The sequence below is a fragment of the Somniosus microcephalus genome, chromosome 15, assembly GCF_052327205.1.
Source record: "Somniosus microcephalus isolate GS21.2 chromosome 15, FLI_Smic_1.0, whole genome shotgun sequence".
NCBI classification, from domain to species: Eukaryota; Metazoa; Chordata; class Chondrichthyes; order Squaliformes; family Somniosidae; genus Somniosus; species Somniosus microcephalus.
In genome coordinates this window covers 35399897-35688254 of record NC_141001.1, presented here as the reverse complement: position 1 = coordinate 35688254, position 288358 = coordinate 35399897, and the positions used below count along the sequence as shown (strand labels likewise).

Here is a 288358-nt window from a genome sequence, read left to right as displayed (position 1 = left end):
AGTCTGCACATGTGTTGGCTCCCCTGTGGCTGGAATGGATGGTGCGGCTTCCTCCTGATCCTCGCCTCCGGAGGCACTGGCACTGGCAGCTTCAGGGGCCGGATCCCGAGCTGGTGATGCAGCATCTGAAAGCAGGGAGGTGGAAGAGTGGCTTTAGCAAAAGGACAGGTTGGCAGCAAGGCATGCCAGATTGCGGCAAGGCTATGACATGGCTCCACAGTGAGAAAGCATGCTGGCGGGGGGACCAAGTGGAAGGAGACAGCTGAGAAAGGTGAGATCCTTACCATCGCTTTCGACAATGGGGTCGGCAGCTGCAGTGGTAACAGGACCACTCAGACGTCCTCCAAGAATCTGGTGCACTCTCTCCTCGAGATCCGTCAGAGTGACCACTTGTGGAGGTCCTCCACTGGTTCGAAGCTGCTCCTTGCGAATCGTCGCCAGCTTGGGCTGCAGGGGAAAGAAGGGGAAGTTCTGTTACATGATGCCCTGAGTGATCATCTCATGCCCACCATGGTGCAAGAGCCCTTACATGATGCCCTGAGTGATCATCTCATGCCCCCCATGGTGCAAGAGCCCTTACATGATGCACTGAGTGATCATCTCATGCCCCCCATGGTGCAAGAGCCCTTACATGACGCCCTGAGTGATCATCTCATGCCCCCCATGGTGCAAGAGCCCTTACATGATGCCCTGAGTGATCATCTCATGCCCCCCATGGTGCAAGAGCCCTTACATGACGCCTTGAGTCAAATGTGCATGTGTGTGCCCAGAAAGGGCCATGGGTGCTTGCTGACACATGGCCATTGGGGCATCGCGCACCCTGTAGCCATGAAGTGAGGTGCAGATGGAGGGAATCAGAAGTTTGCATAAACACCACTCACCCTAACGACCCGAGTGAGGTTGTTGAACTTCTTCCTGCACTGAACAGGGCTCCTGGTCGCCATGCTGCTGGAGTTGACCCTCTGACAAACATCCCTCCAAGCTTGGCAGTAGTCCTTTTGATTCGGCCTCCTGCCATTGTCAGAATAGAGAACTGTAGTGTATGTACCCGTCTACCTTTAAGAGAACTATTGTATCTGGGTCATGCTAAAAATAGCTGGAGTCCAAGTGAAAATGGAGTTGGACACTGGATCAGCTCTATCAGTCATAAATCGAAGGGATTACCACCAGCTATTCTCACATATACCCTTAAGAGATACCAAGTTCGTATTGCAGACATACACGGGGCATAAAGTATACCCCATGGGAAAGATAAGAGTCAAGGTGAGAGATAGGGGTAAAGAACACCCAAGAATGAACTTATACGTACTACCTGAGGGAGGACCACTACTTCTAGGACGGGAGTGGATCAAGAAAATAGACATGGAATGGCACTATCTAAAAGCCATAATGAGTGAGGACTCGGTGCAGACAATCAGCTCAGATTCTGAATCGGATGACGATAAGACCAACCCAAATGTGAAAGACAAGGCTAAAATGGACTTGCCGACTAAGGTTGGAAAAACGAAGGCATGCAGAAAGGCTTATGCTCCAGAGAAGAACAAAGTTTCAGAACAGATCTCCACCGAACAACGACAACATAGTTTGACAGAGAATTCTGAGTCTGTTCAGTTTAAGGACATATCCATGACGGAAGAACACCGAGCTCGGACTCAACTTTATTTCAAATTACGACAACAATTAGAACAATTGAGTTACCGTCTCGTACAAGAGATGAAAACAATGAAAAAGTTCTATGACACCGAATGGGAGAATCTGGAAAGACAACAGAAGCAGCTAGCTCAAGCAGAGAGCGACCATAGAGCCATCGTGACCAATCACCGATCACATCTCCCTTATGATGTTCAGGAGTTAGAATATTTGCAGAAAGAAGCAAATGAAGAGGAATCTTCAGGAAGCCAGGATTTTATTCCAGTTCTTCTCTACGACTCCTTACAAGCAGAGTTTGAGAAGTTGAAGGAACAGTATGAACAGGCCCAGGCTACAATCCTGGAGGGGGTTAACTCGGCAACCTCCGAAAAGCTAGTTTCAGTGGAAGCGTATGAGCAACTAAAGGTTGAACATGAGCAAGAAGTCCAAAGGCTGCAGGAAATTCTTGATGAGCTCAAGGCCAAGACAGACTCATCGGTAGAAGTTCCATCCATAGATGAGAAATTAGAGGTGAAAGATATGGCAGAACATGAAAGTCAAGATGTCCAAGAACTCATAAAAATATTGAAGGAAACCCAAGACAAATATGAGGCGGCAATGACCGAGGTTCAACAACTTGAAGAACAGATTCAACTGGGAATTCTTTCAGTGAAAGAAAAGGCAACTGTAAGAAACACAGAGACTGTAAGAATGGCCCCTGAACATGAGCTAGAGAGCATCAAGGCGCAACTTCTCTGAGCGCTTAAAGCCAAAGTACAAGAGGAAAAAAAGGTGAAAGCATTGGAGGAAAAGGTGGATGAAATGGAGAAGACTCTGATCCACAGGGTCCCCGTGGAAGAGTTAACGATCAGCCAACTCCTTCATATGCTGAGAGACAAGACTCTGCAATGGGAACCATTTGAACACGAGCTTCAATCTTCAAAGGGAAGGGGTTCGGAGCTCTCAAAAGTTTGGGGAATAGTTGAGGTTGCAACACAGATTTTACGGGGCTGCCGAAAGTACGCTGAATCACGTCAATGTGAACTACAGAATGTTGAAACAGCTGCTCCAGTAGAAGGATTGAATAGCCCGATCAATCAATCCCCGATGGAAGGGGAAGTATTGGAATCACAAATGAGGTCATTAGTGAAGGATTGGCAGGAAACCCAGGAAGAGCGGGATGAATATGAACGCATGAAGAAGTCTCTTCAGGAAAGATGTCTAGGGAGGGAACAACAGTCGGCTAACGTCCAGTTGGGTAAGGAAGAAGTAGCAGGCCCTCTCGCTAGACTAGCTCAGGACGACACCGAATATTACCATGACCTGTTGAGTGACACGGAATATTACGATGACTTGGTCTGCCCAGCTTGTGATGAAAACTCCCAAAGTGCAGAAATCAGGATGAAGCACTTAAAGTCTAAGGAACATAGGGAGATGGTGGCGCTACAGCTGGCAGCGGATAAGGGAGCCCCGAGAGTCTCCAAGAAGCAGAAAAGAAAAAGACGAAGCAGAAGACGATAACCATCTAAATCATTATCACTTCTATCAGATCATGCACGTGGGCCCTACGAAGGGGGCCAAATCAGTTGGAAAGTAGGAAAAATTACCAAGGCAGTCCAGCTGTTTGTAAAAGTCAGCACTGCTGGTTCAGCAGGACGGAAGTTCAAGCTGTTAAGCCAAGGGAAAGACTATTGGATGAGTCACGCTAGAAATGTGAACCGGCTACACCACAGAGATGTTGTTCGGACCGAGTCAAGACCAGAGACTGAATCTGTGAACTGTTCCCGCAGAGACTGAATCTGTGAACTGTTTCCCGCAGAGACTATATCTGTGAATTGTTTTACATGAAGTTGATTATATGTTATGTTTAATGGGGAATAAGTATGTTGTAAGCTAAAAAGGGAGGATTGTAGTGTATGTACCCGTCTACCTTTAAGAGAACTATTGTATGTAACCGTTCACCTTTAAGAGAACTATTTTAGGTGTGGCACTACTTTGTTTGGCTTCTGTATACTGTAATACCGACGGTGACCACACCAGTATATAAGTGTTGTGTCAGGATTTATTGGGCAGATTCGCCCTGACCTTCGAATAGTAAAGTCCTGTTTTAAGTTACTCTGGTAGTCTGTGTATTAATTAACTAAACAACCCACAGACTTTACAAGAACATCTTGACGGCGCTCCACTGCGGCCACCAAGCGCTCCAGAGCCTCAGTGCTGAAGCGCTCTGCTCTCTGTCTCACCTTCTCCATCTTGACCAAGTTTTTTGTGCCAGAGAAGAGCGTGCGCCGATTGTGAGGCCTACAGGGCGATGAGTGTGGAAGCTGAGGCTGACTGACCCACCCCTTTAAGAGCCGGCCGGTGCCTGGAAGTCTCGTGGTTATCGGTAATTGAGATTGTTAAGTCTGTGTGTTATATTGCGAATTACTACACAGACCACAAGAGTAAACTTTAACAGGTCTTTACTAGTTGAAGGTCAGGGCGGAACTGCCCAATAAATCATTACACAGCACTTATATACCGGTGTGGTCACCACCGGTATTACAGTATACAGCAGCCAAGATAAAGTAGTGCAACTCTTAAAGGTGGAACGGTTCTCTTAAAGGTGGAACAGTTACATACACTACAATCCTCCCTTTTTAGCTTAACAGTATATATTTCCCATTAAACATAACATCATAACATATATACACAACTTCATGTAAAAACAGTTCACAGATTCAGTCTCTGAGGCGGCGCCTCCTACGCCTCCTGCCTCGGTCCGGATAGCGCCTCGGTGGTGTAGTAGGTTTTCGTTGCTGGGGTGACTTATTTAATAGTCCTTCACTGGACTTAACAGCTTGAATTTTCGTAACTTCAGAACCAGCATTGTTGACTTCTAAAGGCTCGAGTACCTTGGGAAGTTTTTCTGCTTCCAGACTGATTTGGCTCAGTTCGGAGGGACCATGTGCGTGACCTGGTAGGGGTGATAATGGTTCAGATGAATCATCATCTTCATCATCATGGAACAACTCACATGAATATACTAGATTGCTGTCCTCCTCAGTATCTACGTCCTCCAAATGTTTTATTATTTCTATTTTTGGAGCTTCAACTGTGAGTGTGGCTGTGGTCTGTGCATTACTTAATTTGCAGCTATATTCACCAGAGTCTTTGGGTGTGAGATTTGTAATGGTAAGTTCTATCACATTCTTATTTTGTTTAAATTTGTATTGGTCAGAAGATTCGATTAAGCTCTGGTCTTTGTACCATCTGACCATCTTGGAAGTAGGTGTAAACTCACAGCTCAAGTTAGCAGAATGCTTCTCTTCCACTGTAATGTTCTGTAGGTCTTTGACTACCTTTGACGGAGGCTCTTTAATAGTCAGCCTCGCCTCAGATTTTGAATTCCCTGCGATAAACTGCAGCAAGCCGGTTATCTTACAAGTTTTTTTCAGAGTGAGACTATGAATAGTGCCACGATGCTCAATGTCCACCTCTTCAGAAGCATGAAGAATTTCACCATTTAGTATCCATTTTGGAGGCTTCACGTCATCAACTGAAAGCTCACACTCAAGAATGGCGTCACTTGGCTCTGTCACTTCCACATCACATATGGGTTTAATGATAGCAATTGATTGCTCTTCTACATATAACTTTGCTGTGCTTTGGTCATCTATGGCATCGCACATGTAGTTGCCTTCATCTTCAACAGCGACATTATTAATAACGAGCTTCCTGTACACATCTTCACTCACAATCTCATATTTATTACTGGGATGAATCTCTTTGTCTTTGTAATACCACTTGACAGCAGCATTTGGCCTGGAAACCTTGCATTCGAAAATGACACGATGCTTCTCCATGCCAATCTTCTCTCTTAAGGGTTTCACAATTTTAACTGGCAATTCTTTAATTCGAAGCAAAGCTCTGGAAGTAGCGCTTTCAGCAACAAACTTGATCTCTGCAGCATCTTCAGTTTTTGCCTCTGTCACCAATTCCCTGAGTGGCTTATTACTGCTGACACTGCTCACAAAAGGGTGCTCTTTCTTCGTAGCTTTCAACTGATCGATGAATTTGACATATTCCCTTTCTTGCTCAGCTTTGATTCGCTTGGCCTCATCGCGCAGACGGTTTGTGTGTTCCTGTTCCATTTTCTCAATCAGCTGCTTCTGCTGTCTTTCCAGATTCTCCCACTCTGTGTCAAAGAACTTTTTCTTTGCATTCATCTCTTGCTCAAAACAGCGAATCATTTGTTCTAATTGCTGTTGTAGTTTGAAATTGAGTTGAGTTCGAGCCCGGTGTTCCTCAGAAATGTGCATGTCTGTAGACTGGACAGACTCAGAATTCTCTGTCAAACTATGTTGTTGTTGTTCAGTGGAATTCTATTCTGATACTTTGTTCTCTCCTGAAGCATTTATGCACTCCTTCGTTTTTCCATCATTAGTCTGCAAGTCCATTTTAGACTTGTCTTTTGCACATGGGCTGGTCTTACCATCATCAGTTCCAGGGTCTGAGCTGATTGTCTTCACCGAGTTCTCACTCTCTGCTTTGTCACTGTCACTGCTGCATATGCCCTCATACAATATTCTGGACAATCGTGCAGGTTTGACATCTTTTCTTTTTCCGGAATCTCCCGTTATTGCTTTTAGGGGGTGCAAGTCCATATTTATTTTCCTGATCCACTCCCATCCCAGAAGTGGTGGACCTCCCTCAGGTAGTACATATATGTCCATTCCTCGGTGTTCTTTGCCCTTGTGTACCACCTTGAGTTTTATCCTTCCGATGGGGTATACTCTTTGCCCCGTGTATGTCTTTAATACTATCTCCGTATCCCGTAGGGGAATATGTGTGAATAACCTTTTGTAATCTTGCTTATTCATGACCATCAACGCCGATCCAGTGTCCAATTCCATCTTCACTTGGACTCCTGCTATCTGCAGGGTGACCCAGATAGTTTGTTGGTCAGCTTCCTTACTCACATTGTGAATTCTCAGACTACCCAGTTCCTTGCTGTTGGAGTCTGAATCCGAATTCTGTTCATCCGAACTCTTCTCAGCCACCTTGTGTACCTTGCTGCACTTTTCCTGCGGTGACTTTTTGTTGCTGGTCTTCTTTCCTGACCGGCATACTTTAGCTATGTGACCAAGCTTGCCACATTTTCTACATTCCTGGTTTTTAAACCAGCATTGGTTCTGATCGTGTGTTGTCTTCCCACAACGATAACATTTCGTTGTACCCAAAGCCATTTGATCTACGCTGAGTACCGCTGCCTTCAGCTGCATTTCCGCCGTGCCTCTCGCTGCGGCTTCGTGTGATGCTGCAATAGAGACAGCCTTATCAAGTGTAAGATCATTCTCTTCAAGTAGCCGCTTTTGTGTTCCTTCTTTCGACAATCCGCACACGAATTTGTCTCTCAGTGCCTCTGTCAGTCCTTCCCCAAACTGACAGTATTTCGCTAGCTTACGCAGTTCAATTAAGTACTCCGCGTTGCTTTCCTCTTTCAGTTGCGTTCTCGCATAAAATTTAAATCGTTCCGCTAACATCAGCGGTGGCATAGTGGTTAGCACTGTTGCCTCACAGCGCCAGGGACCCGGGTTCGAATCCGGCCTCGGGTGACTGTCTGTGTGGAGTTTGCACATTCTCCCCGTGTTTGCGTGGGTTTTCTCCGGGTGCTCCGGTTTCCTCTCACAGTCCAAAGATGTGCGGGTTAGGTTGATTGGCTATGATAAATTGACCCTTAGTGTTAGGGGGATTAAATACGTGGGGTTACGGGGATAGGGTGGGATATGTGTTGGTGTAGGGGTTACAGGGATCGGGTGGGATATGTGTCGGTGCAGGCTCGATGGGCCGAAATGGCCTCTATCTGCACTGTGGGGTTTCTGTGATTCTGTGATTCTGTGAAATGATCCTTCAGGACAGCAACAATATTAGCGAAAGTCTGATCCGCCGGTTTAGCTGGTGATAGAAGATGCTTCAATAGCCCGTATGTCTTCGCACCCAATGGGCTAGATTTTCAGTTGCTTGCGCCAGCAGTTAGCGCCTTAAGAGAAGTGATTTTCGGGCGCTATGCGTGTAGCGCCTGGGCGCAGCGCAGTTTGCGCCCCGCCCCAAATTAAGTTGCCCGTTAGCGCCGGCGCAAAGTTTAGCGGCCGCCCGGATGCGCGCGCAGAAAATGACATCACATCCTCGTGCAACGCCCTTTGGCCGCCCCGAATCCAAACTTCAGTCGGACCGCCCCATTGTGCGGCTGGCGTCCAGAGCGTTTGTAAAATGGAACGCAACACCACCACCACCACCTCCTCCTCCTCCTCCTCCTCCTCCTCCTCCTCCTCCTCCTCCTCCTCCTCCTCCTCCTCCTCCTCCTCCTCCTCCTCCTCCTCCTCCTCCTCCTCCTCCTCCTCCTCCTCCTCCTCCTCCTCCTCCTCCTCCTCCTCCTCCTCCTCCTCCTCCTCCTCCTCCTCCTCCTCCTCCTCCTCCTCTCCCAGACTCTGCCTTTGAAAAAAAACACATGCACCCTTCCCCTTTAAGAGCTCACTGGCACCAGAGTGTCTGCCGTGCGCTGCGCCCGAGCTCGGGTGTTGCGCTCTGCACCGCCGGCTTAGCGCCTAAAGATAGTAGTGGAACGCCTCTTTTAGCGCTCCACCAACCTCTTAGGGCGAAGCCACTGAATTTCCGGCAACGGGGCGCTACTTTGGGGCGGGCGCTAAGGTTAGCGCCCCAAAACTGTCTATACTGAAAATCTAGGCCATTGAGTTTAGTAAGGTTAATGCTTTATCTTCATTTGATATTTTATTTGCCTTACAATATATCTCTATGCGTTCTACATACGTGGCCCAATCTTCAACATCGGGATCGAAATCGTTGATGTTACCACGCTTAGGCATCCTCGCGATCTTCTTGAGAAACAAAAGAATTATTTTTTTTTTTTACAAAATGGCGGTTTCCCGCGCTTGTGTTCTTCCCCCGCCTCTGAAAATGGCAGCTTCCCGCGTTTGCCTTTCTCCCCCGCTGGCTGTAATGGCGATTGCCGAATTGCTGCGTTCGCCCTCCCCAGCGGTTTTTCAAATCGTGCCTCCCAGCCCCTCTTGCAGTCCGGTCCTTTCCCCCCCCCGGCTGCAGCTGAGTTCTCCGCTGTTTTTTTAAAAAAAATTCTCCCGCGCCTTACGATCATGCCTCCCAGCCCCTCTTGCAGTCCGGTCCTTTCCCCCCCCCCCCCCCCCGGCTGCGGCTGAGTTCTCCGCGGTTTTTTTATTTTCTCCCGCGCCTTACGCTGTCCCGGTCGCTGCGCCTCGTGGCCTCGGTAGCTGCCCAGCCTTTTTCACCGGTCGCGGTCGAGCTCTCTCTCGACGCTGTTGCGTCTCCCAGCCCGCTTGTAGCCCGGTCTCTCACACCGGCTGCATTTGCCCGCTTGTAGCCCGGTCTCTCACACCGGCTGCGTTTGCATTCACCGCGGCTTCTGTGCCTTACGCTGCCCCAGTCTCAGCGCCTCTGGCCCCGACTTCTGTCCGGCTCTTTTCCCCCGGCCGTGGTCGAGTTCTCCGCCCTTATATCCTCCGTTTTTTTAAAATTTTCTCCCCTACTCACAGTCAACGTGGCCGACTTGCTGCTCGTCGCTGATCGGCTTACCCACCACCGAGATAGAAGGGATGATCACTGCCTGTTGCTGATGGAAGGCTTCGTGTCAGAATTCTTCCTTCTTCCTTTGCTCTGCAGACCCGAGTCTTCTCTCAGCAGAATGATGAGGGCGGATGCCCCTTCTCGACGCCCGTTAGACTGCCTTGGATGTATCTCTGCCGCAGGGTAAGATCGTACTCGTCACCACTGTTAAGTCTGTGTGTTATATTGCGAATTACTACACAGACCACAAGAGTAAACTTTAACAGGTCTTTACTAGTTGAAGGTCAGGGCGGAACTGCCCAATAAATCATTACACAGCACTTATATACCGGTGTGGTCACCACCGGTATTACAGTATACAGCAGCCAAGATAAAGTAGTGCAACTCTTAAAGGTGGAACGGTTCTCTTAAAGGTGGAACGGTTACATACACTACAGAGATCACCTGCGCTGCGCCCGTCCGCGCCCATATTGGGTAGCGCCGGAAGTTTTGCGCCTTAGGAGGCCCGTGCAACGTCTGAATTCGCGCCTCAATCACCTTTGGGGGCGATGCAACCCAATATCGCGCCAGGCGGCAATAAGTTTCGTCTGGCTATAAACTTTGCGCAGCACCAGTTCTAACGCCTCAAGCGGGGCTATACCCAATTTCTAGGCCAACATGTCTTACTGCAATTATATAGGGCGCTGGTGAGACCACACCTGGAGTATTGTGTACAGTTTTGGTCTCCTTACCTAAGGAAGGATATACTTGCCACAGAGGGAGTGCAACGAAGGTTCACCAGACTGGTTCCTGGGATGGGGGATTGACCTATGAGGAGAGAGTGAGTAGACTAGGCCTATATTCTCTAGAGTTTAGAAGAATGAGAGGTGATCTCATTGAAACATACAAAATTTTTACAGGACTTGACAGGGTAGATGCAGGATGTTTCCCCTGGCTGGGGAGTCTAAAACCAGGGATCACAGTCTCAGGATTAGGGGACGGCCATTTAGAACTGAGATGAGGAGAAATTTCTTCACTCAGAAGGTGGTGAATCTTTGAAATTCTCTACCCCAGAGGGCTGTGGAGGCTCAGTCATTGAGAATATTCAAGACAGAGATTAATAGATTTTTGAATATTAAGGGAATCAAGGAATATGGGGATAGTGCAGGAAAGTGGAGACAAGGTAGAAGATCAGCCATGATCTTGAATGGCAGAGCAGGCTCAAAGGGCCAAATGGCCTACTCCTGCTCCTATTTCTTATGTTCTTATGTTAAATGTCCAAATAATCTATTTTTTAGCGATGTTGGTTGAGGGATAAATATTGGCCAGGACACCAGGAAGAACTCCCCCTGCTTTTATTATAAATAGTGCCATAGGATCTTTTACGTCCAACCAAGAGGGCAGACGGGGCCTCGGTTTAACATTTCATCCGAAAGATGGCACCTCTGATAGTGCAGCACTCCCTCAGTACTGCAGTGGAGTGTCAGCCTGGATTATGTGCTTATGGCTCTGGAGCCAGACTTGAACCCACTATCTACTGACTCAAGAATGCTACCACTGAGCCACAGCTGACACCATGGAATCTGCAGTGGAACCCTTAGTAGTGCAATTCGTATCATTGTGCATCTGTGTGCATTTCCTGTCAATTTTTCCATTATAAATCTCTATGTCTACATTTATAAAGTAAACTTGCCAAAGTAAACTTGTTGAACTGTAACTACACTCTCCCCTAATGGAGGCAATGCAGGGCCACCACTGGTGGGATGGTGTAATTACAGCGTGTCATGTTTACATATATTACACAATATTGATCAGAAACTGATGGCTTTGGTTATGTACAGAAGTTTGACTGTTAGTGACATGGAGTGAGGGATGCAGGTCCAAGCCCTCACTCAGCTAAGTGCTGAATCTGAGTTGCACTTCATGGTGAGGCACAAGACAGGCACTTCCCCCAAGGGATGAGGGAAAGTTCGAAGGAGCAGCTCTACTGTTGTGCCTCTCCTGACAGCTGACTAAAAACACCACTGGAGATGGTAGCTGGCTACCAAAAAGCACTGGTGCTCCCCATGGCAACAGGCTGCCTTCCTCACTCTCGCTGCCACAGAATAGCATGCTAATTATTCACCATCTAAATTTACGTGAAGAGTGGCTGCTTGGGTGAGGTCATAGCGACCATTCATCATGTGTGTTCAGACAGTGAGCGTCAGCAGATTGTTCAGCCACTCAATCTCTCACAGCCAAGCCTGATCCGGTACTCATTTCGTCGGCACACATGTGCACTTTTCCATCAGCAGTCACTGGATGCTGTTCGAGGGCGGGAATCAGTGGTTGAGTTTTCCCCTCCTTGCCCAGGGGACCGATTGTTGATCAGCTGACTCAGAACAGGCCAAGAATCAAGCCTGGGATGTTTTATTCTCCGTATGACTCAATGGGGGTCATTTTAACTTAACCCACCAGACAGGCCAGTTGCAAACAGATGCCCATTTCAACGGCGAGTAAATTGGGCGGGGTGCAAAACAGGCGGCCGATCCCAACCCGGCTGGGCAGTTACCCCCAAAATCTCAACTCTCAAGCAGTATGTTGTCACCGGCTCAAGCAGAGCTGTGCCAACAATCCCACTGAAGCAGTGTATTCTCCCACAAGTTCTGTGTGATAAAACCGTACAGCAACTTCGCGAAACATATGTAAACTTGCTGATCAAAACTAAAGAAAAGGAATTTAAGCCGAGATAATCCCATCTTTTACCAACACATCACATCTGACCTTCGGAAATGTTATTTTATTGAATCACATTCCTTGAAGCAACAGGGTAGCCAGACATTAAATTCTGACCAATAGCGGCTCATTTATTATTTACAGAGTAAATACATAGTCCACATACAGCACATCTGTTAGCAAACCTTACTGTTCACTTAGAAGCTGATACAACACTTAAAATAACAAGCAGTGTCCAGAGTATGTGGGTATAGGAGAGATGGGTACATTAATAGCAGCCTGGGTCACACTGTGCACAGCTACTCTACCTATTATCAACTTCCAACTAGTAATTTGTTTTTTTTAAACTTAGCTTTTTTATTGCATGTATACGCTTGTTTTAAGTCAAAGTAAATGTGACATAATTTGTTGAATTAAATACTCTCGTGGGCCCAAGAACAAATCACACAGAGAATCTACTAGCAAGTTCTAGAAGGAATGGGAGTTCGGAGTGGAACTCAGTTTTATTGCTTTCGCCATATTGCATTCTTTTTGCCTTCAGCTTTTTTTTTCATAACCTTGGTGCTTCTGATCATTGCCGTGGTCCAATTAAAGGTGTTTTTTTTTGGTGTGGTTGCTGTCACTGATGATGGTAGCAAAGTCGAAGTGAAAAGGGGATGTGTGGATGGGAGATGGGCCCAGGGGGAAAATTGGTTTACATGCTGCTGAAATACATCTCATTTTAATCGCTACAAGGGAATGGATTACTTTTACAAGGCTTCCTACTAGAATATATAAGATATACACTAAATGCTTATAGGGGGAATCTATGGTGTTTGAAAAGTTTTACTGGGAAGCTAGCGTGGGAACAAGTGTGGCCCGTTTTACATTGCTATAAGCTCTGTACAAGGTGGGGATGGAGGGGCGGGGAAGTCCACTTTTACACTATACAAGTTCATTTAAAAGTTTCGCAATGCGTATGGACACTGTGAGTTAAATACCATCACTTTAAACCAAGACTTATAGTGGTGAGCACAGTTGTACAATTACTGATGTAGGGGCTGGAAGCTATTTCCTCCAATGTACACACATGCAAAAAATAACCAGCGTTGATATACAATTTTATACATTTTACTTCTTGTGGAGTATGAACACCACGCCTACGAGGACCGCAAGGGCTGTGATGGCAGCTCCTCCGAGTATATATGGCTTCATGTTTTCAAACAAATTACCGGGCTGCCCTTCAGAAGTATCTTCCTTGTCATCCTGGGCTTCCTCCTGGGCGTCTGCTGCCTTCTTGCTTTCCGAGGCGCTGGCGGGCGGTGTTACTGACTTGTCCACTGCGGGTTTCGGTTCACTGGCTGCAGCAGCCTCAGCGGCCGGCTTCTTAGGCGCGTTGATGAGCTCGGGCTGTTTGTTGGAAAATTCTTTCTTATCTCCAGCCATGGTGCTTGCCTTCGATGTGGCAGACTTGGGGGACTCCTTAGCTTCTGCCTTGGATCTGTTTCTGGTTTCCATGGCTACCTTCAAGCTTCCGTCCAATCTCTTCCCTCTCCGGGCGGATCTCAGCACGACTGCGATAGTGCTTGTCAGTATTTTCCCGATCTACAAAGGCAAAATTATCAGATGGTCTTTTTAAAATGTATTCATCGTAAATGAACAGGTCTCCTTTTCAGTTATCTCTCCAATTCTCATATTCCACAGTCTTGATGGAACAACCTTAAGAGAAGAGCAGATAGAGCAATCAATCAGTACACCAGTCCTTAGAGCAGAGAAGGTTAAGGGAAGATTTAGTAGAGGTGTTCAAAATTACGAGGGGGTTTGAAGGGAGAAACTGTTTCCAGTGACAAGAGGGCCGGTAACCAAAGGACACAATTTAAGATAATTGGCAAAAGAACCAGAGGGGCGGTGAGGAGCAATTTCTTTATGCAGCAAGTTATTATGATCTGGAATACACTATCCAAAAGGGTGGTGGAAGCAGACTCAATAATAGTTTTCAAAAGGAAATTGGATAAATATTTGAAAATGAAAAATGTGCAGGGCTATTGAGAAAGAGCAGAGGAGTAGGACTAATTGGATAGCTCTTTCAAAGAGCTGCCACAGGCACGATTCCCTCCTTCGGTGCTGTGGGATTCTATGATTAACTGAGTGTGAAAATTAGTTCTGCCTATTTATGAATAAATAAAATTACTTTTGACAATCAAATATATTTTTTAAAACTTCAATGATTTCATTACTCTGATTGTAATAACTTTTAAATCCTCTCCATTGCTTTCTGAAGTCTGCCAGCGCTAGAGTACAGTTCTGTGGGCACCAGTAATCCTCCAGTATCTTACTCAACGGGCCATTCTTCGTAAGTGAGCCTAGGCATTAAACAACAGCAGACAATTTGACTAATAGTGGTCAACTGATCCAAGCACGACCCTGTCCTCATTTGAAGTCACACGTGTACACTTTCCAATTGGGATTATCAGATAGGAATCAGCAGCAGGAACTGTAAATGATTTTACTTACAGGATTGCTGGAGGCAATTGTAGCGATGGCTATTCAGCACAGACCAGGAATCAAACTTGGAGCTCTTCTGATCTGTGTATAATACCACGTGCTGCATTTATCTGCTAAGCCACAGGGCGAGTCAACAAAAGGCCTTTCAAATAGTGAATCATTTCAGCCCACATTATGTAAAAACAGTTTCTCTACAACAGTTACATTTTATTATTTTGTTTTCAAATCAAAGCTGTTAAAAATGTATATGGGATCCTAATGTTTTTATAAATAGTGACGTGGAGTACAAAAGCAGAGAGATAATATTAAATTAATACAAACCATTAATTAGGCCACAGTTAGAATACTGTGTCCAGTTTTGGCACCCTACTTTAGGAAGGATGTCAGGGGCATGAGGAGGTCCTGCAGAGATTCGCTAAATTGATACCAGGAATGAGAGACTTTAATTATGAAAAGAGACAACAGAAACTGGGAGTGTTTTCATTAAAACATAGAAGGTTAGGAGAACTAATAGAGATGTTTAAAATTATGAAGGGTGAAGGTAAATTGGGAAAATCTATATCCACTCGTCTGTGAGTCAGTAACTAGAGGGCATAACTTTAAGATCATCATCAAAAGAACAAAGGGAGCAGTTAGAAGAAATTGTTTTACAAAAAGGGTTGTTAGGTCATGGAATGTCTTACCAGAAACAGTGATGGAAGCAGAATCCATAACAGCTTGTTAAAGGGAAGTGAACGAACATTTGTAATAGAACATTTTTAATGAGGATGGGGCAAAAGAGGAGAATTGGACTAAATGGATAGCCCTTTTAGAGCTGGCACGGGCATGATGTGCCAAATGGCCTCCTTCTGTGCTGTAAAATTCTTTGATTCATAATATACAGTAGTTGGAATGTGTGCCAAAAACTATAGATGAAACTTATAAATGCATTTTTCTAACCAGCCAATATTGCAAATATCAGTATAGCTCATAGTATCTGTTTGTGTTTATTAATCGGTCCACTAGGTAATTCATAAGCTATTTTATTTTTCTACATATTTAATAACAACATAAACAATGCAAATATGTTTTGCACATAAAATTTACATTATGTGGCAGAGCAGTTTAACGCCAAATGGGACCTGGGCATTTCCTACAGGGAGGATGGGAGTGAAAACTCGAGGGGGAGTCACCCCTCCCCTTGAATGATGGAGTGGCTTTACTAGTGGCCTTTCATCTCTGGAGCCTGGCTTTGATTTCAGCCCAGACTGATGCAGTAAAAGTCGGGTCTTCCTGCTATCTGTAAGAGTTCTATCATTGTGAAATGAGTTTATCCAATCTCAACCCAGTTACTTTGGGCCTTAACTGGGAGAAAATTGTACCAATTTAGCAGTGGGATGGCCTGCGCCCAATCTGCGCAGATGTTGGTCCCTCTGCTAAATTCATGGGGCCACTTTTTAGACCTCCTGGGTGCACGCCGAAAACTGCCGTTAGGCCCCTTAAATATGTTAATTGGGGGTCTAATGCCTATTGAGGACCCCTTCGAGAAATTAGTTCCTGATGAGAAGGGCAGGCGTCAGGCCTTCCCCGCTTAGGGTTCTTCAGCGGCCCCCGTGGCCACCAACTAAAAGTAAGTATGGAAATGTTTTTTTTTAAAACCTTTCCTGTGGAACCAGGAGGAGCAGGAGAGCTTCCCTCCAATTCCATAGGCGTCAAGATTCCCCACCCCTGTAGCTTACTCCAAACCCCCTCCCAGAACTTACCTGAGTGTCACTGCCGGTGAAGTAAGAAGCCCTAAATTGGATTCTCCCATTGGGCAAGCTGCTTGCGTGGGTGAGACCAGCGCTGGCAGCTCACCGAAGTACGCAGATGAGGCCCAAGGACCAATTCCTATCAATCCTCGGGCCTCTTGCTTCAGGCGCCCACTAATCACACAGTGCCGAGTCTGGGCAAGAATATTTACCTCAGTAAATCTAGCCACATTTTTACACACCCACTCATCTTTTACTAAAAGGAGTTTTGAAAGCCTATGTTTTGTTTTCTTTCTTCAATGGGTGAGCTCCCCAGTATAAATATTGAGGGTGTAAAATCCTTATTGGCTGTAGAGCACTGTTTATGCTGATATCAGATGTGCTGTTCATTTTGTATTCAATCAGTATAAATTTCAATTACTCCCCAAGGTGCTTCCCTGATATTTATTTCTCAATTGTGCGTATTAATCCTTTCCCCTCACATTGTCAAGCTCGGTTGCTCCTCCCAAACAATTTCTGCCTTTGATTTCATCAGCATTAACTGTTTAAATAAAAGCATTGAATACCATCAATAAAAAGAGATGGGAAGAAAAGCTGAGCTTGCATGAGAGCAGTCTGAGCTTGCATGCCAGAAGTCGGAGTTTGCACTGCAGCACCCAGACGTTGGGCGGATGCTGCTTGTGCTGCAATGGAAGCTGAGATATCGGCCATCAGACGTTGCATCATGGTTGGGTCCATAAGTGCGCTAATGGAGTTGGCCACCACTTCCATGCTGGAAAGGATGGGCTCCAAGCTCTGCGCCAAACCCTGTGCAAGGTTGGTGCCGGACTCCTCCATGCTCCTTGACATTGCACTCAGGCTTTCTGGCAGGCCTGCCAATGCACCAAGCATTTCATTGCGCATACCCATCAGCCTTCTTCTGTAGCCTGCCCCATCGAAGTGTGCATCTGAGTCCACTGCAGCAAAACTCGTGTGCGACATCGCCCTCCGGCGAGCTGGCACCTGCGCTATCCTTGCCCCCTGCCCTGGTTGCAGGCCACTTGTCCTCAGTGTCTCAACACGCGCAGATCCCGCATCTAAGCTATCCTTTAAATTACGCGTAGTATCAGTATCTGAGCTGGTGGCTGCGAGTGTGAAATTGAATGATGGTGTTTCTTCATCATCACTGTCTTCTTGCTTTTCCACCTGTTGCTCTGCCACCACTGCCTGGCCAGGTTGCAGTTCTTGGGTATCTGAAAGGAGAAAGGCACAAGGGTAGGGTTGCAGTGAGGGGAGGGGGGGTGGAAGCAAGAGGTGCATGCTTACACCATTTGCAGCTTGTAAATCAGAAAAGAATGTGGGATGAGGGGGAAGTGGGATGTGAGAAGGAAGATTAGGTATGAGGATACCATCATCTTCTATCATTTCAGCCCCGCCGCTGGCCGCAGCCTCAGCAACAGCCACTCTAATGATGGCGAGCACCGTTTCCTCCATGGAGGTAAGGACATGCAGCCGCGCCTGTCCCCCACCCGTTAGGGACTTCTGCCTCCGGTTGTGCGCCACCTTGTCCTGCAAGAGAGAGAGAGAGAAGAGTGTCAATGAGTGTGGTGCAATCTGTTTGGGTGATGTGGCTGCCATGGTTGAATAACTGGCAGTGTATGAAAGCTGTGAAATGTGGGTGTGAAGCTTGCAGCAGTGCTAAGTGTGTGAGGGTGAGGTAAAGCATATGAATGTTAGGTATGAGTCCTGATTGCTAGAGATTGTTGGTAGGTTAGTGATAGGGGTGTGGTGAATTGAGCAGTTTCTGAGGCTAGTGGTACAGTTGGTGGGATATGGTATTTGAAGAGACATTCACTGACCTTGACCATTCATGTGAGGTCATTGAACTTTTGGTGGCACTGCATCCAGGTTCTCAGGGCTTGACTCCTGGCATTGACCTCCACGGCTATCTGGTCCCACTGCCTTCTGAGAGTTTGTCTGGAGGGCCTCCTGGCCCCCTGTGGATAGAGCACATCTCTCCTCTTCTCCACCTCCTCCACCAAGGCCTCCAGTGCAGCGTTGGAAAATCTTGGAGCCTGCTCTCTGCCACATTGTGCCATTCTTTTTCTACTTCATAATGAGTTGCACAACGACTTCACCACCTGCTCCAGCCACAATGCACCCCCCCTTTAAGAGGTGCAGGTTGGCTTTAAGAGGTGCAGGCTAGCTTTACGTGGTGCTAGCCTCTCACAATTTGGAGGCCCCTGCTGAGCGCTGGCTGCACACAGCAATCATGTAAATTAGCAAGCAGCACAAAGGGCTGCCTGCATCGGAAGTAACGGGCGCGGGTTAATCGCGCATTGCGATCCCTGCACCCACTTTCGGGGGTTATCGAATTTAGCCCCCATAGTCTATTAAAAAAAATAGCTGTTTCATGACATAAAAGTATATTTTATGCAAAGTAATCAGGGGAAAAAAATCTCTTTCCACGAGGAAATGTTTAACATGTGACTTTCAACTGGTCCTTTTTGCTGAATATCCATTATTATCAGGCATGGGATTTGTCACTCGGCCTTGAAAATGTGCCTCCCACTGACTGCAGCAGCAGCTCCCTACCCATTAAAGTGAAATGAGAGCCTGTTCGCTTTGCTTGTGGGTGTAATTTGAATTGTCCACTCTGGCTCCTGCTTCCTGACAAGGCTTCTGATGAAAGTGACTAATACCGAACAATTCCCAGCCACACATTGTATTCCGTCCCACAATGCACCCTGAGGGTCATACTTAGCACAGTCTGCTTGTCTTAAATGCTCAGTCCTGATCTCACTCTGGGTAAAATGGAGCTTTTACAACACATCCCAAGATGGAGGTGAACCAGGCTTGCTGTCGACCATCAACAGCAGTCAGAAAGACTGCGGACCTGCTTGGCTCAGCTACCCGGTCTGCCACGATGGATCAACTCAGCTCCAGTCTCCCATTGCCAGGCATTTCATCTTAGAGCCAAGTTGACCCCAAAGAGCCCTCACTTACCTCCCCCACAAGGAATACAGTCACTTGCTGACAAGTGTGGGTTTGAGCCCTTGCTGATAAGATAACAGGTACCAGGATTTTAATGCTTACAACAGCAATTCCATTTGCATTACACCTACTACTGTACTACTTCTGCAACCAGCAGCATTTATGTGTGATCTAGGGAGTTCCTACCATACAGGACTACTGCTTGGGTAATGGGGATACCCTCAGTGCACTGATCTGAGCCACACTTTGGGTGCTGATCTAAACTTAGAGAGGTGCCTCGGGTAATTGACATCGGGTCCATATTCCCCAAGCATCCTTTGGATGGTTCTGCTGAGACATCCTTCTCCAACTATGGCCTTCATCTCAACTCAGAGGGGTACCTCTGGTAATTGAGTTCTCGGAATTGGGACCCTAATATTCCTTTGGATTGATGTGCTACCCATGCGCCACCTCCACCTATGCTCCACCTCCAACCATTCAGCACTACTTCCTTCTGTGTCCGCGCCTGGAAAAAACTCACCTCCAATTCACTTACAACCGCACTTTCAAAATCCCAATGGTCTAGCCTTTGGCCTTCTATTCACCATGACATTTCTGCAGCTACTGATCTGCTCAATCATACCCTCACCTCCACTTTTGATGCCCTTGTCACCATTAAAACCAATACTCTCTCTCACCCTGGCTGTTCCCCCTGGTACGGCCCTCATCTCCGCTCCCTTAAGTCCAACTTAAACGGATATGGTGAACAACTGGTTTAACCATTAACCACTAGATCTGGCTGGACCATATCAGGTCCTGCACTCGGCTGCCAAAAATGTTCAGTTTTCTCTACTGTAAACTGCCTTCTTAAACCCCTCTCTCCTATCTCCTCCACTCTCACCTCTGACAACAAGTGTGTCACTAAGATTGCGACCATCCGATCAGCTGCCTCTGCCGTTTCCCCCCCTTCCCCTAGCCCACCGGGCCAAACTTCCTCTAAGGTTCCCCCACCCTAGCCCTGAACTAGCATTTTTGTTTTGTGTCATATGTGACCCCAAGTTGAGTTTCTGACCTCATATCCGCACCATCACCAAGACCGCCTATTTCCACCTCCGTAACATCGCCCAACTCAGCCTTGCCTCAGCTCATCTGCTGCTGAAACTCTCATCCATGCCTTTGTTACTGCTAGACTTGACTATTCCAACGCACTCGTGGCCGGCCTCCCACCTTCTACTATCCATACTCTTGAGGTCATCCAAAACTCGGCTGCCCGTGTCCTAACTTGCACCATGTCCCGTTCACCCATCACCCCTGTGCTTGCTGACATACATTGGCTCCTGGTTAAGCAATTTTAAAATTCTCATCCTTGTTCTCAAATCCTTCCATGGCCTCACCCCTTCCTATCTCTGTAATCTCCTCCAGCCCCACAGCCCCCCAAGATATCTGCGCTCCTCTAATTCTGGCCTCTTGCGCATCCCCAATTTTAATCGCTCCACCATTGGTGGCCATGCTTTCAGCTGCCAAGGCCCTAAGCTCTGGAATTCCCTCCCTAAACTTCTCCGCCTCTCTACCTCTCTTTCCTCTGTCAGGACACTCCTTAAAACCTACCTTTTTGACCAAGCTCTTGGTCACCTGCCCTAATATCTCCTCATGTGGCTCGGTGTCAAGTTTTGTTTGATAATGCTCCTGTGAAGCGCCTTGGGATGTTTTACTGCGTTAAAGGTGCTATATAAATACAAGTTGTTGTTGATGACATTGAAGGGAGAACGAAATGTGCAGAAACTAATGAAATTGTGCTGATTAAAGTAATATTTGGGTCAAGGACGCAAATATGCTTCTACTATAGAATCAAGTATGTAATGAGTCAATGCTCATAGCACAGGGGATTGTGGACTAAAAACGGCCTAGTCCCTAATAACCAGCCCTACTTTGGGAGTTTACTGGTTGAAGGTGGCCCCGCCTAACAAAGGCATACCCTGCTCTAGGAAAAGAATGGGCAAGCTGACAAGGCTAGCGTCAGCCTGTCAGTGAATGCACCAACTCGCAAGTCACAAAATTGTAGTCCCGAAATCCCTGCTTCTGCAGAGTGGACGGGGCCACACAAAGGCATGGTCCTAAAATCTCATGTTCAGTCAATAATCTGTTAATATATTATCTGTTAATATATTTGCCTAGCTGTCCAAGGGAAATTGAATTTGACAAACTACAAATGTAGGATTCCCAGTGTGGTCCATTAAGCAATTCTCCCCATGAGTCACAACCTTCAAAGCTTCAATCTGTGAGCAACATAGAGTCAGCATTCTTCCCGTGCTCATTGACATTCATTATTCACTGAGTAAAGGATCTCTTGCATTGTCTGTTTTTCCTTTCCCTCACTTCCAGCACTTCCTAAATCTCCATCAAGAGCAAACAGATCTGGAGCAGTGTTATTGATCTGGAATCGTCTTTAATAACCCGGCCCAAACATTCAAGGTCAAGTCATGCAACAGTGAGGACCTACATTTGCAGCTGTTTTAACGGTCTTTTCAACAGATAGACAATTCATTTTAGAAAGATACTGTCTGGGTATTGTTTTCCTCTCTGCATGTAACAAGAGAGAAGAAAACATCTCCTTTTATGTCAAATGCAATGAGCTTAGCATCCTACCGCAAATGATCATTTGTGTTTTTAAAAAAATCAAATGTGGTTTAAAATCTGCACAGTGGGGAAAAAACAAGGTACACACAAGCACGTTTTGAAATGAGTCAATCATTTGGAGTGTGATTTGCATTTACTGTGTTTAAATATATATCTTTGTAATGATCGTGTCTGGAGGATGTTGCAGCTGGCTGTCTTTTTACAGAGTTATTTTCCCTCTTATTTAAAGCTCAATTCATTCCCCCACAGTCAGACTGTTTCTCTGGAAATCCAGCAGTCTGACCTCTGTTAGCTAAATTACATCCATTCAAATCTGAAGACAATGTAATGCAGTTTTCCATTATTACCAGGTAGCAGCAGATCAAAGTCTTTTGTTGATTATTTCTATTTAAGCCATCCTACCTGCTAGTTTCTGCTTTGCTTTTCCTTCAGGCTCTCTGAAATCACAACCATTAGTCTTGTCCTTTGCTGCAACCCTCTGACGTCCACAGTCCTTCCGCCTCACTGCAAAAAGCTGGGCCTAATGTCTGAAGATGCTGGATCAATATAGCCAAGCTAGGAAGGAGGCAGTATATTGGAGAGCCAGCTATGAGCTGGAGAATTGGAATCTACCATTCTCATTATCCTGCGGGTGATTACAACACCAACCAATTTTATTAGAACATATAATTCTGTCATTGTGAATATTAAGGATATATTGATAAAATATTATCATGAATATTATTCAATTTGACAGCTACTTTTGAATATTGTATAGATCCTTATTTTGATCCTCCGTTTGCAATTTTTCAAGGTCACTGTGTACAGTTGCAAGACTACAGAAGTGCAGTGATATCCCAGTTGATTTCTGGGAATGTGGATGAGTCATCCTCCAAGCAGTGAGCTGCAGACAGCAGTGCAGTATCTTAAACAGTATCTTACACAGTCATATAGTTTATCATATTCAACAGCATGGTTAAGGGTAATAAAACCATCATACATTGTGCATTGTCAGTGAGGCTGTTTTAAAACATTTTTTAATGAGACCGAAAGGTTTTATTCCGATGAAGCAAGCTTAAAATACCTGGGTTGCGTTTGTCCATAGGTTTCTATCAATAAGGATTTGAGACTTCCCATTGTCTGCATGTTCCTCCACCATGGAGATGCCATACCATCAATGGCAAACAGGCTCTTGCTACAAATTTGGGTCTTGCCTTAGATATTCTCAGGTACAGCGGTGCTAGTTACTCTCAGAGGCGGTTTGGGGATATGCTTTACTGACCAATATCTAACTACAGGAAACTCTCATTTAAACGGCACCTAAATATCCGGAATTCCCTATTAACTGGCAAAATTCATACTCCGAAAACAACACCTCAATAACCGGAAATGTTGCTGAGTCCAAGTCCGAGTCTCCCATGGTGGCTGAGTTAGTCAGTGGAGGTAGTTCTCCAAACTGCCAGTACTCGGCTTCTTGGCGCTGTCGGAAGTCCGAACACCTCAATAACAGGAGTACAGTACTGTTTACAGTTGGTTACTGTATAAGTTTTGTTTTACTGTTAAGGAATTAAAGAGTTATGGATTACCCCCTGTACTTAATCAACCATCTTCCACCATCCATTTAACACAACATTCTGTAGGTGACTACCCAATTATTGTACACTACACATTTCTTGATTTTTTAATTTTTCTTTGTTAAAAATAGCCTCGGTAGATAACCTTCTCCATCATCTGGAATTTTTAATCAACCGGCAACACGCCGGTCCCGTCGGCACCGGATACCAAAGAGTTTCCTGTACATGATGGTTTTGTATAAAATACAAAATAATAAACACGCTATGTTTCCCCATGTAAATGGGTCGTCTTGCTTGAAACATAGAAACATAGACATAGAAACATAGAAGATAGGAGCAGGAGTAGGCCATTCGGCCCCTCGAGCCTGCTCCGCCTTTCAATGAGATCATGGCTGATCATCCAAATTCAGTACCCTGTCCCTGCGTTCTCCCCATATCCCTTGATCCCTTTAGCCTCAAGAAATATATCCAACTCTTTCTTGAATATATTTAATGAACTGGCCTCCACCGCCCTCTGTGGCAGAGAATTCCACAGGTTCACCACTCTCTGGGTGAAGAAATTCCTCCTCATTTCAGTCCTAAATGGCTTACCCCTTATCCTTAGACTATGACCCCTGGTTCTGGACTCCCCGGGCATCCGAAACATCCTTCCTGCATCTAGTCTATCCAGACCTGACAGAATTTTATAGGTTTCGATGAGATCCCCTCTCAATCTTCTAAACTCCAGTGAGTATAAGCCCAATCGACACAATCTCTCCTCATACGTCATTCCTGCCATCCCAGGTATCAGCCTGGCGAATCTTCGCTGCACTCCCTCCATGGCAAGAACGTCCTTTCTCAGGTAAGGTGACCAAAATGGCACACAATACTCAAGGTGCGGTCTCACCAAGGCCCTGTACAACTGAAGCAAGACATCCTTGTTCCTGTACTCGAACCCTCTTGCTACGAAGGCCAATATACCATTTGCCTTCTTAACCGCCTGCTGCACCAACATGCTTACCTTCAGCGACTGGTGCACAATAACACCCAGGTCTCTTTGCACTTCCCCTTCTCCCAATCTATTGCCATTCAAATAATAATCTGCCTTCCTGTTTTTGCCACCAAAGTGGATAACCTCACATTTATCCACATTATAGTGCATTTGCCATGTTTCTGCCCAATCACCCAACCTGTCCAAATCGTACTGGAGTTTCACGACATCCTCCTCACAGCTTACCCTCCCACCCAGCTTTGTGTCGTCTGCAAATTTGGAGATATTACATCCAATTCCCTCGTCCAGATCATTAATATATATTGTGAACAGCTGGGGTCCTAGGACCGATCCTTGCGGTACCCCACGAGTCGCTGCCTGCCACTCGGAAAACGACCCGTTTATTCCAACTCTTTGCTTTCTGTCCACCAACCAGTTCTCTATCCAAGTCAATACCTTGCCCCCAATCCCATGTGCCTTAATTTTGCACGCTAATCTCTTATGTGGGACCTTATCGAAAGCCTTCTGAAAGTCCAAATACACCACACCCACTGGTTCTCCCTTATCTATTTTACCAGTTACATCATCAAAAAATTCCAGTAGATTAGTCAAGCATGATTTACCTTTTGTAAATTCATGTTGACTTTGTCCGATCCTGTTACTGCTTTCCAAGTGCTCTGCTATTACATCTTTTATAATGGACTCTAGCATTTTCCCCACTACCGATGTCAGGCTTACAGGTCTATAATTCCCCGCTTTTTCTCTACCACCTTTTTTGAATAGTGGGGTAACATTAGCAACCCTCCAATCCATGGGTACCGTTCCAGAGTCTATCGAGTTCTGGAAGATGACCAGCAATGCATCTACTATCTCTAGGGCCACTTCCTTAAGTACCCTGGGATGTAGACCATCAGGCCCTGGGGATTTATCGGCCATCAGTCCCATCAATTTTCCTAACACCATTTCCCTACAAATACTGATTTCTTTCAGTTCCTCCCTTTCATCAGACCCTATGTTCCCCGGCATCTCTGGGAGGTTATTTGTGTCCTCCTTTTTGAAGACAGAACCAAAATATGTATTTAGTTGGTCTGCCATTTCCTTGTTTCCCATTATAAATTCCCCTGATTCTGACTGTAAGGGACCGACGCTTGACTTCACCAATCTTTTTCTCTTCACATATCTATAAAAGCTTTTACAGTCAGTTTTTATGTTCCATGCAAGCTTACTCTCATATTCTATTTTCCCTTTCTTAATTAATCCCTTTGTCCTCCTTTGTTGACTCCTAAACTGCTCCCAATCCTCAGGATTATTGCTTTTTCTAGCCAATTTATATGTCCTCTCCTTGGATCTTATGCTATCCCTAATTTCCCTTGTTAGCCATGGTTGAGTCACCTTTTTTGTTTTATTTTTATGCCAAACTGAGATGAACAATTTCTGTAGCTCATCCATTCGGTCTTTGAATATTTGCCATTGCCTATCCACCGTCAACCCTTTGAGTGCCATTCCCCAATCAATCCTACCCAACTCGCTCCTCAGACCATCGTAGTTTCCTTTATTTAAATTGATGACCCTTGTCTCTGAGTCAACTACTTCATTCTCCATCTTAATGAAGAATTCGATCATATTATGATCGCTCCGACCCAAGGGGCCTCGTACAACAAGATTGCTAATTAATCCTTTCTCGTTACATAATACCCAGTCTAAGATGGCCTGATCTCTGGTTGGTTCCTCGACATATTGGTCCAGGAAACCATCCCGTAAACACTCCAGGAATTCCTCCTCCACAGTATTGTTACTAATTTGGTTGGCCCAATCTATATGTAGATTAAAGTCACCCATGATGACTGCTGTGCCCTTATTGCATGCTTCTTTAATTTCCCTTTTAATGCCATCCCCAACCTCCGCCTTACTGTTTGGAGGTCTATATACCACTCCCACTAATACTTTTTTCCCCTTAGTATTTCTCCCATACAGATTCCACATCATCAGAGCTAATATCCTTCATTACAATTGTATTAATCCCTTCTTTAACCAGTAATGCTACCCCACCTCCCTTTCCTTTTTGCCTATCTTTCCTGAATATCGAATACCCCTAGATGTTGAGTTCCCAGTCTTGGTCATCCTTGAGCCACGTTTCCGTAATCCCAACCAAATCATATTCGTTTACCTCTATTTGCACAGCCAATTCATCCACCTTATTACAAATGCTCCTCGCATTAAGACACAAAGCCTTCAGGCTTGTTTTTTTAACGCTCTTAGACCTATTAGAATTATTATTTACTGTGGCCACGTTTGATTTAAACCGTTGATTTTTCTGACTGCCACTTTTGTTTTTCTCCTTCCTATCTTTTGCTTTTATCCCTGTTTTCCTTTCCTCTGTCTCCCTGCTCAGGTTCCCAACCCCCTGCCATTTTAGTTTAAACCCCCCCGAACAGTGCTAGGAAACCTCCCCGCAAGGATATTTGTCCCGCTCTGGTTCAGGTGCAACCCGTCCGACTTGTACAAGTCCCACCTTCCCCAGAAACAGGCCCAGTGATCCAGGAAACTAAAGCCCTCCCTCCTGCACCAACTCTTTAGCCACGCATTCATCTGCTCTATCCTCCTATTCCTATACTCACTAGCATGTGGCACAGGGAGTAATCCAGAGATTACAACCTTTGAGGTCCTACTCTTTAATCTGCTACCTAGCTCCCTAAATTCTTGCTGCAGGACCTCATCCCTCTTCCTACCTATGTCGTTGGTCCCAATGTGAACCACAACCTCTGCCTGTTCACCCTCCCCCTTCAGAATGCCCTGCAGCCGTTCAGTGACATCCTTGACCCTGGCACCAGGAAGGCAACAAACCATCCTGGAATCACGTCTACGGCCACAGAAACGCCTATCTGTTCCCCTTACGATAGAATCCCCTACCACTATTGCTCTCCCACTCTTTTTCCTCCCTTCCTGAGCAGCAGAAGCACCCCTGGTGCCAGGAAGTTGGCTGCTGCTGCCTTCCCCTGGTGAGTCATCCCCCTCAACAGTATCCAAATTGGTATACCTGTTTGAAAGGGGGATGGCCACAGGGGTCCCCTGCACTACCTGCCTGCCTCTACTGCTCTGCCTGATGGTCACCCATTTCCCTTCTGCCTGTGCAGCCCTACCCTGCGGCGTGACCAACTCATCAAACATGTAATCCACGACCCTCTCAGCATCGTGAATGCTCCACAACCCATCCATCCGCAGCTCCAGCGCCTCAATACGGCCCGTTAGCAGCTGCAGCTGGATTCATTTCTGGCACATGTGGTGGTCAGGGACACTGGCAGTGTCCCTGAATTCCCACATAGAGCAAGAGGAGCATAACACGGGGCTGGGCTCTCCTGGCATGACTTACCCCTTTAATTAATTTAAATTAATTCAATACCACCAGTTAAAGATATACTCTAGGGCGCTTATTTACCAACTGTCCCCGCTACACCACAGAGACCCAAGAAAATATAAACCGCAGAATTTAAGCTTGTAATGAAAAGGAGAAAGAAATACTCACCAACCAATCACTTACCTGCTTCCTGGCGACGTCACACTTGGATTACTTTTTACCTCTCTCCCCTGCTGTTGAATTGGTCGGGCCTCAACTCGCTGAATCAGCCGCCGCTTTTAAACTGCCGCCGGTCACTGCTCCCTCACAGGTCCGATGCTCTGGTTGGGCCTCACCTCGCTGAATCAGCCGCCGCTTTTAAACTGCCGCCGGTCACTGCTCCCTCACAGGTCCGATGCTCTGGTCGGGCCTCACCTCGCTGAATCAGCCGCCGCTTTTAAACTGCCGCCGGTCACTGCTCCCTCACAGGTCCGATGCTCTGGTCGGGCCTCGCCTCGCTGAATCAGCCGCCGCTTTTAAACTGCCGCCGGTCACTGCTCCCTCATAGGTCCGATGCTCTGGTCGGGCCTCGCCGAATCAGCCGCCGCTTTTAAACTGCCGCCGGTCACTGCTCCCTCACAGGTCCGATGCATAGGTATGACAACACCGAAGGGCCAAATGGCCTACTCCTGCATCCTATTTCTTATGTTCTTATATTTACAGTCTTGCATTCTAACCTCCTGAGCTGATGAAAGCTTCCCCTCATAGTTTTCTCTTTAAAAACCTGATTGCGTGCAACTCGTTTTATCTCTTTATGTTAAAAACTCTGTGCCAGACACCTTCTGTTCAGCACCCAGGACCAAGGACACATAATAGGTGTGAGGTGTTTATCGATTATTGAGACTGTTAGGGTTTTTCGTATTCAACTTCAATGCCTAGATAAATAGCACTTTAACCATTGTTTATCTAAGTATTTTTAAAAAACCTACGTGAATATACTTTGCTTTAAAATCCAACATTAAATGTAACTCTTTTTTTGTAATTCCTTTCTGTGGAGAATTGGTCAAAAATCCCAAAATGTGACAACCGTACAAAAAAAAATATATAATTTTATGTGTGTGTCTGTGACTAGCAACAGCCACATCTTTACTGGGGCGGGATTTCCAAGCCAGGGGGAGTTTTGACTCTACAGCGAGCGTGCTTTTTTTCCCCACAGGATCCCTGCCCGGAGGCCAGCTTGTTTAATAGGCTTGGCTTCCTGTCGGGTGGGGAACGCTGCAGCAGAGGCTGCAGCTCAGGAGCAGGTAGGTTTCCTGCTGCTGGGGTAGAGATCACGAGGTGGGGCGGGGGGGGGTGGCGGCGTGGGTGCAGCATGGTTTGGAGGGTCGGGGGGGAGCGATCGTGGGGGTCGGAGACAGATCAGGAGCAGAGATGGTTCGGAGGGGGGTCGGTGATTGTGATGAGGGTAGGTCTGTTATCGCGGGGGGGTTGGTGAGATCGTGGGGGGGGGTCCGATCGCGGGGGAGTGTTCTGATCTCTGGGGGAGTGGGGGTGGAGGCAGATTAGGTTGGGGGCTGGGAGGAAGTGCTCCTGCTCCTCCTGGCCCACGAGCAGTTCCGTACCGCAGTCCTCGCCTCCCTTTAGCTGCGGGGTTTCCCGAGGCCCGGGAACTCCAGCTGGCCAGCGTTAATTTTAAAATGGAACTATAATGTGAGGCAGAGAGCCTCATTAAAATATTTAAATGAGAAACCCACCTCCTGGAAGTGGGTTGGTCACCCACGCCCCGTCCCGCCTCTGTTAAAATCGGAAGTGAGTGGGTTGGTTTTGGGTTTGAGATTTTTTCAATTTTTACATCCCACCTGACCCAAACCCACCAGTATTTTGCGGTTAAAATTCCCCTTCAATAACTCCCATATATGGAGCACATTTGGTAATTCAATAAATAAAGGCAAGTAGAGGTGGTTAATGTTGTGTATGCACCTTTAAGAGAATAACTGGTCTCAGACTGCAATACTGGCAGTGACCACCCCTGCATAAAAGGCGCTAGTGAGCCTCTGTGTTTTTAGTTTCACGATTGACTTCCACCAGTAAAGACTTATTTTGTTCCACTCCTGCTGTCCGTGTCTCAATCATTCACGGACGTAATAGTTAATGCAGTCGCTTAGACAGTGGCCTTTCACCTTTGCAACCTGGTGTCAAATACAGCCCAGAATGAAAAGATTTAAGTCTCCTCTTTTTCTGCTGGCCAGGAAAGTGAGTTTGTTCTGTTCTAACCCAGTGCCTACTGGGCTCACAGCACAAACTGTATCTGAACTGGCTGTCACACTCCAGGAGGCCAGCAGGGATGTCTGGTGTGGGAAATGGAAAATTTTACAATGATGCGTTGAGGGACGCTCTGCTGACATTGACATCAATGTGCATCAATATGGTAATGAAGAGGCAGCTTTAGTCTAAATTTAACTGTTTGTGCTGAGGCTAGTGCTGTAGTGGGAAACTGTTCCATTCCCAGCATCACTCTTCCTCACAATAGAAAAAGTGATATCAAATATTCAAGTGTATTTGTCCTGTTAACCTCACCTGTTCATCAATGGTATGAAGAGAAGGTTGAGGGATGATCTGATCAAGGTGTTTAAAATGTTAAAAGGATTTCATGGGGTAGCTAGGGAGAAACTATTTTATCTGATAGGAGAATCAAGAATGAGGGGGGCATAATAATCTTAATATTCGAGTTAGGCCATTCAGGAGTGAAATCAGGAAGCACTTTTTCACACAAGGGTAATAGAAAGCTGGAACTCTCTCCCCCAAAAGTCTGCGGCTGATAGGACAATTAGAGCTTTCAAGACTGAGATAGATTTTTGTGATAGACACATCTGTTTACTAATGTTTATCTTGTAAATATTAATTCTTTTACATAGGTCATGGCTGCCTTGAAAATTGCTTTGTAAAAATTTTGCCCGTAAATTCCAATATTAAATGTTCACACTTATCTGTTACATTTCCTTGTAATGCCAGCAGGTGGTGCTCTAATAGAAGCTGCAATGTTAATCTTAAAATCTAACTGTTATGGCTAAAGAAAGGCAACAGAGACAGATAAGTGACACACAGTGGGGGGCTAAATTGGGCTGTGTAGTGCCCATTTTTTAGACACTATGCGGCTACTTAACGCTCGAAAATGGGGTCCACGAAGCACACTCACACTTCCGACGGGAAGTGCCCCGGACACCATCTTGATAAAGGGGTTTTTGCATGCTCACCTAACGAATACCGGCAGCATGCAGGACAGCCAAATCATGACGTGAATCAGTGTACAACGCTGATTTTATGCCAGTGATGCCACTTTCGAACTGCACACTCCAGCCAATGCCCTATCTTAACCTCGCATAGCTGAACACAACATTAAACGGTATGAAGGACTCCCCACCAGCGCTATTTAAAGGGATCATGAACTACTTGCAGGTTAGTTGCTGGATTATTCTAGTAAAATTGTACGTGTTTTTGGAGCTTTCCTATACTTGGCTAATGTTAAATCCGTGAATTTTGATGTATGGTGTCCTTCAATAAATCGACAGAGACTGCAGAGGAACAATCAACAGGTGTTTACTAGATGAGGGTTACTCTAAAACTAAAAGTACAGATCCCTACTCAGGGTTTATATACAGGTGTGGTCACTGCCGGTACTACAGTATACAGGAGCTGTAAAACAGTAGTTCTCCCCTTAAAGGTACATACACTACAATTCCTCCCCTTTTAGATTAACAGTACCATAACATTCATTTAACAGTTAACACTTTTAACATGCAACATTAACTGAAAATAGTCCATTTATAAATTCAGTCTTTGGGGCAGCTTCCTGATCCTTTCTGGATAGCGCCTTTCCTGAGTGTCTTGCTCTTGGTGCGGAGGCGATTCTGCCCCCCTGTCGTCGGTTGGTTCATCAGCTTCCGATGCTACTGTTTCTGGGGTAGATACTACCTGTATGTCGGGTTCATCACCAGGTACGCGAGACATGGGGTTGACTCGTTCCTGTGACGCTAGGATCTGGTCGACATGGCGTCTCAGAATGTTCTCCCCAACATCCACTGTGTACATTAGTGGCCCCTGCCGTGTGCATATCGTTCCTGGTTGCCATTTCTCTGTTCGGTAGTCGCGGGCCAAGACTGGTTGCCCTACATTGAAGCTCCTTCTCGGCTTCTCATTGATGTGCTGGATATGCTTATTCTCAACATTTCTTCGTACATTTGGTCTGAGCAAATCCAGACGAGATCTCAACCTTCGGTTAAAGAACATCATGGCCGGGGTCTGGTTGGTAACTGCATGTGTCGCATTTCTGTAGGCTAACAGGAAATTGTCCACCTTATGCTGTAGTGGAATGTCGTCATCGCACATGGCCCTTACTGCCTTTTTAAAGGTTTGTACGAACCTCTCAGCCAATCCATTTGTGGCTGGATGATACGGGGAGGATGTGTAATGCCTTACCCCATTCCTTCTCATAAATTTCCGAAACTCTTCGGACACAAACTGTGGTCCGTTATCAGAGCAAATCTGCTCTGGCAAGCCGTTCCTGGCAAATATGGTCAGTAGGACTGCAATCGTTTTCTCCGTGCTGGTGGAGGATATTTTGATCACCTCAGGCCATTTCGAGTGCGCATCCACGGCTATTAAGAACATTGAGTCCATGAATGGACCAGCAAAATCAATATGTACCCTTTGCCATGGAGAGGAGGGCCACTCCCATGGGTGTAGAGGGGCATGTGGTGGTGCATTTTGGACCTTCTGGCATCCTGAGCAGCTCTTTGTCAGGTCCTCGATTTGCTGATCGGTCCCCGGCCACCACACATAAGCCCTAGCAAGGCTTTTCATTTTCACCCCTCCCAGATGGCCTTTGTGAAGCTCATTGAGCACTCTCTCCCTTAACTTGGGTGGAATTACCACTCGGGATCCACACATCAAGGTCCCCTGGCATACTGACAGCTGTTCTCTTCTGGATGAGAATGCTGGCAACAGTGAGTCGCCATGTGTTGGCCATCCCTTCACCATCAAATCATATACCTGAGACAGTGTCGGGTCATTTTGGGGCTCCTTCTCTATATCCGCGTTAGTTACTGGCAAGCGTTCAATTATAGTTGAATAAAATATTTCGACAGGGTCCACTGCTGGAGCTTCCTCCGCAGTAGGCAGTGGCAGGCGTGCTAGCCCATCAGCGTTTCCATGCTGTTTCGTGCCCTTATACTCTATTTCATATTGGTTCGCCCCTAGAAAAAGGGACCATCTTTGTAGCCGTTGCGCAGTCATCACCGGAACGCCCTTCTTTGGATTAAAGAAGGAGACAAGTGGTTGGTGGTCAGTCAGCAAGGTGAACTTCTGCCCGTGCAGATAGTGGTTGAACTTTTTTACTCCCCACACTAGGCTGAGGGCCTCCCTGTCAATCTGGGCGTAGTTACGCTCGGCTGAGGTTAGTGACCGAGACGCAAAGGCTACTGGCCTCTCCAAGCCGTCCGGGAATTTGTGTGACAGCACCGCACCAATACCACAGGGTGATGCATCACACGCCAACCGAATTGGTAGTGCTGGGTTGAAATGAGCCAACACCTCCTTTGATGTGATCAATTCTTTGCACTTCTGGAAAGCTCATTTACATTCATCATTCCACTTCCATGGTACCCCCGTTTGCAGTAGGGTGTTCAGTGGGTGTAGTACTGTAGACAAATTCGGCAAGAACTTATGGTAGTAGTTCACCAGCCCGAGGAACGACCTCAGTTGTGACATATTTTCCGGTGCTGGAGCCTTGACTACTGCCTCAATCTTTTCAGGAGACTTATGTAACCCCTCTTCATCAATAACGTGGCCACAATACGAGATCTGCTTCTGGAAAAACTCGCATTTGTGGTGATTAGCTCGGAGCCCATATTCCTTCAATCTAGTGAGCACCTGCTCCAGGTTGGCGAGGTGATCACTGTCATTTTCGCCCGTGACCAGGATGTCGTCCAAATAACACTGGGTCCCTGGAATCCCTTGCAGGACTTGATCCATTGCCCTTTGCCAAATAGCCGGAGCTGATGCTACCCCGAACACCAGCCGGTTGTATTGGTAGAGACCTTTGTGAGTGTTGATCGTGAGGTACTGTTTCAAGGCTTCTTCTACCTCCATTTGCAGGTACGCCTGGGCCAGATCAATCTTAGTGAAGCGCTTTCCTCCAGATAGCGAGGCGAAAATATCTTCAATCTGCGGAAGCGGATATTGTACCATGTGACTGTCACCTTAAAGTCCCCACAGATGCAAACCTTCTTTAGTTCCCCAGGCGTATTACTCAATGACCTCTTCATTACAGGAACGATGGGTGTAGCCCACTCGCTCCAGTCCACTTTGGACAGTACTCCAGAAAGTTCCAACCCTTCCAGCTCTGCTTTGACGGCTGGGCGGATCGCATAAGGCACCGGTCTGGCCTTAAAAAACTTTGGGCTTGCATTTTCCTCTATTTGATCGTCGCTGTTATGCCTTTTAGTGTTCCGAGTCCCTCCTGGAACACTTCTTGTGCGTCAGTTAGCATTTTTGACAGTCATCCAGGTGTGACGTCGTCATCCTTTTTGGCATCTACCGTCAGTGCTTGTATGGAATGCCAATCTAACTGTATCTTCCGGATCCATTCACATCCTAGTAGTGGTGGTCCTCCATCCGGCAATACATATAGGTCCATTTTTGGTGTTTCCTTGCCGTTGTATATCACGTTCACCCTTATTTTTCCTTTGGGGTAGACTTTTTGCCCCGTGTATGTCTTCAAGACAATCTCTGTATCTCTCAAGGGTATATGTGAGAATAGCCGCTTGTAGTCCCTTCGGTTTATGACTGTTAGGGCTGATCCTGTGTCCAATTCTGTAGTGTATGTACCCGTCTACCTTTAAGAGAACTATTGTATGTAACCGTTCACCTTTAAGAGAACTATTTTAGGTGTGGCACTACTTTGTTTGGCTTCTGTATACTATAATACCGACGGTGACCACATCAGTATATAAGTGTTGTGTCAGGATTTATTGGGCAGATTCGCCCTGACCTTCGAATAGTAAAGTCCTGTTTTAAGTTACTCTGGTAGTCTGTGTATTAATTAACTAAATAACCCACAGACTTTACACTGGCGACGAGTCCGATCGTACCCTGCGGCAACAATACTTCCGAAGCAGTTAACGAGCGTCGAGAAGAGGCAACCGCCCTCGTCATTCTGCTGGGAGAAAACTCGAGGCTGCAGAACTAGAAAGGAGGAAGAATTTAGAGACAAAGACTTCCATCAGCAACAGGCACTGACTGTCCCTTCTGCCACGGTGAGGAGTGAGCCGATCAGCACGAGAAGCAAGGCGGCCACGGTGACTGTGAGTAAGGGAAAGTAAAAAGAATAACCGGAGAATAAGGGCGGTGCACTCGACCACGGTCGATGGGGAAAGGAGCCGGACAGAAGTCGGGCCCAGAGGCGCTGAGACTGGGGCAGCGTGGAGCAAGGAAGCCGCGGTACAGACAGGCTGGGGACGCAACGGCGTCGTGAGACAGCTAGACCGCGACCGGCGAAAAAGGCCGGGCAGCGACCGAAGCCACGAAGTGCTGCGACCGGGAGCGTAGGCGCGGGAAGATATAGAAACTCAGCCGCAGCCGGGGAGGGAAGCACCGGACTGCGAGAGGGCTGGGAGGCGCGATTGGGAGCCGAGTGAGCGGGAGAGGCAGAGCCGACCAAGGGAGACTGAGCGAGAGCCAGTCCAGCGGCTGAAACTGTTCTCCGTCAACGGGGTGTACCCAGCGTCGGTAGAGCCGAGCGAGCGGGAGAGAGACAGAGCCCGAGCAAGGGAGACTGAGCGAGAGCCAGTCCAGCAGCTGAAACTGTTCTCCGTCAACGGGGTGTACCCAGCGCCGGTAGAGCCGAGCGAGCAGGAGAGAGACAGAGCCCGAGCAAGGGGAACTGAGCGGGAGCCAGCCCAGCGGCTGAAATTGTTCGCCGTCAACGGGGTGTACCCAGCGCCAGTTGCCCTGCCGAGAAATGGGAAAGCACTGAAGCCGACGCGCAGGCTGTGAACCTGAAAGCCAGCGGCCGTCGCCCGTGGGGAAAGTGTACCCCTCCCGCCAGGGAAGAAACGCGGGAAGCCGCCATTAGGCGGGGAAGAAGACAGAAGCGGGAAACCGCCATTGAAGTGGGCGGGGAGAGAAGATAAGCGTGGGAAACCGCCATTTTCGCGGGAACCGCCATCTTGAAAAAAAAAGAAAAATTTTAAAGAAATAATTCGTGGTGTTTATCAGGAAGAGAGGAAGATGCCTAAGCGTGGTAACATCAACGATTTTAATTCCGAGGTAGAAGACTGGGCCACGTATGTGGAACGCATTGAGATCTATTGTGAGGCCAATAAAATAGAAGAAGATGACAAAGCTATAACCTTGCTAAACTCGATGGGCGCGAAGACATACGGGCTCTTGAAGCATCTACTATCACCAGCTAAACCGGCGGATCAGACTTTCGATGATATTGTCGCTGTTCTGAAGGATCACTTGAACCCCACACCGTTGATGTTGGCGGAACGATTCAAATTCTATGCGAGAACGCAACGGAAAGACGAAAGCAACGCAGAATACTTGGTCGAACTGCGTAGACTAGCGAAATACTGCCAGATTGGAGGGAATCTGACAGAGGCATTGCGAGACAAGTTCGTGTGCGGATTGGCAAAGGAAGGAACGCAAAAGCGACTACTCGAAGAGAACGACCTTACACTTGACAGGGCTGTCCTTATTGCAGCATCGCACGAAGCCGCAGCGAAGGGAACTGCGGAAATGCAGCTAAAGACAGCAGCACTCAGTGTGGATCAAATTACCTCGACAACAACAAAATGCTATCGTTGTGGGAAGACAACACACGACCAGAACCAATGCTGGTTTAAGAACCAGGAATGTAGGAAATGTGGCAAACTGGGTCACATAGCTAAGGTATGCCGGTCAGGGAAGAAGACCAACAACCAAAAGAAGCCATCACAGGAAAAGTACAACAAGGTACACAAGGTGGCTGAGAAGAGTTCAGACGAACAGAATTCGGACTCAGACCCAAACGGCCAGGAGCTGGGTAGTCTGAGAATTCACAATGTGAGTAAGGAAGCTGACCTACAAACTATCTGGGTCATGCTAAAAATAGCTGGAGTCCAAGTGAAAATGGAGTTGGACACTGGATCAGCTCTATCAGTCATAAATCGAAGGGATTACCACCAGCTATTCTCACATATACCCTTAAGGGATACCAAGTTCGTATTGCAGACATACACGGGGCATAAAGTATACCCCATGGGAAAGATAAGAGTCAAGGTGAGAGATAGGGGTAAAGAACACCCAAGAATGAACTTATACGTACTACCTGAGGGAGGACCACCACTTCTAGGACGGGAGTGGATCAAGAAAATAGACATGGAATGGCACTATCTCAAAGCCATAACGAGTGAGGACTCGGTGCAGACAATCAGCTCAGATTCTGAATCGGATGACGATAAGACCAACCCAAATGTGAAAGACAAGGCTAAAATGGACTTGCCGACTAAGGTTGGAAAAACGAAGGCATGCAGAAAGGCTTATGCTCCAGAGAAGAACAAAGTTTCAGAACAGATCTCCACCGAACAACGACAACATAGTTTGACAGAGAATTCTGAGTCTGTTCAGTTTAAGGACATATCCATGACGGAAGAACACCGAGCTCAGACTCAACTTTATTTCAAATCACGACAACAATTAGAACAATTGAGTTACCGTCTCGTACAAGAGATGAAAACAATGAAAAAGTTCTATGACACCGAATGGGAGAATCTGGAAAGACAACAGAAGCAGCTAGCTCAAGCAGAGAGCGACCATAGAGCCATCGTGACCAATCACCGATCACATCTCCCTTATGATGTTCAGGAGTTAGAATATTTGCAGAAAGAAGCAAATGAAGAGGAATCTTCAGGAAGCCAGGATTTTATTCCAGTTCTTCTCTACGGCTCCTTACAAGCAGAGTTTGAGAAGTTGAAGGAACAGTATGAACAGGCCCAGGCTACAATCCTGGAGGGGGTTAACTCGGCAACCTCCAAAAAGCTAGTTTCAGTGGAAGCATATGAGCAACTAAAGGTTGAACATGAACAAGAAGTCCAAAGGCTGCAGGAAATTCTTGATGAGCTCAAGGCCAAGACAGACTCATCGGTAGAAGTTCCATCCATAGATGAGAAATTAGAGGTGAAAGACATGGCAGAACATGAAAGTCAAGATGTCCAAGAACTCATAAAAATATTGAAGGAAACCCAAGACAAATATGAGGCGGCAATGACCGAGGTTCAACAACTTGAAGAACAGATTCAACTGGGAATTCTTTCAGTGAAAGAAAAGGCAACTGTAAGAATGGCCCCTGAACATGAGCTAGAGAGCATCAAGGCGCAACTTCTCCGAGCGCTTAAAGCCAAAGTACAAGAGGAAAAAAAGGTGAAAGCATTGGAGGAAAAGGTGGATGAAATGGAGAAGACTCTGATCCACAGGGTCCCCGTGGAAGAGTTAACGGTCAGCCAACTCCTTCATATGCTGAGAGACAAGACTCTGCAATGGGAACCATTTGAACACGAGCTTCAATCTTCAAAGGGAAGGGGTTCGGAGCTCTCAAAAGTTTGGGGAATAGTTGAGGTTGCAACACAGATTTTACGGGGCTGCCGAAAGTACGCTGAATCACGTCAATGTGAACTACAGAATGTTGAAACAGCTGCTCCAGTAGAAGGATTGAATAGCCCGATCAATCAATCCCCGATGGAAGGGGAAGTATTGGAATCACAAATGAGGTCATTAGTGAAGGATTGGCAGGAAACCCAGGAAGAGCGGGATGAATATGAACGCATGAAGAAGTCTCTTCAGGAAAGATGTCTAGGGAGGGAACAACCGTCGGCTAACGTCCAGTTGGGTAAGGAAGAAGTAGCAGGCCCTCTCGCTAGACTAGCTCAGGACGACACCGAATATTACCATGACCTGTTGAGTGACACGGAATATTACGATGACTTGGTCTGCCCAGCTTGTGATGAAAACTCCCAAAGTGCAGAAATCAGGATGAAGCACTTAAAGTCTAAGGAACATAGGGAGATGGTGGCGCTACAGCTGGCAGCGGATAAGGGAGCCCCGAGAGTCTCCAAGAAGCAGAAAAGAAAAAGACGAAGCAGAAGACGATAACCATCTAAATCATTATCACTTCTATCAGATCATGCACGTGGGCCCTACGAAGGGGGCCAAATCAGTTGGAAAGTAGGAAAAATTACCAAGGCAGTCCAGCTGTTTGTAAAAGTCAGCACTGCTGGTTCAGCAGGACGGAAGTTCAAGCTGTTAAGCCAAGGGAAAGACTATTGGATGAGTCACACTAGAAATGTGAACCGGCTACACCACAGAGATGTTGTTCGGACCGAGTCAAGACCAGAGACTGAATCTGTGAACTGTTCCCGCAGAGACTGAATCTGTGAACTGTTTCCCGCAGAGACTATATCTGTGAATTGTTTTACATGAAGTTGATTATATGTTATGTTTAATGGGGAATAAGTATGTTGTAAGCTAAAAAGGGAGGATTGTAGTGTATGTACCCGTCTACCTTTAAGAGAACTATTGTATGTAACCGTTCACCTTTAAGAGAACTATTTTAGGTGTGGCACTACTTTGTTTGGCTTCTGTATACTGTAATACCGACGGTGACCACACCAGTATATAAGTGTTGTGTCAGGATTTATTGGGCAGATTCGCCCTGACCTTCGAATAGTAAAGTCCTGTTTTAAGTTACTCTTGGAGTCTGTGTATTAATTAACTAAACAACCCACAGACTTTACAAATTCCATTTTCACTTGGACTCCATCTATCTTGAGCGTGACCCAGATAGTTTGGTGATCCTCCATTTTGATTACATTATGTAGTTTCAGACAACCCAGCTCCTTGCTTCCGGAGTCTGTATCACTTTTCTGTTCGTCTGAACTACTCTCCGTCACCTTATGTACCTTTTTGTACTTCTCCTGTGGAGATTTCTTGCTGCTGGTTTTCTTTCCCGACCTGCAGACACTTGCTATGTGTCCTACTTTTCCACACTGTCTGCACACTTGGTCCTTGAACCAACAATCCTTATGGTCGTGTGTTGTTCTGCCGCAGCGATAACACTTCACTGCTCCATATGACATTTCATTTGTGCCATATTCTTGCGGTCTCCATTGTATCTCTGCAGCGCCCCGTGCGGCTGCTTCGTGTGATACTGCCATGCTGAAAGCCTTGTCCAGCGTAAGATCCTTTTCTGATAGAAGCCTTTTCTGGGTTCGTTCACTTTGAAGCCCACACACAAACTTGTCCCTTAAAGAATCTGCTAGTCCCGTTCCAAACGGGCAGTGTTTCGATAGCTTGCGCAGTTCCGTTAAATACTCAGCATTACTTTCGTCTTTATGCTGGTTCCTTTTGTGAAACTTAAATCTTTCTGCTATCAGCAGCGGTGTGGGGTTTAAGTGGTCCTGTAGAATTGCCACTATGCTTTCAAAATCCTTTTCCACTGGCTTCTCTGGGGTTACTAGGTTTCGCAGTAAGCCGTACATTTTTGCACCCATGGAATTCAACAATACCAGTGCTTTCCTGGCATCTGTCAGTTCATTCGCCTTGCAGTACACTTCTATGCGTTCTATATATGTCGCCCAATCTTCGACTTCATTGTCGAACGCTGTGACACTGCCACTCTTCGCCATCCCTGGGTGTGGTTAGACTGGCTAAAAATGGCGTCTCCCGCGCTCTCCCTTCTTCTCCGCTGGCTCAAAATGGCATCTCCCGCGCTTTCCTTTCTTCCCCCGCGGACGCTGCTCAGCCCTTGAACACCGGCCGCGCTCTGCGCATTTTCCTGCGCGCCTCTCTCGTTGACGCCACTCGGTCTTCAACCCCGGCTGCGCCCTATGCGCTTTACCCTCTCTCTTACCCCGTCGACGCTGCTCAGCTTTTTTCTGTGCCGTCGGTCGGCTCCAGCCGCCGCCGTCCGGGAAGGGTCTGCGCTGTACCTGCTGCCAGCCCGCTGCGCTGGATCATCGCGACTGGAGAACCAAGCCCAACTCTCCACAGCCTCCTCTGCGATGCTCAAGTCCTCTCTGGATGGTCGACGCCCGCACTGGTGGAATCGGCCTTCTTCTGCAGAGTTGCAGGTAGGTTCGAATCGACTCGTCGCCAATGTTAAATCAGTGAATTTTGTGTCCTTCAATAAATCGACAGAGACTGCAGAGGAACAATCAACAGGTGTTTTCTGGATGAGAGTTACTCTAAAACTAAAAGTACAGATCCCTACTCAGGGTTTATATACAGGTGTGGTCACTGCCGGTACTACAGTATACAGGAGCTGTAAAAAAGTAGTTCTCCCCTTAAAGGTACATACACTACAGCTAAAGTTTAAATAGTCTACAGGGAGTGGTCTGGATGGTGCTGAAGTACTTTTTGTTCATTTTAAAAGCTTGTGCTGAAACAAGTTGCTTCCAGACATGAGTGGCCTGGTAGGCCTTCCTCTGGGAATTGAGCATGACTGGGAGAATGAAGGGGGACCACTCAGAGCAGGACAAGCTGCTAGAAGAGGGAGGATGAGGAGAGGGAGAATGGCTCTCAGCAGGAGGCCATATCCAGCAAGGGTGTTCAGGGAGCAATTCTCTTAGCCGAACTTCAGTGACAACCAATGTTTGAGATGTCTGCACTTCACTAAGGAGGTCGTGACTGAAATCTGCCAACCGCTGCAGCCACAACTGCAACCTCAAAGCAGGGCAAGAAACATATGAACATAAGAACTAGGAGCAGGAGTCGGCCATTCAGTCCCTCGAGCCTACTCCGCCATTCAATAAGATCATGGCTGATCTGATCTTGGCCTCAATTCCACTTACTTGCCTGTTCCCCATAACCCTTGACTTCCCTGTAGCTCAAATATCTGTCTATCTCAGCCTTGAATATATTCAATGACTCGGCCTCCACAGCTCTCTGGGGTAGAGAATTCCAAAGATTCACGATCCTCTGAGAGAAGAAATTCCTCCACATCTCCATCTTAAATGGGCGACCCCTTATCCTGAAACTATGCCGCCTAGTTCTAGATTCCCCCACAAGGGGAAACATCCTCTCAGCATCTACCCTGTCGATCCCCCTCAGAATCTTATATGTTTCAATAAGATCACCTCTCATTCTTCTAAATTCCAATGAGCCCAACCTGCTCAACCTTTCGTCATAAGACAACCCTTTCATCTCAGGAATCAACCTAGTGAACCATCGCTGAACACCCTCCAATGCAAGTATATCCCTCCATAAAGTGACCAAAACTGTACGCAGTACTCTAGGTGTGGTCTCACCAATGCCCTGTACAGTTGTAGCAAGACTTCCCTACCTTTATACTCCATCCCCCTTGCAATAAAGGCCAACATTCCATTTGCCTTCCTAATTACTTGTTGTACCTGCATGCTAACTTTTTGGGGGAGAAATTCGGTATCGCCCCGTTTGGGGCACAATTATCGGCCGGGCGCAAAGTTTAGCGCTTGGCGCTAATTATCACCTCTGACTGCAAATTTGGCTTCTATCGCCCCTGGAGGTGATGCGAGCACTAAATTAGGTGCTACACACCTGTCTTAAGGCGCAAAGGCCGAGGAGCAAGGCGCTAACTCAAAGCGCTGGCAAAGCTCAGGTGATGTCAGTTAGCAATGGAACACAGACACACTGGCGCCGGCCAGTTCTTAAAGGGGAGGGTCAATCTTGCTCTCCAGCCACACCCTGCTCATTGCAGCCTTGAATCTCGGCCTGGAAGGACCTGTGCATCAATTCTGCTGCAAAGGACTATGGAGAGGGCCAGGGAACGAGCTCAGCACTTCAGCAACCAAGCCTTGGTGGCTCTGGTTGGCACAGTGAAGCACCAAAGAGCAATACTGTACCCAGAGAGTGGCAGGAGGCCATTGCCGCGCGACTACAGAAGAGTGTGGAGGGAGGTGGCTCATCATGTCTCCTGCAGGAGCATGGTGCCCAGGGCCCACACACAATGTTGGAAAAAGTTCAACGACCTCACTTGGGTCGTCAGGGTGAGTGGCTGCTTTTCAATACCTCTCCAACCCTCCATCTCAACCTCACTCTATGGCCAGAGGGTGTAAAAACCCCAATGCCCAACACTCACCCAAGACCTATGGCCATTTCATAACACACACAAGCACATTCCACACCTTGCATACATTAAGGGCTGTTCATCTATGGGAGGCACATCAGGTAAGCACATGGCTGCACACTGTCAGTTCTATCTCCCGCACTTCTGCCCTCACCCCTGCCCCTCCCTCCCGGAACCACGATAGGGTTCCCCTTGTCCTCACCTTTCACCCCACCAGCCTCCACATTCAACAGATCATCCTCCGGCATTTCCGCTACCTCCAAAGTGATCCCACCACCAAACGTATCTTCCCCTCCCCTCCCCTTTCAGCATTCCGTAGGGACCACTCCCTCCGAGACACCCTAGTCCACTCCTCTATCACCCCAAACACCCCTTCCCCTTCGCCTGGCACCTTCCCGTGCAAGCGGAGGAGATGTAACACCTGCCCCTATACCTCCCCCCTTCCCACTGTCCAGGGCCCCAAACACCCCTTCCAGGTGAAACAGCGATTTACTTGTACTTCTCGCAATCTAGTATACTGTATTCGCTGCTCACGATGCAGTCTCCTCTACATTGGGGAGACCAAACGCAGATTGGGTGACCGCTTTGCGGAACACCTCCGTTCAGTCCGTAAGGGTGACCCCGAGCTTCCGGTCGCCTGTCATTTTAATTCACCGCTCCATTCCCACTCGGACCTCACCATCCTTGGCCTCTTGTATTGTTCCACGGAAGCTCAATGTAAACTTGAGGAACAGCACCTCATCTTCCGATTAGGCACTCTGCAGCCTTCCGGACTCAATATCGAGTTCAACAATTTCAGATCATAACCTCGGCCCCTATTACTTTTTTACTTGTAATTTTTCCACTCCTTTCCCCCCCCCCCCCCTTTCCTTTTGTTTCTCTCTCCCACCTGGCAGCTATCTCTTGCCCTGCCAGTACACTTCACACCTAATCTCAGCCTATTACCATCTCGTCTGGCTTCGAATACCTTTTATTGTCTCTTTTACTTCTTTTGTCTCTTTCACTTCTTTTGTTCGATCGCAGCCCTGCCTTCGATCTATTTTATTTTCTTTCCAGTTTTGAAGAAGGGTTCGACCCGAAACGTCAACTCAAATTTCTCTCCACGGATGTTGCCTGACCTGCTGAGTTTTTCCAGCATTTTCTGTTGTTATTGCATACATTAAGGGCTATTCAACTATGGCTGGTGACGTAAGAAAACTACTGGGCACTTGGTCTGAGTATTAAACAAGGCTTTAATCAACTGTTTTTCAACATGGAGATCTAGTTGTGTCCTTCACTAGTTCCTGTTAAAGAATGTCCTGAGCAAGCTGGGCCCATGCCCGAGTATTTATACTCTCCCTGGACAGCGCCACCAGCAGGCCGCCCAGTATTACTTCATAAGTCATTTCCACATGAATGACAAGAGTCATGTCAGCTGGCACATCAGGCAAGCACATAGCTGCATACATTAAGGGCTATTCAACTATGGGAGGCACATCAGGCAAGCACATGGCTGCATATTTATTCAGATGCCGTCCTTTTTCTTGCAGGTCAAGCTATCTCACAACAGGCGACAGCTGCAACGGATGGGTGGAGGGCCACCTCAGCAGCAAACCCTCAGTGATCTGGAGGCCTGCGTCCACAGGATCGTCGCAAGCCAGGTGATCGGTCCCGTCGCCGCTGGAGAGGTCGACCCCGTTTGGGACAGCAATGGTAAGGTCATCAGCTTTCTCTCCTCTCTCATTCCACTTGTCCCTCACAACACCAGCCTTTTATACTTTTAATCCAACTTAGTAGATCGCTCCAATCCTTGCTCCCTTACTCCCCCCCCCCACCCCGCCACCCTCCGTCCTAACACTAAAGCCACTCTTGTACCTCCCTGCTTTCAGATGGTGAACCACTAGCTGGGGAGACGGGCCCTCAAGCAGCCAGTGGGAGCAAAGCTGCAGGCGAGGAGAAGAGGAAGCCGGAGCCTGAGCGCCAGCACCTCCCGAGGGAGCCCATGCCCGCACTGGGACCACGTCTTCCCTGGAGGGGAGCAGGGGGGAAGGGTCTGATGAAGGTGAAGCTCCGGGACCCAGCGGGCTGCAGCAACACGATGGGGGTAGGGAAGCTCGGGGTCCATCTCCCCGGAGGGAGAGCAGGCCAGCGAGTCCTGCTGCACTGGACGCAGAGGAGGAACGGCTCATCGTGGAAATGAACACCCAGGCGGTGAACATGCACACTCAGCTCATGGGTGCAATGGGAAGGATGCCCGAAAGTAGTGATGGACTGGCAAGCAGTGTGGAGCGCTTCGCTGCAGCACAGGCCGACGCAACGCTTAGTGCTGCAATTCAGTCACTGGCTGCTGTGATCCAATCTCAGACTCCTGTCATGCAGTCTCAGATTGAGGCAACGCATGCACTAACTGCTGCCATTGTCGCTGGTTCGGACACATTGCCCCGGGGCTCTCACCATGCCGCAGCAGGCCAGCAATCTGTGCCCCAGCAGATTGCTCCGGATGCTGAGGTGCTGCCCTGTGGAAGTACCAGTGTGTCGGTCGAGCAGGGAGGTGCTGTCCTCCCTCAGCATTCCTGCTCCCACCCCTGGCACTTCCCCATTGCACTTGCCACCGCCTGTAGCCCAGACTGCTGCCACCCATGCAGAGTTGGTGCAGTCTGCAGCCGGGGCCTCCAGGCCCAGAGCTGGTCGAGGGCGTCCTTCAAGGGCATCTGTAGTCTCAGAATCTGACATTCAGCAGCCTTCCACCAGCCTTGCTGCAGCCACTGGGGCCCCATTACGGAGAAGCAGTAGGGTGGGAAGGGGGGAAGTGCGCAAGGGAAGGAGATCACCCTCGAAGGGCAAAAAGTAGGAGGTCTCAAGAAATGTTGGGAATGTTTTTATTAAAGGCCGAGGTTGGTCTGATAACTTTTGTTTAGTGTTTTGGCCATTATCTCCAGGTTGTGAGAACCAGTTATGTTAATTAATTATTTGTTGTGTTTGTTTCTATTAGGTTGTCATGAATAAATGACACACACAGAGTTTGTAAAATAAAAAAGTTGTTGTATTCAAAATGTACATGTTTGGCCTTTGGAACCATTACTGCCTTGGCCGGCTTTAGGGGTTGCGGGTTGCTTTCCATCATGTTGTTCTCCATGCCGGAAGCCATTTCCTCAGCAGGGGCCTAGAAGCAGCTTGTTATCAGCCATTGACAGATGGCCCTTGCAATTTCAACATTGTGGGCCTCCCTTCCGCCTTGGTGCTGCTGCTGATCGTCCTCCACCTCTTCCTCCTCCTCCTCCTCCAGTGGTGCTCCAAGGCCTGGTGGCATTGGCTGGGTCCTGAAGATTGCCAGGTTATGAAGAATGCAGCAAACAACTATGAAGAGGGAGACTCGCTCAGGAGAGTACTGCAGGGCTCCTCCTGAGTGGTCCAGACAGCGGAACCGTTGTTTGAGCACGCCGATCGTCTGCTCAATTATGTTCCTGGTGGCGATATGGCTCTCATTATACTGCAGCTCGGCAGGGGTGTTGGGGTTACGGAGCAGTTTCATCAGCCAGGTGCAGAGTCGATAACCCTTGTCCCCAAGGAGCCAACCACTTGGCTGATGCGGGGCCTGTAAAAGGTCTGGCACACCAGTCTGGCGCAGGATGAAAGCATCGTGGCTGCTGCCAGGACAGTGGGCATTAACAGTGAGTATCAGCTGTCTGTGATCACAGACCAACTGCACATTTAAGGAGTGGAACCCCTTGCGGTTTCGGAAAACCTCTGCATTCTCATGCGGTGCCCGCAATGCCACATGCGTGCAGTCAATGGCGCCTTGCACCATGGGGAAGCCTGCTATCCTCGTAAAGCCCAATGCACGTTCATGCTGTTTGGCCCGGGTCATCGGGAAAGAGATGTACTGGCATCTCCTTTTATAGAGGTCATTTGTCACCTCCCGGATACAGCAATGGACCACGAACTGGGAGATATTGGCGATGTCCCCAGTAGCTGCTTGAAAGCAGCCGGTGGCATAAAAATTCAGAGCCACTGTGACCTTCACTGCCACTGACAGAGACATCCTGGTCCTCAGTTGAGGCTGCAGATCTGGCTGCAGCAGGTGGCAGAGCTCAGTGACCACCTCCTTGCTGAAGCGCAGCCTGCGCAAACACTACTCCTCAGACAAATTAATGTAGGATAATTGTTCCCGGAATACGCTGGGAGGGTAAGGTCTCCAGTGCAGAGGCCTGTTGGCCCTCCTCCCTCTGGCCATGATTGCCACTGTCTCTCTGCGTCTCTGATGCCTCCAATTCTGCAGGTGCAGGACGACGCCCTGAATCAGTGCAGCCCCCATAGTCTCTTGACAATCGAAGCAATGAAGGTCAAATCCAAAAGAACCTGCAAAGTGATGCTCAGTAGCGAAAACTACTTCACACAGCGTTGACTTTCTGCAGCAGTCTCTCTCTCTCTCTCTCTCTCTCTCTCTCAGGATCTCCCTCTCTCTCAGAATGAGTGGTGCAAAAATTTCTCCAACAAAAAAAAAGGCAGGAAGAGGGTATCTTTAAATAGCACTCCTCCAGCCCCTTCCCGACTGCAAAACATTCCACTCTCCCTGTCGTTGCTTGCGGCAGGCAGAAAGGAAGGGGGCGCCACTCAATATCCGGTCCGGGGCACCACCGGGGCATTGCACGCTTAATTGACGTCATGATCTGCGGGTGCAGGAGATTGTGGCGGTAGAGTTTAGCGCCGCCGCAAAAACTCTGGTCAATTTCGTGAGCAGCGCAAACAAGCATTGAGGTGCTGTCAAACACTGACAATCACTGTCCAAAGGTGAGCCCTTGCACCAAGGCTCACCAATGACTCTATCCTTAGGAGAAAACAGATGGCAGCTGCATGTGAGATTGCAGAAGCCATCTGTCAATTTTGCCGATCAGATGAGGCTTCACAGAAACATCATATCTTGTCACCTGAAGATACATATAAACAGAATAAAAATATTTCTCACTACATTCTCTTATCTGTCATACTTATGTGTGCACCATTGCACCCATCACACTACCTCTGCAGCTGTCATTTGCGCACTTACACTGCAGCAGACCCACAGCTCGCCTCGCTGACCATGGCGGGGTTTCCTGCCGTCGGGAAGGCCACATCAGCAGGCTGAAAATGGGGCAAAGCCTCTTAACTACCTGTTAACTACCTGTTAACAGGCAGTTAATTTGCTCTAATCCCCATCCCACCGCTAGGAGACGGGTCCCTGCGCGAGTCGGGACCCGCCTCCCGGGAAGATGGTTTGGAGGCGGGTTGGGAGCAGGGTTGGGACCCGCTCCCAATTTTTCCCATTTTCCCAGCAGTCCCACTTCCAAACCCGTCTCCTCAGGGCTGGATTTAGCCCCTAGTGTCCTCCTCACAACTTACCTATCTTTGTATCGTCAGCAAATTTGGCTACAGTATACTGGTCCCTTCATCCAAGTCATTAATATAGATTGTAAATAGTTGAGGCCCCAGCAATGATCCCTGTGGCACCCCACTAGTTACAGTTTGCCAATCTGAAAATGGCCCATTTATACCGACTCTCTGTTTTCTGTTAGTTAGCCAATCCTCTATCCAAGCTAATATATTACCTGCAACACTGTGTGCTCTTATCTTGTGCAGTAACCTTTTATGTGGTACCTTATCGAATGCCTTTTCGACATCCAAATATACTACATCTACTGGTTCCCCTTGATCCACCCTGCACGTTACATCCTCAAAGAACTCTAATAAATTTGTCAAACACGATTTCCCTTTCATAAAACCATGTTGACTCTGCTTGATTGTATTATGATTTTCTAAATGTCCTGCTATTACTCCCTTAATAATGGAATCCAGCATTTTCCCAATGACAGGTGTTAGGCTAACCAGCCTATAGTTTGCTGCTTTCTGTCTCCCTCCTTTCTTGAAAAGGGGCATTACATTTGCGGTTTTCCAATGTGCTGGGCCCTTTCCAGAATCTAGGGAATTTTGGAAGATCACAACCAATGCATCCACTATCTCAGCATTGCCGGTGGTTGTCAAGGTAACCGTGGCTCTTAACTTTTATGCGTCTGCCTCCTTCCAGGCTGCTGCTGGAGATGTAAGCAACATGTCACAGTTTGCAGTGCACTGCTGCATAAGGGAGGTCACTGACGCTCTCTATACACAGACAGATAGCTTCATCTCATTTTCTCTTGCCAGAGAAAAGCAGGCGGAGCGAGCACGAGGGTTCGCATGGATTGCAGGCTTCCCCATGGTGCAGGGTGTCATTGATTGCATGCACATTGCTTTGTGTGCGCCTCATCTGAACTTGGCCATTTTGGTGAATCAAAAGGGATTTCCCTCCCTCAATGTGCAGCTGGTGTGCGACCACAAGCAATGCATCATTCAGGTCAATGCCAATTATACTGGCAGTGGTCACGATTCCTTCATTCGGCGGCAGTCCTCTGTGCCACCTTCATTTGACCGCCCACGGCAAGTCAAAGGCTGGTTACTGGGCGACAAGAGTTATCCACTCCTGACATGGCTCACGACTCCGGTTCGGAACCCACGCACACATGCACAACACACCTACAGTGAGAGCCATGCTGCCATGAGGAATATTAGAGAGCACACCATCGGCATCCTCAAGCAACGTCTCCACTGCCTGCACTGCTCTTGAGGAGCCCTGCAGCACTCGGCTGAGTGGGTATCAAGTTTTGAGATAATATGCTGCATGCTGCACAACCTCGCCATGAAGAGGGAACAGCCCTTGCAACCACCTATCAGGCAAGAAGCTGAGGAGCAGTTGCATGAGGAAGAGTAGGTGGAGGAGGAGGAGGAGGAGGAAGAAGTGGAGGAGGAGGAAGTGCAAAAGGGAGTGGAGAAACAGGAAGTGGAGAAACAGGAAGAGGACAGGCAACAGCAAGGACACTGGTGGAGTGGCGGGGTGGGAGCAGGAATGCTGTCATCCTGAGAGAGAACAGCAGGTTTGTGTTCCACGCAGCCACTGCCACTCCCGCGGGGCAGCGTCTCAGCAGTCCTACTGATCTGTTGAAGAACAGATTGATGGACTGCTGTAACGTCCTGGAAGCCCCTTTGAACAGTGGTAGCCAGAGCCATGTTGGCAGCAGTCTGTGTTTGTAAGGCAACAGTCTGAGTTTCCACTACAGCAGTCAGAGCTTTGATGGAAGCTGCTTGTGCTGCAATAGAAGCTGTGACATTGGCCAGCAGATGCTGCATCATGGTGGGTTCCACACATATGCTCATGGAGGTGACCACCCATTTCATGTTGCAAAGTATGGGCTCCAAGCTCTGCGCAAAGCCCAGTTCCAAGTTGGTGCTGGACTCCTCAATGCTCCTTGACATTGAGACAGGCTTTCTGGCAGGCTTTCCAATGCACCAAGCATTTGGTTGTGTACACCCGTCAGCCTTCTTCTGTAGCCTGGCCCGTCAAAGTCCACATCTGAGTCCTCTGCAGCAGAGCTAGTGTACGACCTCGCCCTCTGGCGAGCTGGCACCTGCGCTATCCTTTCTCCCTGCCCTGGCTCCTGTGCACTTGTGCCCGGTGTCTCACCACATGCAGATCCCTCCTCTATCCTAGCCTCTAAAATACGCACAGTGTCAGTTTCTGAGCTGGTGGCTGTGAGTGTAACATCAAGTGACGGTGTCTCTTCATCTTTATTGTTGTCTTCTTCCTCTTCTTCTTCTGACTGGGCAGGCTCCAGTTCCAGGGACAAAGGTTGGGTTGTAGTGAGGGGAGAGGAGAAGGTAAGAGTGCGTGCCTACACCATCTGCAGCTTGTGAGTAAGAAGAGATTGTGGGATGAGGGAGAAGTGGGGAGAGAGAAGAAGGATTAGGTATGCAGATACCCTCATCATCAATCCCTGCAGTGCTGCCAGTAGCCACGGCCCTGCCCATGATGTTTAAACATGTAGGCGCACTTGCCCTCCACCAATTCTTTCCTGCTGCCTCCTGTTATGCGCCACCTTCTCCTGCAAGAAGGAAGTTTGTCAGTGAGTGTCCTGCAATATGTTTGGGTGATGTGGCTGTCATGGTTTAATGGCTGCCAGTGTGTGTGAGCTGTGAGTTGTGGGTGCGCAGCTTACAACAGTGCTAAGTGTTTGAGGGTGAAGTAAAGCATATGAATTGAAGGATTGCATACTGATTGATAGAGATTGTTGTAATGATCAGTAACATGTCATTCTAGAATGGTACACTAGGTGGAGCTGTGTGTTTAGGAGGGGGCTACCCAGAAGGCAGTAGTCAAGATGGATGCCTGTACACTAGTCCACATGGCTGAATAAATGACTAGCTCAAGCTAGCTGTTCATAATGAAAACGTCTATTTATTCATGAACATAACATGGTACCAGGATTGGTAATATTTGCTCAATATTGTGAAACGCAACATGGAGAATTTGAAGCCACCGGAGGGTTTGAAACTCACGGGGAATGTCGACTGCAATTGGCGGACTTTCAAACAACAATTTGAACTCTACATTGCTGCCATCGGGTTCGGTACGATGCCAGACGCAAGGAAAATAGCGTTACTGCTCACGGTTGCAGGCCCGCAGGCGATAGAGGCATTTAATACATTTGTATTTGACCAAGAGGAGGACAGAGAAAAAATGGACGATGTGCTAAAGAAGTTTGATACACATTGTTCTCCCAAAAAGAACGAGACCTATGAGAAGTACGTGTTCCGTTCACGGACACAGCAGCAAAATGAGACTTTTGATAGCTTTGTGACCGATCTGAAACTGAAAGCACAGACATGTAATTTCTCTGAACTGAAATCATCCATGATTCGTGACCAGATTGTGTTTGGTATTCATGATAAAAAGGTCAGGGAACGTTTGTTGAGAGAAACCAAACTAACATTGGAGGATGCTGTGAAAATATGCCATGCCAGTGAGCTAGCTCAACAGCACGCAAAGACTTTCAGTGAAATTAATAATAATGTGACTGTAATGAGTGACTTTGCTGCTGTCGGTGCTGTGTCCTACAAAGGGAAGAAACGTGGGCAGAACAGAAATGCAAAGCAATCGGAGGATGGAATTTTTAATTGTAAATGCTGTGGTTACCAGCACCAGTCAAGACAATGCCCAGCGTTTGGAAAAATGTGCACAAAATGTAATGGAAAGAATCACTTTGCCAAACAATGCTTTTCAAAAGTAAAAACAAAGAAAGGGCAACAAGTCAATGTGATTGAGGACACTGATTTAAGTGAGACATTTTTTGTTGGAATGGTGTCATCTGACAATATAGGAAAGGATACAGAAAATGTGCAGCCCTCGGGAATGGACAGTGCTGAACATAAAGTTAATGCAGTAAAAGAGGACAAATGGATGATGCCACTGCAGGTAAATGGAGCATTAGTTACATTGAAACTAGACACTGGGGCAAAAGCAAACTTAATCAGTGTGAGTGACATTAAAAATATGAAAGAAAAGCCCAAAATACAGAAAAAGTCAGTACTACTGAAGAACTATAATGGACAGAAAATAGATAGCTTAGGTGTATGCAAACTTAAAGTGACAGTCAAAGACAAAGTGCATCATCTCATGTTTTCTGTTGTAGCTGAAGGACTTGATTCACTACTAGGTGACAAAGCTTGTGAGGACTTAGAACTGGTCAAGAGAGTCTACCGTATAAACTGTGCCATAAGCAGACCAGATGACTCAGTGGATTCTGTAGTGAGTAATTTCCAGGATGTGTTCAAAGGATTTGGAGTTCTACCATTCACTTACAAGATCCAGCTAAAGGAGGATGCTCAGCCAGTGGTACATGCTCCACTGAGAGTTCCAGCACCCCTGCGTGACCGGCTCAAGAAAGAACTGGACAGAATGACCACACTAGGAGTCATCAAGAAAGTCGAAGAGCCAACAGACTGGGTTAACTCCATGGTATGTGTAAAGAAAAAGAACAATGATCTAAGAGTATGCATGGATCCAAAGGACTTAAATGCAAACATAAAACGTGAACACTACCAGATTCCCAAGCGAGAAGAAATCACCAGTGAAATGTCAGGTGCCAGATGCTTCACAAAGCTCGATGCCTCACAAGGATTTTGGCAACTAAAGCTGGATGAAGAGAGCACCAAATACTGTACCTTCAACACACTATTTGGCAGGTATTGTTTCCTCAGAATGCCTTTCGGGATAATATCTGCATCTGAAATCTTTCATAGAGCGATGAAACACATAATTGAAGGTCTGGAAGGAGTTCGGGTCTATGTTGATGACATCATCATCTGGGGCTCCACACTGAAAGAACACAATGAGAGACTGACTAAAGTGCTACAGAGCATATGCCGGAATGGACTGAAGCTCAACAAAGCCAAGTGTCAGTTTGGCATCCAGGAAGTCACTTTCCTAGGAGATAATCTATCTGGTAAAGGAATAGAGCCAGATATGGAAAAAGTAAACGCCATACTCAAAATGCCCCAACCCACTGACAAAAAAGGAGTGCTACGTATCATGGGGATGATAAACTTCATTGGAAAGTTCATTCCTAACTTGTCAGCCAAGACAGCCTGTCTGCGAGACCTGCTACATAAAACAAATGAGTTTGCATAGACAGAAAGACATGAACAAGAGTGGATGAACCTTAAAACAGTGCTGACAACCACACCTGTACTCACCTTCTTTGACCCAACAAAGAGAATCAAAGTGTCAACGGATGCATCAAAAGATGGCCTAGGCGTGGTCTTGCTACAAGCAGAGGGTGAAGATTGGAAGCCTGTTGCCTATGCCTCCAGGTTTATGACTGATTCTGAGTGTCGATACGCCCAGATTGAAAAGGAATGTCTAGACTTGGTAGTTGGACTAGAAAGGTTCCATGGCTACATATATGGACTTCCCACCTTCACAGTTGAGACAGACCACTGCCCACTGGTTGCCATCATAAAAAAAATCTGAATGAGATGTCTCCAAGGATTCAACGACGCATTATGAAGCTGTAAAGATATGACTTTGAACTGATCTACACACCAGGCAAACACATAGTGTTAGCAGATGCACTATCCCGAGCACCCACAATGAGTCATGTGAGCTCTACTGAGGAAGACGTGGATGTTCATGTGAGTATGGTCACTGCTGCGCTGCCCGTGTCAGACACAAAATCAAAGCAAATAACAGAAGAAACAGTAAAAGATACAGTGTTACAAACAGTAATAGAGAACATTCATCATGGTTGGCCAAAAGGTTCCTGTCCAAAGTACTATCACATCAGGTCAGAGTTAAGTGTCGCAAGTGGCCTATTACTAAAACAGAACAGAATAGTCATTCCACAGGCTCTACGTCAAGACATGCTCAAAAGGATTCATGAGGGACACCTCGGAATTGAAAAATGCAAAAGGAGAGCAAGAGACACTGTTTATTGGCCTGGCATAAATAAGGACATTGAGAACATGAAAGGCATATGTGAGACATGTCAGAAACACCAAAACAAACAAGCAAAGGAACCAATGATAGTAGCTGACTTACCAACAGCACCATGGCAAAAGGTTGGTATGCACCTCTTTCATTTGAATGGTAAAGACTATCTAATAGTGATTGACTACTATTCTAACTATCCTGAGATGGCGCTGCTCTCAAGCACATCAGCAAGCAGTGTCATAATGCATGTTAAATCCATTTTCGCCAGACATGGAATTCCCAGGATTGCCGTTAGCGACAATGGTCCGTGCTTCAACTGTAAGGAGTGGCAACAGTTTGCAGCACATTATGACTTTCAGCACATCACATCCAGTCCTCTGTATGCTCAGTCGAATGATAAGGCAGAGAAAGGTGTTCAAGTTCTCAAACAGCTACTGAAGAAAGCAACAGAAAGCAAGTCTGATCCTTATCTCGCACTGCTGAGCTACCGAGCCTCCCCTTTAGACTGTCGTTCTTCACCTGCTGAACTCCAAATGGGTCGCAAGTTGTGCACCACGCTACCCTGCTGTGCAAAAGAAAAGCAGAGTAAGGAGCTGAGACAGAGACTTCAACTGTTAAAGCTGAAACAGAAATCATACTATGACAAGTCATCCAAAACTCTGAAGCCATTGACAAGGGATGATGTTGTCAGGATTGAGGATCCAGATGCATGGAACAGGAAAGCTACAGTTCTTGAGGAAGTAGGACCAAGGTCATACACCGTTAGAACTGAGGAAGGACAGATTCTCAGGAGGAACCGCCGTTCCCTCCTGAAAACACAAGAAACTATCCAAGAGCAAATCGATGACAATGCCGCAACTGAATCTTGTCACTCACCACCAGAACAATCTAACACAAACACACATACAGGCTCTCATGAAAACACATCAGACTTACCTGTGCTGAGAAGATCCACACTTGAAGTAAAAAAGCCTGATAGACTTAATCTTTGAGTACAAAGAAAACTATAATAAAAGAATGAAAAGCTTAGAGTTCATAAAGTAAAGCTTTGAAAATGTGTTGACTGTTGTGAAGATGTTTATGTCGTTATGATTGATTGATATTGATTTTGTTTAACCTCTAAGGAAGGGGGATGTAATGATCAGTAATGTGTCATTCTAGAATGGTACACTAGGTGTAGCTGTATGTTTAGGAGGGGGCTACCCAGAAGGCAGTAGTCAAGATGGATGCCTGTACACTAGTCCACATGGCTGAATAAATGACTAGCTCAAGCTAGCTGTTCATAATGAAAACGTCTATTTATTCATGAACATAACAATTGTTGGTAGGTGGGTGATGGTGGTGTAGTGAATTGAGCAGTGTTTGAGGCTAGTGATGCCATTGGTAGGAATATGCCATTTGAAGATTGAACTCACTCACCTTGACAACTCATGTCAGATCATTAAACTTTTTCCTACACTGCATCCATGTTCTTGGAGCTACACTCCTGGCATTGACCTACTTCTTCTCACTGCCTCCTGAGCAATGTTCCCTCTAATTTTTTTTTCCTGTGTGCAGTCCCTTTGACTGGCCGTGCAGCCCATTCAAATTTTCGTGCTTGCACGGTTTCTTCCATGTAAAAGCCAGTGAGTGGCCTACGCGGGATCTCCAGACTGCTGCACGGCCACATGGGCACACAGCTTAGCAGGAACAGTGCTCCAGAGTATATGTATGGAGAGCCTCCTGCACTCTGCAGATACAGGATATCTCTCCTTCTCTCCACGTCTTGCACCAAGACCTCCAGTGCAGTGTCAGAAAATCTTGGTGCTTGCTCTCTCACATGTTCAGCCATTCCTCAAAGTATCATAGCCCAGATTCACTTTTCAAAAAAACTCCCACAATGTACCTCCACTTTAAGAGGTGCAGGCTGTCTTTAAGGGTAGCGCTGGCTGCACACAGTGATCATTTAAAAGAGCAGACTGTTGTGTATGTACCTTTAAGGGAATAACTGGTCTTAGACTGCAGTACCGGCAGTGACCACCCCTGTATAAAAGGCCCTAGCAGGCTTCTGTATTTCAGTCTGACGTTGCCTCCTGTTCAAGTAAAGTACCTGTTAAACTGTTCTCCCGAAGTCCGTGTATTATTGAGGCGCGGACTTTACACAGACAACCCCAGTTTAACGTGCTGCCTGCATGACAATGAACGGGCATGGGCTAATCGCGTACCACGATCCCAAACCCATTTTTGGGGGTTATTCAATTTAATCCCCAATTGATGGCAATTTTAACCTAATCTGCCCTTCAGGAAACTGATGGGATCGGGTGCAATGCTGGTATTACACCCTGCCTGAGGAGTCCGTGTTCCACGTATACACGGAATGTGAGAGGTTGCAGCCCCTCTTTCATTATTTGAAGGGGCTGCTCCTTGATTTTTGGCTGCACTTCAGTCCCACGCTCCTGATTTTTGGTCACCCAGTGCGGAGGGGAGCGGGCAGATTGGAGGACCTCCTCGTGGGACTGCTCCTGAGCCTGGCCAAAATAGTCATTAACTGGTCCAGGCAGCGGGCGGTTGAGGGGGTCATTCGGCCCGATTGCCTGTATCTCTTCCGCAGCCGTGTTCGCACCCAGGTGGCCCTGGAGATGGAGCACGCAGTGTCCCCCGGCACGCTTGAGGCCTTCTGCGACTGGTGGGCGCTGCGGGGACTGGAGTGCATCATCACCCCAGCCAATGAAATTTTAATTTAATTTGTTACGGTTCTTTTAAAGTTTTATTAAGTTACAGACTATTTGGTTAATCACCCAACTAAAAGAGTACACCCTGCCTGATTTTACTCTCTATTGAGGTTAACAGAGAGTAATATTGGGCGGAATGTAAAACTGGTGTTCCACGCGATCCTGTGGGTTCCCCGCCCAGCGAGTTAGGGTAAAATTACCCCCAATATTCTCCAACTTACCATGTGCACGACCATTGTGTTTCACACTATAACATATTGGGAACCATAAGGCAATGGTCACCGACAAGCCTGGATCCAAAGACAGCAAACTGGAACTTGGTTCTGTCTGATGATCTGAGATGAGTAACATGGACTGAACAGAAACAGCCCTACCCACCTCACCCAGAGAGGTTTAAAGACTGGGCCCAATTCCTCTGCTGCCAGAGCTTCTCCTCAGGATCCCATTCCTGGGATGTGGAAACTGATAGAAATCGCTGAGAAATAGGGATTATATGTGGGAGCGTAGAGAGAAAGGAGAGGAGGGGGGGGATTTTTCTTGGTTATCTTGGGTACAAAAGTAAATCTCGGGGGGGAATTTTCCAGGGGGTCAGCGGGCGTGATCAGTGGCGGGTCAGGTGGGAAAGTGGTTTCTTTTGACAGTGGGTCGGGTCCCCGCTGTCAACCCGCTGCCACGCGCCTTTACCAAATGTCGGTCTGTGCAGCGGCGGGGGAGGCAATTCAGGTCATTATGACCCTGTTAACAGAGAATTTTGAGCTCACCTTTAGAATTTACCAGCTCGCCAATGGGGTCCATGCTGCTTGGGGATCACGTCTGTTAAGCTGGGCGGGAGATGAATGGCTATGGAATCATCGCTTTACTTGACAGATTGAAATGTGCTATAAAAGCTCCCATCTCACAGCTGTTTAATTTCCAAGCTCAGAAGCTGTTGCTTACTGCATTTGGAAGACAGATTGAGCTTTACGCAGGTTGCAAGTGTTTGGAGCAAATTCTCTATCCAGTGTCACCTCATTGGAACAACCTCTCTCAGCATTGACAGATCGCTTCTGTCATCTCAAGTTCACCTGCCAACTATTCCATCAGAATGGGTACGGTTTATACTCTCTCACCTTGGTCCTCAGAATCTGACCACAATCAGCTGCAACACCAGCATCACCAGGAACACCAGCAGCACCAACAACCACATCACCCTTCCCCGCAATCACCTGATGCTGCGCAGGACACAGGGCATCAGCACCCGGGATGCCATGGATGGCCTCACCATGGCCACATTTACTTCACTTGACGCTGCACACCCTGGCTGCCACATGATGCGCCAGGTTGTCACCACCCCACACCAACACCATAAAGCATCCCTACAATGCCCAAGCCATTCCATTCACACTCAACAGCATTGCGGTGGGGGAGGGGATGTTATGTCTCACCGTTCACTGCAACTCACTAAGCCACTTCCAAAGGTGCACACAAATCTGTCCAAGAACACGAAATGTTGAAAATAAAGATTTCAATGTTTGACACCACATTAACAGGAACTTCACATGAACATTGGCTAAAACACACAAGTGCCTACCCTTGTGTATTGTTAGTTAGCGTGATTACACTAGGATGAGGGTGAGTGTGAGGGGTGGCTAGTGAGATGGGGATGTGACAATATGGAGGTGCAAGGTAAGTTGGTGTGAGTCATGGGAAAGCCTGGGTGCAGCCATGCACCTCTGTGCAGTGATTGTCAGTGTTTGCAGCACCTCAGTGCTGCAGAACACTGACAGCACAAATGTCAAAGTAAATTTGCGCATGGTCCCTTTAAGGAAACCAGCTGATAACGCATCATCAAATGACGTCATCAGACCCGCTTCCTTCAATTGGACCGGGAAACGCGCTGGGCGGGCTTAACAAGCCCAATCATCAGAAATTCATTATACACAGCAGGCTGGAGCCAGCAGCGGGGTCGGAACCCGCCACCGACGTCGCCCGCCCGGACCCACCGAGATAGGGAAATCATGGCACTGGTGTTTATATTATGGTTTTGATTTTCTCAGAGCCCGGCACAATTTCCGGTTTACTGACCTCTGACCGATCCTCTGACCTCTGACTGATCCCGTCTAAGAGCAGGATCCGAGTTCAGTTAGACTACAAGGCTAGGACTGTCATTTCACCAGGTCACAGGCTCACTGACACATTTACACACATTTCAAACCATATTCACTGAATCCGTGTTTCCAGCATTTTATTATCTAGCCTCCTTAGTTACAGGGTTGGTGCCAGAGGACTGGAGGATTGCAAATGGTACACCCTTGTTCAAAAAGGGGGAGAAGGATAAACTTGGCAATTACAGGCCAGTCAGTTTAACGTCAGTGGTGGAGAAGCTTTTAGAAACAATAATCTGGAAGAAAATTAACAGCCACTTGGATTAGCATGGACTAATAAAGGAGACACAGCACGGAATTGTTAAGGGCAAATCATGTTTGACTAACTTGATTGATTTAGTCATTGCCAGGAAGTTATGCTAAACCTATATAAATCTCTAGATCGACTGCAGCTGGAGCATTGTGTCCAATTCTGGGCACCGCACTTTAGGAAGGATGTGAAGACTTTAGAGAGGGTACAGGAGAGATCTACCAGAATGGTTCCAGGGACGAGGGATTACAGTTACGTGGATAGGCTGGAGAAGCTGGGGTTGTTCTTGTTGTGTATGTACCTTTAAGAGAATGTGATGCGTCTCCCTATGGCATTGGAGCGGTGCTGTCACACAAATTCCTTGACGGTTCAGAGAGGCCAATAGCCTTTGCGTCGCGCTCGTTAACCTCAGCCGAGCGTAACTACGCCCAGATTGACAGGGAGGCCCTCAGTCTGGTGTGGGGGGTGAAGAAGTTCAATCACTATGTGCACGGACAGAAATTCACCCTACTGACTGATCATCAGCCCCTGGTCTCCATTTTTAACCCAAAGAAGGGCGTTCCGGTGATGACGGTGCAACGGCTGCAAAGATGGTTACTTTTTCTAGGGGCACATCAGTACGACACAGAGTACAAGGGTACGAAACAGCATGGAAACGCTGATGGGCTGTCGCGCCTACCGTTGCCTACAGTAGAGGAAGCACCTGCAGTGGACCCTGTTGAGATATTCCATGCGACCATAGTCGAATGTCTGCCTGTTACGAATTCAAGTATTTAGAAGGAAACCCGAAATGACCTGACACTCTCTCGGGTCTATGATTTGACGGTGAAGGGATGGCCAGCACATGGCGACTCACTGTTGCCAGCATTCTCTCCAAGGAGAGAACAGCTGTCAGTGTGCCGGGGGACCTTGATGTGTGGATCCCGAGTGGTAATTCCACCCAAGTTGACAGACAGAGTGCTCAATGAGCTTCATGAGGGTCATCTGGGAGGGGTAAAAATGAAAAGCCTAGCCAGGGCTTATGTGTGGTGGCCGGGAATCGATAAACAAATCGAGGACCTGACCAAGAGCTGCTCAGGATGCCAGAAAGTCCAAAATGCACCACCACAGGCCCCTCTACACCATGGGAGTGGCCCTCATCTCCATGGCAACGGGTACACATTGATTTTGCTGGTCCATTTATGGACTCAATGTTTCTAATTGCCGTGGATGCCCATTCGAAATGGCCAGAGGTCATCAAAATGTCCTCCACCACCACAGAGAAAACTATTGCAGTCCTATGGACCATCTTCGCCAGGAATGGCTTGCCAGAACAGATTTGCTCCGACAATGGGCCACAGTTTGTGTCCGAGGATTTCCGGAGGTTTCTGAGGAATAATGGGGTGAAACATTACACATCTGCCCCATATCATCCAGCCACAAATGGATTGGCTGAGAGGTTTGTTCAGACCTTTAAAAAGGCAATAAAGGCGATGTATAACGACGACATACCACTACAACACAAGGTAGATAATTTCTTGTTTGCTTACCGGAATGCGACACATGCAGTCACCAACCAAGCTCCAGCCATAATGTTCTTCAACCGAAGGCTAAGATGTCGCCTGGCTTTGCTCAAACCAAACATAAGACGAGATGTTGAGGATAAGCAATTCCAGCACATCAATGAGAAGCCAACCAGGAGCTTCAAGATAGGGCAACCAGTCTTGGCCCGCGACTACCGAACAGAAAAATGGCAGCCAGGAACGATATGCACACAGCAGGGACCACTAATGTACACAGTGGACGTTGGAGAGAGCATCGTGAGACGCCATGCTGACCAGATTCTAGAGTCACAGGAACAAGCCAAACCTATACCACGAGCATGTGCACCTGGTGATGAGCCCGAAGTACAGATTGCGTCTACCTCAGGAGCAGTGGTATTGGAAGCTGACGAACCAACCAATGACAATGAGCCAGAATCGACTCCGCCGCAAGAACAGGATACTCGAGAAAGGCGCTATCCAGTCAGGATCAGGAAGCCTCCTCAAAGACTGAACTTATAAATAATTATTTCAGTTGATGTATATAGTACAGAGAAAATTGTAATTGTAATTAGTTATTATTTAGTTGTTAAATGAATGTTATGTACTGTTTATCTAAAAGGGGAGGAGTTGTTGTGTATGTACCTTTAAGAGAAGAACTGATTTTATACTGCAGTACCGGCAGTGACCACACCTGTATAAAAAGCCCTAGCAGGCTTCTGTACTTCAGTCTGACGTTTACCCTCTGTTCAGTAAATACCTGTCTTATTGTTCTCCTGCAGTCCGTGTATTATTGATACTCGGACACTACAGTTCTCCTTAGAGCAGAGAAGGCTAAGAGGAGATTTGATAGAGGTGTTTAAAATCATGAAAGGTTTAGATAGAGTAAGTAAAAATAAACTGTTTCCAATGGGTCGATAACCAGAGGGCACAGATTTAAGGTGATCAGCAAAACAACCAGAGGCAACATGAGGAAAAACTTTACGCAACGAGTGGTTAGGATCTGGAATGCATTGCATGATAGTGTGGTGGATACAGATTCGATAGTAACCTTCACAAAGGGAATTGGATAAGTATTTGAAGGAGAATAAATTGTAAGGATATGAGGAAAGAACTGGATTGCTCTTTGAAAGAGCTGGTGCGGACTCGATGGGCCGAATGGCCTCCTTCTGTGCTGTACTATTCCATGAACACTGCTGGTGTTATGAAACAGTTTATCCTCACATCACCATGAACAACACCACAGTAAATCACATATTATTAAAGATCTTGCATGTGTGCACACTTCCTGTCCATAATCTTATTTCCTCGTATCACTTTTTTGGTCACACTTTTATGTCAACGTATAACATTGAAACTGCCTATGTAAACATTTCTAATGGGAAGTTCAATGTAAACAGTTGCCTCTCAAACAGTCCAATCACTCAAAATGCTTTTTCAAAAAAAATGTCCATTTGTTTTCCTCAGTAACTGAACTTTACAATGTCCAGAAAAAGGTTTTAACACATTAAAAAATACATGTTTCACAATAACATGCTGAGTTTTACCCACGGCATTGCCTTTTGTGTCATTTAATGCCTCCATCAATGGTTTAATTTCAAGTCCTTAGCCTTGAAGTCTCAAAGGCTTGGGCTTTGACTTGAAATCTTTACTTTGGAAAAACTCCACAGAGCTTCCAACCACATTTGTGCATTCTGAGCATGTGCAGAATTTCCCAGCATGTAGTATGTGCCTCACTAGGCATGAAGGGATAGGAGGGTGTGAAGAGCTGAGTTTCTTTGCTTTTTCCAAGACTTTCAAAAAGATTGGAGATTGAATTCTCAAAGATTTATTTCAAGCAGGAATATTATGAAGTGCTCAGTCAGACAAGACCTCTGATCTCCTTTCTGTCAACAAAGATTGTTTATTGAGAATGAACTTCATTTTCCTTAAGAGTAAGACTAAAAATTCAGTAAAAAAAATATCTTTCTCTTCTGAAGTTTTTTGGGGATTAAATGATTTGTTTAAATTAAAAACTGGGGTACTGCATTAAAATGAATTTTTGAGTGTTCCTTGAGGTAATTTTTGGTTATGGACATTTATGTTAATTGAAGACTTAGTCGGTAAACTCACCATTCATGCCCTAATTGCATTAAAGTAGAATATAAAGACTGGCTGATGATAGTGGAATCAGTGAGGAGACGGGGGGTGCCTCAAGGTGCAAAAGGGGCTACAGAGAGGAGGAGGAAGAGACCTGCAGATGGGATTGTGGTGGGCTCCACACTCCTGCTCCTCCGGGGCTCACCAAAATAATTTGAGACTTCCCTTTGGCGAGCCGCTTCGGCTCCATCACCCATGGATCTGACCGGAGCCTGCACGGTGCGGGCTCTGACCAGCTCCAACCAAAAATGACAACTCCGTCATATTTACGTTACGCGATCCCAATTTCCATATTATAAAGGGGCTATCGCTTGAAACGATACTTTGGACACTAAAAATCCGGGGGCTACTCGCCTGTGCACCGGAAGTCCCGCCCCGGAAGGAGCCAGGAGCACCAGTGGGATATTCAGTTTCAGCGCCCCAAACGGAAGCGGGGCGCTGCTCGAGGCGCCCCGCGTCCCTCTTGGAGCGCTGAAACTGAATATCGCAGCGCAACGTGCCGCAGCGCCACGCGGCACGGCACGCTGCGGTACTGCAGGCCTTCCTCCCCTTCTTAAAGGGGAGGGGCCTACACCAGCGCGATCTCCGATCGCGAGTGTCGGCAAATGAGCCCGGCACCGAGGAGACGTGCCGGGCTCTTGGGACACAGCTGGCACTGCCCAGGGGGATCAGGAGGCTGGGGACAACGGCGCGAGGTGCTGGCAGGCGGCCAGCGAAAAAAATGGCCGCCCCGCACCTCCCCTTTAATTAGCGCCACTACCGCCACAGGTAGGCCCCCCTGAACCAGTCGCGAATTGCGACCAGCGCTACGGGGGGCACGACCCAATATCACGTTTGGGGCCGTAGCCGGGCACTGTGCACACCGATGACGTCATTGTGGCGGCACAGCGCTACAGGCTAACGCCGCCATTAGCGCCCCGCTAAATTTCACGGGAGGCGTGGCCAGTGGCGCTAAAACCACTAGGTGCCCTCTTTAGGCGCTAACTGGTGGCACAGCCCACCGAATTTCTAGGGATGTTCAGTCCCTTTCATAAAGGAGCTGGCCACAATGCCGGTATTAACAGGCAATAAGGATACCGAGCCCATTTTGAGGCTGTTGCTGCTCCTTACGCGGCAGGCGAAGGCAGTGAAAATTGACTCCTTACTCAACTTAAATTGCCCCATCTAAAGGAGATCAGTAACCAAAGGTAACATTTCCAACGTGAGAGAGCTTTGTGAAGCCTCTCCCTGGCTCAGACCAAACAGTTTAAATTAAAGAACACCACAAAATGTTGTGATTGCAACATTTAAAAAGAATGTTGGTTTTAAATTGTGAAAACAATCCAACAACCACATAAGAAATAGCGCCAGGCAATAAAACCATTAAAAAAAAACATATGTAGGCTCAGGGCTATTGTGGTCCAAAGCATGTTGTTCAAATTTAAAACAATATAAAACATGCACTTCAATATATGCCTAAAACAGAGTCAAAACAACTTGGAAACTCATATTTTAAAATTTCCAAAAAGCTCATTGATGCTGTTCGGTCTAAGGATACTGTGCATTACCTTTAACTGGTGAGGGTGTCTGGAGCTCCCTGTCTCTGAATCAATGCCTGTGGTTCTGCCCAATGTGCTTTTTTTTCTGAAGTTACCTGTGGAGCAGAACTTATATTACATTTCGCTGATTATCTGTGGCCCAAATGGGGGACCCAGATGAACGCTGATCCTTTTAGAAAGAAAGAACTTGCATTTATATCGTGCCTTTCAAATCCTCAAGATGCCCAAAAGTGCATTACAGTCATTGAACTACTTTTAAATTGTAGTCACTGTTATTTTTGTCGGAAAACGCAGCAGCCAATTTCTGCACATCAAAGTCCCACAGATAGCAATGGGATGAATGGCCAGTAAATTTGTTTTTAGTAGTGTTTGTTGTAAGATTCGCAAAATTTCCACATTTCCCCCAAGGTTATTAATAATAAAAGAGACCCTGCATGGACATTTTAAAAAGGGTACCCAAAGATGGCGTCCGCATCTCATGACCAAAAGCCTGTAAAAATTTTAAAGCTTGGACTCTGTGGCAGCACAGGCAGCTTTTGGGGAAATTGAAACCTAAAATGCAGTTTCTGTGAAAAAGGACTTTGTATTTTGGAAAGCAGACACAGAACATTGAATATGCATTAAGCTAGATCGTAGACAGATCAAAACTAGTTAGGCCTATACTTGAGGCCATCAAGCTGTCTGCATAAATAATCAGAAACAGCTTAAGGAAGCCATCAAGGCTGGACAGGCCGATTAGAATGCATTCATAACAATACAGCTCAGACATCAGGCCATTAGGTGCGATAAACGGCCATCTAAAAACAGTTAGTTTAGATTGCTACAATCATTTAAACTAGCCCGCCAAAATTGGAACAATTAACTAACCTGATTTGGTGCGCAGATAAGGGGCTATCGCAAGGAGTATAACTGCAGGCCCCGGGTAGCAATCTCTCTCTTGCTCTCTTCCTCTTGCCCTTGTCCCTGCTCTCGTGGCTCCAGCCTCTTGGGTTGCCACTCGCACTCGTGCTCTGGCCTCGTGGCGGGTTCTCTCCTCGCTCCCCGTAGCAGAATTTCAGTAACTAAGGACACCATACCAATAGCAGGGGAGGGGAATGAGACCCAAGTCCATAGCCATCCAGGGTGCCCAGGCCGCAAAAAGGGGCAAGACGAAAGTGAGTAGGCAGTTCAGGACTTGTATAGTAACTGAACGAGACGAGACGAAAGGAGACGAAGAAGACGGTAACAACTCGGTAAGAGCAGAGCAGGGCAGCGAAAAACGTATTGATGAGGCCAAGCGTCTAGTTATAAGCTGGCGCTTGGTGAGACGAACATTCCTTGTTGAACACTGCGAAAACGCAGGTGGCCACGCCACGACGAATATACTGGCGTTCTTAAGCTTGGGTAGGAAAATCTAGGCAGTTAAGACTGCCAACTACCCTATAGGCACAACGTTGCCGCCGCCGACCGCCCGAGGGAGAAGAAGAGGAGAACCCATCGAGACGAGACGACGACAGTAGCTGAAGAGAAGAAGGTGTGTTGCAGCAGCGGATCCAGCACCGCGCCCCTGAAGACCACGTGGCGACGAGGCACCTAGAAGGACCAAAGACCAAACCTCAAAACCTGCATTCGTCAAACAGTTGGCTTTATTTTGGATTGGTGAGCATGAATTCTGGCCCCTCATAGCTTAATCTAGTTAGGTATAGGGGGTGGGATAAGGATAAGGGGATTGTTAATATAGTTTGTTTCCCCTCGATATGCCGTGTGTTCCCCATTCCCTGTATAAGTATAATAACTTTGTATTTGCCTGTATTTTATACTAGTGACTTCTCATAAGACTGTTTTATTTTCTGTTTTAATAAAATCTTGGTTTTCTTATATCCAAACCAATTGTCTACTCGAGTTTTCTGTATCGCTGCCTGTACCTAAGTCCGGTGTCTAGAACCCAGGGGCGTGGGAGCGATTCGAACCGCTCACCAACAGTCAGGGGCATAACTGACTGGGCGCACGCGCCACCACCACCACCCCCTACATTGTTAAGCTGTTGTTCCACTAAGTCTCAGCAGGGAGTGCACCTGTCCAGCCCTGTGTTCCTCCATGGGCAAAGAACTCTCAATATTGCCAAAGATTTTTTTAACCTTTTGGCCCCCAAAGCATGGAGAAGCCTAAAGTTGGTCAACAAGAGAAGGCTGTGGACTGGCAAGTGGTGGAGAACATGTCAGGGATGGGTTCTTATTTCAACAGTGACATGGGATCTTTAAAGTCCACCTGAGAAGGCAAATGGGGCCTTGGTTTAAGGTATCATCTGAAAGACAGCACCAGCGAGAGTACAGCACTCCCTTAGTACTGCACTGGAGCCTCAGTCAAGATGATGTGATCAAGTCTCTGGGGTGGAACTTAAACCCACTGACTCAGAGACAAGAGTGCTGCCACTGAGCTAAGGCTGACATCTTGCAGAAGAGATTCCAAAGACTACTGGGTGGAAAGATGCCCAGAGTTGTCTGGGGTGGGGGCGTGGGGAAGATAGCTGCAGAGAATGAGTCAGGAAGGATGGGATTTGGGAGCTAGTGGAAACTAGCTCAGAGGCAGGGGCTGGGAACAAAAGCAGGAAGGAAGTCACCAGAAATCCAGGCATCACAGGGCTTGGAGTGCCGTGTTGGGGCGATGGGCTTGTAGAGGGAGCAGAGCTGAGTGACGAGAATGTGAAGGCACCACAGCAATACCAATGGTGGGAGTCCTGCAAATTTATGCTGAAGACTTAATGATCTCTGGTGTTATAGGGTCAGTCATCATTGGAAATCCTATTAGAGTGCCAACTATTGCAGTATGAAGAAGTATCACAGAGAAAGTGTCACCACTACAGTAAACATTTTAATGTAAGAATCTCCATAGGGATGTTTACATAGGATTTTCCATAGGAATGTGTCACTAGTAACTCTTGTAAGTGACATCATGTCCCCTACATTCTGGAGTGCACCTTTACTCGTCCAATTTCTAGGTAAGCAATAACAAGACCCAGGGACCATAACAAAGAACATCTGTACAGCAACTGCTGGAATATATCATGTGCCACCACATGAATTCCCGTCTCTCTCTCTCTCTCTGAACGGTAGATTGGGTAAACACCCTTACCTCTGTCATTGACAGAAATATGAAGATAACAGAGACAAGTTAGAGGCAGACCATATTCTCTGTGAGCCAAATGGTTTTACCTACATAAGAGAGATGAACGAACAGTACACAATGAGATATATGTTTTCCCACACTTTTCAATATATAAAACAACATAGATGGTGTGGTGTATGTGCCTTTAAGAGCCCCAGGTGTGCTGTAATGCCGGTAATTGCCACTCGGGCTATATAAGCCTGTATATTGTGTACATCCGTTAGAACCCCCCCCAGACTTTGCTTAGTAAATACCTATGAACCAACTCCTGTCTTCAGTGTCTTTATCAACACACGGACACTACAGTGGCGACGAAGTGGAAACGGACTTACCTGCAATTCGGCAGCACCTCAAGGACATCGATTCCTCGGGCGTCCAGAAGACTCAAGGAAGTGAGAGAAGCTGTGGTTTCACCAGCTGGCCAAGCTGGTGGCAGGTACTGCGCTCATCCTTCCTGGGCGTCAGGCTGGGGCTCCAGCGGCTGGCTCTACAGCTGAGACAGGCAGCGAAATCGGAGGCAAGCAATAACGGACTGGGAGGGAGCACTCGGGAGACGGCCGGCGCGGCAAGCAGGTCAGCGTTCAGACCTCCGGCGGGAACGAGTCTCCAACAGTAAATTTAAAAAAAAGAGAACGGAAACCGCAGCAAACAGCGTTGTTATCGGCAGCAGCGGCGGGAAAGCGCGGGAAGCGCCATATCTTTGCTACAGAAAAGAAAAAAAAGCGCGGGAAGCGCCATATCTTTTCTGAAATGCCTAAATCTGGTAATATTGATGCTTTTGATAGCGAAATAGAGGATTGGACCACATACGTGGAAAGAGTAGAGGTATATTGCACTGCAAATGGAATAGAAGATGAAAAAAAGGCTTCAGTACTTCTGAACTTAATGGGCGCAAAGACATACGGGCTGTTACGAAATTTAATCACTCCAGCCAAACCAAAGGACAAGAATTTTAAAGAAATTGTTGATACCCTGCAGGAGCACTTAAACCCAACACCGCTGCTGATAGCGGAACGATTCAAGTTCTTCAAGAGAAATCAACACAAGAATGAAAGTAACGCTGATTACCTAGCCGAATTAAGAAAGCTATCAAAGTACTGCCAATTCGGGGCAGGACTATCAGATTATCTTCGAGACAAATTCGTTTGCGGTCTCTTAAGTGAAGGAACACAAAAAAGACTGCTTTCTGAAAAAGATTTAACATTGGACAAAGCTTTCAGTATGGCTGTATCATAAGAAGCAGCAGCAAAAGGAGCTGCAGAGATACAACAAAAGACACAGGACTTCGGCACCCATGAAATGACACAGGGTTTCGAAAGATGTTATCGCTGCAGCAGATCCACCCATAACCAGAGGGACTGCTGGTTCAAGGACAAAGCATGCAGGCAATGCGGGAAGATTGGACACATTGCACGGGTATGCCGATCTGGACAAAATAAATCCACTGACAGGAAAAAAAAAATCAATGAAGAAAAGTACAGGAAGGTACAAATGATGACGGACAGTAGCTCCAAAGACCAGAAGAGCGATAGCGACTTCGAAAACAAGAGACTAAGCTGTCTCAAATTACATAATGTACTTGCCAAAGATGATTACCAAACCATTTGGGTTACCCTCACAATAGCAGGATCCCCAGTTAAAATGGAGCTAGATACAGGATCAGCTCTAACCGTAATAAATCGACGGGATTACGAGAGGTTATTTTCGCATATACCTCTAAAAGACACATCCATTATCTTAAAAACATATACGGGGCAGAAAGTATACCCCAAAGGAAAAATAAGGGTGCCTGTTGTATACAACGGCAAAGAAATACAAAAGTTGTATTTATACATTCTACAAGATGGTGGTCCACCGTTTTTGGGACGTGAATGGATCAGGAAGATACATTTAGACTGGCACTCCATTCAGGCACTGACGGTGACCAGTAAGGAAAAAGACAATGATGACATCATACCTGAACGATTAAAAGACATCTTGGCCAACGCCAAAGAAGTGTTTCAAGAGAAACTAGGAACCTTGAAAGGCATCACCGCCTCAATAAAAGTGGAAGATGCAGCAATTCCCAAATTTTTTAAGGCAAGACCAGTGCCATACGCAATACGTCCAGCAGTCGAGGCAGAGCTGGAGAATTTGGAAAAAGCAGGCGTATTATCCAAAATAGATTGGAGCGAATGGGCAACACCCATCGTTCCAGTCATGAAAAAATCATTGAATAAAGATAAATCTGAAGAACAGAGAAAAATTTGCATCTGTGGTGACTTCAAGGTGACTGTAAACGCGGTCCTTCACACAGTACAGTATCCTCTTCCGAGGATAGAAGATATTTTCGCCTCACTATCCGGAGGGAAACGTTTCACCAAAATTGACTTGGCACAGGCATATCTACAGATGGAGGTTAAGGAGGCCTCTAAAAAGTATCTCACGATAAACACACACAAAGGTCTGTACCAGTACAATCGACTGGTTTTTGGAGTAGCATCAGCTCCAGCTATCTGGCAAAGAGCTATGGAGCAAGTCCTGCAAGGGATTCCGGGGACTCAATGCTACCTAGACAACATCCTTATAACAGGAGAAAACGACAACGAGCACCTTGCCAATTTGGAGCAGGTGCTCACTAGGCTGAAAGAACGGGGCCTACGAGTGAATCGCCCCAAGTGCGAATTTTTCCAAAATCAGATATCATATTGTGGCCACATAATTAATAATGAAGGGTTGCATAAGTCACCTGAAAAAATTGAAGCGGTTATAAAAGCCCCAGCACCTGAAAATGTTTCACAATTAAGGTCGTTCCTGGGATTAATAAATTACTATCATAAATTTTTACCGAACTTATCAACTCTTCTACACCCTCTTAATGAACTTCTACAAACAGGAGTGATTTGGAAATGGAACGAAGACTGTAAACGTGCCTTCCATAAATGCAAAGACTTAATCACATCCGAAGAAGTTTTAGCTTATTACAACCCATCACTGCCAATCAGACTGGCGTGCGATGCATCCCCTTACGGCATAGGAGCAGTATTATCCCATAAATTCCCTGATGGCTCAGAACGGCCGATAGCTTTTGCGTCACGCTCATTAAACTCAGCTGAGCGTAACTATGCCCAAATCGACAGGGAAGCACTCAGCCTGGTATGGGGAGTGAAGAAATTCAACCATTACCTACACGGACAAAAATTTACCTTGTTGACTGACCATCAACCCCTCATCTCCATATTCAACCCTAAAAAGGGTGTTCCCATTATAGGAACATAGAAGATAGGAGCAGGAGTAGGCCATTCGGCCCCTCGAGCCTGCTCCGTCATTCAACGAGATCATGGCTGATCATCCAAACCCTAGCACCCGGTCCCTACACCGACAGCCATCCCACCCAAGCCCTATCCCCGTAACCCCGTAACCCCACGTATTTAATCCCCCCTAACACTAAGGGCCAATTTTTTTTTATCATGGCCAATCAACCTAACCCGCACATCTTTGGACTGTGGGAGGAAACCGGAGCACCCGGAGGAAACCCACGCAAACACGGGGAGAATGTGCAAACTCCACACAGACAGTCACCCGAGGCCGGATTTGAACCCGGGTCCCTGGCGCTGTGAGGCAACAGTGCTAACCACTATGCCACCGTGCTGCGCCATGACAGCGCAAAGGCTACAGAGGTGGTCCCTTTTTCTAGGGGCACACCAATACAACATAGAATACAAAGGGTCAAAACAGCATGGGAATGCTGACGGTTTATCGCGCCTACCGTTGCCAACGGTAGAAGAGGCACCTACAGTAGACCCAGTAGAGATGTTCCACTCTACCATAGTGGAATGTCTACCAGTGACAAATTCTGCCATTGAAAGGGAGACGAGAAATGACCCGACTCTCTCACGGGTCTATGATTTAACAGTGAAGGGATAGCCAGCACATGGCGAACCACTGTTGCCAGCATTCTCGCAAAGAAGAGAACAGCTGTCAGTGTGCCGAGGAACCTTGATATGTGGATCCAGAGTGGTGATTCCACCCAAACTCCAGGATAAAGTGCTAAAGGAGCTTCACGAGGGGCATCTGGGTGGAGTGAAAATGAAGAACCTAGCTAGGGCGTTTGTACGGTGGCCAGGTATCGATGGAGACATCGAAGAAATGACCAAGAGCTGCCTAGGATGCCAGAAGGTCCAAAACGCTCCACCACAAGCCCCTCTACATCCATGGGAGTGGCCCTCATCTCCCTGGCAAAGGGTGCACATCGACTTTGCTGGTCCATTTATGGACTCAATGTTCTTAATCGCGGTTGATGCAGACTCCAAGTGGCCGGAGGTAATAAAGATGTCCTCCACCACCACGGAAAAAACCATCACAGTATTAAGGACCATATTTGCCAGGAATGGGCTGCCGGAACAGATATGTTCTGATAATGGACCGCAATTTGTGTCCGAAGAATTCAGAAAGTTCTTAAAAAACAATGGGGTTAAGCACTACACGTCCGCCCCATACCATCCCGCCACCAATGGATTGGCTGAAAGGTTTGTCCAGACCTTCAAGAAGGCCATAAAGGCCATGGGTAATGAAGACATAAAACTTCAGCACAAGGTGGATAACTTCTTATTCGCATACAGGAATGCAACACATATGGTTACCAACCAAACTCCCGCCATGATGTTCTTCAATAGAAACCTAAGATGCCGGCTGGATTTGGTCAAGCCCAACATCAGAAGGGACGTGGCGAACCGGCAGTTTCAAGACATGAATGAAAGGCCAACTAGGGCCTTCCAGATAGGTCAACAGGTTTTGGCCCGGGACTACCGTACCGAGAAATGGCAGCCTGGAACTATCTGCACACGACTAGGACCACTGATGTATACTGTGGACATCGGAGAAAGCATAATAAGGCGCCATGCTGACCAAATCATAAAGTCATCCGAAAAGGGACAACCTACACCACAACTCTATACATCTAACGATGAAGTAGAGATACCCATATCTACCTCCGATCCGGTGATACTGGAACCCAATGAACCCGACACTGGCATTCAAGCCGAATCAGCCTTGCCAGAAGAACCTACTACACCACCAGAAACTACTACACCCCCGAGGCGTTATCCGGACTGAGTCAGGAAGCCTCCTGAGAGACTAACTTATAATTAATTAACTACAGCAATGTATATTATTTTGCTTATAACATGTAATTAATAATTACTTAAAAATATGATGTACTGGTTAGCTAAAAGGGGAGGAATTGTGGTGTATGTGCCTTTAAGAGCCCCAGGTGTGCTGTAATGCCGGTAATTGCCACTCGGGCTATGTAAGCCTGTATATTGTGTATATCCGTTAGAACCCCCCCAGACTTTGCTTAGTAAATACCTATGAACCAACTCCTGTCTTCAGTGTCTTTATCAACACACGGACACTACAGATGGCAACTCACTTTCTCTCTAAGCATGGATGTTTAAATAAAAGTTCACTTACTGTAAACCCACACTGCTTCCCTGGCCAGAACATTAACTTTGAAACTACGTAGCCTTGCAGGTGTTGGCTGTGAGCTGCTCACATACTGACTGCTCTTTTTGACTCCCAGACTGTCCATATAAATCTGTGAGATGAAGTTTCTGCTTATCGAGCTGTCAATCATGGAGGGCTCCAGCCAATCAGGGTCCTACCCTCTTTCCCTTGATCTCAGAATAGCTGTCAATCAAGTAAATAGCCCCGGTTGGGACTTACAAACTAAACTGTAACCATAGGTCTTGTGAGCACCCACCCATCACAGATCCTGAAACAATCCACCTCCCATAATTTATTAAACCAAATAGCCATCAATATTTAATGAAAGTAATCTTTGTTACTGGCCAAAATACTTATCATTGAATACAACATCTCCAGTCAATTACCACTTGAACTTTTGAATCTTCTGAGTTCACCGATTTGGACTGGCATTAAACATTAGCTTAATGCTGGGTCTCAGATCCTCAATTCACTTTGGTTTGACATTCACTCAGCTTTATAATGAACTGAAAACTGCAGATCACCCCTGCTGAGATGGCCTAGCTCCAATTACATAGAATTACATAGAATATATAGCATAGAATCAGGCCATTCAACCCAACCAGTCCATGCCAGCGTTTATGCTCCACTCCATGCATCCTTCCTTATCTAACTCTATCAGCATAACCCTCTATTCCCTTCTCCCTCATATACTTATCTAGCTTCCCCTTAAATGCACCTATACTATTCGCCGCAACTACTCCCTGTGGTAGCGAGTTCCACATTCTCACCACTCTCTGGGTAAAGAAGATTATGAAAAACATCGCAGCCAGTTTGAAGGGAACTGAACTGATGTCATTCCCTTCGAGAAGTACCCTGTTTTAATCAACTTATTTACTGATTGTAGCAATAAAAAAACAAGTTAGAGAATACAACGCAGACAAAAATCCATTTTGCAGCAATGCTTCTTTCAGTGGCATTCAAATATTTTTTCCCTACTCTCACTTATGTTCCTTTCTTTCTGCTTCCATGTTATTCTCTTTTTTCCCAGTTGTAGAAATTTTGGCTTTCTCTTTGGTTCTCTGATTCTTTTTTTTTTATTCGCTTATGGGATCTGGGTGTCACTGGCAAGGCCAGCATTTATTGCCCATCCCTAATTGCCCTTGAGAAGGTGGTGGTGAGCTGCCTTCTTGAACTGCTACAGTCCGTGTGGTGAAGGTACTCTCACAGTACTGTTAGGGAGGGAATTCCAGGATTTTGACCCAGCAACGATGAAGGATCGGCAATATACTTCTAAGTCAGGATGGTGTGTGACTTGGAGGGGAACTTGGAGGTGGTGGTGTTCCCATGCGCCTGCTGCCCATATCCTTCTAGGTGGAAGAGGTCGCAGGTTTGGGAGGTGCTGCCGAAGAAGCCTTGGCAAGTTGCTGCAGTGCATCTTGTAGATGGTACACACTGCAGCCATGGTACGCCGGTGATGGAGGGAGTGAATGCTTAACGTGGTGGATGGGGTGCCAATCAAGCGTCCTGAATGGTGTCGAGCTTCTTGAGTGCTGTTGGAGCTGCACTCATCCAGGCAAGTGGAGAGTATTCCATCACACTCCTTACTTGTGCCTTGTAGATGGTGGAAAGGCTTTGGGGAGTCAGGAGGTAAGGCACTCGCTGCTTGTTGCCACAGTATTTATGTGGCTGGTCCAGTTAAGTTTCTGGTCAATGGTGACCCCCAGGATGTTGATGGTGTGGGATTCGGTGATGGTAATGCCGTTGAATGTCAAGGGGAGGTGGTTAGATTCTCGCTTGTTGGAGATAGTCATTGCCTGGCACTTGTGTGGCGCGACAGTAAGAGGAAGTAAGGGAATACTATGGAGGCGGAGCTATCTCAGCAACCATAGTGAAAGACTTCCACTAAAACTGACACCAAATGCTGGATTATTGGCAGGGATGCTATAATTGGGGCACTTTCGCCAACAGGCATTTATAATGCACTCAAATACTTCAAGACACATTAACAAGTTATATGAGGAATACACTGGGATATCATTAGCTCAGTATCAGAGAACAGCTTAAGTATTACACCATCAAATTAACATTAGGGATTGGACTGGTATTAAGCATTAGCTTAGTGCTGGGTGTCAGATCCTCAATTCACTTTGGTTTGGCATTCACCCAGCTTTATAATGAACTGAAAACTGCGGATCATTCCTGCTGAGATGGCCTAGCTCCAACTTTAAGATTGTGTCTCCTTGATCTGGATTCCCGCACCAGAGGAAATAGCTTCTCTGTATCTACCCTATCGAATCATTTTGTCATTTTAAACACCTAAATTACAACAAAAACAACAACAACTTGTATTTATATAGCACTTTTAACATAGTAAAACGCCCAAGGTGCTTCACAGGAGCGTTATCAAACAAAACTTGACACCGAGCCACATAAAGAGATATTAGGGCAGATGACCAAAGCAGTAGGTTTTAAGGAGTGTCTTAAAGGAGGAAAGAGATGTAGAGAGGCTGAGTGGTTTAGGAAGGGAATTCCAGAGTTTAGGGCCTTAGCAGCTGAAGCCACGGCTGCCAACGGTGGAGCAATTAAAATTGGGGATGCTTAAGATGCCAGAATTGGAGGAGGGCAGATATCTCGGAGGGTTGTAGGGCTGGAGAAGATTACAGAGATGTCGAGGGGCGAGACCATGCAGAGATTTGAAAACAAGGATGAGAATTTTAAAATCGAGGTGTTGCTTAACCGGGAGCCAATGTAGGTCAGCGAGCACAGGGGTGCTGGGTGAACAGAACTTGCTGCGAGTTAGGACATGGGCTGCAGAGTTTTAGATGACCTCAAATTTACGGAGGGTAGAAAATGGGAGGCCGGCCAGGAATGCATTGGAATAGTCAAGTCTAGAGGTATCAAAGGCATGGATGAGGGTTTCAGCAGCAGATGAGCTGAGGCAGGGCGGCAATGTTACGGAGGTGGAAATAGGTGGTCTTAATGATGGCGTGGATATGTGGTCGGAGCTCACCTCAAGGTCAAATATGACACCAAAGGATCCTTGGGGGACACTAGAGGTAATGGTGCAGGAGCGGGATGAGAAGCCATTGCAGGTGATTCTCTGGCTACGACCGGATAGATAAGAATGGAAGCAGGCGAGGGCAGTCCCACCCAACTGGACGACAGTGGAGAGGCGTTGGAGGAGGATGGTATAGTCAACCATGTCAAAGGCTGCAGACAGGTTGAGAAGGATGAGGAGAGATAGTTTATCATTGTCATAGTCACATAGGATGTTATTTGTGACTTTGATAAGAACCGTTTCGGTACTATGGCAGGGGTGGAAACCTGATTGGAGGGATTTAAACATGGAGTTCCGGGAAAGATGGGCATGGATTTGGGAGGCGACAGCAGGTTCAAGGATTTTGGAGAGGAAAGGGAGGTTGGAGATGGAGCGATAGTTTGCAAGGGTGGAGGGGTCAAGGGTTGTTTTTTTGAGGAGAGGGGTAATGATGGCAGATTTGAAGGAGAGGAGGACAGTACCTGAGGAGAGACAACGGTTAACAATATCAGCTAACATGGGAGCCAGGAAGGGAAGTTGGGTGGTTGGCAGTTTAGTGGGAATAGGGTCGAGAGAGCAGGAGGTGGGACTCATGGACAAGATGAGCTCAAAGAGGGCATGGGGGTGATAGGAGAGAAACTAGAGAATGATGCAAATTCAGGGCTAGGGCAGGAGGGAACCTTAGAGGAAGTTTGGCCTGGTGGGCTAGGGGTTGGGAGGGTAGTGGCAGAGGCAGCTGAACGGATGGTCTCAATCTTAGTGACAAAGAAGTCCATGAGCTCCTCATGCTTATTGTTGGAGGTGAGGATGGAGGAGACAGGGGTGAGGGATTTAAGAAGACAATTTGCAGTAGAGAAAAGAAGCCAAGGGTTATCTTTGCATTCCAAGATGATCCTGGAATAGTGAATAGTTTAGGCAGAAGAGAGCAGGACCCGACAGTGCTTTATGTGCTCCAGCCACATCCGGCGTTGAATAGCTAAAACAGTTGTCCACCATATCCATTCAAGTCTTCGTCCCTTGGACTTAAGGGAGCGGAGATGAGGGCCGTACCGGGGGAACGGCCAGGGTGAGAGTATTGGTTTTAATGGTGACTAGGGCATCAAAGGTGGAGGTGAGGGTGTGGTTGAGCAGATCGGTAGCTGCAGAAATGTCATGGTTAATGGAGGGCCAAAGTTGGAATTTTGAAAGTGCAGTTTTAAGTGAATTTTGAGAGAGTTTTTTCCAGAGGTGGACACAGAAGGAAATAGGGTTGGGCGGGGCAAGGGGGATATGGGTGGAGAGCGATACAAGGAAGTGATCAAAGATGACCTTATCTGTGATTGATACGATGGAAGTAGCGAAGCCACGTGAGATGGCAAGGTCAAGGAGTGGCCATGAATATTGGTGGGGGAGTTTATATGGAGGGAGAGATTAAGGGAGGATAGGAGGGCAGTGAACTCAGAGGAGAGAGAGCACGATGAATTGAGATGGAGATTTAAATCACCGAGGATGAGATCGCCCCTCAACCTTCTAAGCTCAAGGGAATTCAAGCCAAGTTTATGCAACCTGTCTTCATAATATAACCCTTTAAGCCTCGGTATCATTCTGTGAATCTGCATTGCAGCCCCTCCAAGGCCAATATATCCTTCCTAAGGTGTGGTGCCCAGCCCTGAATGCAACAGTCCAGATGGGGTCTGACCAAAGGCCTGTACAAATAAAGCATAGCTTCCTCCCCTTTGTATTCCAGACTCCTTGAAGCCAACATTGCATTAGCCTTTTTAATTACTTTTTGCACCATAGCCATCCTGCGACAGCTTCTTACAGCATTGTTAAACCTTGGGATACTCACTCACCGCATTTGTTTAATATTCAGTTGTTCCCTCCACACCAATTCTTGTAGCTGTTTCTCTCCTGATATCCTCCTAAATTCACATAAGGCTATTTCTTTCAATATTATTCATACACTGCCATGTGCAACAACACCTTTCCCAATATGACCACATCAAGATCGAAAGATTAGGGCCTAAAAATTTGTGGCCGCCACGAGAGCAGTCGATGTCACCGCAGCCTCGGGTTAATGGCCGCTGAAAATGTTCATGGCGGTAGAAGAGAAAAATTTGCGCTGGAGAATAAATATTTTTAGCCAAGCGCTAACTCACCATGTAATGCCCACCTGGTGGTGTTAGTGCAGGCATTGGTAGCAAAGTTGGTGTCCAGGAGTGGCGTTCCATCTTCCAACAGCCTCTGGAAGCAAGTTAATGAGTTCACTAGGCATTGTGGGACATTAAATGCCTTCTGAACTAATAAAAATTAAAATGAAGTAAAAAAAAAATGCAGTTTTCAGCCCTCACTGCCTTTAAAAAAAAGTAACATTAAAAAGAAGTCTTCAGCTCTTAAAACTGAATTGCCTTCCGCACCTCAAAAAATGGGAAGAGTGCATCAGCACTAACACACATGACTCAGCAAGCCAGGGAAGGGGCACCCAGTGTCTCGCACGCAGCACTCCAGCTTTGTGCAGGGGGTCAACACTGCAAGAGAGATCCTCTACCCACAGGGGCCAGGAGGCCATCCAGAAAGAACGATATGGGACCACATCACTGCCAGCAGTGTCGCCTCCCCACCCCCACCACCCGGCTCCAGTGCCCAAAGAAGCTTCATGACCTCAAACCACTGGTCAAGGTCAGTGAATGCATCTTCAAAAGACGTCACCTACCAACTGAACCACTTGCCTCACACACTGCTCAAAGCATGACTCCACCCCCCCCCCCAATCACTCACCTACCAGCGATCTGTACCAAACACGAGGAACATCTCCCATTCCTAGCCTCACCTCACCTCCTTGGAGGAGACGGTGCTGGCCATTCTTGGCAGGGGCATGGCTGAGGCCTTGGCCAGCAGCAGGGCGGAAAGGATATGAGATGCTGGTATCATCATGCGTTATCCTCCTTCTCGCATGCACCTCTTGCTTTCCCGTCCTTCCCTCACCACAATTGCACCCATGCGGCTTCCTCATTTCACACACCCAAGAAATGCAGCCTGCCCAGCCTGTGGTTAGCCAAGAAGAGGGAGAGGAGAGTGAAGAAGAAACACCATCATTCGATTTCACACTCTCAGACACCAGCTCCTCAAGGTTGACCAGCAAGGCCATTTGCAGTGTCCCCCACTGAAAGTCGGCAGCCTTCCACCGGCCATGCTGTAGCCACTAGGGTAGCACTGCACGACATCACTAGGATAGGGAAAGGCACACACAAGACAGTCACTAAGGGAATGCATAAGGGTTATGAGTTGATTTCTTTATGTCATATTGGATAGATAAGTGTATAAAGTTGGATTGGAAAGTTTGTTTTGTGGTGGCTTTTATTTCAGCATTGTGGCCAAGAGGACGCTGTGATGGTCAGTAACAGAGGGAAAGTAAGGTGTGGGACAAATGTTGAAAGAGGAATTGGGATTGTGTTCACTGGTACCGCAGGCAGATGATTCCATCCTGGATATCCCGGCCAAAAGGGGCTGTCTGGGTTGCATCCTTCCTTCTGCTTCCTCCTCTTCTGTTTCTTCCTCTTTAGCTTCTTCCTCTTCTATGCCTTCCTCTTCCCTCTGCGAATAGATGCTGTAAATCTGAAATGACAGCATAAAACGCTGGAAATATTCAGCCAGTCAGCCAGCTTCTCGACCTGAGACATGAACTCTGTTTCTCTCTCCACAGATGTTGCCTGACCTGCTGAGTATTTGCAGCATGTTTTGTCGTCTCAGAGGCCTTCCTTTACCATCCGAGGACTTGCAAGCATCCAGCAGCACTCTCTACACATTTGAAAAACTTTTAACATCTATTGCAGCAAGCCACTACTCCAATAAAATTTTTAAAAAGTCCAAAAGCTTAAATGCAAACTTACCTGAAAGATGTGTGTGTCCCTTTAAGAAGTGCTGACAGCGTCTTTGTCAGTCTGCTGAGTGCTATGTTTTCATGGCGAGCTTAGGACCCAGCGCTGAACTCAGTGCTAAGGTCGAAGTTCGGCAAGGTGTCGTTAAGTCAGCGTTGCACACCGACAGACGTCACCTCTCCCTCATTTAAATCGGCAGGGCCATCAATCTTACCGGCAGCGCTGCCGGACCTCGGAAAAGGCCGAATGCCGCGGGACTCACCCCCAGCTGGCAAAAGAGCAGCCACTTTTCGCTGGTAAAGCCCCCGAATCTTTAGCCCGAGGACTCAGTGTTAACTCTTGTGAGCACATGTTCTTCAGACAATTATTCAACAAAGTCAAACTCCTAAATCAAAAACAGAAAATGCTGGAAATACATAGCAAGTCTGTCGGCATCCGTGGAGGCAAGATACAAGTTATCGTTTTCGTTTGCAGATCCTTCTTCAGAAATTCTTTTAACTTGTCTGCCCTCTCCATCGAGGATCGACCTGCTGTGTGTTTTCAGCCTCTGCAGTATTTTGCTTCTTACTTAAAATCTTGAATATCTGCCTTACCTGGTCAAAATTACAAATGAATTCTAGTATTTTTCTAATGAATCCATCCCAAATTCCCTTATGGCCATTTCTTGGACTGTAGTGTAAATAAACCTTGGTGATGCAGTGACAGGAGGGAGCATTTATCTCTGGCTAAAACAATCGTGATTGGGTTCAATATTATTCTTATCTCCAAGCCCCTATATACCTCTGATCCTTTGCCTCCTAATACTTTTGCTTCTGACCCTACCCTCTCAGCAAGGTACTGATATCCTCCCAATATATTTGATGATGCCTTGTCTTTGATATCCCTTGCCTCTCCCCTCTGACATTGCCTATGTCTCTGATGTTCTAATCTTGCCCCCAAGTACCGTTGATGCAACCTTAAGGGGTTGGATTTTACCAGCCCTGAGGAGGCGGGTTTGGAGGCGGGACTGCTGGGAAAATGGGAAAAATTGGAAGCGAGTCCCAAACCCGCTCCCAACCCGCCTCCGAACCATCTTCCTGGGAGGCGGGTCCTCGACTCGCGTAGGGACCCGTCTCCTCGAGGCGGGAAGGGGATTAGAGTCAATTAACAGGCAGTTAAGAGGCTTTTCACCATTATACGCCTGCTGATGCGGGCTTCCCGATGTTGGGAAACCCCGCCAGGGTCAGCAAGGCGAGCAGTGGGTCTGCGGGGGTGAGAGGGCTCGAAATGTCAGCTGTAGAGGTGAGTGATGGGTGCAAGTGTGGACAGGTAAGTATGAGAGGTGAGTGTAAAGTGTTGGAAAAAGTTTCCTTACCTTTGCTTCTTTCTGCAGGCTTCAACTTTTGAGGATCCGGAGATGCCTCATCTCAACGGCAGAGATGACAGAATGGCTGCTGGATTCTCAGATGCAGCAGCCATCTGCTTTCTGCTCAGGAGAGAGGTCTTGGTGAGCCTGTGTGCAGGGGCTCACCTTAGAACAGAGATTATCAGTGTTTGACAGCTTCTCAAAGCTGTCAAATGCTGACAATTCATCTGTCAAAATTTTTCGACAGATGAAGCGTCATACACTGACATCATCTGTCACCGGCTTTCCCTTCATTGGCCAGTAAGCCCGCAGGGCGGGCTAAACAAGGCCAATCAAGGGAAAATAGCGTGTGCTAGTCAGACGTCGCTGGGGGCGGGACTGAAACCCGGAAACCAGAAGTCCCACCTCCAGCACGTCTCCATTGAGAAAATCCAGCCCTTGATGTCTCTTCATAGCCTATCATTTCTCATTTCTTCCCTCAGGAAGGTGACAAAGCACTGGCCTTCCCAAGTGCAGCACAAAGTATCAGATTCTATTTGTCGGGCCCCCAAGATGACTGAAGCACAAAAGTATAGACTATTGAGTTAATGGGGGTCCAGGGAGGGAGAAGTCTCTTCTCTGCCACCTCTGGGAGTGCCCCTGAAATTTCCGCCCTATTCAGTGACTCCACTGGTGTTCGTGTCGTGCCCTTGTATTTATTTTGTTCTGCTAGTTTTACTGACTGGTGTAGACAATCCTCCCAGTCCTAGAAAGACATCTCCTGATCCCAGTACTTGAGTCCATTCAATAAGATGACAAAAGCTGGTATGTTTAATTAAAATAATTTGAGACAGACAGATGTGGCATTCACCAGAATGGAAGATCTGCAGCATATCCTTAAACAAGGGATGTTGGTCCCCTGAATGTGCTTTATTTAAAAAAACAAGAAACCTAGGTGAATGTTCAAAGCCATAGTGTATGATACCACCAAGTTTGAAAAGAGAAGCAATGAAGAGTAGCCAACTCAAGAGTTATTGGTTAGGTGACTTCACCGAACGTGTCACGAGTGCCAAAAAAGCACTTATCACTGTTTGGACGTGTGGCCAGGCTCGGCTGGTCCCTGACACCTCCAGGGCCCTCAGACCCTGTCCTCCAAAGACTTGGAAATGACCCCTCCCACCCCCTCCGAGAAAGCCCAAGAAGCACCTGGTTCTTGACCATTACAGCTGACCTCAGGTTCCAGAGTATAGCAATCTTCTCCATCATGAGGAAAGCCAAGAACCGTGAGAGATGGAGATGTACCATCCACCACGCAATGCTCTGAAGGAGATTAGTACAATGATGATGACACCAAGCTTGGGTTTTTAAAGCGTATAGACAGCATGAGGAAGGAAGGAGTTTTGAGGTCATAAAAACGCAAAGAATAGGAGCAGGAGTAGGCCATACGACCCCTCGAGCCTGCTCCGTCATTAAATAAGATCATGGCTGAACTTTTACCTAGGATGTTATACCAAAGAAGGTAATGAGGTCAAGGATGTAGAATATAGAATGGCAGGTCAGATCATCCATGATCTACCTGAATGGTGGAACAAGCTTGAGGAGCTGAATGGTCTACGCTTATTCCTATGTTCCTAGATTCTGACTTTAGCTTGATTCACCTTTGAGGGGCAGGAAGAAACTTTGTAGAGCCTTTCCTTATTTGTATAGTGCGCTGTGTTGAAATGTCTCAAAGTGTAGCAACTGTTGAATTTAAGCACAAAAGGCTGGATTGCACCAGTCAGTGGAAGGAATGGGTTCCTCTTGTTCTAGGTGTTCCTGGTGTTTGCCAGATGCACTGTATGGACTAGAGAAACATGGGGAAGATGGGGGGGGAGGAATACAAAGCTTTTACCCTCGATATATAAATAAAATCAGTACTTTGAGGTGGCACAGTGGGACATCAGCACAGGGGGCCACAGAGTATGTTAGTGTACCACCAGAGCTATAACTATAAAACAGATAAAAGACCACCTTTTACACTCTTTTCTGTACTATATTTCTCAGAGCCAGCAGCTTGAGATCGAATCTCCAGACCTTGAACAACTCACCATCAAAACCCAATGTTAAAAGTAGTGCATCAGCTGGCCTGCCTGTTGATACCAATGTTAATTGATAACCTGGCACCCTGGAGAGCAAGGTGACATTCCATGAGGAACTGTGGCCTCTGATGTGTTATACATTTTTCATGGTTCCCTGCAGGAGAATGCAAAAACACTCCCTGGAAAGGAAGCCCCCAATATAACTGTTTTCATAGGGCTCCTGAAGGGAATTTAAATTTGGAGAATGGGAGATACTGAAGTGAAACAGATTGCGACTTGTTCAGTAGAGGGAGCTAAAGTACAGTTAAAAATACATTGTAGTTGTCCCTAGGCACTTTTGTTACATCTTGGATTCACTGCAGAGAACACTCAGTTGTGATATTTAGTGACTTAAATGAAATCTGCATGGTGACACTTACAGTTCGCATTGCTGGTTTGGTTAAACATGGACCAGGGCCTTCCCCAATAGCTCACCGGGTAGATGTACTACTCAGTCCAGTACTGAGCCAAACAGAGCTGAAAAGAGCTAGGTTCTAATTTTGGTCTGCATCAAGCTGGTCAAAGCCGTAGTGGGGTTGCAACAACTGACTGTAGCACCCCTGGGGTAGGGTTGGGGTGGCCGGGGGTGGGGGGGGGGGCGGGGGTATGAAAATCAGCCAGGATTCCTGCTCCTGATGGAAAATACATGTGTGTGCAGCAGTTGATAACAGGCTTTGGTTCAGATGTGACGCCCAGCACAAAACAACCGCTGCGGAGCAAGTTTAAAATAGATCATCTTTTTTAAAGAAAGACAAGGCTGATGTTGTTGGGTTGAAAACCAAATTATAATAAAAATGTCGTCTGGAAAATTTGATGAAAACATTCATAGCCACATGCTTGATGTGTCATATAATTTTACTGCTGCCTAGCAACCCTGGACATCCATTTGACAGAACATAAAAGCAAAATACCGCAGAAGCTGAAAATCTGAAATAAAAACAGCAAATGCTGGAAACACTCAGCAGGTCAGGCAGCATCTGTGGAGAGAGAAACAGAGTTAACGTTTCAGGTCAATGACCTTTCACTGGAACTGGAAAATGTTTTGCTTCTATACTTGCCTCATTATCTCCTTTTTCCTTACACCATCACTTTTGTCATTTAATCGCTCCTGCCCTCCACCCTATCATAGACCCTTTTGTTCTTTCCCTGCCCCCCTTTTCCCTGGCTTTGTATTCGCTTAAAAGCTGTTCATCTCGAACACCTTCCAGTTCTGATGAAAGGTCATCAGCCTGAAATGTTAACTCAGTTTTTCTATCCTGTTGAGTGTTTCCAGCATTTTCTGTATCCATTTAACATGAGCACGATTTACTTCCAGCATTCTGCATTTCCAATTGGTGGAAAACAACACGCAGAACATTTAAATTAAATTCACACTTAGGAAGGAGTGGGGGACTTCCGGAAAACGAGGTTGATCCTGAAGCGGAGGAGATCTGGCGTAACAGATCTCTGCCTCATTACCAGCTGTTGCCCGCTGGAGTTCTGTCCGCAAATCGGGCGACTGCCAGTGGAAAAATTTAGGCTAATCAACGTAAACATATTTTAGAAATGATTGGAACATTTTCTTTCTAAAGCACAATGATTTTGTTTCCAATGTTTCAGAAGATTTGACAGTAAACATTCTTTCAGTCGGCTCAGTTGGATCGAGACATTGAGAGATGATGAATGCCTGCATTAACCTGGGCTGGAATACAAAAGGGAGGAAGTGATGCTTCAGTTGTACAGAGCCTTGGTCACACTCCATCTGGAGCACTGCATTCATTTTTAGGGCACCGCACCTCAGGTAGAATACGCTGGCCTTGGAGAGGGTGCAGCGCCACTTCACCAAGAAGATACCAAGGCTTAGAGGGTTTAATTATGAGGACAGGTTGCATAAGCTTGGCTTGTATTCCCTTGGGTTTAGAAGGTTCAGGGTGATCTAATTAAGGTGTTTAAAATGATAAAGGGATTCGATAGGATAACCTATTTCATCTGGTGGAGAAATCCAGAACAAAGCAGCACATTCTTAAAATTAGAGTCAGGAGTGAAATCAGGAAGCACTTCTTCACAAAAAAGGCTAGTGGAAATCTTGAGCACTTACCCTCCAAAAGGCTATGGATGCTTGGTCAATTGAAGCTTTCAAGATGGAGATCAATTGATTTTTGTTAGGTAAGGGCATCAAGGGATATTGGAGCAAAGGCTGGTAAATGGGGTTGAGGTACAGATCGACCATGATCTAACTGAATGGCCGAACAGACTTGAGGGGCTGAATGGCCTACTCCCATTCCTATGTTTCTATAGCTGCAGTTATCTGAGAAGGACAGAGGAGCTTCAATTCCCTGGAAGATAGAGGAGTTGTTGCACTGCTTTTTAAAAAAAATCTTTATCCACTATGTATTTTCCATAGAATCACATTGTGCCCACATAATCCCTCTTATTCTGGGAATAGACTGGAAATCTAAGCAACAAAAAGGAATATTAAGCAAACACTGCTACAGAATGAATGATGGATTCATTTTATTTTTTATGGCATTACAATCTTTACACTGGTAGCATTTAAAAACAATTTTACATCCCAACCATCATCTGAATACCCCAACAATTCCACTGAGAACAAAGAACTCTAAACCCCATGCCTGGCCTTCAGAGACCTTCAAACTCTTACGATTGTTCCACTCAGTCAGCCTCTTCATCCTCGTGTGTTTTTAACGGTTCTATATAGAAATATTATTCATTTAAAGCGCGTGCCAACCTGGACTGTTTCAACGCTGTGAACTACAGACAAGTGGACCTGATGACCTGCATCCTAGGGTCTTAAAAGAGGTGGCTGCAGAGATAGTGAATGCATTGGTTGTGATCTTGGAAAGTTCCCTAGATTCTGGAAAGGTCCTAGCCGATTGGAAAACTGCAAATGTAACGCCCCTATTCAAGAAAGGAGGTAGACAGAACGCAGGAAACTATAGGCCGGTTAGCCTAACATCTGTCATTGGGAAAATGCTGGAATCCATTATTAAGGAAGTAGTAGCAGGACATTTAGAAAATCATAATACAATCAAGCAGAGTCAACATGGTTTTATGAAAGGGAAATCGTGCTTGACAATATTATTAGAGTTTTTTGAGGATGTGACGAGCAGTGTGGATCAAGGGGAACCAGTAGATGTAATGTATTTGGATTTCCAAAAGGCATTCGATAAGGAGCCACATAAAAGGTTACTGCACAAGGTAAGTGCGCACGGGGTTAGGGGCAGTATATTGGCATGGATAGAGGATTGGCTAACTAACAGAAAACAGAGAGTCGGGATAAATGGGTCATTTTCAGGTTGGCAAACTGTAACCAGCGGGGTGCCACAGGGATCAGTGCTGGGGTCTCAAATATTTACAATCTATAAATGACTTGGATGAAGTGAGCGAGTGTACTGTAGCCAAATTTGCTGACGATACAAAGATAGGTGGGAAAGCAAATTGTGAGGACACAGAGGGCTGGATTTTACCAGCCCTGAGGAGGCAGGTTTGGAGGTGGAACTGCCGGGGAAATGGCAGAAACTGGGAGCGGGTACCAACCCCGCTCCCAACCCGCCTCAGAACCATCTTCCTGGGAGGCAGATCCCCAAGTTGCGCAGGGACCCGTCTGCTCAAGTCGGGAAGGGGATTACAGCCAATTAACTGCCGGTTAACAGGTAATTAACAGGCAGTTTTGAAGCTTTTCCCCATTTTATGCCTACAATTGCGGGCTTCCCGACAGCTGTGAACCATGCCAGGGTCAGCAAGGCAAACAGTGGGTCTGCGGGGATGAGAGGGGTCGAAATGTCTGCTGTAGAGGTGAGTGATGGGTGCAAGTGTGGACAGGTAAGTATGAGAGGTGAGTGTAAAGTGTTGGAGAAAGTTTCCTTACCTTTGCTTCTTTCTGCAGGCTTCAACCCTTTGGGATCCGGAGGTGCCTCATCTCAATGGCAGAGATGACAGAATGGCTGCTGCACTTTCAGATGCAGCAGCCATCTGCTGAGGACAGAGGTTTTGGTGAGCCTTCTGTGCAAGGGCTCACCTTAGAACAGATTGTCAGTGTTTGACGGCTTCTCAAAGCTGTCAAACGCTGAAAACTCATCTGTCAAAAAAATTTCGGCAGATGAAGCATCATACGCGGACGTCATCTGTCACCGGCTTTCCCTTGATTGGCCGGTAAGCCCGCAGGGCGGGCTTAACAAGGTCAATCAAGGGAAAATAGCGTGGGTTGGTCAGAAGTTGCTGGGGACAGGACTAAAACCCGAAAACCAGTAGTCCCGCCCCCAATGCGCCTTGACAAAATCCAGCCCAAAGAGTCTGCAAAGGGATAGAGACAGGTTAAGTGAGTGGGCAAAAATTTGGCAGATGGAGTATAATGTGGGAAAATGTGACGTTATCCACTTTGGTAGGAAGAATAGAAAAGCAGAATATTATTTAAATGGAGAGACTACAGAATGCTGTGGTAGAGAGAGATCTGGGTATCCTTGTACATGAAACACAAAAAGTTAGCATGCAGGTACAGCAAATAATTAGGAAGGCAAATGAAATGTTGGCCTTTATTGCAAGGGGATGGAGTACAAAAGTGGGGAAGTCTTGCTACAACTGTACAGGGCATTGGTGAGACCAGACCTGGAGTACTACGTGCAGTTTTGGTCATCTTATTTAAGGAGGGATATACTTGCATTGGAGGGTGCTCAGCGAAGGTTCACTAGGTTGATTCCCGAGAAGAAAGGGTAGCCTTATGCGGAAAGGTTGAGCAGGTTTTGTAGTTTAGAAAAATGAGAGGTGATCTCATTGAAACATATAGGCCTAGAAATTCGGTGGCGCCCCATTTGGGGCGCAAGTCTCGCCAAGGCGCCAGAAATACCGCCCCGGAAGGAGTCGAGAGCGCCAGCCAGATATTCAGTTTGAGCGCCCCAAACGGAAGCGCGGTGCTACTCGAGGTGCCCCGCATCCGTCTTGGGGCGCTGCAACTGAAGTTCGCAGCGCAACGTGCTGCAGCACCACACGCTGCGGTACTGCAGGCCTTCCTCCCCTTCTTAAAGGGGAGGGGCCTGCTGCAGCGCAATCTAAGATCGCGAGTGCCGGCAAAAGAGCCCGGCACCGAGGAGAAGTGCCGGGCTCTTGGGAGACAGTCGGCACAACGCGGGGGGGGGGGGGGGGGGGGGCGGGTGCTCAGGAGGCCGGGGACGGCTGCGCGAAGAGGTGCTGGCAGACGGCCAGCAAAAAAAATGGCCGCCCCGCACCTCAGCGCCTCTACCGCCACGGGTAGGTCCCCCTGAACCGGTCGCAAATTGCGACCGGCGTTACAGCAGGGGGCGCTACCAAATTTCGCGATCGGGGCGGTAGCGGGGCGCTGTGCACACCGATGACATCATCGGTGGCGGCGCAGCGCTAACGACTAATGCCATTAGTGCCCCGCTAAATTTCATGGGAGGCGTGGCCAGTGGCGCTAAACCCACTAAGTGCCCTCTTTGGGCGCTAACTGGTGGCGCAGCCCACCGAATTTCTAGGCCATAAGATTCTAAGGGGGCTTGACAGGGTAGATACTGAGAGGATGTTTCCCCTCATGGGGGAATCTAGAACTAGGGTCATAGTTTCAGGATAAGGGGTCGCCCATTGAAGACGGAGATGAGGAGGAATTTCTTCTCTCAGAGAGTCGTGAATCTTTGGAATTCTCTACCCCAGAGAACTGTGGAGGCCGAGTCAGTGAATATATTCAAAGCTGAGATACACAGATATTTGAGCTACAGGGGAATCAAGGGTTATGGGGATGGGCAGGTAAGTGGAGTTGAGGCCAAGATCAGATCAGCCATGATCTTATTGAATGGCAGAGCAGGCTCGAGTTGCCAAATGGCCTACTCCTGCTCCTATTTCTTATGTTCTTATGTAAGTGTTAGCCGACTGAACCCTAGAAACAATTCCAGTACTGGCCAAATCTGCATTGCAAATACCGACACTAATTATATGGGATACTGAGAAAAATTATCAGTCACACTGGCAGGATAGCGACATAGCCCTTGGCGATGGTTCGATGTCTAGTTGATTTACATGCACTAACGACTTATGGTACCTTTTCAACTGCATAAATGTGAGATTGACCACTCTGGCAAAGTTGTCACAGTTTTAATAATGCACGGACATGTCGCATTAGTGCAAACTAACAGCTTTAAGTATTGAGAAAGGTTTTTATATTGTTCTGATGCTCCTGCTGCTCATCATCTTCCTCTGTTAACAGAATTCGATCTCCTGTCATTAAAAAATCTCTCTCTCACCACTGTGGTCCCAAGGTCCCTTACTAAATGCACCTGCGGTCCCTATAACTCACTAAATTCACCTACTGTCCCTATAACTCTCACTAAATTCACCTGCTGTCCCTATAACTCTCACTAAATTCACCTGCTGTCCCTATAACTCTCACTAAATTCACCTGCTGTCCCTATAACTCTCACTAAATTTACTTGCTGTCCCCATAACTCACTAAATTCACCTGCTGTCCCTATAACTCTCACTAAATTCACTTGCTGTCCCTGTAACGCTCACTAAATTCACCTGCTGTCCCTATAACTCACTAAATTCACCTGCTGTCTCTATAACTCTCACTAAATTCACCTGCTGTCCCGATAACTCTCACTAAATTCACCTGCTGTCCCTGTAGCTCTCACTAGATTCACCTGCCGTCCGTATAACTCTCACTAAAATCACCTGCTGTCCCTATAACTCTCACTAAATTCACTTGTTGTCCCTATAACTCACTCAATTCACCTGCTGTCCCTGTAACTCTCACTATATTCACCTGCTGTCCCAAAAACTCACTAAATTCACCTGCTGTCCCTATAACTCTCACTAAATTCACCTGCTGTCTCTATAACTCTCACTAAATTCACCTGCTGTCCCTATAACTCTCACTAAATTCACCTGCTGTCCCTATAACTCTCACTAAATTCACCTGCTGTCCCTATAACTCTCACTAGATTCACCTGCTGTCCCTGTAGCTCTCACTAGATTCACCTGCCGTCCGTATAACTCTCACTAAAATCACCTGCTGTCCCTATAACTCTCACTAAATTCACTTGTTGTCCCTATAACTCACTAAATTCACCTGCTGTCCCTGTAACTCTCACTATATTCACCTGCTGTCCCAAAAACTCACTAAATTCACCTGCTGTCCCTATAACTCACTAAATTCACCTGCTGTCCCTGTAACTCTCACTATATTCACCTGCTGTCCCAAAAACTCACTAAATTCGCCTGCTGTCCCTATAACTCTCACTAAATTCACCTGCTGTCCCTGTAAATCTCACTAAATTCGCCTGCTGTCCCGATAACTCTCACTAAATTCACCTGCTGTCCCTATAACTCTCACTAAATTCACCTGCTGTCCCGATAACTCTAAATTCACCTGCTGTCCCTATAACTCTCACTAAATTCACCTGCTGTCCCTATAACTCTCACTAAATTCACCTGCTGTCCCTATAACTCTCACTAGATTCACCTGTTGTCCGTATAACTCTCACTAAATTCACCTGCTGTCCCAATAACTCACGAAATTCACTTGCTGTCATTATAACTCTCACTAAATTCACCTGCTGTCCTGATAACTATCACTAAATTCACCTGCTGTCCCTATAACTCTCACTAAATTCACCTGCTGTCCCTATAACTCTCACTAGATTCACCTGCTGTCCCTATAACTCACTAAATTCACTTGCTGTCCCTATAACTCTCACTAAATTCACCTGCTGTCCCTATAACTCTCACTAAATTCACCTGCTGTCCCTATAACTCTCACTAAATTCACCTGCTGTCCCTATAACTCTCACTAAATTCACCTGCTGTCCCGATAACTCTCACTAAATTCACCTGCTGTCCCAATAACTCTCACTAAATTCACCTGCTGTCCCTATAACACTCACAAAATTCACCTGCTGTCCCTATAACTCTCACTAAATTCACCTGCTGTTCCTATAACTCTCACTAAATTCACCTGCTGTCCCTGTAACTCACACTAAATTCACCTGCTGTCCCTATAACTCTCACTAAATTCACTTGCTGTCCCTATAACTCACTAAATTCACCTGCTGTCCCTATACCTCACTAAATTCACCTGCTGTCCCGATAACTCTCACTAAATTCACCTGCTGTCCCTATAACTCTCACTAAATTCACCTGCAGTCCCTATAACTCTCACTAAATTCACTTGCTGTCCCGAAAACTCTCACTAAATTCACCTGCTGTCCCTGTAACTCTCACTAGATTCACCTGTTGTCCATTTAACTCTCACTAAATTCACCTGCTGTCCCTATAACTCACTAAATTCACTTGCTGTCCCTATAACTCACACTAAATTCACCTACTGTCCCTATAACTCTCACTAAATTCACCTGCTGTCCCTATAACTCTCACTAAATTCACCTGCTGTCCCTATAACTCTCACTAAATTCACCTGCTGTCCCTATAACTCTCACTAGATTCACCGGTTGTCCAGAAACTCTCACTAAATTCACCTGCTGTCCGTATAACTCTCACTAAATTCATCTGCTGTCCCTATAACTCTCACTAAATTCACCTGCTGTCCCTATAACTCACACTAAATTCACCAGCTGTCCCTATAACTCTCACTAGATTCACCTGTTGTCCGTATAACTCTCACTAAATTCACCTGCTGTCCCTATAACTCTCACTAAATTCACCTGCTGTCCCTATAACTCTCACTAATTTCACCTGCTGTCCCTATAACTCTCACTAAATTCACCTGCTGTCCCTGTAACTCTCACTATATTCACTTGCTGTCCCTGTAACTCTCACTATATTCACTTGCTGTCCCTGTAACTCTCACTAAATTCACTTGCTGTCCCTGTAACTCTCACTAAATTCACCTGCTGTCCCTATAACTCTCACTAAATTCACTTGCTGTCCCTGTAACTCTCACTAAATTCACCTGCTGTCCCTGCAACTCTCACTAAATTCACCTGCTGTCCCTATAACTCTCACTAAATTCACCTGCTGTCCCTATAACTCTCACTAAATTCACCTGCTGTCCCTATAACTCTCACTAGATTCACCTGTTGTCCGTATAACTCTCACTAAATTCACCTGCTGTCCCTATAACTCTCACTAAATTCACTTGCTGTCCCTATAACTCACTAAATTCACTTGCTGTCCCTATAACTCTCACGAAATTCACCTGCTGTCCCTATAACTCACTAAATTCACCTGCTGTCCCTGTAACTCTCACTAAATTCACCTGCTGTCCCTATAACTCTCACTAAATTCACTTGCTGTCCCTATAACTCTCACTAAATTCACTTGCTGTCCCTATAACTCTCACTAAATTCACTTGCTGTCCCTATAACTCTCACTAAATTCACCTGCTGTCCGTATAACTCTCACTAAATTCACCTGCTGTCCCTATAACTCTCACTAGATTCACCTGTTGTCCGTATAACTCTCACTGAATTCACCTGCTGTCCCTATAACTCTCACTAAATTCACTTGCTGTCCCTGTAACTCTCACTAAATTCACCTGCTGTCCCTGTAACACTCACTAAATTCACCTGCTGTCCCTATAACTCTCACTAAATTCACCTGCTGTCCCTGTAACACTCACTAAATTCACCTGCTGTCCCTATAACTCTCACTAAATTCACCTGCTGTCCCTATAACTCACTATATTCACCTGTTGTCCCTATAACTCTCACTAAATTCACCTGCTGTCCCTATAACTCTCACTAAATTCACTTGCTGTCCCTATAACTCTCACTAAATTCACCTGCTGTCCCTATAACTCACTAAATTCACCTGCTGTCCCTATAACTCTCACTAAATTCACCTGCTGTCCCTATAACTCTCACTAAATTCACCTGCTGTCCGTATAACTCTCACTAAATTCACCTGCTGTCCCTAGAACTCACTAAATTCACCTGCTGTCCCTATAACTCTCACTAGATTCACCTGCTCTCCCTAAATTCACCTGCTGTCCCTATAACTCTCACTAGATTCACCTGCTGTCCCTATAACTCACTATATTCACCTGCTGTCCCTGTAAATCTCACGAAATTCACCTGCTGTCCCGATAACTCTCACTAAATTCACCTGCTGTCCCTATAACTCTCACTAAATTCACCTGCTGTCCCGATAACTCTCACTAAATTCACCTGCTGTCCCTATAACTCTCACTAAATTCACCTGCTGTCCCTGTAACTCTCACTAAATTCACCTGCTGTCCCTATAACTCTCACTAGATTCACCTGTTGTCCGTATAACTCTCACTAAATTCACCTGCTGTCCCTATAACTCACGAAATTCACTTGCTGTCATTATAACTCTCACTAAATTCACCTGCTGTCGTGATAACTATCACTAAATTCACCTGCTGTCCCTATAACTCTCACTAAATTCACCTGCTGTCCCTATAACTCTCACTAGATTCACCTGCTGTCCCTATAACTCACTAAATTCACTTGCTGTCCCTATAACTCTCACTAAATTCACCTGCTGTCCCGAAAACTCTCACTAAATTCACCTGCCGTCCCTATAACTCTCACTAAATTCACCTGCTGTCCCTGTAACTCTCTAAATTCACTTGCTGTCCCTATAACTCTCACTAAATTCACCTGCTGTCCCTATAACTCTCACTAAATTCACCTGCTGTCCCTATAACTCTCACTAAATTCACCTGCTGTCCCTATAACACTCACTAAATTCACCTGCTGTCCCGATAACTCTCACTAAATTCACCTGCTGTCCCTATAACTCTCGCTAGATTCACCTGCTGTCCCTGTAACTCTCACTAAACTCACTTGTTGTCCCTATAACTCTCACTAAATTCACCTGCTGTCCCTATAACTCTCACTAAATTCACCTGCTGTCCCTATAACACTCACAAAATTCACCTGCTGTCCCTATAACTCTCACTAAATTCACCTGCTGTTCCTATAACTCTCACTAAATTCACCTGCTGTCCCTGTAACTCACACTAAATTCACCTGCTGTCCCTATAACTCTCACTAGATTCACCTGCTGTCCCTATACCTCACTAAATTCACCTGCTGTCCCGATAACTCTCACTAAATTCACCTGCTGTCCCTATAACTCTCACTAAATTCACCTGCAGTCCCTATAACTCTCACTAAATTCACTTGCTGTCCCGAAAACTCTCACTAAATTCACCTGCTGTTCCTGTAACTCTCACTAGATTCACCTGCTGTCCATTTAACTCTCACTAAATTCACCTGCTGTCCCTTTCACTCACTAAATTCACTTGCTGTCCCTATAACTCACACTAAATTCACCTACTGTCCCTATAACTCTCAGTAAATTCACCTGCTGTCCCTATAACTCTCACTAAATTCACCTGCTGTCCCTATAACTCACTAAATTCACCTGCTGTCCCTATAACTCTCACTAGATTCACCGGTTGTCCAGAAACTCTCACTAAATTCACCTGCTGTCTCTATAACTCTCACTAGATTCACCTGCTGTCCGTATAACTCTCACTAAATTCATCTGCTGTCCCTATAACTCAGTAAATTCACCTGCTGTCCCTATAACTCACACTAAATTCACCAGCTGTCCCTGCAACTCTCACTAGATTCACCTGTTGTCCGTATAACTCTCACTAAATTCACCTGCTGTCCCTATAACTCTCACTAAATTCACCTGCTGTCCCTATAACTCTCACTAATTTCACCTGCTGTCCCTATAACTCTCACTAAATTCACCTGCTGTCCCTGTAACTCACTAAATTCACCTGCTGTCTCTATAACTCTCACTAAATTCACCTGCTGTCCCGATAACTCTCACTAAATTCACCTGCTGTCCCTGTAGCTCTCACTAGATTCACCTGCCGTCCGTTTAACTCTCACTAAAATCACCTGCTGTCCCTATAACTCTCACTAAATTCACTTGTTGTCCCTATAACTCACTCAATTCACCTGCTGTCCCTGTAACTCTCACTATATTCACCTGCTGTCCCAAAAACTCACTAAATTCACCTGCTGTCCCTATAACTCTCACTAAATTCACCTGCTGTCTCTATAACTCTCACTAAATTCACCTGCTGTCCCTATAACTCTCACTAAATTCACCTGCTGTCCCTATAACTCTCACTAAATTCACCTGCTGTCCCTATAACTCTCACTAGATTCACCTGCTGTCCCTGTAGCTCTCACTAGATTCACCTGCCGTCCGTATAACTCTCACTAAAATCACCTGCTGTCCCTATAACTCTCACTAAATTCACTTGTTGTCCCTATAACTCACTAAATTCACCTGCTGTCCCTGTAACTCTCACTATATTCACCTGCTGTCCCAAAAACTCACTAAATTCACCTGCTGTCCCTATAACTCACTAAATTCACCTGCTGTCCCTGTAACTCTCACTATATTCACCTGCTGTCCCAAAAACTCACTAAATTCACCTGCTGTCCCTATAACTCTCACTAAATTCACCTGCTGTCCCTGTAAATCTCACTAAATTCACCTGCTGTCCCGATAACTCTCACTAAATTCACCTGCTGTCCCTATAACTCTCACTAAATTCACCTGCTGTCCCGATAACTCTAAATTCACCTGCTGTCCCTATAACTCTCACTAAATTCACCTGCTGTCCCTATAACTCTCACTAAATTCACCTGCTGTCCCTGTAACTCTCTAAATTCACTTGCTGTCATTATAACTCTCACTAAATTCACCTGCTGTCGTGATAACTATCACTAAATTCACCTGCTGTCCCTATAGCTCTCACTAAATTCACCTGCTGTCCCTATAACTCTCACTAGATTCACCTGCTGTCCCTATAACTCACTAAATTCACTTGCTGTCCCTATAACTCTCACTCAATTCACCTGCTGTCCCTATAACTCTCACTAAATTCACCTGCTGTCCCTATAACTCTCACTAAATTCACCTGCTGTCCCTGTAACTCTCTAAATTCACTTGCTGTCCCTATAACTCTCACTAAATTCACCTGCTGTCCCTATAACTCTCACTAAATTCACCTGCTGTCCCTATAACTCTCACTAAATTCACCTGCTGTCCCTATAACACTCACTAAATTCACCTGCTGTCCCGATAACTCTCACTAAATTCACCTGCTGTCCCTATAACTCTCGCTAGATTCACCTGCTGTCCCTGTAACTCTCACTAAACTCACTTGTTGTCCCTATAACTCTCACTAAATTCACCTGCTGTCCCGATAACGCTCACTAAATTCACCTGCTGTCCCTTTCACTCACTAAATTCACCTGCTGTCCCTATAACACTCACAAAATTCACCTGCTGTCCCTATAACTCTCACTAAATTCACCTGCTGTTCCTATAACTCTCACTAAATTCACTTGCTGTCCCTATAACTCACTAAATTCACCTGCTGTCCCTATACCTCACTAAATTCACCTGCTGTCCCGATAACTCTCACTAAATTCACCTGCTGTCCCTATAACTCTCACTAAATTCACCTGCAGTCCCTATAACTCTCACTAAATTCACTTGCTGTCCCGAAAACTCTCACTAAATTCACCTGCTGTCCCTGTAACTCTCACTAGATTCACCTGTTGTCCATTTAACTCTCACTAAATTCACCTGCTGTCCCTATAACTCACTAAATTCACTTGCTGTCCCTATAACTCACACTAAATTCACCTACTGTCCCTATAACTCTCACTAAATTCACCTGCTGTCCCTATAACTCTCACTAAATTCACCTGCTGTCCCTATAACTCTCACTAAATTCACCTACTGTCCCTATAACTCTCACTAAATTCACCTGCTGTCCCTATAACTCTCACTAAATTCACCTGCTGTCCCTATAACTCTCACTAGATTCACCGGTTGTCCAGAAACTCTCACTAAATTCACCTGCTGTCTCTATAACTCTCACTAGATTCACCTGCTGTCCGTATAACTCTCACTAAATTCATCTGCTGTCCCTATAACTCTCACTAAATTCACCTGCTGTCCCTATAACTCACACTAAATTCACCAGCTGTCCCTATAACTCTCACTAGATTCACCTGTTGTCCGTATAACTCTCACTAAATTCACCTGCTGTCCCTATAACTCTCACTAAATTCACCTGCTGTCCCTGTAACTCTCACTATATTCACTTGCTGTCCCTGTAACTCTCACTATATTCACTTGCTGTCCCTGTAACTCTCACTAAATTCACTTGCTGTCCCTGTAACTCTCACTAAATTCACCTGCTGTCCCTATAACTCTCACTAAATTCACTTGCTGTCCCTGTAACTCTCACTAAATTCACCTGCTGTCCCTGCAACTCTCACTAAATTCACCTGCTGTCCCTATAACTCTCACTAAATTCACCTGCTGTCCCTATAACTCTCACTAAATTCACCTGCTGTCCCTATAACTCTCACTAAATTCACCTGCTGTCCCTGTAACTCTCACTAAATTCACCTGCTGTCCCTATAACTCTCACTAAATTCACTTGCTGTCCCTATAACTCTCACTAAATTCACTTGCTGTCCCTATAACTCTCACTAAATTCACTTGCTGTCCCTTTAACTCTCACTAAATTCACCTGCTGTCCGTATAACTCTCACTAAATTCACCTGCTGTCCCTATAACTCTCACTAGATTCACCTGTTGTCCGTATAACTCTCACTGAATTCACCTGCTGTCCCTATAACTCTCACTAAATTCACTTGCTGTCCCTGTAACTCTCACTAAATTCACCTGCTGTCCCTGTAACACTCACTAAATTCACCTGCTGTCCCTATAACTCTCACTAAATTCACCTGCTGTCCCTGTAACTCTCACTAAATTCACCTGTTGTCCCTATAACTCACTAAATTCACCTGCTGTCCCTATAACTCTCACTAAATTCACCTGCTGTCCCTATAACTCACTATATTCACCTGTTGTCCCTATAACTCTCACTAAATTCACCTGCTGTCCCTATAACTCACTAAATTCACTTGCTGTCCCTATAACTCTCACTAAATTCACCTGCTGTCCCTATAACTCACTAAATTCACCTGCTGTCCCTATAACTCTCACTAAATTCACCTGCTGTCCCTATAACTCTCACTAAATTCACCTGCTGTCCGTATAACTCTCACTAAATTCACCTGCTGTCCCTATAACTCACTAAATTCACCTGCTGTCCCTATAACTCTCACTAAATTCACCTGCTGTCCCTATAACTCACTATATTCACCTGTTGTCCCTGTAACTCTCACTAAATTCACCTGCTGTCCCTATAACTCTCACTAAATTCACCTGCTGTCCCTATAACTCACTAAATTCACCTGCTGTCCCTATAACTCACTAAATTCACCTGCTGTCCCTTTAACTCCCACTATATTCACCTGCTCTCCCTATAACTCACTAAATTCACCTGCTGTCCCTATAACTCTCACTAGATTCACCTGTTGTCCATATAACTCACACTAAATTCACCTGCTGTCCCTGTAAATCTCACGAAATTCACCTGCTGTCCCGATAACTCTCACTAAATTCACCTGCTGTCCCTATAACTCTCACTAAATTCACCTGCTGTCCCGATAACTCTAAATTCACCTGCTGTCCCTATAACTCTCACTAAATTCACCTGCTGTCCCTATAACTCTCACTAAATTCACCTGCTGTCCCTATAACTCTCACTAGATTCACCTGTTGTCCGTATAACTCTCACTAAATTCACCTGCTGTCCCTATAACTCACGAAATTCACTTGCTGTCATTATAACTCTCACTAAATTCACCTGCTGTCCCTATAACTCTCACTAAATTCACCTGCTGTCCCTATAACTCTCACTAGATTCACCTGCTGCCCTTTTAACTCACTAAATTCACTTGCTGTCCCTATAACTCTCACTAAATTCACCTGCTGTCCCGAAAACTCTCACTAAATTCACCTGCTGTCCCTATAACTCTCACTAAATTCACCTGCTGTCCCTGTAACTCTCTAAATTCACCTGCTGTCCCTATAACTCTCACTAAATTCGCCTGCTGTCCCTATAACTCTCACTAAATTCACCTGCTGTCCCTATAACTCTCACTAAATTCACCTGCTGTCCCTATAACACTCACTAAATTCACCTGCTGTCCCGATAACTCTCACTAAATTCACCTGCTGTCCCTATAACTCTCGCTAGATTCACCTGCTGTCCCTGTAACTCTCACTAAACTCACTTGTTGTCCCTATAACTCTCACTAAATTCACCTGCTGTCCCTATAACTCTCACTAAATTCACCTGCTGTCCCTATAACACTCACAAAATTAACCTGCTGTCCCTATAACTCTCACTAAATTCACCTGCTGTTCCTATAACTCTCACTAAATTCACCTGCTGTCCCTGTAACTCACACTAAATTCACCTGCTGTCCCTATAACTCTCACTAAATTCACTTGCTGTCCCTATAACTCACTAAATTCACCTGCTGTCCCTATAACTCACTAAATTCACCTGCTGTCCCTATAACTCTCACTAGATTCACCTGCTGTCCCTGTAACTCACACTAAATTCACCTGCTGTCCCTATAACTCTCACTAAATTCACTTGCTGTCCCTATAACTCACTAGATTCAGCTGCTGTCCCTATACCTCACTAAATTCACCTGCTGTCCCGATAACTCTCACTAAATTCACCTGCTGTCCCTATAACTCTCACTAAATTCACCTGCAGTCCCTATAACTCTCACTAAATTCACTTGCTGTCCCGAAAACTCTCACTAAATTCACCTGCTGTCCCTGTAACTCTCACTAGATTCACCTGCTGTCCATTTAACTCTCACTAAATTCACCTGCTGTCCCTTTCACTCACTAAATTCACTTGCTGTCCCTATAACTCACACTAAATTCACCTACTGTCCCTATAACTCTCACTAAATTCACCTGCTGTCCCTATAACTCTCACTAAATTCACCTGCTGTCCCTATAACTCTCACTAAATTCACCTACTGTCCCTATAACTCACTAAATTCACCTGCTGTCCCTATAACTCTCACTAGATTCACCGGTTGTCCAGAAACTCTCACTAAATTCACCTGCTGTCCGTATAACTCTCACTAAATTCATCTGCTGTCCCTATAACTCTCACGAAATTCACCTGCTGTCCCTATAACTCAGTAAATTCACCTGCTGTCCCTATAACTCACACTAAATTCACCTGCTGTCCCTATAACTCTCACTAAATTCACCTGCTGTCCCTATAACTCTCACTAATTTCACCTGCTGTCCCGATAACTCTCACTAAATTCACTTGCTGTCCCTATAACTCTCACTAAATTCACTTGCTGTCCCTATAACTCTCACTAAATTCACTTGCTGTCCCTATAACTCTCACTAAATTCACCTGCTGTCCCTATAACTCTCACTAGATTCACCTGTTGTCCGTATAACTCTCACTGAATTCACCTGCTGTCCCTATAACTCTCACTAAATTCACTTGTTGTCCCTATAACTCTCACTAAATTCACCTGCTGTCCCTATAACTCACTAAATTCACCTGCTGTCCCTGTAACTCTCACTATATTCACTTGCTGTCCCTGTAACTCTCACTAAATTCACCTGCTGTCCCTATAACTCACTAAATTCACTTGCTGTCCCTGTAACTCTCACTAAATTCACCTGCTGTCCCTGTAACTCTCACTATATTCACTTGCTCTCCCTGTAACTCTCACTAAATTCACCTGCTGTCCCTATAACTCACTAAATTCACCTGCTGTCCCTATAACTCTCACTAAATTCACTTGCTGTCCCTGTAACTCTCACTAAATTCACCTGCTGTCCCTGTAACTCTCACTAAATTCACCTGTTGTCCATATAACTCACTAAATTCACCTGCTGTCCCTATAACTCTCACTAAATTCACCTGCTGTCCCTATAACTCACTATATTCACCTGTTGTCCCTATAACTCTCACTAAATTCACCTGCTGTCCCTATAACTCTCACTAAATTCACTTGCTGTCCCTATAACTCTCACTAAATTCACCTGCTGTCCCTATAACTCACTAAATTCACCTGCTGTCCCTATAACTCTCACTAAATTCACCTGCTGTCCCTATAACACTCACTAAATTCACCTGCTGTCCCGATAACTCTCACTAAATTCACCTGCTGTCCCTATAACTCTCGCTAGATTCACCTGCTGTCCCTGTAACTCTCACTAAACTCACTTGTTGTCCCTATAACTCTCACTAAATTCACCTGCTGTCCCTATAACTCTCACTAAATTCACCTGCTGTCCCTATAACACTCACAAAATTAACCTGCTGTCCCTATAACTCTCACTAAATTCACCTGCTGTTCCTATAACTCTCACTAAATTCACCTGCTGTCCCTGTAACTCACACTAAATTCACCTGCTGTCCCTATAACTCTCACTAAATTCACTTGCTGTCCCTATAACTCACTAAATTCACCTGCTGTCCCTATAACTCACTAAATTCACCTGCTGTCCCTATAACTCTCACTAGATTCACCTGCTGTCCCTGTAACTCACACTAAATTCACCTGCTGTCCCTATAACTCTCACTAAATTCACTTGCTGTCCCTATAACTCACTAGATTCAGCTGCTGTCCCTATACCTCACTAAATTCACCTGCTGTCCCGATAACTCTCACTAAATTCACCTGCTGTCCCTATAACTCTCACTAAATTCACCTGCAGTCCCTATAACTCTCACTAAATTCACTTGCTGTCCCGAAAACTCTCACTAAATTCACCTGCTGTCCCTGTAACTCTCACTAGATTCACCTGCTGTCCATTTAACTCTCACTAAATTCACCTGCTGTCCCTTTCACTCACTAAATTCACTTGCTGTCCCTATAACTCACACTAAATTCACCTACTGTCCCTATAACTCTCACTAAATTCACCTGCTGTCCCTATAACTCTCACTAAATTCACCTGCTGTCCCTATAACTCTCACTAAATTCACCTACTGTCCCTATAACTCACTAAATTCACCTGCTGTCCCTATAACTCTCACTAGATTCACCGGTTGTCCAGAAACTCTCACTAAATTCACCTGCTGTCCGTATAACTCTCACTAAATTCATCTGCTGTCCCTATAACTCTCACGAAATTCACCTGCTGTCCCTATAACTCAGTAAATTCACCTGCTGTCCCTATAACTCACACTAAATTCACCTGCTGTCCCTATAACTCTCACTAAATTCACCTGCTGTCCCTATAACTCTCACTAATTTCACCTGCTGTCCCGATAACTCTCACTAAATTCACTTGCTGTCCCTATAACTCTCACTAAATTCACTTGCTGTCCCTATAACTCTCACTAAATTCACTTGCTGTCCCTATAACTCTCACTAAATTCACCTGCTGTCCCTATAACTCTCACTAGATTCACCTGTTGTCCGTATAACTCTCACTGAATTCACCTGCTGTCCCTATAACTCTCACTAAATTCACTTGTTGTCCCTATAACTCTCACTAAATTCACCTGCTGTCCCTATAACTCACTAAATTCACCTGCTGTCCCTGTAACTCTCACTATATTCACTTGCTGTCCCTGTAACTCTCACTAAATTCACCTGCTGTCCCTATAACTCACTAAATTCACTTGCTGTCCCTGTAACTCTCACTAAATTCACCTGCTGTCCCTGTAACTCTCACTATATTCACTTGCTCTCCCTGTAACTCTCACTAAATTCACCTGCTGTCCCTATAACTCACTAAATTCACCTGCTGTCCCTATAACTCTCACTAAATTCACTTGCTGTCCCTGTAACTCTCACTAAATTCACCTGCTGTCCCTGTAACTCTCACTAAATTCACCTGTTGTCCATATAACTCACTAAATTCACCTGCTGTCCCTATAACTCTCACTAAATTCACCTGCTGTCCCTATAACTCACTATATTCACCTGTTGTCCCTATAACTCTCACTAAATTCACCTGCTGTCCCTATAACTCTCACTAAATTCACTTGCTGTCCCTATAACTCTCACTAAATTCACCTGCTGTCCCTATAACTCACTAAATTCACCTGCTGTCCCTATAACTCTCACTAAATTCACCTGCTGTCCCTATAACTCTCACTAAATTCACCTGCTGTCCCGATAACTCTCACTAAATTCACTTGCTGTCCCTATAACTCTCACTAAATTCACTTGCTGTCCCTGTAACTCACTAAATTCACCTGCTGTCCCTATAACTCTCACTAGATTCACTTGTCCATATAACTCGCACTAAATTTACCTGCTGTCCCTATAACTCTCACTAGATTCACCTGTTGTCCGTATAACTCTCACTAAATTCACCTGCTGTCCCTATAACTCTCACTAGATTCACCTGCTGTCCATATAACTCTCACTAAATTCACCTGCTGTCCCTATAACTCTCACTACATTCACCTGTTGTCCCTATAACTCTCACTAAATTCGCCTGCTGTCCCTGGAACTCACTAAATTCACCTGCTGTCCCTATAACTCTCACTAAATTCACCTGCTGTCCCTGTAACTCTCACTAGATTCACCTGCTGTCCGTATAACTCTCACTAGATTCACCTGTTGTCCGTATAACTCTCACTAAATTCACCTGCTGTCCCTATAACTCACACTAAATTCACCTGCTGTCCCTGTAACTCACTAAATTCACTTGCTGTCCTGTAACTCTCACTAAATTCACCTGCTGTCCCTATAACTCACTAAATTCACCTGCTGTCCCTATAACTCACTAAATTCACCTGCTGTCCCTATAACTCTCACTAAATTCACCTGCTGTCCCGATAACTCTCACTAAATTCACTTGCTGTCCCTATAACTCTCACTAAATTCACTTGCTGTCCCTATAACTCACTAAATTCACCTGCTGTCCCTATAACTCTCACTAAATTCACCTGCTGTCCCTGTAACTCTCACTAAATTCACCTGTTGTCCCTATAACTCACTAAATTCACCTGCTGTCCCTATAACTCACTAAATTCACCTGCTGTCCCTATAACTCACTAAATTCACCTGCTGTCCCTATAACACTCACTAAATTCACCTGCTGTCCCTGTAACTCTCACTAAATTCACCTGTTGTCCCTATAACTCACACTAAATTCACCTGCTGTCCGTATAACTCTCACTAAATTCACCTGCTGTCCCTATAACTCTCACTAAATTCACCTGCTGTCCCTGTAACTCTCACTAAATTCACCTGCTGTCCCTATAACTCTCACTAGATTCACCTGTTGTCCATATAACTCGCACTAAATTCACCTGCTGTCCCTATAACTCTCACTAGATTCACCTGTTGTCCGTATAACTCACTAAATTCACCTGCTGTCCCTATAACTCTCACTAAATTCACCTGCTGTCCCTATAGGGAGTGGGGGATGAGTTTAATGTTGCACTTGAAGCATGGCACCTCCTCTTTCAATCGTGGCATGACATCTTTAAAGTCCCTTTCACCAGAGGAACAAACAGACAAAGGTTTATCTGAGAAAGCAGGACTTCCTTCGTACTGCACTGGAGCATCAGCCTAATTTCACATGCTGAAGACCTGGAGTGGGACTTGAACCCATGGCCTTTGACTCGAGAGGCCAGTGAGCTGCTGACTGAGCCAAGCTAACATAATATCCACCATCAGGAATAGTAGTGGAAAAATAGATGAGGCATAAACTGATTCCACTCAGTGCTTTGGTCTCAACAACCTTTATTATTTTGCCACATGACATAAATTACACAGAATTCAATGATTCTTTTTATGCAATCCATTTATAGATTTAAACAGCGCAGCAGCAGCTACTGAACGCAGTGTACAGGGCTTCACTTCAAACAACAGTAATTCACAATATTACACACATCACAGCGGGTTAACTTTGGATCTTAATTGCAACTGCATTTAAACAACCCACTGCTGAGGAAAACATTTCACATTTTCAGAGAGTTCGGAAAATACTATTTTTCTTTTAAAACATCTATTTAAAAAAAAAGTTTTTCTAAGAGGGGGGAAGCGCGTGCTGTTCAGAACAATAAGCACAAAAATAAGTCAGCTCCAATTTCTTTTGAAACTTTAATTAATGTAGTAACGAGAGCTGTTCCCAGTACAGCGGAAACTAAAACACGGCAGATTTAATGATTTGCAGGTCAATTATCACCTCCATTATTCTGCAATAATGGGCAAATACACAAAAATATAATCTTAACTATATTCTTGCACAAATTGTCCAGCACATATTTCCATAATTTTTTTAAATAAACAGACATTTATAAATTGCACTCTATTGTATATCATTAAAGAGCTAGGGGGAAAAATTTGGTATCACCCATTTTGGGGCGCTATCATCGACCGGGCGCAAAGTTTAGCACCTGGCACTAATTATCGCCTCTGACTGCAAAATTCGCCTCTATCGTCCCAGGAGGTGATTGGAGCGCTAAATTAGGCGCTACACACCTCTCTTAAGGAGCAAACGTCAGGGAGCGAGGCGCTACCTCAGAGTACTACCGAAGCTTAGGCGATCAATTACCATGGAAACCATACAGACTGGCGCCATCCAGTTCTTAAAGGGGAGGGGCCATCTTGCTGGCCAGCCACTCTTTGCTCATTGCAGCCTTGAATCTTGGCCTGGAGAGACCTCAAAAGCAATTGTGTTGGAAGCGCTAATGAATAGACCCAGGGAAAGAGCTCGGCGCTTAGGAACCTCAAAAGTGGTGCTGAGGGCCAAAACTCCTTAGGACAGCGTTAAAACCAAAAATTTTGCCGACAAGAAAAGGCAGGAAGCACCCGCCTTTAAATAGCGCTCCCCCAGCCCCTTCCCTACTTAAAAACGTTTCCCTCTACCTGTTGTTCCTAGCGGCAGGCGCCAAGGCAGGGGGCGCAACTCAATATCCGGTCTGGGGCGCTACCGGGGCGTTGCATGCTTGACTGGCGTCACGATCTCTGGGCGCAGGAGATCGTGGCGGTAGTGTTTAGCGCCGCTGCAAAATGACTTGTCAATTTCGCGAGCGACGCTAAAATCGCCGTGCCCCGTTAGCACCCCCCCGGAGGCGCTAACCAACCAAATTTCCCCCCCTCCTAGTGTTTAGTAATGCAGAGCTGTTAAATATCTCCAATTAACTTTTGTTCAAATGTTGTCTTGTTACTTATTCAACTCTGAAGTAAATCTTCAACCTAAACCGTCAATGTCAAAATTTTTCTAACTGACTACATGCTTAAGTTACAATGGTCAAAGGATTCAGATCCTGAATTATACCCTCAAGATTGTCAAATGCAGTCCACTCCCAACCAACCAAACGGACTGTTCCTCTGATTACATCATTTGCTGCATTACCCCTATTCTCCTTGCAGTATCTAATTAAACTGTGACATCATCTGGCAGAACAGTTCATGCAGTTTGCTGCAAATTTTAAAGAGGTGTCGGTTCAGGATTTTGGACTTTTTAACACTGGGCTTTAACAATTAGTTGTCAATATTTTAAAAGAATGTCATTAGACTCTGGATTAACTTTTAAGCTGTGATCAGCAATAAGTATCTGAATTTTCATTTCTCCCTATTAGTTTAAAAACAGCAAATCACTGCTAAAATGTTGTGGAAATTTTTTCATTAGCTCATTTAACCTGCAGTGAATCTGCTTTTGAAATCACAGGGTGCCTTATGGGTAATTTCCTGACTCCCAAACTGCCCAGTTCATAAGCCTGCAGAGAAGTATAATAGGTAATTGCACACACCAACCAAACTTCTGCACTGAACTATTCGCAAGTCATTTTTTGAAAGTGCACCCACTGGCAGAATAATGTTACAATATGAAATCAATCAATTCCCTTCTTGCTCATTTTTTTCTTAAAAAGCAAGGCCCATTTCTACACTCCTCAAAATTCAGATTAAATATTCTGGTCAGCGCTAATTTTAAGGGTTTTGCTCACTAGCACAAATCCCAGTCCTGCCCATTGCCAGCAGCATGATGGAGAACAAGGAACCAAACATTCTTCTTCTCCCTTTGCATTCATGGTATACTGATATGAACAATCAGCTAATTCATTTCCTTTTGGTGGTATTGGTTGAGGGAGGAATGTTGGCCAGGACAACAGAAGAAGTCCACAATCATCTTCAAATAGTGTCATGGGAACTTTAACAGTCACCTGAAGTGCTTGGACAAGCAGGCTATTGGTGCGGCCTCAGTTTAATGTTGCATTTGAAGTACGACACCTCTGAATGTAGCACTCCCTCAGTTAACACTGGATTATGTGTACTCAAACCCAAGGTTGTATCAGTTGCACCATGCTGACAAAGGTCACATGAAGAAAAAAGTCACACATCTGAAAACAACAACCAAGGAGAACTTTAACAAGCTCAATGCTAATGACCACTGCATGTAAAACAGGCAGAAGTGTTAATATAAGTAGTGAGGTCACCATCGATGTGAGATACTTTCCCTGCCCTCAACCCCACCCCCCCGGCCCCGCCCCAAAAAACAAAACATTTATGCCAAAATAAATATCACTAAACTCACTCTTCAAACTGCTGCTAGTTCGGTTCAGGGATATTGCACAAATTACATCGTGTTGCAATAAATGGAATTGGCTTACAAAACAAGATCTGCATGGATTGTTAAACTGTAAACTGGAAGAATTACAACACTAATTATTCATGACACTGAAATGCACTAGCATAGAAAGCACAGATTATTTTGCATATGAATTAACTGAATGATAACTGATTGAACAATGCACAGCACAGTTTCTTTTCGAACAGTTGCAATGGAAAAAATCTTACCAACATCACAAGCACCACCAATCAACAGCTTCACATTAGTAAAGTACATTCATTTCTCAGACAATACACCTAAAATTTCCCTCCACTGATCCTTTTCACTACTTGCCCTGTATGACCAGCGTTACATCATCAGTCGTGGTAATCGTGCTATTGCCTGCATGATTCCCAGTGTTCCATTCGTCATTCCACAGACAACACAGGTATTAAGACTCATGATTCCTAAAATTCTGTACTGAAAGTGTGGTCAATGTTTCCATCTGTTCACTTCACCCATCCTGAGTTGTGCTCTTTGTATAACTTATTGTTCAGAATGCTTTATTTTCTGTTTTTGCTCAACAAAAAATCATGCAGCAATTTTTCCCACCTCCAACTGTGCCAATTCCAAGAAGGCACCAAATTGGTCCAGTTTGGATCATGCTCCGTGTCGCTCCTCCACACAAGTGCAGTGACTGACAATGCAACGTAGAACAGATTGTAGTTGGGATTAGAAGTGAAAACTGTAATTCTGAATCCAGACCCAATGCTCAGATTGCCTGGGTGTTTGTGAGCCAACTGAGAATATAGGAGACGAACAAATAATTGATTTACTGAAAGGGTAGCCAATTTTAAAGCACAAATATAATTTAACTGGCTTTCGTTCCTCTGCATGCAACAAGATGCGGCAGGACTTGGACATAAATTGGGCAGGGTTAAATGCATTATGCTCTATTTGAAGAATTCACTGGTGGGTCTCAAATATTTCAGGGGTCACTCATGACCCACCTGTCTGTCATCAGTAGCTCTCGGCAGACCTGTCGGTCCATGTATCTCTACGGATCAGTTCATAGCCCAATAGCTCGGGATGTTGCAGGAGCCAGGATGTGGAGGAGAAAGGCAGACATAGGTGGCAACTTGCATGCAACACTTGGGGGTGCAGGACCAATAAGGTGTCAGGCCTGATCCCACTGACGGTGGACTAATCATTGTTCCAATTTTCTTTAGCAGAAGCAAATTACTGTTGTTTTCCTTTGCCATGCAGAATTAAACAAAATCTATTATCAGCTTAAGTCGAGGGCCACCGCCGAGCATTTCCTCATGGAGACTTCCTCAATCATGGATGTGTCCAAATCCTTGGCGCTATCAAATGTAGTGATTTGTATAAGGTTCTTGGGGCCCTCATTGCTGCACTTTAAAGTTCTATTGTAAATTAGGCATAGCAGAAGATTAATCATTCTGCCATACACTATCACAGATAATTACTCGAGCAGAATAGGACAAGTAGAGGGCTGAGGCCCATGTCTCGGCTGGACTGCAAGATGTGCTGGATATCTGGCAATGGGACTGATGCAAGCGTCAGGCTTTAAGTCTGCAACTTGATGGGGGTACACTGCATGTTCAAGATTGCCATTGGGGGAGCATTATTGCACAAGTCTCCTTAAATAGTTTGCTTATGGAAAGATATAAATAATTTACTTTATTTTTTACTAAATTAAGTGCATAAAATTGCTTAATGGCAGGTCTGTCAGAGGAGAGAGAGGCAGCGATTAAGATTAATGGACAGAGAGAGAGAGAGCACTAGCACTAGAGTGGGCTAATGATTAATCACAAAGTGTCAGGTTGCAGATGTGCCCGACAGGGACACATTGAGGGGAATTTTATCCCACCCCGTCTAGCGGGAACAGAGTGGGAGGGCCTTTAAAATGGAGTGTCCAGCCTTACCATTGGAATCCTGCAAGATCCTCCCAAAACCCCGTTCCCATGACTTACCTGCTCGCCGGCGAGCCTGCCAATTGGTGCGGGCCTCCGGCTGCATGAACTTCCATTCCCGTCTGCCAGCCAGCTGCTGCCCCACCCACCCCCAATTCAGGTAGGCAGCTGACCAGTAGCATGCAGATGAGGCCCAGGTGTTCAAGTATCCTGGGCCTCAAACTCAGACCTGCAAGCGTGTTTTGCACTTGCCCCGTCCCCATAATCCGCTGGAAGTTGAAATCAACCCCATTGTGCTTGTGTAAATTGTGAGGTAGTGTAGGCAAATTCAGGGTATCACTGTAAATGGTAATGAGTGGAAGGGTCTATCCATGGTCAGGGTAAAGTAGAGGTCTTTCAAATAGATAACCTAAACACAAGGATTATTCCCAATAAACTAAGACACGGAAAAAAACAAAATATAGGTTGAAAGCAGTATTCCTGTTAATACCAGCAAAATTGTTTCCGCTTGTGGGCGAGTCCAGAACAAGGGGGCATAAATACAAGATTGCCACTAACAGATCAAATAGGAGGAATTTCTTTACTCAGAGTAGTGAATGGGCAACTCACTGCCACATGGAGTGTTTGAAACAGATAGCATTGATGAATTTAAGGGGAAGCTTGATGCACCCATGAGGAGAAGGGAATAGAGGGATACGGGCAGGGTGGAACTGAGAAGAGGTAATTAGAGTGGGAGGAGGCTCGTGTGAAGTATAAACATTGACAAAGACCCGTTGGGCCAAATGGCCTGTTTCTGTGCTGGGATTCAATGTTTGATCCCCACAATATGGAATAGCTGCTCAATATTATAGCCAATTATAGGGGAAAATGGATAAGAACAAACCAGATCACTGAGACATTGCTAGGCAAACTCCCAATCCTATTTCGGATTCAGAACTCCATTTTCCATACCTCAAATTTAGCTCTGACAGCTCCCGATAGTGGAGCTTCTGATACCCAAAGCAGTCGCTATCTGTGAGTTGAAGGGCCCTACACTTACCCTGACGCACTAAACCCAAACCACCCTCGACAGAGCCGATGCAGCAAAATGTCACTAAACTGCTTCAAAGCAGAACCATTCCAATTAATCACTGAATTAATTCCCACCAAATGAGCTGCTTTTGCATTTTAAGTGAAGCAGGAGAAACAAAGAAAAGTCACTCCATCAACAGAATTACGTAAAATAACACTTTGTTAAGCAAATACTGTACTTCCAGAATAATTCTAGGGGGAATTATTAAGCAGCATTGAATACATTAGATATATAATTTTTATATAAAAATTAGCAATACTTGACCCTTGATATTCCAATATGCATTATTAATAGGATAACTGTTAAAAGAGAGATAACTAAAATGGCAATAGTAAACAGTTTAAAAAAGGGCTGATCTGGGAAAAAAAATCCCATTGTGAAAATAGGATTATGGATTGCTCCCGCCTCATGCTGCTTTACAAAACAGGGACACAGTTAGCATGACAAACGCAGTAACTAATAGTTTATTATATAAACTCGCCTGTTAGACACACAGTGGTGCAAGGACCACAACGTAACCCTGCGACACATGGCAGTTAGGACGTTCCTAAGTGAGAGAGTCAGTAAGGTGGGTGGCCCTACAGAAGTGAATAGGTGCATCATAATACTGTCGCTTTTATATTGATTGAGGAGTCTCAAGGCCGCAGCGAGGCACTTGAACAAAGGAGCTGCAATCTCCATCCACGGCTCTACTCTGTCCCAAGGAAAACCTATTGGGAGCTGGAGATCCACCATTCCCATTGCTGCAAAATAAGAAATCCTACTCTGTACTTTTAAATGAAGACCTGATGGCAGCTCACAAGACCCACCACTGCTGTCAGAACAATGAAGGTCAGGTCGTTTATACTTACAAAAGTGTAGCTGCTGGCTGGAGAACAGTGTGGTTACTATCAGCTGCACTTTTTAGTATAGCACTGCTGTAATATAAATGAGGTAGGCCTAATGCCTCTGTAGACACCAAGACCCACCTCATAAGTTGACTTTATAAATGGTCTCTGGGGGAAAAGAGTGACAAATGTCAAGAAGGTACAATTGGCAGTGCTGGTTAGCAATGGCTGCTATGTTTATGGTGCAGTTTCTATATTGCTTGCATATACAACATTGGGGAAAGTCCGTGGTCAAAGGTCAGAAGCTCAACTTGCATTTATCTAGCAACTTCAATGTAGTAAATGTCACAAGATGCTTCACAGAGCAGAAAACTGACAGCAAGCAGTAATAGAAAAAAACGAATCACTGCAAGAATAATTTTGATTAGGCTTTTACCTGTGGGGAGAGTGCCAAGGCAAAGGGGTTTAGGGAAGAAGGTCCAAAGAGTAGGGCCAAGACAGCTGAAGGTTTTGCCATCTGTGGTGAAGGGAAGGATTGATGCATAGGATGCCAGAGTCAAAGGACTCAAGGGCATGGTTTGGAATGCAAGGCTGCAGCAATCGGGCAAAGTAAGACCATGGAAAAATTTATAAAGAAGGATGAAGATTCTGAGCTCAGTCAGTTGTGAAACGGGGAGTCAATAGAGAACATGAGGGCAGGGCTGATGGACGATGGGACATGGTGGAGGACAGTATGCCAGTGGCAGATTTTGGAGTTTGTGCAGGATGGAGCTCAGAAGGTCGGCAAAGAGGCCACTGGACAAGCTGAGACTAAAAGTAACAAACTGTTTCAGCACTGGTGGGGTGAAGTAATGAGAGATGAAAGTCATAGTCAGAGTCATAACGGCACAGAAGGAGGCCATTTGGCCCATTGAGTCCATGCCAGCTCACTGCAGAGCAATTCAGTCAATCCCATTCCCCTGCTCTATCTCCGTAGCCCTGCAGGTTTATTTCCCTCATGGTGGCATAGTGGTTAGCACTGTTGCCTCACAGCACCAGGGACCCGGGTTCGAATCCGGCCTCGGGCAACTGTCTGTGTGGAGTTTGCACATTCTCCCCGTGTTTGCGTGGGTTTACTCCGGGTGCTCCGGTTTCCTCCCACAGTCCAAAGATGTGCAGGTTAGGTTGATTGGCTATGATAAATTGACCCTTAGTGTTAGGGGGATTAAATACGTGGGGTTACGGGGATAGGGTGGGATATGTGTTGGTGTAGGGGTTACGGGGATCGGGTGGGATATGTGTCGGTGCAGGCTCGATGGGCCGAAATGGCCTCTATCTGCACTGTGGGGTTTCTGTGATTCTGTGAAGTGCCTATCCAGTCTCCCATTGAAAACATTGAGCGTCTCCGCTTCCACCACTTCGGTCAGCAGCGAGTTCCAGGTCATCACCACTCCCTGCGTAAAAAAGTTTTTCCTCACATTCCACCCCTCCTGTATCTCTTGCCCAAAACCTTAAATCTGTGTCCCCTAGCCCTTGTACCATCAACTAGTGGGAACAGCTTTTCTCTGTCTAGCCTATCCAAACCCATCATAATCTTGTACACCTCTATCAAATCACCCTTCAACCTCCTTTGCTCTAATGGAAACAAATCCAACTTCTCCAACCTGTCCTTGTAGCTAAGATCTCCCATCCCTGGAACCATTCTGGTAAATCTCCTGTGCACCCTCTCAAGGGCCTTCACATCCTTCCTAAAGTGTGGTGACCAGCTTTGGTGATGGATAGGATATAGGGTTCAAGGCTCAGCTCGGGGTCAAAGAGGACCAGGATGTGCACCATCTGGACCAGCCTGAGCAATACCGTGGAAGGTGTTGGGAGTTGACATTGTTGGCAGGAGCCGAATAACACTACTTTGGCTTGCCAATGCATAGTTAGAGAAAGCTCTGGTTCACCCACAACTTGAAGTTGGAGAAGCAACTGGACAACATCTTTGCTGTTGTGGAGACAAGGGTGGTGATGGGTCTGTAGACTCTAACCCCATGCCTATGGATCATGTTATTGAAGGGCAATAACATCCCTAATGAGGAACAGGAAGGGGTCTAGGATGAAACTTGAAGGCACTCCCAATGTGAACCTGGGTTGGGAGTACAGACCAGGTAAGGGTGACTCTGCCATGCTGGACCACGGAGGAGTAGCAATAGAAGAGGATGGACTGATTTAACAGAAGGGATTCGAACAGGGAATTGTGAGAGAGCTGATAATGGAGCTGGGTGGCGATGATACATTTTAGGATTTAGAGGAGAAAGGAAGGTTGGACACGGGGTGGTGGTGGAGAGAATGGACTAGTTCGGACTGGGCTTTTTAAGAAAGGGAGTGGTACGATTTCAGCAGTTTTTAAGGTGGGGAGGCAGGGGAAATAATGCCTGTGCAAAAGGAACCAGTAAGCACTGGTGCAGCAAAGGTAGTTGCTTTGTTAGGAGTTGGGTCACGGGTGGACTGAGGGAGCAAGTGGTAAGCGTCATGGAGGAGATGAGGCTATTGAGGGCTGGGAGGGAAGATGATGATACGAATCAATAAAGGATGAGGCTGGGGTGAAGGAAAGGCAGCAAGGTTTTACACGTGCATAGTTGATTCAATCTTGCTGCTGGTTCTCTGAATCTTCCTTGCAGGCAGGTCAGGAAACGTACAGTTTACTCATCTGCCTTACAAGCAAAAGGAGGTTAAGGGAGAGGCAGAGCTCAGAATAGCAAATATGTAAAATATATCTAAAAATTATTTTAAAACATTCTTAGCCAGGGATTGCAATTTCATACAACAGGGTGCATGACACATGAATCAGCTTTACATATGCATATTTAGTTTTAATTCAGGGTGCATAGTTCCATTGTACCACCAATCATTCTTTCACTTCCATTAGTTCCTTGGGGAATTCTGGCAGCAAACCCTAAAGAACACTTTTACCTCCAGCAATTACAAGTTACTCAACTGATTTTCAGGGCACCCATGTTGTCCACAATATCCCAATGCTCCAAAACAGGAATTAAGGCAAAAAAAAAGTTCAGGGTTGTAATTATGTGACTCGCCCAGGGAGGAACTATGCATTTGAGCACAAGCTAGGATAATGCACTGGGCGAAATTTGTCCAACAATCCATTGCACACTCTCAAGTCACAGTCTGAAAACTCTACAGGGCCTATTGAAGTGCTTCATTGTAATGTAGTGTACATAAACAGCAAATGCTGGAAATTTTGGCAGGTCAATCAACAACTGATGGATTTAACTTATCTCCCTCCATGTTCTGTTTTTAATTCAGATTTCAAGCATTCAGTATTTCTTGTGCTCATTAAGGTGAAGGATGTTGGCAGGACATGAAGTGTCAGCATCAAGCACTCTCAGTACTCTGCTCTAACAACGTGGCTCTGCCACAACCCCTGAAGAGTACTCTCTACGGCACCAGTATAATATTGTCCCACTTCCCACACCAGTCATCCTATAACGTATCTTGGTGAGATTGGCAATTTAGTGCCAATTACCAGCAGTTTTGAGAGACTGCCCAAACTCATTTCACAGAGGACCGCTACAACCAGATGGAAGAAGCTTTCATCTCATTAGTGTAGATCGGATTTGAACTCATGTCCGAGGTATAAGGCAACAGTCTAACCCACTGCATCACCCAGTCCTCCCACGGATTTTAGTTTTATCTATATTGCACGGTTATGGGAAGAACCTTTTAAGGTCTCAAGCTCCAAATGCAATTTTTGCCAGAGATGAGTCATTTAACGGGTGGTCCTTACCTCAAGTGTGCTCAATACTTCCCGACAACCAACACTGACCTCAAATCCCTGTACAGCCTATAAGCATACAATTTCATTGGTAATTAAAACACAAACAAATATTCAGCACCTCCAAAAAGGAATGGGACTATAATCCTCTCGAGTCATGTGAATCAGAGGTCAAGTAATACTTTGGGATCAGCACGGACACACTAGGTACGTGAAGTACTGTACTGTAAAAAAGCAGAACGTTACATTCCAGAATTCCCAAGGGATCGCATCAGGGATTTTAGAATCATGGCCGTAAAAGGAATTGGTGCTTAGGGGTGTGAAGAAATGGTCTCTTTTACAAAAATATTACTCTTGTCTTTTAAGAAAAAAAATTCTCCCAAGCTAAACCTATGTGTATTGTACCCGTGTTTTTTCTTTCCATTAAATACTAGCAGCATGTATAACGACATGTATATCCAAAAGCTTCTCTCTAGATCCATTCTACAGCAGCATTATTTTAAGCATACCAGCCCTCAGAAAATTACATAAATGTACAGAAGGTTTGACAGAAAGATACCAGATGTCTGGGCAGTGGATTACCAGGCAGTAATCGAATCGTAGAGTTCAGAAAATGTCACAAACCTTCAGAACAAAGCTTCACCAGTTTGTTAGTTATTTAACACCTAGAATTACTGCTTCAGCGTCACCAGGATTTTAATAAAGTATAATGGTGGACCTCTGGAATTTTTGCACTATGTCCACTTGAACTGTGAAAAGGAAATTTTATCTTTCTAAATAAAGGTTTTACTGGAGAAAATATTTTGAACTACATCACACAAGAGTGATCTACTGGTGGCTGCTGGTCAGGCGCTGCTGATGGTAGGCAGTGGTAGCAATTTGAGCACTTGAATTAAGAGCATTACTCAAGATTAAAGTGCATCGGCTTTTGTGAAAGTTTTAAAAATATTTTTGTACCAATGTGCTAATTAAGACCAGTGGCAATATAGCTTAAGTGAATGGGCAAAACTGTGGCAAATGGATTTCCATGTAAGCAAATGTGAGGACATCCACTTTGGACCTAAAAAGGATAGAACAGGGTACTGTACTTTCTAAATGGTAAAAAGCTAAAAACAGCAGAGGTCCAAAGACACTTGGGGGTTCAGGTACACAGATCATTAAAATGTCATGAACAGGTGCAGAAAATAATCAAAAAGGCGAATGGAATGCTGGCCTTTATATCTAGAGGACTAGAGTACAAGGGGGCAGAAGTCATGCTGCAGTTATACAAAACCCTGGTTAGACCACACCTGGAGTACTGTGAGCAGTTCTGGGCAACACACCTTAGGAAGGATATATTGGCCTTGGAGGGAGCGCAGCGTAGGTTTACCAGAATGATACCTGGACTTCAAGGGTTAAGTTATGAAGAGAGATTACACAAATTAGGGTTGTATTCCCTAGAATTTTGAAGGTTATGGGGTGATCTGATCGAAGTTTTCAGGATATTAAGAGGAACAGATAGGGTAGCTAGAGAGAAACTATTTCTGCTGGTTGGGGATTCATAACTAGGGGGCAGTGTCTAAAAATTAGAGCCCGACCTTTCAGGAGTGAAATTTGGAAACACTATTACACACAAAGGGTGGTAGAAGTTTGGAACTCTGTTCTGCAAACGGCAATTGATACTAGATAATTTTAAATCAGAGATTGATAGCTTTTTGTTAACCAAGGGTATTAAGGGATTGGGGCCAAAGGCAAGTATATGGAGTTAGGTCGCAGATCAGCCATGATCTCACTGAATGACGGAACAGGCTCGAGGGGCTGAATGGCCTACTCCTGTTCCTATGTTCCTAGGAACCACTTAGAATTAAAATGACATGCTTTCAATACTTCATTCAAGCTTAAAAACGATCGGGATCATTTCAAATGAATCACCATCGCCCATCCTGCCTGTATCAAGGTTTCTCCGACACTGTTCCAGGTGGCTCTATCTCCTGTCCCAGCTTTGATGCCCGAAAAGTTCGTACAAACAGATACCAGTCCCTAACCACCAGCAGCTACTGACTCCTGATCTCTCCACGTTTTGTTCTGCGCACACATAAATTTTGCAATGCCCAATTTCACTTTAAATTTGCTTTGTCTCAAGTTACATTTTCAGAACTAAAGATACCCAGACACTTGGTTGGGAGAGCGGGAGTTGAAATTTGAGTTGGGCGGGGGACACAAGACAGGCGGTATCACATCTGCCAGTCGTTAAATGCCCTGTCCCATATTCAATTCCACTGAAGTCAATAGAAAATATCGGGCAGGGCATTGAACAGGCGACCAATGCAATACCGCCCATTTTATGTACCTGCCCATGTCAAATTTCAGCCCCTAGATGTTAGAAGACCAAATTAACTGTTATTCAACAACCAACACCATTATATTCAAGGCAGTACTGTAAGGATGAACTCTACATAGCATTTTCTTTAAAAAAAACAAAGTCCCCCAGCACCTAGGCACAGAACCCCAAAACAAAAATAACTAGTATTAACAAGCCATTTAACGTGTGCTCTGCTATTGGAACTCCATTCGGGCCCCCACATTGTTCCTTCTGCATCCTACATGGGAATGACTGGATGAGGGGAGCTTTTGCTTTTCATGGGGTGATCCCTTTAAAAGATTTCTGTTGTATCAGTACTGATCAATTTAAGAGTTACAGAACTACAATAATTCTTACAATATCTAGTGCCGGTTAACCCCGGGCACATTTTCATCCTAGTGTTAACAACTTAAACAAAACAAACAAAAAAATACTGATGGTCTTTAGGAATGATTGGGAGAAGCAGAATAAAGTTCTGTTTGTGATGAAGGTGGAGGTGGTGGTGGGGGGTGTGGGGGAATGAGGCAGCGTGCCAGTGATTTGAGTTTTAGTTTCCAAAAACTGTGCTGTTCATCTGACATACTTAATCCTGTGAAACCAGGCCGGATGTCTAGCAGAGGTGCTCCACTTGGGTTAATATCGTCTGCTCGGAAGCATCTCTAATATGGTCTCTGCTATTCCCAGGAAGTAAACAACTTGTGCAATGCCAAAGAGGGGGGCGATAACCAGGGCTCTGCAGTACGCCCCCTTCAGGAAAGCTCTCGCTCCTTCATTTCTCCAGATTTTCCTACAATGGGCAAATACGACAGAAAATCAGTACAGTTCCAAGATTTCAAACACCGACATGAATGTGCCCAAGCACTGTTACTTGTGTGTCAAGGTGACCATTACGCAAAATTAGCACGGTGGCCAAGTGCTGGAGTGCCAGCGCATTCCACAAAGGGGGTCCTCGGCCTGACCGAATTCCCAATCTCCGCCACGTCTCCTTCGGGAGTCAATAACCTGAGGCCTGGTACTTCCCTACGATGGAGAGCAATTTTGGAAGGAGAGTCACTCGCAGCACAACGTATGCACCACCTAGAGTCTGCTTTCACAGAAACAATGGTGGTGCATTGGAAGGTTAGCTGTGTGCACTCTTGTTCACTAATATCACACAGCAATTTTTATACTCCCAATTTTTCCCTTCTTCTTTGCTGAAGGCACTGTCTTCTCATTGGGGAACAGTCCCATGGGGACAGAGTACTTTCCAGTATTTTATCCAAGTCGTCATTATTCATGTGTAAGATTAGACCATATCGGTAATCTATTCTACCATGGAGGGCATCAGAGCGGAGCCTGATCCAGTCCTCTCCAGATATCCACACACAAGCACTTTCCAGCAGCAGCTGTTGGATAGCAATCAGAAGTAGAAACCCTTGCAAATATTTGCTCTGCCTAATTCAGGGCGTTAAAGCCAGTTATTCTGAAAAAAGACCCATTAGTGATATTTATAACCTCTCTCATCAAACCATTTAGACTAGGGTAGAATCTAAATTTTTAAAAAAAACACTTCATTAAACTTTTTTTTAATATATCAGAAGTTATTTGTGCAGGAGAGTTAATGAGAGATGTGCTGGTCTGACTGCAAATTAAACAACTTGCATTTCTATACACCTTTCAGTGTCTCAGGACATCCTAAACTGTTTCACAGTCAATGAATTACTTTTGACGTTCAGTCTCTGTAGTTACGTTGCTAACACAGCAACTAGTGTGCGCACACAGGCAGCGAATGGGATGAATGACCAGCTAACCTGTTTTGGTAGTGTTGGATCAAGGATACATTTTGGCCTGACACTGAGAGAACTCCCCTGGCTCTTCTTCAAATTGTCCCATGGAATCTTTTACACCCATCTGTACAGGTAAGCGGGACCTCAGTTTAATGCCTGATCTGAAAGGCAGCAGCTCCAATAATGCAACACTTCCTCAGTACTGCATTGAAGTGTCAACCTCCATAGTGAAGCCTGAACCCTCCATCGTTCGACTCAGAGGCAAAAGTGCTACCAACTAAGTAAAGCCGACCAATGGGGGACTATTTAACATGTTACACCCGCACCAGGAATTCCACACAGTGGGAGTTCCCAGAATATGATTTATTAAATTGAAAGTCCAATTTTTGGTTCAGAAATCTGTTTCATCTGGAACATTACATTTCAAGTCTGATTTGGTGGAGGTACAAAGACCGGTAAACAGGTTACCCGACATGAATAATGTTGGTATCTCCATGGCAATTGTGTAAGGGCTGATATACAGCCAGACCATGGCAAGTTTCAAACACACACCAACAGGGCAAAGTCACTCAAACCCAGGTGTTATACCTTGCAGTGGAATCAGTGCCCCTCCCCACAAACACCCATACCGTTTCCCATGCAAGTCAAATCAACAATGCGGTCATTTATAGTGCTATTAAACAGGTTGTATTCAAAACTACATCACAAGGTTTTCATTCACTTTCATCAACTTTTAAATTAGGATCATTATCTTGTACGTGGTAAGAATTGATCTAAGAGGAGGCATATCGGGTTATAATCAACAATAGAGTTACTAAATAACAAAATATATTGGAATATATACATTAATAATGGCTTGATGATTTTAATAAAACATTATCTTATGCTCATGGACCCAGTGAAACTTGATAGGTTGAAGAGCTAGTAAATCCGGATTAGTATTAGTGAGTGTCAACAGGCATTGGTCGAGGAATATGCATCCACAGTGCTATTCTACATTAACAGCTGCGTCGAGGTCGTCACGACCCATAAAAATATCAGGACATACCCCAACCAGAAACCCAGGATGAACGGAGAGGTCCGCTCGCTGTTGAAAGCACGCGACGCAGCATTTAAATCTGGCGACGCAGCGGCTTACAGTGCAGCTAGGACCAACCTAAAAAAGGGTATCAGGACTGCCAAAAGGAAACAGACACTGCGGATAGAGGATCATTTCCACAACAACTCGGACCCCCGGCGCATGTGGCAAGGCATCCAGTCCATCACTGACTACAAGGGCAAAAACACCAGCCCCCCGGTTAGCGATGCCTCCCTTCCGGAGGAGCTTAACAACTTCTACGTTCGCTTCGACAGGGACAACAGGGAGCCGGCTACCAAAGCCTTGCTACCCCCGGAAGACCAGGTGCTCACTCTGTCGACCTCCAACGTAAGGGGTGTTCTACGCGGAGTGAACACACGAAAGGCTGCTGGACCGGATAGCATCCCTGGACGGGTACTCAAGGAATGTGCTGATCAGCTGGCTGATGTCTTCACCGCCATCTTCAATCTGTCATTGGCCCAGGCAGTAGTCCCTACATGTTTCAAGACCGCTACCATTATTCCTGTGCCAAAACAAACGGCTGTGACGTGCCTGAACGACTATCGACCTGTCGCACTCACACCCATCATAATGAAGTGTTGAGAGAGACTGGTCCTGGCTCACATCAAAGCCAGTGTTCCCGCCTCTCTTGACCAACACCAGTTTGCCTATCGTGCAAACAGATCAACAGAGGATGCAATCACAACTGCTCTACACTCGGCACTGAATCACTTAGATGGTAAAGAGACCTACATCAGAATGCTGTTCATAGACTACAGCTCAGCATTCAACACTATCGTCCCCAACAAGCTGGCCACCAAACTCCAAACTCTTGGCCTGAACACTTCCCTCTGCAACTGGACCCTGGACTTCCTAACAAACAGACCCCAGTCTGTCAAATTAGGTAACCACACCTCCCCCCGCCCTGACCCTGAACACGGGGGCCCCACAAGGATGTGTGCTGAGCCCCCTCCTCTACTCCCTCTTCACCCACGACTGTGTGGCTGTTCATGGTTCCAACACCATCATCAAGTTTGCGGATGATACCACGGTAGTAGGCCAGATCACCAACAACGATGAGTCAGCCTACAGGGAGAAGGTCCAGCATCTCGTGAAGTGGTGCGCCGATAACAACCTGGCCCTTAACATCAAGAAAACCAAAGAAATCATTGTGGACTTCAGGAAGTCTAAAGGCGGAAGTCACACCCCCATCCACATCAATGGGGCTGTGGTGGAAAGGGTGGACAGCTTTAAGTTCCTCGGAGTCCACATCACGGAAGACCTCTCCTAGTCCCTCAATACCTCCTCTCTGGTGAAGAAGGCCCAGCAGCGCCTATATTTCCTAAGGAGGCTGAAGGGATGTAACCTGTCACCCCTGATCCTCTCTAACTTTTACCGCTGCACAATAGAGAGCATCCTGACGAACTGTATCACAGTATGGTATGGCAGCTGTAGCTACTATGACCGGAAAGCCCTGCAGCGGGTAGTCAAAACTGCCCAACGCATTACCAGCACCCGGCTACCGACCATAGAGCACATATACCAGAAACGCTGTTTACGGAGGTCACGGTCCATCATCAAAGACCCTACCCACCCCAGCCACAGTCTGTTCGCCCTCCTGCCATCTGGGAGACGCTACAGATGCATTCGCACCCGTACGACCAGATTTAGGAACAGCTTCTTTCCCAGGGCTGTCATCCTACTGAACTCCACAAATAAACTCTAAAGCCTGCACATCTGCCAATGCACTTTATTATGGTTATGTTTATGTTAATGTATTACAAGCCAAATGTATGTTGAATGTTTAAATGTCTTAATCTAAATGTACACTCTCAGGAGCCGCAAGTCTACATTTCGTTGTACTGCACTTGTGCACTAACAATGACAATAGAAGTTGATTTGATTTGATTTGATTTGGTCTCCTGCTGATGTTAATCTTAAAGTAAATTAGCCCAAGTATAAGTTTCAGGCCAAGAGGTAAACTTGGGATGCAAAAGTAACCTTGCATAGACAGTAATATCTTCAACTTTTAGTAACTCAAATATCCTTCTGTTACCTTCAGATTATAGTTTACTGCCACACAAAGCAAACTGATTTGGACACTGCAGCATCAAATCATTCGAAATATTAATCACAACTTACATGGTTAACATCATTTGCCCCTGCCCCTACTTCAGGTCATTTGAGAATGTGTCATTTTCAGACTGGATTACTCCAATGATCTCCTGGCCGGCCTCCAATCCTCCAAATCCTCCTCCAATTTCATCCAAATCTCTGCAGCACCACATTCTATCCCACACCAAGTCCTGTTCATTCAGCATCCCTCTCATAGCTCACTTACTTCCCAGTTTCACAATGCCTTAAATTTAAAATTCTGTTAAAATCCCTCCATGGCCTCACCCACTCCTTATCTCTGACCTGTTACAGCTCTACAAGCCCCTGCCCCCATCTTTATGATTCCGGCATCTTATGCACCCCTCTGCCCCTTCAACCCATCTTTGGCAGCTGTGCCTTCAACCACCTAGGTCCCAATCTGTGGAATTCCCTCTCTGCACCCCTCTCCACCTTTAAGATTTTCCTTAAAACGCATCACTGACCAAGCTCTTCGTCAGCCATCCTAATCTCTCCTTTGCCTTGGCATCAGTTTTATCCTCATGCCCCTGTGACATGCCGTGAGGTATTTTTCTATGTTAAATGCATGATATAAATGCAAGGTGTTGTTAATTAGAAAGATTAACTATTACCTGGTGCAGTCTATTATTCCTGAGTATGAGTCTTCATTAATTCCTCTTTGAAGAGATTGAAGTCTTGTCTTTATTACTGATGAGGAAGAAAAGAAGAAAAAGTTTTTACTGCAGGTAACAAGAGTAGGAATTCCATATACCAAATTAGCTTCGACCCCGTCTCTCATGTTGGTGTACAGTTCCGGGAATGCAGACTGCGCATTTGGCCACTCTCGATGTGTGAATCCGGACACTGAGTGCTGGAAGGTTGATTATCACAGCTGAGTCTCATCGTGTCCTTTCAATATTGACATACACTGACTTTCCAGAGGAATCACATAGTAGCAATTAGGACACGGAATCCTGGGTGATTTTCCCTTTTTTAGCACCGAGGCCAACTGTGATGTCCCTACTGCTGCCCTGCTGAGAGCATCTCACTTTTTTTTTTTATTCGTTTATGGGATGTGGGCATCGCTGGCAAGGCCAGCATTTATTGCCCATCCCTAATAGCCCTCGAGAAGGTGGTGGTGAGCCGCCTTCTTGAACCGCTGCAGTCCGTGTGGTGAAGGCACTCCCACAGTGCCGTTATGTAGGGTGTTCCAGGATTTTGACCCAGCGACGATGAAGGAGCGGCGATATACTTCTAAGTCAGGATGGTGTGTGACTTGGAGGTGGTGGTGTTCCCATGCGCCTGCTGCCCTTGTCCTTCTAGGTGGAAGAGGTCGCGGGTTTGGGAGGTGCTGCCGAAGAAGCCTTGGAGAGTTGCTGCAGTGCATCTTGTAGATGGCGTACACTGCAGCCACGGTACGCCAGTGGTGGAGGGAGTGAATGTTTAAGGTGGTGGATGGGGTGCCAATCAAGCGGGCTGCTTTGTCCTGGATGATGTCGAGCTTTTTGAGTGTTGTTGGAGCTGCACTCATGTAGGCAAGTAGAGAGTATTCCATCACACTCCTGACTTGTGCCTTGTAGATGGTAAAAGGCTTTGGGGAGTCAGGAGGTGAGACACTCGCCGCAGAATACCTAGCCTCTGACCTGCTCTTGTTGCCACAGTATTTATGTGGCTGGTCCAGTTAAGTTTCTGGTCAATGGTGATCCCCAGGATGTTGATGATGGGGGATTCAGCGATGGTAATGCCATTGAATGTCAAGGGGCAGTGGTTAGACTCTCGCTTGTTGGAGATGGTCATTGCCTGGCACATTTGTGGCGCAAATGTTACTTGCTACTTATCAGCCCAAGCCTGAACGTCTTGTTGCATGCGGGCATGGACTGCTTCATTTTCTGAGGAGTTGTGAATGACACTGAAGACTGTACAGTCATCAGCGAACATCCCTATTTCTGACCTTATGTTGGAGGGAAGGTCATTGATGAAGTAGCTGAAGATGGTTGGGCATAGGACACTGCCCTGAGGAACTCCTGCAGCAATGTCCTGGGGCTGTGATGATTGATCTTCAATCACCACAACCATCTTCCTTTGTGCTAGGTATGACTCCAGCCAGTAGAGAGTTTTCCCCGATTCCCATTGACTTCAGTTTTACTAGGGATCCTTCATGCCACACTAGGTAAAATGCTGCCTTAATGTCGAGGGCAGTCACTCTTACCTCACCTCTGGAATTCAGCTCTTTTGTCCATGTTTGGACCAAGGCTGTAATGAGGTTGGGAGCCAAGTGGTCTTGGCGGAACCCAAACTGGACATCAGTGAGCAGGTTATTGGTAAGTGCCGCTTGATAGCACTGTCGATGACACCTTCCATCACTTTGTTAATGATCGAGAGTAGACTGATGGGCGGTACTTGGCTGGATTTTATTTGTCCTGCTTTTTGTGGACAGTTTTCCACATTGTCAGATAGATGCCAGTATTGTAGCTGTACTGGAACAACTTGGCTAGAGGTGCGGCTAGTTCTGGAGCTCAAGTCTTCAGGACGATAGCCGGGATTTTGTCAGGGCCCATAGCCTTTGCTGTATCCAGTGTGCTGAGCCATTTCTTGATATCACGTGGAGTGAATCAAATTGGCTGAAGACTGGCTTCTGTGATGTGGGGACCTCAGGAAGAGGCCGATATGGATCATCCACTCGGCAGTTCTGGCTGAAGATGGTTGCAAACGCTTCAGCCTTGTCTTTTGCACTCACGTGCTGGGCTCCACAATCATTGAGGATGGGGATATTCGTGGAGCCTCCTCCTCCCGTTAATTGTTTAATGGTCCACCATCATTCACGACTGGATGTAGCAGGACTTGAGCACAGTTGTGGATTGAAGTACAGGTAGACTACCCTTTATCCGAACTTCCGAAAACCGAAACCCTCTAAAAACCGAAGGTTTTTTCGTTCAGCATAAGTCGTGCGCACGACCCCGACCCCCGCCGCCGACCCCCCGCCGACCCCCCACCCTTTCGGATAAGGGATAGTGTATCCTTTATCCGCACTTCCGAAAACCGAAATCCTCTGAAAACCGAAAGGTTTCGTTCAGCGTAAGTCGTGCGCACGACCCCGACCCCCGCCCCCGACCCCCCGCCGACCCCGACCCCCGCCGACCCCCACCCCCGACAAATTTCCCAGTCTTATAAAATACCTTCTGAAATCCGAAATTTTCCGAAAACCGAAACACGGCTGGTCCCGAGGTTTTCGGATAAAGGATAGTCTACCTGTACTGCAATCTCATTAGACATACTGCTTTCTACTGGGCACTTTGTCACTCTCTGGCCTTAATGCTGACTTCAACAACTTCAGACCTTAACCGCAGCGCCCACTTTCTCTCTGACAGCACATACTGGCCTAGTAGAATGGCCACACCAGTGCTTCTGGGGATAGTGGAGGGAGCAGGTGGGTGCTTGGAGTGGGAATCCCTCTTCCATTGGTACACCGCCGACGGGGTGGTCTGCACCCCTGGTGTTGACCTGCCTTTTTCTTCCCCCAGACTCCTGGGCCACTTGAGCCTACTCCGCTTTGCCAGGTTTTCATGCATCCCTCTCCACTTTAGATAACCTGCTTTTATTCACACATTCTCTGGGTCTTGTACATGTCTTTTATTTCTTCATTTTCTCTTATCGTGCCTCCTTTTGTCTTACACTATCATGTCTGCAAGTTAACCATCTCCAGTTCTGTAATAACCCCTTTATAGCTCATTCTTTCTCTTTTCTTGTGCATGTGTTTTTTCTCCTGTTCCCTCGATCTGTTTCTTCTGATAAGCTGCTTATCTGTAATACCTTCAGATTCTGATCAAGGGCTATGTCTGAAACAAAAACTCCCATTGGCCAAGAAAATAGGGAATGTAAAAGTTTAGCCTGTGTATAAACCGTAATTTACACGGGCTGGTGTTCAAACGGTCCACAGTTTTCCAAACTTCTTAGCATGAGTCGTCAAAAGCCTGAACCCATTCAGTGGTCCGGGCTCACTGCCATGTCCTAATACTAGACACACAATACATCAGGCTGTGATTTACTCTGGTTACAATGCAAGTTAATCCAATGGAGCTGGGTTGCCGGCTTTGCCCAGATCCCAAACTGAATGCGCTCAGGACAGAAGCAAGGAGGTGGCTTCAGCTCTGATGCTTTCTTTGCTGATGATAAAAAAAAATTGAATTAAAATCTCATTTACTACCACCACCACATCATAAGACACTGAACCAAGTGAACTTCTATTTTTCAAATGAGGCTTTCGTGAGGAAAATGTCCAGAAGTGAATAAAAATCATTTGCTTGGAAAAGAGGAAAACAATGAGGGAGGGAAAAGCTGACGAGCAGCTTCAAAAAGCTCGCAGTCTGATAAAAGCTGAAAACTCAAGAACAATAGTGTCCCATTTCCTCACGGTAGAACGGAATTTAATATGGTAGGTTTGCAGCTTCTATACTTAAGTAAGAAAAATTCTATACAGGAGCCATAAACGTTAATGGGATCTGCAGTAACTGTGTCTCTAAGGTAGAACAGCAGCTTTCAGTGCCAAGTGATTTTTTTTTTTTTTTTAAATAGTGAAACCTTATGTACAATTTTTGGACAGCAGAGGTTAATGCTGCCTAGTCAGAGGTTTTTTTTAAATTGGCAATTATAATCATGGAGGCATTTAAAAAAACGAATTAAATATGATCCAGACTTGCATCTTGCTCAGCCACAATTTCTACTTAACGAATAAACTTCTATTGCTCTCCGAGCACAGGCATTCCAATGAATGGAACGTTCTGTTCTTAAAAAGGTCTAAAGTGCATTCATTCTCTGCACGGTCCATCGGGCAGTCCTGATTATCTGCTCAGTGCTAATAATTAACCACAACAATATCAAGTACATCTCCGAGATTATTCACACACCAGAGCTGAAGCAAATCAGGATCAAATGAACACAAATCACAGTCTCTTAATCTAGTACATTCTTTTCCACCATCTTAAAATGGTGGAACTTCTTACTTCCAGCAGTTTTCCTTTTTCCCTAAGATCTACAAGGTTGGCTCATAAGAACATAAGAAATAGGAGCAGGAGTAGGCCATTCGGCCCCTCGAGCCTGCTCCGCCATTCAATAGTTTCATGGCTGATCTGATCTTGGCCTCAAATCCACTTTTCTGCTTGTTCCCCGTAACCCTTGACTCCCCTGCAGTTCAAAAATCTGTCTCTCTCAGCCTGGAATATATTCAATGACTCAGCCTCCATAGCTCTCTGGGGTAGAGAATTCCAAAGATTCACGGCCCTCAGAGGAGAAATTCCTCCTCATCTCCGTCTTAAATGGGTGACCCCTTATCCTGAAACTATGCCCCCTAGTTCTAGATTCCCCAACGAGGATAAACATCCTCTCAGCATCTACCCTGTCAAGCCTCCTCAGAATCTTATATGTTTCAATAAGATCACCTCTCATTCTTCTAAACTCCAATGAGTATAGGCCCAGCCTGCTCAACCTTTCCTCATAAGACTACCCTTTCGTCTCAGGAATCAACCTAGTGAACCTTTGCTGAACACCCTCCAATGCAAGTATATCCCTCCTTAAATAAGGTGACTAAAGCTGTATGCAATACTCCTGGTGTGATCTCACCAACGCCCTGTACAGTTGTAGCAAGACTTCCCTACTTTTATACTCTATTCCCCTTGCAATAAAGGCCAACATTCCATTTGCTTTCCTAATTACTTGCTGTACCTGCATGCTAACTTTTTGTGTTTCATGTATGAGGACATCCAGATCCCTCTGTACCGCAGCATTCTGTAGTCTCTCCATTTAAATAATATTCTGCTTTTCTATTCTTCCTACCAAAGTGGATAACGTCACATTTTCCCACATTATATTCCATCTGCCAAATTTTTGCCCACTCACTTAACCTATCTATAACCCTTTGCAGACTCTGTGTCCTCCTCACAACTTGCTTTCCCACCTATCTTTGTATCGTCAGCAAATTTGGCAACAGTACACTCGGTCCCTTCATCCAAGTCATTACTGTAATATAGATTGTAGACCTTAACCCCAACATCACATAATCACTATTTCTTGATTTGTCTTGTCTGCTCTTCTACTCTTTTCAACCTTGGTGGAATCTGGCACTATCGCCTAAATCTCTCGATAATAATAAATCTTTGCTCTGAGGTACAGTCATACTTCAGACAAGATTTTTTTCCTGTTCGGAGGGTACAGAACAGCAGAGCTGGGCAGACGGTGGGGTAGTACAGTGTGTTAGCACACTGTTCTAGATCTCTGCAACACAGGTTCAAATGCAATCCAGACCGATGAGACAGAAATTATTATTTAAGTAGTTTCAAAACCTTTTATAATGTTGAGAGGAAATATGGGCACAGCAGCCAACAAAAATGCTCAGTTTTCATTTCACAGGGCTGACAAATAAGGAAATTGGGACAGATACTGAGACAAACAGATAGACATCCACAGACATATTGGAGCCTTCAAGGCTGATTGCTAGATTTTTGTTAGGTAAGGGTCTCAAAGGATACGGTGCTAAATTGGGTAAATGGATTTAAGGTACAGATCAACCATGATCTAATTGAATGGCGGAGTAGGCTCGAGGAGCTGAATGGCCTACTCCTGTTCCTACATTCCACAGAGAGAGGAAAAAAGTGTTCATGGACAGAGACAGATGGCCAGATCCATGACAAGGCAGACAGCGGTGAAAAGAAGCTGGATTTCCCTGCAACTTTTCACTGGACAAGAGAGGAGAATGGTGCCTTACCATCACAAGGATTTACTACTACAGCAGCTGTGCTGCCTGCGATACAGCCACTGATGAAGGAAACATAAAATGGAGCTCTCTCATCTGGATTCTTCTGTCCCAGCTTGTTAAGGTTAGCAAACAGTGGGAAATAGATGCTGGAGAAAGGAACATCCCTTTAAATAAACAGAATAACGTTAACCAGAGAATACTAACACAACAGACCTTACACCTTTTCTTTTATCTCAATGTATATGATAATTTATGGTTTGTTCAAGTAACTTAAGTATCAAGTACTTAATCAAATTAAAATTGGACACTGGAGAGTTTATGGAAGTATTTTGTCCCCAAATTAAAATTTTGCTTTGATGAAACTATCAACTCAGCTGTGAAGATGGAAGACATGATAGCATAGTTAATATTTAAAAGGTCTGGAAAGATAGAGTAGCTATTCAAACGTGACTGGCTGGAGCTGTAAATACTGAAGTAAATCAAAATCAACACAAGAGGTCACTGAACCGTCTCAAGGAATGGCTCAAATAGCATTTTACAGGAGGTAAATAGCTCTCAATATATTTTTTTCTGCTCCCAGTTCTGTCCTCACAAGATGCTTTCCACTGCATTCAAAGAGGGCGAGCTGATTAGTGTCATGGATTACTCCACAATTTGGCGTCAATATCATTCTAGAATTAGATGGGAAGTGTGTAATTATCTCCCTATAACATGCCCTCCTCCCCACACAGCCCTACACTGAGTAGCTCAACTATGGAACTCCGGCACGGACTCGATGGGCCGAATGGCCTCCTTCTGTGCCATTATGACTCATTCATGTGAGGCCTAAGTATGTAACCAATAGACTCCTTCCCCACCACTGAATTCAACCTGAAACTAAGTAGATGTTGGGTCACCAAATTATAAGGAAAGGCCATTCTTGGTCAATGTGCTGCACTAAAGACACTTTATTTTACTACCCCTTCATCCAAGAACTTGCTTCCAGCCCTCATCCAACATCATTCTGTAACCAGGCAACAAAAGTAGTTTGGTGCCATTTGCCCACTGATTATAAGCCTCTCTTGGGAAAAGCACCTTGGTTTCCATTTATTGCCTCCCCCCATCAGGGTGACCGAGATTGGGAGCTCAGTGTGTGAAAAATTGACCCCCAACTACTCTTACGACCCCTTGTACACAGAGGATGGCAATGGATGAGGACCAAGTAGGTTGCCTGTGTGCTTGCCTTGTTGGCTGGTGACTGGTACATAGCAAAATAACCCCCTTCCCTCAGATTAATAGCTCAATGAAGCATGCACGCGATATTAACTGCAACAGTAAACTGAACATGACAATACAAAAAGACTGTAACCAATACCTAAGGTACACTGCACCATCAAAATAATATGCACACAGTAATTTGTATTGTTAAATCAGGCATGGTGTTATGCCCATGGAAGGAGCATTCATGTTAATCAGTCTGAGAATCCTTCCACTATTTCACGCTGCTCTCTAAGGAAACAACAAGAGTTATGACCAGGATCCGCTTTGATGCTTCATACAGTCGAATAGCCTCACAGACCCTGTCAAGGCTCGTGTATCAAGAATAACCACTTGGTTGACAGAGTGGCTGGCATCCGTGGAACCATGGTAAGGAGTCAGGGTCACTAGGAAAATCAAGGAGAAAATTGGGAACAAAAAGACAGAACCCCATCATCATTAGCCCTTTTAAAAGTGAATCTACTTCAAACCCCCCCATTTACTTGTATTTCTGCTGATATTTTGGGGAATATTTTTTAGCTTATAGTGTGAGTATTGTTTGACATTGCTGGATGAGAGATTGCCTTTTGAGAGGCAAATTATTCGTCAAATGTGAGGGGGTTGCACCAACAGTCTCATGGTTGAAAAACGGAGTTAACAGCAGTATCTCTACTGGTGTAAATACACCTTCCTCTCACCATCCCAGCCAGTTTACTTAATTGGGTCATCAGCATTGACAGTTCATAGAAAAATATTTTTAATAAACTGATTACAATCAATTCAAGTTCATTTTATCTGTTTGGGTTTCAATGCTGATGGAGAGACCTCTTTAAAATCTAAATGCTAGTGTGTATAACTCTGCCTTTTCATCGACTCTTCATTGAAACGGTTTACTCATGGCGCTGGGATCTGATGGCTGAGAAGTATTTGAACTGTTAGTTGGTCTTCAGTATGACTGGCTTTTATGAATCACTTGGTGAAGTATTTTGATAACAGTCTTTGAACTGTGCTCATTTGGTGTGTTCTTTCCTGGCTAAGGCTGACAGTTTTTCACTGGCACAGCCAGGCTTTTGAAATTGCTGCCAGTTGACTCACTGACCTATATTGGTTCCCAGTTGCCTCAAATTTAAAATTCTTATCCTTGTGTTTAAATCCCTACATGTCCTCGCCCACCCCGCCCTATTTCTGTAACCTCCGCCAGACCTACATCCCTCCCGAATTCTCCGTTCCTCTGACTCTGGCCTCTTGTGCATCCTCCACTCCACCATTGGAGGCCGTGCCTTCAGCCGCCTAGGACCCAGGCTCTGGAATTTCCTCCCTAAACTCCTCCACCTCCTCTCCTGCTTTAAGACCCTCCTTAAAGCCCACCCTCCCAATAGCCCCCTCCTTTCACTCAGCCTCTATTTCTTTGATTACACCTCTGTGTATGCCTTGGAGCGCTTTTCTATGTTAAAGGTGCTACATAAATGCATTGTTGTTGTATGACTCAGTACAAACTCAGTTGCCTTTATCAGCCTCTGGTTGAGCTAAAATCATGCAGTACAAACGTGTCATGAGCTTTAAACTGATACTGGGTATAATTTGATTGCATGTTGCTGTGATTAGTCTACACTATGTACATATCATATCACATGTTGTTACCTTAGCAATGTTGCCCCCAAGCCTTTGTAAAGGCCGGCAATTCCTTTGCTCCTCAGCAGCTCTTTGGTGATCTGTGTAGCAGTCTGGTGGGATTTGATAGTGGAGGTAGCGTGGCTTGTGCTGGAGATGGGGCTCCCCGAGGGGGAACTCGACACTGCCTGGGCTGCCATCAGCTTCTGTTGGGCTGCTGCATTTAATCAGACAGAGAAAGTAGGTCAGTTACAGCAAGCAGATTAAATAAGCCATATCACGTAGCACAATAGAATACTTCAGTGTCAATGAATGAGCACCATGGTTTTCATCCCTTCACCCCCATCCCCTCCTGAAGGTGCTAACTCATGGTGGGGTACAGTTCCACAGATACTCCATCTAAGTGGCCATTCTTCATGTGTGGGCCCATGGTGTCAGTAGGCTATTCAGCGATTGCTGTCCTCACAAGTAATGCTGATACTGTCCTCGCCCAAGACACTTTCCTGTTGGAGTCACTGGATAAAGATCAGGAGTGGGAACCCCAGCTTTTTGTTTCAACTCCCCAGCCCAAAGTGTAAAAAGCTTTCTAGCAATGAATTATATGCCAGAAAAAGTAACATTAAGATGTCTGAAAAACAACTACCCAGTGGGGAAGCATTAAATATAAATGCCTCAATGTGTGTTATTTGTTTTGGTAGATTTCATTTTGGAAATGAAAAAAAAGGCAATTCTGCACATTTAATATTAGTTTGCAATATTCCACATTCAAAAGTCACAATATCAGTTCTGGTCAGTAGTGATTAAATGCACAGCAGGGAAGTTACTGGGGAAATTCAGGGCTCAAGGAGTTAGTTACAGTTCTGATTAGCTTGGCAGTTTGCCATATTAAAATAAAATACATTAGTCATACACTCTTTGACTGTCCACAACAAAAACTAGAAAGCAGCCCTCCTCCCAAGCACCCCTGGTGGCTCAGGTGGTACAACAGTATGTAATTCAGACATAAAGGGGTCAATTTTCCTGGAGCCGTCAGGCGGGGTTTCAGGCGTGTGGGGGGGGGAAATCCCGAATTTGGGGGTCCCCGACACCATCCCGCCCAAAACCCCACCCTATGCAAGTTTTGGGACGGCAGGTACCCACCCCGCACTGGGACCCGCCGAAACCAGGCGGGGATTAGTGCCAATTAACTGCCTGATAACAGGTAGTTAACAGGCAGTTTTTAGCATAATCCCTATTTTGAGGGGTTTCGTGTGGGATTCCCGACGGCTCCAAACCACGCCAGGTTAGAGCAGGCGGGCCGTCGGGTTGAAGGAGTTGGAGGGGTTGCGATGTCGGTGCTCAGGTGAGTGATGGGTGCATGAGTGCAAAGGTAAGTGTGTTTGGTGTGTCTAAAGTGTGTAAAGAACTTTTACTTACCTGTACTTACCTTAACAGCCTTTCTTCCTGTAGCTGTCGGGAGCCCATCACTCAGCCAGCACTTAAAGCTGAACGGCTGCAATCTGTGAAAAGTGACAGCCTTCACCTTGGAGTGCTGCGGAGAGTTCTAACTGAGTCTGTGCAGAAGGACTCATGTTAGAACTCAGACTGTCAGTGTTTCACAGCTTCAAGCAGCTGTGAAACACTGATATTTCATCTGTCATGAACTCTTGACAGATGAAATTGCAGCCTGTGACATCAACTGTTGCCGGGTGGCCCTTAATTGGCCTGCTGAGCCCGCTGGGCAGGCTCAACAAGGTCGATCAAGGGAAAATCGCGCGGATTGGCTGGACGTCAAAGTAGGCGGGTCTAAAACCCGAAAGTTGTAGTCCCGCCTTCTTCCCGACAGCTTCAGGAAAATTGACCCCAAAGACTACAAAATCCCAGCTTTCATTGCCAGTCTGTATTGAGTTTACTGATCTAAGTCAGGGCAGCGGTGGGGGTGGGGCTATGATTGGCTAACACCCCTCCTAAACCAGCTTACCACTTCTAATCCAGTGACCCCTGTTGGAAGTGCACATATGTGGACGTCAGGTTGGGACAGGATTGGGGTTGGCAATGATGGCCCTTGCAGTTGAATAGCCTGCTAATACTCAATGTCTAGATTCACATGTAAAGAATGGCCACTTGGGTGCTGCTGTTGCTGATAACACCTATAGAACCAATACCCCAAGTGAGAGCCCGCGGCTTCAGCAGAGAACGTTGAGAAGGCAGCGAGTTAACAAGAAATTGTTGGTTCGGTTACAAAACGGGCCTAACAAAAATAGTTTTGAGGCATCCTCCAAAAGATCAGTATCGCTATGTGACTGTTAAAGTAGCCAGCTCTGGTTAGAAGCATTCCTGAAGGTTTCATCACTTGACCGCTCGCCTTCAACTGCCCTACTCCGTCAAACAGTCTTTATTTCCATCTCCAATATTTTTCTAACTAATAAACGGAAGTGTTCAAAGAAATTTTTTTAAAACACACTGGCCTAGAAATTCACTTTGGGGCGGCCAGCTCGCTCGCGCCCAAAAGTTAGCGCTGGGCGGGGAGCCATTAGCGATCGTCAGATATTCAGTGTTTGCGCCCCAATTCGGAACCGGGCGCTATACCAGGGTGTGCCCGCCTCCGCTTGGGGCGCTGACACTGAATTTCAGCGCTCTTGGCGCCGCTGCGGAGCGGCAGGCTGCGGTGCTGCAGGCCTCCTCCTTCTCTTAAGGGGGAGCTGCCTGCAACGGGGAGATCACCGCTGGAGAGTGCCGGCAAATGAGCCCGGCACCACGGAGAAGTGCCGGGTTCGCGGAAAGCAGCCGGCAATGCCGCGGGGGGGGGGGGGGGGGTGGGTGGAGGAGGCCAGGGAAGGAGGTGCGGGCAGGCGGCCGCCGAAAAAGCGGCCGGCCGCACCTTCCCCTTTAAAGCGTCCCACTAAGGCTACAGCACGGCCCCGTTTTCTGGTCGCTGTTTGCGGCCGCTTCAGAGGAGGCGGCCGCTACTAAATATGGGGATCGGGCCGGTTTCGGGGCGGAACCGGGGCACTGCGCACACCGATGACATCATCGGTGCCGGCGCAGCACTAACGGCTACCGCCGCCAATACCGCTGCGCTGAATATCAGCGCAAACTCATTTTTGGCGCAGAAGCCCTCTTTAGGCGGTAACTGGCCGCAAAGCTGGCAGCGCCTTAATGAATTTCTAGGCCACTATTTCTTTTTATAGCCCCTATGATTTTTCTCCCCGGTTACTTACAGGCGTACCCAAGAGACTAATCTTTAATAAAAACAGAAAATGCTGGAAATACTCAGCAGGTCAGGCAGCATCTGTGGAGAGAGAAACAAGAGTTAACGTTTCAGGTCGATGACCCTTCGTCAGAACTAGAAAAAGTTGGAGATGGAGCAGGTTACCATTTTTGCTTTTGCCTTACACCATCATTCCTTTTGTCTCTTAATCTCTCCTGCCTTCTATCCCATCACAGACCTTTCCTTTTGTTCTTTCCTCCTCTCCCCCTTTCCCTGCCTTTATTCTTATTTATAATCTGTTATATCTCTAACTTTTCCAGTTCTGACGAAGGGTCATTGACCTGAAACATTAACTCTGTTTCTCTCTCCACAGATGCTGCCTGACCTGCTGAGTATTTCCAGCATTTTCTGTTTTTATTTCTGATTTCCAGCATCCGTGGTATTTTGCTTTTGGACTAATCTTTAATTCCTGGAGACTCTAGGCCAATCCTGGAGGGTTGGCGAACCTAGTTACTGTACACATTCCCTTTTTTACTGCCACGTACCGAGACGTCCTGCATCCTGCAGCTGGATCTTCAGCATTTCCATAGGGGTGGTTACAATAACCTGACAGGTCCCAGCACCACAACCTGCCAGCATCTCCTTGATCAAGGTCAGCTTCTTCCTACAAAAGGAAGCAAAAAAAAAAAGGTAACAGCGAATCTGGTGATAAGCACTGAAAATTGAGCCTCTTGCATGACAGCAATTGCTTGATGGGTGCAATCAAAATCTAGCTCTCTTAGTGCTCCGCTAAAGGTTTATTTTGAGAAATGGAAGCGGATCATTTCTGGCATTTCTATTTTTGCACTCAAGGGCGGGAATATCAGTTTCTATTTTGGTCAGCCAGTGTAAGCTTCAAGCGCAGGCACAGTGGGGGTTAAATGCCATGTAAAGCTTTCCGTGTACCATCTCCTTAAGCACTTTCAATTTATTGCCAACCAATGCTGCAGTATGCGCTGGGGACTCGTGACGCTTCCGCATAAGATGCTTGGTGCTGTTATAGCGGGGCGCATTACATCCCATCAGTCGGAGCTGGAATTCACGCCAGGATTCAGAACTGACAGGGCAGTATGCTAATCCACTCAACCAGCCAGTTTTGGGAGTTTTAAAGGAACCAGCATCACACCCACAAAAGTAACTCCTTTTACAGTTTTGTATTTTGAAACACTATTTTGTATACGCAAAATACATCCTTATCACAGCAGTATGAGGTACGTAACTATAATAAGCGGCTGTAGATTGGTTGAAGGCAGCAAGTGATTTACAGGTGATGGAAAACATAAACCCAACTGATCAGAAAAAACCCTCCAAATATTCAAACAATCCACAGAAAGGGACAGAAACAAATCAGGTATCCACAATGGAATACCCCAGTGGCTTGATTGAAAAAAAATGGGCAAACTGTACAGGGGCAAGAAAGTTCCTATATTTTCCTTTAAGTGTTGTCCTTGAGTTTAAAGTCAGTAGTCTGATCCTATTGTTAGATGTGGATAAAATAAAAGGTAAAAGGTGCACAAGAGAAAGAAATGTTTATTATCAAAACCAACGTGAAGAATTGAAAACATCCCTCACATGGAGGGCTACTGTCCTTCTGCTACTGGCTGCTTTACTTCGGAAACGTAAAATCTTGTGTTATGTCCTGTAAGATGATCTATAGCAGGTTATGGATCATCAACGGGCTGATGTGTCAAGGGAGCTCAGTATACTTTAATATAAAGCTCTCTGACATGCTGGTTACAGCATTTCCTCCTCAGCGATTTCTAATACAGCACACAAAGGTCCCCAGATTCTGGGTTGATTATATCTTGTACTCCAGTGATACAATTATTTTATAAATCAACAAGCTCGCTCCCCTCCCTCCCTCCCAATCTAGTACTCGTGCAGGACTTTGTTCGGTGATCTTCAAACATTACTGGGCTTAACATCTGCCATTCCTATTTACACCTCTTCTAGACTCACCTTTTGTTTCTTTACTTGTCCCATTACCATCTCCTTCTGCTTTGTACTATCATACCTTTTGTCTTTTAATCTCTCCTGCCTTCCACCCTATCACAAACCTTTCCTGTTGTTCTTTCCTCCCCGCCCCCACTTTCCCTGCCCCTGCACTTGCTTAAAATCTGTTACATCTCTAACTTTTTCCAGTTCTGACTAAAGGTAATCGACCTGAAATGTTAACTTTGTTTCTGTCCCTGACCTGCTGAGTATTTCCAGCATTTTCTGTTTTTATTATCACTGGTTTATATATTCTTTTCCTCCCCAGTTCTCTTGTATGCTAAAGGTGCTGACTCTTGTTGGAGCACAGTTCAACTGGCACTGGCAACACTCTGGTACTTCATACAAGCGTCCGTGCTTCTTGTAGGAGCCTAGGTATGATGACCAGCCTATTTGACTATGGAAGGTCATAACCGTCAAACCCAATCCTGCCTTCACTGATACCCGCACACATGCATTTTCCAGAGGAGTCATTGGAGAGTGATCAGGAGCAGGAATGTTGTATTATGTTCCCATTCCTAGCTCAGACAAGCGGAGGCAAATTTTAGCATCCCATCTGAGATCAGTTAGCTCAGCAAAGACAGAGTATTGAAGATGGGACCTTCTAGGGTTGTGTCAGTATCTCACTAGATGTGAATTTATCTCACATTTTTTAATAGAAAGTTCTGGTTATTGGGTTGTATCCAATTCATATCTTTTGAATAGCCACTGAGGATAAAGAAGATCTTCACCTCTACTAAATGATACTCGGTGGGAAGGGGTGGTATCAGTGGAATGGCTGAGATATCAGAAATGCAGCTTACGGTCAGAAGAGGGATTTTGGAAGTTGCTATGATATAAATTACGAGTTTCTTTACTTAGGTAACTACGACCACTCAGGGACTTAAACCACTTCTGTCAGCTGAACACGAGAGAGAGTCCGAAAGGCCTTTTACCAGGGAAACATTTCCTCAAAGGCAACATCAGCAGCCTGCGCATATCTGAATGAGAAATGGATGCAGCATCCAACCGGGAGTCACGAGGAAGCACTGAAGCAGAACCAAGGAGCCGGGGCCACAACTCTTTTAGCTCCACCTTGAGAATCCCGCTTGCATACTACACTGGTACTCCATTTGAGTCAAGATTATTGACAATGGTACAATCATGTCACCTCAAGGCAAGTCATAGGAACAGCTGACAAGATGCATTTGAAATCGCCATGAACCATCCGCAAGACTATGAACGAATAAATACAACAACTTTAATTTATATAGTGCCTTTAACGTAGTAAAACATCCCAACATGCATCATTGGTAGCAGTCATCGTGGAGGCGAAGTCCTGTCTTCACACTGAGGACACCCTACATCGTGTTGTGCGGCACTACCACCATGCTAAATGGGATAGATTCAGAACAGATCTAGCAGCTCAAAACCGAACATCCATGAGGTGCTGTGGGCCATCAGCAGCAGAATTGTATTCCACCACAATCTGTAACCACATGTCTCGGCATATCCCTCATTCGACCATTACCATCAAGCCAGGGGACCAACCATGGTTTAATAAGGAGTGTAGGAAAAACATGCCAGGAGCAGCACCAGGCGTACCTAAAAATGCAGTGCCATTCTAGGGAAGCTGCAACACAGGACTACATGCTAAAAAGCGGAAGCAGCATGCTATAGATAGGGCTAAGTGCACAATCAATGGATCAGATCAAAGCTCTGCAGTCCTGCCACATCCAGTCGTGAATGGTGGTGGACCATTAAACAACTAACGGGAGGAGGAAGCTCCACGAATATCCCCATCCTCAATGATGGTGGAACCCAGCACCAGAGTGCAAAAGACAAGGCTGAAGCGTTTGCAACCATCTTCAGCCAGAAGTGCCGAGCAGATGATCCCTATCGGCCTATTTCCAAGGTCCCCACCATCACAGAAGTGAAAGAAATGGCTGAACGCACTGGATACAGCAAAGGCTACGGGCCCCGACAACATCCTGGCTATCGTGCTAAATACTTGTACTCCAGAATTAGCCGCACCTCTAGCCAAACTATTCAAGTACAGCTATAACACTGGCATCTATCCGACAATGTGGAAAAATGCCCAGGTATATCCTGTCCACAAAAAGCAGGCCAAATCCAATCCGGCCAATAAACAACCCATCAATCTACTCTCAATCATCAGCAAAGTGATGGAATGTGCCATCGATAGTGCTATCAAGCAGCACTTACTCATCCAGGTAAGTGGAGAGTATTCCCTCACACTCCTGACTTGTGCCTTGTAGATGGTGGAAAGGCTTTGGGGAGTCAGGATGCAAGGCACTTACTCACCAATAACCTGATGCCCAGTTTGGGTTCCGCCAGGACCACTCAGCTTCAGACCTCATTACAGTCTTGGTCCAAATGTGGACAAAAGAGCTGAATTCCAGAGGTGAGGTGAAATTGACTGCCCTCGACATCAAGGCAGCATTTGACCGAGTGTGGCATCAAGGAGCCCGAGTAAAACTGAAGTCTATGGGAATCGGGGGGAAATCTCTCCACTTGCTGGAGTCATACCTAGCACAAAGGAGGATAGTTGTGGTGGTTGGAGGTCAATCATCACAGCCCCAGGACATCGCTGCAGGAGTTCCTCAGGGCAGTGTCCTAGGCCCAACCATCTTCAGCTGCTTCATCAATGACCCTCCCTCCATCATAAGGTCAGGAGTGGGGATGTTCGCTGATGACTGTATAGTGTTCAGTGCCATTCGCAACTCCTCAGATAATTAAGCAGTCCATGCCCGCATGCAGCAACACCTGGATGACATTCAGGCTTGAGATGAAAAGTGGCAGGTAACATTCGTGGCACATAAGTACCAGGCAAAGACTATCTCCAAAAAGCGAGCGTCTAACCACCGCCCCTTGACATTCAACGGCATTACCATCACCGAATCCCCCACCATCAATATCCTGGGGGTCACCAATGACCAGAAACTTAACTGGACCAGCCACATAAATATTGTGGCAACAAGAGCAGGTCAGAGGCTAGGTATTCTGTAGGGAGTGTCTCAACTCCTTACTCCCCAAAGCCTTTCCACCATCTACAAGGCACAAGTCAGGAGTGTGATGGAATACTCTCCACTTGCCTGGATGAGTTCAGCTCCAACAACACTCAAGAAGCTCGACACCATCCAAGACAAAGCTGCCTGCTTGATTGGCACCCCATCCACCACCGGCGTGCCGTGGCTGCAGTGTGTACCATCTACAAGATGCACTGCAACAACTCGCCAAGGCTTCTTCGACAGCATCTCCCAAACACATGACCTCTACCACCTAGAAGGACAAGGGCAGCAGGCACATGGGAACACCACCACCTCCAAGTTCCCCTCCAAGTCACACACCAACCTGACTTGGAAGTATATTGCCGTTCCTTCATCGTCGCTGGGTCAAAATCCTTGAACTCCCTAACAGCACTGTGGGAGCACCTTCATCACACAGACTGCAGCAGTTCAAGGAGGCGGCTCACCACCACTTCTCGAGGGCAACTAGGGATGGGCAATAAATGCTGGCCTTGCCAGCGACGCCCACATCCCATGAACGAATAAATAAATAAAATGCCCAAGAGTGTTCCATTCCTAGCACTGACATCTCTCAGCATGACAAGCACAAATAATTGACTATTAAATATGAATTGCATTTTCCTCAACAGCTTGGGTCATGCATTTGAAGCTTCTGACAATTCAACAGGATTGACTACAGATGGTCTTTGCAGATTAATTAGAGATGATTAATATATTCCTTGAAGGGATCTGAAATTTGTTATGACAAACAAGTGGTCTTAAAGGCAGGTGATCTTATAAATTATATTGCAATTGGGCATGAGATAAAAGCTTCAAAAAACACAACCCAGCACTAAGGCGTCAGTCTTGGCTCAGTTGGTAGCATTAAGGTCGTGGTTTCAAGGCCCACTCCAGAGACTTGAGCACATAATCTAGGCTGGCACTTCAGTACTGAGAGGGTGATGTTAAGTATCTCTCAAGAACGTCAAAACACTTGGAACACCTTGATAGAGACAACAGATCTTACAAAAAACAGCAAGAAGGCATGGTCTCTCATACGCAAACTTGGAGGTGATCCCAAGAAAGCTGCCCAACATCCAAATGTGTCTGCTAACCAAGTTGCACGCCAGTTGCTCCTAAATGGAAAAATCAACAAGAAACAACCAAGAGCACAACTAGATAGGAAGAAGTACAGCGATGATCCTGGCTTCACTAGACCATTCACCATGGAAGAGCTGGAAACTGATATATCTAGTCTAAAACACGGGAAAGCAATTGGTCTTGACAACATAGCAATGGAGCAGATAAAGCATTTTGGACAGAAAGCAAAGAAATGGCTCCTACAATTGTTCAACCACTGTCTGGCAACACACAAGCTACCTAATATCTGGCAGAAGGCACATGTAATAGCACTATTAAAGCCTGGAAAAGATCCCTCAGATTCTAAGAGTTTTCGGCCAATTTCACTGCTTTGCCACACCTATAAGCTGTTTGAACGCCTGATACTCAATAGGATAGCACCAACTGTAGATGAGAAGATTATTCCAGAGCAAGCAGGTTTCCGCCCCGGCAAATCAACAACAAGCCAACTGCTCAACCTCACACAACACATCGAAGATGGTTTTGAGCAAGGGATGGTAACAGGTGCTGTTTTTGTAGACCTGTCAGCAGCATACGATAGTGAACCATAGACATCTCCTCTGCAAGATTCTAGAGATGACAAAAGAGATTCACTTAACAGAGCTGTTAGAAAGCATGCTTCAGAATCGCCGGTTCTATGTTGAACTAGGTGGGAAGCGCAGCAGGTGGCGTATTCAGAAGGATGGTCTTCCTCAGGGAAGCGTGCTTGCACCGCTGCTGTACAACATCTACACGAATGACCAACCTATAGACGGTGATACAAGCCGTTTTATATATGCTGATGGCTTGTGTCACTGCCCAAAGCACTGATTTTAACACCGTGGAGAAAACGCTTTCTGAGGCCTTGGAGGGACTAAAATCCTACTATGAAGAAAACCACCTTCGCGCAAACCCATCAAAGACGCAAGTTTGTGCATTCCACCTCAGAAACCGTGAAGCCAAACGCCAGCTGAAAGTAACCCGGTGTGGAGCAACACTGACACATTGCGAGCACCCTATCTACTTAGGAGTCACCCTTGACCGATGCCTCACCTTCAAGAACCACATCGAGAAAACAAAGGCAAAAGTGAGCGTACGAAACAACATCCTGAATAAGCTCACTAACACAAGATGGGGAACAAGCCCGAAAACATTGCGAACCAGTGCACTTGCTCTTTGCTATTCCACTGCCGAATACGTCTGCCCTGCATGGGAAAGGTCTACTCATGCCAAGAAAATGGATGCCGTTCTGAATGCAAGCTGCCAATTTATCACAGGTTGCTTAAAACCAACAAACACCAACAGCCTATATATCCTGGCGGGTATCGCTCCCCCTGATATAAGAAGAACGGTAGCCAGCAAGAAAGAACGACTCCGTCAAACATCAGATGAGAGACACCCTCTGCATTGTCATACACCTACACCCAGCCGCCTAAAGTCAAGAAAGAGCTTCATGAACAGCATTGTCCATTACAATCAACCTCATCTGAAGCCCGCATCGCCTTGTGGAAAGACCAGCTCGCCAGTCTTGAACAACCCCCAGCGATGGAAATTTTACTTGATGAAAGCCTTCCCCCAGGAGCTAATTGCAACTGGGCAACCTGGAAGTGCCTTAACAGACTTAGGACCGGTGTAGGTTGCTCAAAGGTGTCACTAAGCAAATGGGGATATTCAACCAGCCCGACAACTTGTGAATGTGGAACTGAGGCACAGACTATGCAACATCTCCTGCAATGTCCATCGTTAGAGGAACCCTGCACTGTTGCAGATCTTGCCGAATTCAACAACAAGGCGCAAAAATGTGTCCAGTTCTGGCTGGGCTATGTATAGACTGTTCGTGGACACGATAAGAAGTAGTACTGAGGGAGTGCTGGACTGTCGGAAGTGCCGTCTTTCGGATGAGACGTTAAACCAAGGCCCCGTCTACCTCCGCAGGTGGATGTAAATGATCCCATGACACTATTCAAAGAGAAGGAGAGTTCTCCCGTGTCCAAGTCAATATTTCTCCCTCAATAAACAGCATTATCTCATTGCTGTTTGTGGGGCCTGCCTCCAAATTGGTTGTCACGTTTCCTCCATTACAACAGTGACTACACGTCAAAAAGTACTTCACTGGTTGTGAAGTGCTTTGGGGCATCCTGAGGTCGTGAAAGGCTATATAAATGCAAGTCTTTCTTTCTTACTTAAGCTGAAAAGTGGCAGTTCTGAACCTATTAAACCAACTGGCTAGAGTTTCTATTGGCTCACCAGAAAGAAAGCTCTTCCAGCATCCCTTTCTACACAATGGCTTGTATTTATATAGCGCCTTTAACATAGTAAAACGTCCCAAGGCGCTTCACAGGAGTACAAGACAAAAAATGTGACACCGAGCCACATAAGGAGAAATTAGGGCAGGTGACGGTCAAAGAGGTAGGTTTTAAGAAGCGTCTTAAAGGAGGAAAGAGAGGTAGAGATACAAAGAGGTTTAGGCAGGGGATTCCAGAGCTTAGGGCCTAGGCAACAGAAGGCATGGCCACCAATGGTTGAGCGATTATAATCAGGGATGCTCAAGAGGGCAGAATTAGAGGAGCGCAGATATCTCGGGGGGTTGTGGAGCTGGAGGAGATTACAAAGATAGGGAGGGGCGAGGCCATGGAGGGATTTGAAAACAAGGATGAGAACTTTGAAATCGAGGCGTTGCTTAACGAGGAGACAATGTAGGTCAGCGAGCACAGGGGTGATGGGTAAACAGGACTTGGTTCGAGTTAGGACACAGGCAGTCGAGTTTTGGATGATCTCAAGTTTACATAGGGTAGAATGTGGGAGGCCAGCTAGGAGTGCGTTGGAATAGTCAAGTCTAGAGGTAACAAAGGCATGGATGAGGGTTTCAGCAGTGGATGAGCTGAGGCAAGGGCAGAGACGGGCGATGTTACGAAGGTGGAAGTAGACGGTCTTAGTAATGCCGCAGCTGTGTGGTTGGAAGTTCATTTCAGGGTCAAATATGACACCCAAGTTGCGAACAGTGTGGGTCAGCCTCAGACAGATGTTCGGGAGAGGGATGGAGTCAGTGGCTAGGGAATACAGTTCGTGGCGGGTAACCGAAAACAATGGCTTCGGTCTTCCCAATATATAATTGGAGAAAATTTCTGCTCATCCAGAACTGGATGCCGGACAAGCAGTCTGACAATTTAGAGACCGTTGAGGGGTTGAGAGAAGTGGTGAGGTAGAGCCGAGTGTCGTCAGCGTACATGTGGAACCTGACGCTGTGTTTTCGGATGATGTCGCCAACGGGCAGCATATAGATGAGAAATAGGAGGGGGCCAAGGATAGATCCTTGGGGGACACCAGAGGTAACAATGCGGGAGTGGGAAGAGAAGCCGTTGCAGGTGATTCTCTGGCTATGATTAGATAGATAAGAATGGAACCAGGCGAGTGCAGTCCCACCCAGCTGGACGACGGTGGAGAGGTGTTGGAGAAGGATGGAGTGGTCAACTGTGACAAAGGCTGCAGACAAGTCAAAAAGGATGATGAAGGATAGTTTACCTTTGTCAGTCACAAAGGATGTCATTTGTGACTTTGACGAGAGCCGTTTCGGTACTGTGGCAAGGGCGGAAACCTGATTGGAGGAACTGAAACATGGAGTTGCGAGAAAGATTGGAATGGATTTGGGAGACAACACGTTCAAGGACTTTGGAGAGGAAAGGGAGGTTGGAGATGGAGCAGCAGTTTGCATGAACGGAGGGGTCAAGGGTTGTTTTTTTGAGGAGAGGGGTGATGACGCCAGATTTGAGGGAGAGGGGAAACAGTACCTGAGGAGAGAGAGCCATTAACAATGTCAGCTAACATGGGAGCCAGAAAAGGAAGTTGGGTGGTCAGCAGTTTGGTGGGAATAGGGTCAAGGGAGCAGAAAGTGTGTCTCATAGACAAGATGAGCATGGAGAGGTCATGAGGGGAAATCGGAGAGAAACTGGAGAAAGATGCGAGTTCAGGGCTAGGGAAGGGGGTACCATAGAGGAAGTCTGGCCCGGTGGGCTAGGGGAAGGAAGGGAAGTGGCAGAGGCAGCTGAACGGATGGTCTCAATCTTAGAGACAAAGAAGTTCATGAGCTCCTCACACTTGTTGTCAGAGGCGACGGTGGAGGAGACAGAGGAGAGAAGTTTAAGAAGACAGTTAGCAATGGAGAATAGAAGCGGGGTTTACCTTTGCATTCCAGAATGACTCTGGAATAGTGAGCAACTTTGGCAGACGAGAGCAGGACCCGATAGTGCTTTATGTGGTCCAGCCAGATCTGGCGGTGAATGGCTAAACCAGTTGTCCGCTATATCCATTCAAGTCTGCGTCCCTTGGATTTAAGGGAGCAAAGATGAGGGCGGTACCAGGGGGAATGGCCAGGGTGAGAGAGAGTAATTGTTTTAATAGGGACAAGGGCATCAAAGGCGGTGGTGAGGGTGTGGTTAAGCTGATCGGTTGCTGCAGAAATGTCGTGGTGAATGGAGGGCCAAAGGCTGGACAGTTGGGATTTCATAAGTGCAGTTGTAATAAAGTTGGGAGAGAGTTTTTTCCAGGGGCAGACACAGAAGGAAGTAGGGTTGGCGGGGTGGGGGGGCGTGGAGGGGAGGGTGTGGAAGGGGGATGTGGGTGGAGAGCGCTACGAGGAAGTGGTCAGAGAAGGCCTTATCTGCGATTGACACGATGGGAGTAGCGAGGCCATGAGAGATGGCAAGTTCGAGGGGGTGGCCGTGAGTAAGGGTTGGGGAGTTTACATGGAGGGAGAGATTAAAGGAGGATAGGAGGCCAGTGAACTCAGAGGAGAGAGAGAGCATGATGAATTGAGATGGAGGTTGAAATCACCGAGGATGAGAAGTTGCTCGGTGCAGGGGCTAAGGGAGGAAAGCAGTGAAGATATCGCGGTAATAAAATTTTTATGGTACTTGGGTGGGCGGTAGAGAATGAGAATTTTAAATGAGAGGTGAGAGCGGTGGAATAAGGCGAGATGCTCCAAGGAGGAGACAGACCAAGGTGTGATTTGGTGATGAGAGCCACACCGCCACCATGGCGGTCTGAGCGGGGCAGGTGGTAGAAGGTAGAGCCAGGCGGGGAGGCTTCATTTAAGGGTAAGGTGCCATCACTCCTCAACCAAGTTTCCATCAGGGCCATGATGTCGATGCAATCATCCACGATAAGCTCACGGATGGCAAGGACCTTGTTCGCAAGTGAACACTTCACTAAAACTGTAGTACAATATAGGACAATACTGCCCAGTGAGAATACAGTTCTTACATGCATTGGGCAACTTGAACAATGGGTAGGAAACCTTAAAATTTTCCCATAAGCAAGGCGTCCCTTTTTTACATCCATTACCTATCCGAGCCTGAGAATTGTGTGCATCTATATAGAGGGGGTGGGTCTTCCGCTCTCTTTACATGTGGGGGCTACTCAGAGTGATGTTGGTGAATGGTAGTTTCAATTCTCTGAAGGCTTATCTGTATCCGGTTCGACCTCACGACAAGAGGGAGCTAAGAAAAAGGAAACTACAGGAAACTCTTTTTTATCCGGCACCGACAGGACCAGCGTGGTGCCAGTTTATCAAAAAGTCCGGATTACTGAGAGGTATAGTTAAAAGGTACGAGAGCTCCGTACACAGCAACAAATCCAGGCTTCCCTGCTGCTTAGCAACAGGTGCAGGAACTCCGGCCACAGACCAAGCATCCCTGTTGCTTAGCAACAGGTGCAGGAACCCCGGTTACACAGCCACAGATCCAGGAACGGCCACTAATATGAAGTAAAACTTACCTGATCCTACTCCTGAATTTTGCCGGTTAACAGAGATTTCCGGTTATTTAGGTGCCGGTAAATCGAGAGTTTCCTGTACACAAGTTATTTTTGTTTACATTGTCGAAAGGCAGGGAGGTTTGGGATTTTATTGAATACTGCCGTCTAAGTTTTTGATTAGGATTCTTTTGAAAACCATGTAGATCTGATGACACTTCCCATTAGTCGCTAATGTGCAGAGAAACTAAAGAACACATGGGCCATAAGATGCTGCCTCAGAGTTTTTCCTCCTGCATGCTAATTTAGATATAATTGCAGAACAGGATTTACACATCACTGCAGTGCCGAGTGAGAAGCCCAAGTGTATGCCTCGACAATCAGCAGGAGGGCATTCAGCCAGTGTTAATTAATGCTCAGCTTGTTCTCTACAAAAGTCTGGGATATGACACGGCATGGCTATATCATCGGAGAAATCCCTTAAGAAATTAATCAGTCAACTTTAACGGTGGATTTTCTACAGCTGCTATCGTCCACTTATTAGCTAGCGAGTGTAGGTGAGCTATTCAGTCATGTGGGGCACATATCTCACACACACACACACTTTAGCATGATTACTGGGTAATGATCAGAAGTCAGGCAAGCACCCTGGCTGATATCTTTCTACTCTGTAGCCCAAGGATACTGATGCCAATTGTAACACCCATACTGCTGGCCAGGCTGAGAACAGCTAACTCAGCACAGACCCTCCCTTATCCAGCCAACCTAACCAAATAGATTGGTTGAACTTATCTCTGAGCCTTTCAACACTAAAGCCAGTCAAAATAAGCCAAAATAATCCTTATTGCTATGATTTTGTGATCTAGTCACTTGCTATGTCAGTATTGGCCCAGAAATTCAGGTCTCCACGGGTGAGTACGCACGAGGTACTCACGCGTGGGCCCGATGGGAGTGCCGGTTTCTTGCCTGCACTGCGCATGCGCGGGAAACCGGCACTTCCGTTCCTCTGAACGAAGGGGTTCAGAGGTCGAACGCGTGCGCGGGGGAGTCTGCACGTGCGCTTTGAACTTACGTTTTTTGGTTGTTTTTTTTTATTACAGGTTTTTCCCGTGACGGTAAGTCTTTAGATTTTAGAAATGTAAAAACCAGGCGTAAGGCCTGCATTTTAAAAGGTAAGTGGTCAATTAATTAAAATTAAAACATTTTTTCCCCACAGGTTTATTATTTTTAAATACTTTAAAGCAAAGTAAGTTTATTTTTAGCCCCGTTTGAATATAAAATTATCTTTTTCAAAAATTTAAATTATTGTTTAAAATAGTTATTTAATGTAATTTATAGTTTATTTAAAAAGTGTGATTTTTAAAAATTTATTTGAAGGTTTACCACTATTTTGGGGCCGTATTATTTATAAGTTTTGACAGGTCTTCCTGTCACTACTTATGAATGGGCTTTTCCCTGCGCCGATTGGTTGCCCATGGCCCACGTGATCCCAGGGGACGCATCGCACTAACTACGCCCCTGGGACACGCAAGCACAGCGCGCCGGCAGCTGGGCCAGGCCCCGGAGCGGAATTCCACGGGGCCCTGCAGCTCAATTGCCAGCGCGCAAGGTAAGTGCGGGTCGGGGGCTTGCACCCGCGGGAAGCCCCCGACCCGAATTTCTGGGCCATTATATTTCAAAGAAAACCTCCCAAGAGGTGTTCTGTGCCCCGCTGGCATTCAATATGATTAGCCATATTTCTGAATTTAGAAGAATTATTACCAAGTTAGTCATTGCATGGAATCCGCCCACTACACACAAAGGGTAGATCTTGACTTTGTACGATAGTGATGGTGATGGTGAGTCGGCAGCCCGTTTTACATCTTTCCTGATTTTTATTTCCATTGATGTCAATCCCACAGTCCTTCCTCTATCAGCCATTTGTATAACTAATTGCATTTTTCTCAATATAGATTTTCATTTTGGGACCCTCTCCCCTCCACCAACACACGGAAACTCAGACTTATAACACTTAATTATATAATTTCAAATCCCTTTGATTCCAAAGATAAATTATTAAATGCTCTACATTACCAGTCAAGTTACAGTAGTAATCCATTATTAAATACTGTCAGATTGACTTTGCTGCCTCCAAATATTGTATGGTTTTGATTCATGATAAAAATACAGCATATTATGTTCCGTGCCTGAAGCAGCACATCTGTTGCCAGACACTTCATGACATTCCGCAACCTAAACCTTTAGGTAGGAGATGCAAAAAAACAATGTGTGTTTAGGATCAGCTGTAAGCAGCAAGGATCCAGAAAATTCCACGGCCAAATGCACATGCCAACAATGCTAATACTGCAATGCTTTTCTGGGTAATTGCATTTACCCCAGTTTGGTTCGGAGTCACAGGTACTCTGAAGTCTGACCGAGTTCCCTGATCTCACTTGGAACAGCAGTAAGGGCGCTACAAATGCTGTCAGTGGGGGCCGGGGGTAAAACTTTCCACTGGCTGGAGTCATACCTAGCACAAAGGAAGATGATTGTGGTGGTTGAAGGTCAATCATCACAGGGAATGGTAGCATAGTGGTAATGTCACTGGGCTAGTAATCCAGAGGCCTGGACTAATGATCCAGAGATGTGAGTTGAAATCCCACCATAGCAGCTGGGGAATTTAAATTCAGTTAATTAAATAAATCTGGAATTTAAAAAAAGCTAGCATCAGTAATGGTAACCATGAAACTATCAGATTGCTGTAAAAACCCATCTGCTTCACTAATGTCCTTTAGGGAAGGAAATCTGCCGTCATTACCTGGTCTGGCCTATATGACCCACAGCAATGCGGTTGACTCTTAACTGCCCTCTGAGATGGCCTAGCAAACCACTACGAAACAAAATGGATGGACCACCCGGCATCGACGTCGGCCACGGCACACCCAGCCCAGTCGACCCTGCAAAGTCCTCCTCACTAACATCTGGGGACTTGCGCCAAAATTGGGAGAGCTGTCACACAGACTAGTCAAGTAACAGCCTGACGTAGTCATACTCTCAGAATCATACATTTCATGTCCCAAACTCCTCCATCACCATCCCTGGGTGTGGTGATAGTTACCCTCCGCCCCGGTAGGGGGCGACGGAGAGTAAACAGAGAAAGGAAATGAATAAAGAAGCCTCGTGTTGATGGCTGAAGGAATACATCCCGTGTCAGTGCGTTGAGCACATTACACTGGGTATGTCCTGTCCCACCGGCAGGACAGACCCACCAGGGGTGGGCACAGTGGTATGCAGTTGGGAGGGAGTGGTCCTGGGAGTCGTCAACATTGACTCTGGACCCCATGAAGTCTCATGGCTTCAGGTCAAGCATGGGCAAGGAAACCTCCTGCTGAGTACCACCTACCGCCCTCCCTCAGCTGATGAATCAATACTCCTCCATGTTGAACACCACTGAGAGTAGCAAGGGCACAGAATGTACTCTAGGTGGGGGACTTCAATGTCCATCACCAAGAGTGGCTCGGTAGCACCGCTACTGACTTGAAGGACATAGTTGCCAGTCTGGGTGATGTGCCTCAATAATCCCGAGACTCGATGTTAACGAAACAAAACAAGGCTTTTATTAACTTAGAAGATAACACGCAGTGGAGAGAGGTATCTTCCATCTGGAGCTCTGCAGTACTGGATATGAGGCCAGACTGAGCTGGCTTACATAGAGGCCAGGTATGGGCGGAGCCCTACACACAACACATTCCATACATTCCAATATACAATACAATGGTGAGGAGAAACCTGAAACCAACCACAGTCACAGGCAATACAATGGTGAGGGGAAACCTGAAACCAACCAGTCACAGGCAGTGATGAATGGAATATTTCATCACATTCACCCCTTCTATAGATTTAGTCTGTTCGGGGGTTTGGTAGTCCTCTGCGACCGACGTGGCTGTTGTGGTGTCGCGGGTGTCGGCTGGGTGTCCCCGGTGGCCTCCTGGGTCTCTGCCGGGGGTGCCGCCAGGGTTGTTGAAGGGGTAGTTGGTGGGGGTGCCGTTGGTCGATGTTCTTCCGGGGGTGATGAAAGAGTAGTGGGTGGGTAAGAGTTGCTGTGGTCGTTGTTGCTGCTATTGCCGTGGTTGTTGTCGTTACCGGCTGGGGCGACGTCTTTTATTGACACGGTGTCCTCCCTTCCGTCGGCGTGCCGGACATACGCGTATTGGGGGTTGGCGTGGCGTAGGTGCACTGGCTCCACGAGAGGGTCCGTCTTATGGCCCCTCACATGCCTTCGCACGAATACCGGACCTGGGGTGGAGAGCCATGACGGCATGGATACGCCCGAGGTGGATTTCCGGGGAAAGCTAAACATTCGTTCATGAGGCGTGGCATTAGTGGCAGTACACAATAGCGACCGTATCGAATGGAGCACATCTGAGAGGACTTCCTGCCAGCGGGAGATAGGGAGGCCCTTGGTCCTTAGAGCTAGGGTGACTGCTTTCCATACTGTCCCGTTCTCTCGCTCCACTTGACCGTTACCCCGGGGGTTGTAGCTGGTGGTACGGCTCGTGGCGATACCCCTGGACAGCATGTACTGGCGTAGCTCTTCACTCATGAAGGACGCCCCCCTATCCGTGTGGATGTAGCTCGGCATACCGAACAGGCAGAACAGGCTGTTGAGGCATTTAATGACCGTGGCGCTGGTCATGTCTGGGCAGGGGAAGGCGAATGGGAACCGGGAGTATTCGTCCACAATGTTCAGGAAGTAAACATTGCGGTCGACGGACGGGAGGGGGCCCTTGAAATCTAAGCTGAGCCGCTCAAAGGGCCGTGTAGCTTTGATTAAGTGGGCTCTATCAGGGTGGTAGAACCGAGGCTTGCACTCGGCGCAAGTGCGGCAGTTCCTGGTCAGAGACCGAACTTCCTCAATCGAGTAGGGTAAGTTGCAGAACTTTATGAAGTGGAACAGCCGCGTGGCCGCTGGGTGGCAGAGGTCGTTGTGGAGGGTCTGTAGCCGGTCCCCGGTGGCGCTGGCACACATCCCTCGTGAGAGGGCATCTGGGGATTCGTTAAGGGCCCCTGGCCGGTAAATGATGTCATACTCGAAGGTGGAGAGCTCGATCCGCCACCTAAGAATCTTATCATTTTTGATCTTCCCCCTCTGTTTATTACTGACCATACGCTACCGACCGCTGGTCGGTAAGTAGGGTGAAGCGTTTGCCGGCTAGGTAGTGGCGCCAGTGGCGCACTGCCTCCACGATGGCTTGGGCCTCCTTTTCCACGGAGGAGTGTCTGATCTCGGGCCCTTGGAGGGTCCTCGAGAAGAAAGCTACGGGCCGCCCCGCCTGGTTGAGGGTGGCCGCCAAGGCAAAGTCAGATGCATCACTTTCCACTTGAAATGGAGTGTTCTCGTCCACTGCCTGTAGCGTGGCCCGCTCAATATCCTGCTTAATGCTTTTGAAGGCGGCGTGGGCCTCAGCAGAGAGCGGAAAAGAGGATGCTTTCAAGAGGGGGCGGGCTTTGTCGGAGTAGTTGGGGACCCATTGGGAATAATAAGAAAATAACCCCAGGCACCTTTTCAGGGCTTTGGGAGTGTTGGGCAGGGGCAGCTCCCGTAGGGGGCGCAATCGGTCGGGGTCTGGTCCGATTTCCCCATTCTCCACCACGCTGCCTAGTATGCAGAGGCGCGTGGTGTTGAAAACGCACTTGTCCTCGTTGTAGGTGAGGTTGAGTTTTTGTGCGGTTTTCAGGAACCTCTCGAGGTTCGAGTCGTGATCCTGCTGGTTGTGACCGCAGATGGTGACGTTGTCGAGGTAGGGGAAGGTTGCCTGCAAGCGGTGGTCATCGAACATGCGGTCCATCTCCCTCTGGAAGACCGAGACCCCATTCGTCACCCCAAAGGGGACTCTGAGGAATTGGTAGAGGCGTCCGTTCGCCTCGAAGGCGGTGTACGGGCGGTCCTCTGGTCTGATAGGGAGCTGGTGGTACGCTGACTTGAGGTCGATGGTGGAGAACACCCGGTATTGGGCGATTTGGTTCACCATTTCTGATATGCGGGGTAGCGGGTAGGCGTCTAGTTGGGTGTACCTGTTGATCGTTTGGCTATAGTCGATCACTATCCGTTTCTTCTCGCTACCCCTTACCACCACCACTTGGGCGCGCCACGGGCTATTGCTGCATTCAATAATGCGCTCTTTCAGGAGCCTGTCTACCTCGGTCGCGATAAACCGCCTGTCCTCCCAGCTGTACCTCCTGCTTTTGGTCGCTATTGGCCGGCAGTTAGGGGTAAGGTTCGCGAATAGCGAAGGCGGCTTTACCTTCAGGGTAGCCAGGCCGCACACTGTGAGGGGCGGCTGGGACCCACCGTACTTGAGCGTGATGCTTTGGTGGTTGCACTGGAAATCCAGGCCCAAGATCACGCTCGCGCATAGATTCTTCATGATTAATACTTTAAAATTATCGTATACCGTCCCGTTAACGGACAATTGTACCGTGCAGTAACCCAGAATGGTCGATGTCTGGGTTTTATCAGCCATAGAGATGGTACCCCGAGTAGGGACCACCTTTAGGGAGAGTTGTTGTGCCAGTTCAGGGTGGATAAAACTCTCCGTGCTTCCACTGTCAATTAAACATTTAACCCGGCACCCGTTTACCTCGATGTCCACCATTTATTTGGATAGCGGGTGGGGCCTGGTCTGGTCCACTGTGACCGATGCCACTGTAGGGCCCTGATCGAGACAAGATGGCGTCCACGCTGTCTGCTCACAAGATGGCGGACCCCACGAGGTCGGGCAAGATGGCGTCCAAGATGGCCGCTCCCACGGCGCACACGCGGCGGTGGCGGGTTTTGGTTTTCCGGCGGGGTTCCTTCTGCACACCTTCCCGAAGTGCCCCTTCTTACCACACTTAAAGCAGGTGGTGCCTTTCGCCGGGCACAGGTTTCTGGTGTGCTTTGGCTGCCCGCAGAAGTAGCAGTTGGGTCCCCGACGCATCGCGGCTGTCGTAGGGCTTCTGGGGGGGAGAGAGCGGGGCCCCGACGGTGTCGGGCTGCCGGGCGGGGAAGATGCCTTCCAAGATGGCGGCGCCCTTGGTGCACACGTGGCGGCGTGGACGGCGCGGGCTGAAGAGTAGGCGTCCGAGTTTCTCTGGGCCACATCCAGGGATCGCGCGGTGTCCGCAGCCTGTTTCAGGTCCAATCCCGTTTTTTCCAGCAGTCTTTGCCAGATGTAAGTGGAGCTGAGGCCTGTGATAAAGGCATCGCGAACAAGCTCGTCGGTGTACACTGCGGCTTTTACATCTCGGCACTTGCAGTCTTTGCCAAGCATTTTCAGGGTGCCTAGGAACTCCTCCACCGATTCCCCAGGTCGCTGTGCGCAAGTGGCGAGCAGATGCCTAGCATACACCTCATTCGTAGGCTGCTGGTAATGCGCCTTTAAGATGTCGCAGGCGGCCAGGTACGTGTCGGCGTCTTGGATGAGGGGGTAAACCCGGTGGCTTACCCAATTCCGCAGAATTCCGAGTTTCATACTCGCAGCGTCCGTAGCGTCTTTGACGGCTGCGGAATTGTCCAGGAAGAATTCCATACACATAAACCAGTGTCCGAAGCGTGCTGATGCGTCCGGAGCATGCTGATCCAAATCCAAACGTTCGGGTTTCAGGAGTTGATCCATTGTGTTGAAAAATAAGTTAATAAAATTGATGTGCCTCAATAATCCCGAGACTCGATGTTAGCGAAACAAAACAAGGCTTTTATTAACTTAGAAGATAACACGCAGTGGAGAGAGGTATCTTCCATCTGGAGCTCTGCAGTACTGGATATGAGGCCAGACTGAGCTGGCTTACATAGAGGCCAGGTATGGGGCGGAGCCCTACACACAACACATTCCATACATTCCAATATACAATACAATGGTGAGGAGAAACCTGAAACCAACCACAGTCACAGGCAATACAATGGTGAGGGGAAACCTGAAACCAACCACAGTCACAGGCAGTGATGAATGGAATATTTCATCACACTGGGCCTTCAGCCAGAGGTGCCGAGTGGATGATCAATACCAGTCACCACCATCACAGAAGCCAGTCTTCAGCCAATTGGATTCACTCCACGTGAAATGAAGAAACGGCTGAGCGTACTGGATACAGTGAAGGCTATGGGCCCCGACAACATCCCGGCTGTTGTGCTCCAGAACTAGCCGTGCCTCTAGCCAAGCTGTTGCAATACAGCTACAACACTGGCATCTATCAGACAATGTGGAAAACTGCCCAGGTATGTCCTGTCCACAAAAAGCAGGACAAATCCAAACCGGCCAATTACCGCCCATCAGTCTACTCTCAATCATCAGTAAAGTGATGGAAGGTGTCATCGACAGTGCTATCAAGTGGCACTGATGCCCAGTTTGGGTTCCGCCAAGATCACTTGGCTGCCGACCTCATTACAGCCTTGGTCTAATCATGGACAAAGGAGCTGAATTCCAGAGTAGGAGTGAGAGTGACTGCCTTTGACATCAAGGCAGCATTTGACTGAGTCTGGCATCAAGGAGCCCTGGCAAAACTGAATTCAATCGGAATCGGAGGGGAAACGCTCCACTGGCTGGGGTCATACCTAGCACAGTTGAACGTCAATCATCACAGCCCCAGGACATCGCTGCAGGCGTTCCTCAGGGCAGTGTCCTAGGCCCAGCCATCTTCGGCTGCTTCATCAATGAACTGCCCTCCAACATAAGATCAGAAATGGGGATGTACGCTGATGACTGCACAGTGTTCAGTGCCATTCACAACTCCTCGGATAATGAAGCAGTCCATGCCCGCATGCAACAAGACCTGTACGACGTTCAAGCTTGGGCTGATAGGTGGCAGGGAACATTCGCGCCACACAAGTGCCAGGCAATGGCTATCTCCAACAAGCGAGAGTCTAACCACTGCCCCTCGACATTCAATGGCATTACCGTCGCCAAATCCCCCACCATCAACATCCTGGGGGTCACCATTGACCAGAAACTTAACTGGACCAGCCACATAAATACTGTGGCAATAAGAGCAGGTCAGAGGCTAGGAATTCTGTAGTGAGTGTCTCACCTCCTGACTCCCCAAAGCTATGGGGGAGGCATCAGGAGGTGCTTGCAATAATCCTCAATAAAACCAATTAAAAATAAGTACATTTATTTAAATAAAATTATCCCCATATCTATTTATGAACCGAATACGCAGTAGGAAAAGTAAAATACTTGAAGTTATGCTGCATAAATATTAATGTACAAATGCTTAATGCATTTGTATGAAATTCCATTGTCTTGAGGCATTAGTCTGCTTTTAATAATTGAACATTAAATGTGTGCACAGCATAACTGAAGACCTTAGTATTTTATCCACACAAGAATGACATTATGACCGACTGGCAGTTACTAGTTTAAGAGGTCTTAAACTGCCTATTATGCATCCCCTATCTCTTTTAAACAATTATATTTAATGGGGAAAGCAAGTTTAGGGAAACATAAAATATTCCATGTAAACACTTCCTTATTGATAGACCCGCGCCTAAAAAAATTATACAAGTAATTTGAAAAACAATCTGAGCAGGTCCTTGCTGTCACCATTTAATTTGGTGGCATCATGCTGGGTAAAGTCATTACCCCAGTTTGGTTCCATCATGCAGGAGCGCAAATGACTCTTTCTGGCAATGTGCTAAATTTGTGACGTCGACCAGCGTCCTCTGGTACTTTTTCATTGCTCTTCAAAAGCTGACTGTCAGCTGATTTTAGCCCCAATAAACGACAGCACCAGAGATCCACTCCCAAGATTACATTTTTTTGATATAAAATAATTTAAAATTTTTTTTTTTAAAAGCTACAACAGCAAAGGTCAATTTATGTAGAGAAGCGACTATTTCCTTCCCCGTTAAGTATTGGGCACATTTCCTGGGAATTTTATTCAAAGGTCTGCTACACAAATTCATCCCAAGAAATTAATTAATTCAGATTTGCTTTCTGTACAACGCCACAAGGCTGCTGCATCTTCAATGGAAAGGATAACGTGACATTCAGCTTTGATCTAGTCATGCAATAGAAAGCAAGTACCGAAGGTTAAACTATAGGCCTCTACAGGTAAACCACAAGACATGGACCATTCCACTAAGTCACATTGGAAAATTAAACAGCATGATTTTTTTTTTTTTTAAAACGTGGTCAGATTTGAGAGAGAGAGACTGCTTTATCGTGCTAGTCTGTATCTCCCATCCCCCAGTCACCTGCTTCTCATATATCGGAAACAGTCATCATCCATACACAGTGATTACGTGTAAGAGCATCTGCTGGCTTCTCCATAGGGATCTGAGTCAGCCAGAGTTGCAAATGACTTTGATTGTCTGCAAGGTTAAAACAAGAATAACCACCAAATGAAGCTAGATCTAGCAAAAGAATGGGGTTTTATTTCAAAGCTATAAAAACATTTAGCTTTTCATTATCCTTCAAACAGAACCCACATTATTTGGATCAGTAAAATCGTTTAGTTCATTACAAAACAACACATCAAGGTTTTTAAGAACCTATGAAAGACAAAGTATCCGACACCACTTATTAAGCCTTGCTGCAGTGGGCGTTACTGTCATTTTGAGAGTTTTATCTGAGCCAGGAGATGCTACTGCTAGAAATGAAAATATTTGCTCTGAGTTACAACCATCTGGGGTCCCCAAGAGAAAGTCGGGTCTTTTGACCTAATTTGGGAGTTCGCACATTTTTTTTTTGGGGGTGGGGGGGGGGGTTAGCTGGGTGGCTGATGCATGTGGAAATTAGCATATTTAAAAAGACTCCAAAACATACAAAATCTACACCCATCTATAGGGTTTCTCTATATGGAGTGTGTAATCTCTCCCTGTAGGGGCACATCTCACTTACTTAAGGCTAGTGAGTTCGGTGCAAGCTGGCAGAGTCAGAGTTTCGGGATTCCCCAAGTGTACTGCTGGGCTCTAACCAGCTAAAACCACACATCATGCGCGAGTGTTGTCATTGGTAGGCTTCCCAATGGTTCTTCAGCTGGGACCACCCCATTAGGGCTTTGGTCTGTTGGGTTATCTGGAACTGAGTGGTCAGAATCCCAGCCTCCAGTGACAGGTCTATCTTTCCAGGTTCCATTAGTGAGGCTCATTGATCACCAACAGTGCCCTGGAATGCTGCAGGCCTGCCCGGCTCAGATATTGGATTACTGAGTCTGTCACAGAGACTTGACTTGGTTGCAAAATTTCATGCATGCCATCTTGGAGCCACTTTTGACGCCAAAGAAATCCATCTAACCTCCAGCCGCAAGGAGATAGTCATAAGCCAATCACTGGACCACTAACGAGTGCAGGTTTTGAGTCCTTGTGAGGTGGACAGCAGGTACCAGGAGCTCCTCACAAGTGGTATGGTGAATTGCATAGCTCATCATAAAATGTGTGAGTGCATTGCCATTATCATCCTGATTACAGCATGGGCACATCCTATACCTCACTGAATGATGACTCCACCAACTGGAAGTGCTTCAGCAGCAGTTATTTGCCTCTCCAACCCAAACTTGATAAGCACTAAGCCCCAGATACAAAACATGTAGCCTCCAGGTAACACCTTCCAATAGATGCGGTCATAAATCTTAGTTTCCTCATCAGCTACGTGATGGACATCTACCTTCAGGGTGGTGGAAAGACCTAGTCAGTCAGGGCAGCCTCTGACATGCCAGCTACCTTGATGTTCCTGATATCCAAGTCCAACGTCTACCAGGCTTACGCACCATCAACTGCTTAATCCAGATCCTCAAGGACTTTGGCAAAGAGACATAGTGTAAAGCCGACGCCACCTCTAGGGTGCTGAGTGACAGGTCAGTGCAAGTCCCTTCTTGCAATCACTTATTGTCAGAAGTCCATCTCACAGCTTAGATCCTGCACATTTTGCACATGGACCAGAGGAAGTCCTTCCGTTGCATGCCATGAAATTCGGGCAACTGTTTGGTCATGCTTTTTAAGCCACATGAATTGCGACTTTGCTAACATTTAGGACAACCCAAAGCACCCTTCAACCCCAGTGTCAGAGGACTGCGCCCAGGCTGAACCTGGCATCCATAAGCGACATGTATATTAATCAAATAGGGCCTCATGGAAAGTCCAAGTGGGATGGTTTAAAGTGGTGAAAAGTACATAAAGGCAGGAAACCTTTACACACCAGTGAAGTAATGTGGTCCGAGTGCATTGGCATGGTATTCAGGTGCAATTTCATAACTTGGAGCATTTGTATGTGGATGTTTTATTTCTATATTTAACATTAAAACAAATAATATTTACAAAACGTGTTCATTGCTGAAATCTGAGCCAGCTGAGATAATTCTACAATCCCCAATATTTTTAGTGGTATGCTTGGAATTACACTCAATGAAGAGGTTGATGTATGGTTTCCAAAGCAGTCAGTTAGTCAGCAGCATCAAATTTTGGCTGCTATGTTTAACTACACATTTCCTCCCCGCCCGCAGTACCTTCATCTTTGTCTTAATTTGTCAAAAGAACCTTCCACTCACCCATCTTTGGAGAGCATTTGACGGAAGAAGTCATTTGCAGCGAGTTTGATGGCCTTTTCAGGCGTAACTAGGGTAAGATTGACAGCAGCTCCTGGAATGATGTAGACGGGAGGAAAGAAAAAAAAAGCAAAGCATTTCCAGTTAAGAAAAGTATTTTTTTTCTCTCCAAATCTTCAACTTACAACAGTTCAAACCTAGAACGCAAATACGACAGAAACACGTAGACTATTATAAAGCAAAAACACAAACTAACACAGGTATTTATGCTTCTGTGACTTCACAGTGACAGCTCTCAAATGTTACATGGAAGCACTAATTGAAGACAGCAGAGGTTAGAAATAGCACAAGGACAATGTATGGTTAGTAATGGAAAGCTTTGAAAGAGGCTGCAGTTCTTATGTGAGGTGTTCAGCGTTAAAACATTTCATGGAGGGGCATGCAGCCAACTATGCACTATGGCTCATTACTTCTACAGGTCACTGTGTACTCTCAGTTTCCTTCTGTTCAAAGAATGATTGCATGCTAGCACGACATTAGCCAGCAAACACACATACACTGGAGCACCCAATCAGATGGGATTTCACTGTTATATGAACACATAATTAGAGCAGTTTTAGAATGAAGTGCAAATTTGTTAATAGTTTTAAAGTGTTTTATATATTTAAAAAAATATATAATGAAGGATAAAAGATAGCTCAGCCTCAAACCAGATAGAAACAGCATTTGAGTGTCAGAAACGCCATCACTCAAACTTGCGTGCTTGCCTCAGTTGGGCGCATTGTCAACTCTCAGTTAGGCACACACATGGAAACAAAAGTGATGGAGGGAGGGAGGGAGGGAGGACAATATTGCCCTTCAAGCTCCCTCCCTTCAAGGGTTGTCAGATTTTGCCAAGTCCGAAAATGAACACAGGGGGAAGCTGTGGGGATGTGGCTTTGGGATTCTCATATACAAAGCAAATTATTTCAGCTATTGTGTGATCTCAATATTTAACTGGTACAGAAAGTGCATTTATTTCAGTAGAGTCTGCCCACCACCACACCCACCCCCCACACCTTTCCTCCTCTGATAGCATGCCTCCCTGCTTATTTGCCAGCTTTTTGTTTAAACATTATAGAGTTAGATGCAGCACTTAATTCCTGGATCTGGCTGCCCCTCTCTTTGTTGGTGTTGCTGAACTTCACTATGAGGCTCTGTAGCCACAGGAATAGTTTGAACTGATCAGATACTGATATTTGACTATAAACTCCAATACCCGGAAAAGAAAAATCTACCAAAAAACCAACCACAAAACTGGAGAAAACTGGACATTTGTTGCTTGTTTACTTCATTAAAAAAAAACCAGCATGGCTGAAATAGGCCACTGAGCACGTGGGAGGAGAAGCGGAGGGTGAACCCACATCAGAGCACTGTTGCTTCAAGATACTATAGACAGGTTGCTTTAAAAAGAGATACTGGCTTAGGAAAAGGGACGAGTGTCAGCCCTACACCCTCCATTTATTCTTGAATTGTGTCCCCTGGTACCAAACGATGGAGTGGCTCCAACAAGGAGTCGTGGTGAAGTTGGCAGCCTACTGCTTGGAGGGGGCACAGTGAGCAGACTGTAAGGAGAGAAGAATCAGAGCAAATGGGAAACAAAATAAGCCACAATTATACAGTGAAAAAATTGTGAACATTTGTCGCTATGAAGATCATAGCCCTTTGATTACCGACAGATTTGATCAGCTTTCTAAATACCTAAGCCTTTCTTTTGCAGATCATGTTTTTTTTTCCCTAAGTGATGGTGTGTTTCAGGCCTACACCATTTTGGTCTCCTCATTGGTTGCATCATCCACAGCCGGGGGGGTTTAGACAGGTAACCTGCTCAGAGGTTATCATTCTCAAACTAGCTGCTAGGGGATGTAGGAGATACACAATAATGGCCTAGGAGCGAGTCTCCCTCTGCTTCACTCCTTCAATGCAATAATAGCCCGACTCCCACTTGCTGCCTCCCTAAGGTAGGATAGGGTTGATGGCGTATGAAGGTTAGGTCATGTCAGGACGGGAAAGGCTGGATGCATCAGTTGGTCTTTTCCTGTCCCTTTTCTTGGGAAAAACAGCATGGCTGAGATTGGGGACTCAGCGAGTGAGAGAAGAAGTGTATAGTAAACCAACATCCCCTGCTCCATGGTACAAAATACTGCTGCTTTGTGATATTACATCTACAGGAGTTGAAGAATAAAAGAACTGTTCAGAACACACAATGCTTACTAACCGCATAGTTGCCAGATTGGAGAGTTCCTGGAAGAAGCCACTCTGGAAACTCATTTTAAAAATATCATCAAGAATGGACAGAGAAAGCAATCTCTGATGCACAGCGAGCCGCTGCAATGCGGTTTGTCGCTTTAGGTAAGCACAGAGTCTGTGGATTAAAAATCTGGCGATCAGCAAAGACTGCACTGACTACTTTTAAACTGAGCGTATTAGAATTAGGAGCCTTCTAAAATCACTCATGCTTGCACAGCCAAAAATGTACTGTACATAAATTCACAACTTTCAATTTTACATTTAGCAATTTTTTTATTCCAATCCTCCAAAGGGTCCAGTAAGGGTATGGTAGTTTAGTGGTTATGTTACTGCAACTAATAATCCAGAGAACACAAGTTCAAATCCCATCTTGGAAGGTTGAGAATTTAAATTCAGTTTGAAAAAAAAAATCTACAAATAATGCAGGAAAGATGTGATTGCACTAGAGAGGGTACAGAGGAGATTTACCAGGATGTTGCCTAACTGGAGAATTTTAGCTATGAGGAAAGATTGGATAGGCTGGATTGTTTTCTTTGGAACAGAGGAGGCTGAGGGGAGACTTAATTGAGGTGTATAAAATTATGAGGGGCCTAGATAGAGTGGATAGGAAGGCCCTATTTCCCTTAGCAGAGAGGACAATAGCCAGGGGGCATAGGTTTAAAGTAACTGGTAGAAGGATTAGAGGGAAGTTGAGGAGAACGTTTTTCATCCAAAGGGTTGTGGGGGTCTGGAACTCACTGCCTGAAAGGGTGGTAGAGGCAGAAACCCTCATTGCATTTAAAAAGTACTTGGGTATGCACTTGAAGTGCCGTAAACTGCAAGGCTACAGACCAAGAGCTGGAAAGTGGGATTAGGCTAGTTAGCTCTTTGACAAACAGTGCAGACATGATGGGCCAAATGGCCTCCTTCTGTTCCGTAAATTTCTATGATTCTATGAAATAAATAGCTGGAATGAGTAAGAGAGAGCATGAAGCTATCGGACTGCTGTAAAAAAACTGGTTCACTAATGCCCTTTAAGGAAGGAAACCTGCTGTACCACACCAATGTGGTTAACTCTTAAACGCCCACTGAAATGGCCTAACACACCACTCAGTCAGGTCAACTAGGGATGGGCAACAAATGCTGGCCTCGCCAGCGATGCCTACACACCAAGGATGAAAAAAAAGTATTTAAAAAGTGGAAACCTTGTAGGGAACGTTTTAAAATAAGCGCTTCTTTGGGTTAGCGTGGTCGCAGAAGGCATTCGAGCTCCAAAGCACTACACTGTGGAGTGCCTCATACCCATGGTACCATATCAATATGGAGTGGGTTGGGGGCCAGGCAATTCCCCACAAGGAGAGATGTAATTGGAGGGACAGTCACCTGCAAACACTCGCTGGTAGCTGGGCATGGAGCAACATGGCAGAGACATGGGAGTGGGACACCCAATCATGCACTCACCCTCCTAGACAGGAATGGATTCTACTGTGGAGGGGGTCACATTTTCTGCAGTTCAATTCAACTTTTCTAACCAGATTTCACACTAGTAAATTCTAATCAGCTCCTGCTCTACCTCAGTTGTACTTGTGCAAATAGCAATTCACTGATGCATAATCTAAATGTTGTAACTTGATTGAGGTGACCCTCCTGTGTTCACAACAGTTAGGAAATACAGGGTCCATCTCCTGGGTTACAGAGTTCTTGGTCTCACAGGCTAGTGTCTGCCAAAAGTAAAATAAAGGATAGTCATCTCCACGTGGCTCAGAGGCACTGGGAGAGTCCGGCGCTCGCATCTCCCTCCTGTCCTGATTGCAGGATATACATGGGCTAAGGAGGTCAGGTAGAATGGAAGGGGAAGGGTCCACTCTCATCATTAGTCAGGTAGTCACTCGTGGGATAAGGTAACCAAATCAAGCGAATGATGGAGGAAATCAAGTGATTCACTGTCACAATGTTGTGGGGTTATGGAAGAGTCCAATGGACTCCAGGCAGCGAATAGCAATTGTAATATACTGGCAGTAGCTCTTAAGCAACAATGAAAAAGAGATGAAGATGCCCTCAGACCACAAATGGCCAATCTCCAAAGATGGATTCCCAGACTGCTCACATTTCCATTGGCCACTTTAGAACTGAAAAGTGGGTTTTCTAACTAAATTCATATGATGCAATGGGGCAACTATCAATGGGGCAACTATCAATGGGGGTTTGTGTTGATGTGGAATGTTGGGACGCAAGTCAATCTCGCATGTTACCAAATTCATGAACTCCACTGCAATCCAGCAAAAGGCGGTTTGCTTTCCCAGAGAGGGAATAAAAATTTGGAGGGTGTGAGATGCATTGCTGGAGATCTCTTAAGAACAAGTGCAACAAAGGGACATTGGGAAGGCCTGGAAGCCAATTTTCAGACTAGCCACATAACAGACCAGGGAAAAAGGAGAGAAAGAAGCTGGAAAGGAGTTTGCATCTTCCCATAAAAAAACTTCATGCAATGTCACATGATCAGCTCCATTCTATTACTACACATCATCTTAGATCATTTTTAAACCACCTCCCTTTCTCCATAACCTTCCAATACTCAAACCTTTACCCAGAGGATTTTTGGACTGAAGGAAAGAAACTGCAATTTAGTTACTTCCCTCCTCTCTCCTGGCCAAAACAAAAAGGGAAGAAATACTCTTCAAAAAGGTTCAAACATCATATCATGTGACTTGCAGGGGGCAGACTGCACAGGCTTCTGGGTAAAGCCTCTGCTTCAACAATTCATGGTACCAGTCACAGTGAATTATTGAATGGGGTGTGGCTTGCAGAGGAAATTACATAGAAACATAGAAGATAGGAGCAGGAGTAGGCCATTCGGCCCCTCGAGCCTGCTCCGCCATTCAATGAGATCATGGCTGATCATCCAAATTCAGTATCCTGTCCCTGCTTTCTCCCCATATCCCTTGATCCCCTTTAGCCTTAAGAAATATATCTAACTCCTTCTTGAATATATTTAATGAATTGGCCTCAACTGTCTTCTGTGGTAGAGAATTCCACAGGTTCACCACTCTCTGGGTGAAGAAATTCCTCCTCATCTCTATCCTAAATGGCTTACCCCTTATCCTGTGACCCCTGGTTGAAGCACTGTCATCTCTAAGTCAGGCACCATCCTGACATAGACATATATCGCAGTTCTTTCAACATTATTGGGTCAATATCCCAGATTAACACCATTGTGGGAGCACCCTCACCACAAGGACTGCAGCAGTTCAAGGAGAAGGCCCACCACCTTGCCAAGGCAACTAGGAGTGCGCAATAAATGCAACCTTACCATCGTCGCCCATATCCCAAGAATGACAAAAGTTTTTTAAAAATTCAATGTAATGGTCCAAAATGTTGCTACTCCATGAGACGTGCATTGTTTTTTTTTGTTTTTTTAAACTTTATTCATAGGCTTTAAACAGCTGGAAACATTTAGACCATCAACTTGAAAAAAATGTGAGTTCCATGCAAAACACCAGTTAGTAGGAAAATGAGCCCTGCTCCAAACTTGTCCCTTCACCACTCCGTACAAAAAGCATTTATTTATTCAGCATTCCCACTTCTTCCCCCAAAAAAGAACATCGCAACAAGTTCTTTCATTATATGCATTTACCATACCATTAAAAGTGGCACTGGTCTTTTGAGTGCCCATATTTTCTCGTACTCTGAAAGAAAACAAATAAGGTATTTTCACATCTACATTTGAAGGCTTTCTTTGTTACAGCTCTGCATACATTTCCACTCGCATATTCAAATAGAAATTCACAAACACCTTCAAATAACTCAGCTAAAAAAACAAAGCACAAATTTTACCAAAAAAAAGAGTATAAGCAGTGACTAGCTTCAAAAACTATTTCAAGCTGACACAGAAATTCTGTCTACAATCTTTTCGAAGTAAATTGCAATGTGGAGCCAATGTGGATAAGTGCACCACCCAATGTGGTACTGAGTCATAGAGAAGGTTCAGGCTCGATCCTCGTTCTGTGATAAATTAGCTGATCTCAGCTGAGGCCAAGGGGAAGCACTACAAATAGTGTCAGAGTGCCTACACTGGAGGGGGGTGAAATCAGCCCCTTGAGTGACCCCCAATAGAAAGCAACATGTGTACATTCGTTGGGCGAAGACAGGAATGGGCTTGAGTGTGAAATGTTCCATGCCCCATGGTCAACAGGTCTGTCAATGTGTGGACTCGGAAACTCACATTAGGTACTAGAGTGTGCCTGGTTACCTTGCACCTGAACCCCAGCTTGAGTTAGTGCCTTCAGGAGAGAAAATATACACTTTTTTTACGTAATATAAAATATATATGCACATGTATTGCATTAAATTGCATCTCAATAGCTAAAGTTGCCTCCAAGAACCTTGGTTTCCTCTTTTATTCCAAACACTCCATTTCTCCTCGATAATAGGGTGCAGGAAAAAGCAAGTCATCTGAAAGACAAGCCCTCTCACCTCTCTCTCTGCAGCAGTCTTTCTTGCTTTTATCTCATCATACTATGGCGGTCAGAACTTCGCTGAACGCTCTCTCCTCTTCCTTGCATGCTCCAAATGCACCGTTCTACACCTTCTGCCCTCCGTTCCCAGTTTGTTGAAATCGAGACTCGTCACGCAGTCTCTTCTCATTCTTTCCAACAACCTCAAAACTATCAGGATTTTAACGTCCAAGTCAAACATCGCCCAATCGCTCGACTTCTCTCTTAATTTTCCTCTACCTTGGCCTGTTCCTTCACCTTGGTTCCTCCTTAAAAAGAAAGAACCCTCCCACATAGCACTCACTGTTGTGACAGTAACTGGTACGGAAGTCTAGTGGTTGATACAAACTAGCCGAGGACCGGAGTTCAAACTGAAACACAGCAAGCTGTGAATTTGACTTCAATCTGGTAATTTGTGGGCTAGTACCAGAAAAGAAATGGCCACGCAACCTGCCTGATCCATCTGATTCAGTAACATCTTTCAGGGATGGAAACCTGCTATCCTTATCACGTGACTTCAGTTCTACATAAAATGGGAATCGGGGGGGGAAAACTCTCCACTGGCTGGAGTCACACTTAGCACAAAGGAAGACGGTTGTGGTTGTTGGAGGTCAATCATCTCAGCCCCAGGACATCTTAATGTCCTCAACTAGGCATTTTCAATAAATGTTGTTAGAGTCTCCCACATCCCAAGAATGAACAAAGAAACAAAAAAGTCATTGGATACAACCTTAATTGGAGGCAGCTATGCTGATGGGCATCGTATAAGCAAACAAATGTGAACACAGCCTCTTCAATACAAAGCAAACACACATCCATTTGCTGTTTAAGTTGCACCAGGTAAAATAGGCAGCGAAATCCCTCCAAATTGCCAGTAGCAGCTCTGTGAGCAGGAACCAGAAAATTTCTATCCGCTCTACAAAATGCACAATTTTGCTGTCCCAGTTGCATTAAGAGTCAACCAGTTGCCTGCTTATTTTTTTTTTTTTTTTTAAATTCATTCATGGGATGTGGGCATCGCTGGCAAGGCCAACCTTTGTTGCCCATCCCTGTTTATTGCCCTCGAGAAGGTGGTGGCGAACCGCCTTCTTGAACCGCTGCAGTCCGTGTGGTGAAGGTACTCCCACAGTGCTGTTAGGGAGGGAGTTCCAGGAGTTTGACCCAGTGACTATAAAGGAACGGTGTTCTATTGCCAAGTCAGGATGGTGCGTGACTTGGAGGGGAACTTGGAGGTGGTGGTATGCCCATGCGCCTGCTGCCTTTGTCCTTCTAGGTGGAAGAGGTCACGGGTTTGGAAGGTGCTGCCGAAGAAGCCTTGGCGAGTTGCTGCAGTGCTTCTTGTAGATGGTACACACTGCAGCCACGGTACACCGGTGGCGGAGGGAGTTGCCAATCAAGCGGGCTGCTTTGTCCTGGATAGTCAAGCTTCTTGAGTGTTGTTGGAGCTGCACTCATCCAGGTAAGTGGAGAGTATTCCATCACACTCCTGACTTGTGCCCTTTAGGTGATTATAAGGCTTTGGGGAGTCAGAAGGGGAGACAGTCGCCGCAGAATACCCAGCCTCTGACCTGCTCTTGTAGCCACAGTATTTATATGGCTGGTCCAGTTAAGTTTCTGGTCAATGGTGACCCCCAGGATGTTGATGGTGGGGGATTCAGTGATGGTAATCCAGAGGGTAATTCGGTGTGGCATCAAGGAGCCCTAGTAAAACTGAAGTCAATGGGAATCGGGGAAAAACTCTCCACTGGCTGGAGTCATACCTAGCACAAAGGAAGATGGATGTAGTTGCTGGAGGCCAATCATCTCAGCCCCAGGACATCGCAGGTGGTGTTCTTCAGAGCAGTATCCTAGGCCAGGCATCCCGTTGAATGCCAAGGGGTGGTGGTTAGACTCTCTCTTGTTGGAGATGGTCATTCCCTGGCACTTCCGTGGCGCGAATGTTATTTGCCACTTATCAGCCCAAGCCTGAATGTCCTCCGGGTCTTGTTGCTTGTGGGCACGGACAGCTTTATTATCTGAGCAGTTGTAGATAGAACTGAACGCCGTGCAATCAGTGAACATCCCCACCTCTAACCCTATGATGAGGGAAAGGTCATTGATGTAGCAGCTGAAGATGGTTGGACCTAGGACACTGCCCTGAGGAACTCCTGCAGCAATGCCCTGGGGCTGAGGTGATTGAACTCCAACAACCACAACCGTCTTCCTTTGTGCTAAGTGTGACTCCAGCCAGTGGAGAGTTTCCGCCCCCACCCGCCCCCACCCCCGATTCCCATTGACTTCAATTCTACTAGGGCTCCTTGATACCACACTCGGTCAAATGCTGCTTTGATGTCAAGGGCAGTCACTCTCGCCTCACCTCTGGAATGCAGCTCCTTTGTCCATGTTTGGACCAAGGCTGTAATGAGGTCTGGAGCTGAGGGGTCCTGGCGGAACCCAAACTGGGCATCAGTGAGCAGGTTATTGGTATGTAAGTGCCACTTGGTAGCATTGTCGATGACACTTTCCATCACTTTGCTGATGATTGAGAGTAGACTGCTGGGGCGGTAATTGGCCAGATGGGATTTGTCCTGCTTTTTGTGGACAGGGCATAGTTGGGCAGTTTTCAGTTTATGGCAGTGTGTAGATGCCAGTGTTGTAGCTGTACTGGAACAGCTTAGCTTGAGGCGCAGCTAGTTCTGGAGCACAAATCTTCAGCACTACAACTGGGATGTTGTCGGGGCCCATAGCCTTTGCTGTATCCAGTGCGCTCAGCCGTTTCTTGATATCGCGTGAGTGAATCGAATTGGCTGAAGACTGGCTTCTGTCATTTGCACATAATGTGTGAGAGCTTCATTTCCCAATGAAATTTAATGCAAATGACTTGATAATGGGCGATCCATTGAAATGTTTGTTATCTTGCCCAGTCCTGTAATTTTCTCACTAGTTGAGATGTGATGCTTTAAAACTGGACTATTCATTCCTGTGTGCTCTTAAATCCATGGCAAGTTTTGAGGATTGCTTTCAGTGCTTCCTTTTTACAGGATTTCAGAGTATGAAGAGCAACAAATGGGAATGCCAAGGATATCAGATGGCACAAAGAAGACTGATCACACTATTTATTTTGCTACTAATCATTTCAGAAGGCCCACACAAAACTATGTAGCAATAATGAAGAGGGGTTGCCTCCACAGGTTCTGGTTCAGCAGGGAGATAGTTGCATTGCTGAGCCATCTGCTTCAAGGAGACCTGCAGTTAATCTCCACCATAGTGACAGCACTATGCATAGCAGTCAAGATCACCACTGGATTCTACTGTTATGTCTTTGCCTCATCCAGGCTTGCACAGGAGACATCTGCAGTGTCAGACAATTTTTAATCCACAGATATATGGGTGACTGACACATTATTCAGGAGGGCCAACAATTGCATAAACGTTCCCACTGAACATTAACAGCAGAATGACACTGTGGCCCAATTTTATCACATTGCTAGATTTTCAAAAGTACAGGGTATCACTGATGGCACCGAAGTGGTCAGCCAAACCTTTTGGAAGATTTCCACAGCCCACAGGAACAATTTCAGTGACAGCCAACTTTATATCGTGCTGGTCAATGCCCCCTTCCTAGGCAGCAATCATGATACTGTACTTTCATTTGCAGATAATAATCTGTCAGATTTACTTGAAGACAAAGGCAAACTGGAAGAATGCCTTCTTTTGAGACTATGGCTACCCTCTTCAGCCCTGGCTAATGACATTCTTGTGACAGCCACAAACAAACGCAGAGAGGCCTAACCCAAAGGTGGAGGAAAAGGAGAGAAATCCAGAGTCATGGCAAGAGCAGCTCGCAGAAGCTGACGATGAGGATGTAGTTGCAGAAACAGAAATGCAGGCAGGAAGCTCGTCCAAGGGACTTTCAGCTAAGTGTCTGAGCTGCCCCTTTAAAGAAGAAAGTAATTCAACGTACTTTCTACAACTCTGCCCTCTATCTTTCCTCAACTAACATCAATTCCCATCCTTTGTTGTGCAGCTATCTTCTTCCACTCAATCAGAAATAAATATCTGGAAGTTCAAATACAATGCAACCAATTTATTCCGCTATTTTGTGGCAAGTTGAAGTATTTTGCTACAGTGCTTCCTCCTAATGCTAGTGTTTCAATTCTTAAACTGTAACAACTTCTAAATGACTCTTTAGTTGAAGGAATAAGTGTGCTTATTAGCGGCAGGGTTTCAGTGGGAACCACTTAGAATTCAGGTGTCTCTGCACCTCCTTGTGCTGGTTCATGAGACAACCCTGCAACTGATTCAGACACACTTGCCGATGCTTTGGCTGGCTGGTCCTGCCTACTTCCTGTCACATAGCAACACAGAAAATCTCACAGCCGGAAGAGGCTATGGGTCCATATTTATCATCTTCGTCTGCTTAGCAGACACATCTGATAATGTGTTTCCCTTCAAGATACGTGTTCAAATTTACCTTGAAAATCTAAGCTACTTACCCCTACAACCTCCCTTGGCAAGCTATTCTACACATTGACCACCCTCCAATTAATGTTTCCTTGCACAATGCCTGAATGGATCCTGTCTTGTTCCAATTCAAATAGACCTAGCTAAACCTCTATATCCTTATTAATTTCTCCCCTCAGTATTCTCCTCTCCAATGAGAAGAGTCCCAGTTCTTTGGCCCGACTCTCATGCTTTATTCTTTAGCTCCCCGCCACCCCCTCATCATCTTAGTAACTCTTCTCTGTACCTATTGAAGCACAGCTACATCATTTCTATAGTTGATTCCCAGAACTACACACAATACACTAGATAAGGCTCAGTGCAGAGGTAGGATTACTTCCTTTAATCTACACTCCATTTTTCTTTTCATGCAACTTAACATCCTGTTCGCTTTGTTGACAACAGGACAGACATTGGTTTGGTGTTTTGAGGGCTCTATCTATTATGATTCCCAGATTCAACTTGTCAGTATTTCCCCATTTATTCTGTAATGCCCCATCCTCCACTGCATTAAACACTCCTATTTTGTGCCATCTAAAGTTTGAGATGAAGCCACCGATACCCTTTTACAGATCATTTATGAAAATGTTGAAAAACACTCATCCCAACACTAAGTCCTGCAAATCTCCACTCACCACACTCCTCAATCCAGAATACTTCCCCTTCAGAGAGACCCCCACCTCCGATCATGCAGCCACAAGTCAATCCATCCCAGCATGCTGACGTCAATACCAAGTCTGTTACTTTTCAGAACTTTTCTATGAGTCACATACACTGCCACTTGCACAGGTGAACAGGCATTGTCCTGAGAGCTCGCAGCCCCATCCGTGCCTACTTCAGCCATGTATCTGATGCTGGGCATTCCCTCAGCATGTTCATTGACATGCATAGAAGCAGGCTTTGAGCCAAGGATCCACAAGCCTCACTGGTACCCAATGGTTCTTTCAGTCTGATCCTCCAACATGGTGAAGCCACAAACAAGACTGGAGCCCAAGGCCTCTATAGCAGCAGCATGGGCATTCAAGACAAACACTCCCACTGTGCTCGAGATCTACGTCACTAGGGGCTCAGCTGCAGATTCCAATGGAGTTGGCTCAGGTACCATGATAGACTACAGTCTAGAAAAGTCTTGCTGAAGGACTGTAGAGATGCCGCTAATGAACTCCTCTGCACTCCTCGCCATATCTTGCAGGGTATTTAACAGACAGTCTCAAGTGATTTCTGTAGACGATCTTACTCAGACAGCACTCTCCTTTCATAAGCAGGCCTTGAGGGGTCCAAATCCCTAAGCAGTGCAGCTGAGAAAGGAATCGAGCTGGCTCTAGAGCTACCAAGTTCCTGCTCGTCCTCTGCTACCACCACTTGCTCCTCCTTACGCATGCAATGCAATTCGGTGCTACCCCCTTAGACCCATAATATGAATCTTCCAGGGTGGCTGTAGCTGGGCTAGTGCTTGGGGCAGGTGTTCTGAAATGATGCAGGATGCTATGAGGTGCTGGTTTGTTCCTGGTTACTGTGACTGTTAACTGGCTGTTCATCCAGGTCTATAAGAAAATAGCAAAGGAGCATATATTGCAAGCAAGCCATTAACGTAGTCCTCACACGGCAACATACTATGTACAATGGCTTTGTGCTCTGATGTGTGCCATTGAGCGCAGAAGGCATAATGAGCACTAGCCCGAGATTGGTGCAGACTTGCAACTTCACTATTCCCCATTCCTGCAATGTTCTCATAGCTTATGTTATCCAACATGGCCCTTCCAAGGGAGTCAAGAACTTGAAATTTCAAGGCATTCTTCCAATACAAATCTGCTCGCTTCTGTTATGTTCCATCTTGCTCTGTAAGCAGAGCAGTCATCTTGAGTTGATGCAAATTTTAAGAGTACATATTGTGACACACAAGTGCCCATCATGCAGCCCACCGTGTGTAGAAGCTAGGCTGTGTTTGAAGAACTTAACATAGATTCTAAGAATCCTTCTAAGATTTCAATGTGACAACAGTTTCAGTTGCAAGTTGCAGCTTTTATTTGTGCCCTGCTGTAGCAAGGCCATCCATGATAAACATTCAAAGTTGGAAACTTATCTGAATTATTGGCACGGGACAGCAGCAGCAGCAACTTGAATTTATGTAGTGCATTTAGCATGGAAAAACATCCCAGAATGTTTCAGAGATGTAATAAATAAAATGGTTGGTGAGATATTAGGAGGGGTAACCAAAACCTTGGTCAAAGAAGTGGGTTACACAGAGGGTTTTAAAGGAGGAGTAGGAGGTGGAGAGGGGTTTCAAGAGGGAATTCCAGAGCGTGAAGCCTAGATGGATGAAGGTATGGCCATCAATGGTGCGGTGAAGGGAAAGGGAGGATGCACAGGAGGCCAGAATCATAGGAAGTGTGTGTACTGGGGGTGGGGGTGGGGGAATGTGTTGCAGTGCTGAAGGAGACTACAGGGAAAGGGAGGCATGAGGCCATGAAGTGATTTAAATAGAGGGATGAAAACTTTAAATGTGTGACTTGGGGAACCAGGAGCTAAGGTAGGTCGGCAAGGACAGGGGAGATGTGTGAGCAGAACTTAATGCAGAATAGGACACGGGCAGAAGAGTTTTGGACGAGTTGAAGTTTATGGAGGGTAGAGGTTGGGGGGCTGGTAAGAAGAGCATTAGAATAGTAGAGTCTGCAGGTGACAAAAGAAATGAACGAGGGTTTCAGCAGCAAATGGACTGAGATAGGGATGGAGGCAGGCGATGTTACAGAGCTGAATGTAGGCAGTCTATGTGTTGGAGAAGATATGGGGTCAGAAACTCAGCTTGGGATTTAATACAATGAAACGGTTTCGAACAGTCTGGTCCAGTAGCCAGAGAGGAGGATGAAGTCGATGGTAAGGGTATGGAGATTTTGGCAGGGGCTAAAGATGATCGTTTTTGGTCTTCCCAACATTTAGCTGAAGGAAATTGCAGTTTATCGTAGACTGGATGTCGGAGAAGCAGTCTGTCAACTTAGAGGCTTGGAGGGGTGGAGCTTTGTTTCATCAGCATACATGTGGAATCTGACACCATGTCTTTGGATGATAGTCAAATGGCAGCATGTAGATGAGGAAGAGACTGGGCCAATAGAACCTAGGGGAGTCCAGAGGCAATGTTTTAAGAGCTGCGAGAGAAGCCACTGTTGGAGATGCCAGGGTCATGATTGCAACACGTGTGGACTGGAGCGAGAGCAGTCCTACTGAGCGGGACATCGGTGGAGAAGCGTTGGAGGAGGCCACGCCAAATACTATCAATCAGAGAGGTCGATGATGGATAATGCACCATGGTCACAGTCACAGCAGTAAAAGAGTAATAGATAAATCAGGAAACATTTGGTGGCACGTCTACTGGGGCAGCTACTTAGCAAAGATACACTTGGGTAGCCTTACTGTGGCAGCTTCCTTGAGGGCTGCATTTCATCTTCATTTGGACCCAGGTCCTCTGGGCGTTGTTGACAGCATTCACGCCATCAATGAACTCCTGCCGCGTGTTTTAGACCACTATTTTCTGGAGGAGGTGCCCTCGAATACAGCCCTCTTTGTCCTCCCTTCATCCAGAATGCATTCCAGTGCAGCATCTGTGAATTCAGGTATGTGTGGGCAAGAACCCTCCAGTTTGCTGGAATATTAAAATTTCAATCCCATTCCCTTGGTACGCAAATGAGAATGGCATGCTGTAATGTTTTAAACTTCCTGTCAGCTATGCGAGCATTCCCTCAGGCAGCCTGCTATGCATAGGCAAGAAAACTCACACAGATTAGTTAATTTATGTCAATGAAAAGTGTAGGGCAGAAACAGTTCTGCAAGAAAAATTAACTGGATCTTTTGTATCACATCATTCCTACCCAAATTACACCCCAGAAGGATGCTCTACTCTTTAATGCAAGGAGCTCAGAACCTCTATCACAGACAGGCATGAAACACCAACTCAATTTTTTTGACGTCTTTGTTTTCTCATTTTTTCCTTCCAGACTTGCCTCTGCCGAAGAGGCTAGCCATTGCGGAGATAAGAGTTCCACAGGTTACTAGGATACTGTTCCAACACACATCCAGCATCTTGACACTGTGGTTATTCTTCATGTGTGACCCCAGACAAGACGGTCAGTGCTGACCACCTATTCATAGAAACAGAAAAGATAGGAGCAGGAGTAGGCCATTCGGTCCCTCGAGCCTGCTCCGCCATTTACTGAGATCATGGCTGACCATCCAAATTCAGTACCATGTCCCTGCTTTCTCCTCATATCCCTTTAGCTGCGGGAGGCAAAGCAGCCGAGCCCAATGCTATTCTTACCCAAAGTCACATGCATGCCCTTTCCAGCAGGGATCGCTGGATATCATTCAAGATCGAGAACCCTGGTTGATTTTTGCTCTCCGTTGCAGCGGGATGCTGAAGTCAAATGCAGCAACTTTGCTGCTGTGCAACTAACCAAACACAGGTTAGGAGTCAAACCTGGCACAAAGACCATGCTGCATAGCTCAAAAGATGTTTCCACTTATGGTGGAGTTCAAAGCTAGGGGCCATAAATATAAGATAGTCACTAATAAATCTAAATGGAATTGAGGAGAAGCTTCATTACTCAGAGCAGTGAGAATGTGGAACTCGCTGCCACGTGCAGTAGTTGAGGCGAACAGCATAAATACATTTAAGGGGAATTTGATAACTACGTGAGGGAGGAAGGAATAGAAGGACATCTTGATAGGGTGAAATTAAGTAAAGAGAGTGGGGGAGGCTCATGTTGAGCATAAACACTGGCATAGGCCGGTTGGGCCGAATGGCCTGTTTTTGTGCTGTAAATTCTATGCAACTTTCTTTCCACGAGGTCTGTTTCATCGCTGACAAGAAAGAAAGGATTTAGGGGCTCCCTCCAATGCCTCAGCCAGTTTATTCAGTAGCTGTTTTACAGTGTTGTGTGCAGCAGAACATAAGGATGCTATTTTAACAAGAGATATTTTGACAAACACACACAACTCACTGCTTGTAAATTGCTGGTGTTTTAGATAATATTTTGCCTTGTGAATTCCCTTTAAGAACCTGGTTACAAACTGCATCAACCAGTAAATAAAAAGATGAGGGGAATTTACAAAAACCTTTCACTGCTTCCCCTGACCAAGGCGAGTAGGCCAGCAGCCTGTTCCTAGGCCTCAACATGAGAAGTGGCATGGGGCTACTCACGTTGCGATTTTCTGCTCTGCTCCTTGCTGACAGCTTGACAGAAACCGGAAGATTTTCTAAGCAACTACAGTGGCACAGGGCATGAGCTCAAATGTAACACAGATATGAGAATGGTCCGCCAAAACACAAAGTAATCTCTTACTGACTTGGCTAAACACAGGGGGATGGGGAGTTAAAGATGTTTCGCTATATATGAATTGCACTGCAAACTAATAATGCAACAATATGAAAACAGAAAATTTGAAAACACCTACCTCGATACATCCCGAAATAGCCATCGGATCGGATTGTCTTAATAAGGCAGTCAGACCTGAAATAAGAGAGAGAATTAGAACTTGCTCTTAAGTATAGATTTGGTAAAGGAAAAAAACACATGTTGTCTCCATTTTAAAAGATACCTATTATACAGCACTTCCCTACAGTCACGCACGCAATCAACTGCAACAGATGATAGATATTGGAAGATATCCTCGAATTGCTCTTCATGGTGAAATTGAAAACATGCTCTCCACTCTCACAATAATTTCACTACAGATGGCGCACAAATAAAACCTTTCTCCACTATGTAAAATTCGATCAATAAAATATATATAAATCACTTCACAAGGAGAGCCCTAAGCATGTGATATCCTTCAAGTACCAAGATTGGTTAAGTAGTCATTGTGTCATTACGACTTCCTCATCATTTTATTATTTTTTTTTTCCCCCAAGTCGTTTTCTCCTATTTGCCACTCGCTCTGCACAGGAGTCATTTTCCGGCCAAGAGGCAGACTATTGACCTATCTAGTCTCCAACTTTGCTATCCACAAAGAGATGGGCAGCATGGGTCCAGTGGTGGTTCTTCAGCTCCTCTCCTCAGGAACAAGTGCCTAATTTGCACTAGGCACCTCTGTTGCACATGCACAGCCCACCAACCTATGGCACCATCGTCATGTCACACCAGGACTTGTGGTATTCTTTGCATTTTAAGACTGCAGCCAGCTTCAGTCCACCTCATAACAGATTCTTACCTCATTAGGTGATTACTGGTGAGTTAAACAGCTTCCTATTAGGGTGACATATTTTCTGTAATATTTGGGTACTAATGCAAATTGTACATAAATAAGGTGAGGTAAATGTGGACAGGTATCTAATTTTCTAAGCCCTTTAATCGGCACTGCCGTTTACAAAACAACTTTTCGTCACATCAGTCGTCAATATCTGCCTCTCTGCAACCCCCACTTTCAAGGGCAAATTAAGATATTCTGTGACCTCTGGCATACAAGCAATTATAGATCACACGTTGCAAACTGAAACTATATTTACTAACATTTTCCACAAATCTTTCCTTACAGCGCAGTATTGCCACCCAAGCCAAGGATTGACAGCGAGGGAATGGGAAGCAGAACGGTAAAGGAGGAAAGCTTAAGGAAGGATGGCAAGAACGATTACTGGGTGGAAAAAAAATCCCGGGATAAGATTACATCCAAGAATCTGTTTGAAGCTACTGCAATCCAGTAAGACACAAGACCTAAATTATCATCCGCTTGGCATCTAAAATTTTTTGCTGTGTAATTTTTGGGCTTGGAATTGGAAGTATCGGCACATAAATGGTCAATAATAAGATTTTCAGCCAGTTCTGTCTTCATAAATTATTTTCTGCAAACCTTTTCCTGACCTTCGTTACACTATAGATTTAATGATTATTATTTTTATTTTTTTTTATTTTTTAAAAAGCACTGTATACTCCACAAACAGTACCTGCCTATATTGCTTTAGAATTATCTTCCCTTCTCTTCAGAAGGTACGAGTTCGTGCTAGAGTATGGTTCCACAGCAGTGGCCATTTTCTGACCTCACCCAAGTGTCTATGCTTTGCGTGTGAGCTCAGATAGTAAAGGCCATCAAGCTGCTCAGCCATAGATGTTATTGCACCTATCCTCACCCAATGTCCATACACCTCTACTTTCCAGCAGAAGTCACTGGCTAGCAATTGAGTGGCAGTAAAACTGGTTAACATTTCCTCTCTCAGGGCCACAGAGTTCAAGTACTGTAGTGAGGCTTCTTTTACAACTAGTGCAACTTGGATTGATTTTTCCCGCAGTGCACCTGTTCTTTGCTATTTTGAATTGGTGTTACAGGTACAATGTAGTAGGTTCTTCTTGGCTCTTCTCCTCCCCCTTCTCCCAATTCATGCTGGCACGCTCCTCATTTACTGATCCTACCCCATCTCGCAAATTCTGGTGTTCTTATCTCCCTTCAAGGTGCCCCTCTCTCCCATTCACTCTGGCACTCTTCTGACCCAATGTGTCCATCAACACTGTCCCCACAACCTATCTGCTGCTGCTCAAAGGTCAAACCCAACTGCACACTGGCGCAGGCATGCCCAATCTCGCGAGATCAGGAAGTCCCCAACTCCCAATTCAGGTTCCGGTAATGACAATTGTAATGTATTATCACATGGTTTGTCACGCGGTTTAGTATGAGCATGTTCAGTTCACTCTGGCCTAGTAAAGCAAGCACATGGACTAAGCAGCTCATGGTGTCTCTCTCCTTCATTTGTTCTACCCACATATATTACTATATTTGACAAACAATCACTACAAGCCCACTGACTCCCACAGCTACCTAGATTACACTTCCTCCCACCCCGCTTCCTGTAAGGACTCTATTCCATTCTCCCAGTTTCTCCGTCACATCTGTTCTGACGATGCCACCTTCCATACCAGTGCTTCCGACATGTCTTCCTTTTTCCTCAACCAAGGATTCCCCTTGACCGTGTCCGTTCTATCTCCCGCACTTCTGCCCTCACCCCTGCCCCTCCCTCCCGGAACCACAATAGGGTTCCCCTTGTCCTCACCTTTCCCCTCACCAGCTTCCACATTCAACGGCCATTTCCGCCACCTCCAGCGTGATCCCACCACCAAACACATCTTCCCCTCACGTCCCCTTTCAGCATTCTGAAGGGGCCGCTCCCTCCGTGACACCCTCGTCCACTCCTCTATCACCCCCAACACCCCCTCCCTTTCGCCCGGCACCTTCCCGTGCAAGCGCAAATGCAGCAACACATGCCCTTTTACCTCCCCCCTTCCAGGTGAAACAGCGATTTACTTGTACTTCTTGCAATTTAATATACTGTATTCGCTGCTCACGATGTGCTCTCCTCTACATTGGGGAGACCAAACGCAGATTGGGTGACCGCTTTGCAGAACACCTCCGTTCAGTCCGTAAGGGGGACTCCGAGCTCCCGGTCACCTGTCACTTTAATTCTGCGCTCCACTCTGACTCCAACCTCACTGTTCTGGGCCTCTTACATTGTTCCACTGAAGCTCAACGTAAGCTCGAGGAACAGCACCTCATCTTTCGATTAGGCACTTTACAGCCTTCTGGACTCAACATAGAGTTCAACAATTTCAGATCATAACCTCGGCCCCTATCTTTTTTTTCCCCACACTTTTTTTTTTGTTTGTGTTTTCTTTTCTTCTCTCCCACATGGCAGCTGTCTTTCATTCTGCCAGCGCAATTTACACTTCATCTAGAGCCATCTTTTGTTTCTTAACCTGTCCCATTACCATCTCCTCTCGCCTTGAATATCTCTCAATGTCTCTTAATCTCTCCTGCCGCCTATCCTATCACAGACCTTCCCTTTTGTTCTTTCATCCCCTCCCCCCTTTCCCAGCTCCTACACTTGCTTAAAAATCTGTTCCATTTCCTGCTTTTTTCAGTTCTGACAAAAGGTCATCGCCCTGAAACGTTAACTCTGTTTCTCTCTTCACAGATGATGCCTGACCTGCTGAGTATCTCCAGCATTTTCTGTTCTTATTTCAGATTTTCAGCATCTGTAGTATTTTCTTTTTGTATATTATAACAATGTTTATTGTCAACCAGTAGATGGCGGTCATTCAGCATCACTTCTGGTCATCATCTGTGTTTGTTTAGAGGGCATGCATAGTTCGATCCATGGGCAAAGCAGCAGAAGCATAAGATGGAAGCCAGGAGTTGTGTAGCTGGCAGCAGAATTGGGACCATTATAATTGGACACATGGGGTGACCTCAATTAAGTGCAGAAGCTTTGAATGCTCGCTGACTTTCATTAGTAAAGCAGACAAGTGGATATTGGCTCCAAAATGCTAACTGTGAACGTAATGCACAGGCAGTTTTCATGTGTTTCACAGCAGATCTGTGCAGGCTTAGATCTTGGAGGAGGTGCACAGAGTTAGACCTTGAAGCGGTTGCCTACACAGGGGAATAGAGCATGGTGAAGGGAGACTGAAAGCTGGGGTAGAAGAGAATGTTAAGTTAAAACAAAACCTTGACTGGAGAAGAGAATTCATGTAAAATGCACTTCAGACACTGGCAGGCAAAATAGATAATGCAATTCAAATGCCAGTGTTGGGTCTAGTGCCAAGACAAGCTCAGCAGCCCATCTCCCGTTTCTCCCACTTACTCTGTATCATGAATAACATGCACATTAAAAAGCTCCTTCAAATTTCAATCTTTGGAACTTGCAAGTGCTTTCACTCGTGAAATTCAGGAACCCAACCTACAATTGAACTACTTCAAGCAGAGTCAATGCGACTAACACAGCTAATGCCAGCTGGCAGTAACCTGGTAGCTTACATTTTGGGAAAGCTTGATAGATTAAGTACTGATAAAACTGCACCTGTTCTTTCTGAAAAGAACCAGCATATAACCATAAGTCTTTAACAGGCTTGTGCTTTGGTGTAACAAAAAACCAAGCAACAAACACTATTTCAAATACAATAAAAATAAATAGAAACCTAGTGTTTCCATGCCACGCGTTTCTGGAAACAACAGCAATGAGGTTGAGAAATAAAATTCAGCTTGATTGGAAGTTGCGCTCGCAGATTAGATGAGTCCAGTTTGATCAAGCTCCAAAATTCTATAGACTCTGGAACAGTTCCCATGGATTGGAGGGTAGCTAATGTAACCCCACTATTCAAAAAAGGTGGTAGAGAGAAAACGGGGAATTACAGACCTGTAAGCCGGACATCGGTAGTGGGGAAAATGCTAGAGTCCATTATAAAAGATGCAATAGCAGAGCACTTGGAAAACAGTGACAGGATCGGACAAAATCAACATGGATTTACAAAAGGTAAATCATGCTCGACTAATCTACTGGAATTTTTTGAGGATATAACTGGTAGAATAGATAAGGGAGAACCAGTGGATGTGGTGTATTTGGGCTTTCAGAAGGCTTTCGAGAAGGTCCCGCATAAGAGATTAGCGTGTAAAGTTAAAGCACATGGGATTGGGGGTAAGGTACTGACTTGGATAGAGAACTGGTTGGCAGACAGGAAGCAAAGAGTTGGAATAAACGGGTCTTTCTCCGAGTGGCAGGCAGTGACTAGTGTGGTGCCGCAGGGATCGGTGCTAGGACCCCAGCTATTCACAATATATATATTAATGATCTAGACGAGGGAACTAGATGTAATATCTCCAAGTTTGCAGATGACACAAAGCTGGGTGGGCGTGTGTGCTGTGAGGAGGATGCCGAGAAACTCCCGGATGATTTGGACAGGTTGGGTGATTGGGCAGAAGCATGGCAGATGCAGTATAATATGGATAAATGCGAGGTTCTCCACTTTGGTGGCAAAAACAGGAAGGCAGATTATCTGAATGGCAATAGATTGGGAGAAGGGGAAGTGCAACGAGACCTGGGTGTCCTTGTGCACCAGTCGCTGGAGGTAAGCATGCAGGTGCAGCAGGCGGTTAAGAAGGCAAATGGTATGTTGGCCTTCATAGCGAGAGGGTTCGAGTACAGGAGCAAGGATGTCTTGCTGCAGTTGTACAGGGCCTTAGTGAGACCACACCTTGAGTATTGTATGCAGTTTTGGTCAACTTATCTGAGGAAGGATGTTCTTCCCATGGAGCGAGTGCTGCGAAGATTCACCAGACTGATACCTGGGATGGCAGGAATGACGTATGAGGAGAGATTGGGTCGATTGGGCTTATATTCGCTGGAGTTTAGAAGAATGAGAGGGGATCTCATTGAAACTAACAGGACGAGACAGACTAGATGCAGGAAGGATGTTCCCAATGGCAGGGGAGTCCAGAACCAGGGGTCACAGCCTAAAGATAAGGGGTAAGCCATTTAGGACAGAGATAAGGAGGAATTTCTTCACCCAGAGAGTGGTGAACCTGTGGAATTCTCTACCACAGAAGGCAGTTGAGACCAATTCATTAAATATATTCAAGAAGGAGTTAGATATATTTCTTAAGGCTAAAGGGATATGGGGAGAAAGCATGGACAGGGTACTGAATTTGAATGATCAGCCATGATCTCATTAAAAGGCGGGGCAGGCTCGAGGGGCCAAACGGCCTACTCCTGCTCCTATCTTCTATCTATGTTTTTATGTTTCAGTCTTATTTTCACCGTCACTACAGACGGATGGGTGCATCCCAGACAGCCCCTTTGTAGCTGGGATATCCAGGATGGAATAATCTGCCTGCGATCCCCCTGGCTAGCCAGGCTGCCTCTTCTTGTTGACCCACTGGCTGGGCAGGCTGCATTTCTTGGGCGTGTGAAATGAGGGAGGCACAAGAGTGGAGTTGTGCCCTAGGGAGGGCGGGAAAGCACGAAGTGCATACCAGAAGGAGAGCGTACAAGGATACCTGCATCTTGTATCCTCAGCCCCGCTGCTGGCCAGGGGCTCAGCCATGCTCCTGCCAAGAATGGTCTGCACCGTCTCCTCCAAATGGGTGAGGTGAGGCTAGGAATGGGAGCTGTGCCTCATCATTGGCGCAGATTGTTGGTAGGTGAGTGATTGGGGGTTGTGCATTGAGCAGTGAGAGAGGCTAGTGGTGCAGTTGGTAGGAGATGGCTTTTGAAGATGCATTCACTGACCTTGACCAGTGGTCTGAGGTCGTACCGCTTCTTTGGGCACTGGCACCAGGTGGTGGGGGTGATACTGCTGGCAGTGTCCCACATCTTTCTTTCTGGAGGGGCTGCTGGCCCCTGTAGGTAAAGGGGGGCTCTTGCAGTGTCGACCCCTTCCACAAAGCTGGAGTGCTACATGAGACCCCGTCAGTGCCCCTGCCCTGGCTTGCTGAGCCATTTAGGTTAGTGCTGAGGCAGTTTTCCCATTTGTTGAGGTTAGGAAGGGAATTCAGCTTTAACAGCTGAATATTCACATTTGGAACTTTTTAAATATTGAATATTTCTTAAAAGGCAGAAAGAGCTGAAAAATGTATTGATTCAATGCATTTTATTTTGTGTTACTTCAGTGTGTATGGCCCCTTTAATTCTCAGACCTCTTCATTGCCCACAATTCCCTGCGAGCTCCATAGCTTCACTCAGAGGCTGTGGGAAGCTGCAATGTCAGACCTGGACGGAAACTTAGTCCTGGATCCCTCCAGCAACACCATCAGGATGGTGTTGCACGGAAGGTGAGCACTGCACCACCTATCTCTATGCCCCCCAGCCCAATTTCACTCAGTTAGCGTTGCAGCTATTAACTCAAAGGTAACTTTACTGCCATCACAAATTTTTCCCCAATTAACTTTGCAAGAGACTCACTGGGAGTTTGAGACTTTTTACTTCACGGGGAACACATCAGCGATAGTATCAGTATCATTTGTTCCAGTGACCAACCAACAGGAGTGCCATTTGGACTGGTCGGTGTGATAATAATCACGGTCACTCAGTGTGTGCCGTGCATTGGAAAATTTTAGAGAAAGTACAAGTTTGTACCCATATTGCAGAAAGTCTTCTGCTGGGCCAAGGTCCCCCGGGGGAGGGCCTTTTACCGACGTCAGCCCAGTCCCTAAATCGGTGGAGAGCGGTGAGTGCAGCAGTGAGGAGAGTGCAGGCCCATCCCCCCAACTCAAGCCCCAGTGATGGGGTGACCAATGGATGATACCTGTTAACCAATTATTAACCACCTGTGGTAAACCACTGTTTGTATTCCTGTTTGTCTTCCACTGTGTACATGCCTGGACATGCCTCGACTGACTCCTCCCACAGGTCCTAGTATAAAGGTGACTGCTCCCCAGCCCTTTGTATTCTGGACCGGTCGACCACTCGAGGCAGACCTCCATTCTGTTCTTAATAAAAGCCTTTAGTTGCTCTTCTAACTCTCAGTCTTTTATTAGTAATTGATAGCGCATCAATTTTATTAACAGCATTTTTATAATGGAGAAGATCCTCACAGCAGCATGCCTGGACTTAGATCATCGGGAGGCGGACTCATCCACCAAGTTTACTCACTGGCTTAAGTGTTTCGAAAAATTCCTGACCGCCTCCGAAGCAATCAAATCGGACGAGGACAAACTGGATGTCCTGACCTCCAAAGTGAACCACCGAGTGTACTCGGTCATCCAAGACGCGACCTCGTACGCGGACGCTATCAAGCTCCTCAAGGACCAGTACACGCGCCCAGTGAACGAAGTGTACGCCAGGCACCTTCTGGGGAGTCGTAAACAACAACCTGGGGAATCGACCGTGGAATACCTTCAGGCACTGTCTGTGCTTGGCCGGGCCTGTGGTTGTAAGGATGTAAAGGCCGCCGTGTACACAGAGGAACCTATCCGGGACGCTTTTGTAGCGGGCCACAGATCCAATTACACCTGACAGCGACTGTTGGAGCAGAGTAACCTCGACCTCAACAAGGCCTCTGAACTCGCACTATCGTTGGATGCAGCCTACCAGGGCATGGATGCCTACTCCTCTGCACCGTGGGGAATGACAGCCTGGGACACGGTAGGACCGCCTCATAGCGCCGTGCCACCCCAGCCACACCCCAACAACGGCCCAACTACCGCAGCAGTGTCCCAAGGCCAGACAGCAGTGCCCCAAGGCCAGAAATGCTACTTCTGTGGCCAGGCAAAACACCCCAGAGCGCGCTGCCCGGCAAAAAACGTGATTTGCTCGGGCTGCGGGAAGAAGGGACACTACGCTAGCGTCTGCAGGGCCAAAGCCACCCCGAACCCCAGCAGCGCCGCGTGTGGGCCGCCATCTTGGACCTCCCCGGCCATGTGCGAATCACCGGTACAGCAGCCATTTTGGACGCCTCCAGCCACATGGGGATCATGGACGCCGCCATCTTGGACGACAGCCGGAACGCAGCAGGCCCCCGACACCGCCTCATCTGATACCCGCAGCGACACACCGACCCCTACGCTGGCATCCGTTACACTGGACCAAGCGAGACCGCACCAACTGGCCAGTTCCACAATGGACATTAAGGTAAATGGTCACGATACAATCTGCCTTTTTGACTCTGGGAGCACGGAGAGCTTCATCCACCCCGACACGGTGCGGCGTTGCTCTCTCCCAGTCCTGCCTGCACAACAGCGGATTTCTATGGCCTCCGAGTCCCAGTCGGCGGACATCGGCGGCTACTGCGTGGTGACACTCGTAGTAGGCGGGACCGTGTACGATCATTTTAAACTTCTGGTCCTGCCTGACCTCTGCGCTGCCGTCCTGCTGGGGTTAGATTTTCAGTGCCACCTTAAAAGTGTTACGATGGCGTACGGTGGACCCCTACCCCCACTCACAGTCCGCAGCCAGCAGCTTCCAAATTGCCCGCCGCGCACCAGGTGCAACCTCTCCACACTCAGAGTCACCCCCCCACCACTGTTTGCTAACCTCACCCCCGACTGTAAGCCCATCGCCACAAAGAGCAGGCGATACAGTGCCGGGGACAGGGTTTTCATTAAAACCGAAGTGGAGCGGCTCCTGAAAGAAGGGATTATTGAGGGCAGCACCAGCCCCTGGCGAGCCCAGGTTGTGGTCGTTAAGACCGGCGAGAAGCAGCGCCTGGTCATCGACTACAGCCAGACAATAAATCGCTACACCCTGCTGGACGCCTACCCACTCCCCCGTATAGCTGATATGGTCAACCAGATCGCGCAGTACCGCGTCTTCTCGACCATTGACCTGAAATCAGCGTACCACCAGCTCCCCATCCGCCCTGAGGACCGCCAGTACACTGCCTTTGAGGCAAACGGCCGCCTCTATCACTTCCTTAGGGTTCCCTTTGGCGTCACCAACGGGGTCTCCGTCTTCCAAAGGGAGATGGACCGGATGGTAGATCAAAATGCGTTGCAGGCCACTTTCCCATATCTGGACAATGTGACCATCTGCGGCCGTGACTTGCAGGACCATGACGCAAACCTCGAAAAATTCCTCCGCACCGCCCAACTCCTAAACCTGACATATAACAAGGAGAAGTGCATATTCCGCACAAACCGCCTCGCCATCCTTGGCTGTGTTGTGGAACACGGAGTCATCGGCCCCGACCCCGACCGGATGCGTCCCCTTATGGAACTTCCACTGCCCCACTGCCTCAAGGCCCTGAAGAGGTGCCTAGGGTTTTTCTCCTATTACGCCCAGTGGGTCCTCTACTATGCGGACAAGGCCCGTCCGCTGATCAAGTCCACCTCTTTTCCCTTGACGGCAGAGGCCCGCTTAGCCTTCCACCGTATCAAGGAGGACATTGCCAAAGCCACCATGCACGCAGTGGACGAATCCATCCCCTTCCAGGTGGAAAGCGACGCGTCCGACTTTGCCCTGGCCGCTACCCTCAATCAGGCGGGGAGACCCGTGGCCTTCTTTTCACGAACCCTCCAAGGCCCGGAGACCAGACACTCCGCTGTTGAGAAGGAGGCCCAGGCGATTGTGGAGGCTGTGCGTCATTGGAGGCACTACCTGGCCGGAAAACGATTTACCCTGCTCACTGACCAGCGTTCAGTTGCTTTTATGTTTAACAAGCAGAGGGGCAAAATCAAAAATGACAAGATCTTGAGGTGGAGAATCGAACTTTCCACCTACAACTACGAGATCTTGTACCGGCCCGGGAAGCTAAATGAACCCCCGGATGCGCTATCGCGTGGCACCTGCGCCAGCGCGCAGATCGATAGACTACGGGTCCTCCACAATGACCTCTGCCACCCGGGGGTCACCAGGTTCTTCCACCTCATCAAGGCCCGCAACCTGCCTTACTCTACTGAGGAGGTCAGGACCATGACCAGGAACTGCCAAGTCTGCGCTGAGTGCAAACCGCACTTTTATAGACCAGACAGGGCCCACCTGATAAAAGCCACTTGCCCCTTCGAGCGCCTGAGCGTTGATTTTAAAGGGCCTCTCCCCTCCTCCGACCGCAATGTGTACTTCCTCAATATTATTGATGAGTACTCCCGTTTCCCGTTCGCCTTCCCCTGCCCGGACATGACCAGTGCCACGGTCATTAAATGTCTGAACAACCTCTTCACCCTGTTCGGCTTCCCCAGCTATATCCATAGCGACCGGGGCTCATCGTTTATGAGCGACGAACTCCGTCAGTACCTGCTAACTAGGGGTATTGCCACAAGCAGGACCACCAGTTACAACCCCCGGGGGAACGGACAGGTTGAAAGAGAAAATGCGACAGTTTGGAAGGCCGTCCTGCTAGCCTTAAAGTCTAGGGGCCTTCCAACCTCCCGCTGGCAGGATGTGCTCCCCGATGCGCTCCACTCTATTCGGTCACTGCTCTGCACTGCCACTAACGCCACCCCTCATGAGAAAATGTTTGTCTTCCCAAGGAAGTCCACATCGGGGACATCGCTACCGCCATGGCTGACGTCCCCAGGGCCGGTCCTACTGAGAAGACACGTGAGGACCCATAAAACGGACCCCCTGGTCGAGAGGGTCGACCTCCTCCATGCCAACCCCCAGTATGCTTACATTGCATACCCGGACGGGCGGGAGGACACAGTCTCCATAAGAGAACTTGCACCCTCGGGGGCCGCAGTAACCCACTACCCACTACCACCCCCCCCGACGATCCGATATCCAGCCCCAGCAGACGGCAGGCCTGGGCCCCGCGACCCGCTCGACATCTACGAGGACGACACGCTTGTGCCACAGCCTACGCTGGACTCGACGCCGGAAGCTCCACTACCCCTGCCGTCGCCACGCCGATCACAGCGGCAGACAAGACCTCCGGAGAGACTCCAATACACTAACTTTTAATACACTTCACCCCGCCGGACTCAATTTTAAACAAGGGGTGAATGTGGTAAACCACTGTTTGTATTCCTGTTTGTCTTCCACTGTGTACATGCCTGGACATGCCTCGGCTGACTCCTCCCACAGGTCCTAGTATAAAGGTGACTGCTCCCCAGCCCTTTGTATCCTGGACCGGTCGACCACTCGAGGCAGACCTCCATTCTGTTCTTAATAAAAGCCTTTAGTTACTCTTCTAACTCTGTCTTTTATGAGTAATTGATAGCGCATCACCACCTAACTAATTAATGCAAAACTGATGTTTCTTAATTAGCATTTCAATTATCTCAAATGTATTTATTGAACACTGATTATTTATGCCAACTGATAATTAGTTAAGAGTTATTCACTATTCAATACCCTCTGCTCATTAGGCAATTGGTGAGCAATTTAATTGTGCTCATTACTGTACTAGTTACACAACTATTAATTTAAAAGCCACTGAGCGGCCTGCGCAGGACCTCCAGACCACTGTGCAGCTTACCAGGAACATTGGTGTGAGGCCCTCAACAGTTCACCAAAACTTGTTAAGTGGGCCTCCAGCCCAAATAATTGCCCACCCCTGATCTAACCCCATCAGCATAACCTTCTATTCCTTTCTTCCTCATTTGTTTATCTAGTTTCCCCTTAGATGCGTCTATGCTTTTCGCCTCAACCATTCCTTGTGGTAGTGAGTTCCACAATCTCACCACACTCTGGCTAAAGAATTTTCTCCTGAATTCCCTATTGGGTTTGTTGCTGGTAATCTTATTTATGGCCCCTAATTTTAGTCTCCACCACAAGTGGAAACATCTTCTCCACATATACCCTATCAAAGCCCTTCATAATTTTAAAGACCTCGATCAGGTCATCCCGCAATCTCCAGCCTGTTTAGCCTTTCCCGAGAAGTAAAAATGAAAGACTTGCATTTATATAGCGCCTTTCACAACCTTGGGATGTCCCAAATCACTTTACAGCTAATTAAGTTCTTTTGAAGTGTAGTCACGGTTGGTATCATCCTTGTGAAACTTTTTCGTACCCTCTCCTGTGCCTCTATATTTTTATAATATGGAGACCAGAATTGTGCACAGTACTCGAAGTGTGGTCTAACTAAGGTTCTATACAAGTTTAACATAACTTCTCTGCTTTTCAATTCAATCCTTCTAGAAATGAGTCCGAGTGCTTGGTTTGCTTTTTTTTTAAATGGCCTTATTAACCTGTGTCACTACTTTGTGTATCTATACCCCTAGATTCTTTTGTTACCCTACCCATTTAGATTCATTATCCAAGCAGTATGTGACGATCTTGCTTTAACAAAATGTAACAACTCACATTTGTCGACCTTGAATAAAATGTGGTTTCTGTGCAACAATTTGCATTTATACAGCGCCTTTAGCATAGGAAAACATCCCAAGGTGCTTCACAGGAGAATAATGTGGCAAAAATGAGACAATTTCTGACTTCTCGGCCATCATTTACCCACTCCCTAGACCAAAAGAGTGAAAGTTACGCTTTGGGAGGAGTAATGCATGCAAGGTGCTCAGTGCTGGCAAGACTGTTCAAGGTTCAAGGTTAAGGGCTCAAGGTTTTGCCAGTACTGAGAACACAGGTAATTTTAACCTCACACTCTGACTCACTAGCACTTGTGCACATAATGTAGGTTTGACACATCAGTGCAGTATTGAAAGAGTGGTGCACTGTCAGAGATGCCATCTTTGGGATGAGACGTTAAACCGAGTAAATTCTGACTCAAACTCAGCCTGAAGCTGCAAAAGACCACAGAAGGCAAGAACAGCAAACAAGGAAAAAAGTAACACTGGCACAAAATCAAAGCAAATGTGGACAAATCAGGAAAGCAGGAGTAAAAGAGAGAAGAATTTGCTGTACATTGTTTTTCCTTCTTTTAAATTTGTAAAAACTTCAACACATGCTTACACATAAGATTCAGTCAGTTAACATTATATAAACATCTACTTCATACACTGATATTTAACAGATGCACATTGGGTGTTTTAAGAATGAACTTGCATTCATATAGCGCCTTTCATCTTCAGGACATCAAAGTGTTTCACAGCCATTACATTATGTTGAAGTGCAGTCACTGTTGTTATGTAGTAAACACATCAATCAATTGCACTCAATAAGGTCCAACAAACAGCAATGAGATAATGACCAGACAATCTGTTTTTGTGGTATTGGTTGAGGGATAAATATTGGCCAGGACACCCAGGGAGAATTCCCCAGCTCTTGAAATATTGCCATGGGATCTTTCATCTCACTCGAGATCAGCTAACAACCCAGACCACTGATCAAACCTGGGTCCTTCCTGATCTGCATGGCTCAGCTGCTCACTGTGGAAATCGGCTAAGTCACTGGAGGAGGTCTCTGTCTGCTGATTGATCTTTGTTTGAAGAAGACACTGCAGGGAGTAATCCCACTGAGGGCGGCTTCTGGGGATAGAATGCAGATTGCTCTGTATTCCTCCAGTTGCAGGTCGAGTCCACAATCGTCTTTTTGGGTCAACATATATCCCACAAGAGTCTTTATCCAGCTTTGCTGTGGGAAGAGATGTACCTCAGCCTGAGAATGAACCTTCCTGCTGCCAATAGCGAGACTGTGGAGATAATGGAGACTCCCAGACTGCATTAATAGCAGATATTCTGTGGCCCCGATTTTCTATACAGGATAATTTGGGGTGAGGGCCAACAAATCCCAATTAATAAATCTATTGTAATGAAAACATTTGAGACCATCCCATAACTACTTTTTCCATAACTACTGTAATATTCCATTTCCAAATAGACAGTGCGCACTAGAGGTGGCAGGTGAAGTGAAGCTCCCTTCTTCCCTCCCTCGGCTACAAAGAGTGAGCAATTTCTCAGGAAGGATCAGTTCTAAATCTAGGAACATGCAAACAGTTATCACAGCAACTGGGTCAAGTGCAGGAGTAAAAGAAAAACTTGCATTAATATAGCGCCTTTCACGACCACCAGGCATCTCAAAGCACTTTACAGCCAATGAAGTACTTTTTGAAGTGGAGTCACTGTTGTAATGTGGGAAACGCGGCAGGCAATTTGCGTACAGCAAGGTCCCACAAACAGCAATGTGCTAATGACCAGATAATCGGTTTTTGTTATGTTGGTTGAGGGATAAATATTGGCCAGGACACCAGGGATAGCTCCCCTGCTCGTCTTCGAAATAGTACCATGGGATCTTTTACGTCCACCTGAGAGGGCAGACAAGGCCTCGGTTTAACGTCTCATCCAAAAGACGGCACCTCTGACAGTGCAGCACTGCACTGGAGTGTCAGCCTGGCTTTGTGCTCATGTCCCCGTCTTCTCTTAGGCAGTCCCTCAGAACCGAGGATGACTTGCTTCCACATTAAAAATGAGTTCGCAGGTGACTGATGAGTCCAAAGCGGGACCTACAGTCTGTCACAGGTGGGGCAGATGGTGGGTGGGGTGCTTGGGTTGACGTGCGCTCCTTGCGCTTGGCTTCCGCTTGCTCCTGGCGAAGAGACTCAAGGTGTTCGGCGCCTTCCCGGATGCTTCTCCTCCACTTTGTGCGGTCTTGGGCCAGGGATTCCCAGGTGTCGGTGGGGATGTTACACTTTTCCAAGGAGGCTTTGAGGGTGTCCTTGAAGCGTTTCCTCTGCCCACCTGGGGCTCTCTTGCCTGGGTTACTGCCCAAGATTACTCCTCTGCCCACCTGGGGTCTCCTGTATTGGGACTTGAACCCACAACCCTCTGACTCAGAGGCGAGTGTGCTACCGAGCTACAGCAGACACGGAGTAGACCTATAACCAGTTTGAACTCGCGCTCAGTTCAATTTAAATCAAGGTAACTCAAATGGAATTTGACCTCAACTATTTAGACACTAACTTTGGCCCCAGGGTAGCATTGGAGCAGGTTGGGGAAAGGTCATGGCCCGAGATCTGATGTTTTCTTCGCTACCCATGAAAACTTCAATAAATAAATTTGAAAAGGACCCCAATTTGAAAGACAGACTTTTGGTGTCCAGTTTAAATGATAGAAATTTCCAGACAACTCATTTAAAAGCCAGACAGATGGTAATTCTTGGCCTAAGAGAAGCATGCTTGGGCAGCCTCAGCATAATCCCAAATGGGCACAGGTCCACACCACAAATCTGTTCTTTCTCCTTCCTGGCGTGGCCTTCATATTCCATTGGTCAGAACATTCTTCGGCTACCTGGGGTGACATAGCATCTTTTTTTCTGGGAACTATTTGTAAATTATGAAATGAAAGATTAGCAGCTGCTGTGTAATGTTCTACAGGAAACTTTGTGCTATCCGGCACCGAGCTGTTGCCGTCCCATCAAAACTGCCGGACAAACCAGCGCTAATGTTGAAACATACGGAGATTTTGAGCTCCGTATCTGGCAACAAACCCTGCAGCTTCTAAACAGTCGGCCGTACCTTGCAAGCGTCTCTGTAGCTTAGCAACAGCTTCAGAGACCTTGCAGAGCCTGACTGGTGAAAAAAAAGCAACGAAAAGAAAAAAACCCTAACGAAACAGCTCCTGATTTTTGCCGGTGGCTCGAGCATTCCGGACAGTTAACCTCCGGATAAACCAAAGTTTCCTGTACTTCATTAGATCATCATTATTTTTAAAAAAAGAGAATGAGGTCACAGGAGCTGAGTTTGCGAAGAATCTTTTTTTTAAGCAGGGTCCAATAAGAATATGGAGGGGAAATGACAAATAAGTGAGCACAGAGCGCTCTGCCCTAAAAAAAAAACTCTGGTGGTAATTTTCTTCTTCACCGTTGGGCAGTAAACTGGTGGAGCGAATTGCCCGCCTGTTCTAGAACCTGCCCGTTTTTCATTTTCAATTATATCAATGGAACTTGAAATCAAAATCAGCTGGGTTCTATAATGAGTAGAAAGGGCTAGTGTTGGAATTGTTCCTCTTATTCGCTGCACCATCAATGAATAGGGGTAATTTTCACCGTCACCAATTGCAAGATTGATGATTATCTGTACAATCATAACCTGGTAAACAACAGTTAATATGGAAAGATCCTGCCTGACCAACCTTCATGACTTCTTTGAGAAAGTGGCAACCTAACTCATCCGGTAAATCTTACGATGGATGTTATGTACTTAGACTTCAGAAAGGCGTTTGATAATAGTTCCACATGACAGGTTACTAACTAGGTTCATAGCTGTGGAGATTCAGGCAAAACTTGGATATGTAAAATAAATTGGCTGTAAAGGGTACTGGTTAGAGGGGTAATGACAGGTTGAGGAGCCGGGGGGGGTGCAGTACTGAATAGGTTGTCAAGTGGTCAAATTGTGACAAAACCATGGAATCATTTAAGAAACCATTAGATGCAGCAGTTGGGGTGGAGGGGAGGGGAGGGGGGGGTGGAGTGGGGGGGGGGGGGGGGGGCTGAAGTGCAAGATTACTCTGGATGGATGAATTAAGATGCACCCAATAGCTTTCCTCATCCCCAAGTATCTTGTGACAGACCACAGTGCACTGTTAATACTCGCATTCTGCGAGTAGAGCTTGTTTAGTGGTTGTACTTAATCTGTCCTAGTAAACTGAATTTTCTTTTGTACAGTGCTCACTCAACCCCAGCTGTAACTCTAATGGGCAGCAACACGGTCTCTGTGTCATCCTCTGATGTGGACTGTTCACCTATCCATAGCTCTCATTAATGTCATTCCATATTATGATGGGAGAAAAGCTCTGTACAGGAAGATAGGCCACTGGCCGATTTCTCACCATCCTATTACCCCGATCCCAGAGACACATATTCTGATGCAGCAAAGTACAACAGTCAATAGCTCAGTCAAGAACCAAAAAGATAAATTCATCTCAATTATGTATTTAACTCCTGACATCAGCGTGGCTTCAAATCTTAATTCAGATTTGTGCGCTCAGCCTATTTCCATCTGCGTTAGTGAGATATTACTGATGTTATCAGTCTCAATTACAGATACACTCAGATAGTACCATTGTATTCCTGCAGAGGCTCACCACCCCCAAAATATTACCAGAGGGCAAAAAATAAATAAATAAAAGTAATGTAAGTTGCTTCTAATGCTCCAGTCTTTGTAAACAATGAGCGGAGAGCACAGAGACACGTGGAAGTATGATATCATAATTACTGCTGAAACATGGCTTAAAGTAGGGCAGGACTGGCAACGCAACATTCCTGGTTACAGGGTTTTCAGACGAGAGAGAGGGGGATAAAAAAGAGGGGGGTCACAATATTGGTTAAAGAAACAATTACAGCTGTGAGGAGGGATGATATGTTAGAAGGATCATCAAATGAAACCATATGGATTGAACTGAAGAACAAAAAAGGGACAATCACACTGCTGGGAGTGTACTATAGACCCCCAGTCAGTCAGAGGGAGATAGAAGAGCAAATATGTAGGCACATTTCTAAGAGGTGCAAATATAATAGGGCAGTGATAGTTTTGGATTTCAACTACCCAAATACTTTTTTTTTTATTTTTTATTTTTTTTAATTTGTTCATGGGATGTGGGCATCGCTGGCGGGATGTGGGCATCGCTGGCAAGGCCAGCATTTATTGCCCATCCCTAATTGCCCTTGAGAAGGTGGTGAGCCACCTTCTTGAACCACTGCAGTCTGTGTGGTGAAGGTGAATTAACTGGGACAGAACCAGTGTAAAAGGTATAGAGGAGGCAGAATTCTTAAAATGCATTCAGGACAACTTTTTTAGCCAGTACATAGCAAGCCCAACAAGAGAGGGGGCAGTACTGGACCTAGTTTTAAGGAATGAAGCTTGGCAGGTGGAAGGGGTATTAGTGGGAAAACATTTTGGTGGTAGTGATCATAATTCAGTTAGATTTAGCGTAGTTATGGAAAAGGACAAAAATCGGCCAGGAGTAAAAGTTCTCAATTGGGGGAAGGCCAATTTTACTAAGCTGAGATGCGATTTAGCAAAAGTGGACTGCAAACAGCTACTTGAAGGTGAATCAGCGTCAAAGCAGTGGGAGGCATTCAAGGAGGAGATAGTGAGGGTTCAGAGCAAGTATGTTCTCACAAAGAAAAAAGGGTGGGACTCGCAAATCTAAAACCCCCTGGATGTCAAGGAGCATACAGGGTAGGATAAGGAAAAAAAGGGAAGCTTTTGTCAAATACTGAAAGCCCAATACTTGAGAAAGCCGAGGGGACTATAGAAAGTGCAGGGGCGAGATTAAAATGGAAATTAGGAAAGCAAAGCGAGGGCATGAAAAAATATTGGCAAGTAAAGTCAAGGAAAACCCAAAGATGTTTTATAAATACATAAAGAACAAGAGGATAACTAAGGAAAGAGTAGGACCTATTAGAGACCAAAAAGGTAACTTGTGTGTGGAGGCGGAAGACATGGGTAAGGTTCTTAATGAATACTTTGCATCTGTCTTCACAAAAGAGAGACACGGTACAGACATTTTAGTTAGAGGAGGGGTCATAGAGTCATAGAGTTTTACAGCACAGAAAGAGGCCCTTCGGCCCATCGTGTCTGCGCCGCCCATATTAGATGAGACATATTAGATGAGATAAACATAGTGAGAGGGGAAATATTAAGGAGTTTAACATCTTTGAAAGTAGATAAATCGCCAGGCCCGGAGGAAATGTATCCCAGACTGTTAAGAGAAGCAAGGGAGGAAATAGCAGAGGCTCGGACGATTATTTTCCAGTCCTCTCTGGCTACAGGCATGGTGCGATGGACTGGAGGATTGCTAACGTGGTACCGATGTTTAAGAAGGGAGAAAGGGATAGACTGAGTAATTACAGGACAATCAGCCTAACCTCAGTTGTGGGCAAATTATTAGGAAAAATTCGTATTAATCATCATTTAGAAAGGCACGGATGAATCAAGGAAAGTCAGCATGGATTTGTTAAGGGAAGGTCGTGTCTGACTAACTTGATTGAATTTTTTGAGAAGGTATCGAGGAGGGTCAATGAAGGTAGTGTATTTGATGTAGTCTACATGGATTTTAGCAAGGCCTTCAACAAGGTCCCACATGGCAGACTGGTCAGAAAAGTAAAAGCCCATGGGATCCGTGGGAAAGTGGCAAGTTGGGTCCAAAATTGATTCAGTGGCAGGAAGCAAAGCATAATGTTCGATGGATATTTGTGTGACTGGAAAACTGTTTCCAGTGGGGTTCTGCAGGACTCAGTCTCTTGCTTTTTGTGGTATGCATCAATGATTTAGACTTCAATGTAGGGGCCATGATTAATAAGTTTGCAGATGATACAAAAATTGGTTGTGGTTGATAGTGAGGAAGAAAGCTGTAGACTGCAGGAAGATATTGATGGATTGGTCAGGTGGACAAAAAAGTGGCAAATGGAGTTCAATCTGGAGAAGTGCAAGGTAATGCATTTGGGAAGGGCTAACAAGGCAAGGGAATACACAATAAATAGTAGGATACTGAGTGTAGAGGAACAGAGGGACCTTGGAGTGCATGTCCACAGATCCCTGAAAGTAGGACGACAGGTAGATAAGGCGGTTAAGAAGGCATACGGGATACTTTTCTTTATTAGCCAAGACATAGAATATAAAAGCAGGGAGGTTATACTACAACGATATAAAACACTAGTTAGGCCATAGCTAGAGACTGCATAGAGTTCTGGTCACCACATTACAGAAAAGATCTGATTGCACTAGAGAGGGTGCAGAGGAGATTTACGAGGATGGTGCCAGGACTGGAGAATTTTAGCTATGAGGATAGGCTGGTTTTTTTCCTTTGGAACAGAGGAGGCTGGGGGGGGGGGGGGGGGGGGGAGATTTAATTGAGGTGCATAAAATTATGAGGGGCCTAGATAGAGTGGATAGGAAGGACCTATTTCCCTTAGCAGAGAGGTCAATAACCAGGGGGCATAGATTTAAAGTAATTGGTAGAAGGATTCGAGGGGAACCTTTTTCACCCAGAGGGTGGTGGGTGTCTGGAACTCACTGCCTGAAAAGGGTGGTCGAGGGATTTAAAAAGTACTTAGATATGCACTTGAAGTGCTGTAACCGACAAGGCTACGGACCAAGAGCTGGAAAGTAAGATTAGGCTGGATAGCTCTTTCGGCCAGCACAGACACGATGGGCCGAATGGCCTCCTTCTGTGCAGTAATCTTCTATGATTCTATAGCTCCTACACAGTTAACCAGGATTTTAATCAGTCTTGCTCTTTTGCACTTACAAAGACTAAAACCTGGGAATGAAGGAGGTTGTCAGTCACCAGTCCTTTCGCTGCAGGAAAAACAGAAACAAAAAGACATTTCACTCATCTTTCCTCACAGCATGCAGGCCGAGTAGAAACAGCAGATACTTTCAGTGCAGTCCAGCTAACAGAGGATCCAGTGAGTATTGCCAGGAGTGTGTTGGCCACTGGCCCTTTTAAATTGCAAGTACAGCTACAGTCGGAGGCCAAATGTTCACAAACATGATGATTAATGGCAGTTTCACTGCAGTATAACAAGTTTGCAACCTGCACATCAAACGACACCCCACAAGGCCAACATCACAATGTCCTCACTTGCATTTTCTTACACACTGTAATGTTTAAAGTGAATAAGTATATATATTTTTAATATCTATTCATGATATAGTTAGCTTAAATTTGTGTTGCCCCAAGTGTAGAGTTCTTGGGTTGAGCTAGAATCCATATTCTGTAGATGAGGCAAAGAATGGGAATATGAGGAAAATTAGATCTACACACAATATGGCCACATATAGCTACCACAACACTAGGTGACCTAGATATATTAATAATGGTTAACTACAAAACTCTTGCGGGATAATTTAGACTTTGGATGATAATTACGATATCAGCTCGACTACCCAGTTTTCTTTTACATTGGCCAAGCTGATATATATATAACACATGGTAGAGATCTCTAATGGTGGTAAAAGGTATTTTATAAACTTCATGAATGTCCCCCCCCACCCCACCCCACCCCCGAGAGGAAGCAAAATTAACAATCTGCTGCAGAATAAGGAGGGCAGAAGACTGCTTTTAGGCAACTGTGAATTAAATTTCTACCAGTTAATTGAATATAACTGAGTAACATTAGACAGAATCTATTACAATAAAGAACTTTAGGTGGATGGTTTCCTCTCTATCCTGCGTGTAACACAACAGCAACCTGTTAAAAAAGAACTGACACTCCGAGGAACTCATTCATTAAATTAAAAATGATCTTTAATGGTTCTGATCTCAGAGACATCTGAAAGAACTAGTTTATTTTCTTTTTTAAATCAAGTGCATAGCCATGGGCATGAATCAGACGTTATCAAAATGCACGTAACCCTCATTTCTACTGCCGAGGTAAATAGCTGGATCACACGGAGATGGTCTGTTCGTGGGTAAGGCTCTTGCTATACTCACATGCTAGCGTACACCCGCTGGCCATTTTGCTGGTTTTGAAGCCGTGTTTTTGCCAAGTCTATCGGGAACACACAGGTGACGCCAATTAAGCCTGCAATGCCTCCGTTGATCAGCTTGGCGGGTAAACTGAAAGAGAACAGAGAAACTTTTAATTCACTCATTAGGTGTCCCAGTAACCAGGTGATGTTTGTTTACATTTAAACATTGAGTTTGTTCCTCCCTTCGGTTTTACACAGCTAACACTGCACATATGGACTTCGGTGTGGAAACAACAGGCATTTGTTTTCCACCTGGGAGTAATTTCCGTGACGTTGTGTGAACTATGGCCTGGCGTTTCATTGCAGTTTCAGCGCTATTTAATTCCCTTAATCACAGCAGCGTGCAGAGCACAGCGAGATGAATGAACGGTGTGCCATGAAGCAAACCAATCATGCCTCTGGGGGGAAAAAACGTGCTTCACAACCACTCACTCAGGGGGCTTAAACTCCTGCTCCTGTCACTTACAGATTGATAAGGAAACCAGGAAATCACAGAGGACGACTTTGGGTTCAAACACCACGTAATTACTATAAACCAAATATACCTGCGTGTTAGTAACTCCGCTGTTTTACTGCTGTGATTTTAGTTTAAAAAAGTATCTTCAACAGTTCCAACTTTAATTTAGAGAGCGTAAGATCATACACAAAGATTAAACTTATACACTCGAGCATAAAATAACAAAATTATTTCAGTTAGGTAAGGGCAGTGATACGGAGCTATGGTTAGTAAATGCAGTTGAAGGTACAGGCCAGCCATGATCTAATTGAATAGCATAGCAAGGAATTGTCTCTATTAGTCTAATAGCCACTTCTGCTGAATACAAATAAATAACCTTTTACACCTGGATTTCAATGGGGGGAAAAAAAGATTGGCATGCTAGGCTGGAGCAGTGTCTGAAAATTTGTAATTTTTACATTTCAAACAAAAACGAAATATTGCTATTTAAGTTCAGTTGAGGGCAGGTGAAAAATTATAGAATCATAGAATAATTACAGCAAAGAAGGAGGCCAGTTGGCCCATCAAGCCTATGCCGGCTCACTGCAAGAGCACTTCAGCTAATCCGACTCCCCCGCCCTTTCCCCGTAGCCCTGCAAATATTTTGCCTTCAGGTACTTATCCAATTCCCTTTTGAAAGCCATTTTGAATCTGCCTCCACCACCCTTTCAGGCAGTGCATTCCAGATCCTAACCACTCGCTGCGTAAAAATGTTTTTCCTCATGTCACCTTTGGTTCTTCTGTCAATCACCTTAAATCTGTGTCCTCTGGTTCTCGACCCTTCCGCCAATGGGAACAGTTTCCCTCCATCTACTCTGTCTAGACCGCTCATAATTTTGAACACCTCTATCAAATCTCCTTTCAACCTTTTCTGCTCCAAGGAGAACAACCCCAGCTTCTCCAGTCTATCCGCGTAACTGAAGTCCCTCATCCCTGGAATCATTCTCGTAAATTTTTTCTGCACCCTCTTTAAGGCCTTCACATCCTTCCTAAAAAGTGTGGTGCCCAGAATTTGACACAATACTCCAGTTGAGGCTGAACCAGTGTTTTAAAAAGGTTCATCATAAACTTCCTTTCTTTTGTACTCTATGCCTCTATTTATGAAGCCCAGGATCTCATATGCCTTTTTAACCACTTTCTCCACCTGCCCTGACACCTTCAATGATTTGTGCACATATACCCCCACATACCCATTAAGATTTAAAGAAAAAACAAATTCTTAAAAAAGGAAATTTTGCCACTTTTTTTTTTTTTTAAATGCTTAATTCAGAATATTTCCTGTCGTCTTCCAGGGTTCCTCAAATATTTCAGATTTCATTATTATTTTCCTGAAGAAAAGGAGAACACATTTTGTTAAGTTACTGTATAGATTTGTATGGTATTCATCAGAATCTTTGGGGGTTCAGTTAGGGTTGTGGATCTGCTGCAGACAATGTGCTGTTTGGAGAGGGTTAGAAAACTTTGATGACGGGCGCTGGATTTCAGCTGGTCAGGGAGATTTCAGGGATCCGGCCTCCACGGTGAAGATCTGGCACAGTTGGATTTTTCCCCCTTCGTGGGGGCACAGAGTGGGAATTATTGGTAGCTTGTGGCCCCAATCTGACCCTCACAGGGGTGGTCTCGGTGCGAGGATACCCATTTTTACATGGGCAGGAAAAGCGGCCTGAACTTACCATCAGCAGCCTCACCCAACCTCCATCACCTTGCAGCACTAGTGACTAAATGCAATAAGCTTATTACCCAATCTGCTACAGCTGATCTGGGGACAGTTGGACCGGCTGGATTGGGGACACATTAGTGTGGGAGCATGCATGAGGCTGTGGGAAACCCGTGTATTGGCTGTTAGTGTTCCAGCAGAATCTCTAAGTCCTAGTTTGCGCTTGCATCAGCCGCCAGAGTCAAACTCCACCTTCAAACCACTTCTGCAGAGAAATACTACAGTGTAAGGCAATATAAAAGAAAATAAACGCAATATTTTATTGGCACATCAATGAAAAAAAGGGTAATCGACCTGAAACGTTAACTCTGTTTCTCTCTCTACAGATGCTGAGTATGTCCACTATTTTCTATTTTTTGGTCAGATTTCCAGCATCCGCAGTATTTTGCTTTTGAATAAAAAAAGGTTAGGATGGGAATAGGGCCATTAAGGGATAGTCAGGACAATACCACAGAGAGATGGCAGAAATATTAAATAATTATTTTGCTTCAGTATTTACCAGGGAGATAGAACAGGTGAACATGGCATTTGATGATGAGATTAGTTATGAGATAAGAATCTAGGGAAGAGATAGCAGATTCATTATTACACATATTTAATAATCTGTTAGAAAAAATTATAGTGCTAGAGGACTAGCGGATAGCTAACGTAATATCGATATTTAAGAAGGGGGATAGAACATTTCCAGTGAATTATAGACCAGACAGTTTAACATCGGTGGTAGGAAAAATAATAGAATCCTTACTAAAGGAGAAAATAGAAGAACATTTAGAAACCAAAAATATAATAATAGTCAACATGGATTTCAAAAGGGAAAGTCTTGCTTGACCGACCTTATTGAATTTTTTGAAGAGGTAATAGAGAGAGTAGACAATGGTAATGGAGCAGATGTAATTTATCTGGATTTACAAAAGGCCTTCGATAAGGTGCCACATAATAGACTGATGGACAAGGACAGAGAATGCGGAGTCAGGGGACAAGTAGCAGAATGGATTGCTGGCTGGCTTCAGGACAGAAAGCAGCGAGTGGGAGTAAAGGGTAGTTATTCACAGTGGCAGAGGGTGGGTAGTGGTGTTCCACAAGGATCAGTGCTGGGACCACTGCTGTTCACAATTTACATTAACGATTTAGACTTAGGAATCAAAAACACAATTTCTAAATTTGCAAATGACACCAAATTGGGGGGCACTGCAACAAGTTACAGGAGGACATTAATAAACTTGCAGAATGGGCATGTAATTAGCAAATGAAGTTCAACACAGATAAATGTGAGGTATTTCATTTTGGTAGCAAGAATAGGGAGATCACTTATCACTGGGAGGGTGTGAGTCTAGGTGGGGTAGAGGAACAAAGGAATCTCAGAGTACAAATACACAAATCACAAAGTTGCGACACAGGTTAGCAAGGCCATAAAAAAAGCAAACCAAGCACTTGGGTTTATTTCTAGAGGTATAGAATTGAAAAGTAGTGAAGTTATGCTAAACCTGTATCGAACCTTGGTTAGACCACACTTGGGAGTACTGCGTACAGTTCTGGTCGCCATGTTATAAAAAGGATATAGAGGCACTGGAGAGGGTGCAGAGAAGATTTACAAGGATAATACCAGAAATGCGAGGGTATACATATCAGGAAAGGATGAACAGGCTGGGTCCCTTTTCTCTTGAAAAAAGGCTGAGGGGTGACCTAATAGAGGTCTTTAAAATTATGAAAGGTTTTGATAGAGTGGATACAGAGAAAATGTTTCCACTTGTGAGGAAGGGCATACTAGAGACCATCAATATAAGATAGTCACCAAGAAATCAAATAGGGAATTCAGAAGAAACTTCTTCACCCAGAGAGTGGTGAGAATGTGGAACTCGCTACCACAGGGAGTGGTTGAAGCGAATAGTATAGATGCATTTAAGGGGAGGCTAGATAAGCACGAGGGAGAAGGGAATAGAGGGTTATGCTGTTGGATTTAGATGAGGAAAGACGGGAGAAGGCTCGTGTGGAGCATAAACATCGGCACGGATGGTTGGGCCAAATGGCCTGTTTCTGTGCCGTATATCCTATGTAATGTAACATAACCAGTTGTAGCATCAATTATTCAGAAACTCGGTTATTAAAAAACTAAATTCAATTTGTTTGTTATTTTTGTTCCCTCCAGTGAAGACGTCAGGTGCTGGTGGTGAAAATATTTCAACCTTGCACCACAGTGAGCATCAAGATGTAGCATGCAGTGATGCAGAGTAAAGCTCCTCAACTTGGCCCCAGGAATGGAACTAATCCCCCCCCCCCCAATGTTCAACAGAGCAACCCCTACCACACAAGAGGAGCATTTCTGTTTCCAGCCATCCATATGGCCACTAATTCTAAATTCCATCCTCTCCCAAAGATTTAGTGGGCAAGAAAAGCAGACGCGAGCCACACATACTAGAAGGCTGCAGGTTCAATCCCTGATCGGAGCTGAGTTAGCAGCAGGGATGCTAAATTTGCCTCTAGCACCCCCTGGCTAAGTAGCGGTGAAAAAGAAAGATGAGCCAGTGTTCACAGAAAAGACAGACAGACTTGCAATTATATAGCACCTTTCACGACCTCAGGACATCCCAAAGCACTTTACAGCCAATGAAGTACTTTTGAAAGAGTGCTACCCACTGAGCCATGGCTGACACAGTCATTATCTTTAACCAGTGACCCCTGCTGAAAAGTGTGTGAACATCACACAAGGACAGTTTTGGACTTGATGCTCACGCCCGCTTCCCCCATGGTAAAATAGCCCGTCACGACTCAATGTCAATCATCACACGAGAAGAACCTTCTTGGGTGAAGTACCAGAGATCAGCACGGGCGTAAGCCCAGAGCAAAGAAAGAAGGAACTTGCATTTATATAGCGTTTTTCACAACCTCAGGACAGCTCGAAGCACTTTACAGCCAATTAAGTACTTTCAAAGTGTAGTCACTGTTGTAATGCAAGGCAAGTCAATATCTTCCGGAAAACGGGACAGAAACTTGGTGGGGGAGGTGGGGAGGGAGAAAGAGGAAGAGGAAAATTCCAAATTACAGCCAAATCGGAATTGCAGACTTTTGCACACTGGGAACCAGACTGAGGCTGTGCAAATTGTCAGGTGACTATTCATCTATTTATCATTTTATCTGCAGGGGGGGGTTAAAACCTTGTGCAAAAGCTGAAAGGCCAGTTTTCTCACTTGGAAAGTATTGATAATTCAAGCAATCAAGGCCATCTGGAAACAGTGGTCAGTAAAGTGACACCAGCTAACCAGAGACTGGCTCAGTCACACGGAGCTGCACAGAGACTGGCTCAGTCACACGGAGCTGCACAGAGACTGGCTCAGTCACACGGAGCTGCTGCACAGAGACTGGCTCAGTCACACTGAGCTGCTGCACAGAGACTGGCTCAGTCACACTGAGCTGCAGCTACTCAAGACTTTTGTACATAAGCTCCAATGTTAACAGAGAAGAATTACAAGCCCATAATAAAAAAAAAGGTTCAGGTTTCTCTCTTGCTAGCGCTCAGCCTCTATACTCTTGGTATTCAACTCTTCCAAAGCTAACTCAGGAGTTTACAGTATAGGAACTAAATAGGGCATTATCCCAAGCATCCTGTCTTGTCCCATCCGCTCAGCCTATGGATGAATTGATTGAAACTTGTCTGCTTACCGCTACAGTTAATTGGGAAAAATCAGTCTGTTCCATTTCTTTGCACAGGGTGCAGACTCGGGACAGCTGGATCAGAATCAAGTTTCTCTGCCAAGAAAAAAAATGAACCCGTTCCCTCCCATTAATTTCTCAACATGGATGTTCAAGGTTCTTCACATTAGTATGGTGAGCTCAGCACAGGCACACGTCATAGACAACATCTAAACATCAACATTCCGGACAGATCTTTCTTTCAACAGCAATAACAAAGCTGTGACTTCAAATGATGAACTTTCACAACTATGTAAGTGGGTACTATAATTAGAAAGAAAAGACTTGCATTTATACAGTGCCTTTCACAACCTCAGGACGTCCCAAAGCGCTTTACAGCCAATGAAGTACTTTTGAAGTGTAGTCAATGTTGTACTGTAGCAAACGTGGCAGCCAATTTGCACACAGCAAGCTCCCACAAACAGCAATGTGATAATAACCAGGCAATCTGTTTTTTTGTGATGTTGATTGAAGGATAAATATTTGCCAGGACACCAGGGATAACTCCCATGCTCTTCTTTGAAATAGTGCCATAGGATCCTTTTACGTCCACCTGAGAGGGCAGACGAGGCCTCGGTTTAACATCTCGTCCAAAAAGAAGAGGGAGATCACTGCAACAGATGGCCCATACTGCAGACAACTTTTGAGAGATTGTGCAACAGGCATTTCTGGTTGCTCTGAAATGGTGAGAATTTGTTTAGTACATTACAAAAACTTAGTTTACAGGACTCAGCTTTACAGGGGCTTTGGGGGAAAGGAGTCGAGAGTGCACAGAAAGCATGGAAGTTGGAGTGAAAGATTAATACTTTAAGGAGACAGAAACCTTGAATGCGGAAAGTAGTGACTGGTTTTCTGAAAAAGACTGAGCTTTGACTTACAAGAAGGATCCGAAATTCAGGGGGGTATTTGCTTTCCACCCCTCCCCTGCAATGCGGCACGTACACACACGCAAATTCTGGAGAAATACAGCACACCTGGTACTGGAATTCAAAGCCACTTTTGGGCTGAGGGCAAACTGATTCAAAAAGTTCATCTGGACAGCACAGGATTAATGATGAAGTGAGGAAATTGGCCAAGTTGCCAAGAGTCTCATTTATCTTTCATTACCATTCTCCACAGTGATCTGGCCACACAGTGAGAACAGATGAAAACAGTGGTGTTGCCAACTGAGTTGAGAAATCACAGAAAACCTGAAACGCAAAGCAAAGTCTTAGTATAACTAAAAGTTTGTGTTGAAGGAGACTGAAAGGGTGTGGGAAAAAAAAAAATCTAGTTGAGAGGCGCAGATTGAGTCACAGATTAATGGTGCAATCGGACGGCTTCTTGTGCTTTGGCCCCCAGATTGTAACAGGAGCAGCTTGCTACTGCTCAAATCGTCACAAAAAAAAAAATCATACCCTTTGGAGAACTTCAGTTAAGTAGTAATGCCAAATTAACATCCCTATGGATCCCACTCTAAATCATTCTTTCCCAGGAACTCAAAATTGCACTTCTTTACTTCCTTCAAGGTTTTCCTTCCCGCTTCGCTCGCTGCTTGATTTACCTCTTAGGAGTATAGGAACTGCTAGACGAAAAAAGACCAAGGCCCATCTAGTTCACCTTCTACCATCCTGATAGTCACATTGTAGAGAAGATGTTTCCACGTGCAGGCGACACCAGAGCTAGGGGCCATAAATATAAGATAGTCACTAATAAATCCAATAGGGGATTCAGGAGAAACTCCTTTACCCAGAGAGTGGTTAGAATGTGGAACTCGCTACCCCAGGGAGTAGTTGAGGCGAATAACATAGCTGCATTCAAGTGGAAGCTAGATAATGAGGGAGAAAGAAATAAGGTTAAATGAAGAGGGGTGGGAGGAGGCACGTGTGGAGCATAAACACCGACATGGACCTGTGGGCCGAATGGCCTGTTTCGCTGCTGTAAATACTTTGGGCTAGATTTTCGGGGAGCCATCAGGCGGGGTTTCATGCGTGTTGGGGGGGGGGGGGGGGGAAAATCCCGACTTTGGGGGTCCCGCCACCATCCCGCCCAAAACCCCGCCCCACGTAAGTTTCAGGGGCGGCGGGTACCCGCCCCGCACTGGGACCCGCTGAAACCAGGCGGGAAGAGATTAGTGCCAATTAACTGCCTGTTAACAGGCAGTTTTTAGCCTAATCCCCATTTTGAGGGGTTTCGTGTGGGTTTCCCCGACAGCTCCAAACCACCTAGGTTGGAGCGGCGGGCCGTCGGGTTGAATGAGTTGGAGGCGTCGCGATGTCGACGCTCAGGTGAGTGATGGGTGCATGAGTGTAAAGGTAAGTGTGTTTGGTGTGTCTAAAGTATGTAAAGAACTTTTAACTTACCTTTACTTACCTTCACAGCCTTTCTTCCTCTAGGCGTCGGGAGCGCATCAGTCAGCCGGAACTTAAAGCTGAACGGCTGCGATCTGTCAAAAGTGACAGCCTGCAGCTTTTAGTGCTGCTGAGATTTCTAACTGAGTCTGCGTAGAAGGACTCAGCTTAGAAATCAGACTGTCAGTGTTTCACAGCTTCAAACAGCTGTGAGACACTGATATTTCATCGGTCAGAAATCTTGACAGATGAAATTTCAGTCTGTGACGTCACCTGTTGCCGGGTGGCCCTTAATTGGCCTGCTGAGCCCGCTGGGCGGGCTCAACAAGGTCAATCAAGGGAAAATCGCGCAGATTGGCCGGACGAAGTAGGCGGGTCAGAAACCCGAAAGGGGAAGTCCCGCCTTCTTCCCGACAGGTTCCACAAAATTGACCCCTTTGCAACGATAATGGAGTTGTTGACTAATCAAAGCAATTAATCTACAACAGACCCAGACATGACACAAGGAAAACCCCAGTGATGGAGCGCTTTGGGAACTATCGGTCCAAAGTCACCTTTTTCCTCCCAAGTAATCGACACTTACCACATCTCATGTCTCAAAATACTCATACTGTATCCCAAAATTTTATTTTCTGAAAGAAATCTAATTTGCATTTGAATCAATACTAACTGCTTCCATCATCTCTATAGGGAGAATGTTCCAGAGCTTGACCACTCACTTACTGAAATCTTCTAATTTTTCAGTACTGGTAGTGTCCTGCACTGCGGGCCTTGACCTTTCACCTGGGTTTTGCAACAAAAAAGTACGTTGTAGCAGGCATCAAGGTCTACGAAAAATCAGATATCGAAGTCTAGCCCTTTCAACAATGAATGTATGAAGCACTCAGTTTCACAACCACTTGGTTTCAACAGTGTCTCATTTTTAACTAAACTCAAGACTGACCCAACCCAGCTACGAAGTCAGCAGTCTGAATTTAGCATCAGACTGGATTTAATGCTGTGCTTTCAAAAATGCCATCTCATTGTCAGCAACAAGGTTCCCACACTCTCATTATCCAGCGCAACAGGTTACAGATGTAGATGTCGGGTGAGGGGAGGAAAATGCTCGGCTGTGATGACCTCCACAGTTGAACAGCTGGTCAACAGTCATTGGCTAGGTTCACACATGAAGAATAGGCATGGTTAACCAGTGCCACTGAAACTGTACCCCAGGATGCACCAGCGCTTTGGAGAAGAGAAAGGTAGAAATGTTAAAAGGAAAGGAATACTACCGAGAGTTAATACAGATTCTTCAGGCAGGATTTGAACATTTAATCACAAATACTGTCGTGCCTGCAGATATGAGAATATGTTACTAATTATTGATTTTAGATGGAATTTATTTTACACACATAAAATATTTCTAGAGGGAAGATTTTCCAATGGTGAAAATAATATCAGTAAAAATACCTGATTTGTTTATCAGCCATTTAATTCAAAACACAAGTCTTCTACGGAAAGAAAATATTCTTCAACTCGATGTTAAATCCAAAAAATAACCTCAGAGTTTTTGTGCAGTCACGTTGAGAGTGGTTGTTTACTTAACTCGGTCACCTGTAAACAGAATGGAACCAAATCAGAAACCTCACCATCTAAAAACCAATATACAGAAGACTAAATATTTTCTGAACATTAAACGGATACAATGCTCAGACTATATTTTGTGTATATACACACACACACTTATTTATACACACACACGATCTTCCACCTGTGTTAAATGTGCTGAGTTGGAGGATACAAAAACAGCATATGTTATAAATAGTGTAACAATAGGAATGCTATGCCATGTGATGCAAACATTTATTTTTGAGTCACCGATACCAAGGACTAAATAAGTCAAATTCTGCTTTAATTACATGGTACTCTGGGATTGTCAGTCGATCCATGACTCAGTCCACTGTTCTGTGAAAACTGTAAATGAAGTGGCTTCACCCAGATGTTAAGTTTTTCTTAATCACTATTTTTACAAGCCCAGGATACACAAGAGGATAGTGCAGAACATGTAGCAGACAGAAAGTATGTATGTGGGATTTAAGAGTGAATGTGAAGGGGATGCTGAGCTTTGGTAGCATTGGAGACTGGGTACAAGTGTAATGGGAAGGAGAAACCTGGGGCTTGACAGCATTGCAGGGGTCCCATCTCTGTTATGATTAGTTGTGATTTGTTGCTATTTCTTGAATATATCTGAGCCAAGAAAGGTTTTTTATATATAAATGCTGACAGACCCATGCCCTCCCCCCACCACAGAAATCCACCAGTGAGCGAAACCCCATAGGCGACCCAACCGTTCTACCAAACACGAGTTCTCATCACAGCGCAGCCAAATCACTGGACCTCCTCCCCCTATCATTCTGCCAAACCCCAGGATTCCCACCCCAATTCAGCCAAACCCCAGGATTATCCCGTCAGTACTACCAAAGCCCCTAAACCACCCCAGTGCTGCTAAACTCGGTGAGTATTAGTTTTTTTCTTTAAACCAAGAGCTGGGGAACGATAACTATTGTTATTAAATAGTAACTTAACTAGATAAACTAATTAATTAATATAACTATAAATAATCATTTGATTAAAAACTTTAATTAAATAAGCAAATAAATAAATAAAAAAAGTCTAGAGATGGCAGGGTTATGTGTGGGTATTGTAATATGTGAGAGTTTGTGGACAGCGAGACTGTCCCAGATTCCCATATCTGCAGGAAATGTCTCTGCCTTCAGTCACTTCTGGCTCAGAGTCATTGAGCTGGAGTGTGAGTTAGAGACACTCCGAAAAATAAGGGACGGAGGGGAATTTCTGGATAGTTTTATCCAGAATACAGTCACACCCCAGAGGTTTAGGAAAGGGAGGGTGTGACTGTTAGGACGCTGGGTAGCAGGGACTTAGGAAAGGTTGAGAAGAAGGTCCCACAGACACTGGTCCTGTCCAACAGGTACAATGTACTCACTACCTGTGAGGACAAGGAGAAAGACTGCAGGGAGGCCAGCCACAATGCAGACCAAGGCACCATGGCTCAGAAGGCTGTACAAGGGGGGGGGGGGGGGGGGGAAACGGGGAAAGAGCAGAATAGAAATGTGGTAGTGATAGGGGATTCTATAATTAGGGGGATAGATAGCATCCTCTGCAATCAAGAATGAGAATCTCAAAGGGTGTGTTGCCTACCTGGTGCCAGGGTAAGGGATATCTTGCGGCAGCTGGAGAGCAATTTGGAAAGGGAGGGAGTAAATCCAGTTGGCGTGGTCCATGTCGTAACAAATGACTTAGGTAGGAACAGGGGAGGTCCTGCTGAAGGAGTATCAGAAGTTAGGAGCTAAATTAAAAAGCAGGACCTCGAGAGTAAATCATCTCTGGATTGTTGCCCGAACCACGTGCAAATTGGCATAGAAAAGTCAGATCAGGAGAATTAACACGTGGCTAAAGGGATGGTGGGAAAGAGGGATTCCTTTTCATGGGACACTGGCACCAGTACTGGGACAGAAAGGAGCTGTACCGATGGGACGGGCCCAGTGTCCTAGCGGAAAGGGTAAATAGGGAGGTGGCAAAGGCTTTGAACTAGTAAGATGGGAGGAGGGATCTACAAGAAATGAAACCAGCCTAAATATAAACAAAACAGAAAAAGTGAGCATAGGAAAGAGTAAAGTAAGGGAGGACATTGATGGTCAGGGAATAAATAGAGTTATAGAACAGGAGTTTAAAAAGCTGGTTAAAAACAAAATGGGAGGAACTGCTATTAAAAATGAGTTAATCTGTCTGTACAGCAATGCAAACAGTGTCTGTAATAAAACAGGCGAGCTGGAGGCAATCATGTGTTGTGAGGAACCAGACATAGTAGGGATTACCGAGACATGGCTACAGAAAAATCAGGACTGAAAATTAAACATCGCATGGTAGAACATAGTTAGAAAAGATAGAGGGGGAAAAAGGAGAGGTGGAGTAACTATACTTAATAGGGATAACAATGGCAGTAGAAAAAATGATGCAGCTGTCAGCAAAACAGAAATAGAATCCATGGGTAGAGATAAAAGATAATAAAGGATTAATCACACTAATGGGATAGTCTACAGACCACCTAATAGTGGAAGGGAGGTCGAGGAAGAAATATGAAAACAAATTAGGGAAATGAGTAAAGAACATAGAATAATCATCATGGGAGATTTCAACTACCCCAATATTAATTGGACAGAAGAGATAGGTAAGGAGGTTAAGGGAATGGAGTTCCTACAATGTGTACAGGACTCCTTTCTAACCCAATATGTAAAAAGCGCATCAAGGGGAATGAACCAGAGCAGATAAGAGAAGTAAAAGTAGGGGAACACATCTAGGCAATAGTGATCATAATATAATATGCTTTAAGATAATAATTGAGAAAGACATAAGCATGACAAAGACAAGGGTAATAGATTGGAGAAATGCTGATTGAGGAGTTGAGACTAGAACTTGGGAAAATAAAAATCGACAACAATATTGGCAAACAACGACGTAGAACAGCAATGGGAAACATTTAAAACGGTGTTCAACAGAGTCCAGGAAAAATATATTCCGCTAAAAAACAAGAACAAGCTAAACACGAATGAGTCACCGTGGATGAATAAATCCATAAGGGAAAAATTGAGGGTAAGGAAAGAGACATACATTAAGTACAGGGTACATGGACAGCAGGGGAGAGCATGATAAGGGAGAATACGAAGAGATTAGGAGAGAAGTAAAAAAAAAAAAAATTAGGAAGGCAAAGAGGAACTATGAAATTAAATGATCAAGGAACATAAAAAATAGTAAAATATTTTACAGGCACGTAAATTTAAAAAAGGAAGATCGGGATGGGAATAGGGCCACTAAGGGATAGACAGGATAATACCAGAGGCAGCGGCAGAGATATTAAATAATTACTTTGCTTCAGTTTTTACCAGGGAGATAGAACAGGTGGCGATGACATTGGATGATGAGATTAGTAATGAGATAACTGCATTTAAAATAAAATGAGGAGATATATTAAATAAACTAATGAAACTCAGAGGATAAAACCCCTCGTCCGGACGGATTACATCCACGCATTTTAAAAGAATCTAGGGAAGAGATAGCAGAGGCATTACTACACATATTTAATAATTCGTTAGAACAAGGTGTAGTGCCAGAGGACTGGCGGATAGCTAACACAACACCTTTTTTTTTTAAAGAAGTGAGATAGAACATGTCATGGGAACTATAGACCAGTCAGCTTATCAGTGGTAGGAAAAAATAATGGAATCCCTACTAAAGGAGAAAATGGAAGAACATCTAGAAACCAAAAATATAATAAATAGACAGCATGGATTTCAAAAGGGAAAGTCTTCCTTGACCAAACTAATTGAATTTTTTGAAGAGGTAACATAGAGTAGACAAGGGTAATGCAGTAGATGTAATTTATCTAGATTTTCAAAAGGCCTTCGATAAGGTACCACATAGACTAATAAATAAGGTCAGGGAATGCAGAGTCAGGACAAGCAGCAGAATGGAAAGCTAGCTGGCTTCAAGACAGAAAGCAGAGAGTAGGGGTAAAGGGGTAGCTATTCAGAGTGACAGGTGGTGGGAAGTGGTGTTCCACAAGGATCAGTGCTGGGACCACTTAACAATTTGTATTAACGATTTAAACTTTGGAATCAAAAACAATTTCTAAATTTGTGGACGACACCAAATTTTTTGGGGGGGGGGGGGGGGGAGAGATAGTCAATACTGAGGAGGACTGCAACAAATTACAGGAAGACATTAATACACTTGCAGCATGGGCAAATGAAGTTCAACACAGATAAATGTGAGGTATTACATTTTGGTAAGAAAAATAGGGAGGTCACATATTACTTGGAAAATAAGAATCTAAATGGGGTAGAGGAGCAAAAGGATCTCCGAGTACAAATACACAAATCACAAAGTATCGACACAGGTTAACAAGGCCATAAAAAAAGCAAACCAAGCACTAGGGTTCATTTCTAGAGGTACAGAATTGAAAAGTAGTGAAGTTATGCTAAACCTGTATCGAACCTAGGTTAGACCACACTTGGGAGTACTGCGTACAGTTCTGGTCACCATATTATAAAAAGGATATAGAGGCACTGGAGAGGGTTCAGAGAATATTTACAAGGATGATACCAGAAATGCAAGGGTATACCTATCAGGAAAGGATGAGCAGGTTGGGTCTCTTTTCTCTTGAAAAGAGAAGGCTGAGGGGTGACCTAATAGAGGTCTTTAAAATCATGAAAGGTTTTTACAGAGTAGATACAGAGAGAGTGTTTCCACTTGTGGGGAAGAGCAAAACTAGAGGCCATCAATATAAGATAGTCACCAAGAAATCAAATACAGAATTCAGAAGAAACTTCTTTACCCAGAGAGTGGTGAGAATGTGGAACTCGCTACCAGAGGGAGTGGTTGAAGCGAATAGTATAGATGCAGTTAAATAAGCATATGAGGGAGAGGGGAATAGAGGTTTATGCTGATAGAGTTAGATGAGGACAGATGGGAGGAGGCTCGAGTGGAGCATAAACGCTGGCATGGACAGGTTGGGCTGAATGGCCTGATTCTGTGCTATATGTACTATGTACACAGCAATCCCCTTTCCTGTACTGCTAAAATATCAGGTACCTGCTTCCAATCTGCTACAACTTGCATGTCCTGATTTTTCTTTAAATAAGGCAAAGGATTAAAAACCTAAATATATAGGTAAAGATATGTATGAGTAAAAGGTCACTCACAGTTTTCACAGAATATTGAAGAGTTGCAGAACCGAATCCCCAAACCACCAATCACATTCTCAAATTCACATCTAATAGTCATGGAATTTGACTTATTCAGTCACCATAAATCAACTGTCCTGATAGCTTATTCTGCACCACCTGGCACAACACTCCTGTGGTTATAAAACAGCATATCCTCCAATTCACTGTAAGCAATGCCGGTCGACTGATACGGTATATGCCAATGAATTGTGCCATGGAGTTTTTGGGAAATGAACCTATAAAATGAGTACCCATCTGCTAAGTTATCATCAAACTCTGCTACCCCATCTGGGACTAATAATCCAGACAGTAGGAGTTCAAATCCCACCATTGGCAGTTGCAGAATCTGAATTCAATTTCCCCCAAAAATCTGGAAGTAAAATGCCGGTATCAGTGAACGTGTCCATGAAGCTGTTGGACTCTCGAAAAACCCAACTGATTTCACTAATGTCCTTTAGAAAAGATGATCTGCCATCCTTATCCAGTCTGGCCTGTATGTGACTCCAGTACCACACTTATGTGATTGACTCTTAACTGCTCCTGAAGTGACCGAGCAAGCCAATCAATTGCATCAAACTGCTGCAAAATCCTGGAACCCGCTACCTAACAACATTGCGGAAACACCTTCACCACAGACAGCAGTCCGTGTGGTGAAGGTGTTGCCGCAATGTTGTTAGGTAGCGGCCCACCACCGCCTTCTCAAGGATGGGCAATAAATGCAGTCCTAGTCAGCAAACTCCACATCCCGAGAATGAGTAAAAAATAAGCTACAAGCAGAATTTAGGTGTTTGCTCTACAGAGAAGAAAGGAAGTGTAGGCGAATCAACTCCTGCCACTTTTATGCACCCACTATCAGCAGGTTATGGAGGACATTGACAGCAGTCTGGGAACAGACCACCTATTTGCCCTCCAGTCAGAGAATGATGCCTCCAAAACACAACAGATGACATGCTCCTAGATCTGCACTTCATGTAGATTCTGGGAAGAGCACGAGAGTGGCTTGGCTTAAGTCACATGCAAATTTTCCCTTTCTCCCTCTCAAGAGGCATCACCCCGACACTGGCTCAGGTACGCAACTGTGGTTGCATGCACGAATCCCGTTCCTGGTGCTCTGCCACGTATGCTGTTGGAGCACTAATATTCTGTACTGGCAGGCTGCCAATATACTTCCTCTAAATTGATATTTCAATATTGCCCTTGCACTTCTCATCTCAGTTAATTCAACCTCACTATGGGAAATGCTGTAGGGGGTTCTGCTGCCTGGGTTCCCATGAATAGCATAGAAGCCGCTGGTTTGAGGACTGGCTGAAACACTGTCCTTTCATCTCCGAGTTTGAATCAAACTTGGACACAAGGGATGAAATCTCTTCTCTGATTGAGAAGTGTATAATCTGAGTCAAATTTAGGCAGTCTTAATCCAATACTATTGTGCACAGGCCCAGAAAATTAGCCTAACTTGGCACCAACTGGTTATTGAACTCAAAGGCAATATGGATGGCTCGTGAGGAGAATGAAAAGTCACACTGGTACAGGAGGATGTACTTTTCTTAGGTTGAGGTTAAGGCACTTTGGTGAGATACATAAAGGGAGTTTTACTTTGCATCAAATCCATGGTAACCACCTGACCTGGAAGTGCTTGGTGCCGACAGTGGGTGGCCAAAATGGATGTTGTTACCTTCTCCAGAACCTCATCATAATAAGCAGAGTTTGTCAAAAACATCCTTTCTTCAAAAGTGCTCAACAAAAAAAAAAAAAAACGTGTAATTTTATACACTCGATTTCACTTAATCTTTCAATTGCAAATTTGGTTTAACCATTAAGATTTTTTAAAGCAAGAATCTCCATTTCTTTCTATGGAAGCTTGTTTATTCCACTCATTCATAGGATGTGGGCATTGCTGGCAAGGCCATATTTATTGCCCATCCCAAATTGCCCTCGAGGTGGTGATGGTGAGCCACCTTCTTGACAACTAAGTGGCTTGCTAGGCCATTTCAAAGGGCAGTTAAGAGTCAACAACATTGCTGTGGGTCTGGAGTCACATATAGGCCAGACCGGGTGAGGACAGCAGATTTCCTTCTCTAAAGGGCATTAGTGAACCAGATGGGTTTTTACAACAATCCAGTAGTTACACAGTCACCATTACTGATGCTAGTTTTTTATTCCAGATTTATTAATTTAACTGAATTTAAATTCCCCAGCTGCCATGGTCCCCATATCATTAATCCAGCCCTCTGGATCACTAGTCCAGTAACATAACCACTATGCTACCGTACTGTGTTTGATTACATTAGCACTCATTTCATTTAAGCACATGGCATTATGATCTATACGCAACCCTTACTTAAGCAGAAGGCTGATTATCTCCATTGATTAGCTTTGCCTATACTACTGTGAACCAAACTGTTCATTTCAACATGATTTTCCAATAGTTGACGAATGGTCAGGTTGGTCTGAAGAGTCTTTAGTTCTTTTTTAAATTCATTCACAGGTTGTGGGCGTCGCCAGCAAACCCAGCATTTATTGCCCATCTCCAATTACCCTTGAGTAAGTGGTGATGAGCCGCCTTCTTGAACCGCTGCACTGAAGGTGCTCCCCGCAGTACTGTTGTTAGGTAGGGGGTTCCAGGATTTTGACCCAGTAATGATGAATGAAAGGCGATATATGTTCAAGTCAGGATGGTGTATAACTTGGAGGTGGTGGTGTTCCCATCCGCCTGCTGCCTGTCCTTCTAGGTGGTAGAGGTCGCAGGTTTGGGAGGTGCTGTCGAAGAAGCCTTGGCGAGTTGCAGCCGTGCATCTTGTAGGTGGTACACACTGCAGACACGTGTGCTGGTGGTGGAGGGAGGGAATGTTTAAAGTGATGGATTAAGTAGCACTTGTGTAGTGTGAATGTTATTTGCCACTTATCAGCCCAAGCTTGAATGTCATCAAGGTCTTGCTGCATGTGGGCATGGACTGCTTCATTATCTGAGGAGTTGCAGATGGGACTGAACACTGTGCAATCATCAGCAAAGATCCCCACTTCTGACGTTATGATAGAGGGAAGGTCATTGATAAAGCAGCTGAAGATAGTTGGGCCTAGGGCACTGCCCTGAGGAACTCCTGCAGCGATGTCCTGGGGCAGAGATGATTGGCCTCCAACAACCACAAACATCTTCCTTTGCTAGGTATGACTCCAGCCAGTGGAGAATTTTCCCGATTCCCATTGGCTTCTGTTTTAGTAGGGCTCCTTGATGCCAGACTCGGTCAAATGCTGCTTTGATGTCAAGGGCAGTCACTCTCACCTCACCTCTGGAATTCAGCTCTTTGGTCCGTGTTTGGACCAAGGCTGTAATGAAGCCTGGAGCCGAGCGGTCCAGGCGGAACCCAAACTGAGCATGTTATTGGTCAGTAATTGCCGCTTGATTGCACTGTCGATGACACCTTCCGTCACTTGGCTGATGTTGGAGAGTAGACCGATGGGATTGGCCGAATGGGATTGGTCCTGTTTTTTGTGGACAGGACATACCTGGGCAATTTTCCACTTTGTCGATTAGATGCCAGTGTTGTAGCTGTACTGGAACAGCTTGGCTAGAGGCCTGGCTAGCTCTGAAGAATGTCTTCAGCACCACAGCTGGGATATTGTTGGGACCTATAGCCTTTGCTGTATGCAGTGCACTCAATTGTTGCTTGATATTACGTGGAGTGAATCGAACTGGCTGAAGTCTGGCTTCAGTGATGGTGGAGATCTCAGGAGAAGGCTGAATTCTCCTAATTATGTTACTTATTCCACTGTAAGTGGACTTCTGTTTAGTAACTAATAACAATAACCAGTCCCAGGACAGTGACAGGGTAACACAAAGAATTCGACCCAACACAATCGTCGCTAAGCAAAAGGAAAAATATCTGTCATATTGGGCAGAAACAACAAAAACCCAAAGCAAACTCAATTGCTACTTGGCCCTAAACAGACAATACAACATAGCTGATTACTTGACCATGGTAAAGGATAACAAACTGAGAAGAACCTTGACAAGGTACAGACTTAGCGAACATAGCCTAGCGATCGAAAAAGGCAGACACAGGCAGACCAGGCTGCCAAGAGAAGACAGGATATGCTCTCACTGCAGTCAGGGAGTAGTTGAGACAGAGATGCACTTCCTCACAGCCTGTGGAAAATATCAGGGCATCAGAGAATTTCTACCAAAAATTCTCACAAATATGCCCTGAATTCAGAAATCTGACTGACAACCAAAAACTCCCATTCCTACTGGGGGAGGAGAGAAGCTGTGTAACACTGGCGGCACACTATGTTACAGCTTGCCATGAACAGAGGGACAACCAGTAAACTAAGACAAGAGTATATATAAACAAGGCAAATGTATATTTATAAATTCAGGGATATACCTGTTTATACACTGTATGAATGGAACTGCGTTTATGTGCTCAACCATAAATGTATTTTGATGCTTTGGCAACATAAGATGTACCTTATCATGCCAATAAAGCGATTTGTATTGTATTGTATTGTAGTGCAAATCCAACAGACGCAACTGGTCAAACATTAACAGAGTGAAGTGGGTCAATGAAGTTCTCTGTTGGAAGTGGATCTGCATACTGCGCCTCCATCACTTGGGTACCACACAAGTTAACCTGTACATGTAAAATGCTATTATACAATATTTTAACATAAAAAATACCCATTTATTTCAATTAAACAGGTTGATGACTGCAAAAAAAACTTCACATGAACCCATTAACCAATGGAAATGATTCCTCTGCAGATTATAATACTGCAGAATTAAAGTTGGATTGAAGTACTGAAAACAAGCTCCCCTCAATGGTTCAGTGAGTTGATCCGGTGATTACCTCTGTCGCAGGAGGGGCCAAGATTGATATCTGGTTTGTGTTGATCTTTGCTAGGGTAGGGGTAGCATGCTACAATAGGCCTCAGTGCCCTTGTTTAGGGAGTGGAACATTGATTATCTAGTAACCTGTGCTAGAAGTGAGCCTCTGTCAACATTAGTCAACCACATTACTGGATTCAGCTGAGATGGTCCCTCAAGTTGAACAGCCTGTCAACATTCATGGTCAAGGCTCATACAGGCTGAGCTACTGGAGGACCTTGGAAACACAACAAGATGGCAACATCTTCAGGTGGGAAGAAGAAATTGGTGAGCACAATAATCACTTGAAAGAAATATTGCAAAAATACTGAATGAATGGCCAATAGAGCTACAAACCGCCAAAATTCCCATCACCATTATCAAATTGGATTGAAGGCGATAGGAATAGCACCATTTATATCTGACTAGGCTAGAAGTACAGGCTACAAAATTACACAAGAAAAAGATTGGAACAGGAAAAGTTTAAGCTTTCAAATCAAATCTATCCGCGTCAGTTTGTCGTTATGAAGAAGAATTTTGATTCAGAGCAGCTTATGTATTCAATGTTATGCACATTAAGCAGAATAAAGTTGTTATTATATATTAATATAAAAGCATCATTGGAATAGTTACATGCGACACAACCAGCACACTCATTTGTGATCGACTAACTGCTGGAGAATAAAAGCAGACAGTGCTCCAGGACTGTGTGCCTTGTTGGACTGTGATTTACATTGCTCATCTATCAGCTATAGCAGAGTGACTCATTCATCTTGAATTAATGTACTGTACAAGACAAGTTGTACATGCAGAGATGTTAGCTGTATATTACACATCATTTACTACTGAATTTGTGGGATATGTTTATAACCGTTTATTTATTTCAGTTACAATCTGGAGAAGTTTTAAAAAGTTTCTAAATGTAGCCCCAAGTTTGGTAACTCCACGTGACAGGGGAACTGTTCCATGTTCAGGTTATTTCAGTTGAGCTATGAAAATCTATAAAGGCTGACGGAGTGAGCCAGAGGCAAACATAGAAGATAGGAGCAGGAGTAGGCCATTCGGCCCCTCGAGCCTGCTCCGCCATTCAATGTGATCATGGCTGATCATCCAAATTCAGTACCCGGTCCCTGCTTTCTCCCCATACCCCTTGATCCCTTTAGCCTTAAGAAATATATCCAACTCCTTCTTGAATATATTTAATGAATTGGCCTCTACTGCCTTCTGTGGTAGAAAATTCCACAGGTTCACCACTCTCTGGGTGAAGAAATTCCTCCTCATTTCTGTCCTAAATGGCCTACCCCTTATCCTTAGACTGTGACCCCTGGTTCTGGACTCCCCGACCATCGGGAACATCCTTCCTGCATCTAGTCTGTCCAGTCCTGTCAGAATTTTATAAGTTTCAATGAGATCCCCTCACATTCTTCTAAACTCCAGCGAGTACAAGCCCAATCGACCCAATCTCTCCTCATACGTCATTCCTGCCATCCCAGGTATCAGCCTGGTGAATCTTCGCTGAATTCCTTCCATGGCAAGAACATCCTTCCTCAGATAAGGCGACCAAAACTGCACACAATACTCAAGACATGGTCTCACCAAGGCCCTGTACAACTGCAAGACATCCTTGTTGCTGTACTCAAAGCCTCTCACTACGAAGGCCAACATACAATTTGCCTTCTTAACCGCCTGCTGCACCTGCATGCTTACCTTCAGCGACTGGTGCACAAGGACACCCAGGTCTCGTTGCACTTCCCCTTCGCCCAATCTATTGCCATTCAGATAATAATCTACCTTCCTGTTTTTGCCACCAAAGTGGATAACCTCACATTTATCCACGTTATATTGCATCTGCCGTGCTTCTGCCCAATCACCCAACCTGTCTAAATCATCCTGGAGTTTCTCGGCATCCTCCTCACAGCACACACGCCCACCCAGCTTTGTGTCATCTGCAAACTTGGAGATATTACATCTAGTTCCCTCGTCTAGATCACTAATATATATTGTGAATAGCTGGGGTCCAAGGACCGATCCCTGCGGTACCCCACTAGTCACTGCCTGCCACTCGGAAAAAGACCCATTTATTCCAACTCTTTGCTTTCTGTCTGCCAACCAGTTTTCTATCCACATCAATACCTTGCCCCCAATCCCATGTGCCTTAACTTTACACGCTAACCTCTTATGTGGGACCTTATCGAAAGCCTTCTGAAAGTCCAAATATATCACATCCACTGGTTCTCCCTTATCTATTTTACCAGTTACATCCTCAAAAAATTCCAGTAGACTAGTCAAGCACGATTTACCTTTTGTAAATCCATGTTGACTTTGTCCGATCCTGTCACGGTTTTCCAAGTGCTCAGCTATTACATCCTTTATAATGGACTGTAGCATTTTCCCCACTACCGATGTCAGGCTTGGTAATACATAAACATTGGAACTAGCAGACTTAAATCCCAAATGTTTAAACATCTATACCGTGGCTTTCCTGGGAGGTTGGTTGTCCTTATAATAATGTGGCAGTTACATTTTTTGTTGGGGAGGAGAGACAATGAAGAATGTAGTGACTGGGGCAAGGAACTGAATAGCTTGTAATGCACACCTGGAGCTTACTTTCAGTATTCCATTGATCAAACTCTACTTTATACATTGGACACATGCAGTCAAATTTATCAAGTACAAGGTGGACTCATCATGCGGTTTTCAGTAAAGGAACATCGCACACTGGGTACTCTGTGAAAAAATCTATTTTTAAGCTTGCTGCGTCACATACCCATAGTGTAGACCATGGTGATGCACTGCCAGGTCTCTGCCAATTCTGCTGTGCAACCACCTGCTTGTAGATGAGTGTCCTGAGGTGGACTGCACTCAGATTGTTCTTTTCTGGGAGGGAGCAACTTGTCTTGACTCAGAACCTTCCCCTCTGCTACACCCCCCTCCATACGACAGGGTATCGGAGATCAGAAGCAAATCTGCTTCCTAACTAGATTCACCCTAGCAAGTGTACAAGACTTCAACGTAATCACGGAACGATCAATCATTGTTTTATCCTCCTATTTCATATAGTAATTCTCCAGTGCTACCTGGAAATTCAGCAATTAATTAATGCCAATACTGTACTCGCACAGGTATGCACCTTTAAAAAAAAATTACACTGTGGAATAAATTTTATTTGTAAACAATCACAACAGATGAATCAATTTGTTCTAAGCAGGTTTTTGTTTAAAAAAAATCCTTAAACTTCTCCGCCTCTCTCTCCTCCTTTAAGATGGTCCTTAAACCTACCACTTCCCTGTCCTAATATCTCCTTATATGGCTCGATATCTCATTTAGTTTGATAGAGCGCCTGTGAAGCACCTTAGGACGTTTTATTATGTTAACGGCTCTCTATAAATGCAAGTTGTTGTTGCAAGTCCTTCACACTGCTCGTTAAAAGACTGGCCCTTGAGTCAAAGGCCAAAGCATGGCAAGGACACTAATTTAGACCAGCTGCCACCATCCAGCTAAGCACGGTGATATATTAAAGGAGGTAAAAAGAAAACAAACATGGAAGTTGGAATAAAATAAAAATGCTCGATACATACAGCAGTCGATCAGCATCTGAAAGAGAAAGATGGGTAGAGTTGCAGAACCCTTAATTCTGATGGATCCCACTTGGAACAATCTATCTTTTCTCTTTCAAAAGTTGACTGACATACGCTCGAGTCAGATCGTGCTGTTCGATAACAGAACAAAGGAAGTGTTTGTGTCTTTATGGCTCTTTTCTGCAACAACTTGCATTTATACAGCGCCACTAATGTAGAAATACATCTCAGCTCTTCACAGAGGCATAATCGAAAAAAAGATACCAAGCCAAAAGAGAAGATATTAGGAGGTGGGACCAAGGGTGGGTTTTCAGGAAGGTCTTAAAAAGGAGAAGCAGAGAAGTTCAGGGAGGAAATTCCAGAGCCCACAGTGGCTGAAGGCACGACTACCAATGGTGGGATGAAGAGGGATGCACAAGAGGCACGAGTCAGGGAAGCAGAGTGTTTGGGGTGGAGGCGGTTACAGAGATAGGGAGGAGCAAGTTTTGGATGCTGACATTTATGGAGAATGGGAAGATGACCAAGTGAGTATCGGAATAGTCAAGTCAGTAGGGAACAATTGCATTGATGAGAGTTTCAGCGATAGATAGGCAGAGGTATGGGCGGAGGTTTAAGTAGGCAGTCTTTGTGATGTAGAAGATGTGGGATCGAAAGCTCAGCTCGGAGTTGAAAAGGGTGGTAAAGTTGCTAACGCTCCGATTCAACATGAGACAGTGGCCAGGGAGAGGGATGGAATCAGTGCTGAAGGTACAGAGTTTGTAGCGGGGACTGAAAACAATAACTTCAGTTTTTCCATGGTTAGGTGGAAGGAACTGCAGATCATCCAAGATCGAATGTCAATCAAGCAGTCTGACAGCACAGAGGCAGGGGAGAGGTTGAGAAAGTGGTGGAGAGATGGAGCGGGATGTCATCAGCATAGACGTAGAAGTTGACCCCATATCTGTAGATGTTGTTGCCAGAGGGCAGCATGTCAATTCGGAAGTGGAGGGGTCCAGGGATAGATACTTGAGGGATGCCGGCAGTAACAGTGCAAAAGAAAGAAAAGCTTTCAGTAAAGATGCTCTAGCTTTGCTCAGAGAAGAGCAGAAGCAGTCCCAGGAACAACACAGGATAGACTTGAGAGGAGGATGGTATGGTGAACTGCATCAAAAGCTGTAGAGAGGTGGAAGAGGGATAATGCTCCATGGTCACAGTCACAGAGAATATTTGTGAATTTGGGGTTAGTGGGTCCTGGTGTTAGGGAAGGGGCGGAAACCTAATTGGAGGGATTCAAACAGGGCATGAAGGAAACTGTCTGCTGCTTAGAGTTGGGTTTAACCTGACCCGTCCCTTAGTACCATTAATAATCTCAGACACGATAGGCTTATAAAAATTCACTAGCCACTCAGCTCGACTGGCAAGTTAAAGTTTGCACGGTCGACACCGGAATCATATTGCTCATCTCCAACATTATATTCAGAAGTCTGCAAAGGCTGTTTCATCTGAGGTCTTTCAAATTATTGGGCTGTAAGAAATTTATTCTAAAAGGATATTAACCCACTTGTAAACTGATACCATCTTTGATGTTTTATTTATTGTACTAGTTTCTCACTGATTCTTACTGCTTCTGTGTAATTATCTTACTTCTGGGTAACATTAGTTTTAGCCTGATCCAACAGTCTGACAGTATGCTATTGATTGCGTTTTGGAGAAGGCAACAGAATTTTGTGGACATCCCACAAATCTCCAGTCCTTTATATACCATGATATGGGATAATTGTTATTTTTATGCCGTTATCCTGCTCACAGCAAGTATGCAACAGTGCAAGTTTCAGCCCACAGAAAGCTCCTTCTGCTTGTACAAATTGCTTCACTACTGTGAATGCAAAGTACTGTAGTGGAAGGAAGCCCAAATCACAAGTAATTCTGAATATTTTTAATAATTTGAGCATTCTCTGGGACTCCATTAATAACTTAAACCACTGGAGTGACTCATTCTGCATCTTCAGAAATGGTTGTGCAAATGCTAATTACAATACTGAAGTAACTACAAGATACCCATTACATCGCAGTGATAGCAACAAGGTGCAAATGCACCAGATCTACTGCAATGAATCAAGCACTGCTGTCATAACACTGTTCACCTTTGCCGAGAACCTGCAGCGCACAATCTAATGAAAGGGTGGGTGGGAAAACAATAATGTTTTCTTTCAAGTAAACCACGATGTCGTGTTTGGTTTTAATTAACAATATTTCAATTTGCCCTCGAAGTGAGGGGACAGAAATTGCTGGCTCTCAGATTGCAATTCCAAATGTGAAATTAAAAGCTTCTTCAATATAAAAACATTCAAGGGGAAGCAATTTCTTTTTCTGCTATAATTTACCTGACAATGCATATGACTGCATAGATGGCCAAACAGAAACAACAGAAGGGGAAGTAAAAACCACTTTTCACTGAGGGAAATACTTGGCCATATTGTGAAAAACAACAGACTAATCTGTAGTTGGATGTCTCGGAGCCTGCCTTCAGGCCCAGTCATTAAATCCTAGCTACTGGGTAAGGAAAAGGAAATGGGCTCACAAGGGATTAAATGCTAAGCACTTGCACATCAAATCTACACACACATGCATGCACTTACACTCACTGTCACTCGTGCATACTTCAGCTGTAAACAAAGCAGAAAAGGGGGAACATTTTTAATTTTAAAAGTAGAAATGAAGAAAAATTGAGATTGGGAAAAGAAAAAACACACACAGAGCCAATTGTTTTTCATTGATTAAGCATATTACATATTGCAGTCTAAATAGCATCAATAAGGCAAGATTAAAAAGTCCAATGTGCTTACATTTGGACAGTACTAACACTACCCTTTTACTCAAAGAATTTACTGAAAATTCACCAATTTAGGATCTTTGTTGAACTGTAAAAAATGTTCCCAGGTCAAATAGCCTGAAATTCCCAAAGACATAACTGAAACACTAAACTAAATATCAGAAACCCTTCCATTTTGCAACATCAGCTACTTTCTAGCACTCATTAAACACTCGAGAGAGAGGTGGGAGCGTAAAGGCACTTGGATCTAAGCACAGCAGAGGGAAAATCTGTTCACATAACAATTCAACAGTCTAAAGACAGTGAGTGAAAATTCAGTCACAGTCAATTGGCTGACATTCATAATAGGTGGAGTCTATAAACAAGGCCTTTTACTGATAATGCAAGTGTGTACTAATGGTTGAACTGTTTACTGTAGCCATTGCAGTATGCTCACTAAGTGAGTTTTCAGAGCATAACCTGAAAATAGGTCTGCATACATACCCAGTAGGGGACACGGAAGGGCAGCCTGTGTAACATGGCACTTACTTTTATAAGTGACTTAACTGCATCAGTCTCAGGTGATAAAATTGTAAGGGGGATACAAGTGGACTGTCACTCAATGACCACCTCAATAACACTTCTCTTCGTTTTTTTTTAATTTAAATAAAATCTTCAGAAACGCCACTGATGTAGAAATTGAATTTCTGATTTCCACGGTTCTGGGACAACAGAATAACAACCATTTTGTTAATAAGATCATAAAGCAAGAAGCAGCAAAATTTCAATTAGTTTATCCCAATTAATTCACTTTCCTTGGGCCAATATTTATCCTTCAACTAACATCACTAAAACAGATTATCTGGTCATAGAGTTATACAGCACAGAAAGAGGCCCTTCGGCCCATCGTGTCCGCGCCTTTATCACATTGCTGTTTGTGGGACCTTGCTGCGCGCTAATCGGCTGTGCGTTTCTTACATTACAACAGTGACTGCACCTTAAAAGTGTCTTAATTGGCTGTAAAGTGCTTTGGGACATCCTGAGGTTGTGAAAGGCTCTATATAAATGCAAGTTCTTCCTTTCCTTTCCTTGATGGGGGTCTCACACCGGACATTTTCACCCTTCACTTCCCCGCAATCAAGCTCAGCACAGGCACACCACACAAACCCACGAGACTGCCACCATTTGGGATCTCAAACTCAGCTGCCAACAGCTCTGGGTTTCCTCAACCAGTAGCTTAGCAGAAACAATGTACAGAGCTGTGTCAGCCACTACTGAACTTTGAAGTAAATGTTGTCTCACGATTGGTTTCCAGACTGAAAAGAACAGTAGGCATCACGGTCTCCATGGCAACACTCACCAGCTGAATGCCGAGTTCGAGTCCCAAGGTGTTTTCCCCCTCTCCTCCCCCCCCCCCCCACACATAACTAAATGGAAACTAACATCACATGGAAAAGTCTTCCTCTATACTTATTGTCTTCCTTTAGGTTATGCCTTTCAGTTGCTTTCTTATAATCATGTCTGCTGGTTTTCCTATTATTCACAAAATAGCGCTCTACGTTTTTTTGCCAATTCCCTTATGTCTCTTTCTCCCATTATTACTTTTTCAAATTTCTCTTTCTTTTCCCATTCTCTCCCAAAGACAGATGCTTATCCTGGGCTACAATCCCACAGGAATCGGCAGCTTTATTATCTCACCCCAGTGACTGCTCTTCATACACAGCAGGCACTGTCAGTGGGCTATCTGCCCTCATGAGTGACTGGTTTGTGATCAGTAGCAGCGGCCCTTGCCCAGACTAACTGAAGCACCCCCATTTCAGCTCAGACCAACTAACTCAGCACAAAGCAGGAACCAAAGCTGGGGCTTTCCTGGACTCAGTACACCATCACATACTGATTTACCTACCGAGACTTTGAAAGAGCTCAGATTTAGCTCCTTCTGCCTCTTTGGCTTAAGACCGGTCATCACCTTGGGTGGTTTATTTTCATTCCTTTCCAGTGCTTCTGTCTTTTTTCCAAGTAGGATATCCAGACAATCAATGCTCTCTCACCATGATTTCAGAGTCAAAAGCACTTGCACAGACTGCACTCTAATATTTGCCTTAGCAACTGTTGCCTTACGACGTAACACTTTCAATATTTGCTCAACTTGCAGACCCAAATATTTTCCCTGCTGTTCCTTATTTTAACTATATTTCTCATTATGTAATTACAGCCACTATATTTAGCACGGATATACATTACTTTAACTTTTCATGATTAAATGCACTCTGCCAACTTGCTAAGTTTCTGTGGATCTTAGCAGAGGGAGTTTGTAACAATAGGACAGCTAGCGACTGCTTGAAGACTTAATGTAAACGATTTACACGAGCAGTAACCAAAAAGTTAATGGATTAGTGTTTGCAATGGATAGAAAGGGGGAGGGGAAAGAGACAGAATGCAGATCTGTGTTTTACAGAATATTACTCTTGTCATACACTGAAAAGAAACAGGTAGATTTGGTCTCAGGACATGTACATTTAAGGCGGCTACACTCAAAGTTGGTTGGATGGATGTACCATGACCAAGCGAGCTTCAAGAAATTAAACAGCACAAGATATTACTGTTGGGGACCGAATTTAGGGCTTGATTTTAACTCCCCACAGCAGGCGCTATCCAGGCGGTGGAGCAATTAAAACGGAGCAAGGGACTTACCCACTCCTTTCTCACCCCGATCTGGCCAACTGCAATTTTAAATTGCAAGCAACAAGGACACCCGCCCAAGCCAGCAGGCTCCTCTTTAAATATGCTGATACCTTCATCGGAGCCCAATCTGCCATTTTAACTTGAGGCTTGAGCAGGGGAGGCTTTCCCACCAGGAAAAACCTGACAGGAACAACAGCCAAGACCAGAAGAGACCCAGCGAGGTAGTTTAAAAAAAAAAAAAATTAGTTTCCTTGTGGACTAAGAGCAGCAGGAGTGCTCCTCTGAGCCCCACAAGAAATCCTTCGGCCTCCGCTGCCCTGGGCTTCCTCGCCCCTTCTCCAACTGGGGTCCCAGGCGGTGGTCTCCTGCTGTCCGAATTTAACGGGCCAGGCCACCGGCAATCTAAATGAGGCTCGGCCGTTATATTCGGCTGAGCCTGCCAGCTGCTGCCCCTGGACAGAAATGGCGTTCACTTTACTGCATTTCCTGCAAGGGTGTTAAAAATCGAGCCCTTAGTGTCAACATCAAGTGTCATGATCAGATAGATCATGGCCAGATGCAGAGCAAAGCTCCCTCTGCTCTTCCCTAACAAGGTACTTCAGTCCCAACCTCAGAAGTGCCCTGACCAACAGTGCTGGTGTGGCATTTCTACATTCCACATCAGCTAGCCTTGCAGCTTGTCCGAGTGGGGCCACCCATTAGTACTAGTTTTGAGCAGCTTTCTGAAGCGGGTCGAGATGGTCCAAACACAATTCACGTAGGATCCTCGTGACTGACGGAAAGAGGAGACTCTTCATCCCAAGAATCTTCTTGAACTGCCGCAGTTCATGTGGTGAAGGTACTCCCACTGCTGTTAGGTAGGGAGTTCCAGGCTTTTGACCCAGCGACGATGAAGGATCGCCGATATATTTCCAAGTCAGGATGGTGTGCGACTTGGAAATGGTGGAGTTCCGATGCACCTGCTGCCCTTGTCCTTCTAGGTGGAAGAGGTCGCGGGTTTGGGAGGTGCTGCCAAAGAAGCCTTGGCGAGTTGCTGCAATGCATCTTGTAGATGGTACACACTGCAGCCCGGTGGTGAAGGGAGCAAGTGTTTAAGGTAGTGGATGGGGTGCCAATCAAGCAGGTTGCTTTGCCCTGGATGGCGTTGAGCTTGAGTGTTGTTGGAGCTGCACTCATCCAAGCAAGTGGAGAGTATTCCATCACACTCCTTACTTGTGCCTTGTAGATGGTGAAAGGGCTTTGGGGAGTCAGGAAGTGAGACACTCGCCACAGAATACCCAGCCTCTGACCTGCTCTTGTTGCCACAGTATTTATGTGTCTAGTCCAGTTAAGTTTCTGGTCAATGGTGACCCCCATGATGTTAATGGTGGGGGATTTGGCGATGATAATGCAGTTGAATGTCAAGGGGAGGTGGTTAGACTCTCGCTTGTGTGGTGCAAATATTACCTGCCACTTATCAGCCCAAGCCTGAACATCATCCAGATCGTGTTGCATGCGGGCATGGACTGCTTCATTATCTGAGGAGTTGTAAATGGCACTGAACACTGTGCAGTCATCAGTGAACATCCCCATTTCTGACCTTATGATGGAGGGAAGGTCATTGATGAAGCAGCTGAAGATGGTTGGGCCTAGGACACTGCCCTGAGGAACTCCTGCAGCGATGTCCTGGGGTTATGATGATTCACCTTCAACCACCACAACCATCTTCCTTTGTGCTAGGGATGACTCCAGGCAGTGGAGCGTTTTCCCCCCGATTCCCATTGACTTCAATTTTACTAGGGCTCCTTGATGCCACACTCAGTCAAATGCTGCCCTGATGTCAAGGGCAGTCACTCTCAGCTCACCTCTGGAATTCAGATTCTTTGTCCATGTTTGGACCAAGGCTGTAATGAGGTCTGGAGCGAGTGGTCCTGGCGGAACCCAAATTGGGCATTAGTGAGCAGGTTATTGGTAAGTGCCGCTTCACAGCACTGTCAATGACACCTTCCATCACTTTGCTGATGATTGAGAGTAGACTGATAGGGCGGTAATTGGCTGGATTGGATTTGTCCTGCTTTTTGTGGACAGGACATACCTGGGCAGTTTTCCACATTGTCAGATAGATGCCAGTGTTGTCGCTGTACTGGAACAGCTTGGCTAGAGGCGTGGCTAGTTCTGGAACACAAGTCTTCAGTACGACAGCTGGGATGTTGTCGGAGCTCATAGCCTTTGTTGTATCCAGTACACTCAGCCGTTTCTTGATATCACGTGGAGTGAATCGAATTGGCTGAAGACTGGCTTCTGTGATGGTGGGGAACTCAGGAGGAGGCCGATATGGATCATCCACTCGGCACTTCTGGCTGAAGATGGTTGCAAACGCTTCAGCCTTATCTTTTGCACTCACGTTCTGGGTTCCACCATCATTGAGGATGGGGATATTCATGGAGCCTCCTCCTCCTGTTAGTTGTTTAATGGTCCACCACCATTCACGACTGGATGTGGCAGGACTGCAGAGCTTTGATCTGATCCGTTGATTGTGGGAATCGCTCAGCCCCATCTATAGCATGCTGCTTCTGCTTTTTAAGCATGCATGTAGTCCTGTGTTGCAGCTTCCCTAGGTTGGCACCTCATTTTTAGGTATGCCTGGTGCTGCTCCTGGCATGCTCTTCTACACTCCTTATTGAACCAGGGTTGGTCCCCTGGCTTGATGGTAATGGTAGAGTGAGGGATATGCCAGGCCATGAGGCTACAGATTGTGGTGGAATAGAATTCTTCTGCTGTTGCTGATGGCCCACAGCACCGCATTGATGCCCAGTTTTGAGCTGCTAGGATCTGTTCTGAATCTATCCCATTTAGCATGGTGGTAGTGCCACACAACAAGATGGAGTGTGTCCTCAGTGTGAAGACAGGACTTCATCTCCACAATGACTGTACGGTGGTCACTGCTACCAATACTGTCATGGACAGATGCATCTGCGACAGGTAGATTGGTGAGGACGAGGTCAAGTAGGTTTTTCCCTCGTGTTGGTTCTCTCACCACCTGTCGCAGGCCCAGACTGGCAGCTATGTCCTTCAGGACTCGGCCAGTAGTGGTGCTACTGAGCCAGTCTTGGTGATGGACATTGAAGTCCCCCACCCAGAGTACATTCTGTGCCCTTGCTACTCTCTGTGCTTCTTCCAAGTGGTGTTCAACATGGAGGAGTACTGATTCATCAGCTGAGGGAGGGCAGTCGGTGGTAATCAGCAGGAGGTTTCCTTGCCTATGCTTGACCTGAAGACATGAGACTTCATGGGGTTCAGAGTCAATGTTGAGGACTCCCAGGGCCACTCCTTCCTGACTGTATACCACTGTGCCTCCACCCCTGGTGGGTCTTTCCTGCCGGTGGGAGAGGACATACCCAGGGATGGTGATGGAGGAGTTTGGGACTTGATGGGAGGAATTTGTTTTCCCTAAAATGAACCCTGAAATTGTAAAAATTAGGGCACAGAGGGCTGGTGAAACATGAGCACATGGAACAAGCCATCGTCAGCAGCAGCCCTGTGCAGAACAAGCAGTGATGACATTGCTGCGGGGGAGGAGTTTAAAATAAAAAGGCAAAACATCCACGGATGGATTTATGAAAAGAGCGCACACAATCAAATTACAGCATTGACCTACAGTGATTTATGGTTCCGCACTTAGGATTCTGTCATGATCAACTAGTCGTATTTAACGCAGTGCTCCACAGGTAAAACAACATGGGGAGGGGAGGAGACTGAAGGCACTGTTCACCAGATTAATTTCTGGGGGCTGCTTCTTGAAGGCAGGAAATGAGATAGCAGGAAAATAAAATTCAAATTGGTTTTGGGAAAACAAATTCACAGGTGCTGCACATTTGTTTTCTGTGAACTAACCTTTTGCAGTTCCAGTTTAAAATAAGCATCAATGCACATGGCTACAGTAAGGATTGGACTGAAACTTCAAAACCTGCTAAAAATGACCATAACCACCACCTCTCTTTAAAGAACACCACAGGTGCAGTGAATTATGATTGTAGTAATATAATTTCAAGCAGTAAATGCTGATGTCACCAGGCGAGGCTGGTCTGAAGTTATTGAGCCCGATTCCGTATAGTCACATCAGTAGGGAAAATAGCTGACCTGGGACGCTTTAGCCTGCTTCTTCACACTGTCCTTCCACAAAACCAGTTCTCCTAATGGCATCAATATATTACACACAGTTTCTGTACTTTTCTTGATTTGCATACAAGGAAGGCAACTCTTGGTTGCAAACATTAAATAACAGAATTAAGAATGTAAAGCATTAGGGAGATTTTTAATCAATATTTACAACAGGTATCTTTTGCTGGGCTTTACTTCAAATCTGATAATCAAATATCATGATTTGAACGAGTAATTAGCCAAGGAGTGACTATTGGCATATTGAGCGCTCAACGTTTAATGCTTTTGTTGGACATCCCTCTGTCCACCATTTTTGCAAATGTATTAACCCATCCAAAATAACCAAGACTGAAGTACCCAAGAGTTAAAATCAAGAGATGTAGCTCCACCAGTGGCTACACTGGTAAGTGCCCTGCCTAGTGCTGATGCTAACAGATCTTGGTGTTCTGATCAGGATTAATTTACCAATGAGGCAACAGCCCTTTCTAAACTTCCAAGTCTGCAACCCAGCAAGTATGAAATAGAACCAAAAATTGGATGGAGTTGTCTTGGCTGGATTACCAGGATCTGGGGGCCATGGACTGGACACACCCAAGTTAGAAAAAAAGTCAATTTACCTCTGGAGTGTAGGTTCACTTCAGCCCAAAATGAGGGGAGGCCCTCCTTATTGGTGGCTGCAAAGACATTTTGTCCAGGTTCAACACCTTTAATGAAGGGCACTGACCCAAAGCACTAAACCGCCCACAATTTGGTTCTAATGATCGGCTGCGCTCAGATATCATATGGATGACTGGGTCAATTGAAATATTCACGACCGAGACCGATAGATTTTTGTTAGGTAAGGGTATCAAGGCATATGAAGAAAAGACAGGCAAGTGGATTTGAGGTACAGATCAGTCATGATCACATTGAATAGTAGAATAGGGCTGAATGGCCAATTCCTGTTCCTAAAGTACATCCGTGTGGGTAATAGGTGAAGGTATGATCAGCAACCTCGCCAGCCAAGTGGTCTGCCAACATTCTGTCCAGGCTGATTGCAGCACCAAAGAAATCACAACACATAAGTCAGTCCTTCAGAAGGAAACAAAAGATGTTAAAAATTTCTAGTGGCATGGACACAGTAGAAGTGAGGAGCAGTTCAAATGTGCCTCTCCATCAATTTGTTTCCCAAACTTCCAAAAGGTGAAATCGACTGAAGCATTTACTAACATTATAATACCACACTTTCATACTTCATTTCCTTCACAAAAACCTTAAGGGCCATGAAACAGCACAAATTATTCCACAAAATCACGAGACTGATAACCGCATTTAAGGAACTCTTTCTTAGCCTCCTTAATGGCTCAGTGGGCAAGTGCACTGTCCAGCATGTAACAGAGCATACAGAACAAGATCTTGTGTTTGCTCCCAAAACTGTTCCGAGTTAGTTGATCACAGCTGGATAGGCAATAGGGACCTCAGTGCTCCTGGACTAGACAGAGGAAGAACCAACCAGGGATCATGCTACTGGTCCCAATCTGTCATATATACTATTGGAAAGTGCATGCGTGAACATCTAGTGAGGGCACAATCAGATTCAGCTATGATCACCCACATGGTTAAATAGCTTGCTGACAACAATATAATAATCAGAATAAGGGGTCAGCCATTTATGACTGAGATGAGGAGAAATTTCTTCACTCAAAGGGTTGTGAATCTTTGGAATTCTCTACCTCAGAGGGCTGTAGATGCTCAGTCATTGAGTATATTCGAGACAGAGAGCAATAGATTTTTGGATACTAAGGGAATCGAGGGATATGGGGATAGTGCAGGAAGGTGGAGCTGAGGTAGAAGATCGGCCATGATCTTATTGAATGGCCTACTCCTGCTCCTATTTCTCATGTTATGTTCTTAACAACTTACACTTATATAGTGGCTTTAACATTGCAAAGGTGCTTCATAGTGGGAATCAGACTTTAAACCAGTAATGGGAGCGGTGGAAATGCTAGTAACCTACAGATAAAATGAGAGCGCACAAGAGCAAAGGTCAGAGTACAAAGAGTGATAAAGATAATATGAATACGCCGGTAAGAGAAGGCTTTTGGAGGTAATAATAAAGTACCAGTTATAAATCTAGCAGGAGTGATGAAAAATAAGAACATATTGTCTGTATAGTAATGTAGAGCACCAGCAAAGAGAGTGTGATAATTCAGTAGGTGTGAAAAAAGCACCATCAGGGCATATGGACAAGGTGAGTTCTGTACATGAACGCATGTAGCATAAGAAATAAAACAAATGGGCTAAAAGCACAAATTCAAATAAAAGGAAATGATGTAGTAGCCATTGCAGAGACATGGCTATAAACTGGGCATGACTGGGAGCTAAATATTCCACGCTATAGGATCTTTAGAAAAGGACAGGGAAATTAGGAAAGAATAGCAGCAATATTGAGAGAAGATACTATTACAGCAGTAGAAAGAAAGGATTTCAGTAAGAGTGATCAGGCAGTGGAAGCATTATGGGTGGAACTAAGGAACAACAAAGGATGCAATACTCTAGTGCAACGTTCCCACTAAGCTGTGCGGTCGCGCAACGGTCAGACGAAGGGTCATCGACCTGAAACGTTAACTCTGTTTCTCTCTCCACAGATGCTGCCTGACCTGCTGAGCATTTCCAGCATTTTCTGTTTTTATATATAAGTGGTGTTCCCCAGGGATCGGTACTGGAGCCTAAGCTTTACACCATATATATCAAAGACTTGGTTGACGGAATAAAGAGTTGTACATCCAAGTTTGCAGATGCCACCAAGTTAGGAGGCACAGTAAGTTGTGTACATAAGAGCATGAAGTTGCACTGCTACTGCTTTGTATGGCTGATGTAGAGCAACAACTATAATTTTATGTTTAGGTGGTTAAGCCAGATAATTGTGTCAGGAGTCGCAGAACGTATTGCTGTGATGCCTCCTTCATATTTGTGAATCGGGCATTGAGTCATTATATGTTCCATGGTCTGTTCTGGGTGACCACAGTTGCACACGAGTCAATTTTTAATTAATTCTTTAATTTTAATTAAGGAAGTTGCAAAGGGACATGGGGGGGCACGGTGGCATAGTGGCTAGCACTGTTGCCTCACAGCGCCAGGGACCCGGGTTCAAATCTGGCCTCGGGCGACAGTCTGTGTGGAGTTTGCACATTCTCCCTGTGTCTGCGTGGGTTTCCTCCGGGTGCTCCGGTTTCCTCCCACAGTCCAAAGATGTGCGGGTTAGGTTGATTTGGCTATGATAAATTGACCCTTAGTGTTAAGGGATTAAATACGTGGGGTTACGGGGATAGGGTGGGATATGTGTCGGTGCAGGCTCGATGGGCCGAAATGGCCTCTATCTGCACTGTGGGGATTCTGTGATTCTGTGTGACATAGACAGATTCAGTGAGGGGGCAAAACTGTGGCAGATAAAGTTCAATGTGGGGGAAGTGTGAGATCATCCATTTTGGATCCAAGAATTACAAACATTTCCTAAATAGCGAGACACAAGGAACCGTGAAGCATAGGGATTTAGGTGTCCATATAAACAAATCACTTAAGCTAGTGCACAGGTACAAAAAGTAATCAAAAAGGCTAAAGGAATAATAGCCTTTATCTCAAGGGGACTGGAATACGAAAGGGAAACAGTGATGTTTCAGTTGCAGAGAGCTTTGGTCAGACCCCATCTAGAGTACTGTGCTCAGTTTTGGGCACCGAACCTCAGGAAAGATATATTGGCTTTGAAAGGGGTACAGTGCAGATTCACCAGAATTATACCAGGAATTAAAGGGTTAAATTATGAGGACAGGTTGCATAAACTTGGAGGAAAGGTCGAGAAAGAGTGTTCCAAAGTGCAGGAGTATGATGGATGAAGGTTCCACCACCAATAGTGGAACGGAGGGAGGGTTGACGCACACAATAGACAACAGTCAGTCAAAGGAACACAGGGTGCAAGCTGGGAGGAGGTTGCAGAGGTGGGTGCACAAGGCTACGGAGCAATTTGTAAATGCGAATTGGCAATCTTACACGTGCAAAATGGCCAACTAGGACAATATACTGGAGGGCTGACAGTGCTTATGGAACCTTATCCAGCATGCATCACCCTTGTCAGAAAAGGGGGAGCTGAAAATTGTGGGGAAAAGTGTGGCTCATGATTAAACACCAACATGATATTGGAAATGTATCAGGATCACAGACCTCAGATGCACCTAGCAGATTCTTTGCCTCACAGGCCCAGCAGGGTGTAACTGTGCATTTCTGACACCCAAACAACTGAGGGTGGAGGACAGCGGTATGAGAAACAATCAGGTGACAATCAAATTCCCAACCCACCACTAAGTAGTCAGCTCAAATGCTGTACATTGCTTTATTTTATGTTAAAAGTCCCACTGACAAAGTTGTTTATGTGAGCTACTTCACAGATTGTGGGATTTGTCCAAAACAGACTACTAATTAGACCATTATTTTCCAATCCTGTACAAAATACACTGCACTGAAGGCAGATATAGCGTGAATTAATAAAAAGGTCTGATGTAGCAGAGGGAAGGACTGACCTTGCAACTAATGTGTACAACATTTGATGTCAGCAGGAAAGAACAGGCAACGTGTCAGTCACTGATCAAGAACACCTTTGCAACAGAGAAAGAGGGGGGGGGGGAAATCAGAGGTAGACAGCAGAAGACACAGGAAGAATGTGGAAAGAAAGATGCTATAGGAGAGAGGGGCATCGTAAAAATAAAGATTGTGACCACAATAGTAAAGACAAGTCTGAGAGGTTGATTTGAGATACATTTTTTGCAGGTGGTAGTTTGGCAGCTGCTACACAGAGTCAGTCAGAACGTAGTTCCTTCAGTTAAATTATACATCATCAATATGTCCGCACTTGCGATGTAAAGTCCTTTTGTATGATTCAAGTTCGATTTTTCTCTTTGAAATAAGCTGGCTTAGAGATTGAGTAAAGCACAGTTAAATGAACTTGGATATACTGTAGATGAACTTGTTTATCGAGAAAAAGTGTCCCAATTTCTTTATCCAGAGAGTAAATGGAATAGTTGCCCAGTTATGATGAGATTGTTATCCATTTATTAATGAAAATCAGAGTTTATTCACTATTGTTCAGCATAAAGAGCAATAAGCTGTGCACAGTACAAGCACACTCCTTTCACATTTTGCTATAACTGTTTAATTACTGGGAACTACTTATCTTTGAAAGAACATTTTAAAACCACATCCTACAATATCACATTTTAGGACTCTACGATCATTTGTCCCGCAGATTTTCAAAGGATTTAGATAGGAGTCATTTTAAAATTCGTCAAAGCTAAAGCTTGCTTTAAAAAGCAGTTTCTCAGGACTGTGCCAATAGGATTCAAATCTGAAATCAGACAAAAGGTGGGTAATATGAAGTTGTGTTCCCCATTGACTATACAATTAGTGAACCATTAGTGTGTCTGGGTATTCAGAAAAAATACCTCTCACCATAGCGTTGGAAAAGCCTTTGATCTCTCGTTCTGTGAGGAGAGTAGGCTTCTTGTCACACAAAGAGAAGTTTTAAACCTGAATACAGAAATGAAATAAGCAGTCAGCCAGCAAAGTGCTGCAAGGTTAAAAAGACAGGAGTCTGCAGAGAGAGAGAGAGAGAGAGAGAGGTCTTGTCCTGGGCTGTAAAACAGAATGCAGATGAGTTAAAGTCAAGTAAGACAACCCAATGAAGTGGAATAGAGGAGCTTGTTCATTATTCTTATGTCATCATGTTTGAACTAAATGACTGATCACAACCGTTGCTCTGGTAGTTCAGCACACTGTGGAGTAATGCCATTCAATGATTCAACAACACAAAGCGTCATCTCATTTCAGGTTAACTTGGTCCACCTTTGGCAAAATTGAAGAAATACTCATGTGAAAGACACGGATATCCAGTCCTGATCCCAAGGTCCCACTACTGTACAAGGAGATAGATACAAGGCAGTGTGAGTCAACTGCCATAAAAGTAAGACGCTCAGATCGTTCATGGGAGCAATTGAAGACACTGAACGCGAGAAGGTATCTCTAAACCAGACAGATTAATTAGCGCTGCCTCAGCTCCAGGTGCACTAGAACCAAACCACAAAGCACGGTTATACTGCAGCTATGAGAACAGTACCTGTCAAAAGTGATTCAGAGTCAGCAGCTGTGAGTTTTACAGTTGGGGTCTGCAACATTCTCCAGTCAGACAAAGCTCTGCAATCTGCCATCCAAATATGGATTTAATGTTAACTTTGCTGAGGAACCAATGGAACTGTCTTCTCCTTGCCAACACTAAAAGGTAAAATTGAAGTTTAAAAAGCTTGCTTTGCGTCGATTGTAATTATACTGCATTTGTGGTGCTGATCTTAACTCACGAGTAATGTATCCCACAAATCTTGATTGTATAAAGGGTTAATGCCAATTCAGGGGTCAGTCTCCCGGTTACAATTCTATTGTCTGAAGACACAGAGAATTCAGTACCTTTGTATTGGGGTCTTGGAATTACTCTATAAAATTACTTATATACTCATAGTTCAGCCTGGGAGCCATTTATCGCCCACTTGGCCTACCAGACTTACTGCTACATGTCTCTAGGACTCCAATCACAAGCTTCCCAGTTGAGGGATGTTGACCAAGCTGAACTTCAGTGTTGTTACCTTTCCGTCTTGCTCTTCAGTAAAAGGTAAAGCTATTTAGGAGGCAGGGTGAACAGGGGTTCCATATAGTAAATGAAAGGGCCCTATTAAGATAAGAAATATTACCATTTACATCGCACATTATTATTGCATCATTGAAATGTGTGAAAGCACCTCACATAACAAATTAATTTTGGAGTGCAGTGACTGTGGTGAGGTAGGTAAAAATAAGAGTATATTTAACTGAATTCTCATTGGTCCCATGTTATTTCCCACTGGTGTGGGAAAGTGCCAATCCTCTACTTGCCAAATGCCCACAGTGAAATAAGGAGTTTACTGTGCAGGGAATAGCAGCTACAGCCCCATGTTCCATCACTGAGGTACAGTACAACATGTTGTAGCATGCCCACGAACAGCCCTTGAGCAAGACACTGGTTTGCGTCATGATGCTCATCAAATGTTAGTGAACATCATAGCTTTAAATCGTTAAACCGTAATTAAACTTGCTGCTTTCTCAGCCTTGCGTTTTGTTAATTAATGCGCAGTCTGCTGCTAATATTGTAAACGGCTGTGATAAACGAGATCTCATTCTGAAGGGTTACACTGTACCAGTTTCCACTGTGCTCATTCAAGTGTGGAACCGAAAGACATACACCGATACATTAGCTGAAAGATAATGGATTGAAAATTACAATTGTGGAAAAAAAACAAGGTACAATAACACAAACAATGGTGTCATAACTGCAATCTAACAAAACCACATTGATATGATGTCTGGTAATCTTGTGGCTTAAGGATTTGAAGATTTAATGATATCCTATGGTGCAGCTTCATTTTAGAATGTCGGTCCATCTGGAACAACAGGTAACAATGAAAGTATCGGAGGGCTAGAGGATCAGACACTGCAGGCCTCCAACAATATTCGGAGCTTGGCACACAGCCAAAGTCTTCTTGCACTCATTTTAAATATTGTAAAATCAGTCTTACAGATCATAATCCTCTTGAACAAGCACCTTTTCAATAAATAAGCACTTGTACCATCTCCAGGTGCACTAGAATCAAACTGCAAAGTGACATATGGCACTGTTATACTGCAGCTATGGGTTTGAGAACAGTAACTGCTAAAAATGATGCAAGGTCAGCAGATGAGAGTTATACAGGTCTGCATCATTCTCCAGTCAGACAAAGCTCTACACTTTGCCAGCCAAATGCTGCATTTGCGGTGTTGCTCTTAACTCACGAGAGTAATGCATCTTATGGTTTATCAGCTGCATTCCTATATTTGGAGGAAATAAAATCTCTGTGGCACATCTATATTCCAGGCTGTATAATGGCCTTGTTTTGAATGTAGATCCACTGTCCCCCAGAGTCACTTGACCCGAATGCAGTTAAGAACCAAATGGGGAAGAAGAAGAAAAATGGAAGCATCTTCTGGTATGCTTGCATTGCAAACTACTGTCAATGGACGGGGCTGCTGGTGGTATGAATTACCCAGTTTACACTGGGAGCCAGTGGGACAGCACCAGTGGTAATGGCAAAAAATTATGCTTTTAAAACAATGTACATGTTGCAGTCACAACTTTAAGTTCCTGGCCATCAAATTCTACATTATTCAGGGGAGTTCCATATTGAACAGAAATGTGAAAACCAGAGAGGTCAATCTACCCACGGCCCACAGCGTTCAATGCCACAATAAGCAGCCATTTATGTTCACCTTTTGTCTCAGGAGGCTTCTTCACAAACCCACCTCATGAATGATTCCCCAAGAGGCCTCCAAAGGCACTAGTATCAACTTATTTGCATTACAGGTGGAATGCCTCCACCCGACAAGTAATATCCTGAAAGTACTAGAATATCTGATTATTTATTTTAGATTAAAAAAAGCTTACACATGTATTCTTTTAATCTACAGCCTACAGTATTTAGTTCTAAGCCAAGTTCTAATCATGTAACTAATGTTTGACCCTGAAGTAGACAGAAATAAAGGCATGTGACAGAACATCAGCACTTTATGATTGAAATGTTTTTGAAGAAAGCCAATTCGTAGATTTGTATCTTTCAATTTCATATAATTTAAAAATAAATTTGGTCTCATCCAACTCAGCTTTAAAAAAATTGTACAATATATATTATACACATAAGCACAGAGATGTTGAAGTAATAAAATTAGTGACGGATGCAATTAATGTCCCATTTAACCACCAACATGCTTATCACATTATCTGACCTTAACCAGGGTAGCGGTTGGGAGCACTACAATTGGTCACCCAGTTAGTGAAGGGAAAATCAGCCCGAGTTCCAGCTCCTATTCACTACACAGGGGCTTCTGCTGAAAGTGCAGGTGTAGGTGCCGATGGGGACAGGATCAGTTTCACCTGTGACATCCTCCAGTCAGTCAGATAGCCTGCTGGCATTCATCGCCAAGGCTCACACATGAATAGCAGCCACTTGGATAAGTTAGCCGGTCACCGCTGTCTGTGGATCTATACCTTAATAAGGTAGGCCAACACTTGAGTGCGCTACTGAGGGAGAGCTGCATTGTTGAATGTGTCGTCTTTCGGATGAGATACTAAACCGAGCCCCCAACTGCCTGTTCAAGTCGGTGTGAAAGATCCTATGGCACTATTTCGAAGAACAGGGGAGTTCTTCCCCGGTCTCCTGACCAATATTTTTACATCAACCAACATCACTGAAAAACCGATTATCTCGTCATCTGTCTCACTCCTGTTTTTGGGACCCTCCTTTGAGTTAATTGGCTGCCGTGTTTACGTTTATTACAACAATGACTACATTTCAAAAAGTATATAATTGGCTATGAAGTGCTTTGGGACTTCCTGAGGACATGACAGGTGCTATATAAAGTCTTTTTTCCTTGAGTCAGTATGTTCAGAAGAGGGAAGCGAAAATTGCAACGTGTTTTTTTTTTAAATGGTACGTTTCCTTTCCGTTTGGTCTCTCATGCAGGCTACACATTTCCTGCCAATAGAAGGCGCTGTTGCTGGGCAGCTTACTCCCACCCAGGTCATCATAAATGTTGCTCTTTCCCAGCTGTTTGGCCATGGTCAGCAAGAGGGGAAATTAGAACTGTTAACCATTCTGCATTGTACAGACTTAGATTTATTCACGAGAAATTTGAACTTGGGCCCAACTTAAAGTGTCACGTCACAATCTTGTCTGCAGATTCGCCCCAAGAACACTACAGAGGTGCTCAAAAAACATCCTCTTCTGCTGTTGAAAGCCTCATAGTAGCAATAAGCAGCATCAGTGCCCAAGGACTCAGGTGTCCTGTTCCAGCATCTACTACGGTTATGGCCAGTGTTCCCATAGAACTCAAACTTTTAAACCTTTCCATGGATGGTAAGGGATGATTCAGCAGTCAAGTTGCAGGGGGCCAGGGGAGGGGAGGGGGGGGCGGGGGAAGGCATTAGAAAAACTCAAAAGAGAAAAGCATCACCTTATGGCTTTCCCCACCCCAGTATGCAAAGGCAAAGTCTCCTTTTGAGAAAGTACTCACTCACTCTGCAAGTCATGACAGGGACAACCCTCTAGGAGGTCAAAGCAACCATACAAAAATCAAGGAGCCCAGCAACCCCCTGCAGAGCTCAGGAGAGAAGGGGTCCTTGAAGACGACATCCACTCCTCCCCCCTCTAAGCACCGTGTCTCACAACCTCCTTACCTCATCTGGCAAACTATGAGCCAAAGACTCAGAGCTTTATATGGAGTGGGAGAACAGGAACAGATCAAATAGGAGACCCCTCTGATGTCTGTGTGCCACATCACAAACCTCTTAGAATCATAGAAATTTATGGCACAGAAGGAGGCCATTCGGCCCATCATACCTGTGCCGACCTAAAAAGAGCTAGCCAGCCTTATCCCACTTTCCAGCTCTTGGCCCGTAGCCTTGTAGGTTGCAGCACGTCACTCTTAATGGGGAACTCGTGAATTTTTCCCAGGAACACGACTCATTGTCAGCTCACTCCAGCAATAAAGATGAAAACTCTACTGGTAGTAAGTAATCTCACTTTTTAATATTTAAAATAAAACAACTGAGCACGATAATATTTATGAGTGATATTATATGTGGACTAAACTCGAGTAGGTAGATGTATTTTTATCAGTGAGAATAGAAGCAGGGACTCTAGAACTAAGCCTCTAATCCTCCAAGGACTGCAGAAACAGCTCTGCACCAAAATGGAAGATTACAAAACTGCAGGTTATTCAAAAAAGAATGTGAATTTCACACTGCTCTCTGGTTCTACAACTCTTACATAACACTGAGCATGGGAAATATGCAGGTTTGTAAAAGCTGTGATGGGAATAGGGGAATATCTGAGCACTGAAATAATTCAGAAACATTCTTTACTATTAGAAGTTAGTTTGGAATGGAGAAGCCTGATTGATGAGGTGTGCAAGTATTTACAGAACAAATTTCTGCAAGAATGGAATCTGTGCGCTTAAGCTCCCCTCATGGCTCAGTTCACTTCCTTTGTGTAACTGACCCATGCCAGGAAGGTTTAGCCTCCATCCCCAGTCTATGCTAGTTAGCAGATTTCAACTGGAGAGGAAGATAGTTGTGCCACTATCAGAGCAATTGAAGTCCTGAACTGAAGGGAAGTGGGGGGGTGGAGAGGGAATCAGCCAGGAGTCTCATTTGTGATTGGTATCCAGTAACCCTTGCTGCAAAAATGCACATATGACAAATGTCTTAATCCAAATGTACACTCTCGGGAGCCGCAAGCCTACATTTCGTTGTACTGCACTTGTGCACTAACAATGACAATAAAAGTTGATTTGATTTGATTTGATATCAGGTAAGGACAAGACTGGTTGAGGTGCAGAAATAGCGGTGATGCTGGGCAATGCTTGGCGACCTGGATGGTAGGCAGGCAGCAGGTTTTGCGGTTTATGTGGTACGATAGTGTATTTACAGGATAATACGTTATTTACAGTGATCCAAGTTTTAATAGTTGTAACATTTAGGTCATGGAGCAATCCAGCCTGATTAAATGAACTTCCGATCGGAACAGTTACACTAGGTTTTTTTTGTTTTTTTTTAATTTGTTTTTATGGGATGTGGGCGTCACTGGCAAGGCCAGCATTTATTGCCCATCAGTTTCAGTGAGTTTTGCACTGCAATTAATTTTAAATGAAAATGACAGTGTTTCCTTTTAGTGGAAAGATCAGTGGTGGGATTGTGATTCACTGCGATGATGATTCATTTTTTAAAATCAAGTATATATTATATATAAAAGCTGGCTTTTATCTATTGCAAGTCATCTTCAAAATAACACAATCAGGACAGTGTTTGATATGCCCCCACAATCACCATACCAGTAAATCACAATTCCACTACTCACTGCCACTCATGAAGAATGGACAAGTTTGGGGGAGGGTGGTGGAGTGTACCAAGCCCTGTGGAACCACATTCCAGCAAGAGGCAGTGCCTTCAGGAAAGAGAATAATGGAGGAAAAATATATAGATGGACACAGCTGCAGTTATGCTCTTGGTTTTAGATTTATGTGGGGCAACTGTTTTATCTGAAAACTAGAAATCTCTATGTAGTGAAAGTTCTGCAGGCATGGTGAGCACGTCGATTAGTGTGAAGCACGACACAAGTTATTTTAAGAAAAAAAAACAATCGCTTGATGAAGCAGTGGTCTGGATATGTGCCCAGATAGCCATTCAAAATTAACACATTTTGAGAGATTTTTTTTAACGTATATTGCACAACAAAAAGCAGGGCCAGCTCCAGATAAAATGAGAACTTGCTGTTTATTCTCTCTGTAGAAACTCACTGAAACCAATTCATATCACAAATCAAACACTGTCCCAATTTTTGTAGTGTTATTTTCTTTTTGTAATTTAATTCCTTTTTTGCTCCTATTTAGAAGGATTTTTTTCAGATGACTTGCAATAAATAAAGACAGCTTTTATACTTTATATAAAAAATAAATCACCATCTCACCACTCAATAGGAACGCCGTCATTTTCATTTTAAATTAAATGCAACAGAATCTAACTGTTGCAAAGCTTACTGTAACCAATGTAGCTGTCCTGATCGAAAGCTGTAATTAATATACGATTCTGTAAATACACTAGTAGACTATCCTTTATCCGCACTTCTGAAAACCGAAAACCTCTGAAAACCGAAAGTTTTTTTGGGGAGAGTAAGTCGTGCGCACGACATAACCCGAGTGGCGCCAAACATGACCCGACACGGCCAATGCTTTTCTGACCGGATTTGCGGGCCAGCTTAGCGTAGGAGTCAGCCGATATCCGGCTTTCCCACAACTGGCGGCGGCAGTCGAGCCCCAGACCCCCGCTAAGTCAAGGAATTCAGATACGGAGCAGGGGGAGCTGTAAACAGACTGGGAGCGGCAGCACAGAGAAGCAGGAAGGGGAATGAGACACGGAACAGTTGCAAGAGGTAGCCTGAACTTTTAAAATTTATATTAAATACAAATACTAATTACCAAATTAATTTAATGTTCAGAGTTTCCCAGTCTGAAATAATACCTTCTGAAATCCGAAAATTTCCGAAATCCGAAACACAGCTGGTCCCAAGGTTTTCGGATAAGGGATAGTCAACCTGTATCTTATCACACAAACAGCAAACCCAGCTGCCTCCCTACCATCCAGGTCATCAGGAGTTGTCAGGCATCATTGCCGTTTCTCTTCCTTATCAACCCAAGAAGCCAGTTAGCAGAATCATCACCCATCGTCCACACGAGCCCCTGCACAGTCACTCTTACCCTGCATCCTTTCTTGCATGATGGTAAACAACCCACTCTCGACAGCTCCTCCATTCCCTGCAGCACGCTGTCAGCCTTTATTCCACTCATCCCCAGCCCTTAAGAATTGCTTCATTCATGTCCCATAAACCCATGGCAGTCTATCCCAATCACGTGCGCCTCACACTTCTTACAAACCCTGTCAAACACCAAAACAGCATATTTAAAGTCATCGAGAGGAATACAATTCTTAGTTTTTTTCCTCCCTGCACACCACCCCACCCCCCACCCCCCCCCGCCCCCCCAAACGGTAAACTACACTTTTAGTTTATTTTGCTGTCACAACTAGTTACTGGAGAGTTTTGTTTTAAAATATATGAACTATTTGATTATAAATATATACACACACATTACTGTATATACAAACAAACAACCTGCTACGGCCTGAATTTGAATCCAGTCTAAGACAGAATGAAAATTTCTTCTCGGTTTGCTGCACAAAAATTGACGGTAAGCGGATGCTAAATTGGTATGCTCACCGATGCTATTCTCAAACTACCAATTTAGCATCAAATTATACTAGTACTACACTGGTGGCATAATAGCATAATATGTTTTTAAATCAGCACCCTTATGTAACCTCTGGTCTTATCCTTGAAAAGTCAAATTCTCACTGTGCAATGATGTTAGCTCCAGCAACAGCTGAATATGGCAACACCCCTAACACTTTGCCTATATACTAAGCGACATCAACTCAACCTTCCTCATGCTGACACCAACTATTAGATTTGCCAGTGTAGCTGGGTAAAGGTGGCAGCACACTGGTTTCTTCCTTGGAGCAACCTCATGCCTAGATACCTTTGCATATGCTACTGATTAACAGAAAGTGTAGCCTAGTGAACATGAATGAGGTGGGATGGTTTATTGTAGCTCACACAGCCCCTATTGGGTCACCATTGGAAGAGCAATTCTCTTCGGAGATTGGAGTTAAGGGACATTGCTGGGCCGAGTACAGGGAGCTTAGCTCTGCAACCAGCTACTCTATACACGAGGTCTAAGGTTGGTGCCAGTCGCACCGCCACAGGCAGCTCGCCCCTTTTGTAAAGTTGAATTCGGGTCACTTGTCTCGTCTGCAGCGGCCCGAAGGCAAGTCCTGAGGGGGGGGCGAGGGTGGAGTGGCACTGGGAGAGAGGGAGGTGGTCATGAGTGCTGTGGAGTCGTGGGAGCATTTCTACTCATCCTGGTTCCACAGTATCAATTTCTGAATTTAAATAAAACTTCTCTCGGTGGCAGCAGTAGGGGTCTCTGAAGAATCTGGAGCAGAGCCAGCCAGGCTCCTGGTCTGCCCACCGCCAGCCAGGCTCCTGGTCTGCCCACCGCCAGCCAGGCTCCTGGTCTGCCCACCGCCAGCCAGGCTCCTGGTCTGCCCACCGCCAGCCAGGCTCCTGGTCTGCCCACCGCCAGCCAGGCTCCTGGTCTGCCCACCGCCAGCCAGGCTCCTGGTCTGCCCACCGCCAGCCAGGCTCCTGGTCTGCCCACCGCCAGCCAGGCTCCTGGTCTGCCCACCGCCAGCCAGGCTCCTGGTCTGCCCACCGCCAGCCAGGCTCCTGGTCTGCCCACCGCCAGCCAGGCTCCTGGTCTGCCCACCGCCAGCCAGGCTCCTGGTCTGCCCACCGCCAGCCAATTCCAGTAAGAGAGCCCAAAACTGGCATTAGGCATCTTATTTGTGTGTAAGAGTCTTAATGCCTGTTTTGGACAGCCACTTGGTGCAGTTTCTGAATGGGAGGGGGTATCACTTGCAAACTCCCCAAATATGTGGAAAACATGATTTCCAAGCTAACAAATGTAGTTGCAGCAACGATGGTTGTTTCTTTTCAATAGGGGATAAATCTACTGGGACTGTCAGAAGTATCAAAAAAAATATAGGAAATGATCAAATCTGCCTTCAAAGATAAATGATCCATTTCACCATCACAGAGAACCTCATTGTTCTGTGGGAAGGGGTAAGCACACAAACAGTAACTGGTGTATGGATCAGAGTAAATGCTAAATAGAGCTAAAAGTATTAAATGCTAACTACTGTATGTCAGTGAGAGTTTTCCCTCAAACCAGTTCCTTATTACTGTCACATCTTTGTATCCTCCCATCTCTGTCTCTCTACTAAATAATACTGGGGGGGGGGGGGGGGGGGGGGCGGGGGAGAAGGGTCTCTACTGACCACTGAAACATTTGTTTCAATCCTTTGTTGTACTTCATTGGCTGTGAAGCGCTTTGGGGTTCTGAGGTCGCAAAAGGTGCTATATGAATGCAAGTTCTTTCTTTCGTTGAGTATTAAAGAAATCTCATTGGCACAGCGCTCGAGAATGTTTCACTATGCTAGCAGTATTAACCTGTGAAGCATACCTACACTTTGTATCTCTGACCTTGATACTTTTGAGCTGCATCAGAGATCAGACTCCACCTAGCCCTCTCATTCTGTACTGAAGAGTGCGAACAAACTTCCGCCACTTCCAAATGCCACCTTCCACTGCACCTACTCAATGCATGAACATGAGATCATATTTGTACTTCACGACAATGTGTATCTGCTTTAGAATTTTCCATGTTTGCTACATCAGGTCTGAATAGAGTGAAGCTTTCACAGTGGGAAATTTTACCAATGCCAAGAGTGCTGTAATAAATCAAAAGTCAGTTTACAAGAGATTACTCTGCAACATGGATATTGTCAAGATCAGATGTAAACCTTATTATAATATGGTGGTAGCAACACACTCTTGTGGTTAGTGATGGTTAATGATGTAGTTCAACCTGAGTGCGTTTCAGACTGCATCACCCTGCATAGTCTTACACACAATATGTACTGAGCATATTACTTTCCAGTAATCAACTGTTGATCATCAAGTGATGATTGTCACATTTGCTAATCTTGTCAAAATGGAGGTCATCACACATCAATGATACGGCGTGCAGTGGCCATTGATGGTTGCCATGGAACCCATCGTAATCTAAAAAGAGCACACTGGAATAAAATCACTCTACCAGCTCAACAGTAGACACTGCAATAGAACAAATAATAAACCTCTAAATAGTCTATGGCATAAACGTACTAGCCAATCTGAGGACTAAGCCTACAGACAGGCAGCTCCCTAGTTTGATTCTTGCTTTATGTCTATCTCAGGCAAAGCAGCAACTGAGGTGCTCCAACCAGCACCGGCCTCAGCCAAGGTCAGTCCCTGACCACTGTCCAGTGAACTCTGCTGAAAAGTGCACATGGGGGAGGGGGCACGGGGTGGGCACAAAACCAGGCTGGCAGCGAGGGCCTCTATGGTTAAATAGTCAAGCAACAATCACTATTTATGTTTACGTTTGAAGAATGACTACTTGAACGAGGTCCTGGAAGGGACGTGGCATATGTGGAACTGTTGCACCCCAGCAACTGGCAGTGTCTTCACGAAGGGGGGGGGGGGGGGGGGGGAAAGAGGGGGAAAGGGGAGAAAATAAAAAAGTGGTAATAAATACCATTTAAAATGTTGAGGCTGGAATCTAATTTATAAGCAGTAATAAACTGCTTGAGCTTTACCCTGATGGTTTAAAGTAGATTTTGAACCCGAGTGAGATTAGTGCCTCATCACCCTTCTCGGTCTTTACTACTCCTTTTCTAGTTGTCAGGAGCAATGAAAGGAGCAAGATCATATTGAAGTGTGAATCCAATGTCACATTGAAACACTATTGGAGTTTTCAAAGGGGTGCAATCTTCCTTCATTTACATATTGTGCAATGAGCAGTAACGTCACATGATCTACTAATCGAGTGTTCAGTAGCTACAAAAGGGTCAACTGAGTAAATCCCCAGGGAAGATTCTCACTATCTGCTAATGCCAGCCTTCACCCTTATCTCCCACTTCCTTGGGTAAGAGATGATGGTGACATTTACATAAAGTTTCGTGTTTTACTTTTTAAATTGTAAGCATTGTGCCATATAAATCAGCAGAACTCTGGCTATCACATTCGTCAAGCTCTTAAGTTAAAGGGATGTAAGTAGTGTATACTGTGGTAGGGCTTTATATTAAGGCAATGTTTGAGTTGGAAAAACAGAGACTCCACATTCACATGGGAAGCTTTCTGAACACCTCTCACATGAGATGCAAAACAAAGGTTTGTCTGTCAATAGGCAAATCTTCTCAGCTCTTACCTCCAAGCTCTCTCCTTCTTGGGCACAACCTCTTTTGTCTTTACCAATATGAACTTTCTCTCTGGTTTCTCTATATTTCATACACCCTATATGCTCTTTCTCAACGAGTTCAAAACCAAGGCTACTGATTTTTATGTGAAAACAGGGCAATGATCCAAGTCACAGAATCCAATTCCAAAACACCTTTTAAAAACTGTATTAAAAGCAGGATCTAATGTCTTCAGTTGTGAGAAACCAGCAACCCTGATCAAGACTAATGGCACCGTATCCTGGCTCACTTTTCCCCAGAATCTCAAACTGTACAACTCCTGGTTTCCCTCAGTTATCTCTTCCTCCTACAAACTGCAGCCATTTAAAGCCCAACCTTGACATCGCCTAACCACTACTTCTCAAATGACCTGGTCTCCTCCCACATTCGTTTCCATTCTGATGGTGATCAGCACTTGGGGCCGTCACCCAGCTTTCTCAATAAGAAAAAAATCCAGCACTCCCGTGTGATGTTTGAGTACAGCTCTGCTCTAAAAATTTAACAGAGAACATGATGGCTGCAAACACCCCAATATGTAGGAGGGCCATCTGTGAAGAAATTAATGCAGATATTCCACTAACCAGAATACACCAGAGTAAGTTTCACAGAGATGTAAAACTTCCCTGTTGCGTTTCTTTCAAATTTTCACTAAATCTAAAACACGCATGGTGGGAACAGTGCCTTCAATGTGCCTTAAAGTACCTCAACATGGACGTCCCCATGTAGAAAGTTGAACGCGCTCTGGCTTTTCACACGATGTAATAAAAGCCCCATCTTATCAACTTTCATCAGATTGTCTCTATTGAGCGTATTGTACCCGTTTTGTGAGGTGAGCAAAGTTTAATGAGGTGAGCAAAATTTAATGGGTCGCAATTCCTGGAATCCTGCTGCTAATGTGAAGAAAATTGTGTCTGTCAAAGTGGAATTCCAACCTATGGCAAAATACCAACCCTAGCCCACGGAATCCTCGAGATTCACACGGCTCCTTGTTGCCAATCATTTCCAGACCAACAGATAATCCTTTTTTTGGACCAAAGTAAAATCAGAACAAGACAGTCGAATAAAAGTAAGTGCTAACATATTAGACTTTCATTTGAAAAAAAGACAGCCCTGATAAAACTAATAAAATAACTGAAATCCCAGACTAAATTCAGGGCGGTCCTTCTCTCCTCGCATAGCACGGTGCGATCTGTTTAGCAGCCTCGCTGTTAACACAAGCCATGAGTATTTCGTTTGGTCTTTACCCCACTCACTACATTCTGGAGCAGCCATTGTACTGACCCAGTCATTCATTGTCAACTCGGTTTACAAGAGGTTGTTTGAAACACTGTGAAGTACAACAAAATAAATTAATATAAAGTGAATTCAACGCCCTGACACGTATCCTATTGAATAATGTACGAGATTGGTAGAGGGCTGCACCGAGTCTCTCTCTCTCTCTGCAGTTTTATACTATCTTGCAATTCAAAAACATCCACCTTTAATCGCACCAGGAATAAGCTGGGAAGCGGCGACGATGCTGGTCTGCCGTTAAGAGTAAAATCCGTGCTGAAAAATAAATCTTGCGCACTGACAGAACATACACTCTGCATAATGACAGCGGTTCGAACACGACGACCGGGTTACCGGGTACTTTCATGCACAACACCCCGCCGTTCCGTTACTCCCTCTTGACTTCCCAAATTTTTGTGTGTGTGTGTGTTGCAAATGCGACTTGATTCATAAAACCGCTAGGTGAGTGCAAGGAGCGGCAACCAAAAAAAAACAATGAAAAGCCGCTGAGCCCATCCACTCCCTTACTTATTACATTGCTAACCATTGCATTTGGCCAGCAGCTTCTTACCTCAGCTCGCTCTCTCGCCGAGTCCTGCCCGTACCTCTCCTGCAAAAATCATATATACACACACACAAGATTGGTATGGCTGCTCACAACGTCCGCAGATACAGGCTGGCAGGCAGCGTGCGCGCGCGCGCACACACAGAGCGAGTCGCCGGCAGCGCGCGCGAACACGCACGTCTCCCGGGAGCGAGCAAGCAAGCAGCGCGAGACTCCCGGGCAAGCGCTCCATTCCCGTCCGGCTGCACTCTCTCCCTCCTTAGCTCAATCTTCAAAGAAACCTTTTCCTGCAGCGAATAACCTCCCCACCCTCCTCCCTCAAAACTAAAAGCAAGGCTCGTGTGCGAATGCCTTCCTTGTTGCATTTATTATTTAGTCTCCCAAACCACCACCACTCCTCCGCTGCGCGAGAATACGCACTGTACAAATTTGGGGGAAAATACTTAATAATTGCTCAGGCGATGCCAGTAGGGCTGGCGAATATGGGTTCTTTCTTTTCTTGGTTTATTAAATAGTGGCAGTTTGTACTGTAAACATTATTGATTTACCTGTAAAAATGTATTATTGTATTTATATTGTTGACCATAAAGCTGTTTTTGAGGCTTTTTTTGTGGTCAATGAATGTAATGGATTTACTATGTAATTGATGAGTTGTATAAGTACTGTTATACTTGAATGTTAAAATAATAAAAAAATAATTGCTCAGGAAATAAAATGCAAAATTGTACCGGATCCCCCTGGTCTGACAGATTTGTGATTTGAAACCGTTATCTCGTCAGGAGCAAGTCGTGCTTGGAAGTTTCATATAATAATGTAATCTACTGCAGTCACTCGATGTCCGTTCTTAAAGTGTTCTCTAAACGGGGTCACCTTTATAGAAACAATAAGGACTTGTATTTATACAGCGCCTTTCACGAATACCTGACGCCCCAAAAGTACTTTTTGAAGTGTAGTCACTGTTGTAATGTAGGAATCCCGGCAGCCAAATTGCACACAGCAAGCTCCCACAAACAGCAATAATGACCAGGTCATCTTTTTTTTTAATGATGTTGGTTGAGGGATAGATACTGGCTAGGACACCAGGGATAATTCAAAATAGTGCCACCTGAGAGCAGATGAGGCCTCAGTTTAACATCTCATCTGAAAGAATGCACCTCCATACAGTGCAGCGCTCCCTCAATACTGCACTGGAGTGTCAGCCTAGATTTCTGTGCTCAAGTTTCTGGAGTGGGACTTTGAACCCACAACCTTCTGACTCAGAGGCAAGGGTGTTACCAACTGAGTCACAGCTGTCACTGACACTTATATATAAAAGGAGATTCGTGCATAAAATGGAAGATCATGAAAGCTTTGTAGTTCACCATCCAAAAAGAACCAATTCTGTACGTTCCCTTGGTCATCACCCAAGCTCAGTACACTATTAAAATATAATTGCATTACAATACTGGATTCACTTCTGCTGTTTATTGCAACATCTGAATGGCAGATTGGGTTCCTTCCACACCAACTCATCTACTGGAGCATTCGCGATGCTAAGGACGTCATGGATAGCACGTTTAGGGAGTTGGTCACACCGCAGGTAAAGGCTGCACAGGCAGGAAGGGAATGGGTGACCACCAGGCAGAGTAGTAGGTGCAGGCAGGCAGTGCAGTAGGTGCAGGCAGGCAGTGCAGGGGTCCCCTGTGCCCATCCCCCTCTCAAACAGATATACCGCTTTGGATATTGTTGGGGAGGATGACTTATCAGGGGAAGGCAGCAGCAGCCAACTTCCTGGCACGGTGGGTGGTTCTGCTGCACAGGACGGGAGGAAAAAGAGTGGGAGAGCTATAGTAATAGGGGATTCTATTGTAAGGGGAATAGATAGATGTTTCTGCGGCCGCAAACGTGACTCCAGGATGGTATGTTGCCTCCCTGGTGCAAGGGTCAAGGATGTCTCAGAGCGGCTGTAGAACATTTTGGAAGGGAAGGGTGAACAGCCAGTTGTCGTGGTCCATATAGATATAGCTGTATGTATAAGACTACACTACCCAGCTGTATGTATATTAAGACTACATTACCATGGAGTTAACCCAGTCTGTTGGCTCTTCGACTTTCCTGATGACTCCTAGTGTGGTCATTCTGTCCAGTTCATTCTTGAGCCGGTCACGCAGGAGTGCTGGAACTCTTCATGGAGCATGTACCACTGGCTGAGCATCCTCCTTTAGCTGGATCTTGTAAGTGAATGGTAGAACTCCAAATCCTTTGAACACATCCTGGAAATCATTCACTACAGAATCCACCAAGTCATCTGGTCTGCTTATGGCACAGTTTATACAGTAGACTCTCTTGACCAGTTCTAATTCCTCACAAGCTTTGTCACCCAGTAGTGAATCAAGTCTTTCAGCCACAACAGAAAACATGAGATGATGCACTTTGTCTTTGACTGTCACTTTGAGTCTGCATACACCTAAGCTATCTATTTTCTGTCCATTATAGTCCTTCAGTAGTACTGACTTTTTCTGTATTTTGGGCTTTTCTTTCACATTGTTAATGTCACTCATACTGATTAAGTTTGCTTTTGCCCCAGTGTCTAGTTTCAAGGTAACTAATGCTCCATTTACCTGCAGTGGGATCATCCATTTGTCCACTTTTACTGCATTAACTTTATGTTCAGCATTGTCCATTTCTGAGGGCTGCACATTTTCTGTATCCTTTTTGATATCGTCACATGACACCATTCGTACAAAAATTGTCTCACTTAAATCAGTGTCCTCAATTACATTAACTCGTTGCCCTTTCTTAGTTTTTAATTTTGAAAAGCATTGTTTGGCAAAGTGATTCTTTCCATTACACTTTGTGCACATTTTTCCAAACGCTGGGCATTGTCTTAACTGGTGTTTGTAACCACAGCGTTTACAATTAAAAATTTCATCCTCCGATTGCTTTTCATTTCTGTTCTGCCCACGTTTCTTCCCCTTGTAGGACACAGCACCGACAGCAGCATTATCACTCATTACAATCGCATCATTATTGATTTCACTGAAGGTTTTCGCGTGCTTTTGAGCTAGCTCACTGGCTTGGCATATTTTCACCGCATTTTCCAAATTTAGTTAGGTTTCTCTCAACAGACGTTCCCTGACTTTTTTTTATCATGAATACCAAACACAGTCTGGTCATGAATCATGGATGCTTTGAGCTCAGAGAAATTACATGTCTGCGCTTTCAGTTTCAGATCAGTTATAAAGCTATCAAAAGTCTCATTTTGCTGCTGTGTCTGAGAACGGAAGATGTATCTTTCATAGGTCTCATTCTTTTTGGGAGAGCAATGTGCATCAAATTTTTTTAGCACATCTAATTTTTCTCTGTTCTCCTCTGGATTAAATACAAATGTATTAAATACCTCTATCGCCTGTGGGCCTGCAACCGTAAACAGCAACGCTATCTTCCTTGCGTCTGGCTTCGTACCGAATCCGATGGCTGCAATGTAGAGTTCGAATTGTTGTTTAAGAGTCTGCCAATTGTAGTCGAGATTTCCTGTGAGTTTCAAACGCTCTGGTGGCTTCAAATTCTCCATGTCGCTTTTCACAATTTTTAGCAGATCTTCACCATCCTGGTACCATCTTATGTTCATTAATAAATAGACATTCTTATTATGAACACAGCTAGCTTTTGCTAGACACTTTTACTGAGCATATGTGGACTAGGTACAGTATCTGTAGAGGCTTCCATCTTGACTGCTGCCTTGTGGGTGGCCTAGTGCCTCATGGGTAATGTAGTCTTAATATACATACAGCTGGGTAGTGTAGTCTTATACATACAGCTATATACAGCTCTACGGCTCCACCTAGTGTCCACTATAGAATGACATGTTATTGATCATTACAGGGAGGATGACTTATCAGGGGAAGGCAGCAGCAGCCAACTTCCTGGCACGGTGGGTGGTTCTGCTGCACAGGACGGGAGGAAAAAGAGTGGGAGAGCTATAGTAATAGGGGATTCTATTGTAAGGGGAATAGATAGACGTTTCTGCGGCCGCAAACGTGACTCCAGGATGGTATGTTGCCTCCCTGGTGCAAGGGTCAAGGATGTCTCAGAGCGGCTGCAGAACATTTTGGAAGGGGAGGGTGAACAGCCAGTTGTCGTGGTGCATATAGGTACCAACGATATAGGTAAAAAATGGGATGAGGTCCTAAAAGTTGAATATAGGGAGTTAGGAGGTAAATTAAAAAATAGGACCTCAAAGGTAGTAATCTCAGGATTGCTGCCAGTGCCACGTGCTAGTCGGAGTAGAAATAGAAGGATATTTCAGATGAATATGTGGCTAGAGGAGTGGTGCAAGGGGGAGGGATTCAAATTACTGGGACATTGGAACCAGTTCTGGGGGAGGTGGGGCCAGTACAAACTGGACGGTTTGCACCTGGGCAGGGCCGGGACCGATGTCCTAGGGGAGTGTTTGCTAGTGCTCTGGGGGAGGGTTTAAACTAAAATGGCAGGGGATTGTGAACCTAAGCAGGGAGACAGAGGAAAGGGAAACAAGGATAGAAGCAAAAGACAGGAAGGAGAAAAACAAAGGTGCCAGTCAGAGAAATCAAAGGGTTTAAATCAAACATGGCCACAGTAAATAATAAATCTAAAAGGTGTAAGAGTGTTAAAAAAAACAAGCCCGAAGGCCTTGTGTCTTAATGCGAGGAGCATTCATAATAAGGTGGATGAATTGGGTGCGCAATTAGAGGTAAACAGATATGATATGATTGGGATTACTGAAACATGGCTCCAGGGTGACCAAGGCTGGGAACTCAACATCCAGGGGTATTCAATATTCAGGAAAGATAGGCAAAAAGGAAAAGGAGGTGGGGTAGCATTGCTGGTTAAAGAGGGGATTAACACAATTGAAAGGAAGGATATTAGCTCTGATGATGTGGAATCTGTATGGGTAGAACTGAGAAATACCAAGGGGCAGAAAACGTTAGTGGGAGTGGTATACAGACCTCCAAACAGTAATGCGGAGGTTGGGGATGGCATTAAATGGGAAATTAGAGACGCGAGCAATAAGGGCACAGCAGTTATCATGGGTGACTTTAATCTACATATAGATTGGGCTAACCAAATTAGTAACAATACTGTGAAGGAGGAATTCCTGGAGTGTATACAGAATGGTTTCCTGGAACAATATGTCGAGGAACCAACTGGAGATCAGGCCATCTGAGACTGGGTATTATGTAATGAGAAAGGATTAATTAGCAATCTTGTAGTGCGAGGCCCCTTGGGTCAGAGTGATCATAATATGATAGAATTCTTCATTAAGATGGAGCGTGAAGTAGTTGACTCAGAGACTAGGGTCCTGAATTTAAATAAAGGAAACTACGATGGTATGAAGCACGAGTTTGGTAGGATTGATTGGGGAATGTTACTCAAAGGGTTGATGGTGGATAGGCAATGGCAAACATTCAAAGATCGCATGGATGAACTACAGAATTTGGTCATCCCTGCTTGGCATAAAAATAAAACAAAAAAGGTGACTCAACCGTGGCTAACAAGGGAAATTAGGGATAGCATAAGATCCAAGGAGAGGACATATAAATTGGCCAGAAAAACATAGAAACATAGAAGATAGGAGCAGGAGTAGGCCATTCGGCCCCTCGAGCCTGCTCCGCCATTCAATGCGATCATGGCTGATCATCCAAATTCAGTATCCGGTCCCTGCAGTAAACCTGAGGGTTGGGAGCAGTTTAGGATACAGCAAAGGAGGACAAAGGGATTAATTAAGAGGGGGGAAATAGAGTATGAGAGTAAGCTTTCAGGGAACATAAAATTGACTGTAAAAGCTTTTATAGATCTGTGAAGAGAAAAAGATTGGTGAAGTCAAACGTAGGTCCCTTGCAGTCAGAATAAGGGGAATTTATAATAGGGAACAAAGAAATGGCAGACCAATTAAATACATGCTTTGGTTCTGTCTTCACAGAGGAGGATACAAATAACCTCCCACGTTTAGTGAGTTGGTCACACCGCAGGGAAGGGTTGCACAGGAAGAAAGGAAATGGGTGACCACCAGGCGGAGCAATAGAAGGAGGCAGGTAGTGCAGGAAACCCCTGTGACCATTCCCCTCTCAAACAGGTATACCGATTTGGATACTGTTGAGGGGGATGACTCACCAGGGGAAGGCAGCAGCAGCCAACTTCCTGGCACTGGGGGTGCTCCTGCTGCCCAGGAAGGGAGGAAAAAGAGTGGGAGAGCAATAGTGGTAGGGGATTCTATAGTAAGGGGAACAGATAGGCGTTTCTGTGGCCGTAGACGTGAATCCAGGATGGTTTGTTGCCTCCCTGGTGCCAGGGTCAAGGATGTCACTGAGCGGCTGCAGGGCATTCTGGAGGGGGAGGGTGAACAGGCAGAGGTCGTGGTCCACATTGGTACCAACGACATAGGTAAAAAGAGGGATGAGGTCCTGCAGCAAGAATTTAGGGAGCTGGGTGGAAGATTAAAGAGCAGGACCTCAAAGGTTGTAATCTCTGGATTACTCCCGGTGCCACGTGCTAGTGAGTATAGGAATAGGAAGATAGAACAGATGAATGCGTGGCTAAAGGGATGGTGCAGGGGGGAGGGCTTTAGTTTCCTGGATCACTGGGCCTGCTTCTGGGGAAGGTGGGACTTGTACAAGTCGGACGGTCTACACCTGAACCAGAGGGGGACCAATATCCTTGCGGGGAGGTTTGCTAGCACTGCTGGGGGGGGTTTAAACTAACTTGGCAGGGGGATGGGATACAGAGTGGAGCTATAGTAGGGGGTGATTTACAGCCAAATACAGAGGAAAAAACAAGTCAGCTGGGAAGGCAGAGAAAATATGTGAGGGCAAAAGGGAATATGGCAAGGCTGGAAGGCATTTATTTTAATGCAAGGAGTCTTGCAAATAAGGTGGATGAACTGAAGTTGTTGTTGAACACATGGGAGTACGATATTGTTGCTATCACGGAGACATGGTTGAGGGAGGGTCAGGACTGGCAGCTCAATATTCCGGGGTATAGAATCTTCAGGAGAGACAGAGGGGGGTGTAAAAGGGGAGGGGGTGTTGCAATATTAATTAAGGAGTCGATTACTGCTGTAAGGAGGGATGATATATTAGCGGGTTCCTCTAATGAGGCCATATGGGTAGAACTTAAAAACAAAAAGGGGGCAAGCACCTTGCTGGGAGTGTACTATAGGCCCCCAAACAGTCAGGGGGAGATAGAGGAACAGATATGTAGGCAAATCTCAGAGAAGTGCGAAAATAATAGGGTAATAATAGTGGGGGATTTCAACTTCCCCAATATTAATTGGGATAGTCAGGGTGTGAAAGGCTTAGAGGGTGCAGAATTCTTAAAGTGCATCCAGGAGAGCTTTTTGAGCCAACATGTAGAAAGTCCTACAAGAGAGGGGGCGGTACTGGACCTAATTCTAGGGAATGTAGCCGGGCAAGTGGTGGAAGTGTCAGTAGGAGAGCATTTTGGCGACAGTGACTATAATTCAGTGAGATTTAAGGTGGTCATGGAAAAAGACAATGACGGCCCGGAAATAAGGGTTCTAAATTGGGGGATGGCCGATTTTAATATGATAAGGCAGGATCTGGCCAAAGTGGACTGGGAGCAGCTACTTATAGGAAAATCCACATTAAAGCAGTGGGAGGCTTTCAGAAGGGAAATAGAGAGAGTACAATGCCAACATGTTCCTGTAAAGGTCAAGGGTGGGACCAACAAGCAAAGGGAACCTTGGATGACAAGGGATATACAAAAATGCATTAGGAAAAAAAGGGGGGCTTTTGGCAGTTACAAAAGACTAAAGACGGAGGAAGCCCTGGAGGAGTATAAAAAGTGCAGGGGCATACTTAAAAAAGAAATTAGGAGGGGCCATGAAATAACACTGGCGAGCAAAATAAAGGAAAATCCTAAGATGTTTTATAAGTATATTAAGGGCAAGAGGATAACCAGGGAAAGGGTAGGGCCCATTAGGGACCAAAGTGGCAATCTGTGTGTAGAGCCAGATGATGTAGGCGGGGTTTTAAATGAATTTTTTGCATCTCTGTTCACTATGGAGAAAGATGATGGAGACATAGAAATCGGGCAAGGGGACTGTGACATACTTGAACATATTAGCATCGAGAGGGAGGAGGTACTAGCGGTTTTAGCAGGCCAAAAAGTGGATAAATCCCCAGGCCCGGACGAGATGTATCCCAGGCTGTTGTGTGAGGCAAGGGAGGAGATTGCAGGGGCTCTGGCACAAATTTTCAGAACCTCTCTGGCCACAGGGGATGTACCAGAGGACTGGAGAACAGCTAACGTAGTACCATTATTCAAGAAGGGTAGCAGGGATAAACCAGGGAATTACAGGCCAGTGAGCCTAACATCTGTGGTAGGGAAATTATTGGAAAAAATTCTGAGGGACAAAATTAGTCTCCACTTGGAGAGGCAAGGATTAATCGGGGATAGTCAGCATGGCTTTGTCAAGGGTAAATCATGTCTGACAAATCTGATTGAATTTTTCGAGGGGGTGACTAGGTGTGTGGATGAGGGAAATGCTGTGGATGTGGTTTACATGGACTTCAGTAAAGCTTTTGACAAAGTCCCGCATAGGAGACTGGTCAAGAAGGTAAGAGCCCATGGGATCCAGGGTGCCTTGGCGCGTTGGATCCTAAACTGGCTGAGTGGCAGGAGGCAGAGGGTGATGGTCGAAGGTTGCTTTTGTGACTGGAAGCCTGTGTCTAGTGGGGTACCTCAGGGATCGGTGCTGGGTCCCTTGCTGTTTGTGATCTACATAAATGATTTGGATGAGAATGTAAAAGGTATGATCAGTAAGTTCGCAGATGACACGAAAATTGGTGGGGTGGTAAATTGCGAGGAGGAAAGCCTCAGGCTACAGGAAGATATAAACGAGTTGGTCAGATGGGCGGAAAAGTGGCAAATGGAATTTAACCCTGAAAAGTGCGAGGTGATGCATTTTGGACGGACAAATAAGGCAAGGGAGTACACAATGAGTGGTAGGACCCTAGGAAGTACAGAGGGTCAGAGGGACCTTGGTGTGCATGTTCATAGATCCCTGAAGGCAGCGGAACAGGTAGATAAGGTGGTTAAAAAGGCATATGGGATACTTGCCTTCATTAGCCGAGGCATAGAATATAAGAGCAGGGAGGTTATGATGGAGCTGTACAAAACGCTGGTGAGGCCACAGCTGGAGTACTGTGTGCAGTTCTGGTCACCTCACTATAGGAAGGATGTGATTGCTTTAGAGAGGGTGCAGAGAAGATTCACCAGGATGTTACCTGGGATGGAGCGCCTCAGCTATGAAGAAAGACTAAACAGGCTGGGGTTGTTTTCATTGGAGCAAAGAAGGCTGAGGGGGGACCTGATTGAGGTGTACAAAATGATGAGGGGCATAGATAGGGTAGATAAAGAGGAACTTTTCCCTTAGTAGGGGGGTCAATAACAAGGGGGCATAGATTCAAGGTAAGGGGCAGGAGGTTTGGAGGGGATTTGAGGAGGAGATTTGAGGAGGAGCTTTTTCACCCAGAGGGTGGTTGGAATCTGGAACTCTCTGCCTGAAAGGGTGGTAGAGGCAGGAACCCTCACAACATTCAAGAAGCATTTGGATGAGCACTTGAAATGCCATTGCATACAAGGCTATGGACCAAATGCTGGAAAATGGGATTAGACTGGACAGGGATTGATGGACGGCGCAGACACGATGGGCCGAAGGGCCTCTTTCTGTGCTGTAAAACTCTATGACTCTATGACATGTCGGGGAACATAGGGTCTAATGAGAGGGAGGAACTGAAAGAAATCAGTATTTGTAGGGAAATGGTGTTAGGGAAATTGACGGGATTGAAGGCCGATAAATCCCCAGGGCCTGATAATCTACATCCTAGGGTACTTAAGGAAGTGGCCCTAGAAATAGTAGATGCATTGCTGGTTGAGAAATAAAATTCAGCTTGATTGGAAGTTGCGCTCGCAGATTAGATGAGTCCAGTTTGATCAAGCTCCAAAATTCTATAGACTCTGGAACAGTTCCCATGGATTGGAGGGTAGCTAATGTAACCCCACTATTCAAAAAAGGTGGTAGAGAGAAAATGGGGAATTATAGACATCAGTAGTGCGGAAAATGCTAGAGTCCATTATAAAAGATGTAATAGCAGAACACTTGGAAAACAGTGACAGGATCGAATAAAGTCAACATGGATTTACAAAAGGTAAATCGTGCTTGACTAATCTACTGGAATTTTTTGAGGATGTAACTGGTAGAATAGATAAGCGAGAGCCAGTGGATGTGGTGTATTTGGATTTTCAGAAGGCTTCCGATAAGGTCCCGCATAAGAGATTAGCGTGTAAAGTTAAGGCACATGGGATTGGGGGCAAGGTACTGACTTGGATAGAGAACTGGTTGGCAGACAGGAAGCAAAGAGTTGGAATAAACGGGTCTTTTTCCGAGTGGCAGGCAGTGACTAGTGGGGTACCGCAGGGATCAGTCCTAGGACCCCAGCTATTCACTATATATATAAATGATCTAGACGAGGGAACTGGATGTAATATCTCCAAGTTTGCAGATGACACAAAGCTGGGTGGGCGTGTGTGCTGTGAGGAGGATGCCGAGAAACTCCAGTATGATTTGGACAGGTTGGGTGATTGGGCAGAAGCATGGCAGATGCAGTATAATGTGGATAAATGCGAGGTTATCCACTTTGGTGGCAAAAACAGGAAGGCAGATTATTATCTGAACGGCAATAGATTGGGAGAAGGGGAAGTGCAACGAGACCTGGGTGTCCTTGTGCACCAGTCACTGAAGATAAGCATGCAGGTGCAGCAGGCGGTTAAGAAGGCAAATGGTATGTTGGCCTTCGTAGCGAGAGGGTTCAAGAACAGGAACAAGAATGTCTTGCTGCAGTTGTACAGGGCCTTGGTGAGACCACATCTTGAGTATTGTGTGCAGTTTTGGTCACCTTATCTGAGGAAGGATGTTCTTGCCATGGAGGGAGTGCAGCGAAGATTCACCAGGCTGATACCTGAGATGGCAGGAATGACGTATGAGGAGAGATTGGGTCGATTGGGCTTGTACTCGCTGGAGTTTAGAAGAATGAGAGGGGATCTCATTGAAACTTATAAAATTCTAACAGGACTAAACAGACTAGATGCAGGAAGGATGTTCCCGATGGCCGGGGAGTCCAGAACCAGGGGTCACAGTCTAAGGATAAGGGGTAAGCCATTTAGGACAGAGATGAGGAGGAATTTCTTCACCCAGAGAGTGGTGAACCTGTGGAATTCTCTACCACAGAAGGCAGTGGAGGCCAATTCATTAAATATATTCAAGAAGGAGTTGGATATATTTCTTAAGGCTAAAGGGATCAAGGGATATGGGGAGAAGGCAGGGACAGGGTACTGAATTTGGATGATCTGCCATGATCTCATTGAATGGCGGAGCAGGCTCAAGGGGCTGAATGGCCTACTCCTGCTCCTATCTTCTATGTTTCTATGTTTACTGTTCTGTGGGGTAAAAAGTACTAGTTTGCGAAATAAATTGCAAATATGTCAGAAATCGCATTACAAGTTACACACTTACTACTACAGAAGCAAAACGGTGAAGAACGTGAGCAGGCAATATAATACAAAATCTTCCTCTCTGAGTAGTTGCAGCATTTTTTCTAATACCCGCATAGTTGCTCCAATTACACTAGTAACAGTAGATGCATAATATCCAGCAAAGATGAGTGCAACAGACCTCAATGTGAGCAGACAATCAAAGTTGTGAGGAGAGACGACAGTGAATAAGCGTATTAAAAGTTCACAAGTGTAGATGAAAAGACTGGTAGGTCCAACTTAGTTCATCCATTCAGAAAGAGTTAATAGTCTCTAACTGTTTCTTAAATGTTTCCATGTTTTTGACTCCATTAATCTACCCCAAAGTCCATTCCATGCATTAACCACTCTAAATGAAAACCTGTCTTAAATTGTCTTAAATTTGCCATTCACTAGTTTGAATCTGTATCCCCTTGTCAGAGTGTTGTGGTGTAGGAATGTCTAGTTCCTATCAAAAGACTGAGGTCCACTCAGGCGATCAAATAAACGAGGTTTAATGAAAACTAACAGAGTTTAATGGATAACTGCAGGAGAACATCGAATATAGGTCCAGTCAGTTTGGCGGCTCCATGAGGACTGCTTGGGTGGTCCCATGGCTGATGTCATGACGTCTTCACGTTTTTCCCGCCGGTGGGGGATCACGTGATGAACGGCGTGACGTCATCGCATTTACCCACGCTATTAAAGTGATCGCGCTCTGTACATGTAAACAGTGAAAACAAAGATACAGACTCAGGCTGTAGCTAACATATTATTAAAGGGAATTATATACAATTGATCGGAGTCCCTTAGTGGCTCCGCCACATGCGTCCCCCCAGAATTGTCTTTAATTGCAAAAGTAAAAGGCGAGGAGGCCTGACAAGCCTGTCAGATCGACTTCTGTAGCCTTGAAGTGGAAGCTGATGGACGGTGGGCGAGCTGGCGGGTGGTTGCGTTTGATCTGGCACAGCGACTGTGGGCGCTCGGCCACGTTTCAGCAGTTGTGCGATCTCGACTGGGCGGTCAAGGTCCAAGTGAGCCGGCTTCAACCAGTCAACCGAAATGTGGTCCGGTTTACCTCCAATATCGACCGAAAAAGTTTTGTCACCCGGCTCTATCACGTGGAAAGGACCGGTGTAAGGGGGTTTGAGCGGATCCCGATGAGCGTCGTGGCGGACAAACACATAGTCGGCGTTCTTCAGCCCAGCTGGAACGTGGGAGTTTTGCAAGCTGTGATGTGACGTAGGCACTGGAGCGAAACTTCTGGCCGCCTCCTGGTGGCTGATGAGCTGCTGGGATGTGAACCATGGCTCTGTTGGAGTCGGAAGGAAATCCCCTGGTACGCGTAGCAGCTGGCCACATACGAGCTCCGCCGAGGACGATTGAAGATCTTCTTTAGGCGCAGTACAAAGACCCAAAAGGACCCATGGAAGCCTGTCCACCCAGCCCACACCTTGAAGGCTGGCTCGCAGTGCGGCTTTGAGCGACCTGTGGAATCGTTTGCACAGGCCGTTCGCCTGTGGATGGTAGGCAGTGGTGCGATGTAGCTTGACGCCGAGCCCCTGAGCCACAGCGTTCCAGAGCTCAGAAGAAAACTGCGGCCCACGATCAGACGAGATGTCCGCCGGTACCCCGAAACGGGCGACCCAAGAGGAGATGAATGCCCCGGCGACATCTGCAGAAGTGGTGGATGACAAAGGAACCGCCTCCGGCCATCGAGTGGTGCGGTCCACCATTGTAAGAAGATGAGTAAACCCGTGCGAAGGCGGAAGTGGCCCCACCAGGTCCATATGCACATGATCAAACCTACGTTCCGGAACAGCGAAAGTGGCCAATGGAGCCTTGATGTGATGCTGCACCTTGGCCTTTTGGCAGACCATGCAGGTGTTGGCCCAGTCGCGAACATCCATGTGCATGCCCCGCCACACGAATTTGGACGACATCAGCCATTGCGAGGCCTTCATGCCAGGGTGCGACAACCCGTGTATGGCGTCAAAAACTTTTCGGCGCCAGGCGACCGGCACGATAGAGCAAGGATCTCCTACGGAGACGTCGCAGAGTAGCGTAGTGCCCGCGGCATGGAATTTGACGTCGGCCGCTTGGAGGCTAGAGGGGTTGGTTCTGTAAGATTGGACTTCCGGATCCGAGGCTTGATCCGCAGCCATGAGGGCATGGTCGATGCCGAGCTGGACTGCATGAACGGTCGCGCGAGAGAGGCAATCCGCCACCAGGTTGTCTTTACCGGACACATGCTGAATGTCAGTGGTGAATTCGGAGATAAACGTCAACTGACGCTGTTGCCGAGCTGACCACGGTTCGGCGGTCTTGGCCATAGCGATCGTTACTGGCTTATGGTCCACAAAAGCCGTGAACGGACGTCCCTCTAGCAAGAACCGGAAATGGCGGATGGCCAGAAAAAGGGCCAGCAACTCCCAGTCAAACGTGCTGTACTTCCGTTCGTTTTGCCGTAGTTGACGGCTGAAAAACGCCAGCGGTTGCCACGTCCCATGCACCCACTGTTCCTGCACTGCGCCGATGGCATAGACTGACGCGTCGGTGGTAAGGGCGATGGTGGCACCTGGCAGCGGGTGCGCCAGCATGGTTGCGTTGACTAAGGTGCCTTTTGTGTCGATGAACGCCCGGTCCATGTCGACCGTCCAGCTAATCGGATCCTTGCCGGACTTGCCCTTGAGGGCCTCGTACAGGGGCTGCATGAGCAGAGCTGCATTAGGGACGAACCGGTGATCAAAATTTACCATCCCGAGGAACTCCTGCAGGGCCTTGACGGTCTGCGGGCGCGGGAACGAAGTAACTGCCTCCACCTTCGTTTGCAGGGGAATTGCGCCGTCCGATGTGATGCGATGGCCTAAGAAATCAATCTGCTGCAGGCCGAACTGGCACTTGGCCGGGTTGATGATCAAGCCGTGTTGACTGAGGCGTCTAAAGAGGGTGTGTAAATGGCAGATGTGCTCCTCTTTATTAGGGCTGGCGATGAGGATGTCGTCGAGGTAGACAAATAGAAACTTGAGGTCCCGAAGCACGGAGTCCATCAAGCGCTGGAAAGCCTGTGCAGCTTTCTTCAATTCAAACGGCATCCGCAGAAATTCAAACAGGCCGAATGGGGTGATGACTGCAGTTTTCGGGATGTCTTGCGGGTGTACGGGGACCTGGTGGTAGCCACGGACAAGGTCGACTTTTGAAAAAATGGTATTTCCCGCCAAATGGGCAGAGAAATCCTGAATATGAGGGATCGGGTACCGATCAGGAGTAGTGGCGTCGTTCAGGCGCCGGTAGTCGCCGCAAGGCCACCATCCGCCGCCAGGTTTCGGAACAATGTGGAGAGGCGAAGACCAGGGACTATTCGACCGGCAAATAATCCCTAGCCGCTCCATTGTGTCGAACTCCGCTTTCACAGCCACGAGCTTGCCAGGTTCGAGGCGCCGGGCCCGTGCGTAGGCCGGGGAGCCAGTAGTGGTGATGTGATGTTCGACACCATGTTTCGTGGCCGTGGAAGAGAAAGTGGGTCTGGTCAGGTCTGGGAAATCTCCGAGGAGGCGAGTGAAGTCATCCGGAGGTGGGAACGCACAGGAGACAGTGCGCGACACGGCGTTACCGCGGTGGCATGGGATGGAGTGAAAAGTGGCCGCATTAATCAACCAGCAGTGCCGTACATCCACCAGGAGGCCGTTGGTGCACAAAAAATCCGCCCCGAGGATGGCTTGAGAGACTAGGGCAGCCTGAACTTGCTCCGGTAGCTGGCTGAGGACTAGCTCCCTGAAGAGGAAGCATTCCAGTTCGGAGCCCAGGAGCATGAGCATTTGGCTCATGAGCTCGGACGGCTTGGAGTCCCCGAGGCCGGGCATAGCGAGCAGCCGGCGGGCGCGCTCCGACTTCGTGAGCCCGAAGACCTGTAACAACCGCGCCTTTATCGTTTCATACTTGCGATCTTCTGGTGGATTACCAAGCAGGCTGACGATCCACGAGGCTGTGGCGCTGTCGAGGGCGGAGACCACGTAATAGTAATGGGTCTGATCCACAACGATGTTCCTGATTGCGAACTGGGCTTCAGCCTGGATGAACCACGTGGCTGGCTGTTGCTCCCAGAACTGTGGTAGCTTCAAAGCAACGGCGTTCGTTTCCATGTTCAGTAACTTCTGCGAAAACCGTTCGCAAAAGTCGGGGTCACCAATGTAGGAATGTCTAGTTCCTATCAAAAGACTGAGGTCCACTCAGGCGATCAAATAAACGAGGTTTAATGAAAACTAACATAGTTTAACGGCTAACTACAGGAGAACATCGAATATAGGTCTAGTCAGTTCGGAGGCTCCACGAAGACTGCTTGGGCGGTCCCATGGCTGACGTCATGACGTCATCACGTTTTTCCCGCCGGTGGGGGATCATGTGATGAACAGCGTGACGTCATCGCGTTTACCTGTGCTATTAAAGTGATCGCGCTCTGTACATGTAAACAGTGAAAACAAAGATACAGACTCAGGCTGTAGCTAACATATTATTAAAGGGAATTATATACAATTGATCGGAGTCCCTTAGTGGCTCCGCCACAGTTGTTTAATTTTAAGTAGTGTTGCAGGTTTACCTTTTTATACCATTTACTATCTTACATTGCTTTGTAAGTGTCAGCCTTGACTCAGTGATATTACTTTTGCCTCTGAGAATGTCATAGATTCAAGCCACATTCCAGAGATTTGAGCATATAATCTCAGCTGATACTCCAGTGTAGTACTGAGGGAATGTTGCACTGTCAGAGGTGCCAGCTTTCGAATGAGACGTTAAACCAAGGTCCCATCTGCCCTCTTAGGTGGACGTAAAAGATCCCATGGCATTATTCAAAGAAGAGCAGGTGAGGTCTCCTGGTGTCCTGGCCAACACTTATCCCTCAATCAACACCACTAAGACAGTTTAATTCGTCATGTTTGTGGGACCTTGCTATGAACAAATGTCTGCCGCATTTCCCTACATCGCAAGTGACTACACTTCAAAAGTAATTAATTGGCTGCAAATTGCTTTGGGACATCCTGAGGTCATGAAAGATGCTATACAAATGCAAGTTCTAGAGAATAGATAATATCGGCACAGGCAAATGTGTTGAGACTACAAAATGTAGGGATTTGTGGACATCGAGACTATCCTGGATGGCCACACCTGTTGGGAAATATCTATGTCGAGTTACTTCAGCTCAGAGTTACTGAGCTGGAGCACTGGTTAGAGACACTCCGACGCATAAGGGAGTGGGAGGAGTATCTTGATAGTTTACTCCAGAACACAGTCACGTCACAGAGAGATACAGTACAGGAAGAGGAGTGTGTAAATGACAGGGTAGGGGAAACCTAGGGGAGGCAGAGATGGCAAAACCACAGAACCTGGTCTGTCCAACAGGTACAATGGGCTCGGTTTTAATTGCTGAGGCGGGTTGGAGTCGGGTTGCATGGTGGGTGGGTTCTGGAGCCGCTTCCGGCGGGATCAGCTGCTGATGTCCGATTTTGATTCAATGAGCTTGTTGATTTCAATGAGGCGCGCTGGCTGGTCCTGGAGATGGAGCACGCAGTGTCCGCCGGCACGCTTGAGTATTTCCGCGACCGGTGGGCGCCGCGGGGACTGGAGTGCATCATCAACCCGGAAAACCACATTTTAATTTGATTTGTTAAGTTTTAGTTGAACTTTTGTTAATTTACAGTCCAATTTGTTTTGGGTTTTTTTGGGGTCCAAACAAAAGAGTACCCTTATTTCCCTTGCACCCTTACCTATCCATCTCTGCCTCTGCACTGAATCACTTCAGCATCCTGCCTATGCACCCCTTAGACTCGCTCTCACTGTCATGCAGTGACAACAACTAACAACGCACAGGGAGCTACCTTCTTCTTGGGACCTTACCCCATCTTCATCTCCCTCAAAGCTTCTATGGTAGAGATTATTGACCGTCACTCCATCACTGTGGCTGAAACACCACTTGTGTCCCTCCTTGCAGGAAAAGATAGCCCACAATAAGAGGGAGAGAGCAATGACTGGAGGAGGAACACCTACCCTAGCCACATTGACCAGTGCTGAGGAGGCTACAAACGAGATTGTTGGAGGTGGCGAGGACCTGGAAGTGGGCGATGGAGAGACGGGCACACTAGAGGAAGCTGGTGACATAATAGAGTTTCATCCCTCTCATAATGCAATGGCATATGATGTTCATAGAGAATCGCGTTGTATCATCTGCTCAAAAGGTTGTGTCGGCTACATCAATATCAGATGTCTAAATCATGCCTTTACTCTCCCACAGGACCATCGAGTGCCCCCCTCCCCATGATCCAAGACGAAGTGCCGGACAACTCCCCAGAGGAACCTGAAGCCCCTGAGGGAGAAGCGTCACCAGGACTCAGTGCACCCAGCACCAGCGCAGCAACGCACACCTCGGTGGGGCCCTTGCGAGTTAGTGTTGCCACCTGGTTTATCACAGCGCACAAGTGAGCATCAGCAGATGGTGGAGACAGCGACAGCAGTGGAGAGTCCTCGGCGGAGGTCGCAGGGCTCTCCTAGCTCTGCTGAGCTACATGCAGACACTGTGCCTCTGGGGCCATCCAGAAAAAGAGCGACTTTGGAAATACAGGAACAAGTGCAGGTGTCTCTGGAAGGGTTTTCTTCCAGGGTTAGTGCGAGTGTGGAGAGAATGGAGGAGTCCATCTGTAACATCAGCACTGCCGTGGTGGAGGCAGTAGCGCATGAACGCACCACCATGGATAGGATGGCAACCTCCATGGAAAGGCTGGCTACATCAGTGGAAAGGATGGCTACCGCCGTGGAGGAAATAAGTCACCGGCATCAGGAAAACATGTGATTGTTCAAAATAGAATGACATCTCTGAAGGAGCGATGGGCAGCTATTGAGCAGAGAGACCAGCGCTTCATGGACATCCTTTTGAGGAGGACTGCCAGTGCAGATACGGGTCCACATGATCCCCCTGAAGTGCAGCAAGGTGCTCTCCAGCCACTTGCCAGCACTGAGGTGTGGCTGACCCATGAGAGGGATGTTGTTGGCAGGACAGAAGGAAGTGTAGGTTCCTCTCAAAGCGCTCACATGAACATGCCACTGTGGAGCCCTTGGTCAGAGACCCACATTGCAGAGACAACTGAGATGGCCGTTTCAGCCCCTGCACAGCCGCAGGAAGAGCAGACTGTTGAAGAGCCCTCCCAGGTTCCCAAACCCAGAGAATGCCCGCCAAAGGTGTCTAAGCAGGCGCAGCTTCCTAGTCATCAAGGCGCCTCTACATCTGCTGAAGTCACAGGGGAAGCACCACATAGAAGCACACGTAAGAGAATGATTAAGCACCTATAGTCACAAGGGGACATGGGTGTTCTGTCTTTTTTTTCTGACTGTTGCTGGTTTATTATCCTTTTGTGATGTGTAAAAGAAAAATGATGGCAAACAGTTGATTGTGTGGCCTATGTGTTCTGGGAAATGGCAAAAGCGCATTGAGGGCTCAGGGCGACTTGCTTTTGTAATGCTGATGGTAAAAGTGATAGGAAATAGCTGGGTCTAGCAGAGATGATGTATGACGTTGGACAAGTGTCGCCTGCAATTACAGAGCCATATGGTAGCCACCTATGGTTGAAGAGTAAGCTTATGCTAATGTGGCATGGCAGTGTGCATACCCTGGTTGACGGGCAGCAGTGGAGGGATGCTGCATTGGTCACAACAGGGCATGTAAGGTGCCCCTTGTCCTCCTCCTACTTCTCTTCCCAGGAAGATCTGCGCTGAGCCACGTGGCTGCTGCTCCTCTGATTATGAGGACCAGGATGAGAGGGCATAAATATTTCCCATCCCCTTGCTGTAGATTTCATTTGAGGCAACAAGCTTGCAAACACACAGTCGAAGTGGCCTGAAATTATTCCATTTATGTCACAATGCAGATGGGTGTCAGCTTGAACAGTCACAAGGTCAGTAGATGTGCAAAATCTTATGCCATACCTACAACAGCAACGATGTTGCATTTGAATGTCAGCCATGTTTCTGGGGCATTTTTAAAGTGCTCCACCAATGCATACAAATCATGTCCTCCAGCAACTCGTCTCCTTGAACCTGGCCTGTTTCTGACAAGTCAGGAAACAGGAGCCAGAAGCACAAAAATGGGAAACCACTATGAAAATAGGATTAGCAAGGCAGTTAACAGGCTGCTAACTGCCTTAACTACCTGTCCCACAGGTTCCAGTCGGGTCAGTTTTGGGAGCGGCTGAACAGACACTCACGAAAATCGGGTGGAGGTGGGTTGGGTGTCTGAAGCCATTTTTTCCGATTTTTGCTGCAGACCTGCCTCCAAACCTGCCTCCTCAGGGCTATTAAAATCGAGCCCAATGTATTTTCTATCCATGGAGACAAGAAAGAAATACATAGAATATGCAGCACAGGAACATACCATTCGACCCAATTAGTCTCTGCTGGTGTTCATACTCCACACAAGTCTCCTCCTATCTACCTTAGCCTTTCAGAATATCTTTCTATTCCCTTTCTCTCATGTACTCATCTAGCTTCCTTTTGAAAGCATTTAAGCTATTAGCCTCAACCACTTCCTGTGGTAGCAAGTTCCACATTCTAACCACTCTCGGAGTAAAGACATTTCTCCTTATTTCCCTATTGGATTTATTGGTAACTATCTTGTATTTATGGCCGCTAGTTTTGGATTCTCCCAAGTGGAAACATTCTCTCCACATCGACCCTGTCAACCCATTCATAATTATAAAGACCATTATCAGGTCACCTCTAAATCTTCTCTTTTCTAAAGAAATTAGCCCCAACCTGTTCAATCTTTCCCAATAGCTGTAATCTCTCAGTTCTGGTACCAACCTTGTAAAACTTTTTTGCACTTTCTCCAGTGCTTTTATGTCCTTTTTATAATATGGAGACCAGAACTGTGCACAGTACTCTAAGTGTCGCCTGACCAGGGCCCTATACAAGTTTAACATAACTTCACTACTTTTGAATAAATCCCAGTGCTTTGTTAGCATGTTTAATTGCTTTGCCGGCCTGTGATGCTGCTTTTAATGATTTGTTCACCTGTATCCTTAGATCCCTTTGCTCTTCTACCCCATTCAGATTCTTATTTTCTAAGGTGCTGTTTCTATTTTTCCTACCAAAATAAATCACCTCACATTTATTTGTTACTGTTCATTTGTCACTTCACTTCCCAGTCTGCAAGTTTTCTAATGTCTTCTTTTATTATTTTGCATTCTTCTTCAGTGTTAGCTATACCCCCCAGTTAGTTATCATCTGCAAATTTTGATACTGAGTTTCTTGTGCCTAAGTCCAAATCATTAATGTAAATTATGAACAACAGTGGTCCCAGCACCTTTCCTTGTGGAACACCGCTTTATACCTTCCTCCAATCTGAATAACTATCCTTTACCCCTACTCTCTGCTTTTTATATTTTTAGCCAATTTGCTACCCATTCAGCTATTTGTCCCCTGACCCCTAACCTTTGTCATGAGCCTACCATGTGGCACATTATCGAAGGCCTTTTGAAAATTCAAGTATATGACATCTATTACATTACCCTTGTCTACTCTTTCCATTACCGCCTCAAAGAATTTTATCAGGTTCGTTAAACATAATTTAGCCTTTCGGAATCCATACTGACTATTTTTTATTATATTTTCTGTCTCTAAGGCTGCAGGAATGATGGGCAGAATGTTAAACAAGGCAACATGGAGTAGGAGGCAGTCCAAGGGGGTACAAGTGAGACAGGAAGGAGCTCATCGCTGGGACCAAGGTCCAAGTGGGAAGAATTAATAGTACTGTAAAGAGGACTTTAAACCAGTAAAGGTGGGGGGGGGGGGGGGCGAGTTGGGGAGTGGCAGGTGGAAAAATAATATACTAAAGATAAGAAAAGGGGATCAGAGCAAAGGTCAGAGTGCAAAAAGTGATAAATAATCCAGGAACAGAAAAGGTTATAGGAAGTAATAATAAAATACTGTTAAAAAATAAAGTAGGAGTGATTAAAAAATAAGAATATATTAAATTCCTTTTATATCAATGTAGAGAATATCAGCAATGGAATGTTTGATAAGTGATGTGTGAGAAATACACCATTAGTGCATAGGGGCAGGGTGGGGACAGTTACCCAAAAGGAGTTCTGTACACAAATATATGTAGCATAAGAAATAAAACAAATGAGTTGTCTACATAACAGTAGTAATGTAGTGGGGGGTGTATAAATACAGAGATCAGGGAAACTTGTAGCAGAAACAATGTGGTTATAATAGGAGATTTTAATGTTCACAGACTGGGAGAAGCAGAACAGCTCAAGTAGTAAAGGCAATGAATTTCTAGAATATATTTTGGACACTTTTCTACAACAATATGTTTTAGAACTCACAAGGGAACAGGCTTACACTAGATTTTGTGATGAGTAATAAACCAGAATCAATTAACAATCTGACAGTAAGAGAACAACTTGTGAGTAGTGACCATAAATTAATTGAATTTGATATTAGGTCTGAGAGGGGGAAGGGAAAGTCACAAACCAAGTTTTTAAATTTAACTAAGGAAACTTCTAAGGGATGAGAAATAAATTGACCACAGTAAGCTGGGCTAAACTATTAATAGGTAAATCTACAGACTAACAGTGGTAAGTATTCAAAGAAATATTTGTTACAAGACAAACCAATACATACCCTGAGAAGCCAAAGCTCCATTTGTGCAGTTAACAAATGAAGTAAGAAACAGTGTGAAGCTAAAAGAAAAGGCTTACACAAATGCAAGGGAAGGTAGAAATCTAGTAGACTGGAAGAGCTATAAAAAGCAACAAAGGGATACAAAGAAGTTAATGAAATACCAAAAGGAAATCTGAAAAAAAAACTGGCAAAGGATATCAAAGCTAACAGAAAATGTTTTTATAAATATATATATAAGAGAAAGTAAGTGGCAAAGAAGAATGTGATCCCATTACAGACAGATGCAGGTGATAATATAATTAACAATAAAGAAATGGCAGACTTGTTAAATTAATACTTTATATCCATTTTCACAGTTGAGGAAGGACAAAATACCAGTGATACAAGGGAACCTTAAATAAGTAAAGGGGAGGAACATTGGATTTAATATGTTTTTTTTAATGCTAATGGAGAAAATAATGGAACTTAAGGTAGTCAAATCTGCAGGGCCTGATAGTTTTCACCCTTGGGCATTAAAAGAAACAGGTAAGGAAATTGCAGATACTTAAGTCATAATTTTCAAACCACTTTAGATTTGAGAGGGAGAAACCAGGAAACTACTGACCTCTCAGTTTAACATAATTTGTGGGGAAGATGCTGAAATCTATCATCAGGCCCAGAGTGGCTGAGCACTTGGACAAGTATGAGCTGATCAAAGAGAGTCAGCATGGATTTGTGAAAGGTAGGTCATGCTTGACTAAACGTTCTTTTTAAAGAGGTTAGTATCATTGTGGACAGGGGAGTGTCTGTGGGTGTTGTCTAAATGGACTTCTAGAGGGCATTTGATAATGTTTCGCATGAGATTATAGCAAAAAATAAAAGCACGTGGAATTGGAGGTAACCTTGTGGCATGGGTTGGTAATTGTTTAGGAGATAGGAGAAAGTAGGGATAAAGGTGACAAGTGGTGTTCTCCAGGGATCTGTACTGGGCCTCAGCTTTTCACCACATATATCAATGACTTGGATGAAAGAATACAGAGTTATATATTCAATTTTGTAGATGTCACCAAGTCTGATGGCACAGTAAATTGTGCAGGTGGGAGCAGGAAGTTACAAAAGTATATAAGACAAAGTACGCGAGTGGGCAACACTGTGGAATTCAATGTGGGGAAGTGTGAGGTCATCCACTGGATCCAAGAAAGACAAATTGGAAAATTTTCTGAACGGCGAGAGACTAGGAATTGAGGAGAAGCAAAGGGATTTGGGTGTCCATGTACACAAATCACTAAAGGCTAATGCACAGTTGCAAAAAATAATCAAAATGGGTGATAGAATGTTGGCCTTTATCTCGAGGGGGCTGGAATACAAAGGGGTGGAAGTTATGTTACAGTTATATAAAACTCTGGTTAGATCCCATTTAGAGCACTGCATTCAGTTATAGGCACCGCACCTCAGGAAGAATATATTAGCGTTAGATGGGGTACAGCGCAGATTCACCAGAATGATAGCAGGGCTTAAAGGGTTCAATTACAAGGGCAGGTTGCATAAACTTGGCTTGCGCTCCCTTGAGTTTAAAAGATTGAGGGGTGATGCAATCAAGGTGTTTAAAATGATAAAGGGATTCAATCGTGCTGACAGGGAGAAACTATTTCCTCTGGTGGGGAAATCCAGAACAAGGGGACAAAATCTTAAAATTAGAGCTAGACCATTCAGGATTGAAATCAAGAAGCACATTTTCATGCAATGGATAGTGGAAATATGGAAGTCTCTCCCTCAAAAGATGTGGATGCTAGGTTAATTGTAGTTATCAAGAATCATATTGATAGAAATGTGTTAATTAAGTGTCAAGGGATATAAATAAAAGTAGGTAAATAGTGATCCTTTTGCAGGGAAACCTGGCATATGTAACCTTGCAATTGTTGTCAGTAAAAGTTTACGAAGTGTATAAAGCAGGAGGTTTTACAGTAAGGCAAACAAAGGGAAATCATGCATGACTTGAGAAGGAAAAAATGCAAAGGAATGAATTACAGTTGTCAGTAGATTTTCCCTCTGTGCAGTTATGAAAGAGTTCTGCTGTCTGTTAGCTTCCCGAGAGTGCAGTTGCTTTACAATTTTATTAAGCATTATATATTCTGTAACTGTTCTGGTGACAAATTGATTTCCAGATTGTTTAACCTTAATCATAGCTCTGAAAAGCCTCGACAATTTTGTGAGATTTCTTGTTTATACCCCATATACAAGCACCACACCTCTGCTGGACCAGTCCTCAATTGACTTTAACCAAGGCGGCAATGAGGAAAGGCAAACAACAAAATAACAACAGAAAATGCTGGAAAAACTCAGCAAGTCAGGCAACATCCGTGGAGAGAAATTTGAGTTGACGTTTCGGGTTTGACCTTCTTGAAACGTCAACTCAAATTTCTCTCCACGGATGTTGCCTGACTTGCTGAGTTTTTCCAGCATTTTCTGTTGTTATTTCGGATTTCCAACATCTGCAGTATTTTGCTATCGTAAAGGCAAACAACACTTTGGAGCAAAGGATGAATTTACCAAGCATTCCAAATCAGAAAAGTGGCAGAACAGGGCAGAAGCTTATGTTGAGGATATTGTACAAATCTGCATCGTCTGCACAGGTGTGCACCGTACGGGGCTAAAAGTCTTGGGTCTGAAGATATTCACCCACACAGGCAAATGACAAGCTGTAATAAAGTTGCAGACTATTTTTGGTTGCAACCACACAATTTCCTGTGGATTGTGGGAAATGTTGGGATGGATATTATTGTGATTCCTTTTTTCTGTAAAATGACACGAATGCTGCTTTTTTTTACTCTACTTATGAAATTTATAAAAAAATTTCCTGCAGCTAGAAGCCTTGACCACACTTCATTTTGCGCTCCTTAAGAGAATAAATAGTGATCACAATCCAGTGAAGCTGACAGCATTATTACAGTTAAGTATCCAACAGACAAACAAATCTAAACATTTGATCTTCAAAGTGAGCCTTCGAGACAGTTGAAATGAAGTTTGCTTCAGGGTACAAAATGGGATACAACTGAGGAAATATGTATACTTTCAAAACCATGCTAAGGCTGCACTGTATCCACCACCATGTAAATTATGGGACAAGTGGAATTTATGCCAGAATTGGCCATTTCTTTCAATGTAGAAGAGTCAGTTCATTTAAAACAGGCAAATAAATTACCTGCTTAGAAACCTTATAGAATACCACCTGCTACTCTAAATTATTAGTACACGGCGTACTGTATAACTTCAACATATCTGTACGTGTTCTCGGGCCTGTCTGAAGTCCAGGGTGTCTGGCCTTGCTTGGCATGTTCTCAAATTACACACACACACTTAGTTAAGGCATTCTTTCCCCTAGAACATAAAACATAACACTCCGCAGGCAATTCATTGTCACACACAGTCACAGATGGCTTAAAATGAAATTCACATGTGCTCTCAAAGGAGGGTCCAGTCCAGACAACACAGGCAGAGACAGGTGCAATCCCGGCCGGCTGCAACACTGATCCTGAATACCTTAAACCTTTTCATGTGGGGCCGTGTGTCAATTAACAACCTGCAGTGAATGGCAAACCGAATGCTATTTCACAACTTCCAGATTTGAAGGCGATGTTTGTGATTCATACAAAATCAAGAAATGTGACAGGACTTTCGATCACTACTTGTAATTTTTTTCTCTCATTTTGCCCCTCCTCCACTGTACATACTGAGTATTAAAATTCTAAACTAATTTGGAATAAAAACAGAAAATGCTGGAAATGCTCAGCAAGCCAGGCAGCATTTGTGGAGAGAGAAACAGAGTTAATGTTTCAGGTCGTTGACCGTTCATCAGAGCTGGCAAAAGTTAGAAATATAACAGGATTTAAGCAAGTACAGAGGCAGGGAAAGGTGGGGGAGGGGAGGAGAGAACAAAAGGGAAGGTCTGTGATGGGGTCTAAGGCAGGAGAGATTAAATGACAAAAGCGATGATGGGTGAGCAAAAGTGAGTGGTAAATGGTAAAGAAACAAAAGATAGGTCTAGAGGAGTTATAAATGGCAACAGCAGAATCATTAGCAGGTTCTGCTGTCCGAAAAAATGAGAGCAGTGGTTACGATCTGAAATTGTTGAACTCAATGCTGAGCACTGTTCCCTCTAAGGTGCGCAGCTGTGCAGTTGCGCATACGTCCCTGAGCTCACGTGCACTTCAAGTTAAATACCGCGCAGAGAACGGGACTGCCGGACAGCTGGAGTGGGGGGCGGGGAGGGCCCAATACACAATGGCCCGGAATGCAGACAGAGTCGTTTGCGAGTCTTGCGACCTCAGAGCCGATCCCAATCGGAAAGTAACAAAAGAGTTGGGTCAGTGGCCAAATGATAAGGGAGTGGGTGAGGGGTTGGTTGTGTCGGCCTCTGGGAAGTTCCATATGCTGCAGGCAGAAGCTGTAGAGGAGCCGCGCTCAGCGGTTGCCATGGTGATGAGGGCAGCGTGTTCCTCCTTCTTCTTTGGCACCACGGTTCCGGGGCCTCCGATGGCAAGGTGACCAGAGTCAGGGATCTACTGGATGGCAGAGGAGCTGGCACAGCGCCTGTCCTGGGCCGACGTCCAGCTCGTGGCCAAAGCCATCAAGTCGCTGAAAGTGGCACTGGGCCCTGACTCCACTAGGTGTATCAAGGAAGCTCAAGCACGTGGGGCGATCCCGTCCGAACTGACCCCCGTCCGGATGGAATTCCTCATCGGCGCTCGGCCCTGAAACCCCTCTCGGGAGCCGGCACCTCACAACTTGAGCCATGTCCGGGAAATCCCTTCTGTGCCTTTCCATTCGGCATGGAGGGGTTTCCTGTACGGGCTGCTCTTGCACACCTTCCACTTTGCCATCCTCGTCTGCCGTCCGGACACGCCTTGGCGCACCATCTTGCTGGCTGGAGGAGGTGGGGGTCCCTAATGGAGGGCTCTCTACGCAGGAGTCCTCCCTTTATCTATTGGAGACTTGGCCTGGAGGGTGTTGCGCGGGACAGTCCCGTGCAATAAACTTTCAAGTCGGTTCACGGATTCCCAGGCCGCCTGCCTTTTCTGCGGCCTGGAGGAGTCCATGTTCCATGTTTATGTTCAGAGTGAGAGGTTGCAGCCCCTCTTCCACTATTTGAAGGGGCTGCTGCTCGATTTTTGGCTGCACTTCAGTCCCATGCTCCTGATCTTTGGTCACCCGGTGCGGAGGGGGGCGGCCAGGTCGGGGAACCTCCTCGTGCGATTGCTCCTGGGCCTGGCCAAAGTGGCCATCAACTGATCCAGGCAGCGGGCGGTCGAGGGGTTTGTTTGGCCCGACTGCCTGCCTCTCTTCCGCAGCCATGTTTGTGCCCGGGTGGCCCTGGAGATGGAGCACGCGGTGTCCGTCGGCACGCTCGAGGCCTTCGCGACTGGTGGGCACCGGAGGGACTGGAGTGCATCATCACCCCCGACAACAACATTTTAATTTAAGTTGTTAAGTTCCTTAAATGTTATTGTTAAGTTACAGTTTATTTGTTACACCAGAAGAGTACACACACTCCACGGTTCCCGTGGGGCAAATCGGAGCGGGGTCAGTCAGAGCGGGGCCAGTCTGTGCGGGGCCATTTTGCATGGGGCAAGTTCAGTGCAGCTAGCCACTGCTAGGGGGCTGGACGAAGCTTCAAAAATTGGTGGGAGAGATCGGTAGATAAACCATGTGTACCTCATCTTATTAAACCTGTTACAGGTGAGTGAGTTGCCAAGTTTTACCTACAACAGGTGAGTAAGAAGGGACTTTGTTGCTGTCAGACGGCAGTGACATGTTTTAGGAGAGGAAATGAGAAACGGGTTTGTGCGAATTTTGAACTGTACATGAATCCGCTTTTTAAAATAAAATGATCCTACTGCAGATGGGTTTGTAAGATCAGGCTTTCAATCATTAGGTGAGGCAAGTAAAGCATTATAGCAGAGAGACGAAGAGTGATTAACACAAGTTTCCTAGCTACATTCAATAAATCCAATATTGCACCAGGGGTGGATTTATGGTTTTAGTCTTGTTGCTGATGAAATTTAATAAAAACCTTAATAACATAAAAAGTGGGGAAAATTGGAGCTTACTTTTGAAAATCAGAATTCTGGCGTCTGGTTTATATTTTTAGAAATGTTGAGACACCTCACTTTCTACAGGCCAACCCAATTAGCACATCTGTCTGCTGAAGAATTCAAACCGCCTGGAGGCAACAAAGGTTGTCTTTGTCAGAAACAAAAATATGAGAATTTTTTTTTAAGTTTGGAAAATTGTTTAAAGCTGGAAAAAAATATGGGAACGTGATGTTAATTTTACCATAAGCAAACTTGCAGAATGGGCATGTAAATGACAAATTAATTTCAATATAGATAAGTGTGAGGTGGTGCATTTATGTAGGAGGAATAAGGAGACTAAATGGGGTAGAGGTGCAAAGGGATCTCGGGGTATAGATTCATAATCATTAAAAGTAGCAACACAGGTTAAACATGCCATAAAAGTGCAAATAAAGCACTGGGGTTCATTTCTGGAGGACTAGAATTCAAAAGCAGAGAAGTTATGTTAAACTTGTATCGAACCGTGTCTGATTGTCTCATGATTTGAGATGGTGGGGTGGCAATATGGCATTACTGTATATATGCTTTTAAATGGTTGCTGTTGCTGCCGTTGTTGGGTGTAAAAGTTGTTGTTGTTGGTGTAAAATTTGCCCACCGACGAAAAGGTCGCGCTCAAAGAAGTTCGTGGCCCGCTCAGTACAAAAAAAATTAGAAGGAACATTGATGGTATTTCTAGTGTATGTGCCTTTAAGAGCCCCATGTGTGCTGTAATGCCGGTAATGGCCACTCGGGCTATATAAGCCTGTATATTGTGTTATATCCGTTAGTTCCCCCTCCAGACTTTGCTTAGTAAACACCTATGAAACCAACTCTTGTCTTCAGTGTCTCTATCAACACACAGACACAACAGTGGCGACGAAGTGGAAACGGACTTACCTGCAAATTCGGCAGCACCTCAAGGACATCGATTCCTCTGGCGTCCAGAAGAATCAAGAAAGTGAAAAAAGCTGTGGTTTCACCAGCTGGCCAAGCTGGTGGCAGGTACTGCGCTAATCCTTCCTGGGCGTCAGGCTGGGGCTCCAGCGGCTGGTTTTTCAGCTGGGCCAAGCAGCGAAAGCGGAGGCAAGCAGTAACAGACAGGGAGGGAGCACTCGGGAGACGGCCGGCGCTGCAAACAGGTCGGTGTTCAGACCTAGAGAGAAAGTCCGGCGGGAACGAGTCTCCAGCTGTAAATAAATAAATAAATAAATAAAAGAACGGAAATCGCGGGAAACAGCGTTGTCATCGGCGGGAAAGCGCGGGAAGCGCCATATCTTTTCTGCAGAAAAGAAAGAAAAGCACGGGAAGCGCCATATCTTTTCTAAGATGCCTAAGTCTGGCAATATTGATGCTTTTGATAGCGAGATAGAGGATTGGACCACATATGTGGAAAGAGTGGAGGTATATTGCACTGCAAATGGAATAGAAGATGAAAAAAAAAGCTTCAGTACTGCTGAATCTAATGGGCGCAAAGACATACGGGCTGTTACGGAAATTTAATCACTCCAGCCAACCAAAGGACAACGATTTTAAAGAAATTGTTGATACCCTACAGGAGCACTTAAACCCAACACCGCTGCCGATAGCGAAACGATTCAAATTCTTCAAGAGAAATCAACACAAAAATGAAAGCAACGCTGATTACCTCACCGAATTAAGAAAGCTATCAAAACACTGCCAATTCGGGGCAGGACTAGCAGATTATCTTCGAGACAAATTCGTCTGCGGTCTCTTAAGTGAAGGAACACAGAAAAGGCTGCTTTCTGAAAAAGATTTAACACTGGACAAGGCTTTCAGTATGGCTGTATCATACGAAGCAGCCGCAAGAGGAGCTGCAGAAATTCAACAAAAGACACAGGACTTCGGCATCCATGAAATGACACAGGGTTTTGAGAGATGTTATCGCTACGGCAGATCCACCCATGACCAGAGGGACTGCTGCTTCAAGGACAAAGCATGCAGGCAATGCGGAAAGAATGGACACATTGCACGGGTATGCCGATCTGGACAAAATAAATCCACAGACAAGAAAAAAAATCAATAAAGAAAAGTACAGAAAGGTACAAATAATGACGGACAGTAGCTCCGAAGACCAGAAGAGCGATAGCGACTCCGAAAACAAGAGACTAAGCTGTCTCAAATTACATAATGTACTTGCCAAAGATGATTACCAGACCATTTGGGTTACCCTCACGATAGCAGGGTCCCCAGTTAAAATGGAGCTAGATACAGGATCAGCTCTGACCGTAATAAATCGACGGGATTACGAGGGGCTATTTCCGCATATACCTTTAAAAGACACATCCATTATCTTGAAAACATATACGGGGCAGAAAGTATACCCCAAAGGAAAAATAAGGGTGCCTGTTGTATACAACGGCAAGGAAATACAAAAGTTGTATTTATACATTCTACAAGATGGTGGCCCACCGCTGTTAGGACGTGAATGGATCAGGAAAATACGTTTAGACTGTCACTCCATTCAGGCACTGACAGTGACCAGTAAGGAAAAAAACAATGATGACGTCATACCTGAACGATTAAAAGACATCTTGGCCAACGCCAAAGTGTTTCAAGAGAAACTAGGAACCCTGAAAGGCATCACCGCCTCAATAAAAGTGGAAGATGCAGCAATTCCCAAGTTTTTTAAAGCAAGACCAGTGCATTACGCAATTCGTCCAGCAGTCGAGGCAGAGCTGGAGAATTTGGAAAATGCAGGCGTATTATCCAAAATAGATTGGAGCGAGTGGGCAACACCCATCGTCCCAGTCATGAAGAAAGCATTGAATAATGATAAATCTGAAGAACAGAGAAAAATTCGCATCTGTGGAGACTTCAAGGTGACGGTAAACCCGGTCCTTCACACGGTACAGTATCCTCTTCCGAGGATAGAAGATATTTTCGCCTCACTATCCGGAGGGGAACGTTTCACCAAAATTGACTTGGCACAGGCATATCTACAGATGGAGGTTGAAGAGGCCTCTAAAAAATATCTCACGATAAATACACACAAAGGTCTGTACCAGTACAATCGACTGGTTTTCGGAGTAGCATCTGCTCCAGCTATCTGGCAAAGAGCTATGGAGCAAGTCCTCCAAGGGATTCCGGGGACTCAATGCTACCTGGACGACATCCTTGTAACAGGAGAAAACGACAACGAGCACCTTGCCAATTTGGAGCAGGTGCTCACTAGGCTGAGAGAACGTGGCCTACGAGCAAATCGCCCCAAGTGCGGATTTTTCCAAAATCAAATATCATATTGTGGCCACATAATTAATAAGGAAGGGTTGCTTAAGTCACCTGAAAAAATTGAAGCGGTCATAAGAGCCCCAGCACCTGAAAATGTTTCACAATTATGGTCGTTCCTGGGATTAATAAATTACTATCATAAATTTTTACCGAACTTATCAACTCTTCTACACCCTCTTAATGAACTGCTACAAACAGGAGTAATTTGGAAATGGAGCGAAGACTGTAAACGTGCCTTCCATAAATGCAAAGACTTAATCACGTCCAAAGAAGTTTTGGCTCATTACAACCCATCACTGCCAATCAGACTGGCGTGCGATGCATCCCCTTACGGCATAGGAGCAGTATTGTCGCATAAATTCCCTGATGGCTCGGAACGGCCAATAGCTTTTGCGTCACGCTCATTGAACTCAGCTGAGCATAACTATGCCCAAATCGACAGGGAAGCACTCAGCCTGGTATGGGGAGTGAAGAAATTCAACCATTACCTACACGGACAAAAATTTACCTTGTTGACTGACCATCAACCCCTCATCTCCATATTCAACCCTAAAAAGGGTGTTCCCATTATGACAGCGCAAAGGCTGCAGAGGTGGTCCCTTTTTCTAGGGGCACACCAATACAACATAGAATACAAAGGATCAAAACAGCATGGGAATGCTGACGGTTTATCGCGCCTACCGTTGCCAACGGTAGAAGAGGCACCTACAGTAGACCCAGTGGAGATGTTCCACTCAACCATAGTGGCATGTCTACCAGTAACAAATTCTACCATTGAAAAGGAAACGAGAAATGACCCGACTCTCTCACGAGTCTACAACTTAACGGTGAAGGGATGGCCAGCATATGGCGAACCACTGTTGCCAGCATTCTCGCAAAGAGGAGAACAGCTGTCAGTATGCCGAGAAACCTAGATGTGTGGATCCAGAGTGGTGATTCCACCCAAACTCCAGGATAAAGTGCTAAAGGAGCTTCACGAGAGGCATCTGGGTGGAGTGAAAATAAAGAACCTAGCCAGAGCGTTTGTATGGTGGCCAGGTATCGATGGAGACATCGAAGAAATGACCAAGAGCTGCCTAGGATGCCAGAAGGTCCAAAACGCTCCACCACAAGCCCCTCTACATCCATGGGAGTGGCCCTCATCTCCCTGGCAAAGGGTGCACATCGACTTTGCTGGTCCATTTATGGACTCAATGTTCTTAATCGCGGTTGATGCACACTCCAAGTGGCCGGAGGTAATAAAGATGTCCTCCACCACCACAGAAAAAACAATCACAGTATTAAGGACCATATTTGCCAGGAATGGGCTGCCGGAACAGATCTGTTCTGATAATGGACCGCAATTTGTGTCCGAAGAATTCAGGAAGTTCTTAAAAAACAATGGGATTAAGCACTACACGTCCGCCCCATACCATCGCGCCACCAATGGATTGGCTGAAAGGTTTGTCCAGACCTTCAAGAAGGCCATGGGTAATGAAGACATAAAACTTCAGCACAAGGTGGATAACTTCTTGTTCGCATACAGGAATGCAACACATATGGTTACCAACCAAACTCCCGCCATGATGTTCTTCAATAGAAGCCTAAGATGCCGGCTGGATTTGATCAAGCCCAACATCAGAAGGGACGTGGAGAACCGGCAATTTCAAGGCATGAATGAAAGGCCAACTAGAACCTTCCAGATAGGTCAACAAGTTTTGGCCCGGGACTACCGTTCCGTGAAATGGCAGCCTGGAACTATCTGCACACGACTAGGACCGCTGATGTATACCGTGGACATCGGAGAAAGCATAATAAGGCGCCATGCTGACCAAATCATAGAGTCATCCGAAAAGGGACAACCTACACCACAACTCTATACGCCTAACGATGAAGTAGAGATACCCATATCTACCTCCGATCCGGTGATACTGGAACCCGATGAACCCGACACTGGCATTCAAGCCGAATCAGCCTTGCCAAAAGAACCTACTACACCACCAGAAACTACTACACCACCGAGGCGTTATCCGGACCGAGTCAGGAAGCCTCCAGAGAGACTGACTTATAATTAATTAACTGCAGCCATGTGTATATTATTTTTTTTATAACATGTAATTAATAATTACTTAAAATATTATGTACTGGTTAGCTAAAAGGGGAGGAATTGTAGTGTATGTGCCTTTAAGAGCCCCATGTGTGCTGTAATGCCGGTAATGGCCACTCGGGCTATATAAGCCTGTATATTGCGTTATATCCGTTAGTTCCCCTCCAGACTTTGCTTAGTAAACACCTATGAAACCAACTCTTGTCTTCAGTGTCTCTATCAACACACAGACACAACAGTATTAATTTGGAGACCGATGTCACAATAGTCTGTTGTAAAGGGAATTACTGACGGTTGTTCTTTGAAGTAAAGGCGCCCCCTTTCTCAGTTCTAATTGTGGAACCAGGAATGCCGCAGGGCTTTTCAGCCTTGAAAGGTCTCCGAGACGTGATCTTGTTGAGACATACAAGAAAAGGAGGACTTGCATTTATATAGCGCCTTTCAAGACCTTAGGACGTCCCCGAGAGCTTTACAACCAAGGAAGTACTTTTTAGAAGTATAGACACTGTTGTAATGTGGGGAAACACAGCAGCAAATTTGTACACAGCAAGGTCCCACAAACAGCAATGAGATAAATGACCAAACGGTTTTAGCGGTGATGGTTGAGGGATAAATGTTGGCCAGGACATCAGGAGAACTCCTCTGCTCTTCTTTAAATAGTGCCATGGGATCTTTTACATCCACCCGAGAGGGCAGTTGGGGCCTTGGTTTAACATCACGTCCTAAAGACAGCACCTCCGACAATGCAGCACTCCCTCAATACTGCACTGAAGTGTCAACCTGGATCTCTGGAAAGCATCACTGTGCTCAGTCTGAATGTCCATGAACTCAGGAGGACCGTACTGTGCAAGTCTAAAATCTGCTGTGGGAAAGATATTGGAATCTATAATCAAGGATAGAGTGACTGAGCACTTAGAGAAATTTGAGATGATTAGAGCGAGGCAACATGGATTTGCAAAGGGTAGGTCATGTCTAACAAATCTAATTTAAATTTTTGAGGAAGTAACTAAAGTAGTGGATGGGGAATGTCTATAGATGTAATTTATATGGACTTCCAGAAGGCATTCGATAAGGTTCCACATAAGAGTCCGTTAGCTAATATTAAAGCTCATGGAATTGAAGGCAAATTATTTACCTGGTTAGGAGACAGAAGACAGAGAGTAGGAATAATGGCTATGTACTCAAATTGGAAGGAAGTGACTAGTGGTGTCCCACAAGAATCTGTGCTGGAACCTCAATTATTCACTATATTTATTCATGACTTAGATAAGACAATAGAGAGCCATATATCCAAGTTTGCCGATGAAACAAAGGTTGGTGCCATGGTAAGTAGTGCAGATGGGAGCATAAAATTACAAAGAGACATTGATAAAGTGGGCAAAACTGTGAAATGGATTTCAATGCAGGTAAGTGTGAGGTCATCCATTTTGGATCAAAAAAGGATAAATCCAAATATTATTTAAATGGCAAAAAGCTAGGAACAGTGAAGGTCCAAAGAGATTTAGGGGTCCATGTACACAGATCACTAAAATGTAGTAGTCAGGTACAAAAATTAATCAAAAAGACCAATGGAATGTTAGCCTTTATAACTAGAGGGCTAGAATATACTGTAATGGGGAGAAAGTTTTACTACAGCTATACAAAGCCCTGGTTAGACCACAACTGGTGTACTGCGTACAGTTCTGGGTATCGCACCATAGAAAGGATATATTGGCCCTGAAAGGAGTGCCGTGCAGATTCACCAGAATGTTACCAGGGCTCCAAGGGTTAGATTATGAGGAGAGATTACATAAACTAGGCTTGTTTTCCCTGGAATACAGAAGGTTAAGGGGTGATTTGCTTGAGGTTTTTAGGATTTTGAAAGGAATTGAGAGTAGATAGAGAGAAACCTTTTCCGCAGGTGGGGGAGTCTAAGACAAGGGGACAAAACTTTAGAATCAGAGCCAGGCTTTTCAGGAGAGAAGTTAGAAAAAGTTTCTTCACACAGTGCAGAATTCTTCCCCACAAAAAGCAGTAGATACCAGCTCAATTAATCATTTTAAATCTGAGATTGATAGATTTTTGTTAGCCAAGGATATTAAGGGATATGGAGCCCTACTCCTGTTCCTATGTCTGTCCATGATCTCAGGAGGACCTCACTATACTCAGTCTATATGTCCATGATCTCGGAAGGTCCTCAGTGTGCTCAGTCTATATGTCCATGATCTCAGGAGGACCTCACTATACTCAGTCTATATGTCTATGCTCTCAGGAGGACCTCACTGTGTTCAGTCTGTATATCAGTGATTTGCTCTCTCCCAGTTACCTCTCAGTCAGCAATCTGCTGCTGATGCCTGCCAAGACAACACAGAAAAAGCACTGGCAATCATGAAGGACACATTTTGTACAGTTTCGCACATTTTATTGTTAAACAGTTTTATAAATAGAATTTACAGATTAACCCATTGTGTATGTTACAATTCAACTTCATATGAAGCATTCAAAATAAAAACAATCTTAGAGATATAATTCTGTTTCTAAATCCAAATTATATTCATCATTTACACTTGGATTGAATGAATGAGATGTACAAGTCACAAAAAGTTCTGGATAACAGTACCATCTAGACAATGTTTTGCTGCAAATGTCAATCGAAGCCAACAGGCATTCAAGCATTGGGAGTCAGTGCAAAGCTGAGACTGATCCCGAGAGGGTACAGGATCACATTGGTGAAAAGGTCAATTTAGGACTGATGTCAGGAAGTTCTTCCTCACTCAACTTTGCATTTCATGTGGTCAACCAGTGTTCGCAGGGTAACTCCTGGTGCTCCTCCTCCAGGGAATTCGATGTTGCTGCACAATGCGAATGGGAATTCTCACAAGACCCCATGGAACAGCAGCAAGAGGAGGCAGGAGCAGCCCAGGGTGGAGGAACACCATTTTAAACTGGGGAAAAGAGGACAAATGGTGCCAGTTTGAATTATAGGGGCAGAGAAAAGTCCCATCTTGAACTAAGCATGGTAGGGAAGGGGGGGGGGGGGAGGGGGGGAGAAGAGTGGCAGCATTAGCTATTGGGAAGTTTGATTGAAGGGGATGAGAGTACCACTGAACTGCAGGAGAGTTGGAGGGAGAAAATGTCCCTGTGGAAGGGGGAGGGGTGTATCTGTTAAAAGTAGCTTTTGGAGAAATGATGGTCTTGATGTGTTGAAAAACCAAATACTTTCCTACTTTTTTTTTAGATTAAAACTCTTAATTGTGAAGTTTAAAATAGTTGTAAATTAACCAGAATGCACCAGTTTTAATGTAAAAACTAAAAATGTTCCGACAGAGCATGCCTGGATCGCCTTGGAATTGTTCCGCTAGTTGTTGTCGGGAAGGGGGCACCGAGGCAGCATTTGGGAGGAGTTTGTACAATTCTAAATTTGTTGCCTACAGCCCCTGACCTGAATTATACCCATGGCCAATATGTTTGGGTTCAAATTCCCAATTTGCTATTCGGTGATTTGAAACATTTTTCTCCCAGTAACAGATAATAATTAGTGATCTGTTGCTAGTGCAAGAACTTTTAAAATGGCAAATAGAAAGCAGTTTTTAATAACATTGAGTGAATGTACCTTCCTTATAATGCACTTTTCATGTTCACTGTAGATTCAAAGATGC

The 288358-nt window shown here is 45.5% G+C and overlaps 1 protein-coding gene and 1 pseudogene across 2 annotated transcripts; one reads left to right on the top strand and one right to left on the bottom strand.

Moving 5' to 3' along the window:
- The first annotated feature begins 55702 nt into the window (after positions 1-55702).
- LOC147106630 (E3 ubiquitin-protein ligase TRIM39-like) lies at positions 55703-67146 on the top strand (annotated as a pseudogene).
- A 37722-nt stretch (positions 67147-104868) lies between these two features.
- On the bottom strand, positions 104869-251387 carry slc25a22a (solute carrier family 25 member 22a). 2 transcript variants are annotated; one of them, XM_086007645.1, is made up of 10 exons: positions 251082-251387; positions 208255-208398; positions 198538-198663; positions 176470-176525; positions 159785-159875; positions 135920-136038; positions 132215-132401; positions 129347-129501; positions 123222-123297; positions 104869-118420 (listed from the first exon to the last, which is right to left on the bottom strand). In XM_086007645.1, exons 2-10 carry the CDS (start codon positions 208272-208274, stop codon positions 118267-118269), a joined length of 984 nt encoding a protein of 327 aa, XP_085863771.1. In that variant the 5' UTR covers positions 208275-208398; positions 251082-251387; the 3' UTR covers positions 104869-118266. The 2 variants fall into 2 exon arrangements, with proteins under 2 accessions (XP_085863771.1, XP_085863772.1); XM_086007646.1 differs by lacking the exon at positions 251082-251387 and adding an exon at positions 210004-210136.
- Between the last annotated feature and the right edge of the window lie 36971 nt (positions 251388-288358).

Bases quoted from the DNA above. Each gene is read 5' to 3' on its own strand.
- slc25a22a (XM_086007645.1), bottom strand. From the start codon at position 208,274: ATGGCTGATAAACAAATCAG. The intron at 136,039-159,784 runs GTGAGTGGAAGG...TTCCTTTTGTAG, and splicing joins CAAATGCTCTCCAAAGATGG to GAAGAAGCTGACCTTGATCA. The intron at 129,502-132,214 runs GTAACAACATGT...GTTTATTTAAAG, and splicing joins TTGGGGGCAACATTGCTAAG to GGATGTTCCTTTCTCCAGCA.